The sequence below is a fragment of the Lepidochelys kempii genome, chromosome 2 (assembly GCF_965140265.1).
Source record: "Lepidochelys kempii isolate rLepKem1 chromosome 2, rLepKem1.hap2, whole genome shotgun sequence".
Taxonomy (NCBI): Eukaryota; Metazoa; Chordata; order Testudines; family Cheloniidae; genus Lepidochelys; species Lepidochelys kempii.
This window is the reverse complement of record NC_133257.1, coordinates 70756503-71044860: the sequence shown is the minus strand read 5'-3', so window position 1 is coordinate 71044860 and position 288358 is coordinate 70756503. Positions and strand designations below refer to the sequence as shown.

The window sequence follows — 288358 nt, the reverse complement described above, 5'->3', positions numbered from 1 at the left end:
AGATCTCTGTCAAGCTTTCTTACAACTACAATACCCACCTGCAGAAGTAAAGAAACAGATTGATAGAGCCAGAAGAGTTCCCAGAAGTTACCTACTACAGGACAGGCCTAACAAAGAAAATAACAGAACGCCACTAGCCGTCACCTTCAGCCCCCAACTAAAACCCCTCCAACGCATTATTAAGGATCTACAACCTATCCTAAAGGATGACCCAACACTCTCACAAATCTTGGGAGACAGGCCAGTCCTTGCCTACAGACAGCCCCGCAACCTGAAGCAAATACTCACCAACAACCACATACCACACAACAGAACCACTAACCCAGGAACTTATCCTTGCAACAAAGCCCGTTGCCAACTGTGCCCACATATCTATTCAGGGGACACCATCACAGGGCCTAATAACATCAGCCACACTATCAGAGGCTCGTTCACCTGCACATCCACCAATGTGATATATGCCATCATGTGCCAGCAATGCCCCTCTGCCATGTACATTGGTCAAACTGGACAGTCTCTACGTAAAAGAATAAATGGACACAAATCAGATGTCAAGAATTATAACATTCATAAACCAGTCGGAGAACACTTCAATCTCTCTGGTCACGCGATCACAGACATGAAGGTCGCTATCTTAAAACAAAAAAACTTCAAATCCAGACTCCAGCGAGAAACTGCTGAATTGGAATTCATTTGCAAATTGGATACTATTAATTTAGGCTTAAATAGAGACTTGGAGTGGCTAAGTCATTATGCAAGGTAGCCTGTTTCCTCTTGTTTTTTCCTACCCCCCCCCCCCAGATGTTCTGGTTTAACTTGGATTTTAACTTGAAGAGTGGTCAGTTTGGATGAGCTATTACCAGCAGGAGAGTGAGTTTGTGTGTGTATGGGGGTGGGGGGGATGTGAGAACCTGGATTTATGCAGGAAATAGCCCAGCTTAATTGTCATGCACATTGTGTAAAGAGTTATCACTTTGGATGGGCTATCACCAGCAGGAGAGTGAATTTGTGTGGGGGGGTGGAGGGTGAGAAAACCTGGATTTGTGCTGGAAATCACTTTAGATAAGCTATTACCAGCAGGACAGTGGGGTGGGAATAGGTATTGTTTCATATTCTCTGTGTATATATAAAGCCTGCTGCAGTTTCCACGATATGCATCTGAAGAAGTGAGCTGTAGCTCACGAAAGCTTATGCTCTAATAAATTGGTTAGTCTCTAAGGTGCCACAAGTCCTCCTTTTCTTTTTGCGAATACAGACTAACACGGCTGTTACTCTGAAACCTCTCCTTACAATGTGTATGATAATCAAGTTGGGCCATTTCCAGCACAAATCCAGGGGAAATGGCCCAACTTGATTATCATACACATTGTAAGGAGAGTGATCACTTTAGATAAGCTATTACCAGCAGGAGAGTGGGGTGGGAGGAGGTATTTTTTCATGCTTTGTGTGTATATAAGATCTTCTGAACTTTCCATGGTATACATCCGATGAAGTGAGCTGTAGCTCACGAAAGCTTATGCTCAAATAAATTGGTTAGTCTCTAAGGTGCCACAAGTACTCCTTTTCTTTTTGCGAAAACAGACTAACACGGCTGTTACTCTGAAACCAGTTAAGTTTGAGTTTTGAAAGGTTTGAATCATTTCTATTTTCCCCAAACCAATATGCCTGTCCATATGTAACATATGAATGAATTCTCTAGCAAAGATTTTTATTTTCTATTATTTGTATTTGTGTTGTTTTGAAGACCACCTAGACCAGCAAGAGATTCTGTCACTGCCTGTCATGTATATTTGGGTGCCTTAACACTAAGCCACTATGGATCAGAGCCCTGAGAACAGTAGCCAACGAGCATAAAGCTGTTACCCTGGCTTCCACCAACCCAGTTACTCCTTCCAGGGTGACCCCAACAGCCCTTCTGGTCCTGAGTCTCTACAAAACCATCTATCCCAAGTGCTTACCTACCAGACACGCAGACTTTTTCACCTTTGGTTCATCAGCCCAAAGGTGTGAAAACAGACCCCAGTTGTCAGTTCAGTTTGGCACACATACTCCACACAGTTTGCACGCCTGCTTTGGGGTAAAAATAAACAAAAAAAATTATTTTAAAATATCACAGATTCAGAGATGGAATAGTAAAAAAAAGCAAACCCGTACATGTTACACAGAAAATAAACAAAGATGCTTCAGGCTTTCCACTTCTGTATTAGACATATTTCCTTTGCTAATATGTTACCTGTGGCCTCTGAACAGTTTCCCAGACTACCTTCTGTCATACAGGGGATCCAGCATTTCACAGACAGCCTGCCGCTTAGGCTACGCCTTCACTACACACCACTTTCAGTGGCTTGTAGACACGTAGCACACTGGGTCCACACTGAGGTGTGTAGCTACACATGTAAGTGAAAGGCTCTGGAAGGGGGAGGCAGTGGAGAAAGGATGAGCCTTTTCCCTGCTGCCGCCACACCTGCCAGAGTATTTCCCTGCAGAGGGGAAGGGCTCCAGCAGCAGGGACCTGACAGCCTTTCCACACTGCCCCCTCTCCCCCCCCACCCCCCAACGCACTGCTGAAGTCTTTTCCTGTGGAGGGGAAGCAGGACTCTACACTGTTTTAGCAGTGTAGATGGGAGGCATGGCTTGGTCCACCAGAGTGTGTGTAGGGTATATTCCCAGTACTTACCTGCACCCTTCAAGTCTGTCTTTACTGGATTAATCCTTGCCTCACCATGCGGGGTGGGAGGGGGCACTATGTGTGTATGGACCGTACCTCCACCAAAAGAATTCTGCAGTGTAGACAGACTCTTAGAGGCTGCCCCTCAGTTTCTAGATATAAACTTCAGTTTCAAGCCTCCTATATAGTGTCCCCTCCTCCCATTTTTTCCCCTTTTCTCCTGACATGGTGACTCATGTATATTTAAAGTGGAAAAATGCTAGCTGGGATGTCTTAATGTTTTCCCATTAACCCTAGTGGCCCATCGTTTGTCTTTTTCTGTGTTGCATAATGCTAAGTTCTTGGAGCTAGTCTCATCTGGTGGGGGGAGGCTGGCCATCCCAGCCTGACTGTCCACTGCCCTGTTGTGAGGTGAAGCTGGATGTTGAAGCATAAATTATGAGCACAGTTTTATATCTACACTAATGCATAAATTCATATCTACAGCCTGTATGCTCATCTCCTAATGGCCATCAAGTTCAGAACTTTGCAACCTCATAAAGGACTTTTGCTTAACATATTTTTATACACTATAACGTTGTATCCAACCAATTGATTCAATTGCTTACTTTTGGAGGGTTAGACCTCTTGTTCTCCCATTGAGGCATCTGGACCCTGATTGTCACAGTATTATGCTAACACCTAGAGGCTCCAAATGAGATTGGAGCCCCTGTATGCTAGGCATTCTGTAAAGTCAAATCCTTGTTCCAAAGGGTTTATAATCTAAATAGGGAAGACAGACAAAGGGTGGGAGAAAATAAATATTATCATTTAAGGTTCACTTAAACCTGAGGCAGAGCCAGGAATTGAACCCAGGTTTCTTGAGTCCAAATCTAGTGCTGCCTTAACCACAAGATAATTCTTCCTCTTGAAGGGGGTGACAGTATAATATAAGGAACCTACTTAAGAGAAAAATGTTTCTGGAAGAGGCCAGAATCCTCTCTAGAGCTGTAACAAATGCAGGAACTGTAAACATACATAGCTAGTCATTGGCCAGACCATACAAGTCATATAAAGTTAGAACCTATCACCTTCATCTCCAAAAACCCAATCCTCTATATTTTGGGCTAACGGGAAATCTCCATAGTAATAAGTCTATTATTTTCTCTGTGGGCCCCAGCTACTATGGTGTGTCATAACAACACACATTTCAGCCAATACATTGCGAACTTCCTAAAGAATCTAAAATTCTCTCACATCCTCTCACCACTATTTCAGTATGGCTGCTAATCTAAACAAACTTCAAAGATAAGCAAATCCAGTTGTTCAGTATCATACAATGTTAAAAATAAATAAATAAGTCAACATGCAACAGAGACTGAAGAATCTGGGTTTGATTCTTTATGTATTCAGCACGTATATATAAGGCAAAACTTTGCAGTCATTACACTGGGGAATCTTTTACCTGTATAATGAGTTAAGAATTTGGACCATGCTGTTCCTCATGGAACATTTTGTATGCACTGCTACTTTTACTAGTGAAGCCTCCATAAAAAGTTTATGATGATATGTATTTCATGTTCTGCATCTGGTAGCAAGTGACATTTCAAATTTGGCAGTCCCAATCTTCAGCTCTCAGAGCACAAACATTTTGCACCCAAAGCATAATTTCCAGTTAAACAAAACATCAATCAAACCAAGCAACCAGTCAACAAAAAACCTGTGTACAGTGCAATACTTTTGCTTAAAACAGAAGAAGGAAATATATGTGAGGCAATCTGAAACACGTTAAACCTGTTGGCAGTTGTTATTTATGATGTAGTACATCAAGTTTGATACCTCCTGAGTTGTGTTATATAAATACATGTAAAGACATAGTACCTCCCTAAAAAGCTAACAATGTAATGTTGGATCATATTAAAGAAGTTCTATATTAAAATCACAAATGAGTTTGATTCCCCATAGTTTAAATTCCAGGGTATTACTAATTAAGAGGTCTCTTGGGTTTTGGTACTGTTTCTCTCCCTCTATGTGTGAAACTTGCAAGCTGCTAATTGTGTTAGTACATTCTAAGACAAGAGTCTATTCTCAAAGCAATTCTTTGTAACAACTACTCACAGAGAGAGAGACTCAAAGCAATACTCTGTAACAACAGAAACAGCACCCAGAGACTCCCCGCCCTTTTGTTGTATTCATCTCGCTTTGTTAACAATTGTGATTAAAATAGAAATAGAGGATGTATGTGGATGGATGCTTGGTGTGGATAATAACCGAATGATCAGGGGTGCCAGCCTAAGAATCCAGTGTCCATCAGCTGAAGAAGGCGTCAAGTGGAAATAACCAGAAGACCCCCCGGAGGGCAGACTGGAATCCACCCAACAGCCTCAAGAATGGGAGAACCAAAGAACAAGATAACATCTGGCAGCATGGAGCCGTCAGGAATGTGCCATCTGCTGATTGATTCAGCAACAGCATGATGAAGCAATTCCCATAGACTGGCATAGGAAGGAATTCCTCTAAAAATGGGCTCTCAAAAGTGAGAACTTTGTGGTCTGATTCTGCAAATCAACTTCCAGGAGCATCAGATGAGCATCTGATGAGGCCCTGCTCTCTGCTCATGTCCAGGCCACCTGGCCAGTGGCTTGGCATGAGCAACTCTAAGGCTGGTAACTATTATAACAATCTTGCAGAACCTGTGTGTGTGTGTGTTTGTATGAATGAATGTGTGAATAAATATGAAAATGAATGGAATGTTATAGCTATAACTAACTGCTTACTATGATTCTTTCTGTATTCACAATCAATGTGGCATTTTGCCTTTTCCCCTTTAATAAGATCCTGCTGGTTTTCATTTTATTGGTATAACATTTGTTGTGTTATATAAATACATATAAAGACACAGTACCTCTCCAGAAAGCTAACAATGTAAGAGGACAAGTGACCTACACAAGATGGCGGAAAGGTAGGGATACAAATCACATTACTTCCAGCTAATGGAGATTTTCATTTAGCTCAAGAGATAAAGGACTAGGTTTTTGGAGATGAAGGTTTTAGGTTCTAACTTTATATGACTTGTGTGGCTTGGCCCATGACTAGTTATGTATGTTTTTAGTTTCTGCATTTGTTACAGCTTTAGAGAAGATTCTGGCCTCTTCCAGAAACATGTTTCTCTTAAATAGGTTCCTTATATTATGCTAGTACCAGCTGAAAAAGGAAGAATTACCTTGTGTTTAAGGCACTGGATTGGGACTCAGGAGACCTGGGTTCAATTCCTGGCTCTGATTTCAATTCTATTACATTATTTTTATGAATAGAGAAAGTTTTTTCATTCGCCCCTCATAAAAAGCCATAATTAATTAGCAGATTTCTTGTAGCACCTCTGCAGAAGTGGAGCTTGAATTGGGATTTAAAGGAAGAGAGGGTAGAAGGCAGACACACATTTGTGTGAGAATCTGACAAACCCACTGGCATTTATTGATGGAATGGAGAGGAGAGAGGGAGGGAGTGTGTGTGTGTGTGTGTGTGTGTGTGTGTGTGTGTGTGTGTGTGTGTGTGTGTGTGTGTGAGCGAGGGTGTGGAGGGCGTGATGCATTCAGAATAATGGGTAATGAAGATGACATTAATAACTATGTTTTGTATAGCCTGAAGAAGGTAATGTGTCTGTCAGGGAGCCTATAAAGGAAGAGGTCATGGTACTCAGTATGCAAGATGATGAAAGCTTAGACAAAATTTTTGGCTATCTAGACAGAATAAAAAGGATGGATCTTAGAAATGTTATGGGGGAAGAAGCAACATGATTTGAACTCACCCTGGATGTGAGAGGCAAAAAAGTTAAAGGAGTTGAATCTAGGTTATGGGCTTAGAAACAGGAAGGGTGTGGGTATTGTCAATAGTGACAGAGAATGAGAGGTGTGGAGACCATTTCTGAGGTAAGACAAGGAGCTAATGTTAAGTTTAAGTTAACAAGATAACTAGGATCTGTCAGCGAAAGAGGCTAAAATGTGGCATTAAATGGAGGGAGACAGGTCAGAAGTGGAAAGACAGATCTGGGAGATACTGGCATAACAGTAGTTGAAAACTGGGTGAGGAGATGATATTATCCAGATAGAGGCTTCTTTTACTAAGGTAACTGCTAACATTGCATTATTAAGACTGGAATATTGTTCATTTTTCTGCTGGCCCTCTGCACAGGGGGGATTTCATCCTTAATCCTTTTGCCTTTCTAATGAGACTTCCAAACCAGGTTACCACTTATGGCAATGGTGGTGATGGCAGTAGGGTTTTCTGTGTGTGTGTTGTTAGTGGACACTCAGGTAATTTCTACACTAGGAACAGAACCAAAACCTCCAAAACATTTTGTATAGGCCACCCAGCCTTCAGGTGGTAATGAATTTTACTCACCACCATTTAAACTGCATTTAAACTGGAGACTTAGAAATTAATGCCAGAACTATCAAGAATTTGAAGCTGTGCATTACACCTGTTGTTTTCCCTCCTCAAGTATTGTTGCAAGACAATAGAAGGTCTGGAAAGCCCCAGACTTGTAGTGCTGTTTCCGCCTGGGGGACACTTACATGTGCTGTGTAATGTCTTACAGACAAAGTTGACAGCATGTGGGTTCATTCTGGGGGAACAGTCTCCAAATTGCACAGTACAGCTGAGATGCTGGGAAGTTGGTAAACTAAAAACTGACTATGCTGGTAATAACAAGTATTGGGTGGTGGCTAACAAGGTCCACTTCTGATATGGATCCAGATAATGTTATTTCAATTGGCCTATGTTCTGTTACACTCGTAAATTTCCTGTGGTAATAAATGGAAAGATTTTATATTTTGAACCAGTTTTTATAATATACCTAAAATAAAAGCAAAGTTAAAATGAGAAGGCTACTCCAAAGGCAAAGCAACCATATAATGTGGAATTACACCCTGATGGTTTATATCATAAGATGTGAGCTTGCAGCCCCTGGTTCGTACTTTGAGTCTAGTATTAATGGTGGTTCAAATAATTACAACTACTATAGTCTTGGGAATGTGTTGCTGGGTAATGAACTTAAAAAGAAACCACAGAAAGACTGGAATATAGTGCAAATAAAATGAATGCTAATATAAAAAAGAAAAACAAAAGCAATGGAATGTGGGCCTGGCTTAACATGAGTAACTGGACATAGGTGAGGCCTCATTTCATAGGAAACAGGATTAGGGAGATAAATAGATCAGCAGGCTGGAAACAGAATGTCTGTACTAGCTGAGATATGGGGAAGTATCCAGGGAACCATTTACAATGGACAACATAAGCCTGGAACATAAATTGAAGTAAAGATTAAGATGTATATGGACAGTGCATGAACAAAGCATACTGTACAGGGATGTTTCGTACAAAGTAACCAAACCAATCTCAAAATGTGTGATGCAATGTATAGTAAACAGAAAGTAATGTGTGCGCATATATGTGCTGTTTAAAGTTGGGTATATGGTATGGCCTATGCCCACCCCTTATGCTGTGCTGTATGCTGAATAAAAGAACCTGGGTAATAAGACTGGAGTCAGAGCGAATTCCTGGAGAACCAAATGGAAGAGGTCTCGGGGAGCACCAACAATACTGAGATTTAGGTGTCTGCATCGAAGTGGGGGAACATTACTACATTGACACCAAACGGTAAACAGGATTTTCCTCGTGTGTTGAGACTGCATAACATAGCCATCAGGCCTGAAAAGCCCTTGCCTATAGGAGCCGACCAAAATGATTTCTTGCCACTAGGAAGAATGCTGAGGGAGGAAAGTGGGCTGATGTAGATTAGAAGCAGGAAAGGATGATGCACTGGTGGTGAAGCGCGGGGACAAGTCCAACAGTCAGCAGGGCCAAGCACCTGGATAATCAGACAGAGTCTGATAGCCAACAAATTTGCATGCAAATTGTGAGTGAAAAGCGAGTAGAGAACGGTTATGCAGATAGGAGAAATAGTGTGAGTAATGTGAATTGTATTAGATTATGTGGGCTGTGCATCAAACACAATCAGCAGACCACCTGAGAGTGGGACAGCAATGTGCTCATTAGGATATGAAGATGAGATGGGACTGGGTATTCCTAGGTGTAAACCGTGTGGGTATTATTGGGGATTTGCACTTTTTGCAGAGCCTGCCTTCCTTAGATGGCTGTCTAAGGTGGCCACCACTTTGAGGCAGAGTGGCTTTAGAAGATGCACAACAGCCAGGTAGCTCATAATCATGTCCCACAGTGGGTAGGACTGGTCTGTGGTGTTGATGTGATTTCAGCTGCTGTTCCTTTTTGCAGGAGTGCCAAAATAAAGGATTTTCACACTCAGTCAATTGTGGTAGAAGTAGTTGAACTAGTGTTGAAAAGGGAGAGGGCATTCCTTCCCCAAGTCCCTGTATCAGTGTCCACTAGCACATTACTGGAAAGGGGGGGCGGGGTTGATTGGTGAATGTGAGTTGATGCACAGTCTATCAGCTGCCTGACACTGTCCAAAAAATCAGCCTTGAGAGGCCGCAATTGAAAACAGTGCATAGGACACACTTAACAGGGCTGACCCTGGGCTAACAATGCTCAACCAGCCAACCAGGAGTAACTAAGCATTGAGAAATGTGTTAGATTACATGGCCTGGGCATTCAACAAATTCAGTAGCACATGTGGTAGTGAAATAGCTAGTGGGGCATGAGCCTGGTCTTAGTTCTTCAGTTTATAGCCTCCTTCATAGCCTTTTAATTAAACAGAATAATAATTTGGCAAAGCTGATAAATTCTAGGAATCCAGCTTCAGAAGCTACTTGTATTAAATAGTGTCTTCTACTATATTTTAGGTTCTTTTCTGTTAACTAGTTAAATATGTAATCTACTCTTTGGAGTCCTGTGCTTATGTCCTGGCAATGGAATCCACATCAGCATATTACAGAAAAAGTAGCCAGATGGCAACATATTTGTTATTGGCCAAGTGAAACAATGCCCTCCCTTCAACTTGATGGCATTGCCATGTCTGTCTGGATGTATTGTGATAACTTTTGAATGCCACGTCCAATCAATTCCAAAATTTCATGGAACCTTCTAGCTATAAATGGGCAGAACACTATAGATTTGAGAAAAATTAGAAAACTGGAAAGGGGTAATAGGGAACACACAGTCCTGCTGGCATCACACCCACAAGTATTAACCAGGTCTGTGATTGTCTATAGATCAAAGAACCAGTTGATGGCAGCCATTAATACATTCCAGCATAGCACCCCACACCCAACATCATCTCAGCTCTGCCCACCACCCCAAATATTGACACCCTGAATAACTTATCTCTCAGACAGAAAAAAAAAAGAAATATTTGAATAAATCACAAAGTATACAAGTTTAACTACCTACACATGTCCCTGCAATAGAAGCGGATGGGAGGGTGACACACAGGGAGTTGCGGGGCAGGGGTGAGGGAAATGCAGAGATTCAAGGAGCCCCAGGTATGTACAATGAGATGCATTTCAGATTTAAAGAATGTTTCTTTTTTGTACTGGAAAGGTCTGTACAAAAGACACTTGTCTAAACATTCAGGCAGTGGTTCTTTTCCCACTGTAGTAATTAAATAACATCACAGAATGCTCTCAGTTATTGCCGAACATTCACTCTTTCCCTCAGTGATGAGCAAATTAAGAAAATTAAGGAATTAAGTCCCAAAATTAAGGTAGCAGCCATAATGCTTAAATCATCCTTGTGCATTTGCAGTGCAGCAAGTCTCAAAATAAGGACTTGAACCTGCAGGATCAATCCTGCAGACAGACTCCAACCCTCTGTAGAGTCCTGCTGAAGTCAGTGTGGCTCTGAAGAGGTTACCCAAATTGAACAGTGTGTGAGCTTAGCCCAGGAGCCTGCAAAAACATACGTACATGCTTAAATTCACTTCTGGGAGTGAAGGTAAGCAATTGCGTAAGTGCAGGATAATTCCAATTAGCATCCAGTGTGGTAATATTTTGTGATTCCCTCACCACCAATTCTGTAAGTCAGTTGATTATGTTGAGGTTGGCTTATTCCATGTCAAAGTTCATTCAGAACACAAACTTTCACATGTGGTTTGACTGCAGTGATGTATTGTGTTTTTAGTTGCACAGTAGTTTGACTAGGTTTTAATGATAGAGCCACATGCTCTTTATATTATTCCTGTTGTAATTACAGAGTATAGGTCATAAAACTCAGAAATGCTCTAAGCATTCTGTGCAGACCCCGGTGGTCAACAGACTGGTTTTATCTTCTGCTACAAAATGAATACCTGCACCGCTTCCATGTATCTGACTTCCGATTTGTAGTGTCTTGTGAAAGTAAGTGCCTGCACACACCCAGGTATAGGAAAAATGTTCATATTAGCAGAGATTCAGCAATTTGTCCTCATTCTAACAAGTCATACATTAGGCTAATTTCCATTATGGATCTCAGGTACCTGGAAAGTGTACATAAAGGGACAACATTATATAAGTCACCCATCCTCTTCTCTTTGAAGTCCTTCCTTAAGACCCATTTCTGCTATGATGGCTACACAAAATTAGTCACCTAAACTATTAATTTACTCTATGAAAATCCTTACCAACCTCATTCTGTATTTATTAGTACTAGCTTTCACTGAATATCTGTATAATTTTTCTGATATGACCCCCATCTTTCCACCCCCAGCCTTCTCTACTGTTGTCTTATCTTCTCTATACACCATAACTAATTTAGTTTGTAATTGCCTTGTGGCAGGAATGAGGCTTTGAAAATGGGAGATGCTTTTACACCCCCTTAAGAGCCGAGGATGGTGATCATAATTTTTATCATTATTCTTTCATCCTAAAAAAGCCTTTCTTTCTTAGCATAAAGATGCCCAGAATCCCATTTGAAGTTGTCATCTCCCTTATTGTCACATAGAGGATGAGATACAGTTCCCCATGTCGCTAGAGGAGGAATTAGGATGGATACTTCCCTGGCCATTTCTTTAAGTATCTGACCTCATATTAGTGTTTGCATACGTATTATAAGAACAGGCATGATTTTTTGTGCTTTAGTCTGTATTATTATTGTTCCACCATCTCTCTATTTGCTCTCAAAAGCAAAATTGCCAAAAATATCTGCCATGATAATTTCATGTGAACATTTGAGATGGACATGCATAATTATGAAATTTTGAACCAAAAGTGAATGGTGGAAAGTGATCTTCCCAAGTTTTGGGGACCTCAAAATAGACCAAAAATTATGTAGAGGATTCAAAACACATGTCTAGTAAATGACAACATTCTGATTGTTTTCCCACCTGCCTTAATACAAATGGATATGGAATGAAGCAAGGTTAAATATATGCACATAATCTTAACAATTGTATTTCCCATTGTCTGAGTGCTAAACTGTGTCAAAGTTGCATTAATGCAGATTTGCTTGGATGGAATGTCCTAATTTTGTTATATAGCAAAGAAATCATGAAATAAAACCACCATGTATAAAGCCAAACAATAACCAAGTAATAAGTGCCAATCTTCACACCTTGGGAAAGAGATATCTGCTCAACACTTCAGAAAATGGTCCCATTCCTGCTTCAGTCCATAAGCTCTTCCACGACTGCACTTGCTGTTCAATGTGGAAGGGGAACAGGAGAAAATCTTAGACATGATCTTCTGTGTGTGAAGCTACCCTTCACAATATGCCCCACAGAGATATCACTGTGATAGAGTACACCAGCCTCCCAAGGGCCAGTGTGCAAACAGGCTGACAATCTGGTGGAGCTCTTCATTTAGTGATTCCTCCAGTGTGGAGGAAACCCCAGCTGGTATGAAGTCAGCACACATTCTCATTTGTATCCACTAGTGGAGTGGGCATGACTGCAGCACTACTGAACTCAGGCTATTCTTTGCTTATGCAATGGCCAGTCAGTTAGAACTAGTCCCAGAATCCAGAGGTCAAAACCAACCACCATGAAGTCCCTCTCCACCCCTCCACACCTCTATTGCAACTGGTAGGATAAGCATCTGTTCCAACATCTTTTTTGTTTTATTATTAGAAGGGAGAAGAGAAAATAGTGACAAGGAAAGTGTTGAAGAGAAAACAGAAGAGGCAAAGAAAGCATTTAATTTTCTCTGCCCCCCCACCTTTGCTTCCACTATCAAAGTGAAAGAAAATCTTTTAACAATGAATGTGCTTGTATGACTTTATTTCTCTGCACATATTTCTCTGTGTTTAACCTCTTCATTTGATTAGTTTTCTGGATTGATACTAAAGAATTGGCTTAGAGTCTAAAAGCATCATTTTTTGGCATGCATTTCACAAGATTTCACTTACAAGGCTGTCTCATCTGCCTCAGTTTGCTCTTGGCTCCCACTTCCTCTGTCTGATTCAGTGGATGGTCTCCTCAGGGAACATATTTCAGCATATATCATTTTAAAACAGTGGGATGGGAAGGAGGGCTGTTTTCACAGCGTAGAATCCAGCCTGCTTTTTTAAAATCTACATCTGGCTAGGTGTTTACAACTACTTCCCCCCCCCCAGATGTTGACCCCCCCGTAATAACCCAGGCCCTTTGACTTCTGGATTGCAGCAATTTCAATGTGCTATTCTTGGGCTAAACTTGAAGATTTCTTGAAGCTACAATTAGTGGAGAAGGTGATATTAGCCTGAACAAACACACTGCTATTTCTCGAGGAAAGTTATTGGCTTCTCATTCACTTCTGGATGCAGCTAAAGACACTGATACTGATCTTTAAAGCCTTATGTGGACTTTAAGTTACAGCTCTTTGATAAATCACCTCTTTCCCCATAAGTGGCAGTAACTGTTGGTATCAGTTAGGATATCTGAGCAAATAGGCCCTAGATTTAAATGTTTGGGGGCTGGAAGCTGATTGTTCTCAGCAGAAGGCCCTCAGTTCTGGGATTTGTTCCCCACACTGAGCTGGGTCTGCAGATGTCTAGCACACCTCCTTGAGAGGATATGAGGTAAAGGGGAAGAGAAGGAAAGTGTGTTGATAATCTGATAATGTCCTTTTTCTTCCTTTTCAATTCCTGGGAAAATAAAAATTGTTATTGGATTTTGGCCTGTGCCATGAGACATGACTGAGTGCATTGTATAAATCAAATAAATAATATATCTGAATCAAAAAGACAACATGTGTGAGGTAATATCTCTTTTGGGGCCAACTTCTGAATAAAGGATCTTACCTCACCCACCTTCTCTCTCTAATATCCTGGGACCAAAATGGCTACAACAGCACTTCAAATATCATATATAATCAAGCCGTTTATTTCTAAATATTTTAAGCAGTCCTTCTCCCTGGTATTACCATTCTTTGATTCAGTGAACAAAGTCAACAGGAAAACCTAACTACAATTTAATAATCCAACAAATAACCTGATGTGTTAGAGCTAGCAATGCACATTCTTGCAGCTAGGCCCTGTGTATACTCTACAGAACTATTGAAGAGGAAGTCAAGTCAGAATTACTGATACATGGGATATAGTACGGTATACCAGTGTACCTTATAACTTAACTCACGAAAGGTAGAGTGATCAGAGAAGCAGACAAGAGAAGCAGCAATTCCACTGTTTGCTCTGTGGCCTTCACAAATGACAACTTCTGGGTGAATTTTTTCATCCAAAACTTTTAACATTTATTGAAATTAACCAGCTCTCCCACTCAAAGAGCTCCTCTTTCACATTCAGGGTTTCACAGATCTCCTTCCTGGGGCTGTGTGTTTCCAATCTTGGTTTCCCTGGTTTGTAGACTATCCCTTTAGGTTACAGGGTTTCTCAGCCCTCCTTCTTGGGGTTGTATCCTGGCTGAGTTCTTCTCAGTTCCAGCTTCTTCCCAGTCAACTAATTACTCTTTTGATACTCCCCTGGTGGATCTAATAAACCCAAACCTCTGTCTGTCCTGGATGAGAGAGAGGAGTCTTGCCCTGGTTCTGGGCTCTTAGAGGAACAGTGGTCTGGGATGGCCTTATACCTTCACTTCCCCAGACATTAACTGCTCCCAGGGACCATCTTCTCTTCCAACAGCAGCTTAAGTTATTTTTCTAGGTTTCATCCACTTTACCTGGACATAAGGAGGAATATGGCAACTGGCTTCCCAACCTACCTCCTCTGGCCTTAAAGGTCAGAACCCTGTTACAGATGCCTTTTCTAGATATTGACCATTCCACTCCGTAGCTAAAGTGATAAGGCAGATGATGCCTCACAAAACAGCTATGTATTCAGATACAGTGAATAAAATCATTATTGAAAATCATCCATCAGCAACTGCAGAACATATTCGTCTCCCAAGCTCAATAACTCTGACCACAAATTTGTCTTTGCATATTTCCATCTGAGACTAAAATGCACAGGAAAAGAGATGTTTGGGTCTCCAAAATTTGAAAAGTCCAACCTAAATATTGACAGCATTTGAAAACTACTATGTAGTTGAAATCTTAAACAGGTTTGAGACCCTGCCTGAGTATATTGATGTGGAATCCATATGGATGGACTTCAAATCCCATATGATTGACACCACCAAAACCATTATTGGTTCCAAAAAAAGAGCCAAGAAGTCCTAGATCTCCATTAATATCTTAACCAGAATTGAACAGTGTCACTCATCTCAACTGACAGTTGATATGGTCATGAGTCATAAGCTAAATGGTGCTTGTAATAAAGCAATACACATTGATTGCAAAACTAGTATGTAAGCCAAAGCCATCACATGCAAGAAAGTTTCTGCCAGGAACGATGTCACCTCCTTGTATATACTTGTGTGATCTCACTGATGAGAAAGGTCACTCACTTGATGTGATCTGTGCCAGTTCTGGTCAGCTAATCAATACAGAAGTGGAGCGTATGCCACGCTGTAGTGATCATTTCTATCGGCTGTTAACTGAATCCTTAATTTCTTTGGACCCAAACATTAAGATGACTGCTGAGTTGACACATTCTGCACAAAATGATTCTGGCAATTTACTATTGATGAAATCCAGAGATGTAAAGAAGATTTAGGTAAATAAGGTGTCAGGAATCTGTGGATTTCCTGTGGAACTGGTAAAAAGCACTGGACCAGCTATTTTTTTGTGGCTGCAGACTCTGTTAAATACCACCTTCAGATCAGAGTTGGTTCCATCCGATCAGCAAAAAAGTATTATTTTACCTCTCTGGAAACAAAGACAGCAAACAAGACTATCACAGGATAACTCTTTTATCCATCCCAGGGAAAGTTTTAGAAACAAAGAATGTAGGCCATATTTACAAGATGAGGGACTCTGTCCTGGAAAACTGACTGTGAAAAAAAGTTGGGGATCATTGCGGATGATCAGCTGAACATGAACTCCCAATTTGATGCTGTGACCAAAAGATCTAATGCGACCCTGGGATACATAAGCAGGGGAATCTCGAGTCAGATTAGAAAGGTTATTTTAACTCTGTATTTGGCATTGGTGTGACCCTTGCTGGAACACTGTGTCCAGTTCTGGTGCCCCCAATTCAAGAAAGATGTTGATAAATTGGAGAGGGTTCAGAGAGGAGCCACAAGAATGAATAAAGAACTAGAAAACATGCCTTATAGTGGTAGACTCAAGGAGCTCAGTTTCTTTAGCTTAACAACAAGAAGGTTAAGGGGTGACTTGATTACAGTCTAAGTATCTACATGGAGAATAAATGTTTAATAATGGGCTCATCAGTGTAGCAGACAAAGGTATAACATGATCCAATGGCTGGAAGTTGAAGCTAGATAAATTCACCCTGGAAATATGGCATAATTTTTTAACAGAGAGGGAAATTAATCACTAGAGCAATTTACCAAGGGGTATGGCAGAATCTCCATCACTGACAATTTTTAAATCAAGGATGTTTTCTGAAAAAATATGCTCTAAGAATTATTTTGGGAAAGTTCCATGGCCTGTGTTATACAGGAGGTCAAACTGAAACATCACAGTGTTCCCTTCTGGATTAGAATCTAGGACTCTATTCTGGCCTATAGGACTGTCAAGATTGAAAAGGAGTTGGACACCACTCAGATGAACCTCCAAATGATCAAAAACATCAAATGGGACAAATTCAAGTGGAATGAAGAGTTTTGTTTTCTAACTAAACAAAGTCCCGCTTTCTCAGTCACCCAATGCTCTCCGATATGGTATAAGCATCTATTCCAAATGCCTCCCAACTTCTCTGCAAGAATCATTTTTGACTTTGACCCATTGAAAGCAGGATGGAAAAGACCCCCCCAGAAGACTAAAACATATTGCATCAATAGACACCTCTCCATCATAGTCATCCTATCCTGCAATGCATCAGATTCAGCTCAGGACAGTACATTATGGAGGTGCATGAAGCATGAGTGACTTCTCTGCTGTCCAAGTGACAGCATGAAAAACTAACTAACTTAACCTTCCAAGACTTAATCTGGGGCCTTCTTTCTGGACAAGTTTATACTGACACTGGATTGAACAAGGATTATATCAGTGTATGCACAATGTGCCCAGCCATTTGATGGCGTCATCATCAGCCAGGTGGAGAGCTGGTAGCCCACTGACTAAATAAGTCAGTGGGCACTCGTCAAGGATATGCCACATAGTCTGAAGTTAACTGCAGCTGCATCGTGGATCATTAGAAAAACCCCGTTTAAAGAGATTGGCCACACAGTTTCCCTTTCCTGTTCAAAACCGGTTCAGAGATGACCACAGGTGCCTTGGCAGATCAAAACCTAGTGGACAGATGGTTGGGTCAGTGACGAGCAAGTGGTTAATGACTGTTGTCATGGACCATTTGTATGTGCCGAGTAGATTTCACCGTCATGTCCTGTGGTAGCATAAATGACCATAAAGGGTGCCTAGAAAACAGGCGAGCTAGCGGGTGGTTGAAGAGGTCTGCGTGCAAAGGCAGGTTGCTATTCTCACGGATCTTGGCCAGCAGCATAACAGAGGCCTTCTCACAGCAAAAATAGAGCAGTGCTAACTTACTAAATATTGGTAACCAGGGCAACAAATTTGCCTGTAAAGTCCCGGTAACAACATGTGTAGCTAGGGGGACCAGACAGCAAGTGTTAAAAATCGGGACGGGAGTGGGGGTAATGGGATCCTATATAAGAAAAAGGTGCAAAAATCAGGACTGTCCCTATAAAAACAGGACATCTGGTCACACTATGTGTAGCTTTGTTAAGCTCTACATCAACCAGCCTCATTTGAGACGAGCAACACCAGACAAGAGCACCATACTCTGCTGTTGAATAGCAGAGGGCAAAGGCTGATATTCTAAGTGTCCGGGCACTCACACCCCAGGTTGAACCGGCCAATTTTCTGAGCAGTTTGTTCTGAGTGCTGACTTGGGCTGCCAAAGTTAGCAAGGATTTGAGGGCTGGGAGTAAACCTGTTTAATTTACTGATAAGAAATCTTTAATATATGCATCAATGCAAAGCCAATACAGCTATAGGACAGAAAGGTGCCTTTCAATGTTTCACATATCAGCAAAACTGTTGTATAAGTTCCACTCCAGGAACATCATCTTAGTGATAATATACAAATTGGAAAGAGATCCGTTTTGCTTTTCAATTCTTATTCTTAGTATGGCTTACTGTGTTGTTAGTCTGAAAAATCTCATTTGTGACATCAGAACATTTTACATTGAAGGAGAAAATATATATAACTACAAAAATGTCATATGATTTCACAGTGAGAAGCCATTCCCAAACAAACAAACAACCCCCCATTCTCAGATTAAAAAATAGGAGATGAACTATAAAATGAGGAAACAGTGCCAGTCTATACAGCATTAGTATGACTGAAGCTAGAGCCTGGTGGACAGTTCTGGTCTTCGAAGTTTAGAAAGGTCTGTAAAACTAGAGAAAATATAAAGAAAGGCAACCCAAATGATGCAAGGATTTGCAGTCAATAGGCGAGGATGAAAGAGCTAAATGTATGGAATATAAGCAAAAAAGAAAACATTTGCAAGGGACTGAGCAAAGAGTATAAATACTATGGAGGGGTCAGGCTCTAAATGAACAAAAGGTATTGGTCACCATCTCTGATAATTTTAAGACAAAAAGCAATTGCCAGAAGTTAATGAAGGAAAGGTTACTAAGAGAGTATGAGCATCTGACCCGAGGCAAAGCTATGAAGAGGTGATCAAGGCACCAACACTACTAAGACAGGCAACCCAATTACAACCCCCCCTCCCCCCAAAACAAACAAACATTGAATGGCCACATATCAATGTAAACTCATGAATCCAAATGTTGGAGGGGAAGGGAAGGCTCTCTGAGTTGTCAATAGGTACATCTCCTTCCAGAGACACCACCTCTGCTCTACAGAATCCCTCTCCTTAGAACCATACATGCCCTCCAACCAGCAAGATTGCCCCTCTATCTGATCTGTGTTTTCAGCAGGGGAGCAGATGGGCTGGTGGCCTCCAATCCTCTCTGAATTCTGCTGGCTCATTTCCCTCTTCCGTGGCTCTCCCAGGAGGGCTGTATGGTTACACTTCCCAGCAATTATCTTTAGGGAGATCTCTAGCATGGTTCAACGCATGCTCCCAAAGTTCAATAGTAGGAAAGGCTTCCGATCCAATTAATAAACTGCTGCACTGCTGACTGGGATTCAGACACCATAAGCAGCTAGTATATAAGAAAACCAAGGTGTAACCCTAGATCTGAATGATCTAGGCATGGAACCCAAGGGGAAGGTGAGTTTCACATGAAATAAAACTTGAGACTCACAGTGGGTTCACACACCTCAATGAACTTTTCACTGGAGCTTTGGATTTCACTGCTGCTCTAGTTTACATATGACACTGACCCTAATTTATAGATCTTTACTGGCTGAAGACCCAATCATATGCCCACTGGAATCAATGGAAAGACCTCCATTGACACCAATGAACAACAGACTGGGACCTGAGGGATCAGTGAATTTCACTGAAGTGTAGGTGAGATGCCTTTAAACTGTGGTTTTTGAAATACTGACACATGAATATAAACTGCTCAAAACCACAACATTATCATTAATTTTACATAGTTGTGGGAACACCAATTTTGCCATGAGTGTATTATCCTGCTTTATTTACTAGTTTAAAGATGACTAGAAAAAATCCTACTTACTCAAGTATTTTTGTTTAGTAACATGACTATGCTTGGTGAGACTTTCTTCCCAGTTTAACCTCCAGACCATTTCAATCAAAAACCTGATCCTCAATGTGTCATGAGAGGTGAACATATTTTCATGGAACCTGGAAACTGACTTGTAGATATCTGGCACCCAGTGTGACAGCAAAGATGTCCACTTAGGCAAAAAAAGAGAGAAAGAATGTGTTGAAAAAGTCTGAGTCATTAAGGAGCCTTCAAAATAATTTCCACATCTATTCATTTTTCTCTATACCAAAACTTACACACATTTCAAAAAGAAAGTATGTGCATCTGCTCTGGTTCCTTTTTATAGGAATTCCAGAAAAATGATGATTTATCATTTTTCATTATGACAGGAAGAAAAACATCAACATGATGGGCCAGATTACATTCTGCCTTTTGTTCAACTCATGCAATTGCTTCAATGGCATTATGCCCAGGATATATTTGTTCCTGCATAAAGAAAAGGAGTACTTGTGGCACCTTAGAGACCTGTATGTCCACTGTGGTTGTCAGTTGTCATGATGGTACCTTCTTGCATTACTTAAAAGCAATCTTAAAATGATAAAAGATTCAGGCCAACAGTCTCAAAAGTCTGAGAGCGCCCAAATGGCAATTTCAACAGCTGAAAGTATGGGGGTGGGAAAGCGGCCATCTGGGTGTCCAAGGCATTTTCCATGCCATATGTTACTCTCATTCAGATACCTAGTGTTTGCCCTTGGTACTGTACACTGCCTGACAGTGGGCTGGAGCCTGGCTGAGGTGTTGAGTGCTCATGTGACATTTTCAAAGCCCTCCCTGGTCCCCTAGCATGCAGCAAGGTTCCTCTCAGATAGCCATGCCAGAGGCATGCCTAACTCAGCAGAGGCAAGTTGAGACCTCCTGGCCATCCCATGCCAATTCCCCTATTTATGGTGGTCTTGAAAACATGAGGCAGATTGCAAGGTCTAATTTCTTTCTCCGCCCACATCCCCATCTCTGAAGCAACTAACCGTACAATAGAGAACAATAACTATTTTAAAATATTTGCAGAAATATTTAGAAGACAAATAGCATCTCTATGGGGACTCATCTGCAAAATAAAATAAAATGAATTACTCACCATACAAACTAACACACACACTGGCCACCTGAAACCATTTACATGAATAGGGTTTGTCCACATGGCCTGACTCTAGCTGGAGGAGAATCTGAAACAGAGATCACAGAAGACGAACTTCAGTGAGGACACACAAGCACTGAACTCCCACTGTAACAGATACCAAAGTGGCACAGAGCTAGCTAGCCACCTTCATTCCTGGTCCTGCCATAGTGATGTTTGAGGGGGTAACCAGGAAAAGGATCTGTGGCTGGAATATAGCTATGCTCTGTCAGTCCCACTTGACACAACAAGTGACTTCAGCATAGGCACTGACTTCATGGGTGCTCTGGGGCTCAAGCATCCATGGGAAAAAAAAAACAGGGTTGCTCAGCACTCACCAGCCACAGCTGTTCGACAGGGCCATGATCAGCTGTTCGGTGACTGGCTGGAGTTGCTCGGGGAAGGGCGGAGAGCAGCGAGCAGCAGGTGGGGCGCCTTGGGGGAGGGGAGGGGAGGGGCAGGAAGAGACAGAGCAAGGGCTGGGTTTTGGGGGAAGGGCAGAAATGGGGGGAAGCACCCACTGGGAAAAATAATAATCAGTGCCTGTGGCCCTCAGAGCCACTGCCAAATAGCACAAATTAGAGAAAGCTGGCATAAATTGAGCCAGCTATCAAACCAACTTGCAGTTAGTCTCCAGATTAATAGGATGTTAAAGGTGGTGCACAGCTATCTTCACTTCCCCTAACCCCCCAGCTGTGCCAGGAGTGACTTTGCCAGAGCTGAGGATTCAGATTGATACATATAAGAGAAATCTGCCATCACATGGAAGAAGGCCAAAAGGGAACAGGAAAAATGAGTCAGAGTGAAAGAGAAGGAATGGGAAAAGACAGTGAGCAAATAAAAAAAATTAGAAAACATCTAGGGTGTAAGATAGATATTAGGAAAGAAAAAAGTAAATTTAGTCCTGTCACCTAATAGACACTGCTTACCCTCCATGACTGACTAAATTCCCATAACTGCAAATTTGGGATAACCAGCCATAAAAAATTATAGTTTAAAGATTACCTTTTAATGTCTAACAGATGTGTGACTAGTTGTAATTATATGTGTCTTTGGGTGTAATAGTTTGTTTACTGTGTAAATGCATTTCTTGTTTCAGACTAACAGCCGTGTTAGTCTGTATCCACAAAAAGAAAAGGAAGACTTGTGGCACCTTAGAGACTAACAAATTTATTTGAGCATAAGCTTTTATGAGCTACAGCTCACCTCATTGGATGCATTTCTTGTATTTCTGCTGACAGAATATTCCTAAATCTATTAACTCAACGCTATCCTCCCAAATATTACAATTACTGATACCATAAATATACTCAGGAGACTGTTAAAATGCTCTTTAAGAACATTAACTAGGTGAAAAGAAGCTTTGCTACATCAACTTACAATATTAAATACACAGTGGTAACTATGTATTCTTCCACTTGCTGATTTACCAATTTTGACATTATTATAATAATTGAAAGCAAGCTAGAGACTGTAATTATTTTTACCCATTCAGCTAGCACTCTTCTGGTACGTCATGGTGTGTCACTCACCACTAATTTGCTGATTTGTCTCTATATGGCATTGAAATTATTCCTGTTTCTTTTAGCAGCAACGTTTCTATATATGTTTAAAGTGTTTGTATTTAAACAGTTTACCTTATTAAATTTGCTCTAGATTATGTGTTTGGGAAGGACTTGTTACTCAGTCTTACTATTTGACCCAGTTTTCTACCTGTGATTCATAGAAGCCATCAATGTCAGAAATAACCAAATAACCCTCTATCTAGGAAGGCAGGACCAGAGTCCAGCTCCCTAATGGGGACCTCATGATTTGGACAATGAGGTGGTCTGCTGCAATGTACTGAATGTAGATACTTCCCTCCTTATATCATGCCAAAGATATATAGAAAAAATGTTTTTCAGAGCCAGTGGGACAAATATGATTTCCTTTGAATGTGAAAGCTTCTAAAATAATAATTTTCCTCTTGATAAAAAAAAGATTTTACTTTATGTCAGGCATAAATCAGAGCATTATCTAGCCAGACATAAATGAGAGCACTGCCTAGGCTGACTACATATGAGCCTTAGTGTAGCAATGTGGATGCTATATCTCTTTGATTCTTTGTCACCATCCAGTTATTGGATGGTTTTTCATTGTTAAGCCAATTTGTGCTGTTACAACTTGTCCAAGATTCATGGCCTGGTAAACAAGCTCTGACAGTTCTCGGGGTACCCAGGACTGAGAGTCACCTTTTCACCCCTTGCCTCCAGCATGAGGGAGTCTTGCTTGTGGTACCTGAGTGTTAGCTCCCTAACACCACCAGCCTTTTAACCATTTGAGCACTCTCCTCCAGGCTATCCTAGCCCCATTTATGCCTTTCAGGTTAACAAGAGGTACACCCGAGACCCACTTCAATCATTCCCTTGTGATATCCAGCCCTTGACACAGGCCACTCACCGCAATCCCAGGTCTTCTGCCTCCAAAGGAGCAGTGTACCCCGGTTTATCAATTTTACCTTAAACCACCACTCCTGTATAACACACAGAGCTTCTAATGAAACAAAAGAAGGATTATTTAAGAAAACATAGTAATTCCACTATGAACAAGAGAACGTGATGGAAACAAATAATTTCACTATGAACAAAATCATAAAGTGTGAACTAGACTCTACCCTTATTAATAGTGATCATTTCTATCTAATAAAGTTGGGTTTCCTCTCAAAGTTCAGTATATTGCAGAGCTGGATGGCTTCACAGAAACCAGGATCCAAACTTTCATTAAAAACACCCCCTGCTCCACAACAGTCTTTTGTCTTTATTCATAGACAGAATGATCTCCTGCCTGCTATCATGTCCCCCCCCCCTTCTTTTTTTTTAACTTCCAAATGGCTTTGGTTGTTTGCAGTTGTCTTTGATGGTTTTTCATGGAGTGTTCTGTGATGGGCAATGTTAGCCAATGAGCCTCGCATTACATCACCATCTAACCAGGGAGGGTGGCAACTCCCTCCTCCATGAATAGGCCATCACCGAGTAATATTACTCCCTGGTGACTCCTTTTAACCTTAAGACCATAAGAACATAAACATCAATATAGTTACATTATTCCTGAAATATTACCTGTGCACCTACTATGATTATGAGAATCAATCAGTTGCAAACTTTCAATGGACCTTACCTATTATTTTATGGACAAATACCCTGTAAGTAAAGTATTTAATGTAGTGAGTTTGTCAGGTGTGAGATAAAAATGGTTTGCAAAGAACGGGGACCCTTGGGCCAAGATGCCTATGTGTCACACAAGCCTTTCAAGGTTTGGCATGGAGCTGTCAGTTTAGATAAGTAGTTCTCAATGTGTGAAGTATTGATGGCATACAGAGCACTTTCAGTTCCACATGCTCCATAACACAGTGATGAAGCATTTACTAGTCTGCTGTAACAGTCTATTGCTAGTTGCTGCTCTGTCCTGGGATCTTTGGGATGCCAGAGGCAAAGACCAACAAACATACAGATTCACTTGTGTACTCTGCATGGCTGTTCCAATCTTGACATGGGTATCTTTTTGCAAATTAAATTACAATCACATTTGTGGATAACATCAAAATTGGAGGAATAGCCAACACTCAGAAACACAGAACCAAGCTACATATTAAATCCTGGAGGATTCAGGTCAGTGGAAGCTAAAGCAATGCGGGTAAATTCAGTAGTAATAAAAGTAAATTCCCACACTCTGGGAAAAGGAAATAAACATCACAATTAAAAAACAGGGAGGCATACCCTAAAAGATGCACACAATCACATTTTATCTCCTTAACACTAGTCTTTGTCTTGGATATAATTAAGCCCTATAGCTTTCATAAGGAACAAGAGGGATCAGGATTGGGAAAAGACATAGTCAGCAAAAAAGACCTTGCCCTTAAACTGCAGTCCTCTGTATGAAAAAAGACTTGCTGGTTTAGATCTTCATCATAAGCCTGAAATCACCCATTACATTCTTTAGTACATTCAATCACCCCATAGATCTGCTGAAACATTCAGAACACTTTAGGATCACAAGCCAATTTTTTTTTAAGGCGCTCGGGAAATACTGAAGAGTGGCAAACCTGAACTTGGGCAGGGATGGTGTCCCTAATCTCTGTTTGCCAGAAGATGGGAATGGGCAACAGGGGATGGATCACTTGATGATTCACTGTTTTGTTCACTCCCTCTGAAACACTTGGCACTGGCCTCCATCAGAAGACAGGACACTGGGCTGGATGGACCTTTGGTCTGACCCAGTCGGGCCATTCTTATGTTCTTAAGACAGAGGCTGCACCTGATGTTTATTTTTATTTTAAATCTTCAAGAGAAAGATAAGGTTGGGCAATGGCTTGAGCTGCAAAACAGCACTTTTAAGTGTTATTTGTCAGAGTGACATATTTGATTGCAATAGTCTGGTCGCAAAAGTAAGAAAAAAAGAGGGGCACTTTAGTTGACTGTGAAAGTAGAACCAGTATTTTCAAGGAGTTTGTTCATGGATGATTTAAAGCAATCTCATTCTAGGCTGACAAACCTGGTGCACTGTGAGAATTGAGCTCGTTTTTCTAAGAAAGGAATTCCCAAATCCTCGCTCCCCCAAAAATTCTGCACACAGACTGAACACTAACCTAGGGCAGGGCAAATGTCTGTGATGTATGTGAAATGGATTTTCTATCTTTTTCTCTGTCTGAATTGTTAGAAATCGACAGAGAATAAATGCATGATCACAATAATAAATATTATGTCCATTTGGCTCAGATTTTGTATCTGGGAAGTAAAGCTCACTTTAAAAATAGTAGCTTGCCACATAAGAAAAGTTAGCTCCTCATTGGTACGTTTGCTGTGAACGGACAAATAATGAAGTGGCGTTACTGAATGAACTCTTGTAACCTCTGTAGAAACGGCTTTTTGGTGCATCATATAAATTTGAGCTGGATAACTTGAAGGAAAGCCTACAAGATCTTTCATGCCTCACTGAACTTCTTAAGCCCATTCAGGAAAAAAATGGCAGTAACTTTTCTCCTGCATCCCTTTAAAGGGTATATGAATGAATTCAGACCCTTAAAGGTTTAACAATAATATATTGATCCACTAAGCTTCTTACTCCTCTCTTTTCTGAGGCTGATTAACATGATTATTTAATACTAAGCCTCTCTAGGGAATGTTGTAGAGCTTTGTGATGCTAATTATTCAACGTGTGGTACCTTCTTTGAACAATAACCAGTATGTGAATTGATCCTGCAGTACATCCCTTCTCCTTCCTCTTGAGTGAATCACCAAGGAGGTTAGAGAGATAAGGTGGGTGAAGTAATATCTTTTATTGGACCAACTTCTGTTGCTGAGAGAAAGACAAGCTTTCGAGCCACACAGAGCTCTTCCTAAGATCTGGGAAAGGTACACTCCGAGCATCACAGCTAAATGCAAGATGGAACAGATCGTTTAGCATAAGTAGCTAGCACATATTCTAAGGCACCATTCAAGACAGAAGGACCCAATAACATCATCACTGAGGAGGTACAAGTTTTAACCAAAGTTTACGGATGCTTCAGGAACAGAACAACATTCTGACAGGGGTAACTGCAACATGGTGAAGGCAAAATATGAGTTAGAAATAAGCCAGTGGCATAGATTTCATTTTTAACATAACCTGGGTCAATCAATTTTTGTTTTGAAAACCAAAACTGAAAGCTTCTGCCAAACCCTTTGGTAACTAGAATTGACACCCCGCTACATGAAATACTGAATTGGATAAAGTGGGATTTCTGGAAAAAGAGATAATCTGTATCAATAAAAAAAGAGTAAAGAATGTGTTTCATTTTGCTCCTTTATGGAAACCCCACTAATAATTCCATTGTTAGATGTAAAAAGGATTTCAGCCTGGTGGAAATATTTATCTATCCTTTTAACAAGAATTGGTTTTGTTACTAGTTCTGTGAATTGGATTAAAATGATGTATTACCACCCAGTGTCCTTTCTGCGGTGAACTGATATACCTTAAACTGAAGAATTAGAAAATTCACCTTGTCGATTTGCCCATATCAATGGAAACTTTCACACAAGCAACTGAAGAAAATCAAAATACAGAAGTATTATAAATAAATGACAAAGAGCATAATATAAATCAATATTCCGGAAACAGGATTATATTTTTCACAAATCCAGTAAACTTCCTCCCAAATTCAGTTTGTTTAAAGAATTCATTTGTACAGTTTTCTGGATTCAGAGAGGCAAAAATGAGCATACAACTCAAGCACTGGGAATTTCTGTTCCACAGCCTCTTAGAAATTTCTTAAACTATTCAAGTGTTTCCAGATCTCAAAACAAGTTCCATATCTGTATTAATTGGATTATGCAACCCCTTTTGCAAAATATTCTGGATCTCATGGATAACTGGATTCAGTTGATTAAGAACTGAAAATTAGTATCATCATAAAGGTTGATTATCTCTTTGAAGGCTTTCAGCGCAGTGTCTGAGTCTGAGTCATTCTTTTCAAATCCTATGACAAAACTTATCTGGCCATTTAAGTGCCCCAATGATTGGAAGGGTACAACTACAAAGCAAACAAAAAGGATGAGTAATCATATCAAATGTTCCTTTCTATCTCATCTGCCTAAAGCCTGATCTTGGAAAGGCGTACTCATGTATTTAACTTTAAGCATGGGAGTAGTTCCATGTCCCAATGTCTTTACAGGATATTTCTAAAACATCACCTTGCAATTTTTTAGCTGAAATTGAAATATTTAGGCCAAAGTTTTCAAAGTTAGATGCCTAAAGTTAGCTAAAAGCATATTTAGGCATCAGAAGTGAAAGTCAATGGAAGTTGTGTGTGCTCAGCACAACTGAAAATGTCAGAACACTTATTCCGATGCCCAAATATGAAAATGTCTACCTGTAAGAGTACTCATGTCTACTCATGAGCTCACTTTTGTTGGCTGTAGAAATAAACTCACCATTTTCCTCAAGGTGAGTAAAGTATCCTCATTTACACATAGTTCTGGAACATTTTCTGAACATTATTCTCTTTAACATATAAAAATCCAGTGTAAAATCAATAGTAAGCTACCCTTTGTCTGTCTAATCTATTTAGATTTCAAGACCTTCTGAGCAGTGACTGTCTCACTAGGTGTTCATACAGTGCCTAGCACAATGGGGTCCCAGTTTCTGTAGGTGCCTCTAGTTACTACAGGAACTCCTTGCTTAAAGTCGTCCCGGTTAACGTTGTTTCGTTGTTACGTTGCTGATCAATTAGGGAAGGAACATGCTCATTTAAAGTTGAGCAATGCTCCACTCTTAGGTTGTTTGGCTGCCTGCTTTTTCCACAGCAGGCAGCCTCCCTACGCTCTCCCCCTCCCCACAGCTTCATCCCCCTGGCAGACACCGCAGATCAGTGCCTTTCCCCTCCTCCCCCTGGCCTCCTGCCTGTGGCAATCAGCTGGCTTGCTGTGTTTAGGAGGCAGGAGGTAGGAGCGAGGAAGCAGCCTGCGAAGTAAAGGGGGATGAGGTGAGGCGGGGGAGAAGAGGCGGTAAACGGTGGGGGCTTGAGGGAAGGGGTGGAGTGGGCGGGCTCAGGGTTGAGCCCCCCGCCCCCAGTGCTTGCAGAGTAGGGGAAGCTGCCGCTGCTGCTGCACAACATGCTTCTCCTAGCCTACAGCACCGTCAGCCTCCTTGCCTGCCTCATTGTCTCCAGAGACTTAATAGGATTTAAAGATGTTGTCCCCACCATGAAGAAAGATGTCCTCGGCTTGGCCAAGAAAGCAGGTTTTGATGAGGTGGAAGAAGCCAATTTTACACAACTTCTGCAATCACACGGAGAAGAGCTAACCAATGAAGATCTGATGCAACTAGAGGTGATAGGAGCAATGGAAGAAGAGGACCAAGAAGTTTGAAATTTGACTGCCAAACCTCTTTCTGAAGCTTTCCAAATGATTAAAGCTGGCTTGCAAATCCTGAGTGATGATGATCCTGACAGGGAATGCAGTTCCAAAATGATTAGGGAAGTTGGTCATCTAATGATTTGCTATAAAGAACTTTACCAAGAAAAAAAAAAGGAAAGCTAAACAACAATCTCTGGATGTGTTTTTTTGAGTTCAGAAAGTTCAGCAAGAGAAGCAGCCAAACAATCCACCCTCTTCCACTCTCTGACTCCACCACCTCAACCAAGCTTCATACTCAGCAATGATTGCAGTATTACATTGCTTGTTTAAAATTGTTTAAAATGTGTATAATGCCTTTTGTCTGGCAAAAAAAAAAATTCTCTGGAACCTAACCCCCCCCCATTTACATTAATTCTTATGGGGAAATTGGATTCGCTTAATATCATTTCACTTAAAGTCGCATTTTTCAGGAACATAACTACAACGTTAAGTGAGGAGTTCCTGTACTAAGTACTACTGTAATCACAATAATATTTTCTTACAAAAATTAATCAAATATCTATATTTGATGTGAATAAAAAATTTCATTTTAATATGCTCATAGAACCATAGAATATCAAGGTTGGAAGGGATCTCAGGAGGTCATCTAGTCCAACCCCCCTGCTCAAAGCAGGACTAATCCCCAACTAAATCATCCTGGCCAGGGCTTTGTCAAGCCTGACCTTAAAAACCCCTTAGGAAGGACCACCCCTCCCTGGGTAACCCAAACCCATGATCCACCACCCTCCTAGTAAAAATGTTTTTCCTAATATCCAACCTAAACCTCCCCCACTGCAACTTGAGACCATTACTCCTTGTTCTGTCATCTGCTACCACTGAGAAAAGTCTAAATCCATCCTCTTTGGAATCCCTTTCAGGTAGTTGAAAGCAGCTATCAAATCCCCCCTCATTCTTCTCTTCTGCAGACTAAATAATCCCAGTTCCCTCAGCCTCTCCTCATAAGTCATGTGCTCCAGCCCCCTAATCATTTTTGTTGTCTGCCGCTGGATTCTTTCCAATTTTTCTACATCCTTCTTGTAGCATGGGGCCCAAAACTGGACACAGTACTCCAGATGAGGCCTCACCAATGCTGAATGTCCTTCGATCTGCTGGCAATGCTCCTACTTATACAGCCCAAAATGCCATTAGCCTTCTTGGCAACAAGGGCACAATGTTGACTCATATCCAGCTTCTCGTCCACTGTAGCCCCTAGGTTCTTTTTCTGCAGAACTGCTGCCTAGCCACTCAGTCCCTAGTCTGTAGCAGTGTATGGGATTCTTCTGTCCTAAGTGCAGGACTCTGCACTTGTCCTTGTTGAACCTCATCAGATTTCTTTTGGCCCAATCCTCTAATTTGTCTAGGTCCCTCTGTATCCTATCCCTACTCTCCAGCATATCTACCACTCCTCCCAGTTTAGTGTCATCTGCAAACTTGCTGAGTGTGCAGTCCACGCCATCCCTGAGATCATTAATGAAGATATTGAACAAAACCGGCCCCAGGACTGACCCTTGGGGCACTCGGCTTGATACCGGCTGCCAACTAGACATGGAGCCATTGATCACTACCTGTTGAGCCTTATGATCTAGCCAGCTTTCTATCCACCTTATAGTCCATTCATCCAGCCCGTACTTCTTTAACTTCAGTGAATGAAGCAAGATGTAAATATATAAATGTCAAATCTGGAATAGATCCCTTAATATTTATTGGTTTTACAGGCAAAACTGATATTACCAAAATTTCTGCCCAAAGATTCAGCACATTATAAGATTTTGGTCAAAGCATAAATTTTTACTCCTTTTCATGCAGGGGGCTGTTTCATTTTACTGCTAGAGATTCTGCCTTCTGTTTCTAACTAGTATATTCAATTAAAGAGACTTACTCAGCAGCGCTTGACATTACAACTAAGATTGCAGCATGATTTGTAATGGAACACTTAAATATGACAGCCAAAAGGGTGTAACCCAGTTATTGAAAATTCAGTTGTATTGCCTAAGAGCAGATTTGATTGGCGGTGACTCATTTTAATAATTCCATCAAAGATAAACTCACTTGGTTCTGTCAGCAACATGCGGATACAGTGTCAAAGTTATACATAGAATCAAATAATGTAAACCAAATTATATTAAAAATATATTTTAAAAAATTGAAAGTATTAACATTGACGTCAATTACATAAAAACAGTCTCATTTATGATGTTCCTCTTTTCTCTTGGTATATTGTCCAGGACAGACTGGCTGTTCACATGTTAGGTGGCGCTTCACACAGTGAGCTCATCACACCCTTGCTTTGCTACCTATCTGTTGATTCCTGGATGTAGTTTATTGTGCTAAAAGATTTAGGTCACAGCAGCTTAGCTACTGCATCACTCTGCATGTGATTTCACAACAGTCCAGAACAGCTAAGGTGATCAAGCCAACATGACCTTGATTGAAATAGCGAATAGCTGAGTGAAGGGTTTAACTATGTCCTCCTCCTCGTCTCCATTTGGATAGGAGCAGGAGGAATCCTCATCTGATTGGGTACCACTCCATTCCCAGCTCATAATTACCTTTTGAAGCTGTTGTCCTTAAAGCGTATGTCTATGCTGCAATAAAAAAGACTCGCAGTACCAAGTCTCCAAGCCTGGGTCAATTGACTCAGGTTCATAGGGCTTGGGCTACAAGATTCAGGCTGGAGCCAGGCTCTTAGACCCACCCATCTCACGGGGTTTCAGAGCCGAAACTCCAGCCTGAACCTGAATGTCTACCCAGCAATTTTTAGCCTCAGAGCCCAAGCCACACAAGCATGAGTCAGCTGATCTGAACTTGCTGCGGCTCTGCCACAAGTCCTTTACTGGAGTGTAGACATACTCATACTTAGTCTTCCTGGAATGGATAGAGCTATGGTATCCCAGTCTCCTCAGGGACCAAAAACCCAAGCCCAGTACATGTTATAATATCTGGGCATGTATGTGTGAACTACTATCTTACTGGGTAGAATATTTCAGTTCTATACTAGTGTATTGGTTTGTAGCTGACTGACCTGAAAAGAGAACATACACCCTTTTATCATAGTAATTACATCTAGCAGAGATTCTCTCTGCACTCAAGGAGAAAAGTCCTGGTTTCTGGTGCATAAGGTCTTCAGAATTATTCCCTACTCCACATATATGTAGTTACTTGGCAATTTTGCTGTCTGTGTATAGGTACATCCATAACTAATGATCATTTTTATGCTTCACAAATACAACCACCATTCCCAGTCACCGATGTACATCATTTAGGTCATCATCACTAAACCAGAAAGGATGGAAATGCTCCCAAAACAAAGTCCTAGATCTGAATGGCTTCAAATTTCAGGGTGTTCAGAATTGCAACAAGATCCAAATTTAGTAGCACAGGTCCTCTATAGTAAGCAACATCTTTGTTGGTACATTCTAAAAGGAGTGTTAAATAATCAAGGGAAAATGTCCATATATTTTTCTGTTCTCACAGAGAAATATAACTATTATAACTTATGATTCTTATCTAGTTTCTATGTTACTGTGAGGTTTTAAGCAAATAAAATATAAAACATTTATTATCCAGATTAAAAACACTTACTATAAAAAAGTGGATATAACAGAACAGAGAGATAAAAGTGTTTACTGATGGCTATCATCAGAAGATTTTACATGACATTGTGATCAGTCGTAGAGTTCATAAATTTGTATAGTGTGAAATGTTCTCATTGTTAAGATCCATTAAATTAAATAAGCAGCCTATTCCAATTCTAATAAAGACACATCTTTATATTCTCCTGTCATATTATTTTATCCCCCATTATCTGATGAGGAAATTGTTCATACCAAAGCAGGTTTCTGGTAAAATAATTGACCATTTAAATCTTCCTGTTTCCTTCATGCTGAATATTTTTACAGTGTGTTTTAACTGCACATTTGGGGCTAACTTCTTCTCCTTAGATTTCTATCTGCCTTCCCATCTCAAAGACAAGAGTTGGAAGAGCAGCATAAGAACTGAAGGAAAAGCTCTTCAGAGAATATACCAGAAACATTCTCAGACTAACTGCCGTGCAAAATGGCTTATCACAAAGAAATATAGGACACATTAGATCAAAAGAAATGCTAGATTTTCAATGGAGGAGGAATCACTTTGATATGAAATTAATTCCAGGTCTGATTTGGGGAAATAACAGAAGATAGAAAATAAAAACAAAACAAAACAAACCAGAATTGCTCTAGAAGTCAGCAGGAGCTGCAGATCTCTACGGTGCCAAACAAAATGGGTCCTAAGGCAGATGAGACCTCTAGTATAAATAATAATAATAAGCCTTTCTATCTCTCAAGATGCCCAGGTGTCTTTGCCAAATTTTACCTCACTCACATTTGAAAACATGGGTCTATGAGTCCAGTGGGTTTAAGTGTTCCACTTCCAATGCCTGGCTCACAGGTGCCACATTGAACTAGACACTTTTCCACAAAATGAGACAAAATAGACACCTGAATTTAGTTGTTTTGTATCCTTAGCTGTGCTACACTAGAGAAAAGAAAAAGAGCTGGCCTATCAACATTCTACTTTTTGACAGACATAAAAACATAAGAATGACCACATTCACTCCGACCAATGGTCCATCTAGCCCAGTATCCTGTATTCCAACCATGGCCGTGCCAGATGCTTCAGAAGGAATGAACAGAACAGAGCAATTTTGAGACATCCATCCTGTCACCCAGTCCCAGCTTCTGGCAGTCCAAAGTTTAGGAAAACCCATAGCAAGTGGTTGCATCCTGATCATCTTTGCTAATAGCCATTGACAAACCTATCTTGCATGAACTTAACTAATTATTTTTTGAACACAGTTATACTTTTGGCCTTCACAACATTCCCTGGCAATGATTTCCACAGGTTGACTGTGTGAAGAAGTACTTTCTTATGTTGTTTTAAACCTACTGCCTAATAATTTCACAGGGTGACCCCGGGTTCCTCTTTTATTGGAAAATATAAATAACACTTCCTTATTCACTTTCTCCACACCATTCCTGATTTTATAGACCTCTATCATATTCCACTTAGTCATCTCTTTTCTCAGATGAATAGTCCTAGGCTTTTAAACCTCTCCTCATATGGTAGTTGTTCCCATACCCCTAATAAATTTTGTTGCCCTTCTCTATACCTTTTCCAATTCCAGTACATCTTTTTCTGAGATGGGATAACCAGAACTGCATGCAGTAGTCAAGGTGTGGGCATACCATGGATTTATATACTGCCATTATGATATTTATTCTCTTATTATCTATCCCTTCTCTATGGTTAATATGGTTATAATGGTTCCTAACACAGTTAGCTTTTTTGACTGCCACAGTATATTAAGCAGACATTTTCAGAGAACTATCCACAATGGCTCCAAGATCTCTTTCTTGAGTAGTAACAGTATAGTTGTAGCTGTGTCGGTCCCAAGATACTGGAAAGACAAGGCGGGTGAGGTAACATCTTTTATTTGACCAACCTCTGTTGGTGAGAGAGACAAGCTTTCAAGCCTCTCTTACCAACAGAAATTGATTCAATAAAAGATATTACCCCACCTATCTTGAGTGGTAACCGCTAATTAGACCCCATAATTTTGTACATATAGTTGTGATTATGGTTTCCAACATGCATTACTTTGCTTTATCAACATTGAATTTCATCTGCCATTTTGGTGCCCAGTTCTCCCAGTTTTGAGAAATCCCTTCATAACTCTTTTGCAGTCAGCTTTGGTCTTAACTTCTTGAGTAATTTTGTATCTGAAAAATTTGCCACCTCATTGTTTATCCTCTTTTCCAGATCATTTATGAATATGTTGAACAGCACTTGTCCCAGTACAGATCCTTCGGGGACCCACTATTTATGTCTCTCCACTGAGAAAACTGACCATTTATTCCTATCCTTGGTTTTCAATCTTTTCACCAGTTTAGTGATCCATGAGAGGACCTTCCCTCTTATTCCATGATGGCTTACTTTGCTTAAGAGCCTTTTTGGGGGATCTTATTAAAGGCTTTCTGAAAGACTTACTATTAACTAACAGATCTGTGCATTTGTGCACTACAGGCATTGTTTTTGGAACCCTTGTGGCTATTGTATTAGGGCATGACATTTTCCAACAGGGTAAATTTTAGTTCCTGTGAAGAGTGCCATACTGACAGCATTACTGCTCTGAAGACTGCGGGACAGACCCCATACTCAGCTTGTCAACATGAATATGAATTTGGCCACTCATATTATTAGTGGCTGGTCGAGTTATACACCAGTCTCCAGTCCATATGTGCTATTGCACACAGCTCCACCAGACCTTCAATGAGATGTCATTACTGATAAGTCCGCCTGGAGAGCTGTGCCAAATTAAACCAACCTATTATATCATTGGTTGACTGAAGCCCCATTCTCAGACAGGAAACAACATGTAGTGCTAACTCAAAGGTCTGGTCATATGCAGAGAGGAAACCCACTTCTGCAGACCAAGGTGTGACCTTTTGACCACTATAACCACTCACACACTCTTGGACAAGAGCATGACTGACCCTTTACCATACACTGATGATCAGTGTGGACAGAGCTACTCTATGGCTCATCCAGATTTGCCTCAACTTTGCACTATCTTAGCCTGGTTTCTTTCCCATGTTGTGATCGTAGAAAAGCATTGCAGACAATAACTTGCAGTGAACAGTGACCAACATGACACAACTCATAGCGTCCCTTGACACAGAGGCCATCCTCTGCTTATGGAACCTGGGCATTGACATTTGTTGTCCGTGTACAAATAAGGAGAAAAGGAACTGGACAAAATGCCCTCCTTTTAAACCAATGAATAAAGAATGAGTTGCAGCAGTACACTATTCCTCACACTGTCTCACCACTGGAGGGACCACCTTTGGAAGCCACACAGTAATATTTATTCTCCATTCATTTCTTGGCCTCTGTGTTGAGAGTTTTTGTTTGCCAATTGATAGTAGTTGTGGAGATGATTTTTATAGTATAGAGCCTGTCCACGGAGAACTATACTAAAATCACTGATTAGGTGGCTAGAACCTGGCGGGGGGAGATGTCTGTGGTCCTGATGCTACCACATCACCACTTAGGCTTAGCTCTCATGGGAGGACTCTGAGGCTGGGCCTGGCAGGAAGTACTACCCAGCAGGGCCTGAATGTGGTGGCTTCTTGCAGACCACTCATTGGCTGGTACCAGTGCTTAAACCAGGAAGCCGTGATGAGAAGCTGTCTGAGCAACAATGCAGGTTGTTTGCCTGCCTGTGTCTGCTCCATACCCTGCTTGTGAAAATCCCTAGAATCTGACTTCTGACCCTGATTTGTCCTTGGCTTTGCTCTTCAATTGCTGTCTGTAACCTGGTGCCTGACCCTGATCTCCTGGTAACCTGACCTTGCCTATCTCTTGATGCCTGAACCTTGGTACCTGTCTGAGACTGTGACCTCCTGATACCTGACTTGGCCTGGCTCCCAACTCCAGCTCTGGCCGCTAAGTCTGACTTGCCTTGTCCCGTTTGTGACAGTGGTTTTCATTACTACCTACCTGGGCTGAATTTAAATGAGAAACCCAAAGATGAAAGACTCTGTATTGAATTAACAATCCTCTCACTGAGTTATTTTAATAGGTGTGGACAGAAAATAAAAGCTTGCAGTCATCACACAAGGATTAGTTAACTGCTATAAATTTATTAGGAACACTGGCCATGCAGATTGCCTTTTTCAGGTATGAATCACAAAGTGACTAAAATTTGATTATACTCTTGCTGTGAGTCAAGGACTTCTAGGAACCAAGTGAATCTCTGCAAAAGTATTTTCATGATTGATCTTAAAACAGATTACCACTAGTCTCTCTTGCCAGGCAATTTACTGGCAAACTGGAGGCTCTGGGTGTTACTTGCCCGTATTAACCTTCCATGATAAAATGCAACTGTGGCTATACTGGCCTATTCTGAGATACCCATAGATCAGTGGTCCCCAAACTTGTTCCAATGTGCAGGGAAACGCTTGTGCAGGGAAAGCCTGTGGCAGGCAGGGCTGGTTTGTTTACCTGCCGCGTCCGCAGGTTCGGCCGATCGCAGCTCCCAGTGGCTGCGGTTTGCTGCTCCAGGCCAATGGGAGCTGCGGGAAGGGGCAGCCAGCACATCCCTCGTCCCGCGCCACTTCCAGCAACTCCCATTGGCCTGGAGCAGCAAACCGCGGACAGTGGGAGCCGCGATCGGCCAAATCTGCAGACGCGGCAGGTAAACAAACTGGTCTGGCCCGGGAGGGGCTTTCCCTGCACAAGCGGCAGAACAAGTTTGGGAACCACTGCCATAGATTATCAGTTGCATCATTACATACATGTGACGTTTAATGACGTCTAAATACAAAGTCATTTGTTGTCATCACACATTAGAAAAATCTACATGATGTCACCATGTATGAAAGCTCAGACAACTTTTCCTCTATAGTTTTTGTGTCAACTCAACACCACATCACACTCATCACAATTCCTAGCAAATAATTTGTTGCACCAATACACACAGCACCCCAAAGCCCTAAAACACCCTAATCTAGTGGTGTCTTAAAGAGCAGGCTATACCAAACCAGGCAATGCACCAAAAGGTCTGTAACCTTTCAGTAAGAGGCACCAAAAGATGTGCCCAGCTAATCACAGGCTGGTTGAGCTTCTTCAGAGTTCCCCATCTGGCGTGCTCCACTTCTCTTCAGGCTGATTGGCAATCTACATTCACAGAAAAACCTTTAGGAGGCAGAACAGGCAACAACAACCTACTCAAACCCAATTTTGCAACATGAAACTCAAAGTACTCCACTGGGTGATCCTACTACTATCACATTAAAACATGATATCAGTTTGGAGACTCATTTTGCTGGATGTGAAAGATCACTAGGAGTATTTTTTAATGAAAAATGGTATATTCTTGGACTTTGTATGTCTTTGTATGTTTGTATGTTTAAATACCCTCAAATAGCAACTGGGTAGTTTTAATATAAATGCCCTCATATAAATGATAGTAAAGACTTTAAAAATAAAGAACTGTGTAAGTTCCTGGCTACTAACTATCTATCTCAGCAGATGTTCAGACCATGATCTTTACTGTGGAAGCTGAGATGACCCCCAACTTTTCAGCTTTTTGACGGACTCTGTGTGTTTCCTTTTGTTTAAAATAAAATTATTGGGTTGGCGTTCTGAATGGTGTTATTTAATGTTCACAGTTTTAGCCATCATTGGTGTACTGTGGGCAATATATAATGAACTTGAACATTTTAGCTACTTTGCCTTTGTCATCAAAAATCACTGTCATGTAATGTGATGTTATGTTTCCATCTGCATCAATACATTGCTTGCCAACTAGATTCATTTAAAAAGGAAATCCATGAAATTCCAGAGAATGGAGACCAGTTAATCATTATCTGCCTGCCAGGGAACAATTGATGATGCCTGAATGACCCAGATATGCTAACTACTCTGCTATCAGGCAACATTTTGGAAACAAGGTGGGGGTTGGGTGGAAGGGATGTACATGCAGTGTCAAAATAGGGAAAGAAGAATAAAGACTCAAAAAAACTACATTTTTGTCACTTTGGTAGCCAATTTCTTCCTTAGACCTGTACCTAGAGCAGATTTTTTTTTGGTTTGGTGGCTTTGAACCAAATAAAAATTGGTCATTTTGAACCAAAACTATTTTTTTGTGTTTCTCACCAAAACAACCCAACCCCCCACCCAATGTGTTCAGGTCAAACACAATGTTTTGAATGTCACTTTGAAATGACATTTCAAAACAAAATGAAATGTTGATTCAAAGCACCATGTCAAAATGAAATGATTCATTGCTAAACAAAATGCAGAAATGGTATATCTCCAAAAGGCGGTGGGGGGGGGTGTGTTAAACTTTAAAAAAAAATCCTTATTTTTTTTATTTGGCCAAAACTGCATTTTTCAGTGAATGTGCTACTTGACTGAAAAAGTTTGTCCATTCAACCCATAACATTTTTTAAGGTTAGGTACATTTACCTTATGGGTTTGTGCCAGCACAACATTTAGGCCCTGATCTGCAAAGCACTTAAGCTCATGCTTAACTTGAAGCACATGAGCGGTCTCATTGACTTTAATGAACTACGCCCAGGCTTACAGTTAAGCACATTTTAAAGTCTTTTACCACAGTGGTTCTTCAAAAACAAAATATTTGTTTAGTCAAAAAACGTTCTGAGATTAGACTACACTTTTTTAATCAAGAGAGTTTTTTGATTTTTTAAGTGACATCAACTGTACACAGTTCAGCACTGAGTTAGTATAAGCTTAAAAAATAAGAAATGAGTTCCAGACCAGGGGTTCAAATTCAGCCAGATCAGTATTGATCAAAACCCATTATGATCTGAGAAATGATGATGCCTGTTTGGTAACTTAATGGAATGTCAAATGACTTGGTGGTCTCACACCATTCCAAGAGACACATCCGAGAAAATGGGACAACAATTGGCACTAACTGTAGTCTCAGAGAGGCTCAACAGGACATGTAGACTCCGCATGGGTCTCTTCCCTAGAGCTCAGAGCTCTAGGATAGGCTTGAGGCATATCACTGGTTGTGTGAGAGAGTTGTGCAGTATTTCTGCCCGTGTTATACTTGTTCTGTGGATAAACAGAAGATTCTAGTCTTCAGGGCTGCCAAGTTGTTATCTTCCATTAGCTCTAAAAATTCATTTTAAAAAACAAAATAGTAATCACCTGACCCATTTTGGAAGTATTTAGATACAGGTGGACATAGGACTGATTTGGAGGCATGTGAGTAGGTCAGGCATTTTGTCACCTTCTGCCCTAGCTACAGCTGTTAAGAAAAGATCAGATACTTCTAAAGAGTTTCTCAGCACACGTCAGTTAAGGGATCCTACTCGTCGGTCTGCTGGCAGTCAGGTCAGGTATTGGGAGTATCTGCCCAAATCAACTCTGGAAGAACTTAACATGAGAGTTTGACTATGAATACTTCTCATTTTCCCACTGCACACATTCTTTGAACTCTATGTGTCTCCCTCTGAATTTCAAGCTCTAAACACAGTCATTCCCAAGCCAATTACATCATCGTGGATATTCTTTAAAAAATAACAATTGACTTTTTAAAAGTAAAATAAAGGGGTTACTGTTATTTCCCCAGCCAAAATAATTCCTTGATAAAGTGGCAAATACAGAAATTTGACAGGAAATTCAGTGTTTTCTAACAATGTTAAAAGTCATGACTCAGATGTTGTCAAGGTTCCTTCCCCATTCTGAACGCTAGGGTACAGACATGGGGACCTGCATGAAAACCTCCTAAGCTTATTTTTACCAGCTTAGGTTAAAACTTCCCCAAGGTACAAACTATTTTCCTTTTTCCCTTGGACTTTATCGCTGCCACCACCAAATGTCTAACACATATGTAAACGGGAAAGAGCCCGCTTGAAAAAGTCTTTCCCCGCAAAATCCTCCCAAACCCTACACCCCCTTTTCTGGGAAAAGTTTGATAAAAATCCTCACCAATTTGCATAGGTGAACACAGACCCCTTGGATCTTAAGAACAATGAAGAAGCAATCAGGTTCTTAAAAGAAGAATTTTAACAGAAGAAAAAGTAAAAGAATCACCTCTGTAAAATCAGGATGGTAAATACCTTACAGAGTAATTAGATTCAAAACATAGAGAATCCCTCTAGGCAAAACCTTAAGTTACAAAAAGACACAAAAACAGGAATATCCATTCCATTCAGCACAGCTTATTTTCTCAGCCATTTAAACAAACAGAATCTAACGCATATCTAGCTAGATAACTAACTAAGTTCTAAGACTCCATTCCTTTCTGTTCCTGGCAAAAGCATCACACAAACCCTTTGTTTTTCTCCCTCCTCCCAGCTTTTGAAAGTATCTTGTCTCCTCATTGGTCATTTTGGTCAGGTGTCAGCGAGGTTATCCTAGCTTCTTAACCCTTTAGAGGTGAAAGGGTTTTTCCTCTGGCCAGGAGGGATTTTAAAGGTGTTTACCCTTCCCTTTATATTTAGGACAGATGTATACCATAAACAGACTTCAGCAGTTTCCAGTCTAATTGCATTAAAAGCATAAAAATACAATTAAAGATTCCACCTCTTTCTTTTTAAATTGATACGGCAGAAATTGACTCTGTAACAGAAATACATGGTTTACTTTCCACACCTCTTACCACTTCACTTATTCCAGCACTCCAAATAAAGGTGTCAGAAGGATCTAATTGTGAGATACTCTGATAATAAATGATTTAATATCTCCTGTTCAGGGACCTGAGGTTAATTACTTTCTACATGTGGATTTAATCAATTCATCAACAAACCACAATTGTTGCAATTAACAGAGCATTGTACACTCATGGTCATTACAAGTTCTATACAAGAGTCTGATCCCAGGCAGAAGCATGAAATGAAATAAGTCCTACTTAGCTTGTTATGACCTACAAAGGAAATAAGGGAATTGAAATGTTGAAGTTTCTCCTGAAAAAAGAAGACCTCCTGATTAGGATATAAATGTGGTGTACAGAAATCTGCTAGAGTCACTCTTACTAATTCTCTTTATCCACTCATTCTCTTAAAAAAAATTGTGTGTGTATGGGATGATTTGCTGTTTATAAACTCCTTTCTGCTGGTTGCTTTGAAATAAAAGTAGAGCAGATACTTATGTCTTACAAGAACGCCATGTAATTGATCAGTGTTATGAAACTTTAAAATAAAGCTGATAAGAAAACACACATCTCTAAAAGTGACAGAGATTAAAAAAGAAACCCAGAAATCTGTAATAGTAAGTAGTCTCATGAAGGAAACTCATATTACACTAAAATATCCATATAACCCTAATGCCAATCAATTAATCTGTTCTCAAAATGTGTTTAAATACCTAATATATCACAACACAATAGCGGAAATGCTAGCATTATTTCAAAATGTGGGAAAGGACAGATCAAGTTTATTATCAGTAAAAATTAATCTCAGATCAGAATATATTAGTGAAACAAACAAACAAAATATATAAGCAAATAAAGAATATTTGTATATATGGATATCTTTTAAATCTAATGCCTGAGATTGCATACAATTTCGCTTATTCCCTTGGAAATTTTATACTAGCAATAATTTTTATTGACTTCCAAGCTTTTATTGGCAACGATGAGAGAAGCACAAGTGAATTTTAACTTGATCACTCTACCACTATTAAAACTGAAGAGTATCTCAATCTTGTCTAGCAATATAATTTACCACATGTATGTATGTATATTTAAAATCATTGTCTATACAAAGTTAAATGATACACAGGAAAGGTTCCTAAATACCAGTTGGGAAGCTCTTAAAATAGTAATTTAATTACTAATTACTCTTTCTTCAGTACACTTGTAAAACATGAGACCCAACAAACAGAACCTACTAGATCAATGAAACAGCTTAAACAGACTCCGGCAAAACACAACATCACCAGGTGCACATAGGTAACCAATAAATGATAGATGGAAATTAAACACCTAATTAATAGAATGCATCAAGGGCTAAGAATAATTAGACACATTTTTTTGTGAGAAAGCAGACAGCAAAGCAGACAAGGTTGTTGGAGCCTATTAATTCTTTTCTAAAATTGACTCCAGGCAATAGGTTTCCGATACTGTGACCATAGTACAAGAGACTGAGAGTTTCTATAAAAATCTATACAGCTTCCAAGGCATTGATGACCTCCAATCCACAAACAATCCCCTAACAAATGTGGAGCTTTTATACTGTGTGTAAATGAGCCTACAAAATCTAGACAGGATTTGAAATGCATCTCTCTAATTAATCCCCAGGTCCAGATGGAGTCTCTGTAGAATTTCACAAAACCAAAACTAACTTACCAAACATTTGCCTAAAGCTTAAAATTATATCAATTGACCACCTAAATGCTTGAAACCCAAATTACAGTATTATTTAACTAACCAGCCCCCAAGTCATTTTGCAGTTTACAGACCTGCAGGAATACTGAATAGGGTGAGCAGTATTATAGTTTAAATGTTAACCCACAGGTTTGAGGAACATTTCCATGTAATAGTTAAGGACTAGATTATTCCTGTTTGCCCCAGGCTCCTAAATAGGGTTGACAACCCTCCAGGATTGGCCTGGAGTCTCCAGGAATTAAAGCTTAATTTTTAATTAAAGATGTCATGTGATTAAATCTCCAGGAATACATCCAACCAAAATTGGCAACCTTACTCCTAAAATGGCCCATGTTAAACCAAATACGAACATGAATATTAGCAGGCAGGCAAAATAACTAAGTTCAGATTGGTTTAGTTGAGGTTAATTAAATTTGTTCCATGATTTAAACAGGACACTTAGTTTTGACACAAAGAAGAGGAATTTCTGCACAAAGATTCATGTTTTAGTGGCAGATCCTGTTTTAAAATTCTATAAGCCAAATAAAACCTTCAGGAGAGAAAGATAGAACTCATAAAACTTTGTTAGGATTTCTTGCAGGTTTTTATTTTTCTCCTGCCACAAGTTCCACCCATGTTAGTCTCACATGGTGGACAAGGGTCCTTCAGAACTCAAGTTTCTGGAGTAAAAGTGAATTGCAACCCTGGAAACCCCTAGGGCCTCCTCTCAGATGGATTTACCCTTTGAAGCTGATACCTACTCTGCCCCTCCTCCCAGCATCATGCTTCCTTCAGCTGCCAGGCTGCAGTCAGGTCCTTCAGTGACACCTATGCCTTAACTTCTCCTGCACTGCTGTCACTGAGCCCAACTTAATGATTCTCTCAACAACATTAACTCTTATTGGCTTTTCAGGCAAAGATACTCCCTATGTTTGAAGGGAGAATACCATGTGGAGTAGCTGCTCCTTAGCTCCATGCCTTCATGGCCAAATAAATTTCCTCCTATGTATCACTCTGAATCAGGAAGCCACAAGTGAGTGGTGAATTACTAATAGTGTATAGTGAATAGCCAAAGCAAACAGTTTGCAAACATCCCAGAATCTAAATTCTGTTCAGATAATCTATCATTCGGGAAATACATTCACAGACATCAGAATAACATTTTCAAATGATTCACAGAGAGAAAAAGTGCTACCTTTGTTAGATGATTTATTTGTAAAGAATAACACCGCAATGTAGTATATTTATAATGTATAGGTCTTTCTAAGGTATTTAAAAGGCACCTTTGTATAACAAGGATCAGAGTCTTGGTTGGGATATATGAAAGTGATTTCAAAGAGTTTTCATGTTAGAACTAAAAGCCTTACCTCAATAAGATGTTCTGCTTGATACGTGCAGTTCTTTTAATATATCATTACATTTCCTTGCACACCTGAGCCTTCAGGGCAGTTTCTCCAATTACAGGAAGTCAAGAACTGTCAGCTCTCTTTGAAGATTCTGGCAGAATTGTCAGTGCAACAGGAATTCATGGTTCCATCCATCAAGGTTCTGAGAGAACCCCCAACTTCCACCAACCTCAGTGGGAGTGGTGGGGAGCTCAGCCCTGCACAGAAGCATCCAGTGCCTTGCAGGTTCACAAACCCAGTGTTCCTTTTAAAGAAAACCTTCAACATTGTGCTGTATGTTATACTGCTGCTCAGACTGCCCCAAGACTGCCCATAAAGTGTAATATGTGGCAGCAATACATGCAACTTATCCCATGGAAACAGTAGATCTCACACTAAGATAATTTGAAAACCTCATGAATAGCCAGCCACTCAGAATAGGTTAAATGTTTGGAGTAGATTTAGTTTAAAGCAAATTAGTTTGTTGTTTTTTTTAAAGGGACATCAAAGAAAAAACTCATTTTAATCTTTGATGTGCCCTAGATGGTATTTGTTCCTCAGAGTTTCCTAACGCATGACTGGGTACCTGAGAAATAATAAAGAATAGCTATTCCTTTTAATTGCCAACTGCTGTCTCTGTCATTTTAAAATGCTCAGACTTGAAAGCCATTTCAGACCCCAGAGATTTATTAAAGGTGCTGCTTTCTCATCAAAGGGCTAGGTTTCTCTTCCAGTAGCCTTGAGGAGGGTCGCAATAGTAGCACAACCAGAAGTAAAGTGCTGTATTCTTACAGGGATTTAGGTCTTGATGCACATGATAATTCCACCACAGTTTTCAAAGAGAAATTGCAGGGTGTCTATTTTGTTTTTTTGTTCTTTTACTTCCTGCAGTTGGAAAATCTGCCCCAGGGACCCATTTGGACCAGGATATTTAAAGAAGGCTGTTTGCATTAAAAGAATAGTTTAAAACAGTAGGAATAGCTAATCTTAAATCTTCTATTTAAGGCAGTAAAGAAGGACTAGCAATGGAAACTTTCTATTATCCACACACAAAACCTAAATTCATATGTTTTAAGGCCACATGAGACAATCATGATAATTAAGTCTCACTTCCTGCATAATCAGAAGCCAAAGACCCCCACCCAAAGACCCCCACCCAACTTAAGACAATAAGTTGTCTTATTGCCTGATTACCCTGCTGCACATTTAAATTCACAAAATCTCAGGAAGTGCAAGTTAAAAATCTATACACCATGAACAAAGGCTGTTTAGATGCTTGGATATGTCATGAACATTATGCATTGTGTGACAAAGCTCCTGCTCTACCTTGGTGGGTCTTGCGCTTATTGCTGGATTTGCTCGTCTTGGAGCTTCACGGCAGCCCTCAGCTTGGCCTTTTTTCTGAATCCACAGTCCAGGTCAACTCCTCCTGTGTCTGACCAGGAGTTGGGAGGATTTGGGGGGAACCCGGGCCCACCCTCTACTCCGGGTTCCAGCCCAGGGCCCTGTGGAATGCAGCTGTCTAGAGTGCCTCCTGGAACAGCTGTGTGACAGCTACAACTCCCTGGACTGCTTCCCCATGGCCTCCTCCCAACACCTTCTTTATCCTCATCACAGGACCTTCCTCCTGGTGTCTGATAATGCTTGTACACCTCAGTCCTCCAACAGTCCACGTTCTCACTCTCAGCTCCTAGTGCATCTTGCTCCCAGCTCCTCACACACGCACCACAAACTGAAGTGAGCTCCTTTTTAAAACCCAGGTGCCCTGATTAGCCTGCCTTAATTAATTCTAGCAGCTTCTTGATTGGCTGCAGGTGTTCTAATCAGCCTGTCTTAATTGTCTCCAGAAGGTTCCTGATTGTTCTGGAACCTTCCCTGTTACCTTACCCAGGGAAAAGGGACCTACTTAACCTGGGGCTAATATATCTGCCTTCTATTACTCTCCTATAGTCATCTGGCCCAACCCTGTCACAATTGTCATAGACTTTCCAATGCCACCTACCTTCACACCTTCATACAAAAATACCTAATACTATAGCTACATTCACCACCAATACAAAGTCACCAGCAGAGTTGGCAATTTAGGAAAACAATGCAGAAGGACCTCATTTACCCAAAAGCAAGCAGGCCAGCCATCCTGATTTTAGCCCACAAGCAAGATTCAATGAGGCCAGCCATTTAACAGAAAACAGTGGTAGATATAATCCAGGACTTCAAGACAAACATTTATGCACTCTCGTCGGGCCGATACATAAAAGCAAATAGGCAATGAGGATGGGACATTAATTCAGATCCCTGATGAGAGGTCTAATATGTCTACACTTGTTTTTGTCGCATCCCTAAAACTGTCAATGGTGGTAGATGAAACAAAGAAGGAGAGTGTGGTGACAGTGATTATTTTGTTGCCAGAAAGTGCTGGTGGTGTTGGGCAGATTATAGAATCTTAGTACTGATGACCTTGTGGAGCTTCAATTTTGTAAAAGTGACCAGAGCATATTGGCTTTATTGTTTGATTGTAAACCAAACTCAAACTGAAGTGTGTGGATATACACATCACTTTGTTTTACAGCTGAAAAAGCTTGCTCTGATGCATACCCCCCAACAACTATGACCTTGTGCTTCTCAGGCTTATATCTCTTGTCAACAATTTAGATTTCTACATTTGCAACTGAAATCTAAGACATCATGTTCTTATGAACCCAAACAACCCCAGGACTGTTCCTTGTGATGTTCCAGACACCCTTGACCTCTTGATGCTTCCATTTAATTACTGTTTACTGTTTGAGGCAGTTTTTCATCCAACAAGCTCTTCCATATACCACTCAGTAACCTAGTCAATGACGATAGTATCTGATGTGAAACTTTGGAAATTGCTTACTGATACTCCAAATGTATTTTGTCTATTTATGGTTTCATTAACAGCAAGTTAAGGAAGTATGATCTCCCACTCATATCACCATGCTGACTGTTTCTAATCAAGTTATGCTTTTCTAATGTTCAGATTTGTGAAGCCCATACTGTGCTTTACTAATAATTTTCCTACAACTGATGTTAATGTAGTGGTTCAGTTGTTATCTAACACTGTACATCTCATGGACATTTTCAGAAATGACGTTCTGTTTCCCACTTTGAAATTCCTTGGAATCTGGATGGAAAGCAGCAAAATTTATAAAGATGTCAGCTGCTTCTTCTCTCACTTGCAAAGGAATACAAGAACCAGGCCTTTGCTGGTGGGATCCATGCAAAGACATTTACAGTTAAGGCCCAGATGGAAATTAGATTCAGAATAATCTCTAGATCAAAAATAAATCATTAATAAGAACACTTCTTGACTTCTCCTTACTGATTGAATGTGTATCTATAGTCAAAAAAGCTAACAAGATCTTAGGATGCATAAGGAACAGGATGGTGAATAACGCAAAAATATTATAATATCTTTATACAGATCAATGGTGTGGCATCATCTGTAATACTGTGTGCAGTCCTGGTCACCCACTCTCAAAAAGTACACTGCAGAATTAGAAGGTGGGGGGTCTGAAGTGCAGTGAAAATTACTAAGGGCATGGAAAAATTCTCATAGGAAGAGAGATTGAAAAGATTGGGATTGTTTTTATTAGAAAGGAGATGAATAAGAGGGGACATGCCAAAAAAATCAGTAACTTCTTTTCTTGCAGTCTGATAATACCAGCACATGGAAGCAATTCCATGAAATTAAAAGGTGGGAATTCAAAACTGATAAAACGGAATATGCTTTCATACAACATGTGATTAAATGCCGAAAACTCATTGCCACAGGAAGTCACTAAGGACAAGATATTAACAAGATTCTAAAAGGGATTGGACATTTAGATGGATATCAAGAATATCCAGATTTGTCATAATGAACTGTAAATTTAGCATAAGGGATATTAACACTCATGCTGTAGGGCAGAGGTAGTCAATAAGCAGAACACGGACCAAATATGGACTTCTAGATGCTTTTGCTCAGACCCTGAAATCTTTTTATTTACTTTTAATTATTGTTAATTATTGTTATTATTTGATTTTTTTGCTCTAAAGTCTGGACCTTGAGCATACCTTGACCAAGAAATTTGGATCTTGAAAAAAAAATAATTAAATAATATACTAGGGCTGTCAATTAATTGCCGTTAACTCAATCAATTGATGCAAAACAAATTAACTTGATTTAAAAAAATTAGTTGTGATTAATCGCAGTTTTATAAACACAGTTAAACAATAATAGAATATCAATTTAACTGTATTATAAATATTTTGGATGTTTTTCTACATTTTCAAACTATTGATTTAAATTAAAGAACAGAATACAAAGTGTCAATGCTCACTTTATATTATTTTTATTACAAATATTTGCACTGTAAAAAGATAAAAGAAACAGTAGTTTTCAATTCACCTCAGACGAGTATATAGTGCAAAATCTCTTAATCGTGAAAGTGCAACTTAAAAATGTAGAATTATATATATTTTTTTACATAACTGCCTCAAGAATAAAACAATGTAAAACTTTAGAACCTACATATCCACTCACTCCTACTTCTTATTCAGCCAATTGCTAAGACAAACAAGTTTGTTTACATTTATGGGAGCTAATGCTGCCGGCTTCTTATTTACAGTGTGACCTGAAAGTGAGAAAAGGCATTCACACAGCACTTTTGTAGCCAGCACTGCAAGTTATTTACATGCCAAATATCCTAAATATTTGTATGCCCCTTCATACTTCAGCCACCATTCCAGAGGACATGCTTCCAAGCTGATGACACTCATTAAAAATATAATGCATTCATTAAGTTTGATTAACTCCCTGGGGGAGAATGCTATGTCTCCTGCTCCGTGGTTTTACCCACATTACACCATATATTTCGTGTTTAGGCAGTCTCTGAAGACGACTCAGCATATGTTGATCGATTTAAGAGCACTTTCATTACAGATTTGACAAAATGCAAATGAGATTTCTAAAGATAGCTACAACACCCAATCCGTTTAAGAATCTGAAGTGCCTTCCAAAATCTGAGAGGGACGAGGTGTGGAACATGCTTTCAGAAGTCTTAAAAGAGCAACCCTCCAATTTGGAAACTACAGAACCCAAACTTCCAAAAAAGAAAATCAACCTTTTGTTGGTGGCATCTGACTCAAATGTTGAAAATCAGTGTGCATTGGTCAACACTGCTTTGGATTGTTACTGAGCAGAACCTGTGATCAACATTGAAGCATGTCCTCTGGAATGGTGGCGGAAGCATGAAAAGGCATACAGATGTCTGTCATATCTGGCACATAAATACTTTTCAACAATGGCTACAACAGTACCACGCGAACACATGTTCTCACTTTCAGGTGACACTGTAAGTAGGAAGTGGGAGCTCCAGCATGGACCGAAAGGGAGACACTGGATCTGATTGCTGTATGGGAGAAGAATCTGTGCAGGCTGAACTCCCATCAAAAAGAAGACATGCTAATATATATGCCAAAATCACACAGGGCATGGTGGAGAGAGGCTACAACAGGGACACACTGCAATGTCGCATGAAAGTTAAGGAGCTCAGGGAAGCCTTCCAAAAGACAAAGGAGGCTAATGGTCACTCCAGGTCACAGCCCCATACATGCCGCTTCTATGATCAGCTGCATGGCATTCTAGGGGGGGACCTACCACTACCCCACCACTGTCCGTGGACACCTGCAAGGGGGGGGGGAGTCTCACGCAACAGGGAGGAGGATTTTGTGGATGTGGAAGAGGAGGAGGAGAATGTGTAGCATGCAAGCGGTGAATCCGTTCTCCCTGGCAACCAGGACCTTTTCATCATCCAGGAGCCAATACCCTGCCAAGATGGGATCCCCGACCCTGAAGCTGGAGAAGGCAGTTCTGGTGAGTGCACATTTGTAACTACAGTACAGGGTTTAAAAGCAATAGAGTTAAATGTTTGATTTGCCCTGAAGAATTGGGCTGCATTTGCGGCCAGTACAGCTACTGTAAAAGTCTGTTAAGGTGTCTGGGGATGAAGCGGGAATCCTCCAGGGACATCTCCATGAAGCTCTCCTGGAGGTACTCTGAAAGCCTTTGCAGGTTTCTGGGGAGGGCTGCCTTATTTTGTCCTCCACGGTAGGACACTTTACCATGCCAAGCCAGTTGCAAGTAGTCTGGAATCATTGCAGCACAAAGCATGGCAGTGAATGGTCCTGGGTTTTGGTCGCATTCAAGCAACATTTGGTCTCTATCTTTCTGTGTTAGCTTCAGGAAAGTGATATCATTCATGGTCACCTGATTGAAATAGGGGAATTTTTGTTAGGGAACAATAAAAGGACCCCGTTCATGCTGGGTTGTTTGCTCTTGGCTAAAAGGGATCATCCCGGAGAATAGCCATGTGGCGGGTGGAGGGGTGAAGGGATCATGCCAGAGAATAGCCATGTGGTGGGGTGGGAGGAGGTATGTGCTGCACATCCACCCGAAAACCAGAGTCCCTCCTTTTAAATATGAAATCCAACCAGCATTGCTTGCTCTGGGAAAGGATGGCGCTGCAGTTTGAAACCATTCCCACATGTTATGAAGGTGACAGAAGCCAACCCTGTGTACCAAAAGGCTTACCATGGCTTCCTGGAAACCAAATTCTAATTGCCCCGCCGTGTGTGATGTGTCACCATACCAGCAGGTGCTCAATATAAAAGGCAAAATGCAACCTTGTACTTAAAGCATGTGCTGTCTGCTGTGAATTGCTTGATTCGCTGTGAAAGAGTCTCCCTTTTGTTTTCAGAAATGTATCATTTTAAATTTTATTCTCTCTTTTTATTTCCACCCAGGTGCAAATGTTTCTACGCTCCCCATATCATCTCCATCCCTGAGGTTATCACAGATTAGAAGGCCAAAAAAACACACTCGTGATGACATGTCTTCCGAGCTCATGCAGTTGTCCCACACTGATAGGGCACAACTTAATGCATGGAGTCATTCAGTGGCAGAGGCCAGGAAAGCATTAAGTGAGCGCAAAGAGCAGAGGCAGGAGGCAATGCTGAGGCTCATGGGGGAGCAAACGGACATGATGAAGCATCTGGTGGAGCTGCAGGAAAGCCAACAAGAGCACAGACCCCCGCTGCATCCATTGTATAACCACATGCCCTCCTCTCCAAGTTCCATATCCTCCTCACCCAGACGCCCAAGAATGCAGTTGGGGGGAGACTCTGGGCACCCAGCCACTCCACTCCAGAGGATAGCCGAAGCAACAGAAGGCTGTCATTCAAACAGTTTTGATTTGTAGTGTGGCTACAATAAGCAATTTGGCCTTGTCCTTCCCTCCTCCCACACCCCATCCCACCCGAGCTACCTTGTCAGTTATCTCACTTTTTTTTTATTTAATAAAGAAAGAATGCATGGTTTCAAAACAATAGTTATTTTATTTCCTTTGCCAGCTGTGATTGAAGGGTGGAGGGTGGTTGGTTTACAGGGAATTAAAATCAACAAAGGGGGCAGGTTTGCAGCAAGGAGAAACACACACAACTGTCACACCGTAGCCTGGCCAGTCATGAAACTGGTTTTCAAAGCCTCTCTGATGCGCAGCATGCCTAGCTGTGCTCTTCTAATCACCCTGGTGTCTGGCTGCTCAAAATCGGCCACCAGGTGATTTGTCTCAACCTCCCACCCCGCCATAAACGTCTCCCCCTTACTCTCACAGATATTATGGAGCACACAGCAAGCAGCAATAACAATGGGAATGTTGGTTGCTCTGAGGTCTGACCTAGTCAGCAAACAGCATCAGCGAGCTTTTAAACGTCCAAAGGCACATTCTACCACCATTCTGCACTTGCTCAGCCTATAGTTGAACTGCTCCTTACTACTGTCCAGGCTGCCTGTGTATGGCTTCATAAACCATGGCATTAAGGGGTAGGCTGGGTCCCCAAGGATACTATTGGCATTTCAACAGCCCCAACGGTAATTTTCTGGTCTGGGAAATAAGTCCCTTCTTGCAACTGCTCAAACAGCTGAGTTCCTAAAGATGTGAGCGTCATGCACCTTTCCCGGCCATCCCATGTTGATGTCGGTAAGACGTCCCTTGTGATCCATCAGCGCTTGCAGGACCACTGAGAAGTACCCTTTGTGGTTTATATACTGGTTGGCAAGGTGGTCCGGTGCCAAGATAGGGATATGTGTTCCATCTATCGCCCTGCCTCAGTTAGGGAACCCCATTGCATCAAAGCCATCCAGTATGACCTGCACATTTCCCAGTCACTACCCTTGACAGCAGAACATCAGTGATTGCATTGGCTACTTCGATCACAGCAGTCCCCACAGTAGGCTTGTCCACTCCAAATTGATTCCTGACTGACCGGTAGCAGTTAGGTGATGCAAGCTTCCACAGGGCTATCGCCACTCGCTTCTCAGCTGTCAGGGCAGCTCTCATCTTGGTACTCCTGCACTTCAGGGTGGGGGAAAGCAACTCACAAAGTTCAAGGAAAGTGGCCTTATGCATGCAAAAGTTTCGCAGCCACTGTGAATCATCCCATATCTGCAACACTATGTGGTCCCACCAATCTGTGCTTGTTTGCCGGGCCCAGAATTGGCATTCCACTGTATCAACCAGCCCCACTGCCACCATGATGTCCCAATTGCCACAGCCCGTACTTTCAGGAATGTCTGTGTCCATGTCCTCATCACAATCATCCTCGTGCTGGCATCTCTTAGCCTGGTTCTGCACATACTCCAGGATAATGCATGAGGTGTTTACAATGCTCACAACAGCAGTGGTGAGCTGAGTGGGCTCCATGCTTGCCGAGCTATGGTGTATGCAAGGGTTACCCAGGAAAAAAGGCATGAAATGATTGTCTGCCATTGTTTACATGGAGCGAGGGAGGGGCAACTGACGACTGGTACCCAAAACTACCCTTGACAATGTTTTTGCCTCATCAGGCATTGGGAGCTTAACCCAGAATTCCAATAGGCAGCAGAGACTGCAGGAACTGTGGGATAGCTACCCACAGTGCATTGCTCTGTAAGTCAATGCTAGCTACGGTACTGAGGAAACACTCCACCGACTTAATGCGCTTAGTGGGGACATATACAATCGACTGTATAAAATTGATTTCTAAAAATCGGCTTCTATAAATTCGACCTAATTTCATAGTGTAGACATACCCTTAGTGACTGGCTGAACAAGAAGACTGAGTGGACTTGTAAGCTCTGAAGTTTGACATTGTTTTATTTTTGAGTGAAGCTATGTAAAAAAAAAATATAATTCTACATTTGTAAATTGCACTTTCTCAATCAAGAGATTGCACTACAGTACTTGTCTGAGGTGAACTGAAAACTACTATTTCGTTTTCTTTTTTACAGGGCAAATATTTGTAATAAAAAATAATATAAAGTGAGCACTTTGTATTTTGTGTTGCAACTGAAATCAATATATTTTAAAATGTAGAAAACATTCAAAAATATTTAAATCAATGGTATTCAATTATTAACAGTGCGATTAAAACTGTGATTAATTGTGATTAATTTTTTTAATCATTTGACAGTCCTAGTTTAAACCAATTTCTAATAACTAGAGATCAGAACAACACCTAATATTTGAAGCAGATTATATCATAGCTACCTATTTTGGGGTACTTGCTCTTTCCTCTGAATCATCTGATATTGGCCACTCTCAGAGACAAGATAATGGATTAGATGGACTTTGGGTCTCATCCAGTATGACAGTGACTATGTTCCTGTCCTGTTCTAGCCGCAGCCTGTAGGATCCACTTCCAACTCACCATAAATAAAGCAAATGGCATGTGCTGCCATCATCACATTTTCAACAGAACGCCCACCAGCTGTGCATCTTTGGCACACAAATGTTCTCCATTCTCTCCCTGCATCTGTCTTAATTTGCAAATCATTTACATCCATGGTTACAAGTTACACAAATAATCCTTCTTCATAAAAGAGTCAGGGAATGAGCTTTTCCCCTTAAGTATAAAAACACTAGCCAAAGATCCCTATTTTCTATAATGCTGACAAGAACTAAGGAATGGACAAGCTGGTGCAGGAAAAATATAGAATTGAGTCAAACTTTTTTAGGAATTCAAAAATGAACAGTTTTGTCTCCCTGTTTGACATTGTTTCTCAACTCTGCTTTTTCCATTTCTATGCTGGGCTCAGAGTGAAAGTGCAAAAACACTTTAGAAATGCTGCTTTTTGTGAGATTTCTAGCCAAGTTCTGCAAACACAAGAGCTTGGATTTTTCATATCATTTTTGATATTATGAAATTCACCAGCCTGTGAGGAACTACTGAGATACCCAGTACTGGCAAACCCAAGCATTCAAACATCATGAATCAGCCCACCCCACTTGCCCCTCAAAATCATGACTTAAAAACGGGAGTATTTTTTTTAAATAATACATTTTAAGGTTGTTTTTTTTTCTGAGGGTGGGGGTCTTATGGTACATGACCCTTATGATTTATGTGGGTATACTCAGGCCACATTTTTCAAACTTTCCCCCAGCCCCAACCATGAGACCTAGACACTTTAAATATAAATAAATATATAAATAAAGAAAGTTGAGGTTTTTATGAGAACATTTTAATTCTAGTTACTGGGGTTTAAGCAAAATACCAAAGAGCATGAGATTTGCCACAGAATGATGAGAATTTGCAACACTGGCCATCGATGACACTATCTGAACACCCAGAAATGCCTATTTTTCTCCTCATTCTATTCTTTACTGATCAAACTCTAAAAAGATCAAGACCCAGAGGAAAATCCTGGCCTCATTGAAGTCAGTGGCAAAACTCTCATTGGCGTCAATGGGATCAGGATTTTCATCCTGAGTTGTCATAAGATGATCAAGAATTACACACCAAACCTATACAACCTTCAACCAAACCAGCACCCTGCCTGATGACAAGCTCAAGAGCCTTGATTTCGATAAGCAGGCAAAAGTTTGAAAGGACTCCTTGGAAATGAAAAGGTCACCAGCTCCATTATAAAGGATGAATGCAAAGAAGCTGAACTATCCTAGTTTTTCAAGTCGTGAACAGATTCACAGAACACTTCAATTTCCCCTTGCAGGGATATTACTTGATTTTGCTGAATAAAAAATTTTGCATGCTCTGTCTTCTCTCCTTTTTCCCTGGACCTATCCTACAAGCACATATTGTATCAACCTCTAGTGCATGGGTAAGATAAGTAAAAGTCTGGGAGGGTTTGGACTGTTCCAGTTTTCTGGGGTGTTCAGATTGATTATACTGAAACTGGCATTTTGTTCCAGCTTCAGTGTCTAATCATCTTCCCAGCCTAATTACAATTCTCCTACTCAGCCTCTTCAATACAAGCTACCCATTGCTCTCTCCCTGGTGATAATATTAAGTGACACCAATTTTTAAAAGACCGTTCATGAGCACACATGCCCTGAATCATAGAATATCAGGGTTGGAAGGGACCTCAGGAGGTCATCTAGTTCAACCCCCTGCTCAAAGCAGGACCAATCCCCAATTTTTGCCCCAGATCCCTAAATGGCCCCCTCAAAGATTGAGCTCACAACCCTGGGTTTAGCAGGCCAATGCTCAAACCACTGAGCTATCCCTCCCCCCAGGCTTTTTTGCTTTGCCTGTAAAAGACTTGTCAATACTAGTCTACGCTATTCTTGGTACTTGGAGAGAGAAGTCAGCAAGGTTAGATACATGGCCTTCAAAGAGACTGGAGACAAACTCCCAAGGATCATTCCAAAAAGACAAGAGGAAAAGGAATAATCCATTTCATTGGCTCCTTCCATTCCCCCTACTATCTTGGTCACTGCTGAAGCCGCTCTGCATTTTTGTGATTTCTTGATTACTAGGGGACCTCACTCCTTTGCCTTTCTAGAGGCATCATGGGGAACAGCTGTTGTCATTTAACTAAAACAGTGGGCTCAGTGCTCCAAACCAGAACATGTTTATGTTTGGGACAGAAAAAAGATAAAAGGTGGAGATCATTAACTAGAGTGTTGTTCCTTTTGTCAACAGATGTTTAAACTATATGTATTACTTTCTGTGTTTGCAATGTATATACTTGCGGCTCATGAAGCAGGATGCATTTGTGTGGATCTGGATTGTAAACACTGACTAAGGTAGAAAGGGCATCTTTTTGGGTGGTGCATGCAATGGAGCTGTAATTTAGGATTCCCAGTGATCATTTACCTTTATCCAAGATGGCTGGCTGAGACTTAGGAATCCCCCCTGCCTGGGTTTGGGACATGCCATTAATACAAGTCACATAACTAGACTTGTGCACTCTTTTATGTCCTGTTTTTAATTTGCATCTTGTTACTCACTAATATGTGCCACAACTTTGTGACAACATATTGCAAGGAGAACACAGAGATGGGTTATTTAACCAAGTTAGTGCTGTATCCAGCAGACGTATCTGGAGAGAACACACGTGCTGTGCTGCCACATGGGAATGTAACACATACGGCCTAACATTCCATTCATTGAAAAGGAATGTTAATGGACAATGGTAACTCTGTAGGCGCAATGGAGAACCATTAGCAAAAGGGTAATTGTGTGTGTGTGTGTGTGTGCGCACACGTGAATGTGTGGATATGCCGTATAATTTTAATTAGAATTGGTGCTTTCTTTTATTGTCTTTCAGGAGATTTAATTTAGCTGGCTGCTTTCATGTAAACACAGTACGTTAAATGGCCATGTTTCTCTTCCCTGAAGCCAATACAATTCAACCCTTTTCTTTTTACTTCATTTAACCCCGTTTAGTAGCCTGTGCCCCTCTTACATAGCTTAGATAGCATTGGGCTGAAAAGGAGAGTTCTTAAGTTCGAGTTAATTGGCCGAGCTAAAATAGGATCTGACACAGGAACATAGGAATTGCCATACAGGATCAGACATGAGATACATCTAGTTTAATATCCCGTCTCTGATAGCTGCCGTTATCAGATGTTTCAGAGGAAAATGTAAGAACCCCACAGCAGGCAGAAGTGGGGTGATCTGCCCCCTACAATAGGTCTCATCTTGTTCTATAATAGCTAGTGATTGGTTCACGATTTGAAGCACAAGATTTAATACACCTTTAGGCAGGGAAGGAATGCCTGGCAGACATATCGCCCTGAGCTCCCTGACATTTATATGGAGGGAGTGATCCTCCTGGGACCAGAGGCCCAGCATACTGAGGTTGCCAAGGTGGGCTCCCAACCCCAGTTCTGAGGTATTGGAGATCAACGTCACCAATGGGAGTGGGGCCACGAAGGGAACACCTGCCAACACCGATCACAGATCTGTCCACCAAGTCAGGGAGAACAGCACGTTTAACAGAACTCTGACCTCTAAGTCCAACTGGTGTCTGCCAGGAGTGTAGACCGTCACTGACCACATCTTCTGGGGTCTGAGGCACAGCCACGTATACCAGACTATGTAAGTGACCTAGAAGCCTGAGGCATACCCGGACTGGGGTGGGGCAAGGATGAGCAGATGAGCTCTGACATGTGCGATGTGCTCCAACATAGCTCGGAATCAGGTCTCCGCTAGGTAGAACTCGCTTGAGGAGTTCCTGGTGGGCCCTAAAATCGTCCGGTGGCAGCAGGTTGGAAGGTCCCTCAAATACCTCATTGGTGGAAGACGAGGAGGAAGCTATCACTGCTGGTGTGGCTCACTCTTATTCCACTGCTGATGTTGATTGTGCCAGAACTGCCAGAATTTTGGTACTGGGGCCTGGTTCTGAGTCAGTCTCTGGTGCTGATCATGTCAAAGTCAGGCCTCATCCTTCAGAAATTACTGAGGATGCCTGCTGGGAATATGTTCCCAGGATGGGAGGGAACCCCCAAGCATTCCAATAAGGCCATTGGGCCAGCCATTGAGCTGGTGACAGACCTGCAGCAAAATCGGCCCATAAGATTCATGGCAGTGCTGTCTCGGAGGAGGACTGGGTTCACTCTCGGATTCCAAGGAGGACATCTCCCTCGGAAACCAAAGGGGAGCTGTCTCTGCCATGGTGAGCAAGACAGTCATGCCACACTGGGAAGCGGTGATGTGGGACTGCTGACCAGTGCCTCGAAGTTGGAGACATGCAAGGTGGTGCTGGAGATCAGTACCAGGCAAATGACGCAGTGGTAACGGGGAACATCGAGTGGGCAAGTCAAAACAGCAATCCATGCCACATCAAAGGACAACGAGGTGGCCTCATAGGTTTCCCCTTGAGGGACCTTCCTTTGAGGACTCCCCCCAGCGCCAGGCCCAGGTCTCGAGGCGTGGGCTGCACTGAGAGAGACATCAGGTCCCTTGCCACCTGAATGCCCTCCACTGTCAAGACAGCTGGTAGATACAACAGGCCCTGACCACTCCTGAGAGTCGGTGGTAGGTCCCAAACCAAGTTCAGTGCCCTAGGTGTCATCACCACTGCCAATCATGGTTCTGGGACAGATGAGTGTCTTGGCATGGGTCTCAGCTCATTTGGAGACTCCCACATGGCTGTCCACAGTACTAGAGAGCATCCCATGTCAGTCCATAGCATCTTGTGCCTCTTCTTGTGCACAGGTAAAGGGAAGTGGTGCTGGGAAGGGCTTGCTGGAGCACACTTCACTGAGGCAGACATACTCTGTGACAACTTGGAGTGGCACCGGTTCCTAAGCTGGGCTGAGGGCGGCTTCCATCAACAGGGCTTTCAGCCAAAGTCCCTGTCCTTGAGAGGGCATGTCCTGAAGCCCGTGCAGATGTTGCACTTCTCTTTAACATGTGCCTCCCCAAGGCACTTAGGCAGCTCGTGTGCTGGTCACCCATGGGCATAAGCTGTGACAGGCAGCACATGGCTTAACACTCAGGGACAGGGGCATGCCCCGTCCCTGGGACAATGTCCCAGATAGGACTCTTAACTATTTACAAGGGAAAGTCTAAAACAGTCGAAGAACTAAAGGTGAACCACTAGGGAACTTGCAATCGCAAGGACCATTCCTGCAAGCATCACAGGCGATAAGAAGGAACTGAGAAGGCACAGGGCCGGTGGCACCCCATATACCGGCACATAAGCAAGGGGCTCCAGGGGCGCCAAAACTGGCCCTAAGGATACCACTGAGGGAAAAATCTCTGGAGAGCCATGCATGTGGGCACGCAACTCACCTAACATGGAATCGACATGAGCAAGCACTCGAAGAAAAAGACATAGTTCTCAATGCACGAAAGGACATGTAAGGTGGATGCCAAGGTTCAGTGAGTATAGTGACCAAGGAGGGAAGTAGAAAAATGGTCAACCTTAATTCTGGCATAACTCAACTTGGTTTTGATTGCTTGATTTTGCAATCTTAATATTTTTAGTGCAGGTTTGGGGTATAGATTGTTTATATAATGCCATAAAGTTATACAGCATTTTACAAAATTACATATGTTCACTTATCAGAACTAAAAATATATATTCTATGAAAGAAATTAATTTAAACCATAATTTGTTTTAATAGCTGTTAAATAATTTCAATTTCTCTTTCACTGCACAACCATGTTAAAATTACATACATACACTGATACTACAGTATAATATGGACAATTAGTGGAGCTGGTAATGTAATTAATAGTTTCCTCGTGTCTGTTTGCAAACGGGCCAGGAACAGACTGTATTCATTGTTTACAATTATATACTGAATAATGTAGGCTGCAGCATGATCATGAGTGGTTCATTGCAAATATTTGAAATTTGAGCAGTTTGGATTAAGCATGTGCAGTAAGTATGTTTTTCTTCCCCTACTAGAGCAATATGGCTCAGGGTTTGCTTATTCCTGGGGATTTGGGGGATTTGTGTGCGTGCTTATTACAAAATTCACTTTTTTCAAATATTCACTTAAAATGTGCTGTTTCAGCAAACATTCCTGACTGTAAACTTGTTAGGTTAAGCTTGAAAAATGACCACCAGGAGGCCATAGTCCAAATGAATTCATTACATAAAAAAGTGAATAGCTGTGGAAATTTATTGGAAGTGGTCAGCCAGCTATACTACTGCAATACTCTGCCAGAATAACAGAAGGTCTATGATTTAAGGAGTGCTGAGGGAACAAGCTTTGAGGAAAAGTTGGAAACCTATTTCTCTCAGTTATGTATATGGCCCCACTACTGTAGTATCTGAGCACCTCACAATCTTCCACGTATTTAGCCTCTCAACAAAGTAGGGAAGTTCTGGCATTCCCATTTTACAGATGGGGAACAGAGATAAAAAACAGGCTAAATGACTTGTTCAAGGTCACATAGAAAGTCTGTGGCAGAGCAGAGATTTCAGCATCAGGTCTCCCAAGCACTGGACCTTCCTTCCACTCAGAAGGAAATCTACTGATAGATACATCGTCATTTGCTGATCGGTTATAATAAAATATGGGTTCTTTTCTCAGGCACAGTTCTTTGCCGAGGAAGAAGGCCAAAGGGGAGGGGAAGTTAAGAAAAGTAGTGGACAGATTTTGGAGGGTAGAATGCATTGGCCATGCAGATGTTTAACATAGGCATTAGTCACTCCCATAGTAACAACTTGATACCTATCCTTACGGGGCACCAGGTGAGGAGAATGGATCAAATCGCAGGGGAGAAAAGCAGGTTAAGAGAAGAAAACTTGCTTTTCTTAAGAGAGTGAATGATCTCAATAAAGTCCAGAAAGGAGGAGAAGGAAAGGATAAAGGTGGACAGAAGGGGAAGTCATTGGGAGCAGCAGAATTGTCATCATGAATTAGGGTACCCTTAGACAAAAAAAGTGACAAAGGGGTAGATAAAGCCAGAACAGCTTTCTTACTGAGGTGAGTAACAGGAGCCACTGGAGAGTGAGCCCTGGTATGTGACAGGATATAAATTTGTCAAGTCACAGAGCCAGGAAATAAAGAGCAGTTGTTTACCAGCATGTCTGTGACCCACGTCTTCATTGCAGGGAGGAAAGAAAGGAATGGCAAGTGGCCAGGAAAGTGTTTCAGAATGGGGAGCATTGCAGTAGAAGGAGTGTTTGGGGGAAGTGTGAATAAGATCTGATTTTGTTTCACTGAAATCAGTGAGAGTTTTGCCTTTGACTCCACTGGGTGCAGGATCAGGCCTCAAATGAAGAAGTCGTTTCCACATTCCCTGTATCGATATACCTCATTAGACATGGAGCTTGCTTCCTAAATCATATAAAATGCCAGATTTACCAATCCCAAAGGGCTCAAAGTAGATGCATGCCTAATTCGCTGGGCAGTACTTTGAAAGTGTGCCCCAAAGTATATGAAGTCAGAGGGATGCAATATTGCACTTCTTACCACAGTTATAGATTCAATGCAAAATATTGCCCTCAATTCACACAGCTAACTTCCACTGACATCAGTGGAAGTTATGAGCCTGACTTGAGTGCAGTATAAAGGTTGCAGTATAGTATGCAATGCTCAGACTAAGCCTGTTTAATATGGGTACGAACACACAGCAGTTACGCAGTTGTCTCTAACATGACGAAAGTATCAAAGGTGAAAGGTTTTCTGTAGACATAGTTTATATTTTGTGACATATGCACGCTGACATTTTCCTGAATCTTAAGCATAACAGCTCTTTATTTGTGGGTTTAGAGCTCTCCTCTGTGAATGGAAACATTAGCTACTGGTAAAAATATTCATGTGCTCTTTGTCATGCTGTTTTTATGGATGGAAATTCCATCTATATCTTGATCATGAACTGACAAGTAAAATAATCTTTGGTCTTGTGTGTTAGTCACATTTTCCCTGATGCCTTTCACAGAACTAGTGGCATACATGTATTCTATTCTCTGTAAATGTTCAACTGTACCTTTATCAGATGCTATTATCTGGAGCAACCATAGGTGCTTATAACTTTTTAACCATTGGACTAAAATTTCTCAGGCTTACTACATATATACAATATGACTTTAATCAGAGCTTGTTTTAGGTGTATTCACCTTAATGCTGATTTGAGCATAACTGTGACATTATCCAGGGTACAATCTAGACTGATGGACAGCTGTGTTCTCTCAATTCTCCAACCTGGGATGCCTTTTACTCTGCTTTTCTGTGAGAACCACTCATAGACTGATCACACACAGCCTCCAGCATGTAAATCACTCCCACTATACTGTATGAGTGCTATTGCTGGCCACTCATGAATTACACTGCAGGGCAATACCAGCAACTCCCAGTTCCAGACTTTCCCCCAGAAATGTGCGTCTTGTACTGCCCAGCACCCACCTGGATAACACAAGCTCATATAAAGTCCATCATTTCATTAATAGACAATGATATGCGCAAATCCTCTTATCTCAAATGAAGTTTCCCAAGCACTTCAATCCAAACACACAGGTTTAGATAAAACAATAAAACAAGTTTATTAATTACAGAAAGATTTTAAGTGATTACAAGGAATGAGGCATAGAAATCAGAATTGGTTGCACAGAAATAAAAGTCAAAATGCAACTAATACCTAACTTAACAAGCTAAGTGAATTCAAAGCAAAGGTCTCTCTCACCACAAGTTCCAACAGTCTTACTGGCTGAATCCTTCCGTCAGGATCTCCCACCACTCCAATACTGCTTCTTCCTTCTTCAAGTGTTGTTAATGCTGTTGGTAGAGAGAAAGGGAGAGAAGACTTGGGGCCTTTGTTCTGTCCTTTTATAGCCTTTTCTCTTACCAAGAATCGTCTCCAGTTGATGTTCAGGAGACAAAGCCTGTGTGGACAGCAACGTTAAGCTACTTCTTTGTCAAAATGTAGATTTTTTTGCTCACATCCTCTTTCCCGAGGAAGAATGGTCACTTAATCAAGTGATTTGATCTTACTGACACCTGGCTGAGGCATTGTCTTTGGGGAACTAGTTTGTGACTGCCCTCCAGAACATGTTGGAGCATAGCCCAGTAATGCCATACAATAGAATCTTTTAACTTTATATATAATGTTGCCACACATATTTTACCAGTACAATAATGATAAGCAATATTCATAAGTAATGATCATGAATACTCAAATGATACATATTTTGTACAAAATTTATTGTAATTCTGTGAACATAAGAACAGCCATCCTGGATCAGGCCAATGGTCCATCTAGCCCAGTATCCTATCTTCTGACAATGGCCATTGGCAGGTGCTTCAGAAGGAATGAACAGAATAGGTAATTATCAAGTGATTATGAAAGGGATGAATGTAGGAGTACAGACTGTCACAATAACAAATACACAGTTTGGATATCCTTTTAAGAAACAAACCTATAAAAATTAGGCTTTCCATTTTTAATTATTGTTTAAATTTGTCATAAATATAAAGGGAAGGGTAAACCCCTTTGAAATCCCCTGGCCAGGGGAAAACTCCTCTCACCTGTAAAGGGTTAAGAAGCTAAAGGTAACCTCGCTGGCACCTGACCAAAATGATCAATGAGGAGACAAGATACTTTCAAAAGCTGGGAGGAGGGAGAGAAACAAAGGGTCTCCGTCTGTCTATATGCTGTTTCTGCCGGGGATAGACCAGGAATGGGATCTTAGAACTTTTAGTAAGTAATCTAGCTAGGTATGTGTTAGATTATGATTTCTTTAAACGGCTGAGAAAAGAATTGTGCTGAATAGAATAACTATTTCTGTCTGTGTATCTTTTTTGTAATTTAAGTTTTGCCTAGAGGGATTCTCTATGTTTTGAATCTAATCTAATTTGAATCTAATTACCCTGTAAGGATCTACCATCCTGATTTTACAGAGGTGATTTCTTTACTTCTATTTCTATTAAAAGTCTTCTTGTAAGAAAACTGAATGCTTTTGCATTGTTCTCAGATCCAAGGGTTTGGGTCTGTGGTCACCTATGCAAATTGGTGAGGCTTTTTATCCAACATTTCCCAGGAAAAGGGGGGGGTGCAAGTGTTGGGAGGATTGTTCATTATTCTTAAGATCCAAGGATCTGGGTCTGTAGTCACCTAGGCAAATTGGTGAGGCTTTTTACCAAACCTTGTCCAGGAAGTGGGGTGCAAGGTTTTGGGAAGTATTTTGGGGGGAAAGACGTTTCCAAACAGCTCTTCCCTAGTAACCAGTATTTGTTTGGTGGTGGTAGCGGCCAATCCAAGGACAAAGGGTGGAATATTTTGTACCTTGGGGAAGTTTTGACCTAAGCTGGTAAAGATAAGCTTAGGAGGTTTTTCATGCAGGTCCCCACATCTGTACCCTAGTGTTCAGAGTGGGGAAGGAACCTTGACAAAGTTACTGCATGAATATATTTATTGCTTTGTGTGCCGATATTGTCTAATTTTCCTCCAATTAATGTTATTAGTGAAGTCCAAATATTGCTCAGAGAAAAATTAAAGGAGATGATATATCTGATGCATTGAAATCACCAATGTGCATGCTTTTTTTCCTGTAAGACAATAAATGGTTGCTACTGTACATATTTATCACTTACGTATGTTAGTTCTTCAAGGTTTTCAGACCACCTTTATGTGACATAAAACAAAGCAATGATATATATCAAAGCACTAAATCTGAATGGTTTAACATTTAGGGCTTGTCTACAGTACCCACCGGATTGGCAGGCAGTGATCGATCCAGAGGTAGACGCGATAAATCGAATGCTGAGCACTCTCCTGTTGACTCCAGTACTCCACCAGAATGAGAAGTGTTAGTGGAGTCGACAGGAGAGTGTCAGCTGTCGACTTACCACAGTGAAGACACCGTGGTAAGTAGATCTAAGTACCTTGACTTCAGCTACGCTATTCATGTAGCTGAAGTTGCGTATCTTCAATCGACCTTGCGCTGTAGTGTAGATAAGACCTTACATAGTTTTACAGGATATTACAGTAACTATCTTATTAATTTTATGGAGAGTATCTATTGGTTAACAAGAATTGTAGGTGGTATATGTAGCTTTCCAAGATGATTGGTTGTTGTCACTCACTGAAGCCCTTTTAAAGTTTCCACATTTGTTTTTGTCCTTCTCTGCATTACAAAAACAATGTACCCACCACAGTCTTCATGCAACGGGGTCTTTTGTCCAGCTACCTAGAAGAAAAGCAGCATTGCCCCTTTAAGAGCTCCTTTTGGAGGCTATCAAGTGCAGGTACTCTGTGTGGAAAGGTGACAGTTATCAGATAAAATAGATTGGAAAAGGCTTTGAAAGAAAGCATCCTTAAAGGAGCTGAGGGAGGGGGTTGGGGGCTCCTAGGACTTGTACAGCATGAAGCCCAGGGCTCGCCTTTTCCTAACCATTTTCAAGGGAGTTGAGGAAGGGGGTTTAGGGCTCCTACATCAGGAACAATGGGGAGCTACCCTCCTCCTTTTATAGTCCCCTTTCACCTCATGCAAGCTGGGCCCTGATTGGGGATTATTTGGAAATGATTAAGGAACAGATGATGACCTGCACTATACTATTGGTTGCTGGGTACTCCCAGATATTTTAAGTGAATAAAGTTTCAGCCTAATTAAATCACATCCATTGCTTCCTGTCTTTCTTATGGCATGGCCAGACAATATCAGTGAGGGCAATTCAGATATTCTTACCTGGAAAGACACGTTCAAATATCACTCTATAAACCTTTCAGTTACCATTGAAGGTATTACATCATTCCGCTATTACATCACAATAGGTGTTCACGCTGTCATTAAAGCTGATGATGTCTGAGTTCACTTTTCAACCTGGTATTATTCACATTGTAGAATTTCAGAAAATTCATCTCAGGTTTGTTCCGTTGAGATGGTATGGTTGGAATTAGTTGAATGGGGGAGGGGAAGGAATGCTTATTTAAGCTGCACGATCTTTCTTCTAGGTGTTTTTATACCAGTGAAATTTGCTGTTAGATTCACCGGTGAGCCATTCAGTTTGGTAAAGGGTGGGTTCAGGCATTCCAGAGATATGCTGGTAGGCAGTAGATGTCACTGATTACTACCCATTGTACCAATATGCCTTTATCAAATGGAAAGGATTTTTCACTTGTTTTAATTCACTACAATACTCCTATGTCTCTCTCTCTCTCCCCGCTCTCTCTCTCTCACACGTACACACAGGCTGGAATGTTTTGTCCGACTTTTTTTATTAGTTATTACCCTGTACGTCTGTAATGTAGTTCTTCAAACAGTTTGTATTAGCTACAGCACTCTCATCTGTCTCTGTGGCAAATTCCATAACGTCTGGGACGTTTAGGAAAAAAGGGAAGTTTATACTTTGCTAAATAATGTCTCTGTTTTTTTTTTAAACACATGTTTATTAGCGTTTATGCACCTTGGGGAACATTTGGAGATTAGCCTGTAAAGCAGAACCGTACTGGAAGTGTAACACCTACCACTGGGCTCGCTTCTAAGAGGATGTAAACCTAAACTGCATGCAAGTCTCATCACATCTGGCATTTGATTAATTAGCGCTAGTGCACACATGAAAGTAGTACAGTAGAGTAGACTTAATGGCATCATCCCAGTTGTTGGTCTTTCATCCTGTTTTAGCAAAATGCTTAAGATGAAATCCTGACCCCATTAAAGTTAATGGGAGCTTTGCCATTGACTTCCTTAGGGCCAGGCTTTCACCTTTGGTTAGCAGAGAATGTCATTTGTACCTGAAATAACCTCTATAAGTTGGTGCATGTTTCCCATCAAACCTCTTGCCTCACCATACTGTTCACAATCACTGAAAAAAGGTTAAAAGTGATTTCCCCCTGCCCAGTTGAGCTGACATGCATTTGAAACACACAGGCCACCACGGCTCAAGAAGACATGTAATATTGTCAGCTTGAAGAGAGTTAAGGCTAACTAATATTTGACAGGTTCTGGAAGGAGGACGTGAAAGACATTTTGGTTTGCTGAGCCAGCATTAGTAGATGCCTTTTAACAAGCATTAAAGCACCAGAAATTGCAGCGTATATACTTAAATGAGCACAAACAAATATCCCAATCAAAGAGCAGAACTTGCATTAATTTTAATGTGTTTCCTGGTACATTATTCTCCTTATTAAGATACCGAAAACTTATTTATTTTAAAGTTGACTGTAGTCTGCAACTCCCTGCCGTACAGAGCCCTATCTTCCAAAATGGAGTCTGACCATTGATATCCATGGCCATGCCCAGCATTCTTACTTGACAGGAGCTGCTACGACACTCAACCCTATTACGTAGATTTCTCTGGCCCACGTAAGTCAGGGATGGGCCAGAATTGTGCTGTAAAGTAGTGCATTGTATATCTCATTAAGCACTTTTCAAAAAGAATAAGCAGAAGTTACAAAAATGATTTATTTACTGAAACACAAAAGCCTGAATTTGTCGAACAATTTTGCAGTTTAAGTGTGTGCACATTTTTGCATAAAAATCCCCTCAAGTGCAGATCACAATTGCACTTTTGCACAGATTTATACATTCAGGTCCGGTTCATGCAAGTGTGCCTGATCTTTGGTGAACATCTGGTGGGTACTTTGGACCAAAATGAAGTTGTGATAAGAATTACTGCACTGTGTTTTCTGTACATGAACAATGGTGCCATAATTAATCACCCAAAATAAATAGCTAGGCTATTCCTACTGGCCATCTTAGAGCTTGAGACTAGAGCTAGGTGATTTTTTTTTTTGGATTAAGCTATTTTCCACAGAAAAATGCAGATTCAGGTCACCCAGAACACTGAATGAATTTGTGTCAATTTCTGCAAATTGTTTCAGTGAAAACAAAAAAAGAAAAAACAAACAAGTGTTGTGACACTTTGTTTTGACATTATCAAAATGAGACATTTTGATTTTGCAAGCTAGATTCACAAGGGAATTTAGGCACCGTTCACAAAACCAGAAAGGAGGGGGGGCACCTTTTTTTTCCCATAATTAGGGCGCTCATCTGGGATGTTAGAAATCCAGGTTTGAATCCCTTCTCTGGGGGGAGTAAACCTTTTAATTCAAAAATAATTCAAAATCTTTTAAAATGCCATACAGGGCTCCTTGTATTTCAAATTATCAGAGGGAAAATTTCAAGAACCATTTTTTTTTGCCTTTCCAAAATTACCAACAGCCTCCTCACCATTTTTTAGCTAACTATGAGCCTGGAAACTTGTGCCATTTCTGTGGCAAGGTCTGCAGCTGAGAGGAAAGATTGCAACCTCCTACCCAGATGCAGATGGACCTTGGCTGCTTCTGCTCTCTGGACTGCCCTTCTCTGGAAATCAATTGATCCTTTCTTTCTGTGTGGCCTGTATAACATGAGAATCACATCCAAATTATAACAGCTGACTCCTGGTGTCCTGAACTGAAACATTTCAGATACTCATCGGTCACTTATTCTGCTCTATAAGTTCTTGGTCACCATAAGCAATATTTCTCCTTAGTTGAGTCACTCTGAAGAGTTTTGTAATGTCTGAGAATGCCAATCCCACATCACAGCCCTTCATAAAATATTTGGGTGCAATCCTGACTCCTTTGACCTCAGAGGTAAAATTCCTACTGATGTTAATGGGACCAGAATTCCCCCCTTTATCTTCATAAAAATGATGGTTGCTGCCACATAACTTGAACTTTACAATGCCAAACGTGACATGATTTTTGTTTCGTGTTTACTTGATGTAAGCAGCCTATTTTGTGTTTATTTTTCATTGATCTTCTTAGTATGGGGTGCTTGCCAATGCAGTGTTAGCTCAGATGTCATGCTTCCAGTGTCCCTGCTTGTGAGGACTTTGAGAAAAAGGTCCAGTCATTGGCAGAACCAGGAGAAAATCCCCCTTTCATAGTGTTATGGAAATGTGGGATGTTTTTGCTTGTTCAAATCAAAATTTTTGCTTTTTTCTTTTTCTTGGAACTGAGGGAAAACTGGGAAAAACTATCAGGATTCAGCTCCTGCCTGTTTCCCTGAAAAGAAAGAGACACTTTTTGTTTTTTTGGGGGGAGGGCGGGGGGAAGGCCCCCCATGGACCATCACTTTCCTATCTTGGGAGCCAAAAGAGATGGGGAAAGAAGGAGACAGTGGAAGAGGGGAGACAAAAGTGAAATGTCATTGTTTACAGATATGGAAAGTAGTCATATGGGCATGGTACCCAAAGGCCCTGGTGTGCATGTACTGCATAACCACTGGAAGACATAGTCCTTGCCTTGAGGATCTTATGGTCTAATTAAAGACAAAGTGTGAGAAGTAACTGTGACTAAGAATGGCTAGGGAGGAGCAGGGCATCATTGACAAGTTCATAAAGTTACATAGGGAAGCTGAAATTGAAAGACTCCCATTGACTTCAATGGTTTTTGCATCAGGTCCTAAGGGCATGACTTCATGTCTCCAAGTCATTCAAAGGTGTTTTGATGGAGGTATTATTCCCCCCCACATCTATCCATTTCAGATTATATTTGTGTAGGTGCCACAGTAGAAATGGGCTACAGGAGGAACCTTTCTGTGGTTGGGTGTGACAGCACTGAGTACCTCTCTACAGGTTGGTGAAAGGCTATTATAGCTCCTAGATGGACCCTAAGAGAGCTTAAAGATAATCCTGACTTTTTAAGGTTCAAAGCATAGTCTATGTGGGAGAGTCACGGATGTTGGGGAGATTTGTTGGGACGTGCACCAGATCTGAAACCTGGACCATTTCTGCAGTAGGTCCATAGTGTGGCGGCCTTTCTATGTGTAATAGAACCTCTTGTAACTCCCTTGAAAAGGAGCTTTCTAGAGGTTGGAAGTAAGCAGGAGCCATGCCTGGAAATGGAGAATCCCCAAGTTGAGATGTAGGATACATCCTGTGTTCTGTGAAAGGAGGTGCGGAATGGTCAGGGGATGAGATCATTGCGAGCTGTAACAAGTAAGGTACCATATCTGTGTCAGTGAGGTAGGAGCACTCAGAAAGATGTGGGCTCCATCCCTCTTTATTTTCAGCAGGACCTTCAACAAAAGGGGAAACTGAGGGAAGGCGTAGAGAAGGTCCTTGTACCATGGGAGGTGGAGAGCATCGCTCATCAAGTGTTGTCCAATCCCTGCTATGGAGCATTTCTTGTTTAGGTAAGTAGTGAACAGGTCTGTGGATGGTGTTCCCTATTGTATGAATAGGTTGTGAAGTACTGACGGTGTATCTCCCACTCATGGTGGTCTGGTAATTTGAGACTAAGATGTCCACTATTGAGTTTTGTTTACTCGGGAGATAAGCCGTGGGCAGTGTAACGTGGGAGATGCACCAATTCCATAACCTCATCACCTCTGCACATAGGGAGGGTGACCTGCCTCCTCCCTGCTGATTGATGTAGTACATACAGGCTATGTTGTCTGTTAGGACCTTTGTGTGTGATGCTGTGATCAGAGGGAGGAAAAGGATGCAGGTTTTCCTAAGAACTCCCAGATTGAGGAGATTGATATAAAGGGATATCTCCACGGACAACCATTTGCCTTGCATCGTGAAGCCATTTAGATGCTCACCTCACCATATGAGTGGGGCATCGGTGGTGAGGAGCCACAACAGTGATGTTTGCAAGAAGGATATCCGTTTGCAAACATTGGTTGGGTTTTTCCACCAGTCTAAGGAGTTTTTGATCCTGGTGGGTAGTGATAGGTTTGTACAACCTGTCCTTGTTTGGTCTGTAAATGTATCTCAACTACATTTGGAGGCATCGTATGTGAAGTCTGGCATGCGCTGTCATAGCAGTGCCCACTGCCATATGTCCCAAGAGTTGGAGGCAAAGCCCGGAAGGTATTTGTGGCCTGCTGTGAATGGTGTCTATGGGTGTGACTAAGGATAGGAACCTGTGTTGAGGTAGGAGCGCTCTGGCCTGTAGCGAGTTGAGGTCGGCCCATATGTGTTCTGTGCTGGAAATGGGGACTAAATCATCTCTTTTTTCCTGGTGTAAAGATACCCAGTGACTGGAGGGTAGCTCTGGAATCCTTCAGAGTGTGAAGGGAGGCATCAGTCTTCTCGGCAAAAAGCTTCATGCCCTCAAACAGAAGGTCCTCAACTGTGGACTGCATCTCTTTTGAGAATCCTGACAAATGAAGTCATGATGCTTGTCACATCACCACAGCTGTGGAGATGGATGTAGCTGCCATGTCGGGTACATCAAGGGCAGATTGCAGCAATGTCTTTGCCACTAATTGGCTTTCCTGGATAATGGCCTTAAAGGAGTCACAATGTGCCTCAGGCAATTTTTCAATAAAGTCATTCAGTTTATAGTGGCATTTCGCCATGAGGACCTGGTAGTTGGCGATACAGAATTGTAGAGTGGCCAAGGAGTATGTTTTTTTTTTCTAAAAAGATCAAGACGCTTCCAATCCCTGTCATAGGGAGTAGCCCTTGACTGGTATTGTCGGCTGTGAGAGTTGACGGCACCCACCATGATGGAACTGGGTGGCAGCTGAGAAAAAAGGAATTCAGATTCCTTGGCAGGAACACAGTATTTTTTGTCCACTCACTTGCAGATTCGCACCACTGATAGTGGGGTTTGCCACACAGTCTTTGCCGGGTCTAAAACACACTCATTAATTGAGATAGCGATCTTTGAGAACAAAGAGTGGAGGATATCAAAGAGCTGCTAGTGAGTGTCCTTGACATCCTCCAATGGTATCTGGAGGATGTCTGCCACCCTTTTCACCAGCTCTAGGAAAAGACAAAAGTTTCTGCCAAAGATGGGGGGGGAGGCATGATGGCTTCATCTGGAGGACGAGGAGGATATGGTCCTTGGTATCACTTCCTCCTCAGTACCACCTTCTTGTTCCTTTATGTCTTGAGGCAGTTCCAAAGCCCTGGATGCTGCTGCCAAGGGGATGTGTCTGGAGGATTCTCGAGCAAGGCTCTAAGCTCAAGAGGTATGTTGTCGGTGTGTGTCCCAAGGGTCCCTATATGGCCAATGGTGTGACATATAACTCATTGGTGGCACCGATGGGTAACCATACCAAGATGGTGGTAGTGGAGGGGCCATCTGTGGATACATCCTTGGGTCCTGCTGGTAGTGAGAACCATATGGAGCTTGGGAGGAGTACTATGACACTATCTCCTCTGGCTCACTGTCTGGATCCTTGCTAGAGAATGGAGGGGCATGGCATGGCAGCAGGGATACTTCTCGAGCTTGGAACAGAGGCCTTGGTACCAAGAGGCAGGGACTCAGGTGCATCTGGCATGCAGAGGTCTCTGGAATGGTGGTATTCTGCTGGTACCAATTGTCCTGGCATTGGTAGCTGTGCCAGTGGGGACAGAGACTTTGTTCATACTGGTCTTTCAGGTACCGGGCAGAGTGTCGCTGGTGGTAACAAAGTGGACTCATGTACTGAGAGCATCTTTTCAGTGTGTTTACTCTTGTCCTTCAGTACAGATGACTTGGTGCTGGTGCCCATTGAATCTGTGGGCCTGTCAGCGGTACCTATAGCCATTAGTCTTCATGAGGTACAGGTGCCAGGCTGAGGTGATCTCAGTGCTGGCGGTGCTGGAGATACTGAGCGAGATGGTGATTGCTTATGGGTATCTCAGGGCTCACTAAGAGGACTCTCCACTCTCTTCTTAGATGATTTGTGAGAAGGATCTTCAGCCTGTTTCCTCAATCCACATCCCTTATATGTAGAAGACTCATGTCTACTAGACGACTGGAGCCGGAGAGCTGCCTCCATGAAGATGATCTTCTGGCAGAGCTCTCTGTTTTTTAGAGATTTTGGCTGGAGTTGTTGGCAAAGACCACACTTCTGCTGGATGTGACCTTCACCAAAGCAGCAAATGCACTGAGAGTGCATACCGCAACTGGGATCGACTCTTTACAGGTGTGGCATTTCTTGAAGGCCTCTGAACCAGGCATATCCTGTTGAGGATAAGGATTCTTGGTGGGGGGGAAGGGTGGGAAGAATATAAAGTATCTTTCTCTTTTTTTTTCTTTTAAAGGTAAAATAAGAAAGGAGGTTTTAGAAACACATGAGATGAATAGATAACAATAAAAATGTATCCGGCCTCAGAGTGCTTCTCACCATCAACTCTCAAGTATATTACTTAGTGCAGTGGCCCTCAGCGTTTCCAGACTACTGTACCCCTTTCAGGAGCCTGATTTCTCTTGTGTATCCCCAAGTTTCACCTCACTTAAAAACTACTTGCTTACAAAATCAGACATAAAAATACAAAGTGTCACAGCACACTGTTACTGAAAAATTGCTTACTTTCTCATTTTACCATATAATTATAAAATAAATCAATTGGAATATATATATATATATATATTATCCTTACATTTCAGTGTGTAGTATACAGAGCAGTATAAACAAGACATTGTCTGTATACAATTTTAGTTTGTACTGACTTTGCCAGTGCTTTTTATGTAGCCTGCTGTAAAACTAGGCAAATATCTAGATAAGTTGATGTACCCCTGGAAGACCTCTGTGCACCCCTGGGGATACATGTACCCCTGGTCGAGAATCACTGACTCAGTGGGACTTATCTACCTCCTTGTTTTTCCAGGACTTTGTATATGATGGGGAGTAATTTTAAACATATGCTGTGTAAACCCATACTTACAAACATCTTGGACCAGATTATCCTGTGTTAGAAGGTATCACTCAACCAATGTAAAGCTGACCTAAAGTTATCTTAGGGTGACACAGTTGGGACCTTCTCATGGTGAAGAGCTGGGTCAATGGAGAATTACAATACCACATTGCACATACATCTTGGAGTTGTACTCTGTGCTACTCAGCTAGAGATGAGTATTAGGGCTGTATTATTAAGCATTATTAATAGGTTTTTCCCAGCTTACCTTTGATTTAGGAATTAGCAGGAGTGATCTTCAGATCCACACTTTCGCAGGTAGTGGCACTAATAATTTCAGTGTCTTTCATGTGATCTGTTGCTGAAGATTCTCAACATGAAACAACTAATTAACCCATTTTGACTTTAAAGTGCCTGATTCTGCAAGCTTTACTCACATAAATAACTCTTATTCATGAGTGTTCCCCATTAACTACACTGGGGTTGTTTGCATCAGTAAGGGTTACAAGGTCAGGCCCTAAATATTGAGCTTTTGGCTGTTATATTGTAGCAATTATTTATTCATACTGAGTGCCTGGCATTTTACAGGCAATAGTGGTAATTACATTGTAATGAGCTGGATTGGAAATGGAGGATTGATATTGCCTACATAAGAGAATTAAGAAGAAAGTGTTGGTGCATTTCAACTGATTCATTGCTTGTGGAGGTATCTGGATGGCAAAGGTGTTTTGAGGGGTGGAGCTCTTGGGATGAGTGTGATGTGAGGTCAGGGCACATGATCAGATGTAGCTAATGAAGAAATTGTATGAATTTAAAATGGAGGTAGAGTGCTGGGAGTTTCTTGTATAGTCACCTCCATGATTTCTTCTATTCAGCCCCCACAACGTATGGTCCAGCCTCCCTTAGGTCATCTGTAAGGCCCCTAGCTGTCCACATTTCTGTCCCTCTTTAAGACTCACTTCTGATGAGCTGCTTACAGTGAATCAAGCTGACTTGTATGTGAATTGCCTATTATTATTACATTTCTCTTAACTGCTGTCTGTCCTCAGATGCCCTTTGAAGTAGGGACCTTCCTTTCTTGAGTGTTCTGGAGGCATCTAGCAGATCATGGGCACTACCATAAATAAATAAATTAATAATGTGATTGTTTCTGAAGAAACCCAGAAGGGGGATAAATCTGCAGCTGAGATTAAAAAGTCTGGCAGCAGAGGGGCAAAGGAGCTAATTATCCCGGTTCAATGGGTAGTGATAATTCCAACTTTATAGGTCAAGCAGTTTCTAGTCTGTAACAACTCTAGTAATATCAATAACTGACTGACTCTTGAATGGGCAATCAGTTTTTCAACATACCAATACTGGAATACTATGTCCAGGTCTGATGTTCACATTTTTAAAAGGATATTGGGGGGAAATGGAGAGAAGAGCTACAAAAATGATTCAACGGAGGACTGAAGAAAATGCCTTAAAGACATCTATCTGTTCAGCTTATCCCAAAGAAGACTGAGAGCTGAAGTGATTACAGTGTGTAATTAACTTCAGAGGGAGAAAACTCTAGATACTAAAGGGCTTTGTAATCTAGTGGAGAAAGGTACAACAAGAACCAAAGGCTAGTAGCTGAAGCCAAACAAATTTAAATGAGGAATTAGGCACTTTTTCTTTTAACATTGAGAGTGATTAACCACTGGAACAAGTGGACAAGGGAAGGGGTTGATTCTCCATCTCCTGATGTTTTCAAGTGCCTTTCTGGAGGCTATGCTTTAGCCAAACACAAATTATCGGGTCCAATACAGGGCTAACTGGTGAAATTTAACTGCCTGTGAAATACAGGTCTGGCTGAATCATCTAATTGCCCCTTCTGGTCTTAAATTCTATGAAGAAATAAAAGCATGGAGAAAAATGTCAGTGTCCCCTTGGGTACAAGGGTATCATTTTCAGAAAAAAAATCAAGGGTAGGAAGGAGAAGGCAAACTCGTATCAGCATACAGAACAGTATATGTGATTATATTATAACCTGATAAATTGGGGGTGGAGACAAAAAGTGGAATACAGACCTATGAAAAAGTCAGAAAGGGCGGGGGAGACAAACCAAGGTTGAGGGTGAGGGGTGGGGACCTGCCTTCCTTGCCTCAGAACAAATGAGACCCCTGCTTGAGTAGCAGATTGAAAAACAGCTTCACTTATTGTAAAACTGTTACCCTATATCCTAAATAGCAGCTCAGGCAAAGATTAAACAAAACCTAAATAATTATATGTTTCAATATAGATTGCTCACTGAATTATGTGAAACAAATCATTCCCCAATTGAGGTTAAGAGTAGTCCGTTTTCCATCACATGAATTCCAGTAATAATTCACTTGGGCCTTTAAATTCAGAGCTATTAGTGTCAGTGACTATTTCAGCAAAGTGCTGTAGATGAGCTAACTTTGTAGGAGAACACTCTTGCAAAGGACCAGATTCTGCCATCCTTACTTGAACTCAAAACTCCTACTGATTTCAGTATTCATTGTGCTTGAAGAAGATCTGCAGGATTTAGCCCCCTTTAAATAAAGTAACGTGTGTGTGCTTGGCCTCTGAGTACAATAACTGTAGGCCTTAAAGGTAAATTATTAACCCTCCCTGGGTAAAATAAAGCCAATTTCTGATGTGTTTTTAATTTTTACATTTCTTTTAGATTTGACTGGCTTTTTTTAGAACAAAAGCAGCCTTCTACAGACATCACAGACTTCAGCCGATTTTTAACGATACTTGGCATGAATATAATCACCAAAGAATTATATTGAGTTTAGATTAGATTTCCTTTCCTTTTAGAAAGCAAGCCACGCAGTTGTAGAGATTGGTTATTGAAGGATTTTGTTTATAAAAGATAGATAAGAAAAACAATCCTTCAATTTATTTTCATTGGACTCTTTGGAATTCCAAGGATTCCATTTGCATTCCATATAAATGGATACTTGTCCATCAAAATTATATGTCTAAAATAAAATACCTGAAGACAGACTGCTCACTATGTACCATTGTATTTTGATTGGAAGAGTCAAAAGTTATTTCATTTACTTGTCTTCTTTTGGTTTGTGCCCTCTGCCATAGGTCATTTTCTAATTCAAGGAAGGGAGCTATTTCAAGACTATGGCGCGGAAATGTTTGTGATTAGCCTGGCTATCCCTTAGGCTTTTTCCTAGTATCCTAGCTACTGGAAAAGGAAAGAAACACTTTACCTTTACTCTGGTAGGTGCAGTAGCCACTGGTTGATTTCTTTTTCTTTCAAAAACATTGTCTGTAACCTATCTCCGTTCTCTCATTGTTCAGAGTTTCAGCATTGTGCACGGTATTGGGTATTCTCTAGCAGGAAGATGAACAAGCACTCTTTAAGAAAGAGGCATGCTGAGAACACTCTTTCCAGGGTATTGTTGCCACTTGAGCCTATGCACAAAGCTAAAATGTGGAGCCTTGCAGGGTTCTTTCTGTTTGGATGAGAAATCAGCGAGAGGAGTCAGCTGTATTTTTGGCATAGTCTTTTTTATGCACAAAAAATGTGCACAGAGTCTGACTCCTGTTTCCCTGAACACAGTGGAAACAAACAACAGCAGGAAGTTTCCTTGCTTAGAAATCCCCTAGTCTGCTATTCCTGCTAGCTCTGTGCTCAATAAGCTCTGTCTCATATCACATACACACCTTTACCAAGTAGGCCCACCTTTTAGTGTAGGTTCACCTCACCTCACATACTGACTGCACCTGAAGTGCATGCAAATAATTGGTTACTGCCAGCTCAAAAAAAAAAAAAAACAGATAGAAGGTGGTATGGGCAACCTTTTTTCCCCATGTTTTTCCTTCAATAGTGTTAGATGGAATTCTGTGGGTGAGGTGAAATGGGCTGTAAAAGTTGGTGAAGAGCTTATACATGTCAGCAACCATGAAGCTGGCAGAGTAAAGGTGTGTCCGTTAACAGGGCATATTGGGGTATTGCTGAAAGAAGGTACAGTTAAGGTTGTATGGGCAATCTTAACTGTGCATTGCTTGGTTTTCAAAAGTAAGTTTTGCTCAACTCAGTGCTTTGCAACATACCTCCAAGCAACCCGAACTCTGCATTAATGTCATTTTTTTCTCCTTGAATTTCCTAGTTTTTTTAACAGGAAATGATATGTTGTTGATAAGTTATTTAGGCAGTTGCACATGTGTTCTGCAATTTGCATATCAAGCCAGTCAGTCCCCATCCCCATCCCTATCAGCTTGGCCCCATTAGCCCTGCTTCAGTACACTTCCCCAGCCACACCACGGCTCATTCACTGCATTCCCCTCTTTAATATGTCCTCCCTTCCCCCTGCTGCAAGCACAGAACAGGTCTCCCTGAATTTTTCACTCCCTGCCATAGTAATGTTTCTATTGCCATTAATTCCCCTACACTCTGCCCTGAATAATCTGACTCACATGCAGTACCTGGAGAGTAGGACAATTGTGTAACAGTGGAATTGTGTTCCTGATCATGTTTCAGAATGGTTCTAGGGAGGCGTTTCTGGCAGGGCCAGCGAGAGAAATCACAGACAGTGTCTCTGTTGCTAAATACTGACAGTTTTCTTTGAGAAAAAGATCCTCTGATCCTTGTCCAACAGATGTACCCCCTCTCTGAGAAACGGTGAGAGTTAGATCTTGTAATGTTTCTATATATGCTATACAGTACCCATTTTCTGGTCAGCCACAAACCCTCCAATTTACTACTGATGTTCTTCCAACACTTATTAATAGCTTCCATATTGTCTCAATTGTAGCAATTTTCAGACGCTTAGCCAAATCAGGGAAAACTATCACAGCTCCTGGATGCAAATCTCTGATGCAGGCCAAATCTGCTCTCATACATTGTATGAGGCATACACCAGGAATAAGGCCCAGATCATGTCCACACAGGTGAATCACCACAATGTCTGCATAGCCTTGAATAGATTTGAGAGGGGGCAATATTACACTAGTGACAAGTAACAGGTTCATCACTAAGGCTAAGATTATGTCACGGAGGTCACGGAATCTGTGACTTCCAGTGACCTTCATGACAGTGAGGGCCCAGCAGCTGACCAGCCTCCGCGGGTGGCAGGGGACCCTCCTGCACTTGCCCAGCAGCAACCCCTGAGCTGCCCAGCCACCGCAAGCAGCCCCGCCACCCCCTCTGCAGCTCCCAGCCAGCAGTGGCAGAGGAAACCTAGAACTGCTCCATGCGGGCTGGGGACCCCCTGCAGCTCCCAGCCCCTCAGGACGGTGGGGGGACCCTCCCAGCTCTAGCCCTGCAGGGCGGCAGAGGGACCCCTCCCAGCCCCTGGACAATGGGGTCCCTGTAGCTTCCAGCCACTGCAGGGAAGAGCAGGGTGCTGGACCCTCCTCCCTCCCCATTTTGTCAGGGATGTTTTTAGTGAAAGTCAGGGACAGGTCATGGCTTCCGTGATTTTTTGTTTATTGCCCGTGACCTGTCCATGACTTTTACTAAAAATATCCATGACAAAATCATAGCCTTATTCATCACTCAAACTGGCTACTTTAGAAACGTATTCAGGTTCAGTTTGAGATTGGTTAGACACACACAGAGATCTAAACATCTTAATCAAGAGCCAATGCCATCCATAAATGAAAATTATCGAGCAATAAGTGGATATAAAGTACACCGCAATTAACAAAGTTGACATTTTTCCAACATCATGGACTGTTGAAAACAGAGATAGAACAGATCAGTCAGTGGAGGTCACTGTAATTGGTGATGATGGTTTTGGCTGTCACCTATTATGTCATTCCAATATTCCAACTGTAAACATGGATATGCCCGTTTTTATAACTCTTTGTTTATACAGAACGTATCTTCAGCCATATTTTATTAAGTCTCTCCACATGTGGCTTTCCAGGTAACCGTAATTGAGTTTTCGATTGCTGACATAGCTATTTGCAAAGGAATCCGACTAAGCATGTTGATTTCAGAGGACTTAGAACAGTCAACGTTTAAACAGAAGTCATAATGCAACCTTAACTATAGTGGTGCTACACTGTAACAGAGACTGTCCCTGCCTCAAAGAGCTCACAGCCTAAGTGAATTGCGGGAAGGTGTGTGCATGGGTTTGGGTGCATTGGCAGAGCTGTGGGGTGCGGGAAGATTGGGGGGGCCTTGGCAGCACAGGGAGTGCAAGGGGTTGTTGTGCACTGACAAAACTGTTGAGTGCAATAAAATTGGGGTGTACTGGCAGACTTATGGGATGCTAGAAGATTGGGGTGCATTGGCAGACATGTGAGGGGAAGAGAGGTTGGGGTGCATTCGCAGAGCAGGTGGATGCCAGGCTTTCCACACCTGAGCACCCAAACTCTCTCCCCTCCCCTACCACCCATCTCCATTTATCCCCCTCCCCTTTCTAGAGCCTTAAATCCCTCTCCCCACCATTCCCCAACTCCTCCACCCCCTAATACCTCCTCCTCTCCCAGGAAGCATTCACATGCTTAATTTCCCACCCCCAACCAGACACTTGCATTACATTGACCTCAATATAAAACTGCCACCCATGACTTCAAACTGTAGAAACCTCCAGCCACTCAGTCCAAATCTCCTTTTGTCTTAGATGGGCATTTGTGATTAACTTATCCTTAGTAACATTAATTGAAGAGTGAACTCTCAACCATAAATCTCATTTTGCTCTGTGATTCATCCAGTCATAAATACCTCTCAAAGTAGGTCTACACCACAAAGAAAACAAACAAAAAAAAACCTTGGCTGGCCCATGCCAATCGACGGGGACTTGCAGGACTGAGGCTATGGGGCAGTTTCATTGCTGTGTCGACTTCCAGGCTTAGGCTGGAACCCAAGCTCTGGGACCCTCCCACCCCGCAGAGTCCTAGAGTCAAGGCTCCAGCCTGAGCCAGGAATTCTATACAGCAATGAAACCATCCTGCAGCCCGAGGCATGAGTCAGCTGCGGGGGTCTAGCTGCTGTGCAGGCATATCTTCAGTTTAACAGTACAAAGCACTGGAAGGAAAGGGGTTGGGGAGGAGAGCCTGGAACTCAGGAACCCCTTGGTCAAATGACCCTGAATTCAGATCACTACATCTATCCTGCAGCCCCCAGGAGGCACGCCACATTTCAAAACACAACAAGTAATGGGATTGTAGAAGATTTACAAGAGTCATGCTTTAAATCATATGAAATGGTGAGAATGTAAACCATCTAAAAATGTACATTTCCTTAACTATCATTCTCAGTCTCGGTTCTGCAAAGATTTAGTGGGTGACATGCACTGCTTTAGATAAAATGTGACAGACAGACCATTTTGACCCACACCACATCAATAGTTTGATCTCTAGCCTGTTTGAACTCAGATCTTCTATCACTGCAACCCCAAGCTCAAGTAATCCCAAATCTGGATCACTATCCCTACCCTGCACCCTACTGAATCGCACCAAATTTCAACAGGTTCTGACTAAGCATGTCTACTTTAGAGCAGTGGTTCTTAAAGCCAGTCCGCCGCTTGTTCAGAGGAAGCCCCTGGTGGGCCGGACCGGTTTGTTTACCTGCCGCGTCCGCAGGTTCGGCCGATCACGGCTCCCACTGGCCGCGGTTCGCTGCTCCAGGCTTTCCCTGAACAAGTGGAGGACCAGCTTTGAGAACCACTGCTTTAGAGGACTTAGAAAGGTTGACCTTTAAACAAAAGCCATGGTGCACTCATAACTATCAGTGGGTCTGCCACACCACTATAGTAAAGGGGAAAGCTTCCATCCACAGACTGAAATTAGAACTCTACACTGCTAGTATTAAAAAGCTATCCTATATATGTTGTGTTCACAGAAATACTTGGGGATGACATCGAAGAACAAAAACCTGAAAAAGCAAAACCATGGAGAAACCTGGTCCCCTACCATTGCTTTGTCCATCCCTTCTCCCAAATAAAACATAAAATAAAATGCTTTATCATCTTTTACTCTTAAAAAAACACAACACACCAACTTTTTCACAACTCTATTGTAACAACAGACAGGATCTATGGTGAGGCCTAAAAACAACAAGAAAAGTGTACTAAACCCCTGATCCCGCAACTAGGTCCACACTGACAAATGCTTAGCCATGCACAAAGTCCCACTGCAATCAATGGGATTCCACATAGACACAAAGCCCTGGTCTACACTAGGAGCTGAAGTCAAATTTAGCAGCGTTAAATCAATTTAACCCTGCGACCGTCCACACGACGAAGCCTTTTTTTCCAACTTAAAGGGATCTTAAAATTGATTTCCTTACTCCCGACAAGGGGATTAGCGCTGAAATTGGCCTTGCTGGGTCAAATTTGGGGTACTGTGGATGCAATTAGACGGTATTGGCCTCCGGGAGCTATCCCAGAGTGCTCCATTGTGACTGCTCTGGACAGCACTCTCAACTCAGATGCACTGGCCAGGTAGACAGGAAAAGGCCCGCGAACTTTTGAATTTCAATTTCCTGTTTGGCCAGTGTGGCAAACTGCAGGTGACCATGCAGAGCTCATTAGCTGAGGTGACCATGATGGAGTCCCAGAATCGCAAAAGAGCTCTGGCATAAACCGAACGGGAGGTATGGGATCTAATCACTGTATGGGGAGAGGAATCCATGCTATCAGAACTCCATTCCAGTTTTCGAAATGCCAAAACATTTGTCAAAATTTCCCAGGGCATGAAGGACAGAGGCCATAACAGGGACCCGAAGCAGTGCTGCATAAAACTTAAGGAGCTGAGGCAAACCTACCTGAAAACCAGAGAGGCGAACGGCCGCTCCAGGTCCGAGCCCCAAACACGCCACTTCTATGATGAGCTGCATGCCATTTTAGGGGGTTCAGCCACCACTACCCCAGCCATATTGTTTGACTCCTTCAATGGAGATGGAGGCAACACGGAAGCAGGTTTTGGGGACGAAGAAGATGATGATGATGATGAGGTTGTAGATAGCTTACAGAAAGCAAGCGGAGAAACCGGTTTTCCCGACAGCCAGGAACTGTTTCTCACCCTGGACCTGGAGCCAGTACTCCCCGAACCCACCCAAGGCTGCCTCCTGGACCCGGCAGGCGGAGAAGGGACCTCTGGTGAGTGTACCTTTTAAAATACTATACATGGTTTAAAAGCAAGCGTGTTTAATGATTAATTTGCCCTGGCATTCGTGGCTGTCCTGGATAAGATTGGGCATGGTAGGACACTTTACCACTCCAAGCCAGTGGCACGTACTCGGGAATCATTGTAGAACAAAGCATTGCAGTGTATGTTTGCTGGCATTCAAACAATATCCGTTCTTTATCTCTCTGTGTTATCCTCAGGAGAGTGATATCATTCATGGTCACCTGGTTGAAATAGGGTGCTTTTCTTAAGGGGACATTCAGAGGTGCCCTTTCCTGCTGGGTTGTTTGCCTGTGGCTGAACAGAAATGTTCTCCGCTGTTAGCCACGGGGAGGGTGGAGGGGCTAGCCACGCGGTGGGTGGAGGCAAAATGTGACCTTGTAACGAAAGCATATGTGCTAAGTATGTAATGTTAACAGCAAGGTTTACCGTAAAAGAGTGTACCCATTGTTCTATAAAATGTGTCTTTTTAAATACCACTGTCCATTTTTTTTCTCCACCAGCTGCATGTGTTTCAAGGATCACAGGATCTTCTCCTTCCCAGAGGCTAGCGAAGATTAGGAGGCGAAAAAAATGCACTCGTGATGAAATGTTCTCTGAGCTCATGCTGTCCTCCCACACTGACAGAGCACAGACGAATACGTGGAGGCAGACAATGTCAGAGTGGAGAAAAGCACAAAATGACCGGGAGGAGAGGTGGCGGGCTGAAGAGAGGGCTGAAGCTGAAAGGTGGCAGCAGCGTGATGAGAGGAGGCAGGATTCAATGCTGAGGCTGCTGGAGGATCAAACCAATATGCTCCAGCGTATGGTTGAGCTGCAAGAAAGGCAGCATGAGCACAGACCGCAGCTACAGCCCCTGTGTAACCAACCGCCCTCCTCCCCAAGTTCCATAGCCTCCTCACCCAGATGCCCAAGAACGCAGTGGGGGGGGGGCTCCGGCCACCCAGCCACTCCACCCCAGAGGATTGCCCAAGCAACAGAAGGCTGGCATTCAACAAGTTTTAAAGTTTTAAACTTTTAAAGTGCTGTGTGGCCTTGTCCTTCCCTCCTCCACCACCCCTCCTGGGCTACCTTGGTAGTTATCTCCCTATTTCTGTGATGAATTAATAAAGAATGCATGAATGTGAAGCAACAATGACTTTATTGCCTCTGCATGTGGTGATCAAAGGGAGGTGGGGAGGGTGGTTAGCTTACAGGGAAGTAGAGTGAACCAAGGGACGAGGGATTTCATCAAGGAGAAACAACAGAACTTTCACACCGTAGCCTGGCCATTCCTGAAACTGGTTTTCAAAGCTTCTCTGATGCACACCACACCCTCCTGTGCTCTTCTAACCGCCCTGGTGTCTGGCTGTGCGTAACCAGCAGCCAGGCGATTTGCCTCAACCTCCCACCCCGCCATAAACGTCTCCCCCTTACTCTCACAGATATTGTGGAGCGCACAGCAAGCAGTAATAACAGTGGGAATATTGGTTTTGCTGAGGTCTAACCAAGTCAGTAAACTGCGCCAGCGCACTTTTAAATGTCCAAATGCACATTCTACCACCATTCAGCACTTGCTCAGCCTGTAGTTGAACAGCTCCTGACTACTGTCCAGGCTGCCTGTGTATGTCTTCATGAGCCATGGCATTAAGGGATAGGCTGGGTCCCCAAGGATAACTATAGGCATTTCAACAGCCCCAACGATTATTTTCTGGTCTGGGAATAAAGTCCCTTCCTGCAGCTTTTGAAACAGACCAGAGTTCCTGAAGATGCGAGCATCATGTACCTTTCCCGGCCATCCCACGTTGATGTTGGTGAAACGTCCTTTGTGATTCACCTGTGCTTGCAGCACCATTGAAAAGTACCCCTTGCAGTTTATGTATCTGCCAGCTTGGTGCTCCAGTGCCAAGATAGGGATATAGGTTCCGTCTATGGCCCCACCACAGTTAGGGAATCCCATTGCAGCAAAGCCATCCACTATGACCTGCATATTTCCCAGGGTCACTACCCTTGATATCAGCAGATCTTTGATTGTGTTGGCCACTTGCATCACAGCAGCCCCCACAGTAGATTTGCCCACTCCAAATTGATTCCCGACTGACCGATAGCTGTCTGGCGTTGCAAGCTTCCACAGAGCTATTGCCACTCGCTTCTCAACCGTGAGGGCTGCTCTCATCTTGGTTTTCTTGTGCCTCAGGGCAGGGAAAAGCAAGTCACAAAGTTCCATGAAAGTGCCCTTACACATGTGAAAGTTTCGCAGCCACTGGGAATCGTCCCAGACCTGCTACATTATGCGGTCCCACCAGTCTGTGCTTGTTTCCCGAGCCCAGAATCGGCATTCCACCGAATGAACCTGCCCCATTAGCACCATGATGACCACATTGCCAGGGCCCGTGATTTGAGAGAAGTCTGTGTCCATGTCCTCATCACTCATGTCACTGTGCTGATGTAGCCTACTCGCCTCGTGTCGCTTTGCCAGGTTCTGGTGCTGCATATACTGCTGGATAATGCGTGTGGTGTTTAATGTGCTCCTAATTGCCAAAGTGAGCTGAGCGGCCTCCATGCTTGCTGTAGTATGGCGTCTGCACAGAAAAGAGGCACGGAACAATTGTCTGCCGTTGCCCTGACGGAGGGAGGGGTGACTGACGACATGGCTTACAGGGTTGGCTTACAGGGAATTAAAATCAACAAGAGGGTGTCTTTGCGAGAAATTGAATGGCCCCCTCAAGGCTAGAACTCAAAACTGGGTTTAGCAGGCTGTTGATTTCACAGAGGGAGGGAGGGAGGAGAAAATGAATACAAAACAAATCTGGTCTATTTCTTGTTTTGAGCCACTTAATCTATCTTTATACATCTTGCTGGCAGCAGACTGTGCAGTACAACTGCTAGCCATTGTCAACACCTGGGTGCTTGGCAGAAGACGGTGCAGTATGACTACTGGCCATCATCTTCTGCTAGCTGCAGATTAAAAGACAGTGCACTGCCAGTAGGACTCAATCGCCATGAGACAAAACAAGGGAAATGACCTGGCTGAGTCACTCCCATGTTTGCCCAGGAGCCCGGTTAAAAGAGCACCCAGGACTACGTCGATGACGACTACCAGTCATACTGCACTGTCTGCTGCCAAAAAGCAATAAACTGCTGCTGTGTAGCAATGCAGTACCGCGTCTGCCAGCACCCAGGAGACATACGGTGATGGTTAGCTTGGTGGGCTCCATGCTTGCCATGGTATGGCATCTGCACAGGTAACTCAAGAAAAAAGGCGCAAACGATGGTCTGCCCTTGCTTTCACGGAGGGAGGGAGAGAGGGAACGGGGGCCTGACGATATGTACCCAGAACCACCCACGACAATGTTTTAGCCCCATCAGGCACTGGGATTTCTACCCAGAATTTAAATGGGCAGCGGAGACTGTGGGAACTGTGGGATAGCCACCCACAGTGCAATGCTCTGGAAGTCGACTCTAGCCTCGGTACTGTGGACACACTCCGCCGACTACATGCACTTAGAGCATTTGTGTGGGGACACACACAATCAACTGTATAAAAACGCTTTCTACAAAACCGACTTCTATAAATTCAACCTAATTTCATAGTGTAGATATACCTAAAGATTCCAAACACACTAATTCATTTGCAGAAGGAGGGTCTTAGGAAACGAGCTAATCAATATAAATCTAATATCCTAAAAATCCTAATACTAACCCTATTGCAGGGGATGGATTAAGTTTTGGATCCACTCATGTCAGTGGAAAGAGAGGCCGTGACGGACATCTTTCCAGGGGTGCTGGAACTAGGGGTGTTGGGGGGTGCTGCAGCACCCCCTGGCTTGAAATGGTTTCCATCATATACAGGGTTTACAGTTTGGTTCAATGGCTTTCAGCACCCCCACTCTAAAAATTGTTTCAACGCCACTGCATTTGCTTAATCTGCTTCCCATTGTGGGAAGTACTTATACCATCTTGGATTTGATGTCACTTCTAACACCATGTAATGGTTAATAAGCTCTCAGGGGGCAGTTTGGCTAAGGAGAAGGCTCATGCAACTCATTAATTGCAGGAGTACTTAGATCAGACTGAGTCTATTCAGGCTTCTGGAACCATATAATTTACATTAGGCATGCTCAAAAACATCACATATTCATTACTATAGTTATCTGCATATTAATGTTACACTGTCTGATTTGCCTAGTGACTCCCTTACCATAACCTATATAACAAATGCATGTACATAGCTGCACCGTGCCATGCTTCTGAAATATATTTTTTAGTGCTGTCGCAGGTTTACCATCATTCAGTTATGATCATTTAGTTGTAGATTATAATGTGGCAAGAGATTCAGATGATTTACTGTAGATTTTAATTACTAGTATTTTGTTCTTCATCCACTTTTCTAAAACTTATGTCTGTATCTATTTTCATAATTCAGATGTAGTCTAATAATCCTACACAAGAGTTATCATCAGCTGTGAAAAAAAACACCTAAACCAATTGGCTTCTAATAGGACTTACTCTATAATTATACAATACATATCAAAACCCAGCAGCCCAATTGGAGAAGGAAGCCCCTGTCCTTTAGAAAATAAAACCACTAAACATAGTGAAAGGTGTTGCATATAAAAACAAACATTTATGTAATTAATACTGTAGTTTTGTTCTTTTCAGTAAAATAAGCAAAGAAATTCCTTTAGGATGTTATAAAAGATTCCTTCCAGGCGCTTTACATTTTTTAGCTGTTAAACTACTGAAGGAGCAGCTTATAAACAGCCATATAATTTATATAGTTCCTTTGCAACTCGAGTAATAACCCTCCTTTGGATCAGAGTTTCAGCACATTATTTTCACATATATTTGAGTTGTCTTATAGGAAATATGGACATGCAGCCAAATGTGTCAACTAAAAAAACCCCCAAGACAAAAACATAAAACTGACATGACGTTTCTGTAATATATCAAATTAAACAAGCAAAAACAAATGTGCCGCTATTGTTTTTCCATGTGCCAGATACCTGTTGTCGGGGATTTAGGAAAATGTTTTCACATTAGCACCCAAAGGTTAGTATGTGGTGGTGATGGCTGAGATTGGCTCATACTATTCGTGTGTTTACAGTTTAAGGCTAACAATAAAATGGAAGACTAATTTTTTTTGCGGGGGGGGGGAGGGAGGCATAATATACTGGTTGTATTAAAGACAAGAGTTATACATGTAACCCTTCGGCCCGTCAGAGTTGGCAGCAACAAGGGCCGGGTTCAATATCTAGGGGATCCATTCCAATAACACAATGCAAACCGGCTCGAGCCCCCACCCAGTGACCTGGGACAAATATATACCACCCCCGCTGGGCGCCTCCAAGAGGCAATACTTCCCCTCTCGCAGGCACATAGTCTGAGTGTAGCAAAAGCCTTTTAATAACAGAGAGAAACAATGTGGCATTATGTTGGGGAAACACCACCAACAGGATTCATAACACAACCCATGAGCAAAAAAAACCCACCCCAAGCAAATTGGGGCATGCCCTTTTCCCTTTGGTTCTTGAGTCCAGCAACCCCAAATCACCCAAAGTCCCAAAAGTCCAATGACCCAAAAGTCTCTGTCCCTGGTCAGGGCAGCCCCAGAGTTCGAAAGTTTATCTGTGGAGCTTTACCTCCCAACCTGGGTGGAAATGGGACGGGGGTAAGAGGCACCTTACATGATCTGAAGCTGACCGCCCCATAGCTCCATAGCTGCACTCCACTCCGCCAGCCGCCCCACAAACTCCTTCGCTCAGCTCCACGGCCCACAAGCAGCTCCTGCCATCCACGAACTGCTCCGCGTCGAACTGCTTCACCAGCCTGTCCACAAGGCACTCCAGCCATCCCGCAAACTGCTCCACAATATATCTTCAGGCTCCCCCACTACTTAACACAACACTCAGTGATTTCAGCTCTTAGGTGAATTCAGCTTGTAGTAGGGGAGCCCCAGTGCTGGTGCACTGTTAGCCCAAAGTGAGCTCAGCAGCCTATAACTAGACTCCTAATGAAATCAAAACTAGCTCTGATATTCCATAGTGGAGAGAGGAGGAAATGCAATTAGCATGTAAGGCCCTCACCAAGGGGCCCATGCCATCAAGTATTAATACTTGTCCCCAGCCTCTCTCCATTCACAGAGTTTTGGAACCCATGACCCTTGCCTAGTGAGTGCTACTTAGTTGATGGTGAATCCCTCCATCATAACAAAAGGCCACGTACAGTTCCAAGCACAGTTCCCATAATCAGGGTAATAACAATTTATTCTTCCTGCCCCAATAACAGAGACACTGGGGATCCCACAGCAGCCAAAGTGACCATTTGGGCAGCTATGGTCTCGTTCTAGGCAGGGTGGGTGTGCCTATGCAAATGAGATCGGCCCCTGAAGTTCTTTTCCACAACTTGCCACACCTCACCACCAGATGTCAGGGTGGAGCTCATCCTGACACTGCTTACATACATGTGAAGTTTGAATTGCTTGGGAAAGGGGACAGTGGAAAGTGATGGAGTAATAGGTTAGATTTAGCTCTTTGTGTGTGTGTGTACATAAGTATGTCACATTACATTCAATAATCTCTGTCAGTTGTTACCGGGTGTTCCTTATGCAACATAAGGACTATAGCCTTGACAGCAACACACCCTGTGGGAGAGGACACCGTTCTCATGTAATGCTTGGATTTTAATTTCTCCAGGAATGGTGGGTGCACAACTCTTGCAACAACTACTCTGTGCACTGTTGGTCTCTGCCTCAAGCATTGTTCAGGTACCGCACAGCGCCATCCACAACCCCAGTACAGGGCCACTTTTCAAAAGCTCCAGAAGAAGCTTTTTTTCATGATGCTGAGCAAGGAGCAAAAACTGAGCATTCAGCCTGGCCTCCATTTTGAAAAAGGATTTGGAAATAGCACCTGTTTCTGGGGACTTACAGACTTAAGTGTTCCAGAGAGTTATGGCTACTCCCAGAAGGACTTTCTACATATCCCACAAGCCATTGCTTCTAGAAGCTGTGCCAGGAACTGTGGGATAGACACCCAGATATCAGTGCAACAGGGCAGTTCAGTGCAAACATGGGCATGGAGCAAAACGACATCCAAAGTACTTACATCACTACGGTCCCAGCTGTTGCTTCACCACAGATTCAGATCTCCAGCACAGACACAGCCCTACTGCACTTCATCACACTCCTTTTCATTGTGTAATTGAAACCCTAAAAATCATCCAATATCCAGTGCTCATAACACACAGAGACCAACTGAATGCCAGGGGAAGTGAGGAAGCAGCAGCTGCCCTGCCCATTTTAGGAGTGGGCTCTTACTGGTGAAGGACCGTATGGGGAATGATGCAATTGGGTAGATAATTATTTTAGTGTGTAACCGAAAACGTCAATGTGCTACTAATGATCAGCAGTCAAAACATATCAAACAAATCACCAAAGCTGCAGAACTCTGGCCATAAAATGTGTGTGTGCGCATTGCTGTTATGGAATGTATGCCACTGACAAAACATGGACAATCACAGAACACTCTGTAACCCAGTCTGGAGCAGAAAGAATGTTGTGATTATTGCGCTAACACTTCTGTTACAATTCTGGGCCCAAACTAATGTGTTTGGTCTCTAGCTGAACAGTGCTACCAGCTGATTTTGACACAAGTAATTTCAGCAATGTGCTGGCAAGAATCAACTGTATTTTAAAGGGGCTTTGCCATTGAAGTCTAGTGAACTTTGCCATTCAAATCAGCAGAAACAGGATAGCCACCCCCAAATATAATAGTCTGATTTGCATTTTGCAGCAACCAGCTAACTAATGGAAGCTGCACACAAATGCTATTTTCTTATTTGGACAACTTTGGGGCATAAAAAACAAAAAACTTTTATAGTATTTAATACTAATGCAGACAGTTTCTGTGAAAAACAGAAGAACATAACGTCCTTTTTAATACCTATCTCCTTTCAATTGCCCAGTAGTGCAATGATAAGAATGTGTTTAAAATTCTGTTTTACAACTCTAACCCACTGGTCAGTATGTATTGTGTCCCTCTCTGCCAGCTCCTTAAAGGATGAGACTCTATTAGCTCTGAAGCAACAAGTCTAGTTCTTTAGCATAAAGTGTAAAGATTCATGCTTTTAATTCTGGAGGTCTTCAGTTCAATCCTTCATGTTGGCCAAAATGGCAAGCATCACATCTGATCCCAGAACATTAAAGGGCTTTCTACTGTGCTGGTCGATATAATCAGACTCATAGGAACACAGCTAACAAAGCATATCGGACCAATCTATTATCCTGTTGCTGATACTGGCCAGTAATGCATGTCTTCCAAGGAAGATGCAAGAGCCCCAAATGGGCATTTGTGGAATAGTTTGGCCACAGTGGAAGTTTTTCCCTACCCCACTGAATTACAGATTCGTTTTTGCCCTAAACCATAATAGTTTTTCTCTCTTACAAACCTTTAATTTTTTAAAAAATAATCTTATCTAATGTAACTCTGGATGTTTTCATTATCCATATACTTATTGTTTTATTGAAAGTTCAAGGCTGTAGGAAAGGGAAAATTGTAAGCGAACATTTATGTCTATAGGTTTTAGATCTAAAATTTAACCTCCTATACCATCAAAAGGAGTTGAGAGCACTCAGAGATTTGCTAGAATGGGCTCTAAAAATGCGATTTAATAGGGAACATCGTACACACATCCACGATTATAAAAGCTGCATTTTCTGCTCCCCTTACCCTCTGCCTATTTAGCTATGCAGCAGCAGTGAAGTGACAAGCAGCATCTCCTAGAGTTACGCTGACATTAGATGACATCACTCCAAGATGTTTCTCCAGGATAAAATGTTGTGTAAGTTTGTTGCTTAACAATAACAGCCATGTTAGTTTCAGCTCTACGTAAAAAAAAAAAAAAATGTTAGTTTTTGCCAGATGGAAAAATACAAAATGAGTAAATGGGGAAAAGTTTCAAACTATTGAATACATCAGTTTCCTCACTGTTAAACATTTGAACCTTATTTCCAGTTTGAATTTGTCAAGCTTCAACTTCCAGCCATTGACTCTTATCTTTTGTCTGCCAGATCAGAGATTTATCAGAAATCTTCTCCCCATGTAGTTACTTAAAGACCATGATTAAGTAACTGGCATTTTGGGAACCATCCAGACCAGAAAGGGGCTCTGTCACTGCCTCCCCTGTAAACTTGGATGCCCGGGTGCTGTGCAGCTGTGGGTCAGACCGACATGAGTAGCCTGCCCACAAGCATAAAGTCTCACCCTGGCTTTCACCAGCCTACTTACTCCTTGCAAGGTGACACCAACACATTTCCAGTCCCAGGCCTTCCCAAATCCATCCTTCCCGAGTTCTTAACTACCTGACACTCGGACAAATCTGCTCTGGTTTGTCACCCCCTGAAGGCATGAACTCTGCGCCCCAGACACCAGCTTACTTTGGCACACACACTCCACACAGTTTGCCCAACAGACACCTGCTTGGGATAAAAATAATCTAAAAAAATTATTTAATAGAAAAATCACAGATCCAAAGATGAAATAGCAAGGGAGAGCAAACACATGCAAGATACACAGAAAAGAAACATAAATACACAACCTCAGCCTTTACACTTCTATCTTAGATAAAATTGCTTTTCTAATTCAAGTTACATATTGCCTTTGAACAGTTTCCCAGTGTACTTGCCAGCTATGTGAGGGACCCAGCGTTCACGGACAGCTTGCTACCTAGAGGCTGTCCCTCAGTTTCTGGATGACAAGCCTCTGTTCCAAGCTTCTTTTAAAAGTGTAGCAAAGATAATTTCATTATGCTTGTGAGACTCAGGCTCTCTCTTTAACACTGCAGCATTTCTAGTATTTTAATATATAATTAAATATGATTCATATTTAATTTTAAATATAATTTTTAACATAATTGGAATTTAACATATACCCACTGAACTACTGTTTCTAGTTTGTAAAGGGCCTGGGACTTCTACATTAAAGTCACTATCTAAATGTACAATATACATTTTACTTAATTTGGAAAGCTTTAGAAGCTTGCTGGCTATTATTTGTCAAAGCTCAGTGGAAAAATATTCAATGCATGCATCATATTTCTCGTAAATCTTCAAGTGTGAGTACAAGAGGTTACTCAGAGATAACAGTAAACGTAAGAATTAGTAATACAATGAAAATTTAAAGAACTGACATTAAACAAAAATATTTTAGTGCTTAAGCATTATGTTGATTGATTGCCTTTACAGCTGCATACTGTTCTCATTCACAAACTCTAATTCACTCTGTATAAAGGATGTTGGACAAAAACTAATTAACTAAACCGAATCCAAAATATAAAAGGCTGATGTGTGCTCTGAAGGATAGACTGTCAACCTGGAATCTCATTAAAATAGATAGAACTGATTCTGTATTTCAGTGAAGTTTGTTCTGATTTACACTAACACTTTATTGTCTGTTGAGTTTTGAGTAGAATGCATATACAAGATAATCCTCTTCTTGAATTTTTGAAAAAACTTTGATAAATTATTAGTTTTCTAAAACAGTATCAGGAAGTTTTTCTTGTGCAATTTGAAAGCAAATAAGTTTATAATGGGAACAAAGTCCACTTATGTTCTGAACATGAATTCCATCCATGTGCAAGAGATGTGGCATTCATAAAGAATATCACATTAATCTGCATACCGGTGTTTGGCATAACTAAACATTATTTCCTAATTACGGTTTCAACAGGATTTTTGTTGACAAAATGTTTTTAAAACAGAAAATGCCAGTTGTCAGAAAGCTCTCTTAGATCTAGAATGGAATTACTGGTCAAAATCACAGAAAGTCCAGAATAGCTCAGGGGCTAGGGAACTCACATGGGATGAGGGAGATCCAGGTTTAAGTCCCTACTTTGAATTTGATAGACTAGGGACTTGAAACCTAGGTTTCCCGTATCTCAGATGAGTGCTCCAACCACTGGATTACTGGCTATTCTGGAGTGTGTCTTTTTTTCCACAAAAAAATCCAGAGGGTCTCCTTCCAATGTGGAATGGAAACAAATTCCAAAACCTCAAGATATTTTTGTGAAATTAAATTCTTGTATTCTGTTCAGCCACACTTCTGAATATATTAAATCCTTCTAATAATAGCCACAGAACACACTTCAATTTTTCTAATTAATTTTGGCTAAATGAAAAAAAAATTTTTTTTGAGTCAAACTAAATACTTCGTTTAGTTTCCAAGGCTTAAAAAAAACCCTATTTCCCCCCTCCCCCTCCTATAAAACTGAGATAAATTCCAAAATGAAACCTCTTTCCAAAATGAAAATTCAAAACATTTCATTTCAAAAATACCAAAACAAACCACCTAGACATTTAAGAACTTCCCCCCCTTACCAGAACAAGTCACTGAAGTCAACCTGAATTCATGAATTGTTTCAGTCAACCTGAATCTGTATTTTTTTTGATGAATAAATCATTTGCACACAAAAATTTGCCTATGGTGGCTCTTTGTTATCTATGGCAGTGGTGGGCAAACTGCGGCCCATCAGGGTAATCTGCTGGCGGACCATGAGACAGTGTTTACATTCGCTGTCTGAAGGCACGGTCGCCCGGAGCTCCCAGTAGCTGCGGTTCGCCGTTCCCGGCCAATGGGAGCTGTGGGAAGCAGCGTGAGCCGCAGGCTGCAGGTTGCCCACCACTGATGGATGGGTTTCAAACAGAGCAGTTTACTATAGGCAGTGTTCTTTTCATATTTTAATTTATATAACTTTAATCATGACACTATTTTGATGTATATATGAAAAATTAAAGCAATTAATATTAATTTTTGACCAATATCTACAAAACAGAACATTCCCACTCTATCCTCCCTGACAAATGTCCATCCAACTACTGACCCAAATCAACAAGCCAGATTAAACAACCTGAATCTGAACATTCAGTGTGGAGGAACAGCTGACACAAGGATTTTCCCCAAAATAAATGAACAAAGACTATAAATTGATCCCAGGTGGGCCCGCCAGATCCCACAGATGAGTCAACAACTTCAAAAGCAATGAAAGGGTTTATAAAATCAGCATGAACCTTACTTCTGCAATTCCTCAAAAGGGGCTCATCAAATAAACAAATATTTAAAAGAATTGTATCAATGAAATATAATACTTATTGACTTTTGTATTTCAGTTGTGTCTAGAGGCCAAACATGTTAGGGCCCCTCTTGTTCTAGATGCTGCACAGTGTAAATGACAGTCCCTGCTCCAAACATAGGGAACACTTTGCATTCACAGCTATCAGAACACATTATAAAGGGGAGTAAATCCTCACCCTTAGAAATGGGGTGAGAATCAGAGGATTAAGAGAGAAAAAAGGCAGTCTGCTTTGGAAACAAGATCTGGAGATGAAAAGCCTTGCAATCCTTTGCGTGTGGAACTACCGATTACTGTGTGCACGCGTGTGGACACACAGCTGAGAATTTTGCAGAAGAATTTAAAAAGAGAAGATGTATTTTGGCTTTCCTATGCAAGAATTTTGGGACAAATCCAGATTAAACTTGAATCACAGGGAGTGACATCTCCTGAGAAAAGCAGTTTGAGATAAATAGGTAAAAGGCAATTTAAGCAACGAGACAAGCAGCTGCTGGGGCATTACAGCAAGGCTGTCTTGGTTAGTTTCACAGGGCACAAGACCAAAATTATTGACCAACCACAATGTAGAATAATAAGCTTCCATAAATGCAATGCCAGAGGGTTCTGGTGCTACTATGAAATGGAATTTGTCAGTGTGTGCAAATAATGAAAATAAACTCACTGTGATTTCTGGGAATAAATATGGTAATGCCATCTCCTCCGGCAGCTAATCATAATGATTCATTGTGTTTGAAGTTCAAAAGCCATTTCATGACAAAAATGTGCTTATACCTAACATAAATCAAAGGTAATGATGTGTATTTGGGAAAAATATACAATCTAAACATTTTCTGTACCCACCACTTTTAACCTACTGTTCAAAGGAAGAAGCGTGTAGTTTTACATAATCAGAAGTCAAATTGCTGCAAAATTCAAAATTTGCAACAGAATTACTTCAATTTTACAATACCCAAATATGACATTGTTAAACTTGCTAGCATTGTTGAACTATTAAGCAAGTAAGTTCAACCTGAATTAAAATACTCAGAATGAACATTCATTTATGCGAAATTACAATAGAGTTAATAAATGGTTCCATATAGACGTTATTAATATGGCTGGAAAACAAGAATTCTGTTTCTCAAGAGAATGAAACTAAGACCTTTCCAAATTTTCTGTGGAAAAAAAATTAAACTCTGACTCAACACTAGTCAATAGCCTGGCAGTTGGGGCATTCACCTGGGATGTGGGAAACCAAGGTTTGAATCCCTGATCTGCCTGATTCAGAGCAGGGACTTGAGTCCGAGTCTCCCATACTCTAGGTGTATGCTCTAGCCCCTGTTCTTTTGGCTGTACTAGGGTGGGTTTCCCGCTCTCTAACCAGAAATTCCTTCCAGGACCTGAGAAACCTTTCCTGTCAAAGTTTAGTCAAAACCAATACATTTGCATGAAAAGTTTCAGTTTGGATGAATTGGCATTTTCCGACAAAAAAATATGTTCTCAAAAAAATTCTCACCAGCTCTATTAAAAGACATTAATAATTTTTTTACAATGGATGCTAAAATAATTCATAATCATTTGCCACTTACTGTAATTTATCATTATTACACTGGTACTGCAGACTGCTTGGAAAAGCATATAAGAGCTTCAATGAATGCTAATTATAGCATATAGAAATGTCATTGAAGTATAATATCCAAACAGGTGATATGTGATAAACTCCCTTATTACCAAAATTAAACATTTCAGTGTAAGAGCTGGGAATAATTAAAATGCCTCTTTTTAGCACTTAATTTTAAATGAATGAGCGCCACATGGTGTATGCAGGCTCGGAATGATTATTCTACTATAACTAAAACTCTGATATTTAATCACTCTCTCTTCCAACTAAACAATGCCTCCACCTGCATGGGAAGAGGGACACCTGGAGCACTTACCACTCCGTATGGCACAGACACATTCTGAAGAATATTAGGGGACAAGGGGCAGTCAGCTGCCAACACAGCTAGCAGCCACAGAAGGGGTATTGCTGGGTGAAACAAAGACAGGTCCTTGATCCTGCTTCCTACCCATGTGCACAAGGATGGCTGTGTTTGAGGGAGAGCTAACTACACTGGCCGCACATATGAAGTATCCCGTACTCTGCCCTCAGAAATCATAGAATATTAGGGTTGGAAGAGACCTCAGGAGGTCATCTAGTCCAATCCCCTGCTCAAAGCAGGACCGATCCCCAATTAAATCATCCCAGCCAGGGCTTTGTCAAGCTGGGCCTTAAAAACCTCTAAGGATGGAGATTCCACCACCTCCCTAGGTAACCCATTCCAGTGCTTCACCACCCTCCTAGTGAAATAGTGTTTCCTAATATCCAACTAAGACTTCCCCCACTGCAACTTGAGACCATCACTACACTACACAAATCACTGCACTTTTCATAAGTAAACACACTTCTGCTCACGTGGTTCCACCCCCATGCCATCCTACAACCATAGGAGCAATAACTGAACCGTAAGCACTGCCATTTCCTGCCTTCTGCTACACTGGTTGAACCAAAGTGGTGCAAAGAACCTTAAACCTGCTCTAAATGGGCAGTTGAGTATTCCCCCAGCATGGAAAAATCCTTTACTGGCATAAAGTAGACAGATGGCTCTTGTGATCACCTTATTCTGGCCTACCTGGTGTAAAGAGTTTCACCTTTGACATAATGGCTCAAGAGGGAAAGCATTAAAGCTGCCGTAAATCTCCTTGAAATGATTCCTATCACCTCCTTTGATTGGAGGAAGGGCATAAAAATGGCTTAAAACAAAGTGCTACTAACCCCAAAATCCTTCAGGTTATTCTATTTTGTTAAACTCTTTTAGTCTTGGAGCAGGTATTTCATCTCTTTCAACTTAACCTTGTTTAATAGCATGTAAGTCTTCTTCTGGATGTAGCCTCTTCCAGAACACAGAAAAGATCTTAAAAATAGCCCCCATTTGTGGTAAAGTATATAGAATTAAAACTTTATTTCAATTGTTTTTGTGTTTTGTAACTCAAGACTGTTCATTCCTTTTTAGTTTATCATTCATTTCAAAATAGATCCACCACTGTTCAAAGGCGAGACTAGTTGATTAAAATTTGTTCAAGCAGCAGCATGACATTTTGCCTTAAAAAAAACCAAACCCTGAAAACCCCCCAAAAAAACAGTGACTTGCAATGATGCAAGTGTATACAGAATCACATAAATCAGCAATGGAAAGTACCTATTAGAAAATCTAGTCCCTCCTCTACCCTGGGCAAACACATCTTATGCAAAATATAAAGATATATACCAGGTTATATTGTTATGGGGCAAGATGAAACATAAAGGTGGTGCATAACATTCATAGTTCCAGGAATTAGTAAGGCTGCACCATCTAAAAAGTATGTAAACTAAATATTTTTTAAATGACTGTTCAGAATCATTACCAAACATGTTACGGTTTTGTTTGACAGAATTTCCATTTTAAATATACATAAAGATTATAAAATGAAACACATGACAAATATTCCTAAAATATTCAAGCTATTGCTGGTTGTTTATAGTCTAGAAGTATGACTTCATGAAACAATTATAGTCCATATCCTGACATTCTTTTTAATGGTGAATATAAGCAAGGAAGGACTTTTCCTTTTCACAGTCTGCATTTATGATTAATAATTCCAGTGCTTTATTTCTTCAGGTGATTTATATATTTACTTTTCACACTCTGACTTCTGGTCCCAAGCTCGAAGAATTATCACAGATGTGATAGCTATTACTCTTATACTGTTCAACTACTATCATTTGCCTTGAGTAGGAAGAAAAGAGACATGATTTATATCTGTAAATATTAATAGAAGCTAAATCAAAGAAATCAAAATGCAACTTCCACAATATTACATGTTCTCAGTTCCTCCCTCACTTTCCACATGTAAGATGACCTGGTTTTAGCAGATTTTATCAAACTGTTGAGTCAATGACCTGTGGGGCTATTTACAGTTAAGAGACTAGCTGCTTAGTTAATAACAGAAGATAAAAGTAACAGACAGACTTCTTGTTCTTACACAGGGGAGTGCTAATCCTGAGTCTGGCATGGTATCTGGTTTTAGGTATCTTGAGTTTTGTGAGCCCGCACATAGGAGAAGTGTTGAGGCTGCAGTAACTCTCATGAAGTGTGGAAGTGTGTGGAAGTGAGAGAGGGGCCAGGTATTCAAGGGGCTTAGATCACCAAGATAAGTTGCTTGGTCAAGTTAGGATAAGGAGGTGTTCTCATGGGCCGTGCTACCCCCTCTACCACCGATTAGCCTGGAAAGCAGGTGTTTTTGAGTCAATGAGAGCTTTGTTTCAGAACAGTTAATGTGCTCCTGTGTCTCAGGGGCTGGGAGTCACTTGGTTGTCCTGTCCTTTTCCTGAAAGAGTTCCCCAGTCAGAGAGTTCCTTCCTCTTCCAGAAGAATCACTGGCGGAACTTTTACTTGTCTGCATTCCACCTGGGTTATAAAGCAATGGAGGTGGAGGAATCTGATTCCACATCTGGAAGAGACGAGGCTCCAGGCCTGCTGCTGTTGGGGGCCCTTTCGTTCCCAGAAATGCAAAAGCTCTGTGGGTATTGAACCTTGCTCAGGTTCCATGCCCAGTGAGCCTGCAGATAAGGGTGTTGCCAACTTAGATATTTTGTCACTAGATTTAGTGACTTTTTGGTTTCCTGAGTGAGAAAATAAGTGTTAAAGTGACTAGTGACAAATCTAGCAACTTTCATTGCCAATTACAGTGACATTCAGAGAAAAGTTTCAGAGTAACAGACGTGTTAATCTGTATTTGCAAAAAGAAAAGGAGTACTTGTGGCACCTTAGAGACTAACCAATTTATTTGAGCATAAGCTTTCGTGAGCTACAGCTCACTTCATCGGATGCATACTGTGGAAAGTGTAGAAGATCTTTTATACACACAAAGCATGAAAAAATACCTCCCCCCACCCCACTCTCCTGCTGGCAATAGCTTATCTAAAGTGATCACTCTCCTTACAATGTGTATGATGATCAAGTTGGGCCATTTCCAGCACAAATCCAGGGTTTAACAAGAACGTCTGGGGGGGGGGGGGGGAGGGGGGGAGGTTAGGAAAAGACAAGGGGAAATAGGTTACCTTGCATAATGACTTAGCTGCTTCCAGTCTCTATTCAAGCCTAAGTTAATTGTATCCAATTTGAAAATGAATTCCAATTCAACAGTTTCTCGCTGGAGTCTGGATTTGAAGTTTTTTTTGTTGAAGAATTGCAACTTTCATGTCTGTAATCGCGTGACCAGAGAGATTGAAATGTTCTCCAACTGGTTTATGAATGTTATAATTCTTGACATCTGATTTGTGTCCATTTATTCTTTTACGTAGAGACTGTCCAGTTTGACCAATGTACATGGCAGAGGGGCATTGCTGGCACATGATGGCATATATCACATTGGTGGATGTGCAGGTGAACAAGCCTCTGATAGCGTGGCTGATGTTATTAGTAGATAGAATATCCCAGGTTGGGGTTCCAAGGGTGTGTCTGTGTGGATTTGATCTTGTGCTTTTTCAGGGAGTTTCTTGAGCAAATTCTGTAGTTTCTTTCGGTAACTCTCAGTGGGATCAGAGGCTAATGGCTTGTAGAAAGTGGTGTTGGAGAGCTGCCGAGCAGCCTCTTGTTCATATTCCGACCTATTCATGATGACAACAGCACCTCCTTTGTCAGCCTTTTTGATTATGATGTCAGAGTTGTTTCTGAGGCTGTGGATGGCATTGTGTTCCACACGGCTGAGGTTATGGGGCAAGCGATGCTGCTTTTCTACAATTTCAGCCCATGCACGTCAGCGGACTGGACTATGTAGAAGTCCAGTCTGCTGTTTTGACCTTCAGGAGAAGTCCACCTAGAATCCTTCTTTTTGTAGTGTTGGTAGGGAGGTCTCTGTGGATTAGTATGTTGTTCAGAGGTATGTTGGAAATATTCCTTGAGTCGGAGACGTCGAAAATAGGATTCTAGGTCACCACAGAACTGTATCATGTTGGTGGGGGTGGAGGGGCAGAAGGAGAGGCCCCGAGATAGGACAGCTGCTTCTGCTGGGCTGAGAGTATAGTTGGATAGGTTAACAACATTGCTGGGTGGGTTGAGGGAACCATTGCTGTGGCTCCTTGTGGCATGTAGTAGTTTAGAAAGTTTAGTGAAGAATAAAATGGACACAAATCAGATGTCAAGAATTCTAACATTCATAAACCAGTCGGAGAACACTTCAATCTCTCTGGTCACGCGGTTACAGACATGAAAATTGCAATTCTTCAACAAAAAAACTTCAAATCCAGACTCCAGAGAGAAACTGTTGAATTGGAATTCATTTGCAAATTGGATACAATTAACTTAGGCTTGAATAGAGACTGGGAGTGGCTAAGTCATTATGCAAGGTAACCTATTTCCCCTTGCTTTTTCCTCACCCCCCCAGACGTTCTTGTTAAACCCTGGATTTGTGCTGGAAATGGCCCAACTTGATTATCATACACATTGTAAGGAGAGTGATCACTTTAGATAAGCTATCGCCAGCAGGAGAGTGGGGTGGGGGGAGGTATTTTTTCATGCTTTGTGTGTATAAAAGATCTTCTACACTTTCCACAGTATGCATCCGATGAAGTGAGCTGTAGCTCACGAAAGCTTATGCTCAAATAAATTGGTTAGTCTCTAAGGTGCCACAAATACTCCTTTTCTTCATTCAGAGAAAAAAGTCACCAATATGCATAGTCACAAAATCATTCACAAGCAAGTGTTAATAAAATCCATTCCATGCTCTTCTTACTACACTCTGTTGCACAGCAAGTCATTGTCATTACATCTCAATTGAGCATATCCTGAGAAGGAATCACATTCCAGGGTTTTTGGGGCTGAGATTGCTATAATCTGCAGGAGAGGAAAAGAAGTTGGTGGAGGCTAATTAAATGTTTTGCTAAAGCCAGGCACACTTTGGAGAGAGCAGCACATTAGCCAGGGCTTATTTTTACCCAAGTGTGTTTTCTCACCGCTCCGTAGTAGGTAGCGCATCCTATGATGCAGGGAAAGATGGCTAATGAAGGGGGCTGGGCCGGGGAGGCAGGCTAGCCAGCGTGAGGAGAGCTGCACAGATGGAACGTGGGGTGGGATGAGACTGGGCCGTGTGCCCTCATGGGGCGGCAGGCACTATGCCTCCAGGAATGAAGCCCTTATTACAGGATCAAAAGTGGAGCTATCTTGATTTCAGTTCCTCTTTACACTCCCTCTGGCTTGGCCTGGGGTTAGCTGCCCAGGGGTTTTCAGAAATGAAACCCTGGAAGCGGTGGGAAGGGGTCTGCCTAGCAGACTTTTGTTTTTAAATCTATTGAGCTGCCTGCAGCGCCAAGCTCAAGTCAGGTGAATGCCCTCTTCCCTCTGGTTCTGGGCTCTCCCTTTCACTAACCTGTCGGCAAGGAAGGGAGGCTCAGCTGAACTTAACCAACCCCAGCCAACCTGGGCTGCAGTTTCCTTCCCAATGAGCAGAGGGCACCCTTCTGATGATGACAGTGTACTGTTGTAGTTGCTTCTCGTGTGCAAGAGAATGCAGTAAGAAGAGCATGGAATGGATTTTATTAACACTATTGAGCTGCTTGTGAATGATTTTGTGACTATACTTGCCTGTGTGTGTGTGTGTGCATATATTTCTGTGTTGAATTCTTGGGAAATTTTGTTCGTTTTTTTGACTCCTTTTGAGTGCTTAAACAACTATATCTAGTGACTTTTCAGGGTTTGTCAGGTGACTTCCTGCTATGTGCCAAGAAATTAAATGAGAATAATTCATTAGTTAAAAAAACCCTTTAATTTCACTTAAAGTAACAATTGTATAAACAGGCATGCAGAAGTAATGGTTAAGCTATTAAAACATGGCATAGGTTGAGAAAAAAGACTAGTAGGTGCCAGGCCTTTTTACCACTCCATATGCTAAAAGGAAGAATTGTGGTATCCAGGTATGTGCCAACACCATGTATAACCCAACTCACTAAGCAGACTAAAAAATGCTATTGGGTAAATCTTTCAGACCTGGAATCTGACTAATTTGGAGGCAAAAGTCATTGGTCAATAGAAAAGTACCATTTTAGAAACTCAAAAAGAAACACCACCCATTTAACTGGCAATCAACACCTATCTCACTTTTGCAAGTATTCAAAACTACTGAAATACTTTTGCTGAAGAAAAAATTATGTTTCTACTCAGAAGTCATCTAACTCATCAACTGGATTAGTTTTCCACAAGTTACACAAATTTGACATCCAGCAAGAAGTGTGCCTTGAAGCTGTCACAGTTTTAATTTACTCACTGATATCTATTGCGGTTCGGCAGATGGAAGATGAGAAGCAAACTAGATTTCTATGCAGGCCCTTCAAAAGTCTTCAAAGCTGTGATTTAAAAAACTACTTCTAATACTCAATAGGTGTTTGATATCAGAACATTTTAGATAAATAAAAGAGCATGTCCAGGAGCTTTTTAAAAGTAACGTGGATCAGCTAGATTGAAAAATTTCTTTGTGATTATGTTGACAGAGTCTCTGAGCTTTGTGTGTGTTTCTTTCTTACATACAGCCCACCTCTGTGTAGAAACCCCAGGTTGAACTCTAAGCCCAACTTACTTGCTAAATCCAGACCTCAAATTCCCCAGTGTTCACAAAAGCAAATGTTTTGGAACCAATGTTTTCATTTGCGCCCCATCTAATTATTTCCACAAAACATTAAGAAGAAAGTACCTTTAGAAAACAAAGTGTCATTTGTTCATTACAGTTTAGTTAGAACAGTATACAAATTATCTTCCTTGACCTCAATAATTCATTTGAATAATATGTCCACTCATCGGATTTGCTGACAAAACATGGATTGCCATTTAATTAAATCCTATTTGTCAAGAGGAGCCCCATCTATCTACTGAAAATTACAGAATGGTATTATATGAAGTGGACATTTAAAAAGGCACACACTATTCAGACATTTTCAGGTTCAAATCTTTATTGTTTTAAAAGTCTACATGTCTTTTACAATTACAATAATTTGTTACTTAAATGACTCTTGTATGGTTAATGTACAATGAGTTTTTTCCTGAAACTCAACCATGAAATACAATTTTCATCAATATGATTTTTCTAAATAGATTAATAAAAGAGTTCTGTGTTGTTGGGAAGGTTCAAGTGCTTCACTTTAAATCTAACAGCACAGGGATTCTTCCCTTCAGAATCTATGTGATCAATCCATCAAAAGTGCTTTTGAAGATTGCAGATTTACCTGTGACTGATTTTCAGATCAGCCCATCAAATTACAAGGTTGTTTTTTTAAACATTAAAGGGCATTTTAACGTAATGAAAGAAGATGCAGCAGTTATCTTTGTTCATCTACTGAGGCAAACTCATGTTGAAGAAAAATTATGATTATTGGCATGCAATGAACACTCCTCTTTAAATAGTTGATGAATTTATACATATTATAAAGAATCTGTTAAAGAGTGCAAGTATTTAAATGATTTCACAAAAGGACATATGCTGGTAATAATGGTAACTAACATTTAACATCTGAATACAAGCTAATTTATTTAACAGGCATTTAACATGGCTAATAATAAGCCATGATGCACAAGGTTTGCCCTTTGAGAAAATGAACTCCTTTGGTCCACACTCCTAAAGTTATCTGGGTAAAAAAATTGGAACAGTTATAGGACCAGGGATTTTAATGAAATTCTTGTTTCTAAAATGTAACCCATTAAAAATTAAAAGTAGTATATCTGTGAAGCATATTGTCACATGACCTCAGTATAAAAAGATGGCCTTCTACTTGGAGCGATGAATGAGCACTGAAGGACAATCCAGAAAAGAATGAGACAGAATGAACAGAGTTCCCACTGTGTTATACTTTTTTGTTCCACGGCACTGCTTTCACTCTGTAGAACTTTGTACCTAAAGGAACTTTAAATCTGTTTTGTGCCTAAGGAAAAAAACAAATACAAATACTTTAAATTACATCGCAAAAATGTTGTTCTATTTTATTCTGCTTTCACTAAGATTTTTTAGAGCAGGAAGTTATTTGCACCCCCAGCACTCTTAAAACTGGTACGTGGAGGCAGACTAGACAACCCTATTTGTCTGAATTGACAGCTGAGACCAGCCAGTGATAGCTTACCATTAACAGGGAGATGTGCCAACTGGCTAGTAGAACTATTGACTGCTCTATGCTGCTGCAGGGGTTAGTCCTCTGGCCCTGTGATGCAGCGATGGCTCAGAGGTCAAAGCCTTTTAGAAATGAGTATTTTCCTCCTGATTTATGCAGTCTCTCCAAAATAGCTCATACAAAGCAGTGGCCCCTGTACCAGGTAGGATGGGAAAATTATAGATAAACTACTTCCCCAAATTCATTTTAGGATTTGCATAGGACATTTCCAATTAATTCATCCAGGCAAGCATAAATACCCTCAGTTAAGAATCTATCAGTGTGAATATTTCTAATCACCAGTTAGAACTATTGGGTAGATTCTGCCATATTTACTCAAGCTGAGTAGAACTTACTCCACAAGCAGTCTCATGCATTTCAGTGGTGCTACTTGAGGAGAAGACAGTACTGTACATGGTTAAGAGTAGCAGAATCTGGCCTCATTTTCCTTGTATACTGATTTTAATAATTACATATTTTTCAGTAGTATTCCTGTACCTTTTTTGCCTGGCAATATTCCTTTTCCATTACTTTTCCTAGCACCCAAGGTCTTCTAGATGCACCTGAAGCTAAACAGAATCAAAACAGAGCATACAAAGAAGACTGTGAATTTGTAGGTCTTTAGTAATTCATATTAAATAATACATTAGATGGCATATTATAGCTCTTAAAACTAGATTTAGCGTTTATTTTTATACATGCAGTTATTACTTATATAAATTGAAGTTTTCCTTTACATATAAAACAAAGGAACCAAGTAGTGCAATGAGACACAGATACTAAATCATTACTAAAAGTATTTACTGTATATTATTACCACAACCTGAGACTAATACAACTGGAAGAGTTTAAAAATCACATATATTTTTCAGCATTTATGCTGTTTTATTTTTTTAATTTCTCTCTGTTTAGTTAATGAAAACAGACTCACTCACTTCTGAGTTTTCATGAACTAGCTCAGTGCATCAATGTCTGGGCTGTGCACTTTATAGAGGAATATTTAAATAAAACAAAAAGAAAAGGAGTATTTGTGGCACCTTAGAGACTAACCAATTTATTTGAGCATGAGCTTTCGTGAGCTACAGCTCACTTCATCGGATGCATACTGTGGAAACTGCAGAAGATATTATATACACAGAGACCATGAAACAATACCTCCTCCCACCCCACTCTCCTGCTGGTAATAGCTTATCTAAAGTGATCACTCTCCTTCTGGGCCATTTCCAGCACAAATCCAGGTTTTCTCACCCTCTGCCCCCCCCACACACAAACTCACTCTCCTGCTGGTAATAGCTTATCCAAAGTGACCACTCTCCCTACAATGTGCATGATAATCAAGGTGGGCCATTTCCAGCACAAATCCAGGTTTTCTCACCCCCCCACTCCCATACACACACAAACTCACTCTCCTGCTGGTAATAGCTCATCCAAAGTGACCACTCTCCCTACAATGTGCATGATAATCAAGGTGGGCCATTTCAATCATGCACATTGTAGGGAGAGTGGTCACTTTGGATGAGCTATTACCAGCAGGAGAGTGAGTTTGTGTGTGTGTGTGGGGGGGGGGGGGGGGGCGGAGGGTGAGAAAACCTGCATTTGTGCTGGAAATGGCCCACCTTGATTATCATGCACATTGTAGGGAGAGTGATCACTTTGGATGGGCTATTACCAGCAGGAGAGTGAGTTTGTGTGTGTGTGGGGGGGGGGGGGGGCGGAGGGTGAGAAAACCTGGATTTGTGCTGGAAATGGCCCAGAAGGAGAGTGATCACTTTAGATAAGCTATTACCAGCAGGAGAGTGGGGTGGGAGGAGGTATTGTTTCATGGTCTCTGTGTATATAATATCTTCTGCAGTTTCCACAGTATGCATCCGATGAAGTGAGCTGTAGCTCACGAAAGCTCATGCTCAAATAAATTGGTTAGTCTCTAAGGTGCCACAAGTACTCCTTTTCTTTTTACGAATACAGACTAACACAGCTGTTACTCTGAAACCTTAAATAAAACAAAAATCTGTTTTCATTGACATTTCAAATAAAAATCAAAACACACTTGTAGTTAATATTACAGGTTTGTAAAACCTCAACTTCCACTACAAATATCCTGGACCTAACTGTTAACCACCTGACAAGTGTTTTTTAGCAAGAAGTAGCCTTCCATCTCTTCATACTGCCCGCTGCTCATAATCCCAAGTCCTCACCAAGGCGCTCATTCCTTACCCCTCCATGTTCCCATGACCCCTCATTATCACTTATCTGGCCCAAACATGAATAGTGGCGTACCATTCGCCAGGCTTTGGTTCCATTGGGAAAAACTGGAGATGGTCTTTATTAGTAAAGACAAAAATAGTGAGAAAGCCCTGACACGAGTAGCTTAAAACATTTTAAACCTGAGATTTGCAAAAATATTGCAGAAATGGGCAACTCTGCAACCAGTTTCAGAGTTTATCTAATCCCATCTCTCAAAACAAGCAGAGGCAGATTAATGCAAGACTGAATAAATAATATTCAGCATAATAGGTGGACATGTGAGGGATTAATATTACTGTGAGAAGCAGATGTGCATGCCTGAGTGTCAAAGGGCAGATACAGACACAGCATTTTTGGGAGTCCTAAAATGGTAACTTCCTGTACTTGAATACATATTGATTAGTGTCCATCACAGCCATACCATTATGCTCATGGCTGATCTGGGAATATGGGAGAAGAATAGTGATATGGTTCTTTAGAATTTATCCCAAACTTAACTTGTTTCATGAGGAGGTGAATGAGTGATCTCTCCTTTCCCCAGCCTTTTGCTGCACAAGGGGAGCCCAAGTGCTTGTTTCTTTCAACCCTAGCACTCAAGTTTATATTTCTTTCAACTCAAGGACACAATGGTAGCACTCAGTTTACATTACCAAAGATGCCTTTTGTAAGGAAATGGGCCTGAAACATTTAGGAAAAGGAAAGTGAAATTCTACTTTATATTTCTAGTTCTTCCAAATTTTGGGCCCCCAAGACACAGGCTTTGCCGGTGCCCAAGTAGCAAGATCTGTAAGTGGTGGACAAAACTAAGTCGCTTGGAGGTAGAAAGGGGGCAATGAAATGGGAATGTAAATTATAAGGGGTTGACCTCACTGGTTGATGTTAAAGCATGTGCAAGGAACATAGCAATGTTTTTAAGAGATTACTGTAAGTGTGAAGCAGTTGCAGTGTGCCTCTCTAGATCAGTAATATCTGCAAGAACCATACTCCATTCATTTTCTTTGTGAGATGCTTTATGTCTATTATTATGTCTGTCACCAATCTTCACAGCATTCCCAGCAGTTATTAAATTTATGACTAATAACTTAAAACCAAACTCTAAAAAAGTGGTTCTATGCACATCCTCCTCTCCACTTTGTAAGTCACAGTACTTTTATCTTGCCATCTTTATTTGCCAGATTCACACAGAAAACAGGGAGAGATCAATTTCCCAAAACCACTTTTAATAAAGTCTTATTATCCTGTACATCGTGTGTTTCATCCAGACCTTTAAAATTATCTCTGGCCTGAGAAAACCTGTAATAAATTTCAAATTGAGATGCTATATGTGGGAAGTTAAAGGACATTTGTGTATGCACCAAATTTGTTTTTTTGTTGGAGCCCTCCTTGTAATTAGCTGAGGCTGGACACACCTTTCCCCATCACTGTGTCTCTTGCACCAAGTCCAAGTATAGCCTGTTTACCCTCCTTTCCTTTTTTCCATCCATTCTCTCCCACACCTCCCTTTTCTGTTTCCTTCTTCTTTTCAACAACTTTTTTTTTGGCTTGCTTTTCTGAAAAAAATCTTTTAGTGAAGTCAGGGTTGGTGGGCTGCTGCTTGAGTTCATTGTCCCATATACGTAAGATACTACTTTGCCCACATGCACTGGAGACTGTTGAGGGAAACACTGGGGAAGATGGGCAGGACTAAAGGAGCTGCATGCCACTTCCCATTGGCTGTGTTTGGGTGTGCGCACATATTCAGGGTTACGCAGCTTGCCGTGCCTCACTGCTCCTTTCTCCTGCCCTAGTCATACTAGACTACTCACATATGCCCCAAGGGGAACCACAGCCAAAGCTGGGAAACACTAAATTATAGGTTTATAAAAAAATGGCAGAAGTATGATTGGCTCAATGTGCACAATAGGGTCCTTTTTATGCAAAGTGTCTAGCAACCTTAATCATGAAGGGAGAGTACCATCTCTCCACAATTTAAACACGTAACATTATTGGGAATCAGGAACTTGTACATACCCTATAATTACACAAATAAAGGATCTTCAAATTTGAAAAAAATTAAACAATAAATTTGTGCTTATAGTTATACACTTCTTAACATTCTCTTTGCTGAGGATGTTCATGTAACCTCACATGTGTAAATCAATGGCTATCAAAATGAATTGGAGGGAAAAACATGTTGGTTTGGATACCATTAGCCTTACTTTAAATTTCATAAAATTATGGCTGTGACACTGCGATGCCATTGTTAAGGTTGCATTCCATTTTGTATTTGACGTGGGAGTTTAACCTGTTTTATAGGAAATGCATAGTGTATCAGTCCCAAATTTTTAGCACAGTCTCTGTACTCTGTAAGAGTTTGGTGGGCTATTGGGAACTATGTAATTATTTTGCTAACTAACAAGAAGTTACTGGCATTATTCATCATAATTCTCTTCAATGGTTTGCTAATGGAGAAAATGTTCTATGGTGGGAACTTTCCTTCTGATGCCTGTGGAAGCCTTTATGAACAGATTAGGAGAGGAATACAAAACTGTCTTTTGATACATGCCCTCACTAATGTTCACTGCATCCAAAACTGGTGGCACAGGGAACAGATTTTAAGAGGCCATGGCCTTTGTGTTGCAGAGAAGATTTTCAATGAACTCGCTACTTTAAAAGTTTAAATACTTATTTCATGAATTGCATATCATAACAGCAAGCAAAACACTAGGAACATTGAAGTGAATAAACATAAATAGCAAACAGAAAGGAAGCTGCAGTTTCCTAAGCTTAATTGAGGGAAAACTGAAATAAGTACCCCACAAAAACCTTGAAACACTTTAAAACCACAGAAAAACCCTGCTGCGCTAAACTTGAGTGCAAAGGATTAACACTATCTAAAGCAGCAGTTCTCTGGCTGTGGACTGCGTCCCCAAATGGGGTTCCACCATCAGCAGATGGGGTTGCAGAGATTCCCAGCGTGCAGAAGATGTAATTTTGCTCTGCACAGTATGACTTCACCAGTGAGGAGCTGCCAAAACCTTAACAACGGGTTCCCTCCTCACCCCACTAGGGGGTCGTTGCCTACCCACGCCCCCCTGGGACTCCTGCCCCATCCAACCCCCCCACGTTCCTTGACCCAACCCCCAGGACCTCTGCCCCCAGAACCAGGTAGGAGGGTCTCGTGGGCCACTGCAGTGGGTGCCCACTCACCCCTAAGAACCAGAAGGACCTGCCAGGGGGTGAGGTGGGGAGTCCTGGAGGTGCTTACCTGGGACAGCTCCCGGGAAGCATCCGGCAGGTCCCTCTGGCTCCTAGGGACGGGGGAGCATAGCTAGGGGGGAGTGGGGGAGCGGCCGCTCCTGCACTGAACACATCAAAAGTGACGCCTTAGGCGCCAACTCCCTGGGTACTCCGGGGCTGGAGCACCCACGGAAAAAATTTGGTGGGTGCAGAGCACCCCACCCTGTGCCTGGCCCCAGCTCACCTCCGCTCCGCCTCCTACATTGAACGCGTTGCCCCGCTCTGCTTCTCTGCCCCCGCCCCTAGCTTCTCGTGAATCAGCTGTTCGGCAGGAAGCCTGGGAGGGCTGAGAAACAGGCCGTGGCTTCACGCTCAGGCTGAGGGTGGTGGAGGTGAGCTGGAGCGGGAAGCGGTTCCCCTGCGCCCCCCCTCCCCACCGGGTTACCTGCTGTGGCGCGGGTGGCCCTCCTCACACCTACCCCACCGCCCCAGCTCACCTCCACTCTGCCTCTGCCTCCCTGGGCCTGAGTGAAGCTGCCGCCTGCTTCTCAGCCTGCCCCAGCTTCCCATGCAAACAGCTGATTCACGGGAAGCCGGGGGGATGGGGGGTGGGAGAGGGGGGCGGGCAGAGAAGCAGAGCAGGGCATTGCGTTCAGGAGAGGAGGCAGAGCAGAGGTGAGCTGGGGCCAGGCGTGGGGCGGGGAGCTGCTGGTGGGTGCTCTATATCCACTAAATTTTCCCCTTGGGTGCTCCAGGACTGGAGCACCCATGGAGTCGGCGCCTAAGGCACCACTTTGGGCCTGTTAAATTTAGAAGCCCTTTTAGAACCGGTTGTCCCTTGCAGAACAACTGGTTCTAAAAGGGCTTCTAAATTTAACAACTGGTTCTAGCGAACCGGTGTGAACCGGCTCCAGCTCACCACTGGACTTCACATGCACGGTGTCTGCGAGGTCATAATGCTCTACAAAATGGCATCCTCTGCACAGCGTGACCTCATCTACCATATGTACCAGGCATGCTGTGCTCTTCAAAATGGTGGCTTCCATGCTGTCTGAGGCCCACAAGGAAATAATTCACTAAAATGGGTCGTGCTGGCAAAAAGTTTGGGAACCTTTGCTCTAAAGCAAACATTTTCCTGTAAGAAAATTTGAGCCCTGCTGAACTTCATCTATGTCGGGTTGAGAAACAGCAGCAAAAGTAGGCATTTAAAAATCAGGAAATAAAAAGTTATGGTTTCCAGTTCTCTCACACTGAACATATAGATCCATAAAATTCCATCCATGCTACAGGGGATTTCTTTGCCTGGAGGGAAAATACCTTTAAAATAAAACTGAGTCCTTGTTTTTTTTTTAAAAAGTCAATTCCTTCTACAGCACAGGTGGAAGTTCAAGCCTCTGCAATGGGCTCACACCTCAAATTTGTAAATGGCAGCACAAAAACAGACCTACACAGCCATCATCAATACTTTGTAGTTATTTTAGAACCATAAATAGTAACATGACTAAGCCAAATGGTAATTTCATATGGTACATGTATGAAATGTGCATGTATGTATGAATAAATATAGTCTGTTTTATAGTATAAATCAAAAAAGGATGAATGCATTTTGCTCTAACTGTCCAAAGTATTCACTTCTGGGACAAAACGTAATATGGAAAAGTGCTGCCCAAAAAAAACCTTTCAGAAAATTACTGAATGAGGCTAAAATGAAAAACTCAATGCAAGATTAACTACAACTTTTGCTACAAATATACATTATGTCTATAGCTAAAACATACATCTATATATGTAATTATTAAAGAGCTGTTAGAAAAATAAGGATATAAGATCATGTTACGTGCCTCAGAACATTATGCCACAGAGTTATCTGACACTTACCACACTCACCTGGCTTCAGATCCAGCGCAGCAAGAGACTCTGAATGTAAGAAATACAATGTTGGACTGACAGTAAATAATACATAGTTGTCATGGCGTTCGTCCAAGATAATGAGAACCAAATCGCCAACCTGAAAACTAGATAAAGTAAGAATACTTAACAGCAAAATATAAAAATATAGTATTGAATATTTACACTGATTACTAAAGCACTTTTTTCAAGCATTACACAGACCTACTTATCATTGTCTGAAACACACTTTAGAATTTATGCATATCTGTACATTATGTAATGCCCAATAATTATTAGGTTTCCTATGAGGACAGTGTTAATTCCTCTTGGTTTTTTAAAAAAAATGTTTTGGCGCCTCTTTTTTCTCCTAACAATGTGCTTCAAACAAATTTTTCTGCACGAAGTTACACATAAGTAACTGTGATGCTTCCCAGAGCTACCCAGGGCTGTGAGGCACCTTGCCACCACCTGCTATAAGCATGACGTAGTCTTGTCTGTTCCTGCTGTGGATCAGCTCCTTAACTCCACCAGCCTCTGGCAACACAAGCACTACTTTCCGGGCTTCTGCAGGCCTCCTTCTTTCTATACTGGTTAGCAATAGGCACAAACCAACCTTTGACCATCCCTCTGGAGAGATCAGCCTCTGTTACACGGACCATGCACTGAACTCTCAGGTCATCCTCTACTCACAAAGGAACAGCACAAACCAGCTTACACAATTCAACTCAGGATTGCTACTCTGCTTAACACACAGCATTTAGATATATTATAGTGAAGGCAAGAATAAGCTTATAATCAAATGATAGTAAGAAACAATAATGGAAAAATGATTACATATAAAACAAAATCATAACACGCTTTCTAGAGCTTAAACTTAACTCACAAGACCTACAGGATAGCTTATCTCAAGCCCTTTTCCCAGTTTTTTCAACCAGGATGACTGAGATCCCCCTTTCACAAAATCTAATCTGCTGGCAGCTTGTCTTCAAAGACTGAAGGATGCCAAGGTGTGTCTCTGCCCCTTCAGATATATCACAGCAGACCTTTGATCTTCACCTGAAAACAGGGTGTTCCACCTTTCTGCTGTTTACCTCTTCCTGTGTATTACTTCTGAAATCTCCAAAACTCTTCATTAGCAGTTGATTCAGCGCTTGTCCACACCTAAAATGAAGCTGTGCCACTGTAGCGCTTTACTGAAGACACTACCTAAACTGATGGGAGGGGTTCTCCTGTTGATATAGGTATTCCACCTCCCTGAGAAGCGGTAGCTAGGTCAGCGGGAGAATTCTACAGCGGGGGTCAGTTTAATTGCATCGCTCAGAGGTGTGGATTTTTCACATCCCTATGTGACGCAGCTATACCAACCTAATTTCCTAGTATTGATCAGGCCTCAGTATGTTAATAAACTTCTGCTGTAGGACACACCGTATACAATAGTCCACCAGGAAGATAAGTATCTTCTACCTCTTGTCTGGAGAAGTTCGGCTCAAGGTGCACTACATTTGAGTGACCTGCCTTTAACTACAAGACTTAGAGAACATAATTCTCAGCACATACACATAATTCCTCACATATTGTCATGCAAAGATTATGATGACTAGTGTAACACAGGCATTTATTAGAAACCTTACATGACATTCTTTTGGGGAACTGAGGGGATACTTATCATAGAATCATAGAATATCAGGGTTGGAAGGGTCCTCAGGAGATCATCTAGTCCAACCCCCTGCTCAAAGCAGGGCCAATCCCCAATTTTTGCCCCAGATCCCTAAATGGCCCCCTCAAGGATTGAACTCACAACCCTAGGTTTAGCAGGCCAATGCTCAAACCACTGAGCTATCTCTCCCCCTTGAACCCCTATGTAGCCCTGTGCCCTCTGCCAGTTGGCAACAAGAGGTCCTTGGGCCACAGCAATACATTGTTGGGGGTGGGAAATATCTCTGAGCTGTAACAGCTAATTTAGACCTCATCGTTTTGTATGTGTAGTTGGGATTATGGTTTCCAGTGTGCATTACTTTGCATTTATCAACACTGAATTACATCTGCCATTTTGTTGCCCAGTCACCCTTTTTTTTTTTTTTTTGAAGATCCCTTCGTAACTCTTCGCGGTCTGCTTTGGACTTAACTATCTTAAGCAATTTTGTATCGTCTACAAACTTTGCAACCTCACTGTTTACTCCCATTTCCAGATGATTTATGTATATGTTGAGCAGCACTGGTCCCAGTACAGATCCTTGGGGGACCCTAATATTTACTTCTTTCCACTGAGAAAACTGACCACTTATTCCAAGTCTTTGTTATCTATCTTTTAATGAGATACTGATCCATGAGAGGATCTTCCCTCTTATGTCATGACTCCTTTTGCTTAAGAGCCTTTGGTGAGGGACCTTGTCAACGCTTTCTGCAAGTCCCAAATACACTATATCCACTGGATCACCCTTGTCCTTTCACTGTTTTTTTTTTTTTAAATTTGGGTATACATATAGTTTGAGCCTCTATTATGGTGTTTTTAAAAACTTTCCATGCAGCTTGCTTTTAATTTCCATTTAACTAATCTACTCATTTGCATATAGTTCCCCTTTTTGAAGTTAAATGCTACTGTGGTAGGTTTCTCTGGTATCTTTCCCCCTATGAGCATGTTAAATTTTATTACATGATGGTTGCTATTACCAAGTGGTTCAGCTATATTCACCTCTTGGACCAGATCATGAGCACACCTTAGGACTAAATCAAGAATTGCCTCCCCCTTTGTGGGATCCAGGACAAGCTTGTTCAAGAAGCAGTCCTTAATGGTGTCTAGGTTTCAGAGTAGCAGCCGTGTTAGTCTGTATCCGCAAAAAGAACAGGAGTACTTGTGGCACCTTAGAGAATTTGTTAGTCTCTAATGGTGTCTAGAAATTTTATCTCTGCATTTGGTCCTGAGATGACATGTACCCAATCAATTTGGAGGTAGCTGATATCACCCATTATTATTGGGGTTTCTATTTTTATAGTCTCGCTAATCTCCCTGAGTATTTCACAATCACCATCATGATCCTGGTCAGGTGGTCACTAGTATATTCCTACTGCTATACTCTTATTCTTCAAGCATGGAATTTCTATCCATAGAGATTCAATGGTACTGTGAGTCATTTAAGATTTTTACTAAATTTGACTCTATGCTTTGTTTCACATATAATGCCATTCCTCCAACAGCATGACCTACTCTATCATTCCTATGTATTTTGTACCCTGGTATTACTGTGTCCCTTTGCTTAGCATCTTCTCACCAAGTTACTGTGATGCCTGTTATATCAACATCCTCATTTAATACCAGGCACTTTAATTCATGTTCCTGCTTAAAACTGAAAACTCTGTCTCATGCTTTTCCTTAGATGATAAAAGACTGTATGGACCTCTTTTGAGACATACATTTACAAATGTTTTGCAATCAAATGCAAGCATCTTCTAATGTAAAAACTTCCTAATGTCGTTGCTATGTTAAATGCAAGATGCTTTATGGACCATTATGGAACTAAATGACACTGCTATAACTGCACAGCAATGAGTACAGGATATTTATATTAATTGGGGACTTAAGTTATTTAGTTAAGCAATTTCCTTTCCAAACTCAGAAAGACAAGGACTTTTAAGAAGAGCAGTCAATGCCTTCTTGGATGGCTATTTAATTTTGAAGACCCTCTTTAACAATTAAGTTTAAAAAGAACTATTTTAAGAACTGGAAAACTTATCTCTAATATAAGGATGTATAAGCCCATCTGAAACCAAATTTCAGTTCCTATTAAGCTCTGATGGAACTCAAGCGATATTTAAGAAAATGGATGGAATAAAAGAAATAGTTAAAACTCTATCAGATGCTGAAAATTTCCTGCCACAAGAACAAAGACAATTAAATGTACACTACATATGAATTAACAGACTACATGTCACGAGCTGAAGATATTACTAAGACCAACCCATGAGCCAGTGAAAGGACAACCGCAGATATGAATCCTGATATGAAGCCTGAAAGAGGTATTTTTCTCCTTCCAAGGAATCAGAAGAAAGAGCGGGATAAAGCTTCTCTGAACTGAGGAAGCAAACTAGCAACACTCCCTGCTCCTATCTTTCAACTCCATAAACCCTCTCAATGCAGCCTCTCATCTCTGCTCATTGTCTCTATAAAACAGCCACAGAGCTACATCAAGAAGCAACTTTCCAGTTCAGATCCAACATCTCTCAGACCTTCCTTTACTTAATAATTATAATAGTCATAGTTAATTGCAATTATCTTGCTTGTTCTTAATCATGATAGAATTACTTGGCACTCAACTGGAAACACCCCTTTCTACCTCACATTATTATAAATAACAATACGAACTCGGATTATTAGAAGTGGGTACTAACGCACAGAATAAGATACCTTAAAGGAAAGGACGACCCTGCTGTAAACATCAACAGTGAAATCTGAAGTCAATAGCAAAAAGCCCATTGGGTCCAGGATTTGCCCCCAACAAATTTTAACAGCACCTAACCAGTTACCCATGATACACATCTCTTTGAAAAAAGGCATCTTCACAAGTAATCTTAGGAATTCACATGATATATTTTTAGCAGAGTTATTCTGAATGGAGTAATTATTTCTTGGACATAAAATCATAGCTGAAATCCCCAACTAGATTTATCATTATAGAAAAGCCATGAAATGAGAATGAATCCAAATTATGGTGATGATGTTATACAAATCATTTAAAAATACATTTATAGCCTCGTGGACCATGTATTGAAAGCTTGATTGTAAAAGAATATAAAGAATCAAATTTAATAAAGATTTATTACTAAGGAAATTCACTGTAGTCTCAGATATGAATTTGAGGTTAAGATGCTGAAAAGAATTACTACACATTACCTGCACATACTTTACCTGTACATTTGTTATTGAAGACATAAAATTTATTGAGCCATATCAAGAACAAAATGTGAGAATAAAATTATACTTACTCTCGGATAGCTATTTTTTCAGAATGTCTTGAAGACACTGAAGACATGCTTTGGGACATCTAGAAAAATGATGAAAGAGCAAACAACTATAAAATATTGGCAGCATACATTGTAGATAGAGGACAATTAAGATTGATTTAATTTATATATGAACCATGACAAAAATATTAAAACTAACACATGTTCTTATTACCATCTTGACCATTTTGCTTGTGTGTATACTTTCCCTTTTCTTGTATTTTGCTTTGGTCCTTTTAAAATGTAAGCTTTTTGGGACAGGGATTGAAACACAGCACATTTCAGGTGCTTCCATAATATAAAAATTATAGTAAGAATAATAATTACAGTAAATTAAATTTTTATTTTGTATGGCCTCTCAACACGAATAGCCCAAAACACTTTAAAGAGTTAATATCAGAGTGAAAGAAAACTTAAGTGGTAGAAAAAGATGATATTTTTAGATGAGATAAAAATAAGCAGAGCATCACTAAGGCATAAGAAAACTACTGCATATGGAAGGCAGTTGAACAGACAGTTACTTTTATACTAACCGTGGTGGGACTGTGTGAAGGGTCAGAGAACTTGACAAAGCTAGACAAGAGAAAGGAGCAAGGAAGAGGATAAAGTTTATGGAAGGTTTTAAAAACAATCAGGACAATTTTGGAGTAGAACCTGCAATAATTAGTGAGCAAATGAAGTGTTTAATGATTGGGCACAACATAAATCAAACTACCTGTATGTGTGAGAAAGTGGGCGAAAGCATTTAACACATGCTGGTGCAGGTAGGATAAGACTGTGGAGACCAGGCTGAAAGAAGTTGAAGACAAGGATGAAAGTTTCAGCAGAGGTGCAAGTGATGCAGCAATGTTGCAGAAGATGCGGAAGGCATATTAGCAAACAAAGGAGATGAAAAAGTTCAGGTTCAAGAATTTATACTCAGTCCTGTGGACAGTGGAGGGAAATACCTCATTTGAGAAATTCTATGACGTTTTGTTTTTCAGGGTAACTCCTCTTGCCCAAAGGAGTATACCAAAAAGTACCTCACAGTACCACAATTTTACCTACAAGAAATTAAGGGCAATTCATTGCACTGCTTTTCAATATTTTTAAAAATAAATATAAATACATCAGCTTCAATCTCGCTGAATTTGAGCTCCTCATTTGAAAATGTACTTTTTCACCTCAATGACCACACCTCAAAAGGTATTTTTGCTCCGTTGTTTAACTGTGCAGTAGGTGTACTTTTAAATGTATTGAAAGTATTCAAGTGCATAAAAACGTTTTTCAATAAGATAGAGCTGCACACATGTTCAAACTGATTAACAAAAACACTGAACATATGAAAATACTTAGGAAAAAAAAGAAAAGAAATGTGAAGGCCAGATTTAAATATGGCTATCTATAACTTTATGCAACCGGCATATACATTTTAAGCCAAATCCAATAATCACCTACTTTTGACAACAATCCTAGGACTAGGTTACTGTGAGAAGGAACCCTTAGTAGCTACATACCCCATTGAGGGGAAAAAGGATTAATCTCCTCAAATATTAACAGGTTTTCATAAGTTAAACCTGATAAGTTTCATAAGTTTTCATAAGTTAAATACATAAAGTGTATTTATTCTCTGAGAAATTACTTCTGTGCTGCAGATTTGTGTCTTGATTCATTAGCACAAGTGCCAAACAGAAAGGTTGCTTCCTCTTTTCCCATCCTATATTTTGGAAAACTTCTAGGACAGTTTTACTTTGTGTAATGACCCATCCACTCCCAGTCTTTATTCAAGCCTAATTTAACGGCGTCCAGTTTGCAAATTAAAAAGTAAAACTATTTCCCCATGCTTTTTTTCCCCCTACTGTTACTCACACCTTCTTGTCAACTGTTGGAAATGGGCCATCCTGATATCACTACAAAAAGTTTTTTTTGTTTTTGTCATTTTTCTCCTGCTGATAATAGCTCATCTTAACTGATCACTCTCATTATAGTGGGTATGGCAACACCCATTTTTTCATGTTCTCTGTGTGTGTGTATATATTTATATCTTCCTACTGTATTTTCCACTGCATGCATCCGATGAAGTGCGTTTTAGCCCACGAAAGCTTATGCTCAAATAAATTTGTTAGTCTCCAAGGTGCCACAAGTCCTCCTCGCTCTTTTTGCTGATACAGACTAACATGGCTACCACTCTGAAACCTGCATTGTGAATGACTTCTTTCCCAACTACTTATTCTCTTTCCTCATTCCCACCCGCAAAATAAAGAAAAGCCTTTCTGCCAAAGAAGTAAATTTCAGAGAAAAAACAAAAAGAAAGCCTTAGAAGAAGCCATTTTCAACTCCGCAAATGTACATAATGAAAAGCTCAGATCTATGTACTTTAAAAACAGCTTGTCTTAGAAAGATGTGTAACTGTCTTGTCGATGCAGGCACTCGCACGCTACATTTAAGATACAATTTTCAAAGGTGCCTAAAGGTTTAAGTCTCCCAGCTCCTACTAATATTCAATGGGAGCTGGCTGCCTAACTTCTTTGCATCCCTCCCTTTTGCCCAGCCTCAAATGACAGCTAAACTCAACACCTTGCGGAGTGTTGTCAAATGGCCAGACACAGAGAACTGAGACTGGATGTAATAGTTCCCTATGACAGAGAGGTGTTCTAAGGTTTAATTAAGGTGAAACGTAATTGCAAATCATTATCACAGTTCACCTGAGAACCACAGTAGTTAATTCTTACTAATACTTTTCTGTACTACCGAATAAACAAACTGTCTTGTACAGCTAAGTAACTGGTTGCAGGTTTATTTTAGAAAACTAAAGAAGAACAGACTTCTGAATGCTGAGCCACACTCAATACTATGAGAAATGAAATATTTTAATCAATACTTTAAGTTCCATATTGCTCAGGTTAATAATAGTCCCTTTCAGAGTCAACCCAAAGTAAGCACTGATTATGGCTGAATAGTTTTAATATATTTCTCTTGCGGTGTGTATTTTATATTTAATATGAAAGCAAATGGAAATACCCTACGGATTCTCAGATACATGCTTTCTTTAGTCTCAAGTATATATTGTAGAATCAGCCTGCTAGTATCATTACATGAGATACTGCAAAACCTTAATAAGACAGTAACAAGCTAATGTTAGGTTGTTTTTTTTTTATTAAGTAACTTTGCATGATATTTCATAATAATTAGAAGATGAAAAAGTCTATTATAGGATGCACATAGAACTCAACTAGCAAGTTTACACTTCTTTTTTCTAGACTGGTTTTGGTCTAAAAGAAAACAACATATTTCATAAAAAACATGATCTATAAAAACTCTACTTTTGTAAGCATCATAATCTTCTGCATTCTTGAAGACAGTAGATATTTCCCATTTCCTCTGCTAGAATAGCATTCCTAATTTCCTCTCACTCCACCTTTAGAGAGTCAACTGATGGGCCATTTCCTCACCATCCCCTATTCAGCTGCATAGGGAGTAGGAAGGAGAAACTTCAAGTAGCTCTTCCCCTGGCCTTCACCTTGAACCATGGAACTTTCCACCCCTAGAACCTATGTGGGGAAGGATGGAGGTAATCAACGCTCTAAGGCTTTCCTGTGCACCAATAATTTAAGCAGAGAGGGGAAAGAAAAGGGTAGAAGGATAGAAGGATTCTTCTATCCTTGAGGACAGAAGAATTCGTTAGTATGAGAAGAATCCTATAGGTATGCTCCCCTTGCAATCAAGAGTACTGGTACCGAGCAATCAACCCATAACTTTCTCCTACCTTCATGGTTTATTGATGAATGCTTGTGTGATAGAGGACTAGAAAGACTTAGAAGTATTGACCACAAAAAGGTGATTTGAGGGATGGGGAAGAGTCACACATCTTTGGAAATGTGAAATATAACCAAATGAATGAGAGCAAAGAACATGATGGGGGGGGGGGTGGAAGTTGGGAGCAAATGCAGATAAAAAGAGAAAGAGATGCATCAGAATACTTGAAATGAAAAGAAAGCGTGATTGAAGGGAAAAGGATAGGGAGGAAGAAAAAAGTCAATATAAAAGTTGTATTAAAAATATTTAAAGTTGAATGACATTTAGTAAATTGTAAATAATGTCTGTCTGCATATATGAGGAATGGAGTGATCTTCCTGCCTCTGGTGGATATTACCCTCTACAGATTCTAGTGAAGCATACAAGCAAGGATGACTTAAGAGTATTTTTAATAATACCGTCTCTTCAGGCATCAAGGGTGTCCCCCTCCTTCACTGGTGATTTCAATCTCTTCCAGAAACTCAGAAATGACAAAAACAGAGATGCGAATCCAAAGGGAAAGATAAGGGAAAGACTCTCAGAAAAAGAACCTTGAGTGAAAAACAAAGGAAGAGAGGAACTGGCTTTTTACTCTACAGAAGTTCTCATGGGGGAAAATCACACAGGTCCCTCAGGGGAAGCCTCTCTCATTGAGACCAGTCTGTTGTTAAGGACTTTTATGTCTATTTTTTCCAAATTCACCCTCTTCAGTGATAACCCACCTCAAATTACGTTCTTGCACCTGGGTCCTGACCCAGTTCAACACTAATACTATTTATATTTTCCATTTCTGGTTAGCTACCTAACCCAACAAGCTTTGCTCACACACCTGCCAATGACAAAAGGGAGTCATTTCTCTGCAATTGGCAGATGCTTCACAAAGCCTGCTTGGCTGTAAATGCTGCATAAAAGATCTCCAGCTGCACAAAGCAGAGGTAGGATTTTTAAGGAAGCCTCAAACTTATTCTTCACAGGGAAGTCCACTAACATTCCATGACAAAGCTCTTATGGGCACTGGATTTTCACTTGCTTCAAGATACAACTTTTCATTTCCAACAAGAAAATAGACTGAAATACTAAATATTTAAACATTTTTATTATTTCACACTAAGAAAAATTCATAAATACCATAACTATCAGCTCTAAGAAGCACTTTTCAGCTTCTCTCTAGATTGCACAACCCAGGTTTTATTGACCTTCAAAGCAATCCAGGTTCCCTCTCTCTACTTTATGTTTTTCATACGTCAATATATATATTTATATATATTACAATAGCTGCACTAAATATGATACAATGTTTGTAGTTCATAGTACTACACATTATATAAGGCCAGGAAAATAAAATTATTTAACTTGTTCCCATTACTGAAGAAAGGTGATAACCTCTTCACAGTTAAAGCTACATGAATAACTTTCCATTATAAGCCTGATTTTGACTCACAGTTCACCAAAACTAAATGAATTCACAGTAAGTTTCTGAAATTTCCTTCTCAGAAGAAACTTTCTTCGGACAGCCTGGGGTGAATGTGGGAGGAGGGGTCAAGCCATTTGTCAAATGACAGATAAGTCAGTTTGCCAAATTGCCAAAAAACTGCTCCAAATTCTTAATGCTTTGGATCATAGCTCTTAAACACAGATTGGCTAGGGAACTCCCAATTATTTTATTAGTACATTCACAGCAAAAACATATCAACTAATCTCAAGGAAGCAGGTATGGGAAGAATAAGTACTTTTACCAATGTTAAAGTTTGTCTCCAACTATTTTAGAACAGTCGTAGAAGCTCTGTAATTTGGAGGAGGAATCTGAAATCCCTAGGGTCAAAGAGATGTATTTTCTTGTTCCTCTCAAAAAAGTCAGCCAGATTTAGCCAAGTTCTAAACGTTACAGAAAATCGCCATTTGCACATATGCAAAAGAACCTTTTACACTTGCCCCTAAATTTTCCAGTCACACTACCAATCCCTCACCGCAGAACAGCCTTTTGGGCTAGGAACTAAACTTGGCTAATAGTGAATTTCTTTCCCTGAGTGGTATTTCTGTGCCCTTCTTAACACTTCCTGAACAAAGCCTTATATCTCTATGCTAGGCCACAACATACTATCAGTGTCTGCATTTTGCATGAGGTAACAAAGTCTTACGTCTTTTCTGGCAGAGGTGGGACTAGGACCCAGATCTTTCATAGGGCATGTCCATGTCAAATCAACTTAGCCAAACTCCCTTTGTGTTATATTTGTATTACCTAAAATCATCACTGATGAAGTTTGCAGATGATTAGTAATAATAGTGATCTGAAACACTTGGTAAGTGGGGTACAAGTGAACAATACGCATGTTAATACAGACAAATGTAAGTTTCTACATCTAGGGACAAAGAATGTAGGCCATGCTTACATGATGGGAAGCAGTGACTCTGAAAAAAAAACCTGTGGGAGAAGAGGGGGTCATGGTAGATAATCAGTTGAACATGAGCTTCCAATGTGAGGCTGTGGTCAAAACTGCTAATGCAATTCTTATAAACCAGGAAATCTCAAATAAGGGTAGGGAGTTTACTTTACTTCTGTATTTGGCACTGGTCTGACCACTATTGGAATAGTGTGTCCAGTTCTGGTGTCCACAATTCAAGAGGTTGTTGATAAACTGGACAAGTTCAAGAAGAGCTAGGAGAATGATTAAAATACTCCTTACATAGTGAAAGACCCAATCTGTTTTGTTTAACAAAAAGAAGGGTAAGGAGTTACTTGGTTATAGTCAGGAAGGGTGCAGAAATTTGAAAATGGACTCTTCAATCTAGCAGACGAAGGCATAACAAGATCCAATGGTTGGAGGTTGAAGCTAGACAAATTCAGGCTAGAAACAAGGTACACATTTTTAACTGTGAAGGTTAATTAACCACTGGAAGGATTTATCAATAGTTGAAGTGGATTCTCCTTGACTAGAAACTTTTCAATTAAGATTGGATGTTTTTCTAAAACGTATGCTCTAATTCAAATAGGAATTAATTCAGGGAAATCCTATGGCCTGTGTCATACATGAAGGCAGAGCAGATGATCACAGCGTTCTCTTCTGGCCTTATAAGCAACACTTTAACCACTACTGAACACTTCCTTTACTGAGCCAGAAACAGAACTTAGGAATGTTGAATCCCAACAGTATAATGCCATCTCGAAAAATTGTTCAAGACACTGGCAAAGTTTGTGACATTATCTATTACTGCTACCAGTTATTTCTTTAATTGCAGTGGTACTAGAGGTCTGTGCCATATATACTGGGGAACCATAACAACGGACTGCCTTTTTTTAAAAAATTAAATAGCTGTGTTCTAGTAAGGTTGTCCTAAGTAACTGATTCCTTTCCCTAGTGCTCATCCATCTTCTGGTTGGCACCAGAATTGCTCCGTATGCCTGCATAGGTGTTAAAACAGCTACTGTCTCCTTATTTGCCAAAACCACTTCTACAGTGCAGTTATACATTCTAATACAAATATATATGGCATGTTGAAAATTTGGTGACACAATACAATAAGCTAAAATAAATTAAAAAACACTGTACTTATTGCATTAGATAGTTCCATAATTAAATTTATACCTTCCTTTTTAATGTATTCAAAGTAGTCACATAATTCCCAGTTTACTGCAGTAACTAGAATTAGACACCTTCCAACAAAATTAGAGTCCAGCTTGCCACAGAATAAACATGGTATTGCTTATACTGTTATGTACATTTTTTATTATTTAAAATTTGCCTTTTAATTTAACTAGGTGCCTTATTAAAGGTACAAGGGAGTGTCTAGAGCAGTGGTGGCCTGCGGGCTGCAGGCTACACGTGGCCTGTCAGGGTAATCCACTGGCGGGCTGCCAGACTGTTTACATTTGCACAGCTGCCTGCAGCTCCCAGTAGTCATGGTTCACTGCTCCTGGCCAATGGGGGCTGCAGAAAGTGGCGCAGGCTCCCATCGGCTGGGAACGGCAAACCTTGGCCACTGGGAGATGCGGCAGCCGTGCAAATGTAAACAAACTGTCTGGCAGCCCACAAGTGGATTACCCTGACGGGCCACATGTGGCCCGCGGGCCGCAGGCTGCCCACCACTGATCTAGAGGGTCTCTAAATGGCCTCTATCCTGCAAACATTTACATATGCAAGCAGTCCCACTGTGTTTACCAGTACTACTCACATGTTGTGTAAGTATTCACATGATAGGAACCTAACTCATTAGTCAGTAGACAAGTATGATGTATCCTATCAACAGCCTCCTCTTTAAAAAAAAGAACAAAACCAGTATCCGTACTCTTTGCAAGTACGGAAGCCCCTTCATGACTAATTTCTCACATCACTCTTCTCCAAACTTTCTATTTCTGCACTTACTTTAAGATGAAGAGACCAAAGCTGAAAGCAGTGGAAAATACGCAAGCACTGAACTTTTAATAATGACATTTCCGGCATCATTCTCTTATACAGTCTAAAATCAGATTAATTTTGAGCACTGCTATACATGGGAGACAATGTCACCTATGAATCATCCACAATGCACAAATAAGTCTTTTTTCCCCCTGAAAGTTCACAACTAATTTGGAACCTATCAAATGTGTAAAAGTAGCTTAAACTGTTCTTCCCAGTTTGCCAAACTTGAAATATCTTGCAGAATTTGCAGTACTTGAGAAAGTTATCTAGTTATCTTCAGATTTGTAAAGCCAAAGTCTTACATTTCTTGGTCTTTTATATATGTAACATTTTATTCCTGTTTTAGTTTTAACATTTTCATATTTTAACAGTTTTCAGAAAATTTTAACCCTGTTAAGATAATTACTTAATTTTTGTTTTAAAACTGCTCAACATAGAGCAGGTTGACCACCACTGCTCTAGACACTCCACTGAACCTTTAATAAAGTCACCTGGTTTGTTTTAAAACTTCTTAATGCTGACAGACCCCAGTTGTCTGCAGGTGGGATTGAATCTGGGACCTCTGAAGCTTAGTGCATGAGTCTCTACTCCATGTTTAGCTAAGGCTGTAGCTCATTAATCTCTAAGTGGTCTAGGTGTCACTAGAGAGGGACAGAACACCACACCCAGCAGTCCTGGGTTACAACAGCACTTCTAATATATCCTTGTGAGATTCATAAGCTAGACAAACAGTCTGACAACCTTTCAATAGAAAGAAATAAACGTTTCTTATTGCCCAGTGTTTCCAAAGATTTAAAATAACACTACCATTCTCTTTTGCCTTTATTGGTAATGTGAAAAATAATTAAAAATTACAATAGTATCATTTCTTAAAAGGAGCACCTTCAGGTATTTATTTTGCTGCTGCTAGGGTAGACCCATACATTAACTTTAGTGAAAAGTGAAGTATTTAGTGTGTACATTATCTATTATACGTAATACTTTAAATGTATGAATTCTCTATCTTAATGCAACAGCATCCAAGCAAAGAGGAGCATTAAAACATTACTGCAAACCCAGGTTTTACAAACAGATCAAGAAAAACATACTTTCCAGGTTTGTGCCTCTTGCAATTCAGGCAGAGAAGAACAATGGGAGGCAAACACTGAAGTAATTATTTTGTAAGAAACTTAGTTTGAAATGTAAGCATGTTCCCACCATCAACTCTGGCATAGTATCATATAGGCTCTCCAGTTTCTGTACCAGTGTGAAGCCGAGTAATAACATAACAGCCAGCATGATTTCCTAAAATAACAACTCTCAAATAAATCAACATGTCCTTTTTCAATATCTTTATATTTTTTATCTGTAAATTGATACTTGTGCTTACATGCATTAACCTCGGTTTACTACTTAGTTACCATTAATTCACAGAGCTCATTTTTTGGCAGATGGCATAAAGGTTGGGAGCTATAGAGTTTCTACAGAGAAATTTCTGAAGTGGTGTACCAGGAATAGAACTAGTTGAAAAAAATTCCATCTAAATGATTGTCTGACAAAAATATCTTTTTCACAGAATTAAAATCTTCTGTGAAAAAAATTCAGTGTTGCTGAAAAATGTTGATTTTCCATCAGGAAAATCAATGTAACAGCTGCTTGCCTGGAAGACTTTTATCAGTTTCACTTTCTGCAAAGTAAAATTGACAAAAGCTTTCCCAGGTGCTCTGACTCCCCAGAAACTCCTCCCCTGCAGAGTACCCTTCCAGCACCATTGGCTCTGGGACAACCCCACCATGCCAGAGGTTCCAGGCTCTCTGCCATGGTGCGTCTCACTACTATTGCATTTCAAATAAATAAATAAATAAATAAAAATAGTCATTAGCTTTTCTTAATCACCATTTTTTTTTCCAAATGTCGTTGGGCAAACAAATTAAAGGAGACTTAAATACATCAAGTATGCATGGGTAGTGCCGCAGAGGAAGACAAAAATGCAAGACAAAGTAATAATTTTCAGATCAGACTAATTTTTTAACTCAAAAAGTATTCTGTAACAAAAACAAGTTTGTAAAGTATGACAAACCTTTGTAACTCTCCTTTGTCCTCACAATAAATCTTACAATTTTCAAATCAAATCAATTTTCCAAGATAAGGTTATAGTGAGATAAACCAGGGTTTTATAATTGAAAGGTGGTTGCAAACCAGTGGTGTATGCAGAAATTAAAATTTGACCCCTTTTGGAGGGACACATTCTGTTGTCCCCCACTCCAGGACCTTGCTCTCCCCCCTCTGCACCTGGTTTCAGGAAGAGCTCGCTGCTCCCCACTGCCCCAGCCCTGAAAGGAGCTAGCTCGCTCTTTCCCCTGCCCCGACCAAAACAGGAGATTGCTCCCCTCTCCCTCCCGCCTCAATTGCAAACTTAACATGAAAAAGCTACCATTTCACCATAATGATACATTTCTGGCTCCTTTGCCCTCCAGAAGTTTTGATCAGAGTACATTGTTGGCTATTGATGATCCTGTCAGGTTAAAAAACATGTCTGCACTGCAAGTCATGGGTGAAATTCTGTGCTGGGCATCTATAAGACATCTCTGTCCACTTTCCTGATTCTGGGCTGCTTCAGGGCTAGAGTGGCCTGTGGCATAATTTACTATGAACAGCAGCACTGCCCACAATCTCTGCAGTTCTACATGCTATAGCCCTGTCCTGACATGCCCTTCCACTCCCAGAAACCCACTCCAGTAAGTCTCCCTATGCCAGGACTTGCAAGGAGGCCTTCAGAGAACACAGTCTGGCTGCATTACTCAAGCCTGGTCTACCCTTAAAAATTAGATTAACCTAGTTATGTTGCTTTTGGCTGTGAAAAATAATGTGCCCTGAGCACAATAGTTAGGTAGACCTAACCTCTGGTGTAGAGGTGGCTAGAGCAACTGAAATCTTCCATTGACCTAGTTACCACTTCTCAGAGAAGTGGATTAACTACATAATTGGAAAAACCCCTTTCATCGATGTAGGAGACATCTACAGCTACAGTGCTCCAGAGGCACAGCTGCAGCACCGTAGTTATGCTGCTATAGTGTAGACATAGCCTCAGTTCCTGTACTGGGGGAATTCTCCTTTGGGGCTGGAACTAATGCCCGGTGGGCTTTTTTACCTGGCATACATGGACAGAAACAGGTGTGAGAATCTCACCCAAACCTTCCAAATCTTAGAATTCTTCCAGGCAGTTAAGTGTGAAATGGTAAACCATTACATGCCTTCTCTTGGGTCTGGAATGAGTTGCAAATGTCCCATGAATGAACCAGCCCTGGTTTTGGCAGTGAGAATAGGAGGTCTGTAGACACCTTGTACAACAGCAAGTATTTGTCAATCTATTTTTAATCTCTCCTGAGCACCAGGATTTAGTTCAGGCAAGCCTCTTGCAGCATGCAATCAGTAAAAGAGAATTATATATTTATATTTTGCTTTTTTGGTCAGCCTGTTTCATATTTGTTAGATTGGACCACTAGTTTGTTCCCTAGAAAAGGAAACAGTCTCCTCAGCTGTTCAATCCTTGTTAGAGAACATACTTCACAGCTTGCCCAGCCTTCTATCTCAGCCTCACCATTTGCAGGGCTATCACGGACAGGTTATAATGTGAAATTTAGACTTCCATAAATGACATGATTTCTCAGCAAACTGTGGGTCAATGTTTATGACAAGGTCTCCTAACATATACTTTTATTCATCTGAATTTATTTATATCCACAGATATACCTAAACCATCAAGTAACTTCTGGACTTCTCCACCTCACAAGCATACTTCATACTTACAACACTCTGGCTAGAAAGGCCAGGTAAATATGCAAGTTTTATTTATTTGGAAAAGTAGCTAAATGCAACAAAATATTCCTGTTTTTGTAACTAATAGATATTACTCCTTAGTTCTTCCAGCACCTGTCTTGCAACTATTTTACTGCTACCGGTTTCTAAAACCAAGTGGATATCCCCCCCCCAACCCCCCCAATAAAACTCTGTTAGCTCCAAGTGTTTGGTCACCTTTCCCAATTCCCAGACAGATATTTTTAACTTTATTGATGCACTGATGTAAAATTGGATTAATGCAGTGCTGATTCAGGCCCTTGTGTAATAATGCAGTGCTGATTCAGGCCCTTGTGTAATAACTTTTCATTGAAATGGTGCTCAAAATTGGACATAGGACTGAAAGTCATCTTGTTAACTAGCTCTAGAGTTCTAAGTCACAAGTAATAGGAATAAATTCAATGGGGTATGGATTGTCTTAAGGGATTTGTAATAAGATATGAGGCCTTTCACGAGACTGTAGGTTCCAAATCTGATTCAGCTTACTAGTTACCAAAAATTATTACCCTCTGATGGCTGTTCAGTGACCCATGTGAAATATAACTCATACAGTAGAGCCTCAGAGTTACAAACACTGGAGTTATGAACTGACCAGTCAACGGCACACCTCATTTGGAACCAGAAGTACGCAATCAGGTGGCAGCAGAGATTCTTCCCTCCCACCCAAAAAAACCCCACCCCAAGTACAGTACAGTACAGTTGTGACTGGGGTTCTAGTGGGGAGCCAGCTGTGGTCACTCAATTAGGGTGAACTGCAAAGAATGGGGCAATATCCCCAAAAGCTGGTGGATATTCCTGCTTCAACCACCATTCCAGGGGACATGAGTCCATGCTGATGACAGGTTCTGCTCGATAACAATCTAAAGCTGTGTGGACTGAGGCATGTACATCTTCATTATCTGAGTCAGATGCCACCAGCAGAAGGTTGATTGTTTCTTTTTTGATGATTTGGGTTCTGTAGTTTATGCATCAGAGTGTTGTTCTTTTAAGACCTCTGAAAGCATGCACCACACCTCGTCCCTCTCAGATTTTGGAAGGCACTTCAGATTCTTAAACCTTGGATCGAGTGCTGTAGCTATCTTTAGAAATCTCAAATTGGTACCTTCTTTGTGTTTTGTCAAATCTGCAGTGAAAGTGTTCTTAAAATGAACACCATAGTGCTGGGTCATCATCTGAGACTCCTATAACATGAAATACATGGTAGAATGCAGGTAAAACAGAGCAGGGGACACAATTCTCCCCCAAGGAGTTCAGTCACAAATTTAATTAATGCATTATTTTTTTAACATGCATCATCAGCATGGAAGCATGTCCTCTGGAATGGTGGCTGAAGCTTAAAGGGGAATACGAATATTTAGCGTATCTGACATGTAAGTACCTTGCAATGCCAGCTACAAAAGTGCCATGCAAATGCCTGTTCTTTCCGGTGACATTGTAAATAAGAAGAGGACAGCATTATCTCCTATAAATGTAAACAAACCTGTTTGTCTTAGTGACTGGCTGAACAAGAAGTAGGACTGAGTGGACTTGTAGGCTCTAAAGTTTTAGATTGTTTTGTTTTTGAGCACACTTATGTAATAAACAAACAAAAATCTACATTTGTAAGCTGCACTTTCACAACAAAGAGATTGTACTATAGTTCTTCTATGAGGTGAATTGAAAAATACTATTTTGTTTATCATTTTTACTGTGCAAATATTTGTAATAAAGATTAATATACTCTTTGATTCCAATTACAGATATTGTAACAGAATACAATATATATGAAAATGTAGAAAACATCCAAAATATTTCATAAATTTCAATTGGTATTCTATTGTTTAATAGTGTGATTAAAACTGTGATTAATTAATCATGATTAATTTTTTTATCGCGATTAATTTTTTTTTAATCACATGAGTTAACTGTGATTAACCGACAATCCCTAAATACAACATACCAACATTGTTATAAACTGGATAGATTCTATCCCCATCTTTGTTGTTGAGAGGAGCTGGCTTTTTAGTATGATACAGTTCCTGTGGTTCCTTCATTCGAGTTGGAGCTTACGTCTGTCAACTTTTGCCTTAGCTTCTAGTTCCTGCAATCTAATATATGCCATTTTTTGTTCATGTTCAAAACACAGGCGTTCTCTTTCAGCAGCTTCTCTTTCCATATCAGCTATTTTTTGTTCATGTTCAAACTGCTGGTTTCTCACTGCAAGCATTTTTGCTGGGTCTGCTTTCTTATCACTGGCAATTAACAGATTTTTCATTTCCTGCTCTGGAGCTTTTTTCTTAAAAGACAACCCCCCCCGTGAGCACAATTCTTCCAGGATTTTTCTGTTAGGATTTTGATCATGGACCACTCACTGTAACTGATTTTTAACCCTTAAACTCTCCAATATCAAAATTAATTTTTTGACAAGCGTGGGGTTCTGATCCAAAAACCCAATTAACCCGTGGCAATGTGTATCCTGCTGAGTACGCCTCTGTGACCGGGGTCCTAGTGGGGAGCCAGCTGTGGTCACTCAGTTAGGGTGAACTGCAAAGAATGGGGCAGACAATCCCCAAAAAGCTGGTGGATATTCCAATACCTAGATTTAGAATCATAGAATATCAGGGTTGGAAGGGACCCCAGAAGGTCATCTAGTCCAACCCCCTGCTCGAAGCAGGACCAATTCCCAGTTAAATCATCCCAGCCAGGGCTTTGTCAAGCCTGACCTTAAAAACCTCTAAGGAAGGAGATTCTACCACCTCCCTAGGTAACACATTCCAGTGTTTCACCACCCTCTTAGTGAAAAAGTTTTTCCTAATATCCAATCTAAACCTCCCCCACTGCAACTTGAGACCATTACTCCTCGTTCTGTCATCTGCTACCATTGAGAACATTTACCAAGACAGCATAAAACAGCTTATTTATTACCTTACTGGTTACTCAGAAATCCAAACAACACAGTTCCCTTAAAGTGATCCAGCCTCAGGCCTCCATCCAGTACCTAAGTCAAATATGATGATTTCTGAAAATCTTATTTCATCATATAAAAGAAAAGGTTCTACCAATCCCAAAAGGACTGGACACATTACCTCCAAGAAAGAAAAGGAGTAGTTGTGGCACCTTAGAGACTAACAAATTTATTTGAGCATAAGCTTTCGTGAGCTACAGCTCACTTCATCAGAGGCATTCAGGCTTATGCTCAAATAAATTTGTTAGTCTCTAAGGTGCCACAACTACTCCTTTTCTTTTTGTGAATACAGACTAACACGGCTGCTACTCTGAAACCTGTCATTACCTCCCAGGTTACTGAATATTCCAGATCTTACCCAAATACACGCTACAGCCAATTCTTATTAAACTAAAATTTATTAAAAACAAAAGAGAGTATGGTTAAAAGATCAATATACATATAGACATGAGTTCAATTCACTGAGGTGCAGATTCATAGCAAAGATGGTGGGCTTTGTAGTTGCAAAGAGTTCTTTCAGAAATAGTTCACAGGTTACAGTCCAATGTCCAAATAACATATTCAAGTCGTACTAGCGTACCTGGGACCTCAGTCTTGCGACTCAAACTTCCCCAGATGAAGCTTAAGCAGATCCAAGATGACAGAATCAGGACCCAAGGCTCTTTTATACAATTTCATGTCTTTTGACAAGTTGGGAGTTCAAAAGGAAATTAGCATGACTATGAAGGAGGTCCATCACCTGTACCTTAGCTACAGATTTAACATAAGGCAATTTTCTTGTTCCTCCACCATTCACGGATTATTTGCTATACATTTCAAAGAGAGATGAATACAGAGATATCCCATGTTTACAATTCATTTAAATGATAGGATGTTCTTTTGACCTCTGAATGATCAGAATACAGCATAGAGGGACTGTTGATTACATTGTCCACCCTACTCATACATATGTAAAACACAAACATTATCTCCCCACATGTCTGTTGAGGGTTATTTATTTTGCAGGATCTTTAACCCTTTCTAGCCATGCTGTCACAACTGTGTTAAATGTAAACTACTAAAAAAACCAAAGGGAAAGTTTAAAAAAAGATTTGACAAGGTAAGGAAAGATTTGACAAGGTTTCTGTGCTTGTTTCATTTAAATTAAGATGGTTAAAAGCAGAATATTTATCTGCATAGTAAGGTTTAAAGCTGTATTAAGCCAATGTTCAGTTGTAAACTTTTGAAAAAACAACGATAATGTTTTGTTCAGAGTTACAGATTATCTCTATTCCACTCTGAGGTTCTACTGTAGTCTCATTAATTCCTAGAAAACAACTGTCCACATAAAAAGCTTCCAAATTGTCACGAAGACTGGCAATCTCAACAGTGAGGCCAAAAAATGAATAGGTCATAAAGAACATTATCCCTTCTCATGTTCAGAGGAATTCTCTCCAGCTCACTGCTGAAGCATGCTGCTAAGAAGAATTTGTAGAGAAGCAAGCCTAGGTGCAATGGGGTCAGGAAACAAGGCTTTAACTTATGTACAGCTCTAACAAGAATTAATGAACTACCACTTCTTGATTTGACACTGGCATGACTAAATTTTGCCTAATCAGTGATCCTATCACTCATTAGTCAGTAACCCCTTATGAACAGTGGCTTTTTTTTTGTCCTTAGCACAGTGACTTCCAAATGACAATTTCCTCTGAAGCAAACAAATTTCATTATCTAATTATGTTTTTTTTTTAAAAAAAGAAATGAGGGGAACAATTAATAAATTGAAGAGATTCACCTGTACAAAACGATTTATATATTGGGACATTGTTTTTAAAACTTTCCTTCCCGCCCCCAACACACACACACACAGTTCTACATTAGTTAAGTCATACCAAAGTTTTATTAGCTATTTCACAGTAAGCTTTCTATTTCTTGCCTGAGGATCTCTGCACTTGTGAAAGAGTCTTACATCTGCTATTTTATGCCGAAATGAACATTAGCAGATGAGAAAACTATTCTGAGTTTTGAGGTTTTGTTTACCAGAGTGTTCCTAGCATTAATTAAAACAAACTATTCAGATGGAAACGGTAATTTAATCATCACACAAGTAGACATAACTTTGAAATCCAGTCTTTACCAGACTGTTACAAAAGTGTTAAGAAGGTTCAGTTCTCAAACTACTGAAGACAACAAAAGACAGTGGCAGCAACTCTTGGTGGAATGTCCTCAGGTGTCATCCCATCACACAAAGCACCCCCATGTCTACATGAATATAATGCTGTTGAAGAGGAAAGGCAGTGAGATGCATTTTCCCCTCTCAAGAACTAAGCGTACTGCTATTTCATTGCTCCCTTCTGTTGTTCTGGGAGCTTCAGCATATGAACTTTGATCTCCCAATGTGTCCGCATGATGCAATAACCAACTTGCCAGCACAGCTTTAGGGTCCTGTACTTCCATCTCCTGTTTGGTCAGGAGGGGCAAACAAAACTATATAAAGGGACAGAAGCCCACAAGCCTGCAGAAGCAGAAAGAGGGGTCACTAGGATATACTCCCTGGATGCTTAAGCCCATGGAAAACCCACTGCTCCCTTTAAAGACAGGCTAGTAACTGCGTAGAGAGCTCCTGCACCCCTCCAGTAGGCATTGCTTTTCTATACAATTCTGTAGTCAACTCCAGACGTGATCAATCCCATTAGTATACAGCGAGAATTTACAGAGGCCCCTGAAGAACCATCATTGCTACCCTAACAAATCAATTTTAGTGTTTCAGTAACACAATAGGTAATACACATTAGGATGTATAATCAAGATTTTTTTTTTAAAAGGGGGCAAAAATTCGAAAAAAATACTCTCTACAATGTGTGAGGAATTTAGACCTGCAAAGTATACCATAATTATCAACAATTGGTTACATCAGACCACAAAGGTGCATAGTACTTCACAAACCCAGAGTAATGTATTTCAGTTCATACATCATTTGTGAAGATATTCCCAATCTTGATGGCTGGATTGCGTCTTTAAACCACAGCCTTGCATTGGCAGGAGGTGGAGAGGCTGTGTAACAGTGGAGCAACAGCATCACTATCCTTTCAAAGAAGTGCAGCATCTACTCCTTTCTAGCCCAGCCAGCTGTGTCCTCACTCTGTATCTCTTTGTCCCACTAAGGAAGCTAGTTCCACTGATGGCATTAGCAAAGAGCAATGACTCCACTATTCAGCTACAGTTCTACCCTGTCCCCTATCTGGTGCACCTATGCAGGTCCAGCTGTAATCTGGCTCCAGTGATACATATTTATTCAGACTTCAAAATAAATTACACATTAATCTCTTCGGCCTTAAGGAAAGAAAAAGTAAATAACTGGACAAAGTAAATTAGAAAAGAAACTGAAGACATCCATTGTTTTATCAACCAGCTATATCACAGCTGCCTTTTTAAATGTAGATGTTTTTCCTATAGGTGGTTTCTAGTTCTTGCCATATGCTATAATTAATATCAACTGAACTCACAAGAAAAAGAATGAGGTGTATTATGCAATTGCTTGTAACAAAAAAGTTTAAATATAGCTATACAAGAGAAATTTAAGCCATATAGAAACAAATACATGTCATCAAGTACAGACTGGGACATTTTTGTTGTTGTTGAAGAACTCATGAACTTGAGTAAACTCACCAGAATTAAAGAATTCAAGTTATCCAACCAAAATCTCCTCTCTCCCCCCTACAACTAAGATAAAATAATTTAAGAAACCGCAATTTAAGCTTCCACTTCACTATGGATATCTGAGCATGGTCCCCTGGGGACTGTCTTTCCCTCTCCAGTAGCCAGGAAATGAAAGATGTAGGTACAGGCAGATCCTCATTCTGCTTTGGAAGGGGAAATCACACAGTGGACTCTGAATGCTTGATATGAAGCAGATTTAAATATATATTCTGCAATCTCCAAAATTATGAAGATTTGTCTCAATTTGCACTGCTTTATTTTGTTGCCAGGAAATTCAGAAAGAATCTTCCTCCACAAGAAATCATGTACTTAAAATCTGTCTTGCTTCTTTAGGCCAATGTTCTCTAACCTTGTCAAGCACCCAAGACCAACCTCCCATCTTCTTGTGGTACTTACCCCAACTTGAGCACTTTTTTTCACCTACTCTCCTAAACTGAAATCTGAGCAGTTGTTTGAATTGCATGCCCCCATTAGGGTGACCAGAGGTTCTGATTTTATAAGGACTATCACAATATTTGGGGCTGTGTCTTATATAGGTGCCTATTACCCCTCACCTATGGTCCCGATTTTTCACCCTTGCTATCTGGTCACCTTAACCCCCATATAATTCATGTGGGTTGCAGTCTGACTTACCCACATGTTCCATCTGAATTATATGGCAAGCTGTTATGTCTCCTGTCTCATTTCCATTCCCTCACATGGCTCTAATCTCCCTTTCGAGTAAATTTATTTATTTTTTAAAAAGCTAATATAGTCCATAAGCCATCTGAATTATTTTTTCAAAAGGTAACTATTAAATGGCTATTAGTTGTACAAATGCCTGATGTGCATGTGTGCATGCATTTTTGCAAGTTTACCTTCTTAAAAATGTGACTCTTGGAGTTAATGCTTTTGCCTGTCTTTTCAAAAGACTGGTTTGGCTTGTATGCTTTGTGAGAGTAAAAGTCTCCCTTTGCTTTCCCCTCACCCCGCTGCCTCCAAGTTTTCTTCTATGGAAAAAACTGCCCTTGCCCCAACAATGAAATAACATCTTATATGGAATTAGATTACTCCTGATTGCCATTTTTTTCTTTTCCTTGCTTTGTTCTACTTTGCATGTAAAACTCTAAGGAGTGCAGAGAATTACTAGAGTTTACATTTTTAAAATTCTTGTTTATTTTTTAAAAAAGTATTTTATGGACAAGTGCACAAATATTTAATGTACTTACCAATCTTTGATTTAATCGCTTATTTTCCTCTTCTTTAAGTTGTAGTGTCTGTAGGAGACAGTAATCTAAAATGAATAACCAGTTTAATATTTATGTTCATTATATAGCATAAACCTGTAATAAATACCAAATAGTTGAACACTGCACTGTCCATGAACAAACTTTTTGTTGTAGGTGTCAGAATTTTAAGAAAACGTTTATAACAGGGGTGGCCAACTTGAGCCTGAGAAGGAGCCAGAATTTAACAATGTACCTTGCCAAAGAGCCACAGTAATACATCAGCAGCCCCCCATCAGCTCCCCGCTCCCAGTGCCTTCTGCCCACTGGCAGCCCCGCCGATCAGCGCCTCTCCCTCCCCACACCTCCCGATCAGCTGTTTCATGGCATGCAGGAGGCTCTGGGGAGGGAGGGGGAGGAGCGAGGGCATGGCAGGCTCAGGGGAGGGGGCGGGGAGGGGTGGAGTGGGGGGCAGGGCCTCTGGCAGACCCAGGGGTTGAGCAGTAAGCACCCCGCAGCACATTGGAAAGTTGGTGCCCGTAGCTCCAGCCCCGGAGTTGGTGCCTATACAAGGAGCCACAGGTTGGCCACCCCTAGTTTATAATCTCCTCATAAACAAAAGGGTACAGACATTTAAAATTAGAAAAAACCTGGCAACCACCATGATGCTGCTGAGCCCACTGTCAAGCTACTGGGGGAAGTGTCATCTCCATGCTTTTACTACAGTTTAACCATGAAACAGAGATAATCTGATTGATTCTACTGAACTAGAAGCTGGTGTGAAGCTCAAAATAGAATTTTAAGTGAAATAAAAATAAAGCCTGAAGAAGAGAAAGGAAGGCAGCTGGAATGGGACTGGAGACAAAAAAAGGAAATAGGAAGTGGGTTGTTAAACCTTTCAGACTTATACTTTAAAGAAAAAAATCTAATTAATTAAAAACAGCAGATATTTTTGATGATGTTCCCAGTTCACAAGTGGGAGTAGCTACACAGTTGTGACTTCACCAACACAGTCCAATCAGTGAGAAATCAGTTCAAAGCAGTACTCGAATACAAAATACAACACACAGAAGAATGACTTACAAAGGGAAAATAATCTAATTTCCTGATCTGTGAACTGAAATTCTAGACTAAAACACTGCATTTTAAAAAAACACACAAAATAATTGGACTGCATTATAAGAAACACTTACTGTTCTATTGTCAGTTTTTTTATTTTTGTTTTTTAAAGAACTCTCACACCAAGATTATAGTACATTAGACTTTTAATTAAGATGATATAAATTAACACAGTGCTAGAGAAGTGGATGAAATCCTTTTACTTTGTTTCTTCTGAAATTAGTTTCAAGCATTTCTCATACTTCATGTCTCAGTGTTTTAATTGCCTTGTTTTGAAAAGAGTAAATACTTCTTAGATTAATATGTGAAAAGAAAAATTGGTCTGCAACAACTTGCATGGAATTTATTTAATCTCTGAATTATTTCCTTTATTACTACTATAAAGATCCATTATTCTCTAGGAAACCCAGATGTTCCCACTGGTTAATTTCTTGGTTAATTTTCTGCTATAAAAACAAACAAAACAGTGAACATTCATACAAAGCCTGCTTTACATGTTACGTAAAGTGTAAGTGGTCCTTAAAGACGGAATAAATTATATATAGACTCACTTTCAGATCCTGTACACTAAGAGAATGGTGTGAATTAGTCTTAATGTAAATGAAAATCAATCCCATTATTCCATGGTGTGACAGGGTCAGGCCAGATGGCTATTGGAGAGTAATAGAAGGCAGATATATTAGCCCCAGGCTAAGTAGATCCCTTTTCCCTGGGTAAGGTAACAGGCAAGGTTCCAGAACAATCAGGAACCTTCTGGAGACAATTAAGACAGATAGGCTGATTGGCTGCAGGTGTTCTAATCAAGAAGCTCTTAGAATCAATTAAGGCAGGCTAATCAGGGCACCTGGGTTTAAAAAGGAGCTCACTTCAGTTTGTGGTGCGTGTGAGGAGCTGGGAGCAAGAGGCACTAGGAGCGGAGAGTGAGAACGCGGACTGTTGGAGGACTGAGGTGTACAAGCATTATCAGACACCAGGAGGAAGGTCCTGTGATGAGGATAAAGAAGGTGTTGGGAGGAGGCCATGGGGAAGTAGCCCAAGGAGTTGTAGCTGTCGCACAGCTGTTCCAGGAGGCACTCTAGACAGCTACATTCCACAGGGCCCTGGGCTGGAACCCGGAGTAGAGGGTGGGCCCGGGTTCCCCCCAAATCCTCCCAACTCCTGGTTAGACACAGGAGGAGTCGACCTGGACTGTGGATTCAGAAAAACGGCGAAGCTGAGGGCTGCCGTGAAGCTCCAAGGTGAGCAAATTCGCCAATAAGTGCAAGACCCACCAAGGTAGAGCAGGAACTTTGTCACAATGGATAAAGCACTTTCCTTTGCAAATACTCATGTGCACCGGAATTTAATAATCATTTACTCCATCATAACTTTACACATGTACTAGTCAGCTTCAAAGCACTTTACACACCATTAAGTTGCTGAATGAATATAATAGAAGAGAATCTACTCACTCTTTCTAACAACATTATCCTCTGTTTTTCTTCAGACAACATATGGATGTTTTCACTAAGGACAAAAGAAAAACATTTGAGAGGTTAAGAAAATATGAAATAATGCAGTTTTCTCTTTTCCAAAATGTTTATCTACTGAAAGTTACTGTTTTACGGCTGTATCTCCTGTTTTATTTGTGCTATTTAAAGGAAATATATAACAAAAATCATATAAAATTTGAGGTTATTGTTTGAAATTCTCAAATATACTTGAATGCAAAATTGTCCATTTTAATGGCGAATACCACATGCTGCTGTCCTTCTCATGATGCAAGAATCAATATAGCTACCTTGCTGTTTTTTCTTGGTATATGCACCAGCATTACCATTTCTCAGTTTTCCATTACCATTTCTTAGTTATTATGGTGTGTTCAAGTTAAATGGAAAATTTAGTACCCAGGAATTTCCTTTCTGGGTTTAACTTCTGTCAGTCACTAATGGGTAGTGTTGTGTCTTGGTCTATGTGGATCTCAAAGGCTTCTAAGAGATTCTAGAGAAGTCCAGCCCAAAGAAAAGCCCCTCATTTCTACATGCTAGAACTCATTTCTATATGCTATAACTCTTCCAGAGCTGTAGAAAGACAAATTAGTAAGAAATAAAACCAATTATAATTAAAACTAACATTTTCACCCATAAGGAGAGAGGATTGCTAAATAAAATCACTTCCTGGCTCCCAATATGAAGACAATATGGGCAGGTCAGATTGCGTGAGATGTTAACTTTCTTTCTGGAATTATCAGACACTAAATTTTAAGATTCTGAATCCTAACATAACCCAAGGTATGGAGAGTAATGAGCAATACAACATAGTAGCAAGAAGAGGGGGGGGAAAAAGTTAATACAGATTAGAAGTACCTTGATCTATACATTCATTGGGAACTGGTTCTGGCAGCATCTTCCTACCAAAAGGTACCAAGTAGTCCATTTTGCGGTCTTTGAAAAAGATCTTAATAAACACCTGCAAAGACATTTTTTCCCCCAAGATGGTATAATAGAAGATGTGGAATGAGCTCTAAATCCCTCAATAACTAGCATGTCAGATGGTTTACATGATTCGACGATATATTTTTTTTTCTCCACCTGTCCAGAGTAGCTTTAGATGCTCAGAGGCCTGGGCGCATCTGGCAAAAAGAGAGGACTATAGATGTTGACTTCAAGATTGATTGCATATTCTTGGAATATACTTCGGAATGCTGCAAGCACATCTAAATTTATGTTAAAGCCTGTATGTACTCTGTGGAATGTTGAGTGTTTGAGTAGGTGGAAGAAAAGAATTTCCTGAGAAATACAGAAAGTAAATCCAACTGTGTTAGGAATTATTCTGGCATCCTGATAATCATTTTTTCCATCGAACGAACACAACAGCATCCCAGAATTTAGAGAATCACCAGTTTGAGACTAAGACTATAAAAGAGATGATAGAGTCTAACTAACAGATCTTTATAGACAGAGATTATGCTTCAAAAGGTGCTGTTGTGACAGCATGTAAAACAAGAGCTAATCCTATTTTTGAAAAAACAATCTTGCTGTTTTGAAAAGTCTTATTACTCTGGGCTATAAGATGATGTGGGTGTGCTTTCCATTCAGAGAGGCTTGTACCAGCACAGCACTCGAGGATTTGGTAGCTGAACTGGAGAGCCTGTCAATACATTCTACATCACTGTCCATCATTCTAATGGAGGATTACTTGAGGGATGAAACTTGACATCATGCCATACCTGGTGAGTGGTTCTGGATGCTCAATAAAAATATCTGTAGCTCTCTTATATAGAGCTTCACCCAGGATGGGATGTCTTATGAACACCCACTAATTTTGTGTTGATGGAAGCAAGCCCCACTTGATTGGGATCACCATCTCTCTTGCAAAGGCAGCTACCATCACTCCAACCTTGGGTAAAAGTGTTGGGTTCCCTAACTTTGTAAAATGTTATGGTCCTTTTGCTAAGGGTTTCCCATTGTTAGGAGGGTTATTCCACTCCTCTTGAATAAAATCCTTGAATGAAGGTCCCTGTCTCATTTACATTTTGAAAGGAATTATTTAAGCAGTAGGGTACTTTTTTTGTTTCCTGCTTTTTTAACTCTGTCAGTTGTGACTATCACATTGTAACATACTGTCTCAAACTGTCAAGAAGAACAAAATGTTTCCTAATTTTCTTTGATGACCGTTCATGGCTAGATTGGAATCAGGGAAAGAGGACCAATGTTGACTTGGATATTCTATTTTCCTTTGCAGCCCGTTGGTCTCAGATTCTTGACTGAATTATTTGCATATGAAAAAGAGAATCTCTTGTGTCCTCCGCTGTTCTGAGAAATTTGCTTGGGCCATGTGGATTCTCTCTCTCTCCAACTTAACATTTGGGACACAAAGCCCTACTGGAATTTTTTCTACCTACTCCCAAAAAACAAAATAACCCTCCTGAGATTAATTTGAGGGGCTAAAAGCCACTACGGGACCGGTGGAGGTGAGGAGGGAGAAAAAATGAGACCTAGGATACTTTGAGAGATCCTCATTTCTGTGGTGTATATGTGTTTGAGTGATTTATGCCCTGAATGGGCAGGGGAGAGCTCTGCCTTGTAAATATATGGCTCCTGGTGGTCTATGTTCTTTCTGTTCCTGAAAGGGAGGAAGGGCTGGTCAGAGCCTGGATGCCTGGCGGCTGAAGCTCGGCGTCCTGAGCTTTTAGTTAAATGGTTTTCCAACTATTTAACAGTACCCACTGTGTACTAGTGGGTACTAATATTTTTTTTTTCCAAAATATAAGTCACTTAACTGCAGGCTTTACTAAAATACTTCGCTGCACAGTTTTGTTGGAGACTGAGAAAGCCATTAAGTTTTTTGGGGTAAAATGATAAGTTATGCATATTAGTGAGGTTTTACTGTAGATTCATTTGCAATCGTATGGAAACCATTCATGGAACATATTCTTAGTAACACTACCAACACTAATCATTGGAAAAGGAAATATACTGGTTAATAAAACAATACTTACCTAACCAAAGGAAAGAAACGTCACTTCACAATCCCCCTTTAATGTGTTATTTATAATTAATTTGAATTTGTTTTAAGAGATAAATAAGAGGAAAAAACAGACTACCAAAAGTACCTGAAAGTAAGACTCAAAATTACTACCAAGGTCACCGCAAAATTTCTTGGGAGTTTAGATTCCAATTTCCTGTAAACCTGGTGGTAAAAAGGGTACTTAAAAGGAATAGGAGAGTCTAGTGGCTTTATAGATTAGTTTGAAGAAAACATTCCATCTATGAGAAGACGAAGAATGTACAAAGATGCTAATGGGAAGAGTGAAAAAGTAGGTGGACAAGTCTGATATCACTGGTGGAGAGAGGAGGAATAGGCAACTTGATAAAATATAAGCAAAGATAAGCAGGTACAGGTAGAGTTGTGAAGCACCTTAATGGGGGAGAACAAGAATTAGACATTATGGAAAAGGGAGAACCACAGAAAGCATTAAAGAAGTAGGGGGGGACAATCGGAAGAATGGTAAAGAAAGATTATTTTAGCAGGGGTGGGAGAGGGAGAAGAGAAGAAATATGGATAGAAACACAATTACTTCCTTTCTTCAACTTCATAGTAGTTTCCCTCCCTGCATGCCCTCCCCCCGAACTTTGCATTAGACTTTAAAGAAAAACAAAACTACTGACTGCTTAAAAGGAGTGCTTTTTCTGAGAAACATTGATACATTTTTCACATAGGCTATGTCTACACTACGAAATTAGGTCGAATTTATAGAAGTCGGTTTTTTAGAAATCGGGTTTATATATTCGAGTGTGTGTGTCCCCACAGAAAATGCTCTAAGTGCATTAAGTGCATTAACTCGGCGGAGCGCTTCCACAGTACCGAGGCTAGAGTCGACTTCCGGAGTGTTGCACTGTGGGTAGCTATCCCACAGTTCCCGCAGTCTCCGCTGCCCATTGGAATTCTGGGTTGAGATCCCAATGCCTGATGGGGCTAAAACATTGTCGCGGGTGGTTCTGGGTACATATCGTCAGGCCCCCGTTCCCTCCCTCCCCCCGTGAAAGCAAGGGCAGACAATCATTTCGCCCCTTTTTTCCTGAGTTACCTGTGCAGACGCCATACCACGGCAAGCATGGAGCCCGCTCAGGTAACAGTCACCCTATGTCTCCTGGGTGCTGGCAGACGCAGTACGGCATTGCTACACAGTAGCAGCAACCCCTTGCCTTGTGGCAGCAGACGGTGCAATACGACTGGTAGTCGTCCTCGTCGTGTCCGAGGTGCTCCTGGCCACGTCGGCTGGGAGCGCCTGGGCAGACATGGGCGCAGGGACTAAATTTGGAGTGACTTGAGCAGGTCATTCTCTTTAGTCCTGCAGTCAGTCCTATTGAACCGTCTTATGGTGAGCGGGCAGGCGATACGGACTGCTAGCAGTCGTACTGTACCATCTTCTGCCGAGCAGCCATGAGATGTGGATGGCATGCAGTCCTTCTGCACCGTCTGCTGCCAGCCAAAGATGTAAAAGATAGATGGAGTGGATCAAAACAAGAAATAGACCAGATTTGTTTTGTACTCATTTGCTTCCCCCCCTCCCCTGTCTAGGGGACTCATTCTTCTAGATCACACTGCAGTCACTCACAGAGAAGGTGCAGCGAGGTAAATCTAGCCATGTATCAATCAGAGGCCAGGCTAACCTCCTTGTTCCAATAAGAATGATAACTTAGGTGCACCATTTCTTATTGGAACCCTCCGTGAAGTCCTGCCTGAAATACTCCTTGATGTAAAGCCACCCCCTTTGTTGATTTTAGCTCCTTGAAGCCAACCCTGTAAGCGCCCCTCCCAGCGTCAGAGCAATGGCAAACAATCGGGCATCTGAGAGTGCTGTCCAGAGCAGTCACAATGGAGCACTCTGATGGGGCTAAAACATTGTCGCGGGTGGTTCTGGGTACGTGTCGTCAGGCCCCCGTTCCCTCCCTCCCTCCGTGAAAGCAAGGGCAGACAATCATTTCGCGCCTTTTTTCATGAGTTACCTGTGCAGACACCATACCACGGCAAGCATGGAGCCCGCTCAGGTAACCGTCACCCTATGTCTCCTGGGTGCTGGCAGACGCGGTACGGCTTTGCTGCACAGTAGCAGCAACCCATTGCCTTCTGGCAGCAGACGGTGCAATACGACTGGTAGTCGTCCTCGTCGTGTCCGAGGTGCTCCTGGCCACGTCGGCTGGGAGTGCCTGGGCAGACATGGGCGCAGGGACTAAATTTGGAGTGACTTGACCAGGTCATTCTCTTTAGTCCTGCAGTCCTATTGAACCGTCTTATGGTGAGCGGGCAGGCGATACGGACTGCTAGCAGTCATACTGTACCATCTTCTGCCAGGCAGGCAAGAGATGAGGATTGCTAGCAGTCGTATTGTACCATCTTATGCCAGGCAGGCAAGAGATGAAGATGGCTAGCAGTCGTACTGTACCATCTTCTGCCGAGCAGCCATGAGATGTGGATGGCATGCAGTCCTTCTGCACCGTCTGCTGCCAGCCAAAGATGTAAAAGATAGATGGAGTGGGTCAAAACAAGAAATAGACCAGATTTGTTTTGTACTCATTTGCCTCCTCCCCTGTCTAGATCACACTGCAGTCACTCACAGAGAAGGTGCAGCGAGGTAAATCTAGCCATGTATCAATCAGAGGCCAGGCTAACCTCCTTGTTCCAATAACAACGATAACTTAGGTGCACCATTTTTTATTGGAACCCTCCGTGCAGTCCTGCCTGAAATACTCCTTGATGTACAGGCACACCCTTTGTTGATTTTAGCTCCCTGAAGCCAACCCTGTAAGCCGTGTCGTCAGTCGCCCCTCCCTCCGTCAGAGCAACGGCAGACAATCATTCCGCGCCTTTTTTCTGTGCGGACGCCATACCAAGGCAAGCATGGAGGCCGCTCAGCTCACTTTGGCAATTAGGAGCACATTAACCACCACACACATTATCCAGCAGTATATGCAGCACCAGAACATGGCAACGCGATACCGGGCGAAGAGGCGACGTCAGCGCGGTCCCGTGAGTGATCAGGACATGGACACAGATTTCTCTGAAAGCATGGGCCCTGACAATGCATGCATCATGGTGCTAATGGGGCAGGTTCATGCTGTGGAACGCCGATTCTGGGCTCGGGAAACAAGCACAGACTGGTGGGACCGCACAGTGTTGCACGTCTGGGACGATTCCCAGTGGCTGCGAAACTTTCGCATACGTAGGGGCACTTTCATGGAACTTTGTGACTTGCTTTCTCCTGCCCTGAAGCGCATGAATACCAAGATGAGAGCAGCCCTCACAGTTGAGAAGCGAGTGGCGATAGCCCTGTGGAAGCTTGCAACGCCAGACAGCTACCGGTCAGTTGGGAATCAATTTGGAGTGGGCAAATCTACTGTGGGGGCTGCTGTGATGCAAGTAGCTCACGCAATCAAAGATCTGCTGATATCAAGGGTAGTGACCCTGGGAAATGTGCAGGTCATAGTGGATGGCTTTGCTGCAATGGGATTCCCTAACTGTGGTGGGGCTATAGACGGAACCCATATCCCTATCTTGGCACCGGAGCACCAAGCCGCCGAGTACATAAACCGCAAGGGGTATTTTTCGATAGTGCTGCAAGCTCTGGTGGATCACAAGGGACGTTTCACCAACATCAACGTGGGATGGCCGGGAAAGGTGCATGATGCTCGCATCTTCAGGAACTCTGGTCTGTTTCAAAAGCTGCAGGAAGGGACTTTATTCCCAGACCAGAAAATAACTGTTAGGGATGTTGAAATGCCTATATGTATCCTTGGGGACCCAGCCTACCCCTTAATGCCATGGCTCATGAAGCCGTACACAGGCAGCCTGGACAGTAGTCAGGAGCTGTTCAACTACAGGCTGAGCAAGTGCAGAATGGTGGTAGAATGTGCATTTGGACGTTTAAAGGCGCGCTGGCGCAGTTTACTGACTCGCTTAGACCTCAGTGAAACCAATATTCCCACTGTTATTACTGCTTGCTGTGTGCTCCACAATATCTGTGAGAGTAAGGGGGAGACGTTTATGGCGGGGTGGGAGGTTGAGGCAAATCGCCTAGCTGCTGGTTACGCGCAGCCAGACACCAGGGCGGTTAGAAGAGCACAGGAGGGCGTGGTATGCATCAGAGAAGCTTTGAAAACCAGTTTCATGACTGGCCAGGCTACGGTGTGAAAGTTCTGTTTGTTTCTCCTTGATGAAACCCCCCACCCCTTGGTTCACTCTACTTCCCTGTAAGCTAACCACACTCCCCTCCTCCCTTTAATCATTGCTTGCAGAGGCAATAAAGTCATTGCTGCTTCACAGTCATGCATTCGTTATTCATTCATCACACAAATAGGGAGATGACTACCAAGGTAGCCCAGGAGGGGTGGTGGAGGAGGGAAGGAAAATGCCACACAGCACTTTAAGCACAGCACTTTAAAAGTTTACAACTTTAAAATTTATTGAATGACAGCCTTCTTTTTTTTGGGCAATCCTCTGTGGTGGAGTGGCTGGTTGGCCGGAGGCCCCCCCACCGCGTTCTTGGGCGTCTGGGTGTGGAGGCTATGGAACTTGGGGAGGAGGGTGGTTGGTTACAGAGGGGCAGCAGTGGCAGTCTGTGCTCCAGCTGCCTTTGCTGCAGCTCAACCATACACTGGAGCATACTGGTTTGGTCCTGCAGCAGCCTCAGCATTGAATCCTGCCTCCTCTCATCACGCTGCCGCCACATTTGAGCTTCAGCCCTCTCTTCAGCCCGCCACTTACTCTCTTCAGCCCGCCACTTACTCTCTTCAGCCCGCCACCTCTCCTCCCGGTCATTTTGTGCTTTCCTGCACTCTGACATTATTTGCCTCCACGCATTCGTCTGTGCTCTGTCAGTGTGAGAGGACAGCATGAGCTCGGAGAACATTTCATCGCGAGTGCGTTTTTTTTTCTTTCTAAGCTTCACTAGCCTCTGGGAAGGAGAAGATCCTGTGATCATTGAAACACATGCAGCTGGTGGAGAAAAAAAAAGGGACAGCGGTATTTAAAAAGACACATTTTATAAAACAGTCGCTACACTCTTTCAGGGTAAACCTTGCTGTTAACATTACATACATAGCATATGTGCTTTCGTTACAAGGTCGCATTTTGCATCCTCCCACCGCGTGACTACCCCCTCAACCTTCCCCCCTCCCTGTGGCTAACAGCGGGGAACATTTCTGTTTAGCCACAGGCAAACAGCCCAGGAGGAACGGGCACCTCTGAGTGTCCCTGAAGAAAAGCACTCTATTTCAACCAGGTGACCATGAATTATATCTCACTCTCCTGAGGATAACACAGAGAGATAAAGAACGGATTTTGGTTGAATGCCAGCAAACATACACTGCAATGCTTTGTTCTACAGTGATTCCCGAGTACGTGTTACTGGCCTGGAGTGGTAAAGTGTCCTACCATGAAGGACGAAATAAGGCTGCCCTCCCCAGAAACCTTTTGCAAAGGCTTTAGGACTACATCTAGGAGAACCGCAAATGCCAGGGCAAAGTAATCCTTTCACATGCTTGCTTTTAAACTATGTATAGCATTTTAAAAGGTACACTCACCAGAGGTCCCTTCTCTGCCTGCTGGGTCCAGGAGGCAGCCTTGGGTGGGTTCGGGGGGTACTGGCTCCAGGTCTAGGGTGAGAAACAGTTCCTGGCTGTCGGGAAAACCGGTTTCTCCACTTGCTTGCTGTGAGCTATCTACAACCTCCTCCTCCTCCTCATCTTCTTCATCCCCAAAACCTACTTCCGTATTGCCTCCATCTCCATTGAAGGAGTCAAACAACACGGCTGGGGTAGTGGTGGCTGAACCCCCTAAAATGGCATGCAGCTCATCATAGAAGCGGCATGTTTGGGGCTCTGACCCTGAGCGGCTGTTCGCCTCTCTGGTTTTCTGGTAGGCTTGCCTCAGCTCCTTCAGTTTCACGCGGCACTGCTTCGGGTCCCTGTTATGGCCTCTGTCCTTCATGCCCTGGGAGATTTTCACAAAGGTTTTGGCATTTCGAAAACTGGAACGGAGTTCTGATAGCACGGATTCCTCTCCCCATACAGCGATTAGATCCCGTACCTCCCGTTCGGTCCATGCTGGAGCTCTTTTGCGATTCTGGGACTCCATTATGGTCACCTGTGCTGATGAGCTCTGCATGGTCACCTGCAGCTTGCCACGCTGGCCAAACAGGAAATGAGATTCAAAAGTTCGCGGTTCTTTTCCTGTCTACCTGGCCAGTGCATCTGAGTTGAGAGTGCTGTCCAGAGAGGTCAGAATGGAGCACTCTGGGATAGCTCCCGGAGGCCAATACCATCGAATTGTGTCCACAGTACCCCAAATTCGAGCTGGCAATGTCAATTTAAGCGCTAATCCACTTGTCAGGGGTGGAGTAAGGAAATCGATTTTAAGAGCCCTTTAAGTCGAAATAAAGGGCTTCATTGTATGGACGGGTGCAGGTTTAAATCGATTTAACGCTGCTAAATTCGACCTAAAGTCCTAGTGTAGACCAGGGCTAAATTTGGACCCAATTTTTGGACACTATACTCATTTCTTATCTAACATGGGAACATGCTCTCCAATAATAATTTATTATCTGTAGCCTCTGTTAGTGAAAGATAACTAACTAAGGCAACCGTACGTTGACAGTTTCAAAGATCTACATAATAAAAACTGTGGTGTTGTTTTGAAGTTTTTTTTAAATTACTACTCTCCCATTTTAATGATAATTGTAATGTAATTTAATTGTAATGTTTAGATAATTCAGAGGAAAACTAGTTGTTAGTGATGAACACTTTTTTTCTACCTGTAAAAACCACTTACTTATTTTAATTACTAACAAACACAAACTAGTCCTTTTTCCAGTGCTGCATATAAAAATAGATTACTTTGATTTTAATGAAGTATAAAGGAAACTGATAAACCATATAGAAAGTGTTCAGGAAAGAATATTAGAAATCATTGTAAAATTCAGAAGAAACAGTAATTGTCAAAGTGAGGAAGATGCAGGAAATCCAGATTCAAGACTGAACCTGTAACCCTAACTCACTCTTTGCTGAAAGAATCGCCCCACTGATGCTAGGGCCTTAGAGGGGACCACTACAACTGCAATTTTTAATAAAGAACATCAAAATTAAAAAAAGAATAATTAGTCATGGAAATGAATGAGAGCTGAGAACTGTTGTCATTTACTGAAATAGACTAACACCTCTATAGTTAGCATTTCTTCAGTTAACTGTGAAATAAGCTACACTTAAGAGATTTTTCTTTCAAAGCAAATTTTAACCAGAGAGACCATAGAAGCTCATAACAATGTAAAAAACAATACATTTTAGAGATTGCAGAAACTATTTCAGAAAGGTTGTGGTCTCCAGTTTATGTTGCTTCTGCATAACTAACATTTCCTATGAATGGTTAAGAACTATCAAATTCTGAATATCTGACGTTTGTAAGACTACTATAAATAGAAAAATGACAGGACTGAAAGGATTAAAAAGGGAAAACTGCTACAATTCCAGGTTCCTGAATTTTTTTCCAATAATGGGGATAAATCTTAAGAAGGAGGGTCTTGAACAGGTGCCTTCATCCATTTGCTATTGCTTGGCTTCATCATCTCTCCTAAACACCCAACATGCATGACCATCTCACCTACCACTGGTGATTCAATAACTTTCCTATGACAACTACAGCAATTGTTTACATGGAAAAATAATGAGAGCAACATATACGTGTTTTACATTCTTTTAATGTTATTTAGCACTTGCAAACAAGGAGCCAGCACCATATACTCAGCCAGTTCTCCACAGATCACCAGAATGCACCCGCTGGGGTTTTTGTCTGGACTGGCAAGAAAAACGGGTAATGGCTCCTTTCATGGTCTTGTCCCCCACTCAGGGCTAAGAGATGGGGAAGAAACACCTAAACTGATGGGGCTCAAGTAAGACAGTGGCCCCTGTGCATCTGGAGAAGAGTATATGAGCCCTGTTCCTTTGGCCAGAGACCCCTCTTGCATCCAGTTTAGTAGTTCCCACTACTGGGATTAAGGTAGGACCATGTTTTTTGGTTTGCTGTGTGCATTGCTTTATTTGGAATCAGGAAGGAATTTTTCCTTCACTGCCAGAGTGACTGGTACAGGGCATGTTTTTTCCCTTCCTCAGAGCAGTTCAGGGACTTGACAGGCTAAGTCAGAATGTAAGAATCAAGATATCGCAACTTAACAGGTGGCAGGTACTTGCCCCATAAGGGTCCAGTTCCCTGATAAACCAGAATTATAAGTGGATTTAAGACTATGTCTACGCTGGACTATGTCTTACGGGAGCTCGAGGTGTAATTTCTAGCTAGGGGAGACATACCTGCACTACCTTTCATCAAGCATAGCTGCAGTTTGTATGAGCAGGAGATGTACAAGTCTCCCTATATATGTACCTAGGGTTTTAGACTAACTGTACTGGAAATGTCTAGCTGTTTCTGCTGCCCATGCTACACTGCTATTGTAGAGTGCTAGTTCAATCAGACTTAGAGTGGGTATGTCTACCTGAGCTGGAGATTGCAACTCCAGCATAGATGTACTCTTAGGGAAGGTGCTCCATAAAGAAACTGGAGAATAGGTTTTGGGTGCCTCAGATCTGCTACAGCAAGGAGACAACTCCCAGACAACTCCCTTTCCCCAGCATCTTAACCTTTGTATGAGGAGAGGGCAGTGGAGTCCCAGGAATGGGCTGGGACAAAGTGTGTAGGGGTGAGGGGATGACAGCAGCCCTCCAACTAGGTGGAAATAATTAAGGAAGGAGTGATGACCTGTCCATAAAAGTTACTGCCAAATAGTTCCCAGAAGATAGTAAGAGTTGTGGCCTAATTCAATCGCATCCCTTGCATCTTGTCTGTCTTCTTCGTGAGTGTGAAGGACAAAGTATATATTACTAGTTTTCTACTGCTCAGTTTTAAAACGTTCATTACTCACTGAAGCCTATTTCATCTTCACTTTACCATTTTTTAGCCTCTAACTCAGTGGTTCTCAACCTATTTACCACGGTGGGCTTCATATGCAGCTCTCTATGTGTTGTGTGGGCTGCATTCACACAATATATATACTACCCATACAACTACAAAAAAAGATTAGTATTTGTTATATGTCAGCAATACAATTCGACGCGATATAGGACCTTTCATTTCAACACTGGCAAATATCTACCAAGAGAATTTTAAACTAGCAAAGTCAGTCAAAAAATTAATCATTTACTGTAAGAGTGGCATGGCATGGTGTATTGCCACTCTGACTTCCGCGCTGCTGCTGGTTGTGTGGAGGGGCCTGATCCTGCCCACCTATGAGGATTTAGGGACACAGTTGATATCGCTGGGCCTGATCCTACTGGGGAGCTGACGCTAGGTCCGATTTTTACTCCCCCCCACCCTCCGCTCCCAACGGGTTCTGTGCCTGCGGCAAGTGCCCCTCCCATCCTGCCGTAGTTACAGCCCTGAGGATGTCACATGGGCTGCAGCTGTGTGCTGACTGGGCTGTGGGTTGAGAACCACTGCTCTAACTTCTCTCTCTTCTAAGTCACCAGAAAACATACATTTCCTATAGCTGGTGACATCTGAACATTTTATACATGCATCTCAAAAAAGGCATTTTGAGCAAGAACATCAGATGAGTTCAGATCAGATAAAAGGAGTTCACTGAACAGCTCATTGGTACACTGAAATATTCAACTATACTCTGGTGTAATGATCTAAATATAGTCTACATATTTTAATATAATGCCTCTTATATACTTACTGCACAGCCATCATGCTAGTTTCCATTGCAGAATCCAGCCTTCCTTCATCTGTAATCTCTGAAGCCACTCTCTCTGTTTCAGCTGGGAGATCAGGTGCACAGGCTCCACAAGACTCTGAAGATGTAGGTAAATGTGCAGATGGAATAAAATTACTGCTTCTCATCTTATTCACGTCTTCTTCAAGTTTTTTCTTCTCTTCCAGTAATCGAGCACGATCTTCAGAAAGTGTTTCAATCAAATCTAGATGATAATAGAAACATGTAAACACTTTTATCTAAAAAAAAAAAGCAGCACAGTATATTATAACAATTATTTGGATTTAAACTGAAAATACTAAACTGAAAATATTACTACTTCAAAATAGATCAGTGTTGACAGAATATTTACTTACCCTTATCCCTTTCTTGCTGTTGGGTTATTGTTTTTAATTTGTCACTAAGATCGTTTATTATGTTTTCTTTCTTCATTTTTTCTCTTGTCAGCACGGTGTTAAAATTGGTCTGAAAAGTCAGAAATAGCATTAGGTAAAAGTAGTACACTGTAAATGAAAGCAACACATGTAAGACAGGAAAAAAAGGAAGAACCCATGGTATTGCCATTTGCAGTTTTCCAAACTAAACTGAAAGGCAAGGAAATCAACTTAAATAAGTACATTTTTGATAAAGGGATACACACACTGGAAATGTTTCCCTATTTGTTTTAATTAGAGTTCAATTATGAGGGCTTTTGGGTAAGGACTGGTTCTAATTTTGTTTTGTGAGGTGTGGTGTACATTTGTAGTCCTAATCACCACAAGAAATATATTAGCTGTGAATAAGGCCCTTTGTATTCACGAATACAATTAAATTAAAAACACTGAATCTGTACATTTCTGATTCTTGACAAATCCAGTAACACACTGTTCTCAGAACCAGTTATTCTTTAAGACTAGAGTGGATGTTATAGGATCTTGTACTAAACCAAGTTATTTACAATTAGAGATAAGCATAATGTGGTATTCATATTACCACATTAAAATATTAATACTTTGAAAGAACTTGAAATAGATTTCAGGGCACTGCATGAGGTTTTAGAAGGCAGAATTTCCCAATGCCAAGCAGGTGTTCAGACTAATTAGCACAAATTTGTAAGAGTCCTGGCTAATTAGCACAAACTAACAACTTTTAACAAAACAGCTGCTAGTCAGTACCATGCAATTATTTGCCTATATCACCCTCCTCCATGAACCACTTCACTGGCTTTCCCTTTCTGCACTGTATCTAGTTCAAGCTTCTTGTCTTCACCTTACAGCTTCCCATTCAAATACCTTTTTAAAAATCTACGTCTGCTGGAATACACAGAAGAAATCACCAACTAATAACCTAGTAGAGTGGCAATTGGAGGTAGTAATTTACGCAATGAAAAAAATTAAGACGTGAAACTAGACAGATGTGTGCCAGTCATCACCTTGACCTGTTTAGTAAGCTGTATCCCCTTCTTTCACAGCCATCTATTTGCATACCTTAAAGCTGTAAACTCTTTGGGGCAATGAATGTGTCTTCCCTGTGTTCGCACAGTATATAGCACATTTTGGGTGCTACTATAGATATAATAAAGCAAACTTTATATAGTTCACTAACAACTAAAGCAACAAGTAATTTTCTAAAATACTGAACACAGAAGAATGAAAACTGCCTAAGAGGTCCAGTGATTGCTATATCAATCAGATACACTTTCAGCATTTTTTACTGCTACAATACATTTTAAACAGGTGGAATGATGTTACATTTTGTGGGATTTGCAGTATGTGAAAACAAACTTCCCTGGAAAAAAAATGAAGAGTGGAGATTTTAATAGAATGCCATCAGGGAGATCTTTCCTCAAATACTCTGCTGCTGATGGGGAAAATGGCATGCTATGTATCGATACATTAAGGTGAGAGAAATCTTACAAAAGTCAACTTATTGTACAAAACATTATTAATTATTATCTGTTCTGTGGCCATGAAATCTTAAAATCCTCTAAATAGGATGCATGGATGGGCAGCTGCATTCTGCACCCCATTCACAGCCTACAATCCTGAAAATGAAAGTAATTATCAAACACTTCTATATCAGTTATTGCTCAGATTATTTGCTGTGTAAGATCTGCTCTGGTTTCAGTATATTTTTAGAAATTTTTCATTTGTCCATGAAGATTCTACCCGCTTCTCTCTCTCTCTCTCTCTGCCCCTAGCAATTCATGACTCTTGTCCAAAAAGTTGGATGGCTCAAATGACTAGAAATAGTGCTGTGCCTCAGTCCTTGTCCCATACTGATGTTGCTGAAACCAGAAGAGGTACTAAAGTGGAGCTCCCTTTTCAGTCTATTAATGAGATGGAGCTGCAAGGCAGGGCATGCTCCACAAAGAGTCCTTGACTTTGTAACCCTCACTTTCACCCTTGGTCCACCAGAGCCCACATTTGTTCACTTTCTAACCATGCTGCAAAATCAATAGTTTTAAAATACTTTTGGGGATGGTATGAGTTGGAGGATATTTTTATGAGAACAATCTTTTTTTGGTGGTTTTGTATTTTTAATTTATTGACTAGACGTTCATTAGCATAGGATGGGTGTCTAGAGAGATTTTTATAAATCTACAGTGAAATACAAAGTTGGGAGTTCGAATAGATTCTAAAACTCAGTCTCTACCTGAGCTGGCTGTTTGGGAACAGTCATGTGACAATGAACTGCCTGGTATTGGAAAGAGTGAGTTTAATATTGCTCAGAGATACTAATCAGAAGTTATGTTTAATGGGGTTCACCCTGGAGCTCAAATTTAGCCCTCTTGGCTGTAGAAGAGTTATGGTAACACAAGCTTATAGAAAAACAATGACATAGTAAGACTTCCCCTAAACTGGACTCTTTTCTCCCAAGTAGCAGAGAACATGCTTATAAAAATTCAATGCATTCCTGAACTGTGAAATTTAATATAATTTTATATAATATGTTGTCAGATGACAATGTAAATTTAGGAAGTACCAGATGGCAACCTAGAGATGGCAAAAATCAAAAATCTCTAAAATCCCAGAAAGAACATACCAATTTGATGACTCCTTTACCTGCTGTTCTGCAGTCAGAGACATTCTAAAGTTTTGCATTTCTTCATTCTTTCTTTTCTCTTGCTCTTCAAGTTGCTCCAGAAATTTTATTTTCTCTTCCTCAAGTTTTTCTTGAAGCTCAATAACCAAGCTTGATGCAGCAGATAATTCAATGGAAGGACTTTAAAAGAAATTTTTTAGAGTTTAAATATGCATTACAGAAATACAGTTCAAGAACAGATAAATACAAGCAAAGAAAAACCTGATGAGTCCTTGCTCCTTCCTTACTCCAAAGATAGAGCAGTGGATATGCTTGTCCATTACAGTAATTGTTTGGCTACATGGACATGGCCTGAAACCATGAAATATGAAGCAATAGCACTGAAACATGGACACCAAAGCTAAGTGTTTAAGTCTGTAAGCATGAAAGCACTAAAAATAGGCATTATATTGCTGAAAAGTAACACTAAATAGCAAAGCAAGCATTGAAGTATAGGAATTAGGTGACAAAACAAACAGCAAAGCATTGAGAAATAAGCCTCAAGAGACTGAGGATAGTCACTGAAAGTCCTTAAAGTGCTGAAGTGAGTATTTATTAATAACAGACTGGCTGGAAGACTGGGACATAGAAGAGACAGCCCCTGAGCACATTTCATTGATGGTGCTCAAAAGAAACTGACTAAAAGGTCCCAAGGGCAGAAATTCAGCTTTGAGGATTGTGGGTAACTGCCAGTAAGCAGTTTGGTTTACATTCCATAGGATTACTGCTGTCCTTAGGGGTGAAAAAACTTCAGAAGCTAGGGCAGTTCTGAGAAACTGCAATTCAGGAGTGAGAATCCTGGTGGATTGTATCTTTAGAGATACATGCCTTTCCCATTGCAATCACAGAATGTATCTTTTTAAAAATCTAACTTCTATTCTACAGCGACACCTGTCTTAAAAAAGCCATTTGAAAGAACCAACAAAAACTGACTGCTCAATGAAGATAGTCTTCTAACATAAAAAGGAGTCAAAATTTCATCAAAATGGGGAGACTGAGGCACTCTTTTAAAACAGGTTTTCTAGTCAGGGTGATGGTCTCCTGCACAAGTTTCACAGACTATTTTTACATACTTTTTCAATGTTTGTGCTGCTGTCAAAACTTGGTGCTTAACTATCCTGTTAACAATGTACACAAACGTGTTAAAATATCTAAGGTAAACTTTCCCTCAAACAGTACAAGCCATGGATTCAATTCAAAAATTCCTGCCACTCCTAAATAAAGGGTTCATTTATTAAACCCTATTTTTAGATTTCAAGCCAATCACATAACTGTAGGAGCAAAAAAATAGAATAGCAACAACTATGACTGGGATGAGTTAATAGTAATTTAAGCCTGAACAGAAGAGCTCGCACTATGGGGATAAGTTTTGCAGAATTTATTCTTTTTAAAGACTTCTTAAAACAAAGAACACTAATATAAATGTCTTTTGGCATTGTAACTTAACAGCTGGCACTTTTAAATGTACGGAAATTGGTATGAATACCATCCAGCTCCTGTGAAAGGTTGATCTGTCAATCACGACTACTATAAAAGTAGTTGTTACAGCATGCTAGTGTAGCCTCTCTAGTCCCAGTTTTAGCAATTATTCATGCAAAGCATGGAAGAAGCTACTCATGGAGGAATTAATCTACACTAAATTATAAATGTTTTACAATTTGGCTGATTTTTTCTTAATATTACTGATTTAGGTTAACAGGCAGACGGACTGTTTAACTCATTGTTTTTCACACCTTGCTGACCCACTGTATCACACTGAAAGTTATTTGGTTTTCCCTGTGTGACACAACTGAATATTCTTCCTTACGGTCATATAATTAAAGCCCTATTTGAATCACAGGATGATTGTCAAATAATTGCAGCTGAGTTGCGGACAAGACATGGAAAATTGCAGAAAAGCTATAATGGACTTTTATTAATTGCAGTAATTTGGAAAAGCCAGGGAAGACTATTCGTTTAAGACAAATTTGCTTGAACAATATAAGCACTCAAATATTATGCCTGCTAATTTTTTTTGATAACCAGACATTTTGCTGCAACTATATTCCAGTCATTAATGTGCAGGGCTGACAGCCTAAGCCTCAGCCACTGTCAGCTCAGATAAATGGGGATCTACTTTAATAATGGGGAAAAAAGTGTGTGTTGCATACCTCAAAATGTATGCAAAAGTGTGGACTGTGAAAAGTAAGCTAATTAAAATCAAAACTGCGAAGGAACCCTAATATTGCACGATTCGTAATATCACAAATTAAGTAGGGCTTTATATATAAACTCTAAACTTCTCAATGTTCAGAAAATATAACTTAATTGTGACAGCCAGCGCAACTTTTGGGGAGCCCTTTCTTTTAAAAGAGTGGCTTATATGTGATTGTATTCTACTCTGTGGGGGAGGGATACCACAGCTCCTCCAGGAACTAAAACTGTGGGTGGTGATTATGGCAAATCAGCAAGATTATAAGTCCCACAGAGTTACCACCTCCTGTGGGGGCTTGCATATAATAGTTCAAATTGGATTCTCCAGATACTGACAAATTAAATAAATAAATAAATAAATAAATAGCCAAAGTTTAAACTGACTCAGGGCTTTCTTTCTCATCCAGCAAATGGACAGGACCTTCCATCCAAAGGGGGTGGGAGGGAATAGAGAAAATCCTTGAGTATTGGAGTGACTTGACCCACTGGGACCCCATAAAATTGATGGGTGACCTCCGGTAAGCTTTTAAAATATGTGTAGGTTATTTTACAGCTTTTATGTTTTCTCTGTAATGCTTTTATCTTAAGAATAAATGTGCTTGCTTAGAAGGAGCTGTGTGGTAATTTATAACTGCGGGCAATATACTGGTCATATAGCCTTCGGAGAGAAAGCAAAATGTAGAAACTATCCCATTTAGGCAGTTCGGCTTGCTGGGGATATCACAGTGTAAAATCAGGGAGCTATGCAGCCTTAAAACCCCAGTCAGGAATGAGAAAGATGCAGGTCTCTGCCCAAGAAAGGCGATGGCTGGGAATCAGAAACCCTTAAGCAGGTGCCCTTGGGAGACAGAGAGGGAAACACAAGTATAGTCTATCGTAAAACTGTAATACTGATTTCTTATCTATTTTGTCTAAGGTACTAAAATATACACAAATTTATAAAACTTTTTTTACTTCCCTATAATAATTTCTAGTATCATTATGGGAGAGGAAAATTAAAATTGTAAATCAGTGTTAAATGGTAACAGTGTATTTACCTGCCTTTAACAAGTAGCTTGATAATCTTCTACCCCTTTTGAACCTTCCTCAAGGAAACTCCATTGAAATTTAGAAGAGTGAGCATTTGCAAAAACTAGTACAGATTCTCTATGCAAGTGTATTAATGCTTTGGATACCCTCAGCTGCACTGAAAACCAGTTACAAGATTCTAATGCTCACTGGACAATAGGTAAACAACCCACTGGAGGAGAAACCTAATAGGGGAGAACTTTAGTCAAAGGGAAACTTTAACTTGAAATCTAATGAAGTTAAATTAGTTAAAAGGAGTTGCACAGATTACACAGTCCTATATCATGCCAATTTTTGTGATTTTACAGTTGCACTTTCCTACTTTTTAAGAATGTTTTTGTCTCTTCTGTTGCAGTGACCTTCACAAATGGAAAATCTAATTATACAAGAGACACAGTGAGATCCACTATTAAAAAAAAATGCTGTCAAAACATACATAGCATAGATGCAGTTGAACTGCTGTAGTGCTTTAGTGAAGATGGCAGAGCTTCTCAAGTTAGCGTAGTTAATCCACCTCCCTGAGAGGTGGTAGCTTTATCAACAGGAGATGCTCTCCTATTGACAAAGCACCGTCTAACAGAGGGTTAGGTCAGTATAACTATGTCACTTAGGGGAGTGCATTTGTCACACCCAAGCTAGATAGTTATACAGATATAAATCTGTAGCGTAGACCTGGACTTACTTATTCTAGGTGCTCTTTCTACAAACAGAAAGCAAAAAAATTACACTTATCTCTGAAAATTTTAAGATGTTATTTAAACTTTCCCCTCTGGATTTGGGGCTCTCTCTAAATTTCCACTGTTGGAAGATTGCAAAATAGCGTATTTTCTGGGGGAAGAAGGGCTGGAAATTATGAAAAAAGATTTTGCTACATTCCATAATGAAAGTGGTCATCAACTTTTTAAACTTGAATACACGTAATAACATGTAAACTTTAAATATCAGTCTAATCAATATGGGTCCACAAACACTAAAGTGCCTTCATCAAAAGTGAAAGTTTTGTATGGTGCCACTACAGGCCAGAGTTATGGTTTCCACTGAAGGAGAAAACTTTCAATTATGAAGAACAGGAAAAAGTGACCACTGATCCTAAAATAAGTTATTCTCATAAATTCTCAGAAAATTCATTTTCTAAGTGCTCTAATTTTGGGGAGCATATTTTTGTATGTTTCATATGTAACCAAGAGGTTGAATCCCTGCTTCCAGTGCAAAATTCAACTCAAATTTCTCTATCGAGTCCCTACTAATGCCGCCATAATGCTGATTATTTTTCATGTTGACAAAAACATTTAGCTGGCTAGCAGATAGAAAAATGCTGTGCATAGTTTGTTTTACGCTACGCCATCATAAACAAATTGCTCGTGAGCAATAAACAGAGGGTGATACAGCAAATTACAACTCGTGAACTGCAATTAAGCACCCAAGCTGGAGCTTTTAGGGAACTAAAAGACAAAGCAGCTTTCCAATAATTCTGAAATATGAAAGTACACTCAGGTAGCAAATATATGCCCCATGATTAAAGGGGCATTTGGCATCCTCCTTAGGAAGGAGACAAGGATGCTTTCTTAATTTCATATGTATTTTAAAATGAGACAATGAACAATAAATCATTTAATGGAGCTTACAACTCATTCCCCTAGTTGACTATATACCCAAATTATTAGAACATCTGGTCAAAAAAGTGAGGATGGGCTTTGTACAACATATGAATGCCCGCATACACACAAGTGCTCCAAAATATTATTTAAATGTGAAAAGTGATCGTGCAAAATCATAATCTGATTGTGTAGTTTAGACCTTTTTCTTGTCACACCTATGTATTTATTTCCATCATCATCAATTTTCACTTCCACCATTTGGTAAATGGATGCAGCAATAGGAAAGGAGGCAGGGGAGCATTTGGTATATTTCCCCTCATTTCTTTTTCACAGCCACTTTGTTTTGGGGAGGGTTTTCTGTTATTTTTAAAAAGATAGAAGGAAGCAAAAAAAGGGGGTAAAAGTTCAATTTTTAAAAACTGTTTGGTAGATTGCTTTTAATGGCCCTTAAAACATATACACAACTTTACCCTTTGTTTCCCAGAAGTCTTTCACGTTTCCTCATGAGTTTAAACAAATATAATGCATATTTTGCTTAAATATATTTGACAGTAAGAAATTTCCTGTACACAAATTCAAAATGAAGTCATTTTTCCTATTCTTTGCAACCTATAAGTCCATATCTTCTCCACAGCCAAAAGCATCCAGTTTCCTGATCCTATTTTCATAGTCCCATAGTTCCTATATGATTTGTATGATTTACTTTTGAAAACCTGTGCTTGCTCCTTGATCTGCATGGTTTTCCCAAATTTCTCTCCTTAAGCCTTTATCAACAGTCTCCTGTCCCAGCAACTTACCATAATTACAGTCTTCTCGTTCCTGAAAAAAACCCAGATATTGCAGCATTGCTGGTTGCCTGGAAGCATGCCAATGTCTAACCTAAGTCATATTTTTCCAAAAAAACAACACCAATCTATTGTACGTAATTGATAAAACTAAAATAAGACCCCAGGCCTTAGTTTAATTTCAAGGTACAAGGGTATACATACTATATCTTTCATCCACCCTGTTGTTACGTAACAATTATAATACAACATTTTATAGTCACAGGCTGTCTTTGTCTTGCTTCTGTTAGGTTTGGTGTTCTGGCTCTGGGGAGTTTTTCTGAATTGGCTCCAGCATCACCAGTCTTACCTTGTGTCCAAATTCTTTGATAGCCTTATTGGTCCTTCAACTCTCTCTTTTTTCTGCTCTAATTCAGAAGTAGTAGGTCCAGGCATGTGGAGAACTGCTACATGTTATGGCCATGCACAGTTTCCCAAAGTTTCTTGTCCAATTACTGATTTTCTTCTCTTTATCTAGATCCTGTCTGAACATCTTTGGATTTATTCATCTTATTCTGACCCTGTTTTCGTTCCTATGCTGACCATGGGAGCAGAAAAGCATCCAACAGGGAGTCTGTCAATCCTCCGAATCGAGCAGAAAACATGGCATTTTCTGTTCTGCCTGGATGTGAACAGGTGCACCTGGGCAGTTCCCCACCTCTGGAAGATGAAGCTGACCACTTCCGGATGGAGAGACCACTCGTGACGAGATGAGAAGGTCCTGCTGAGGTGATCTGCCAACGTGTTCCAGGCCCCAGGGAGGTGTGTGGCTATGAGATGGATGCCATGCTGTATGTCTACAGTAGTTCCAGAGCCTGAGGGTTTCCTGGCGAAGTGCAGACAATCTGGCTTTGCCCTGATTGTTGATATAGAACATAGCTGCTGTATTCTCTTCAGGACCTGGACCACCCTGTTTTTTAAGTGAGGTAGGAAGGCTTGTCAGGCCAGGTGAATCATTCTGAGCTCCCTGACGTTGGAGGTGTAGGGAGCAATCATAACTCGACCAATGACCTTGCATGCTGAGATCGCCCAGGTGGGCTCCCCACCCTAGGTCCAAGGCATCGGAGACAAGGGTCACTGACTGAGACGGAGCCACAAAGGAAACTCCCTCCTATACTGATGCAGGACTCTGCCACCGGGTGAGTGATAACAGTACATGATCCGTGACCCTGACCACACAGTCCATGCTGTGTGTGTTGGAAGACGTAGACCGATGCCAGCCATGCCTGCAGAGGACTGTGGCGGAGCCTCACGTGCCAGACCACATAAGTGCAGGCTGCCATGTGGGCGAACAAATGCAGGCACGTGTGAGCGGTGGTAAGAGGGTGGGTTTGCATGTACGAGATGAGGTCTGCCATGGCTTGAACCCGAGCCTTGGAGAGGAAGGCTCTGGCCTGAGTAGAGTTTTTCTCATTTATTAACAGCCCCAGGTCATGACAGGTGGAACAAACCAGATAAAGATGCTGCTGCACCTGATCCCAGGATCAACCCTTTATAAGCCAGTCATTGAGGAATGGGTAAATCTGAACAACACTGGTGCAACGCACTTTGTGAACGCTCTTGGGGCTGATGAGAGACCGAATGGCAATACCATGAACTGGAGATGGCGGTGGCCCAGCATAAAATGAAGGAAGCACCTGTGCCCTGATAAAATGGAAATACGCATCCTTCAAGTCGAGTGTGGCAAACCAGTCTCCTGGAACCAAGGACGGGATGATGGAGGCCAGGGAAACCAGCAAAATGTCAACTTTTTGAGAGGCTTGTTGAGATGACGTAGGTCCAAAATGGGTCTGAGGCCCCTTTTGCTTTAGGGATTAGGAAGCAGTGGGAGTAGAACCCCCTTCCTTTCATGTCTTGAGGGACCTCCTCCACTGCCCCTAGGCACAGGAGATTCTCGACTCTTGGGATGAGGAGTTGCCTGAAGAGGGACGGGGAAGGGAGGTGGGTGGGAGGATCAGCCACGAACTGTAGGGTGTAACCTGAGGATATTACTTGGAGCACCCAACAGTCCAAGGTCAGCCGAGACCAGGACAAACAGAAGGGGCAGAGGCAGTTGAGAAAAGAGTGGGAGGGTGGATCCTGGGAGGTGACTGGGGCGTCGTCCTCAAGTGCACCCTCAAAACGACTGCTTCTGGCCTCCTTGGTTCCTGGAAGGGCCAGGCTGAGCAGATGAACGGGAAGATGATGGGTGTCACCGCTTAGAACCCTAGTCTCTATCCTTTCTGCTGTAGGTGCCCAGCTGGGGAGTCTCCCAAGACCTAAACTATGGAGGTGGTGGAGAGAAAGGGCAGAACGGCTTCCTGGCCTGCTGAATATGGAGGCCCAAGGAGCGGAGAGTGGCACGGGAGCCTTTAAGGCCATGAAAAACAAGGAGTCCGGTTGCACCTTAAAAACTAACAGATGTTAGGCCATAGTGTCTCGAGTCTGTGAGCTGGGAGAAGAAACCCGCCCCTTCAAATGGTAGCCCTTATAGTCGCCTGCATCTCCTGGGATAACCCAGAGGACTGCAAGAGCTGCGCCTCAAAGCCACTGAAGCCATCTGAAGGTCCCCCTTGCCACCACTGTGACTTCATCCACTAAAGCTGCGAATTCCTTTGCTTGGTCCTGCGGAAGGGCCTCCTTGAATTTGTTAAGGGTGTCCCACAGGTTAAAACTGTACCCGGCCTAACAGGGTTAGACATCCGAAATTGCAGGCTTGCCATCAAATAAATCTTTCTGCCAAATAAGTCCAGTCTCTTGGCATTTTTACTTTTCTGTGTGCCACTGACTTGGCCCTGCCTGTCCCTAACAGCAGACATGGCCAGTGACGCCGCTGAAGAGTGTGCATACAGATACTCTAACCCTTTCGCAGGGATTTAATATTTCTTTTCTGCCTTCTTAGAAGTAGGTGGCATCAAAGACAGGGTCTGCCACTGCGATTTGGCAATCTTAAGGACTCCTGGGTGGACAGACAGTGCGACCTGGGCCTAGAGGACGATATAATGTTAAAGATGTCTTCAGACTCCTCTGCAGCCTCCTCAGTTTTTAAGTTCAAGTTGGTAGCCACCCTTTTAAGGAGGGTCTGGTGTGTCTTGAAGTAATCAGGGTGGGGGATGCCCAGTTGGGAAGGATCCGCCACCGCTTCATCTGGAAATGACGACGATGATTACACCACTGGGGGAGGGGCACGTTCCCCTTCCTTCTCCAGGGATGGCTTCTTAGGTATTGGAGTCTGATGCACTGCCCCAGTGTCAAATTCGGTACCGTGTTTCGATTCTGGTGCCGGCGATGCCAGAGATGGTTTGTTCGAGGTGGCCAGGGAGGACTGGTGGGAATATGGGCACACCGCATGGGTTCCAGTACAGCCATTGAGTGGGCTACTGTCCTGCTGCAATGCTGGTGGTGCAGGGTGCTGCACCAGCTTTGCTGGTCGGCAGCAAATCATCCCTCCTTGGCGGGGGGCTGAACTCCCAGTTTGAGACCAACCATTGCCCTTCTGGTGACAAAGGCAGAGCCTTTGAGGCCTGAGTCTGCAGGATAACCCTGGCCGACAACAGGCAAGGATCTGTGCCTGCCCAACTAGTGGTACTGGGGGGATGGAGACCTGTGCTGAGACAGGGAGTGATCACGTCCCAATGGAGACAGACATCTGTGAGACCGTCTGGGTGAGGATGACATGCGCTGTGGAGACGTTTGATGGGAAACTCACTGGTACCGGTGGCACAGGAGAACAGTGCCTCGATTCCAGTATCCCGTGTCTCATGGGGGAGAGTGGGGCATGAGGGACCTGGGTCTTCTGACCAGAGTCGCGATGCCAGGGTCCTAAGGCACGGAGATAGGGACGTACGCCTGCGGTCTGGGGACTGAGCGCACTCCACTGCCCTATAGGGCAGGCCTATGATCAGCTTGCACTTAAGTGTTGGACCTTAGCCGAGTCTGGCACCTGGCACGCTGTCTGCGGTGCTGGTTGGCCTGCTTGTTCTTTGGCCACCAGGAAAGCCTGGGTTGGGCACATGGCCTGACATACATAATTTGCCCAAGGCCACCATCCCTTCTGGTGCCAGGGTGGGATCCGAGTGGGAGCAATCCGACACCGGATGAAGTGCAGCCTCCATGAAGAGGGCCCTCAAGTGAATATCCCGCTCCTTCTGGGTTCTAGGGCGAAAGTTCTTATAGATTCTGCACTTGTCCTTTATATGGGACTCCTCCAAGCACTTCAAACAACTGTGGTGGGGTCACTCAGACATCGGCCTGTTGCATGATGAGAATGGTTTGAAGCCAGGAGAGCAGGGCATTCCCCGCTCCAGGGCGAAGTCCCAGCTGGGACTCTAACTACCAAACTAACCTAACACTTAACTTAATGGCTAACTAAGTACCGACAAACTATATACAAAGACAGACAATGGGCTGTGAAGAACTGCTAACGTTCTTGCAATGCAAGACAAGGTGCTCCGACCAACCATCACAGGAGGTAAGAAGGAAGTGAGAGGGCACTGGGTCAGCAGCACCTAATATACCCACGCATGAGGGCAGCCCTTTTTTTAGTCTGTATTGTTACAGACACACTTGCTGACATCTATTTTGAAATAATTTACCAAAGTAACTGAAACTGATTATACTGTATTATTTTGACAAATAAGATATGCAGAATTTTAAAATACTATGTGCAGATTGGGGGGGGGGGGCACAGAATTGCCTCGAGTATAATCTATAATTATACTTTGCACTCAATTTTAAAATTGCCAAAAAAAGCTTATTTAATTCTTTAAAAAGTCTTAATGGAATCAAAATGTTCTACATATTAGAAAGACTGTTACAAGGAAGCCTGGAATCTGCCTGGATCAGCATGTGAAAGCAGAGAATTTTGGCAAGTTTTCCTAGTGGATAGTCCTAAACCTGGAAATATAACTGACGAAAAATGTCTGGTCTCTGTTTCCACCTCTGGAAGCAGATGAAAATCCAGTATGAGGATTGTTGAGTGAGGACAGGATAGAAAAGTAGATTTATACTTTTGATTAATAAAATCTGAAAACTTCTGCTCCATCCATAACTATATATAACACTGAATCATAATAAAGTCCCAAATCTCTCAAGATTTTATATATGTGAAGAACAGGCATCAGCTGTGGTAAACAACAATGAACTAAGATGATGTGTGCCTGTCATAAACAAAAAGTTTTCCTCAGAAAAAGGGCTTCTCAGGGATACTACTGAAAGCTTGCACAGTTCCATCTCAGAGACTTCAATTCTATCACCTGTAATATCATAAATTCTAACATCCACTCTTCAGAAACATGGCTATTCACTGCTAGCCCTGGGCAGAAGCATGCATTGTAATTAAAAAGCTATTTTCAAATATTGTTACATTTTATTGATGATGATGAGTGCTTCAGATATTGATCTTTCAGACTGCTATGTTTTGTAAAATGACTGGGTTTTATTTTAAGTATGTACTATACGCAATTTCTCTTTGGTTAAGTCATGGGGTTTATGGTTCATTCTCCTCCTCTTCCGCCCCCTCCATATTCTTAAGTATCTTCATAATTTAGTAATTTGGCTTTCATGGCACTGTTCTTGTTCTCCTACTTATCTGACTACCACTAAGAATCTCCCCTAGCAGTCCCTTGTATTCCCTTTGCCCCCTTCCTGATGGGGTCGAACAAGCCTCTGTTGTAAGTTGATACCTGTTCTTTGGGCATCTTAGTCCTATATGACAGTGCGCAGACACAGATTTAACCATTATCTCTGCGCTGACCACTTCCAAATGTGCTTCACTCTTGGCCTCCCTCTTTTTGTCCAGTCCTGTATATCATTATGTCTGAAACATATCAATGGAAGGTATGTCATCAGCTCTAACCGTAATACAAATAAAGAATTTGGGTTTAGTCATCTTTCTTCCTAAACACTCTTCACTTCCTCAATTCAAATCTACCCTCCATTGCCAATATTCACAATCTGGAGTCATTCTCCCTACACCTCTACACCTTTCAAAATCTTCCTGCATCAATGTCCATATCTGGAAAATAATTACAGAAACTTGTCTCCTATTACATACCCTACCATGCTAGGCATGATGCTCAGTTTCTGTGCATCTCTCCAAGCACATCTGAGGTTACTTCTTCAACTCCCATCTCTGTGCCTAGCATATCTTTTATGCAAATTCCTTCACATTCTCAAACTGCACTTGTGTTATTTTCTTTGCAACCAAAGCAATAGCGGCCAGTGAGCAGAAGAAGCTGATTAGTTGCGTTTCTCAGTTACTAATGCTGGAATCAACAAGAGAGTTCTTTTAGATTTACAACCTTTATTTAAGCAACTGATAATAGGAACTATTGAATTCATTTCCCCCTTCCTCCTCCTTTCCTTACAGACCTATGACCTCATTCATTATCAACTATAATGGTATATCAAATAAACCTGAGATTCGAAGCGTAACAACAAGCCTAAAACTAATGCAGTTTGAGAAAAAAAAACTAGATTTGATTACCTTTATTAAATAATCAAAATTACAATCCCTTTATATAAAACAGACAATATGCACTTTTAAAAATCATTGCAACTTTTGTACAAGACATTAAAAGTTTCAGACTTTACAGTATACTAACTTGTAAATTTGCTTGCTCTTTCACTTTTGTTCTTGTACTTTACTCATTCTAAAAGAACTTTCCAATAAAAGGCTTCAACACAATGCATAAAAAAAACTTTACCCACTGAGTACATTTCTGTGTCTGAAAGATGAAGCAAGCCAATATTACTTATTTCCATTTTGCCATTGACTTTAATGGGATTGGAACTGGGCCTAAAGTTGAACATAGTTAATAAGTGTGAAAGCACACAACTCCTTTAATCTAAAAAGTATATACCTTTAAAAGTTGTACATTATTCTTTGAAAATATGGTGCTTAGACCAACATTTAAATATGCACTGTTTGCAAAGCTAGATTATTAAAAAAACATAACTCTTTAGGCCCTACACAAACAAAACAATGTACATATAATATCACAGCCAATATTGCATACTCTGCTTTGTGTACATGCAGAAGCTTGTGTAAGTGTTGCTTTCCTCTTTTTTTCCCCATCACACATCTATGTAATTCAGAAGGGATGGATTAATGAGCTAGAAACCGGATTTGAAATATCTAGACTTCCTTGAACAAGTTTAAATCATGCAACAATCAACTCAACTCTTCATTTGTGAAGGGAATTTATTTATTAAAGTGCAGTATACAGCGTGGGCATATTTGGGATGAGACCTTACAAACAAGGACCTTTCTGTTTTACATGAGCACAAAAGATTCCATTACACGATTCATAATGGGCAGAGAAACTGCTCTATTTGCAAAACTTTCCCCATCCTGGATATTTCTGCAGCATACTCTACACCAGAGGTGGGCAAACTACGGCCTGCGGGACCATCCTGCCCGGGTCCTGAGCTCCTGGCCCAGGAGGCTCGCCCCCGGCCCCTCCCCCGCTCTTCCCCCTCCCCCGCAGTCACGTCACCGTGCGGGCAGCAGGGCGCCAAGCTCCTGCCGCTCTGATCAGCATGGTAAGGGGGTGGCGGAGGCACGCGTGGCGGGGGGTGGGTTGAGTAGAGGGTCCCGGGGGGGGGGGGGGGAGTCAGGGGCGGAGGGTCGAGGGGCAGAGGTTCTGGGGTGGTCAGAGAACAGGGGGGGTTGGATAGGGTGTGGGAGTCCCGGGGGGCCTGTCAGGGGGCGGGGGTGTGGATAGATCGGGGCAGTCAGGGTACAGGGAGCGGGGGGGCGAGGGGGTTGGATAGGGGGTGAGAAGTGGGAGGGGGCGGATAGGGAGCGGGGGCCAGACTTTTTGGAGGACACAGCCTTCCCTACCTGGTCCTGCATACAGTTTTGCACCCCGATGTGGCCCTCGGGCCAAAAAGTTTGCCCATCCCTGCTCTACACTATGTGTTGCTTTTTTATTCACGGACTAAGAAAACACAGAAAGGGAAAGGTTTACCATGCTGCCCTGTTAATGTGCTTCAATGATGTTCTATAGAGACCACCAATAGACATTTGAAGTTAGACTTGGTATGATGACTGAATTATCTTTCACCTTTCTAAGATGGCCAACATGGGTGCCAATTAGAGTTAAATTTTGGAGGAGTTAAATTTCTTGTGTGGAGAAAAAACCCTATCCACGAAGGACAGAATCATTGTACATATTGGCTTCTGTCCAGATATTAGTTGCTTTTGTCTATTTGTCATTACTCCACAGTCAAGAAATGAACTAGTGATCTTTTAATGACATTTTCCATATCCTATTCATCTCCTGAGTCATCCAGTCACACAGAAGAATCCATTAAAAGACCTCATATCAGTGTTTATGACTACATTAAGGGCTTGTCTATACAGGAAGTTAGTGCACAGCAAACTAAGGTGTGAATTTACTGTACACTTGCTAGTCTGATTAAGTCCCCATGTGGGCACACTGTGCATTAAAAATGCCTTGAACGGTTTAGTTTATTACACTTTAAAGAGTATTTAGCTAAAGCACACAAAGGCACTTTTAGTGCATAGTAAGTGCACACATGGGGAATTAGTGTGAAATAGCTTGTGCACTGTAAATTTATATCTTATCTTGCTGCTCACTAACTTCTCCATGTAGACAAGACCTAACACTTCTGGGAAATTTCCCACTATAGCAATTTTATGATATGAACAGGTGTACACATGCCCCATAACTGCCAGAGAAAGCTTCCTATTTGTCACTGGTAATAGCTTTTTCAAGTCCCGTTTTAATGGAAACTTGTCTAATATAGATAGCTTGCAGTAAAGTTTGCCAAATAATTTCTATTATAAAGATCCTCCAATAAAAAAAAACTTCAAAAACAGACTCCAACGAGAAACTGCAGAATTGGAATTAATTTGCAAACTGGACACCATTAAATTAGGCTTGAATAAAGACTGGGAGTGGATGGGTCATTACATCAAATAAGAACTATTTCCCCATGCTTATTTTTTCCCCTGCTTGTCAACTGTTTGAAATGGGCCATCCTGATTATCACTACAAAAATTTTTTTTCCTTCTGTTGGTAATAGCCCACCTTAATTGATTAGTCTCATTACAGTTGTTATGGCAACACCCATTTTTTTCATGTTCTCTGTGTATATCTATCTTCCTACTGTATTTTCCACTGCATGCATCTGATGAAGTGGGTTTTAGCCCATGAAAGCTTATGCCCAAATAAATTTGTTAGTCTCTAAGGTGCCACAAGTCCTCCTCAGTTTTTTTGTTTTTAATTGATTATATCTTTGCCCAACTAACTGCCTGGCTGAATTTTTCTATGCTGGGTGTCTGCCTCAGGCTGAATGGTTTTTTTTTTTTTTGGAAAGTTTCAGTTCTCCTAGTTCAGCCATGTCCAAGCAAAATTAGGGATGACATTCTTTTGCTTATATTAATTCCTACAGTTATTTCACTAAGAAGCTCTACCAACTCCTTGCCCTGGGAGCAAGAATATGATATTTGGCAGAGTGTAACACTAATATCCAGGATGTTCCTTTTGCCACCCTCGTGAAAATGCACCCTAATTTGACAATGTCATAAGCATCTGGAAAACTGCTTGTGACTTAGTACTCAGTAGAGCAGTGGCTCTCAACCTTTCCAGACTACTGTACCTCTTTCAGGAGTCTGATTTGTCTTGCATATTCCAAAGTTATACCTCTCTTAAAAAGAACTTGCTTACAAAATCAGACATAAAAATACAGAAGTGTACACTATTACTGAAGAAACTGCTTACTTTCTCATTTTTACCATATAATTATAAAATGAATCAATCAATTGGAATATAAATATTTCACTTACATTTTACTGTATAGAATATAGAGCAGAACAAACAAGTCATTGTATGAAATTTTAATTTGTACTGACTTTGCTAGTGCTTTTTATGTAGCTTGTTGTAAAACTAGGCAAATATCTAGATGAACTGATGTACCCCCGGAAGACTTCTGGGTACCCTCAGCGGTATGCTTACTCCTGGTTGAGAACCACTGTAGTAGAGGATTGTTACCTCTTCAGTACACATCACCCATTCTGAGCACTGAATGAGGCAGGGGTGCTATGGAAAAAATAGTATGTGATCATGTAATTAAAGACTACCATAGTGTATAAACAGGCTGAATTAAAGTTGCATTGAATTAAAGAGTACATGACTGTATAAACTTAACCTTTTAATGTACATTTTTTGTATGTAGTACTGACAATAGAGATTTCACCATACAAACGATAGTGTTAAAATCAAACTGATGTGGATAAAACTAGTATTTAAATCAAATTTCACCTTTTTAAAATTTTGTACTGCAAACGTATAATATTTTTGAATTCTACATTTCAAGAAAAAACAGTAATTTTAGAACTCTATCATACTCACTGACATTTAAAAAGAAAAGAAAGATCTCATTTAAATTTGTATCCAGATCTTGGGCCACATTGTTTTTCTTCTGAGCTCTGTCTATTTCATTGGTATTTCATAATCTCAATTTACTCCCCAAGCCCATTTGTCTGTTTTATCTACCTACCATATCATCAAATCTAGACTGAAAACTCAGAGACTGCTTCTCTTACTCATCTGTACTATACCGAGCACAATGAGATCTTTTATTGGGGCTACTAAGTGCTAACAATATAAATAACAATATGCCCTCTGTTATATTTATGTGACTATGGAAGTAAAGGACGTTTGCACAGCACTTAAAACATTTGATCTTCTTTCTCTGTAAACATAATGAAATCCTGGTTGCCACACTCACACTTCCTTTCAGAGGCATAAGATGATATATTTCATGTAAGTTATCATGGAACAGTTGCTGGCAAGTGGCAGGTTTATCTGCTGCCAGCAAATGAGTGGTTGGTTGCCAAAAAAGGAATATGGTTTCTTAAAGCAGCTTTTATGTACCATAACAATATACTCGCTTCTGAAATGTCCATTGTACCATGGACCAGCACCATAACTAGATATTTGCAGAGTGTGTACCCTGAAATAATGTGGATGATGTACAATCTACATAGAACCAACCCTGAGTTACTCAGATTTTTTTTTTTAATAGATGTCTTTTTTTTTCGGACAAGATGGCGAGAAGATAATATTGCACACCCCAAGTGAAAGGATAAAAAGGTTTGATGTTAAAATAATGAATCTACCAAACTCTGCTTGTGCTTAGGATCTCTGTGTGATAGTTTTCAGTAGTTTATGAAGTTGAAATTCAAAAGCCCTATTTTTTTAAAACATTTAAAAATATGTTTCAAACCTTAAGATTAATTAGACACTGACTTTTTTAAAAGCTTGTATTAAACGTGGTTTTAAATCCACTATTCATTTTAAAGTTCTTTCCAGAGTGTTAAGGAACAGTAATGTAACTTAGCTCTACAAAATATTGAGTTAATTCATTAATTTAGAGTCCACTGATGCAAAAAAACGTTACCATCTATGAATCTTAACAGTTTGAAACTCTAAGTCAAAATAGTTAAACTGCATCATAAATGTCTAGGAACCAAGGTGGTATATTGTAGACTACCTTGTAAATGCAGTACACCACAAAAATTGTTGAATTATCTTATTTTTAGATCACTAACAAAGTACAACTTAATTCTTACAGTACCTCTGATTTACTTGCATCTCAAGTAGTTGTATTTTTTCCAAGAGTTCTTTTTCAACAGCTTTCCTCTGTAATTCAAACTCTTTAAGGGTCATTCGTATTGCATCCTCTTTTTCAATATTGAGCCTTTGAACAAGTAGTTTTCTTTCCTGTTCCTGGTTAGTTATTAACAGTTCTTTTTCCTCCTCAAGATTATGAATAAGATGTTCAAATTTGTCCTTCTGTTCAGACACAGCCAATTTTTCCTCTTTTTGCTTTTCTAGGGCATTCGCTTCCACTTCTAATTTACTCTGTAGTTCTATTATTTGTTCTTTGAGACTTTTTTCTACTTCAAAAGCTTTTTGATGTAAAGAGGTTACTTTGTTTAATTCAATTTTAAGTACATTTGTTTCTTCTTCATGTCTGTCCACTAATTCTGAAATACACTGATCTTTCTCAATTGTCATTAAAGTTCTTAGCTCTACTAGGCCCACTTGATATTCATCATTATTAACTTGTATCTTATGGTTTAAGTTATCTAACTCCTTTCTTAAATTTTCAGTTTCCTTATCAATAAAGGACTTTAGGATCTCTTGTTGCTGAGTTCTGCTTTCTTCCAACAACATCTTCATTTCATCGGTTTCTGTTTCCTTCAGTGCAAGTTCAACTTCTAATTTGCACCTCAAGTCAAACAGATCAGAAACTTTGAGTTTTAACTCCTCTATCTGTTGCTCCTTATCTTGGACAACTGCTGCATGAGATTCCTGCATTTGTTCGAATCTCTGCTGGTTTTCTTTTTCTAACTTATCTAAACAATCCTTGTGCTCAGCTATTAGTTTCTCAAATTCCTGAGTATGCCTGATTTGTAGATTGTTTTCCAATTCTTTAAGGTGACTTTGCTCCAAACTCTGAAGCTCTGCCCTCAAAAGATGAATTTTTTCATCATTTTCAATATGAAGCTTTTTCAAATCTTCCAATACCATCTCACGTGACTGTCTCAGTTCTTTAATTTCACAATTCTGATTCTTCATTTGGCCTTCCAATACAAGTAATTTCCTATCTTTCTCATTCTGCAGACAAACAACGGCTTCTTTTTCATTCTTCACCATCGCAAATTCATTATCTTTATTTTGCAAAACTTCTTCAAGACCTATTAAGTCTCCCGTTAACTTTTTAATCTTTTTTTTGTTTTCTTCAACGTCTCCTAGCAATGTATCAATTCTAGTTTCATACTCACTTTTCAAAGATTGCAATTCTTTTTGATGTTTATCTTTCAGTGTTTTTTCAAGTGAAAATTTTACTTTTTGTATAATATTCCTTATTTCTACTGATGTACATTTTAAAGAATTTGAAAAGTCACACTGTTCTTTTTGTACAAATGTTCTAAAGTGACAAAGGTCTTCTTTTATGTTTCTTAAATTAAACTGTGATTCCTGGGCAACAACTCTACACTTCTCCATACGAACATTTAGAGAATCCTCCTTTACACAAATATTTGTGTCTTGCATACGTCTACTGTCTATTGCATTGATAACTGAAGAATAGAGGGACTCCACCATCATTTCTGGACTTTGTGGATCACTTACAATATGAGGAGATGATGGATTTTCCTCTATTACAAACTCATTCACTGCTGACATAAAGTCCGACTCTGGACTTTCTGCTAGTGAATCCAAGTCCAAAGACCCTTGCTTAAGGGCTTGCTCTAAGTTTGGATGAGCGATTGTTTCAAAATCAAATGTATGAGCATCAATGCTGTCTGGAGACAATTCATCTAATGGAGCTGGGGGACACACAGGTGGACACAAGGGACCCTGAAGACTGAGTGATGGAGGAGTTCTAGAAGAGGTAGCAATTGTGGTTCCTTTAGCACTTTCCATCCTTGGTGTAGTAGCAGATTGTGGTGATGCTTGACTACTGGAGATCTGCAAGTATAAAATTTAAACCAAAGCTTTACAAACTGAATGATAAATACATTAATTTTAAGATTTAGCTACAACTTGGCAATATCATAACAAATAAAGTAACCCGAGCACTAGAAAGTGTCACAATCATTATACATATAACTTTTCAAAAATGGACGCTAAAAAGTTAAGGAAATGTAAACTCAAATGGTTTTGACAATTTCAGCGTCTTCCTTGAAATCTTCAGTTAGCAAGTGTGTTGTGTGTGCAACATTAACTATATGTATACCAAAATTTACTATAATTACTGTGATTGTGAAGTATATGTAGTGTAATTTAAGGACTGTAATGTAATTTTATATACTGTACAAACATCTGAAAGTGATAGCAGTTGCCAAAAAATGCTAGGAGCCAGGAAATTAAAGAAAACCATCACATATTTGATATGAAAATTAATTATCTTTGCTACTGTGCTTTGTTTTCTAAAACTGTATGAACTTGCTTTTCTGAAAGTATTACTTAATGAAAAAAGTTGACTTCTGATTTACACTATAATAATATGAATAATAGGATGCAAAATTAAGATCTAGATGAAGAGAAAAATATGTCTAATGAAGGCTTCTCTCTGCACACAATTCCCTTTCTTCTTTTTAATCAACTGTTAAAACATTTTATAATAAAGTACATTTTTAGTATTTCAACAAAAATATAAGATTTCCCAACATATTTATAAAATGTTCTTGATGCAGTAAAACTCATCCACAGTAATACAGACATCGAAGGCAAATCAGGTTTCTCCTCTTTTTCACAGACGCAGAAAGATGCAACAACAGGGGCCTTCAATAGATAGCACAGAGAAGGGCACAGAAGAATGAAAAATAGCCTACCTGATGATTTTCTTTCTCAAACTAACCCTCCCCCATTTGGGCCACACCTCTCTTCCTATAAATACTGGAGAAAGTTCAGACTTGGTTAGGGAGCTCCAGAATTTGGCCATACCCCTTCTTTAAAACACTGAGGGCCAGATTAACCAGCCCATTAGATCCATGTTCTGCTGCCAGAATAGTACAAAGCAGACAAAGCTGGCTCACTCAACTTTCTGGAACTTTCCCTTGTGAAGTAAACTGAACCAAGGGGTCTTGGCAAATTTTTTATTTACTCCAGAGGATCCAAGGGCAGTCTCATTTCAAGTCTCAAGTGCTGGACAGATTCTTGAATTAGAAAGTGAATCTTATCCCAGTGGGGTAGAATAAGCCACCCAGTCTTGAACCTTTCTCTGATAAAGCAAGGGTTAATGGGCTATGATTATCTAGGTTATGTAATGTAAAGCAATTTCTGATACTAATGTAAAGAAATTTGCATGTCTCAGTGCAGTTTTCAGCTTCTGAATCACAAAATTCCCATCACTACTAGAGCTGAATGAATAATTGATTTGTTGGTTCACTAGCAATTCTGAAAAATTGTGGGGGGAAATTGGATCAGGTTGAACCATAAAAAAAAAAAATCCAATAAAAATGCAGTGAATTCAAAAAATCTGTTTTATTTGCCCCACTACCTGTGATGTGGGAGACCAGAGTTCAGTTCCTCCCTCTGCCTGATGTGGAGAACGACTATGAACTGCTACTGTGAATGACAATGAAGTCATTGGGCCAGAGAGAGAGAGCGTGAGAATGACACTACAGCCTGCTGCTTAGGGTATTCTCCTAGGATGTGGGAGACCAAGTTCAAGCTCCTGATCCAATGACTAAATTATCCACAATGGAACAGCCTGATACATCAGAATATCCCAAAGCCCAGTGGCTAGGGCCAACTCCTGTAACATAGATGACCCAAGTTCAAATGCTTTCTCCACATCAAGCAGAAGGGGAAGTCAAACCTAGGTCTTCCACATGCCAGGTGAGTGTTCTAATCCCTGGGCTTAAAGTTATAAGGAAGGTTTCCTCCACCTCCTCATGCCACTCAAGGCCAAAAGAGTATTTTTTTTTTATTATTTTGGTCAAAACTACTGGACAGATTCATGTCTAATTTGTGAACAGGTTTGGGTCAACCAAAAATGCATTTTTCGGAGAAGCTATTCATCTGATACATTTTGCCCAACTTAAAACATTACAATTAGCTATAACTAGCAAGCTTTTTTTCAGTCTCAGCAAAGCAGGCAAGGACTGAATGAACAGAGACTAAGTTAGCTCCCCCTAGGTCAAGGCTGAGCCACAATGGCAGAGTGTAGGCTTTTTCTTTTGTGGATACCTAGAGAACTTTATTCTCCAGGACTAGCAACTGTCAAACACTAAATTCACACTCATGATTTACTTGATTATTTAGAGGTTTTCCAGTGCTGTCACTCCGAGGACTATGTTACTTATCAGTCTATGTATATTCCAAAATAATTTTCTGGAATATACCTTTTATTTCCTAAATACTACTGACAGAAAGAGTGGTACAATTTTCAAGCAGGCCAAGTTTGAACCTCAGAATCACAAATAAAACTTAAAACATTCATTTAAACAAGCATAAAAATCAGGACAAATAAAATGTAGATGATTTTGCTCTGTACTGAGTCTGAATTTATGTTATGGTTAATATACGGTTTTATTTCTAAATCAACATTCTGGAACAGAGGTTAAAACCCTACTTTAAAATGTGTATCTTATAGTTAACGTAGGAGTCTCATCACAAAGAATCTTGTTCGTTAGTGCAGAATTGCAAAGCACTTCGAATTCTGCTTGATATTCTGCTGTAATCCCAATGAGTTGATGCACAGCAATTAAAAAGACAAACCTGAGTAAGTTACTCATATTTCACCCACACAGACCCTCCAGATTCGCAAAAGAGCAGAAGTATAACTGAAATCTGTATATCCCAGGGAAATATACACGTAGAAACCAAAATGAATTTAATTAAAGGCATATTTACAATATTTAGTGTAATTGCTGAAGGCCAACTGGGCAATCTGCATGCTGCCCCCACCCCGAGCACTAGTTCCATAGCTCCCATTGGCCAATGGGAGCTGCAGGGGCAGCGCCTGCGGGCGGAAGCAGCATGCACAGCTGCTTAGCCGCACCTCTACCTAGGAGCACTCAGATCCGGCACCCCGCACACCCCCTCCTCCATGCCCCAAGCCTCTTCCTGCACCCATACTCCCTCCCTGAGACTGCGCCCCAACTTGAGCCCATTTCTGCACCCAAACTCCCTCCCTCTTAGTTAACTGGAATTTTTGACTTACCAGCGCCCCTCATTCCTCCAACATGCTGGATACTGTACCTTTAATGTACAACAGGCATCCCATGACAAAGTAGAAATTTTTCAGAGACTGTTGCCCTTATGTTGTAACTATTTTTTAGGCCTCACTGCTGCAAAGAGTTTCATGAAAGTGGATACTTACGCCTACACAGATATCTCTGCAGGATTAGGGCCTTAGTAAAGTTACCACTGCCTGCAGAATTGTTCAGTAGAAAAATGAAGCGAGGCAGTTAAAATTCCTCTATTGCTATTTTCTGCCCTCCACTGGTTTACTTTCAGAAGATTACCTTCAACTATAAATGCTAGAAACTAATGGAAATCTTGCACTCTGTAGAATAGTATGATATGAGTACTCTTAATTGTCAAACATAGGCAGGGCATATGACAACCTTGACTTATATGGATAACAGCAATATCACTAGCACGAAACATAAAATTACCAGGTTTTCAAGCCTCAAAGCTTCAGGCAACAATTCCAAGTGGAAATTAGAAAGAGTAATGCAATTAGGTATATTAAAGAGTTTTCATGCTTCTCTTTTGCAACTAGCCACTGTCTAGAAAAGGATGCTGCACTTGTCTGTCTCAGTAGGCATTTCCTGTGTTCGTATTCAATACGGCCTTTTTAGCTATGAAAAAATCAGGTGATTTAAATATTAAAAAAGGGGGAAAAGTCTCCAAGAAGAGACACTATTTTTCTTAAAGGGATTGTCCCATGTTTGATACTACTATCAAAAACATTTTTTCCTTTGGGGTTATATTTCAATGTATGTAATTTCTTTCAGTAAAACCTGTAAAAAATATTGCAGGACCCCTGCTGTAGTGACAAGCATCTGGATTCACAACAGATGCTTTAAAAATATATATATCAGCGACGCTTAAATATATTTAATATTGGCCAAACGAGAAACATGTTTTGATGAACATGAGCCAATACTGATGTCAGAGTGAGCATACTAAATATTACTTAAAAAGACATGTAAGGTTAGGAGGTCCCAGGGATTTCAGAAATCCAAAATTTAAAGAATGCAGCAGTCTTAATACCATATTTTAGGAAAGACTGAAATCATCCGTTAAAGATTAGCTTAATTCAAAGGTGAATGATTATTATTCAGAATTTGTATGGTGCATACCAGAGATGCATGACATTGTATAATGAATAGACGCATGGCCCCTTTTCCGAACTGATCACAAAAACATAGGGGCACTGGGGGAAACAGCAGGAGAGGAGGAAAAGCAGGAGAGAGCGAGGGAGGGAGAAAAGAATACACAATAAGTTTACAAGGTTGCTTGGATAGTAGTGTGCTTCATGTTAGTCATGTTATTTTTAAAAAAGTTTTATTTTACTGCAAAGGAATGTGTTTGAAGATTATGGAATAGTGTGGTTTGAAGCTGACCAGGACACTAGGGTAACACTTCTACTCTCACAAAAATGACACAAAAAAGGCTCTTTACTTAAAAGGTATCAAAGCATTACACATATCCATCCCATCTGAGAGCCAGCCTCGCTCATAATACAGAAGAACCTCAGAGTTACGAACACCAGACAGTTACAAACTGACCAGTGAACATACCTCATTTGGAACCAGAAGTATGCAATCAGGCAGCAGAAGAGATTAAAAAAGGGAAATGAAGAGTATGTTTTTAAAAACATAATTTGACGGGGTAAGGAAACTGTTTCTGTGCTTGTTTCATTTAAATTAGCATTGGTAAAAGCAGCATTTTTCTTTGCATAGTAAAGTTTCAAAGATGTATTATGTCAATGGTCAATTGTAAACTTTTGAAAGAACTATAAGGCTTTGTTCAGTGTTACGAACATTTCTGTTATGAATAACCTCCATTCCCAAGGTGTTCTTAACTTTGAGGTTCTACTGTACAGTGATTTTTAACATCACACTGGCATAGCGATTATTTACCTATTCAGAGAGAATAATGTTACTTAATGATCAAAATCACTACCTGAAGCACCCTAAGATCTCTTTGGACATCTCTCACTCAAATACTGACCAGGCTTATCTTTGTTTATACAGCGAGTTGAGAAGGCATGACAATCACTTTGTGATAATTGCACAAAATAATTTAGAGTAACAAGAAAGTGTTGGGGGAGGGCAGGTCCAAAAAAAAAAAAAAATCACAAAATAAAAATATAGAGTGACAAACTGTCAGTGTTCATTAATACTTCAATGCAGCATGAAAAATAGGATGCACCCTACAATGAAGGGAAAAGTAGGTAAAAAAATCAATATTACTTAATATCAGGAAATTAAGAGTTTAAAAGTTGAAATAATCAGCTTTGAGGATCTTTAGAAAATGATCAACACCAGCATCCTTAAATAAATACCATAACCTATGATACTGTATATGTTTCCAGGGTTATTTAAACTTGTACATCATGCCAATGATATGTTGTTAAAAACATGTTAAAAGAATAAAACAGAGGTCCTATCAGGACATTTATCTACTGCATTTGGAATAGTATTTGAAGTTATTTATGCAGTTTGGGTATAAATGAGCCCCCATTTCCTTTCTTCTACAATTTGTCTTGTCAATTTTGGCTTTGACCCTACAATTCACTGAGTATAGATGGACTGCTGTGCCCACGCACAATGCATCACAAGAATCACAAGGTAAAAACCTTCGGAGTAATGGAGAGATTGAAAGATAATACATCTGAGGTTTGAACTCAGGAGATATTTATTTGAACCCAGTAGATATCCTTATAGGGATATGGAAATAACGTTTCTCAGTTCAAGAGCAGCAAACCAATCTAGAGTAGGCAGGGAGAGAATGATTAGAGACAGCTGAAATTTCCTGATGTATCTGGAGTAACGGGAGTAGAACTCTCTGCTTCTGGTGTTCAGAGGTACTCATTCTACAGCAGTGGTTCTCAAAGCCAATCCATCGCTTGTTCAGGGAAAGCCCCTGACGGCCTGACGGGCCGGACCGGTTTGTTTACCTGCCGCTTTGGCATGTTCGGACGATCATGGCTCCCAGTGGCTGCGGTTTGCTGCTCCAGGCCAATGGGGGCTGCGGGAAGCGGTGCGGGCCAAGGGACGTGCTGGCCACCCTTCCCGCAGCCCCCACTGGCCTGGAGCGGCAAACCGTGGCCACTGGGAGCTGCGATCAGCCGAACCTGCGGACACGGCAGGTAAACAAAACCGGTCCAGCCGACAGGGGCTTTCCGTGAACAAGTGGCTGACCGGCTTTGAGAACCACTGTTCTACAGCACTAGTACTCAGAAGAGCCTGTACTTTTTTTGTTAATAGCCCTTTGTGGGAAGGGTCCTTCAAAAGGGACGAGATGAGGAGCGTGCATGAAGGCTTTGAATTGGGTTCCATAGCCTTCCTTTTCTGTATCTAAAATCCATCTGTCCAAGGTAATAGTTGTCTATGCATTGTAAAATTTGGACAGAAGTTCTCCAGAACCATAGATGGGATCCTCCAAGATTGGTTAGAAGCTCTCGATTAACATGTCAAACCCATGGCCTGACATTTGGTAAGGAAGATGTGACTAAGGAGTTCTTTGTCTTTACATGAGGTTTTAAGATTTCTTCCTCTCCTGTGTCTGCAAAGATGTTTGCTGTCGAGGATGCTGTTGATAGTAAGGCTGCCTCCTCTGGTTATGGTACAAGAAGGATGAAAAATGTGGGCTACATTGCCAATGATACCTAGACATCCTCTTTCTATAAGGAGACAAATCCTAGACATCTTGCTATGGATCGAGTATCTTTCATTTTTTCCAGTATCTCATCCATTTTTGCACTAAATAGGTCAGCGATTCTCAATCAGGATTCCGAAGCCTCCTGGGGGACTTCAGGGGTCCATCAAGCAGGGCCAACATTAGACTCTCTGGGGCCCAGGGCAGAAAGCTGAAGCCCCATCGCATGCCACCCGGGGCTGAAGTCGAAGCCTGAGTAACTGTGGCATGGGGCCCCAGACAATTCCCCTGCTAGCTACCCCCTAATGCTGGCCCTGGCTTTTATATGCAGAAAACCAGTTATTGTGGCACAGGTGGGCTGTGCAGTTTTTATAGCATGTTGGGGGATGGCAAGGATCAGAAAGAAAAAGGTTGAGAACCCCTGAAACAGGCCACCCCGTTCAAAGGGTATGTCCTCCATTTTAGATTTCATATCAAATGGGAGAAAAGATGAATGTAACCAAGCATGTTTTTGTAGAGCTATTACAAATCTCCCTGATCTTGAGGTGGTAACAGAGCATGCCTGGCAATATTTTGACCTTTCTTAATAAGGGCTGATGTTAATTTCCTCTGCTCTTCTGGTAAATGTTTAATAAAATTGGACATCTTCTCCCCTAACTGAAATCTCGCCATAACTGCTTGGTAGCTAGCTATGTGCATGTTTAAGGGTGTGGAAGAAAATGATTTTCTGCCCAGAAAATCCAATTCCACCCTGTCCTTTATCTATGGTGCTGGACGGTTTTTCTTATCTAGACTTTTTCATTGTTGCTGTTGTAACTAAAGAGTTTGACTGAGTATGCACATGAGAACAAGAAAATCCCTCCTGTGGAATTTGATATAATAATTTGTCTGTCTTTTTAAAGACTGTTGACATGAAGATGACTATTGACAAGAAGGTTTGGACCAAAAGGGACTTTTGCCAGTTGCCAAAGCCCTTCCAATATAGGCAAGGAGACTATAGCCTTGGCAGTAGATCACAGAATATCATAAACTGGAGGTGAGATCCACAATTTTAAAATCCTATCAACCAATTCACAAAATTGAATTGCATCCTGAGGAAGATGATGCTGTTGCTATCCCGACATTGTCATCAGGAGATGAGCTACTGTGTATCTTTGAAGCATTATGTTGAAAGTCAACCTGTGGAGGTCCTTCCTGGTCATCCTCTTCTGAGAAGACCTGTTCTAAATGGGGGCAAGGAGAATTCTTTAACTCTCAGATCTGTACCTCACAGGTCTGAATCTCTCAGATCCACAGATTGCATTGATGATGCTCTGGCACCCAAGAGTTTGACTTCTAGTCTGCTAAGCGAAGAGGGAAGGAGCTGGCTCGTACAATCAGGATATCTAAGGAGGCATAGGTCAGTCCTGCCAATTTCCCCAGTCTGGTATCATATCCCCAAAGAATACACCGGGAATCTGGCATTACCTTGAGCATGAACACTTCACTTGGGAAAAGCCTGTCTCTTTGGCGTAATCATGGGATCTGGATCAGACTCTGATTATGGATCCGACCCCAGACCTGATATCAAAGCCATCGGTGAGATCCACAATGTAGGGATCCCAAACCTGGAAGGTGGAGAAAAGTTCTTCACTGGTGACCCTGTAGAGGTTTGAAGTGGATGTGGTAATGATTCCAGAGACCTCTCTCTGTACTTCTTCCCTTAATCTTTTGTCTGGCAGAAAATGCAATCTCTTTGGATCCAAAGAAGAGTGAAGATGTGGATGAATTTGAGATGTAACCTCCACTGCATGTTGTTGTCTTTGCCTGAACGGATCCGAAGGTCTCATCTTCAGATCTGTACTCTTGAATCCATGTTGAGGTCTTGAGTCTTTAGATTTCAGATCTGTGATTTGAAAGTGAGGAACAGTGGAGATATGCTTTAGTTTGGCCTTTCTCTTCCTCAGAACTGAGGCAGATGCTCTCAACACATTCTGCGGATCCTTAGGATGCTTGTCCAGATATGGGGCCAGAGAGGAATGTACTGTGGCTAAAGTTGGATCTGATCAATGGGACACAGTTGATTTGGAAATAGCATGAGTCTCCAAAGCCAAATCTCTTGTCTCGAATCCGGACATAGTTGTGTAGCCAGACAGCCAGCCCCAGACCAGCATTGCTGGAAACACAGGAGGAAGCCGGAACAGGGCACTTAACATATATTCCAGCACAGCCTTTGAAGCTGTGCCTCTGGGAACATATACGATTAAGCTCACAGCAGGCAGAGGCCCTGTGACAGACATGGCTCTTAGCCCCTACTAAATAGCGTGATGCACACACACCAACATCCTAGGTGGGAAAATATTTACCCTGATAAAAGAAATGTCCAGTAGTCGAAACTTATTGTTTCTCTCCCTTGCAAGTGTAAACTACTCTTGCGAAAGCTGGCGTCACCCCAAGAGACCAGCCTCAATTTGGCATAAGAAAGGAGAAAGAGAATAAAGGAATACAGAGGTATAAGTAGGGGACCTACAGCACCATGATTTTTGAGTGCTTTTCACTATCTATCTGCTGGTCAGATAAGTGACAGCCTCCCAAGGCTTCTGCAGCTAAGAGGGTCCCTACGCCTTGTCCCTTATTCGTCTTTCCGTGGAATTGAGTGACCGATCCTGGCTTGGCACCACTGGAATCGAGAGATGCAAGGAGGGTAAGAAGCATCCACACCTGATCTCCTATCTTTAGTGTACACATATTTTGAAATAGAGCTCTATACTTTGTTTTCTTTCTTTGGGATTGTGGCTTCAGTTTTGTAACTTGTTTGTGTGTGTAACATCTCTACATTTAAATAAGTAGGCACTAGCAATTTTGTAACCACATGATTAGAATCTAGCTTAATAAATTTTGGTAACCGTTTGTGCATAAGCCTGACTTGTTTTCTCTGGTTTACTGTAAAGCAGCCAACACAATTAAAGAACCTCAGCTGTTTTGGCTCTAAAGCCTGGCCATTAGGTGAGAGTACTAAGAGCCTAGCATTCAGTTGTGCCGCCTCCACGGGGCAAACTCTTGGGGCACCTGTCAGTCAATCCTGGCTGCCCGCTGCGAAGGAGCTCGGAGCTCTAGCAGTTAAAGTCACGGGTGTGGAGAGGCTCTTAGTGCTGCCATTGGGGCACCTGTCAGTCAGTATTGACTGCCCGCTGCGAAGGAGCTCTGAGCTCTAGCAGTTAAAGTCACGGGTGGTTAGGACCTTGGGGCATCCGTCAGCCTAGCCCGGGCTGCCCGCCGTGAAGGGACAGGGCGTCCTAGCGGTTAAAGTCACGGATGGTATAAACGGGCATAGCTGGCACCTCACCAAACATCCTTGGCCGTCGGCTAACAAGTTGGTGCCGATTCTGGTCTCTTATTCTTCTTTTTGGATCCCTTAGAGCTATCGTATTCCAAAGGTTTAGCTGAGAAGGTCTCTGTTGTAAAAGAAGAGCCTGCCGTCTATTTTCTCTCATTCCTGGCACAGGGAGTGAATATGCTGCATATCTGACAGTATGCTGGTGAAAGATTTTCAGCCAAGCATTTTTGACACTGGACATGCCTAACTGAAGATGGGAAGACCACTGTGTTACCCTGGATTTGAGGGGTGGGTGTACATCAGAATGTGATTAAGTTAATTGCAACCATATTACGTTCATTCAGCCAACATGAAAAAGCTCACACCCTTCTTAGAGAAAATCTCAGGACAGCCTCTCATACAATGAAAAGGCTTTAAATCATAGTTAAGTGGTGAAACTTTTAAAAAGGGGACCTGGTCTGGTTCCACAATCATAGAATATCAGGTTTGGAAGGGACCTCAGGAGGTCATCTAGTCCAACCCCCTGCTCAAAGCAGGCCCAATCCCCAATTTTTGCCCCAGATCCCTAAATGGCCCCCTCAAGGATTGAACTCACAACCCTGGGTTTAGCAGGCCAATGTTCAAACCACTGAGCTAGCCCACAATCCTAGGAGAAGGAAGGGTAGGAGCCCTAAGATGGATGAACCTCAGGAGGGACACTATGCATACTGTCATTATGCAGTACTGAGACACATAAAAGAAGTGGTGTATAACAGTATACAATAGGGTCCCAGAACAAAATCCAAAGTCATGCATAAAGACTATATGAGACATTATCAGGTGGACAGAATCTCAGCTTGACTACCCTGAGAAACTAAGAATGTCGCTGTGGAAGCTGAGGCTGGAAGAGTTGCATCACAGATTCCCATTAGAACAGAAGCAAATGTCTCAGCCAGCAGAACCCACAGAAACAATGAACCGTCTTCAGGAACCCACTGGAAGCAGCCACTTCCTGGCTGGCTGAAAGGAAACCAGGTAGGAAAAGACAACTCCAAGAAGATTTGAATGGAAGTAAAATTGATTTGGGTTGGTGATGTGAAAATAATCTCACAGAAAAATACTATATAAATTAGCAAAGACTTAAACATATATATTTTTTAATTTGTTAAAAGTATTTCTTTTCTTTCTATTTTGGATAAGTCATTCATGGCATCAATGTTTTAAACTGCATTGGGATGTTGGGCAAAGCCTCAGCAGGGCTAAACCAAGTTGTCTGAGGGTTTCTCTGAAATTAGCTGCAAACACAGGAGCTAAGGATTCCTTGGCAAACAGAGTGCAGTAGAGGCAGAAAGTGAGAGTAGTCATGATAGTGCCTTGAGAGGGAGCAGAAGGACAGAGCTCCTTGAACTCACTCGAAAGGCAGTCTTGGAAATTGAGGAGGGAAATACCTGCTGTTTGTTTCTAGTGATTAAGGGAAACAAGACTTTGTGTATACTCTTTGTGAATAAACAGGATTGCACCAAAGAAATACCGGACTTGTGCAATCAATTTATCCTAATGGAAACAACCCATCTAAGCCCCAAAGAGGCAACAATAAAAGAAAACAGAGGAAAATAAAGAGATTTAAAACAAAAAATAAAACCATTTTAAATTAAATTTACATTTCAATTATCTAAATATGCAAATAAAAAGGCAAAAAGCAAAAACGTGCACATTTGCACACAGCAGTTTGATAATTTGGCCAAAAGTTAGGAAATGTTACCAGAATGATCCAAATATAAACTCTGGGGTGTTACGCTTCCTGTATTTTTTCAAAATGCCACCATTTTGCTTTCACTGAAGACTTTAGACTCCCAAAATCTTTGATAGTACATGATGAGACTTTCTCTTTAGGCCTATGCGAAAAACATATGCCCACCACATTAATCTTTGGATTTTGGAGAAAAGATTATATAATGAGCAACCTATTCAAAAAATTTATGAAAATATTCTTTTTTCTTAAAACCTTACCAAAGAAAAACAAAATACCTTTTGCTCATTCAGCAGGTCTGTAATGGTCTGCGACATTTCATCCAAACTTTGTGCTGCTTTTACCAGGTTATGTAGAGCAATTACATGCTGGTGAAGAGGTTCAAAGTCACAAAGTATGGGAACCCTTCAAAAACAAAGTATTTTTAAATTTTAATTTCTTCAATACTACAGTACCACAAATTCAATTTAAAATGTATAGATACAGTAAACAACCTAATCCTGATTTATTCATTTTCTTTATTTCACCAATTTTGCAGGCAATAAACTAGGGCAACAACTTTATTCCAGGTTCTTTACATTAGCAACTCCAAGCAGTTTCAGCGATAGCGTTCTTTCAAATGACAAAAGAAACTATTTAGATTTGAAGTACCATTTCTAAGAAGCTTTAGGTTAAACTCCAGGTTATGTTCTGCCTCCCTCCCAGCCCCCAAAGGAGAGGTTTATGAATAATACCTAGAGTTACAATAACTCTAAGAAGTGATGAAAACTATAACTAAAGAAGATTGAATTACAATGGATTTCTCAGCTGTTTTTAAAAAGAAACGGATTGGAAAGATTTACTGTATATCAAAGTTGACAGAATTTAATATAACATTGCTAACCCATAAACATTTTCCCCATAAATATTACAATAAGACTTTGGGAAAATATATTAATTCTTAACAGATGAACTCTCGATGCTGTGTACATAAAAAGACAGGATGATGAGTTTGTTGTGATCATGATGCAAGTGTCTCGTGCCAAGCCTCAATACTTCCCCCCCTTCAAAACTTCAATCCCTTTAAATTACATATGAACAGGAAAAGTAACATTAATACTAATACAATTAAAGTTGAACTATGAATATAACAAAAAGGGATGCGGTTTATATTAAAAAATAGACCAGCATTAAACAAAATAAAATTATTAAAACCTTAATCAAGGTTTGTGTGTGCAAAATATCATACGTTAAACGTTTTCACTGATTTTAGATTAATAATAAATGTAATATTAATTTAGCAATTCGACACCTCATTGTCTGGTATTCTTATATAAATAATTTATTGCAGGAACAAATGGTGATCTCAAAGGAAAAATATTGACTAAAATATTGATGGACACTATTAGAAAAGATATTTTAAAGAGAATTCTGTGAGTAGATGCCTTGTTATAAAGCATGGAAGCTTTTAAGAATTTCTAACCTACCACAAACAGTGAATGCACTTAAACTGTCCTAACTACTTTAATTAATTTATTCACCCAAACTTGATCAAAACACTGCTTCCAATTTTAAGGATGTACTCTCTTCCCACTGAGGGCTGGTCTACACTAAAAAATGAGATTGACAGTCATGTTGCTCAGGGGTGTAAAAAAATCACACACCTAAGCAACATATTTAAGCCAACCTCAGTCTGCAGGCAGACAGAGGTAGATTGACGAAATAATTTTTCTGTTATCCTACCTACCGCCTCCCAGGGAGGTGGATTACATATGCCAACAACAGAACCCCTCCAGTTGACATAGGTAGTATGTACACTCAAGCACTAGAGAAGCACAGCTGCAGCACGGCAGCTCTACTCATTGCAGCATTTTAAGTGTAGACAAGCCTTGGGATACAAACATGTAGAGCCAATTTCAGCCTCAACCGGCCACCTAAACTCAACCCCTAGACCAGTGGTCCCAAAACTGGGGGGTAGGGGGGGCCACAGAGGAATGTTCGGGGGGGAAGGGGTGCAGGACGGCCTGGGCCAGCCCCCACGGAGGCGTAGGGAGGGAGCGCCACCCTGCCCTGCTCTGCCCCAAGCTGCAGCTCTGTTCTGTCCCCAGCCACAGTTCCGCCCCCAGCTCTGTCTTCAGCCCAAGTTTCACTGCTGAGCCAACTGTGCAGTAATGGCGGGGTGTGGGGGAGGGGTGGGGTATGGACAGTTTCCATTACTGGTAAGGAGATGGCCTTAGACTGACTGCCATAAATGACAATCAGGCCCTGAAGAATGTGGCTGGGGGATCCGATGACCATGTTTAATACATTTCCTATTGTCCTGTATGGGAGGGAGCTGTTTATTGCTGTCTGACCAAAATCAGTCAGGCAGAAAAGATTTGTAAAGGAGTCATGTAATCCAATGTTGAACAATCCTCGTGATTGCTCCATAAGGGAGCTACAGTTGTGAGAGAAGAGAGGCCCCACAGGCCTGATTTGTCCTTTTCAACCACAAAAGCCAAATGCTAATTGCAGAGAAAAGAAGACCTGATCAAGGTAACCCTGTCAAGCAGCTCACTACCGCTCCAATTTCAAGCTATTGGCCCAGTGTTTTTATACATTTTGTACACTGTCTATGTATTAAAAGGTCTAATCTTTGATACAACAGGCATAGAACTCCTGTTAATATTATGTGAATTAAGGGGAGGAAAAAATATAAATACAAACCTCTTTAAACAGGACAGTTTCAATGCCATTATACAGAAACAATGATGAACTGCACTGTACCCTTTTATCTGTCAGGTACTCTCTCACATTTAGGAATAAAGCTGCACCCTACTTAAATGACATCCAGCATCTCCTCTCCATCTTCTGGCACAGCCAGACAATGCTACCAAAATTTTTTTTTAAATGTTTTATCTTTGTTTTGCTTTTTCATAATGGAGGTTTTCGTGTTTGTTTTTTGTTCTGTATTTTCCATTCACTAAGCCACTTACCTGAGTAATGGTTGCACTTCTGAAGGACAAAAAGACTGCAGAAACTGCAAGTCAGTTAATGAGATATCTGGAAGTTCACTGTCAAACCTGCGAGGCTTTCGTGTCTGTATAAAAGAGAAAATTTGCACAGTGATGAAATTATGAGTACAGTCAAAATGACGAAGGTAAGATTAAAAAGGAAAATAGTGAACAACATATTAATAGAGAACTGATTTTTTAAAAATCTGTAGGATCTCAAAAGTTTTTATTCTTCTTATAGAAAGCTTAGTCTCAGTTTTATTAAAAAGTCTACATGCACATATATTCATTAACCCTCTCTATGATGTTGTGAGTAGCAATTCCTCCTTCTTACTAAGTTTTTTGAATCATAAATGTGATGTGGGGGGGGGAAGAGAAGGGAGAGCAGAGGCTTGAAAATTAGTGTACTGCTAAACAGCTAAATATTAGTTTAACTGAGGAGTTATAATATTAAAACAGGGGGAATCCTTTATCTGACTATGTATGGTACTATTATAAAATGCCAAGGAGCAAAATACTGAAAAAGCACTTTATGGGACAGAAAGTCAAAAATATAATGACATGAGCAACATTTCATAATGATCAGAAACATGGAGACATGCCATTGTTAGAGTCAAACAAGTTGAATCAAATCAAAGCAGAAACCTGTCCAACCCACAATCATGTTATATTTGCTAGCCACTTCAGACAATTTAGGATGGTGAATATATTCCATTCCACCATCCAGTGAATGTGTGAAAAATATTCTGCTTGCTTTTATCACCTAATAAACTCTATGGCTGTATTATGCAGGTTAGAGTAGATCATCGTACTGATCTCTCCTGGCTTCAAAATCTTAAATCTATTTTTTTTTTTTTTGCTCCCTGAAAATATCTGTATTTATAATCCCACAAAATTTTAACTTGACTTCAAAAAGAGAAGTACCAAGTTGACTCTGCCCCCAGTATCATATTGCCATCCATGAACAGTTCTGAATCAAAGTGTCATTATACAGGTTAAATCCTTAATTTTTTATATCCTCTTCATAGCAAGAGACAGTACAGGTATTCTGAACTCAAGGCTCAGGGCAAAACTGGTTTAAAATGTGCCACTCAACAACAAAAATTCAGAAGTACTATCAACCAACCTCCCTAATTTGAGAGATTAGTATTACTTAGTATAAAACACTTGAAAATTGATTTTTTTTTGTTTAACTTGGCAAAAGTGTGTTCAAATCCAGGCAGCCAATTAACTGCTAGACTTGCAAAGTAACTTTGCCTTCGCTAGTGTGTGAATATTCAGATATCGATTTTTCTACAGAAACTATGATTATAAAAATACATTTGAAAGCCTCAAGTTTCTGAATGTAGGAGGAGATATAGCATGGAATACATACACAAAAGGATGGAGGCCAAGAGTCAAGTCCCCTAAACAAACGATTCCTTAAAAAAGACTTCCCTGTACAAAGAAACAAACTTTGGTTATTTAGCAGTCATGCACACAACATTCAAACACACCACAAAGATGGAACACAACAATCTATTGTACATGTAAGTGTTGCACTAACTTTGGCAGCTCACTACACACTGGCATTTTTCGACAGATAATAATGTCAAATGACTGCAGGATTTCAGACCAAAAAGCATGTCAGAATTCTGTCCCCCATTCAAGCCTTTTTGTTTTTTCAGGATGGCCCTCATACCCAACCAATCATCCTCTTTATAGATCTCCAAGTATCTTCTCTCCTCTTTGAAGTTTCCCTCCAAAATCCCTTTTTACTGTTAATCTTTTTATCCAACACTATCTACTACTCTTTGTTTGCTTTGAATTTCATAAAGTAGGGCAAAAGAAATCAATAATAAGCTTTACAGCGGGCTGACATTAGAGAAAAAGGTGCCCTGGGCGAACTTATATTTTGGCACCGCTGGCCCCCGCTGTCTCCCCAGGTCCCCCTCATTGCCCCTGCTGCCTCCCTGGACTCCCTCCCACCTCCCCCGCCATCGTCCCCAGGCCCCTGCTGCCTCCCTGGGTTCCCCCCCAAATCACTCCCAGGCCCTGCTGCCTCCCCACCACACTGTCTCGAGCTCCCTTCCACAGTCTTGCACCCCAGGCCTGCCCCAATCCTTGCTTCTTGACCACAGAGTCCCCGCCCCCCCGACCATAGCACTCTGAGTGGTCGCCCACATTGCCCACCTGTAAGGCCGGCCCTGCTTCACAGAAAAAAAAAATAAGATTAATCACATTTTTTTTGTTTTTAACTTTGTCCTGCCTTTCTCTATTTCTTTTGCCTGTTATTTCAAGTGTTTGCCCAAATGCTCTTCAAGAAATGATCTTTTGTTGTTGTTTCTGTAAAGCACACCACAAGTTCCACCACTGAATATTAAATAGCAACATCAAAAAGTTACCTTAATAAGATTAATACAGAAGTTTGTATAAATCAGTTTAAAGTAGCTATTGCATTAAAGTATAAACATGTTAAATAACTGAAGTTTTTTAAACAAAGATTTTAAATTAACTGAGAATTTTTAACAATATTTTGAATAAAATATATGGCAGGGTTTACTAATTTGTTGGCTTACTTCTTTGTTGGCACACTTTAGAAAAGTAACTCCATTTTTAATATATTTTGTATTGTATATATTTTGTACATATCAAATTGAAAGTTATTTTTATTCACATGATCATCACTTATAGTACATATCATTAATCTAGGTGTTCCAAACTAAGACAGCTCAACTATACAGCGTTCGTTGTTTGAAAACTACAGAAACGCACTAAAATGGTAGTTGTGATTCAAGTTACAGAAGAGGAAAACACTTACTAAACAATTTCCCAAAAGATTCCCTTTTTGCCTTTTCAGCTTCATATAGATGTTTCCCATCTTTTATTAAAGCACCAGCCCACTACAAAAGGGAAAACATATACAGTCAGCATGGTAAGCCAATTTCCATGATCACACAAAGGTAGAACCTTGAAATTATTCATTTAACTCGCTTACCTCCCTGTAGTGTTTTATAAACATTTTTCTCCTTACAATCTCAACAACAGCTAAACAGTACATTTGAGGAACAGTACTGAGAGCCTCTACAATCTTGACTCGTTCTAGCAGCTCTGTTACAAGGCGAAACAAGGCTTGCAGTTTCTCTCCATCTTGGTCCGCATGAAGCATCACAAAGCAACACCATCTACAGAGTAAAATATACCAGTAGTTGCAAGATCATCAGACTTCTAAAAGGAAAGCAAGGATGTTATACTAATGCACATTTATCACAATTAAGTTCACACCCTGGATTATTTTTTCCTTAGAGTCTCATTTTGCTTTTAAAAAGATATCTGTTGATCAGTCACCTGTTTGTTTGTTTACATTGCGGACAATATGTCTACTTCCTGAAAAAGACACTAACAATCCTTCCCAAACACGGTTTTTATTCATATTTTTCATGCTGGCAATGCCCTGAAGCGTACAGGACAGCCGCAGAGTGAGCAAGACACTTTATTTTCCGTTGAGCAGGGCTGAATGTGATTACACTGATCATTATTTAGTGCTGGACAGCATCTGTCTCGTATCGCAAATGTTAGACAATAATTTCATTTTACTGTGCTGTCATTGCATGAAATCTTTATATCAACATACTGTAAATAAATGACAAATTACTAACTAGTTTAACTTATTCTATCTCATCACAAACTGCTGAAAAGTATTCTGTTTAAAACATGTATTCTGAAAGCATTACTCCGCTTTTAAAGCACCAAAATCTACATAATTGCTTATCATAGGTCACATGAGACATTTTGTCCATTTACTACCAATTCCTTGAAATGTTTTCACCAATTTGGATTGTATTAAGGTACAGGAAAAATAGTTTTAGCTATTGTACAAAAAACACAAACTAAGCCATATTACTGTGCCTGATTTACATCACAGACATCATATGATATGCGTAATTTCAATCTTCATCACATTTCTTCCCTCCAAAACCAAAAAACTATATGTATTAATCCAGAAAAAAATGAATCCAGTAAATACTGTATTTAAGATTTATTCATATGACACTTTATATGATAAATTCCAGTGACATAAACCAAAAAAAGCTTTAAAGAAAACTGACATCACTTACTTTAGTCTGACTTGTAGATTATTTGCAAGCTCTTGTTTGGCAGTGGTACATTTCTGCTTAATATCTAACAGTTTCCTGTGATTAGTTAACATAATCATCAGCTGATTTGCATGACTCAAACACAAATCAGGTAGCACAGAAGGATCTTTCAAGTTCTCAGCTCTCTTCTGATTAGCCAAAAATCCCTATAAGAAGAGAAATGCTTGTTAAGCGGATCTGTGTGACAAAATGAAGGATGTTCGCCCCTTAGTTGGTTCTACATCAGTGTCACTGTTTACTTATTTACATAGCACATTCTATCTGTAAGGAAGTGAAACAGCTTTAACAAACTTACCTGGCCTCACTCTGAGATATGCTTTGATCACTGAACAAGGTGGTATTGTTCCAGGGTTTTATTCCTTAAATAAAATTCTATTAATTACTATCAACAAATAAAGAAAAAAAGAACCACTGTATATTTAAATATTATTAACAAAGACTGGTGCTATTTTGTAAATGGGCAAATTTAACATCCCACAGCAAACAAGGCAGCATACAGGGCAGTCTATTTTGTTCTTAAAACTATAGTCATCGATATAATGAAGTGCAGATGGAATATTTTCACACATCAAGAGGAGAACTGTCACTTTAGTCCTTTTTAAATCTTAAACTGTTTTGTCAAGTCTTGCAACAAAACTATTTTATAGGCTAAAATCATTCCAATTATGTAGTTGCCTTAATCAGGCAACTTTTTCTTATTGCCTGCATCATAACAGAGCCTCTTTTAGACCACTTTTCCCACTCTCAATAACATGGACCACCTCCATACCTATTTGACATAATGTAAATATTTTTTAAAATATACCGCCAATAATTCACATTTTAAAAATTCAAATAGTAAAAAAAAAAAATGCTCAGTTTGACAAAAACAATACATGAAAAATAAAATAATAGCTACGCATAGATGGATTTATTTCAATGATTCTGCACAACAGAGTTGACTTTGACGTTTCTGTAAAAGTACTCTCATATTCTTATTATGTAATGCCACCTACTGACCATAACTATACATGCAACTCCCAACTTTCAAAGCTCGAAAATGTTCTTTAAAGTTATATTAACCCAGAGAGTAATGTTTACTTTTGACTTGTTCTTGAATACTTGTATTACCTGATTCCTACATGGAAAATAATTAAAATATTTTCCACCTGGGAATCAAGTGCAGCCAAGACAAGTGACTGTCTAATACTATTTTGACTTCCAACTAATATTTTGGCTTCACTTCATGTATTATTTGTATTTGTTACTATGGCATCTGGCATGTCATTTACTTCACAAATAAATATATATATATAAAGCTAGAAGTTATTTACATTTTTTTCATGCAAGATTAAAACTATTTATATTATGTTTCACTACTATATATATATTTTTAATACATAGGCGTGCCCATCACTGTCTTGGGAACTGAACAGTATTACAACATTCCCACCAGCTTCTTTATATTTATATCGAGGTACTACTGGTTTGAATAAGCCAGATGAGGTTAATTGCCATGGTGCCACATAGGGAGTGAGGTATTTTCTCAGGTAGTCAGGACACAAACCAGACATAGTTGTAGTAATCCAAGTTAACAGACTGAACTGCACCCAAACTAAAAAGAGAGCCCATTAATTCTTTGCAGAATTGGTGCTTCCTGAGGTTCACACCATGAAACAGGCAGGCAACTGCAAATCAGTCAATCATTTAAACTCAAACATTCAACAATTCAAAGGCATAATATACAGAAACACCTTTTGTGTCACTCTCCCTACAATTTCCAAAACCGTGTGCTGGAGGAGGAAGGACTACAGCAGGAACAGAACAAAGGTGGAGATTTTCAAATGCACAAATGACAGAGATACACTGACTTTCAGTAGGCGTTACCTGACATTTGGCTCTTTGAAAATCTCTACCAAAATGGCTAAAAAGTTAGTGTCTTGGAAGGTGTCAACAGTGAACTTATTACTGAAGTTTCCTGTAAGTTTTAACAATTGTTCCAAGTTAGTACTTTTTCATCAATTTTGTAATTTCTAAAAAACATAACGTGCTAAAAACAGATAGTTTGCAAAATGTTAAAACTTGTTCAATTGCCCTAGTATTTTACTATGGTTATTCACTGCTCTTGGAAGAGTGCAGTAGTAAACAACAACTGCAACATCACTACGCTCTCTTCCTCTTCCTTTATTGGTTGGTAAACTTTTGAGAAAAAAATGTTTTCCCAGGATCTAATATTAATAGATTTCAGAAATTTCAATAAAAGATCTTTTCTATTTTATCATTCCCTTTATGGCATTTTCAACCCAAACACTAATGTATTGCACAAGAGCACGAAACTCGCTAGTCTAGTTTCAAAATCTGAACATAGTGAAGAGAAAAACTACACAACTGGCATAAAGGGGAAAAGTTAATTTTAGCAATGTAAGAAGTTTTAAGTAAAAGGTAGGGGTTTTTTCCCCCTTTAGGTATAAAAGCTAACCAGAGTCATTTCTAAAAACAGTATTTCATAGAGCAGTTAGCATCGGATGAAGTGAGCTGTAGCTCACGAAAGCTTATGTTCAAATAAATTGGTTAGTCTCTAAGGTGCCACAAGTACTCCTTTTCTTTTTGCGAATACAGACTAACATGGCTGTTACTCTGAAATAGAGCAGTTAGGCGTCTTCATAAAGGCATTGTTTCATATTTTGAAGATTAACATATTATCCTTAATAAATGAACTGTGTCCTTTCACTTCTTGATATTAATTAGCTCTAATATACATATTCTACATTTTCCCATCAGATCATTAGACACCAAAAAGATGACCGTTGGTAGCTGGGGAGAAATGCTAAAGACTTCCTTACGTTAACTGCATGTTACTATGGTCATAAGGTGATGTAAATGCTAATGAGTTATAAGGAGAACTAGCCAATTGGCCTATCAGATTAAAAGCCCTCGGATAATATCAGGGTAACACTACAAAGATGGACAGGAGTTCAACCCTCATGTATGTTAATAAGTTTTGGTAGGTGTATGAGTAACTTATTGTAAATGATGTCAGACTGATGGCGGAACGTCATCCCTTCCAGTCCCTCAACAGGAGCCAGCCACCTCTACTCTTCTTCAGGATTCCATATGGATATGTGAATATGAAAAACCTGGAAATACTGGTGCTGGACTCCCTGCAATTTCTAACCATTGCAGTCTATGTGGCAGCTATATTTGTAATAAAGCTTTTAATAACAGTACAATAGATGGGATTGTGCTTGCTGTTTCTCATGTTCCTCAAGTCTACAACCCCAACAGTGCTCCTAGCCTACATGGTGCTGTTAGCCCTAATGTTTTGAATAGTACAGTAGTCATGGAGATCAGATTTTTGCATAGGCATGGGAAGGTGCAGGGGGTGCTGCAGTACCCCCAGGTTTTGCGCCCAGCATCCTGACTGCCGGCTCCACTGCCATCCCAGGGTCCTTCTCAACCGCTGGCCCCAGGGGCTCCGCTGCCAGCCCAGGGTCCTGGTTGCCGGCCCCAACTCTAGGAGTTGGTGAGGGGCGTGGAGGGTGCAGCTCAGCACCCGCACTCCAAAAATTGTTCCAGCGCCACTGGACTTTTGTCTAATACTAGAGTTTAAAGAGGTCATCAGTATTATGCAATACCATAATCAGTAAAGGCTACAATTGTGTGGCACATCTTTCACTGTGTTTTGTCCTATGCAAAGTCAACTATTACCTCTCCACAATGGAGGCCGTGGCAACTGTATGCCCTACCTCCCACAATGGAGGAAAAATGCACTGGTCATTTTGTTGACTGGAAAGTGTACGCTGTCCAGGCACTAACATAGCCCATGCCTGTGACAGTAACCCAAGAGAGCATGAAACTGCCAAACACATTCACACCTTCTCCCATGCCAGTCCTTACCTGTGGGAAAAGCTCCCAATCAAAATCCTCCTTCAAGTCTTTTTCAAAACTCACCTATTCTGTAATGCATACAGAAAAGTGCCGTTAATGGCTAGATAAGTAGAGAGCTGTGATTACTGGTTCTGACTTGCTAATAATTGCCCATATCCTCTTATTTCTGTTACTCCATGTTCCCCAATACCCAGACCTCAGCCTCTTGTTGGTCTGATCCACCTGGTATTTTAGACTAATGTTTTGTGAGCATTACCGGAAAAAGCAAGCTTAATCATCATAGCTATTGGTACCTGCAATGGTTTGAGGGAATTGTGATCTACCACAGTACCACTGCATCTGTTATTCTGATCCTGCAAGATGCCCTGCCCAAATCAAGCCAGAGGGAACCAGTTGATATCAAAGGCCCTACCAGCTTCAGCTGAATCTTTAATACCACCAGTCATGTGACCATAAGGTACTTGCCATCTCTGCCTGTCTCATATGAGTCATTTTTCCTTCCTTTGCCTATTTCCCCATTAACGGGTTTATTTGGGCATAAGCTTTCATGGGTAAAAACCCCACTTCTTCAGATGCATGGAGTGAAAATTACAGATACAGGCATAAATATATATTGGCACATGAAGGGAAGGGAGTTACCTTAGAAGTGGAGAATCAATGTCAAAGGCCAGTTCAGTAAGGGGGGATGTGCTCCACTCCTAATAATTGATGAGGAGGTGTCAATACTAAGAGAGGGAAAATTGCTTTTGTAGTGAGCCAGCCACTATCAGTACTTATTCAAGCCCAAATTGTAGCTCAGCAGTTTAATTTTCAGTCATGCATCTGAAGAAGTGGGTTTTTTACCCATGAAAGCTTATACCCAAATAAATCTGTTAGTCTTTAAGGTGATACTTCGTTGTTTTTGTGGATACAGACTTAACACGGCTACCTCTCTGATATTTCTCCATTCTCACTTTCTTCTTTTTGCCTTCCGTGTAATAAGAATTTTATTAACTTAACTGGCCAAGACAAATCCATCCCTGGTAATACTGAAGATTATAACCAAAACATCAAGCTGAAAGCAAGGCCTCTGACAGTCCACTGCTGATGAAAGGATGCCAAGTCTCAAAGACCATGTGCTTTTCCTACAATTTCACAGCAACTAGGTTGCAAGTGAGAAAGTGTCAGAGACAGAAGCTGCACTTTTCCCCACATTGTGTAAGTTGTTTTTTGTTTGTCTGTTTTTGTATCCCAAAGGAAAAGAACTGAACAATAGCAGCTCAAGACAATCTAAACAAACTTTTGTTTTCCTCAAAAAGACAACAAATACAAACTTTAGTAATAAAGGACTGTTAAGAAGACCATATATACCTGAAGAGAAAGCAAATAAGCAAAATTGTTAACATGTAACTTTACTGAATTTTTTCCATTTCAAATGCTTTCACTGTTTTTCGTCTTTCTGTGCATTTAATAAAGCATTAAGAAAATCTGTAAAGATGGTTGTTCAAATGGGAGGAGGCCAGTTATAACTGGACACAAAACTCAAGACAACACTGGTTGAATGTTTTAACAATAAATAAGGGGTGTGGTTTGTTTTTGTTTTTTTAACACTTAACCCTTGTGGGGCTAGACACCCTCTCATCAACACAACACTGTGCATGGCATCTGGGTTAGTCAAGCAATGGCAAAACTGGTTAAAGGCTATACAGGAAATGTCCTATCTCCCTATGCAGACACTGCTTGCGCTCCCTATATGCACGCACAGCACCAGTGTAGGTTTTAAGTGGCATAGAGAGGACTTTGGTGGCTCTGTCATTCTAAGGGTAAATCCCACCCTTTTTAAAATTTAACAGATGAGTGTTGAAGCAAGGTAACATACACGTTTATGGTCTCACCTTTCAAATTTCAGTTTAAGAAATTGTTTTACTTCTGCATCTCAATCAAAAGGGTCTTTGGTTAAAATGAAAGAAATTTTGTGGAACTGTCATTTGACTGTTAAAGACTTCAAATACCATATATTGCAAAATGGACACACTTAGCTTGGGAACAGAACTGGAGTGAAATAGGAGCTGTATTTGGCTAGAGTAATGTGAGAGACAGCACTTGTACGTACCAGGATGGATTCTAAATTGACCTTGCTTTTCATGAACTCAGTTCTCTCAAACATTTTTTTCTCTCTTACTAAGGACTCCTGATTCGAATGAAAGAAACCTACATACATATCTGCATTTTTTCTGGTTATTAGAAATCCAAGGTGAGTGAGGTAAAAAACTATTACTCATCTTCTCAGAACTGTTGTTCTTCGAGATGTGTTGCTCAAGTCCATTGCAATTAGGTGTGTGCGTGCTGCGTGCACAGTCATAGGAAGTTTTTCCAATAGCAGCACCCATCAGGTTGGCTATGGAGCCCCCTGGAGTGGCGCCTTCATGGCGGTGAATATAGGTGTCTGCTGACCCACCACCTCCTCAGTTCCTTCTTGCCAGCTACTCCGACAGAGGGGAAGGTGGGTGGGTTTGCAATGGACAGGGGATTGGTCCTGCTTTGAGCAGGGGGTTGGACTAGATGACCTCCTGAGGTCCCTTCCAACCCTGATATTCTATGATTCTATGAACACATCTCGAAAAACAACAGTTAGGAGAAGGTGAATAACCGCTTTTTTTCTTCGAGTAATTGCTCATGTCAATTCCAATTAGGGGACTCCCAAGCCCTAACTAGGAGCTGGGGTCAGAGTTCATGGAACGCTGACTGGAGCACCACTCTGCCGAATGCCGTATCTCTGTTGAAGGGAGGAGAAACGCATCTGCGAGAGAGCCCAGACTGATTCCGGAAGGAACAGAATCAAGAGCATTTTCTGATACTCTTCATGGCAAACAGGTCTATTTGGGGAACTCCCCACCTCTGGAAAATGTTGTGTACTATGTCCAGGTGGATAAACCATTCGTCATTGTGGAAGGATCTGTTGAGAGAGTCTGCAAACTTGTTCTGAGAACCTGGGATGTAAGATGCTTCCAGGCGAATAGAGTGGGTTATGCAGAAGTACCACAGCTTGAGGGCTTCCCAACATAGGGGAGAGGAATGAGCCCCACCTTGCTTGTTTATGTAGAACATCTCAGTTTTGTTGTCCATCATGACCCCCACGCACTTGCCTTGCAATTGGGTTTGGAAGGTTTGACATGCCTGTCGGACTACTCTCAACTCCTTGACATTGATGTGGACAGAGCTCGTCCTGCGATCAGAAACCTTAGGTCTGTAGTTCGCCCAGGTGAGCACCCCATCCCAAAGCTGATGCATCTGTCACCAGGGACAGAGAGGGCTGGGGCTTCTTGAGGGGGACTCCCCTGCATACCTCCTGTGGGTTGAGCCACCAGTGTAGAGACTTGAGAACTTGCACCGGAAGGGTAACCACTGTGTCCAGGCTGTCACGTCCCAGACAGTAGGCCAGCACCAGCCAAGCTTGGACAGGCCTGAGCCTCAGCCTGAGCCTCGTGTGCTGTACAATATACGTACATGCTACCATGTGGCTGAGGAACCTCAAGCAGCCCCGTGCCATTGTAGTAGGGTACCGCCTGAGGCTTTGCAATGACATCCATCATTGACGAAAGCAAGTCTCCAGCAGGGATGCCCTGGCCTGGCCAGAGTCCAAGACTTCTCCGATAAACTCTATCCTCCGTGTCGGGCATAGGGTTAATTTGTGCTTGTTGAGTAGGAGACTGAACCTGTCGAAGGTGGACCTTACGAAGCTGACCTGTCTCTCCACTTGGTCCCTGTAATGTCCCCTGAGCAGCCAGTCGCAGAGGTACGGATATACCTGCACCTGCCTCTGGGGTAGGAAGGTGGCCATGACCAAAATGCACTTGGTGAATACTTGTGGAGCCATTGCCAGGCCAAAGGGGACTGTGAATTGGTAATGGTTGTGGTTGATCACGAACCTGAGGAATCGTCTGTGGGCAGGAATTATCGAGATGTGAAAGTATGCATCCTTGAGGTCGAGGGCCGCACACCAGTCTCCCAGATCCAGAGAGTGAATAACTGCACTTAGGGAAATTGTGCGGAATCTCAACTTTTTCATGAAGCTGTTGAGGCCTCACAGGTTGAGGATGGGTCTGAGACAACCCCCGCTTGGCTTTGGAGATTAGGAAATAATGAGAATAGAATCCCTTGCTCCTTAGCTCCTGAAGAACCTCCTCCACTGCTCCTGAGGTGAGGAGCATTTGGACCTCCTGTATGAGGAGATGCTCGTGAGAAGTGTCCCTGAAGAGGGACGAGGAAGGGGGATGAGAGGGAGGGGAAGAGCAGAATATCCCACTTCTACCATGCGAAGGACCCAGTGGTCTGATATTATCTGAGACGAAGCACAGTAAAAATGGGACAGACAGTTCAGGAAACAGGAATGAGGCTCTGGTACGTTGACTGGTCTGCCGTCCTTAGGTGCACCTTCAAAAGGCCTGCTTAGGGCCTGACGATAGCCTCGCCGAGCCCTGGCCGAGGCTGGGTGGAGGCTGGGAAGGCTTATGCCTGCCATTCCTGCCACGCTTCTTTCAGAAGTCCTGCTGGGCCGGGGGGAGGGAAGCGTTGTGTGGGCTGAGGCTAAAATGTTTTCTCTGGGTAGCAGGGGTATGCATGACCAGTGATGTTACGTAGCCCACAAATATTTTAGGCTGTGAAGCCTGGAGTCTGTTTGCTCCGCAAAAAGGCCTGTGCCATCAAAGGCAGGTACTGAATTGTTTGTTGTACCTCCAGGGGGAAGCCTGGATGCTTGGAGCCATGAGCTCCTCTTCATTGCTATGCCCAAAGGCAAGGTATGCACGGCCAAGTCCGCATCATCCAGTTAGGCCTGTAAAGAGGTCTGTACCACTGCCTTGCCCTTATCCACTATGGCCCCAAACTCTGCATTGGATTCAGTAGGTACCAGTTCTTTGAATTTCAACACGGGGTTCCATGAGTTGAAGTTGTACCTTCTCAGGATTGCCTTTTCCTTGGCAATCCTGAGCTGGAGTCCCCTGGTTGAGTAGACCTTCCAGCTGAAAATGTCCAGCTTTTTGGAGTCTTTTGGGGTCGGTCCCTTGTGCCCCTGCTTCTCTCTCATTCACTGCGGCCACCACCAAGGAGCAGAGCTGTGGGTGAACAGACAAGTACTCATACCCCTTAGAGGGGAAAAAGTATTTTCTCTCTACCCCTTTCGCTGTCGGGGGAATGGAGGCAGGGGTTTGCCACAGAGTTTTAATGCTGGCTTGGACAGTTTTGATGTGGTGCAAAGCCACCCCCAATGGCCACTGGCTCTTCCGATTCGACTAACTCCTTGGCCTACAGCCCCATATTGTGAGCCATCCTGCGCAGCAGGTCCTGGTGTACTCAACTGTTAACAGGGGGCGGCCCAGAGGAAGAAGTCCCCGCCACCATTTCATCCGGAGAAGGCACTGGGCATTCCTGGCCCTCTGGCTCCCTGGGTATATCCTACTCAGTACCATGCTCCTTGGTGCCAACCTTGGGTTCAGCACCGGTGACAGGCTTGCAATCTGGACGCGGTTGCGTAGCTCGTACCAATGTCATCTCAGAGTCCTGAGGTGTGGGACAACTCGTGGCTGGAAGGGGCACTCGTGGTTCTGACACCAGCAAGTGGGAACCTTTGTGAAGTGAGTGCCCTCAGACTGGTGGTAGGCCATGGTGTCCAAAAGTGCCACTGAGCTGGCCCCTGCCACTGCACTTGCTATGCACTACTTCCATGTCCTGCCTTCTGCGGAAGGATGAATAATAGGACTCTGCCTCTGAGTCAGATGATGTGGATCTAGAGCATCAGGACCATGGCGGTTCCAAGCGGGGCGGTGCCAGGGATCGGTACCGCATGGCCAGTGCCATGGGGAGCAGTGCCATGGGGAGCAGTGACCTCCGCAACAGTGCAGGCTTGCCTCTGAATGGCACCCTGCGTTGCACTGCCAGAGGTCTAATCCGGCTGGCAGGGGACTGCAGAGCCGTCATGGCAATCAAGTCCCTTGTGGCCTCGAAAGTGTCCAGGGTGGAAGGGAGTTCTAGCTCCTGCACCGGGCACTTGTGCTCAGAAGAATTCATTGGCACAAGACTCGATGGTCCCCTCGTGCCCCTTTAGCAGGACGCACTCAGGAAACACTGGCTGATCCGGCAGCTTTCACCACAGGAGAGTGTCCCCTGTCTGTTTTCCTTGACACTTATGCAGCACCGGGGAGTGTGAGCGGTGCTGGGCTGCCTCCACTGGCTTCGGTGCCAGGAAGCATCAGTGCCGAGGGTCTCTGTGGCCAGAGTCCTCCTTCAGCGCCGCCTCACGCACAGAGGCTGGGCTACTCCGCACTGAGGTGCTTAGTGCCGGATCCTGCTCGGTGCTAAATTCCATCAGAATCTGCTTCAGCCTGAAGTCCTGCTCTTTCTTTGTCCTCGGGCAGAACCCTTTGCAAATATTGCACCATTCTGTTTGGTGAGCCTCCCCCAGACACTTGACACAAGAGTCATGGGGTTTGCCCGTTGGCATGAGCTTATGGCAGGTTCCACAGGGTTTAAACCCTTGGTATGCCCTGAACCCCAAAGGAGGAAAGGGAATTTGGGGTGGGAAAAAGCCCCCACGCCTACTAAAACTAACAACTAAACACTAGCAACTTCACCTATTTACAAAACTAAACTATGAGACTACAAAACTAAGGGAAAAACACTTGCGAGAGGAAGCAACTACAGTTCCAATGACTGTCACTGGCGGTAAGAAGGAACTGAAGAGGCGGCGGGTTGGCAGGGACCTATCTTCACCGCCACGAAGGCGCCACTCCAGGGTGCTCCATAGCCGACCCAAAGGGTGCTGCTATGGGTAAAACCTTCCGACAACTGTGCACGTGGCACGCACACACTTAACTGGAATCAACATGAGCAAGCACTCGAAGAAGAATACCTTTATTAGACCAACTTCTGTTGGTGAGAGAGACAAGCTTTCAAATTTACACAGAGCTCTTCTTCAGGTCTAGAAAACTTATTCAGGGTCACAGTTAAATACAAGGTGGAACATTGTCACGCTGTATGGAGTTGCTCATGACCGTGAATGCCAACCTCAGAGCAGAATGTCAAAAAGCCGGGTAGACACTCCAAACTGGTGGTATGCTCTATAATTAAAACTTCACTAATCCAGTAACAAGTGTGTACTCCTAAAGCACTATAACAGTCTTACTACAGAATCACAGAAATTCCAGTCTATTTTGCCATCCACGGCAGCTGGACTTAGAGACAAATGGTCACTCACACCAAAGATCAAAAAATATCAAACCATTATATCAAACCAGTTTCTGTAGAACATGAAACTGCAGATTTAAGAATAGAAATATGTCACTACATATTATATTCCTTCAAATTCTAACCATTTCTCCTTAGTTTTCTCAAATAGTAAGCAGTTTGATTTTTGCACACATTCAGAAAAGGAAGAATAAGATGTGTACTATTCCAGAAATTAAATCAGAATAAAGCTAATGTCTCTCAGAAGCAAGGGTTGGGACCCCAAGTATTGTTTATAGATTCATAGATTCCAAGGCCAGAAGTGACTATATTCATCCTCTCATCTGATCTCCTGTATATAACCCAGGCCACAGAACTTCCCCAAATTAATTCCCAAAGCATATCTTTTCGAAAAGAATCCAATCTGGATAGGAGAATCCACCACTACCCTGGGTAAATTATTCCAATGATTACTCAAACCATTGAAAATTAACACCTTAGTTCTTTCCAGTCTGAATTTATCTAGTTTCAACTTGCCACTGGATCATGTTATATCTTTCTCTCCCAGACTGAAGAGCCCATTATCAAATACTTGTTCCCTATGCAGATACTTACAGATTAATCAACTCACCCTTAACCTTCTCTTTGTTAAACTAAATAGACTGAGCTCTTTGAGTATCTCACTATAAAACATCTTTTAATAATTTAATCATTATTGTTGCTCCTCTCCCCATTAAACTCGCTCCCATTTATCAAGCTCCTTCTTGAATTGTGGGGGACCAGAAATGAACACAGTATTCCAGCAGCAGTCACACCAGTGCCAAATACAGAGGGTAACATAACCTCTCTACTCCTACTCAAAATTCTCTTGTTTATGCACCCCAGGATCACATTAGCTTTTTTGGACAGAGCATCACACTGGGGGCTCACATTCAGCTGATTTACCATGACCATCAAATCTTTCTCAGAGTCATTGCTTCTCAGGACAGAGTCCATCATCCCCTAACTATGGCCCACATTGTTCTCTTTGATATAATATTTACATGCCATATTAAAATGCATATTGTTTGTTTGCACCCATCTTACGAACTGATTCAGATCGGTCTGAATCAGTATACTGTCGTCTTCATCATTTACCACTCCCCAATTTGGGTCATCTGCAAACAATGATGATTTTATGTTTTCTTCACTGATAAAACTATTACATAGCGTAGGGACATGAACCGATCCCTGCAGCACCACACTGGAAACACACTAATTGTATGACAATTCCCCATTTACAGTTACATTTTGAGACCTATCCAGTTTTTAATCAAATTTAATGTGTGCCATGTTAGTTTTATATTGTTCTAGTTTTTTAATCAACATGCCATGCCGTACCAAGTCAAACATTTTACAGAAGTCTATTACATCAACACTACTGCCTTTTATCAACCAAATATGTAGTCTCATAAAAAAGAGATATTATGTTAGTTTGACATGACCTATTTTCTAGAACCCATTTGCATTAAATTACATTACCCTCCTTTCATTCTTAAATGAGTTCTGTATCAGCCATGATCTAGCCTGGGATCCATGTCAGGCTGACAGGCCTATAATTATCTGGGCCATCCCATCTGAGCATTTTGGTGAATTGGCACATTAGCTTTCTTCCAGAACTTTCCCAGGGCTTCAAGACTTATTAAAAATCAACATTAATGGTCCACTGAGCTCCTCGCCAGTTCTTTTAAAACTCTTGCATGCAAGTCATCTGGATCTGCTGCTTTAAAAAATCTAACTTTAGTAGCTTCTGTTTTACATCTTACAGAGATACTAGTGGAATGGAAAGAGTGTTATCTTCACCATATAATGAGACTACATCATTTATTTTCCCCCTCCAATAAAGAATATTTATTGAACATTTCTGCCTTTTCTGCATTACAATTGATAATTCTGCCATTTCCATCTAGTAATGAACCAATACCATTGTCAGGATTCATTTTGTTCCTAACACCCTCCTGCTGCTTATTTTCCTTATCTCTGCTGGCCATAGCCGCCTTCTCCTTGTGTCTCTTAGCTTCCCTTCAATAATTTACACTAACTTTTTCATGCCCAGGGTTGATTTTGTGTTTACCATCTTACATGTCCAACTCATACCAAAATGCTCAGACATACAATCAGAAAAATAACCTTGATGGAAACAAAGGGGACAAGATTGGTCTACTTCATTAAATATATTTGTAATTTACTCAGCATTTGGGATTGTATGATGCAAAAAATGATTACCAAAATAGTTGAAAATTTAAATACAAAAAAGTGAGGACATTCAGAATTATGGTTCCCATAGAAATTTAAACATGATCACTTGGCCATATGTGGTATTTTGTATTATTATGCTGTTTGTCAGAGCTACAGTTACAGTGAGAAGTGTAATTTTGGATGTTCTCTCTGCATTTATTTGACCACTGTTTTATAGCTAAGGTTTACAGTTTCATTTGTTTTACTCTATAGAGTGATGGGGGGAGTGGGTTAATGTGTACAGTATTTAAGAGTTTTGTACTGGCAACCACCACATCCAATGTTTTAAAACAACAAAAATCCTTAATTTTTTTTTTTGAATGAATGACCCAGTAGTATGTCTACATCCATGATAGCTTAAAACTACCAAACTAAATTATCAAATTTGCCCTTATGGACTGAAAATAAGGAGAAGACATTTCAGCCAAAAGGTTAATTTTTAGAACGTGAGAAGTAACCCCCCCAAAAAAGAAGAATTATAAGGAAAATGCACCTTCTATCATAATAAAGCCACAGCTACCATGCTTTTGTAAATTTCTTGTACATAAAGTTAAATGTGTTGGAAACTGTTTCACATAAAGAGATATGCTTAATTGTTTTATTAGAGTGTTGTGCTACATTAATCTATTTCCCCCACCCCAAGAAAAAAAAAATTACCTGAGCAAGGTCTTTTTGTTCATTTACTAGTCTGCTGCAGCTAGCTATCATCTGGTCCAATGCATAAAGCCTGTCCTCAAGCCCTTTAATCGCCTTCATGTTTTGATTATCTAGTTTGGCAATAGTTTGTCGACATTCTACCAAAAAGGGCTGAATGATCTTTGGATCAAGCTAAAAGATGGAAGAAAAGAGAGACTGTAATTATACATATATTTAGTGCCTTTTAAAAAAAATATTTCACACTGTGTACAACAGATTGCAACTCATTAATAAAGAGACAATGACAACACTGACATTGAATGGCTGGTACAGGAGCAAAAAAATAAAATAAAAAATAAAAAAAAATGAAATGAATATGTTACAGAGAAAACAAAATTATTAAAATTCATCCAAATTATTTTGCTCTCTTAGTGTAGGTCTACACTAAAGCCTAGAGAGGTGGGCTTCAGAGCCCAAGCTCTAGCATGAGCCCCAACAGCCACACAGCTATTTTTAACGCCATAGTACTAGCCTGAGTCTGTAGACCCAGACTCAGACTCACTACTGCAGGCTGCTGCTTACTGTGCTGATGTACCCACAGTTCCTTAATTTCTGATTTAGTTTTTCACTGGGAATTTCTTCTGTATCCCACATATTCTGTTTTGTTGTTATTATTTTACAATTTAGTCTTTGTTCTTACTTGTGGCATAAAATTAGAAATAGTTCGGGAACTATTAGACTATGCAATCCAGGTCCTTGAAGATGGAATCAAGATTAATTTTAAAAAAATGGAAAACTAAAGTGACAGCTCTTTATAAAATAGGCAGATATATTCACAGACAAATAACTGAGTGATGTTACAGAGCTGTACCACCTCTGATTACGTTTAAAACTTTTACTACATTTAAACTAGTCACTAATTTTTTGCTGGAGGAAAAGTTTGACTCATCCACCCTTACTTTTTTAACATCTGTTGGTGATAGTGGGTTTGTAAGAGGTTATATCACATCTACAGGGCTTTGGGGTGATTCCTCCAATTCAACTTCAAAGTAGTGAAAAAAGTAGAGCCTTTCGATACAAATCCTTTAGTTATAAGAGACTAGGGAAATTACTGTTTCAATGGAACACGGTTCTGAATAAACTAGTTAAGAGCATAGAGCATGTCATGCGTGGGTAGCGTGGCATAACAATTTATCTAAAAGAGCTACTGCAAACCTGGTGTTGCAAGAGAGTTCAGTAAAAATTATTTTTAGGAAACTACTCTAACATTCAGAGGGGTAGCCGTGTTAGTCTGGATCTGCATTAAGAGTCCTGTGGCACCTTATAGACTAACAGATATATTTGGAGCATAAGCTTTAGTGGGTGAATACATGCATCCAACGAAGTGGGTATTCACCCACGAAAGCTTATGCCCCAATATGTCTGTTAGTCTAAAAGGTGCCACAGGACTCTTTGCCGCTTTTACTCTCAGATTTAGTCACATGAGAATTCTCACCCTGAAATCTATGATACCATATAAATGAGTGAATGCCTACACGAAGAAAATGCCTACATAAAGGCCAGTAGTACATAATCTGGGACCTAAGATACTGTTGCAAATGGCAGTATTGCCGCCATTGTAGCAATGTGAAACTTTGAAGGAGGGATACAACAACAACATACAGAGGTACTAGAGTTAAAGAGATCCCCATTTACTCCAAAATAAAATAATAAAATAATAATAATAATAATAAAAAGGAAAGTGGGAAAAAGAAAGCAAATTGGAAAGTGATTGAACTTGGAAGAAAAAAATTAGAATTAGCCTTAATTTCCAGAAGAAAATATTAGTGCAAAACAGCTGAAGTTAAATGCCCACAGCGCATTTCAAATACAATACTTCAGGATTTTTTAAAAGCTTTTTGAGATGTCATGAAAGGCAGTTTTAAAACTGTCCTATCTTGTCATGTCTTTCTAAATGTACTATTTGTACTAAGGGTTCTCAAAGATTTTCAAATACTGGACAAACTCTTAACAGAGTCATCAACTGAATCCTCCTCCCAATCACAATCCCATTCATGACTATATATTGTCCTTGTCACAACTAGAACAGTTGTTTACATGGAAAACTAATATTAGGGAAGTACATTATTTTTAACTAATGCAATTTGTGTTTTGACCTTTTGGAACAAAGAGGATCTCTGTTTCTCTCATTTCACTCTTCTCCACATACTACTCTGTTTCTCTCATTTCACTCTACCTCCACATACTAGGAGGTCTGATCTCCTCTCTGCCCACCCTGGAACTGCTCCTGCTGCCTTTGACTCTAGCCCCATTTGCAGGATCTGGCTCTTCCTTCATTGGCAGATAGCAGTTTCTGTCTGTGGTAATTTCTTTCCGTCCCCTCTTGATTACATATCAGTAGCCCCTAATAGAAGCTCCTTGTTGCTAACTACTTTTACAAGAAGCTATGATTTTTGCATTAAAGAGTCTGGATGTCTTTAGAAGCAATTGGAAGCAAGGAGCCAGCACTATGCAGAACATATTAGTTCTCCCTGGACCACCAATGGTCACAGACAAGAGCTTGGCAACTGCTGCTCTATAAAGAATTCAAACTCCAGGAAGAATTCCATAAAGGAAGTTAGCAAGAAATGCCATCATAAATCAGTTGCATGGTTCAAATCTCTAAATAGCAATGAAAATCAATAAATTAATGCTAGCCTATTCCAGTTTTACATGTCAAAATGTCAACTCAGGATAAATATAATATCAAATAACCATTCTGCCACAGGATAGGTATTTAGATATTACGGCTGTCAAGCGATTAAAAAATTAATCATGATTAATTGCACTGTTAAACAATAACAGAATACCATTTATTTAAATATTTTTTGATGTTTTCTAGATTTTCAAATATACTGATTTCAATTACAACACAGAATACAAGTGTACAGTGCTCTCTTTATTTTTTATTACAATTACTTTCAATGTAAAAAAACAAAATAGTATTTTCAATTCACCTAATACAAATATAAGTGCAATCTCTTTATCATGAAAGTTGAACTTATAAATGTAGATGTAAAAAAACCCCACTGCATTCAAAAATAAAACAATGCAAAATTTTAGAGCCTGCAAGCTCACTCAATCCTACTTCTGGTTTAGCCAATCGCTCAAACAAGTTTGTTTACATTTGCAGGAGATAATGTTGCTCGCTTCTTGTTTACGTTACCTGAAAGTGAAAACAGGCATTCTCATGGCACTGTTGTAGCCGTCATCGCAAAATATTTACATGCCAGATGTGCTAAAGGTTCATATGTCTCTTCATGCTTCAACCACCATTCTAGAGGACATACGTTCAAGCTGAGGACAGGTCAGGCTCGAAAGCAGTGCAGACCGACGCATGTTCACTTTCATTATCTGAGTCAGATGCTATCAGCAGAAGGTTGATTTTCTTTTTTGGTGGTTCAGGTTCTGTAGTTTCCTCATCTGAGTGTTGCTCTTTTAAGACTTATGAAAGCATGTTCCACACCTCGTCCCTCTCAGATTTTGGAAGGCACTTCAGATTCTTAAACCTTGGGTCAAGTGCTGTAGCTATCTCACACTGGTACCTTCTTTGCATTTTGTGAAATCTGTAGTGAAAGTGTTCTTAAAATGAACAATTTGTGCTGGATGATCATCCGAGACTACTGTAACATGAAATATACAGCAGAATGCAGATAAAACAGAGCAGGGGACATACAACTCTCCCCCAAGGAGTTCAGTCACAAATTTAATTAATGCAGGTTTTTTTTGTTTTTGTTTTTTTTTAAATCAAGCGTCATCAACAGGGAAGCATGTCCTCTGGAATTGTGGCCAAAGCACGAAGGGGCGTACAAATGTTTAGCATATCTTGCACATAAATACCTTGCAATGCTGGCTACAAAAGTGCCACGCAAATGTCTGTTCTCACTTTCTGGTGACATTGTAAATAAGAAGAGGGCAGCATTATCTCCTGTAAATGTAAACACACTTGTCTTTCTTAGTGATTGGCTGAACAAGTAGGACTGAGTAAATTTGAAGGCTCTGAAGTTTTACATTGTTTTGTTTTTGAGTGCAGTTATGTAACAACAAAAATCTACATTTGTAAATTGCACTTTCACAACAAAGAGATTGCACTACAGTATTTGTACGAGGTGAATTGAAAAATACTATTTCTCTTATCATTTTTACCATGCAAATATTTGTAATAAAAATATACACTTATTTCAATTACAACACAGAATACAATATATATGAAAATGTAGAAAAACATCCAAAGTATTTAGTAAATTTGAATTGGTATTCTATTAACAGTTCGATTAAAACTACAATTAATCGCGATTAATGTTTTTAATCACGATTACTTTTTTTAGTTAAATCGCAAGAGTTAACTGTGATTAATTGACAGCCCTATTAGATATCTTTTTTTCAGTTCCAGATTAGTTCTGATTTCACGGAAGCCTTCGAATCATTCTGAAAAGGTACCAGATTTTCTAAAAAAGCCAAACAAACAAATGGGGAGGGGGGCAACAACTTAAGTTCTTTGCAAACAAAATTTAGGAATCCTAATGAAATCTAAAATATGTCAAATCTTCACTTATATACCATCATTTGCATAACTGCATTGCTGCTGTCAAGGGGAAACTGGGTAATTTAGCAGTTGGGTTGGTCTCTGCAATTACAAGTCGGGAGAAAGCTGGTTCCTTTGTAGTGACCAAACCAGATGATATGAAACTAGTTGTAGGCAGCTGGGACATAAATTTCTATTTAGAGAATCTTTAGCCTGTACTCCTTGAAGCTGACTCAAATACCAAGTGGACAAACTAACACAGGGAACACCTACTCACAGAGTGCCCCTCGTTCCTCCTCATGACACCAGAGACTTTTGTTATGTTGGTTCATGGGGAGCATTTTACTGGAGTTGCACAAGAGCTGTAGCTCACGAAAGCTTATGCTCTAATAAATTGGTTAGTCTCTAAGGTGCCACAAGTACTCCTTTTCTTTTTGCGAATACAGACTAACACGGCTGTTACTCTGACAACTATAATGAACACAAAACTAAGATCCCAAAATATAAAATTTAAAAAATCTGTTTTAAACTAAGAATTACATATTACCACTAGTAAGTGAGAAATGAGAAAAGATTCATGAGGAAGAGGTTTTTAAATAAGCTACAAAGCTCACTAGTAAAAACTAAGAAAAAGATACATCACTATCAAACAACCATCTAAAAACTACTCAGAGCATGATGCTTCTCTATTGGAGACAGAAATGGAACACCCAGCTAGATATAAGCTACTCTGAGAAAGTGTGTATATCCATCTGCTGGTATAAAATATCAAAACCCATTTAATGGGCTCAATTTTTTTTCCTGTGTTTTTAATATGATAGAGGATTTAATCTTTTTTTTAACAGAAAGTATGTTATACATCTGTGGGACCAGGAACATCCTTGATTTCACACAGGTTTGGGTATATTTTGTTGGGTAAGTAACATCACAAAGTTAGCGAAGAAAACAAAAATGTGTTACCATGCTAGCCACAAAAATAAATGCTGCGCTTTTTTTTTTTTATAAAACGTTTTGGACAACTATTCACATGAAATTATAACAAATCTACGGACGGTCAAATTTTCAAACTAAGCAGCGCTCTAATTTTTTCTTCTCCATTTTCTCCTTTGTTTAAATGCAGAAAGTTGCAGGAGAAACAAAGTTAAAACAATTAAAGTCAGATCAACATTTACTTCAATAACACCAGCATCTGGTAACCAAACAGAAAGATTAAATGGGAAATTCCTATTATTTCATTAAGACATCTTTTTTAAGTGTGAACTTACTCTGCTCATAGAATCAAAACATTTTCTGACTAATGATTCCACATCATTAGGTCTATCTTGAACATTTATCCAGTCCAACAGAGAGACATTGAAGGAAGACAGATCACTCTCGTTAAGCTCCTCTGAAGTTTTACTCTCCTCAATAGTAGTGTTTTGACTGGATTCCCTATTTTCTTTGACATTTCCGGGATCTGTGCTGTCCAGGGCTGAATGCTCCACAGACTTGCAAAATGAGGCTAAAAGTGATTTATTGTGCACTCTAGGTATATCAGAAGAAAGCACCAGTTCAGCAGACTTCTCATCTTCAGTTTCTTCACTTTTTGCCCCTCCATGCCGAACAGAAGAATCCAATCTTCCTAAACACTCTCTGTAACTATGTCTGGTTAGGCACTCCAGCAGTGGGATCTTGGACATGACAGAAACAGCTGTCCCCAAGCTTTAAAATAAAGGACAAACAAAACATCTATCAAGGAACCAATCTTACAAGCAGCTTAAGGTAGGCAATTTTTTTTTGCAGAATTTTAAATTTTTTGGTGCAGAATTCCCCCAGGAGTAAGCTTTTTAGAAAACTATAAGGAGTGAATGTTCTAACATATTAAGTTACCTACTGTATGATACAAAATACAACAAAAGTACTACAAATGTACAGAATTCGGAACTTCTACTGGTTTACTAACAATTAATTGTGGAAATATAAAATCATAAAACTTATTTTTAAATGCAGTGATTGTGTAGGGCACTTTCTTATTGAAGAGTCTAACAGCAAACCTACTGTGTGAGTTTCAGCTTAATATCATCTATGGACTGCAGATAGTTTGAATATGCATTTTCAAACTTGAAAAGCAGCTTTTGATAAGAATATGTGCAATCTTCCAAATTGGCCATTATGGCAGCCCAGCCTTGGTGCTGAAGATGTTCATCATGGACCAGACCTTCACAAAAGGAACAAAGCTTCTTTGCAACCTCATACATTTCCTATGCCAAAAAAAAAAAAAAAGAAAGAAAAAAAAAGTAAATTCACAGAATTAAATTATCAGTCTAAACCTGTACTCAATGCAGTAATGCATTCAATGCAGTACTCAAATGTTTATCATACTTCAGAAAAACTATTGACTGTGACACCTAACAGAAAATTAAACACTGAAAGTCTAAAAGGAAGTGTTTAAATATGAACAGTTGTTTGGCCCTCCCTAAACATTTACTGAAAGTAATACAAACTTCCTTTACCTTTTTTTTATTTTTTAACAAAAATTGTATTAAATGACAAACTCAATTTACTCAGACTGTTTACTGAATGTCATATTAATCCAAAAGAAAGCAAGACAGTCCTGGCCCCAGAAACCTACAAATTAGCCAGTACTGTTCCAACAAGAAATCAGATCAAATATCAAAGCCGTGTACATTATCACTTTTTATGCACATATGTATTATGCTATATATTTTTGGAGTATGGGGTTTACAGAAGAGGCATACTAAGGACGAAAAACATTTTGTCGAAGAAGTGGTCATTTGGCTCATAACAAAGGGTAGGAGATCTAAATGTAAAGACGCAGCTTGAAAAACAGCACAGCAAGAAGATGGTAGGAGGGTAGGTTGGGAGAAGTGTAGGAGGTGAGAAAAGTAATCAAAGGAAGATTTAAATTAATTATTAACAAACCAGGTGCAATGTGAGTAGCAATGAAAAGTGCCCACAATGCAACCGGTGACCATCATGAATTTATTTCACATGTCATTTAACAGCCATCAAGAGTCAAGAGTTCTGCTATCATCAACCCAAGGTACAGATGAATCAGACACTAAAAGCTCTGCATCCTATTAACAATGTACTGAATTACTGCCCCTTTACAACTACTTTTGTTTTGCTTTTCAAGTTTAAAAACTGCAAATTTTCCTATTGTAACAACATAAACAGGAAATGTACTAATTTACAGCTAACAGTTTAGAAAGAAAACTTTATTTAAATTTAGGAAGACAATTATATTAAAGAAGGAAAGATAACTAAAGGGAAGTCTTTTGGTTTACACCCCAATCTTTACATACCTTTGAAGTTGCATATTCTGTTAAGAAATGTCCTCCTGATTATACTTATGTGTTTGGTTTTAATATCAACCTCTCTACCTATGAAAAAAGAAAGGAAAGAAAACAGTGATACTTATTGTAGATTCCACACTTAACTAAGCTGTGACTGCACATCATCCATCGTCAACTGTACACATGTACAGCTTTGCGTGTGGAAGCTAGAATAAGGCTGATTTTCCTTTTTTAAGTTATTCAAATATGGTGAGCTCAATATTAAAACCCAAACACATAAGCATTCTGCAAAATACATTTGCTACTGAGTGTGTGATGCTGTAGTACATTAAATTCAGGGCCAAAATGCTAGGCAATTTGTTCTAGAAAGATAATCTACCATTGTTTAATGCCCAAATTTTAAGTTACTTAGGCAATGCTGCGCTCAGTGTTGTAGCACCTGCTTTAGAAGCCTAATCTCATTTTCAAAAGGGAGCCTGACTCTCAGTGACGGTCAATCAGATTTGGTCTCCTGACTGCCTAAATTCCTTTTGAAAATCCCATGAGTCCATAGATCAGTCAGGTATTGCAACGATAAGAGCAACAAGACCTAAACATTTTTAAACATGTAGACCTCTCAAAAGACGTTAGAATTGACTTTAAAACATCATGCAACTTTTCAGATCCTGCTTCAAGTCTCTAGCAACATGACAATATTCCACTACATCCAACTTAATAATGTTTTGGATATTGGTATCTTCCAGGCTATTGGAAAAATAAGTTATCGAGTAGCACCTGTGTTTATAAAGCTGTGTATTTATACAGTCTTCAGAAAAACCTGAAAAATTTCACAGTAAAGTCTCACAAACACTTAAAAGAAAACACTTCACCATATATATATATATATATATATATATATATATAAAAAACCCAAACATTTTGGGATACATTCTTAAATTTGTTTCTGTACACCAGAAACTCTAGGAGTTGTCCAATAGCTGGCTGAGGACTGGAATTGCTGCTACTCTGTTGTCATATTAAGCCACTGGAAGAGGGGATAGTTTACCCCGTACTGTACATCAGTGGTTCTCAAAGCCGGTCTGCCACTTGTTCAGGGAAAGCCCCTGGCAGGCCAGACCGCATTGTTTACCTGCCGTATCCGCAGGTTCGGACGACCGCGGCTTCCACTGCCCGCGGTTCGCTGGTCCAGGCCAATGGGGGCTGCAGGAAGCGGCGCAAACCAAGGGACGTGCTGGATGCCCTTCTCACAGCCCCCATTGGCCCGGAGCAGCAAACCGCAGCCAGTGGGAGCCACGATCGGCCGAACCTGCGGACACGGCAGGTAAACAAACCGGTTCGGCCCGCCACGGGGTTTCCCTGAACAAGCGGTGGACCGGCTTTGAGAACCACTGCTGTACGTTACTCCTAGGGGAATTCTGTGCCACTGCACAATTCAGAATTTTGCAGAAATTGACATTGTGCGCACAGAATTTCCTTTCCCCCACAAAAATGAGATGCAGTGCTGCTTGGCACCACTAGGTGCCACTGGACTCTGCAGAGTCCAATTTGCACATACAAGACACTGCTCGGGGGAAGGAGAAGGAGCTGGAGGGTTCCCAGGCAGCTGAAGTTTCCAAAATGGCCTGAGGGAAAGAGAGGGCGCAGGAAACTCCATGCAAGCCTGGGACCAAGCATCAGGCTATTTCTCCCTCTGGGGGGAGGGGAATAGGTGTCTGGGGAAGGGGGAAGCAGCAGCTGGGCTCTGGGGGGAGATGGGGTGCGGATGTATTGGCTGGGAGGGTCTCCGCAGGTGGGCTCTGTGAGGGGGAGGGATTGTGGGTGTCTGTCCCCCCGGCTGGGCTCTGAGGGAGTGGGGTACGGGGCAGATAAACAGGAACTGGGTTGTCATTTAACTGGGATTTCTTTAACTCTCTACTCCTGGGAGAATGTGTGTGTGTGTGTCTATCTGTCTGTATTGTTACAGACATACTTGCTGACAGGTATTTTGAAATACATTACCAAAATAATTGAAACTGGAGTGATTATGTAGTGTTATTTTGACAAATTACATTTGCAGAATTTTGAATTTTTTGGCGCAGAATGCCCCAAGGAGTATGTATATATGAAAGAGTGTAACAAGACTAAAAACAAGCTACCAAGACAGCAAAGTGCCCCACTGTGCTCACTGTAGGGTAAGCAAGCATTTACCTTCTGACACCACTCAGTTCTATTCCTCTTTTCGCCACAAAAAGAATACCATAAAGATGTTTAATAAAGAAAAGTGAGAGCATGTACAAAGATGCACAAGATTGCAAGTGTGCCTAAACAAAACACATGCAAAATGAAAATCTGACATCCACAAACACAAACAGATTTATAGAGCAATTCCTTCAATTGAACACCATGGCATGGTACACTGAAGGTACGTGCTGAGAAGTCTAAAACTGGTTAGACTGTTTGCCAAGTGATTGGGTTTCCCCCCATCTGCTTGATGACCATCTGAGCAATAAGACTTCTCCCTATTCAGGAAAAAAGATTGGACCACATTCCAGTACTCCAGGTATTCCTCTGTTTATAACAGTAGTGGATAGTTCTTTTGCCCCATGGGAGATCAAAAACTATTCTAGCACTGTTGGACTTCAAAAAGGGGTTATCTACTGGAGATAATATCTCTTTATGTTATGTGTTGGAGCTATGCCCCGAGTTCTGACATTTTGTTCCCCAGCTGGCTTTAACCTTTGCCAGAGCCCATGCACTAGAAGCATTACAGTCCTTCCCCCGCCATGAAATCCTTCATTTCCTTGTAGTGGATTACCATCCAAAAGGCTCTGTAAATAGAAAATTAATTGATGCAAAACTCCACCTCACTTACTCAGTATATTTTGCTCCAAGAACTAAACTTTCCTATTGACTGTGTCTCCTTGCACCTGACTCACCATCCAACTCTGCTTCTTTCCCCCATCTTTCCTCTACTATTCAAAATTATTGTCGTCATCTTCTCCTCAATTCTTTCTTACAAGCCCTCCCATACTAAACATTAAAATAGAGATAAAGAAATTTAGTATGCAAAAGATAGAACAGATAAGTAAAGAAAAATCAGAATTTAACATCACAACATCCAGAACTGACAAGAAATCTACCTAACTGATACAACTCAATTTACATGATGTCTTCAGAGTCTTACACCAATTCCCCCCTCTTTTCTATCTATATACTGTGTCTTAGAAATTGTAAGACATTCAGAGCAGGGACCATGGTTTAGATGTCTGTATAGCGAGATGAATGCAAGGTGGTCAATGAATAATCTTGCCCCACCATCTCACATCTACATCTCTGCTGACAACTACTCCAGGCTCAAGACGAATGGCTACACAGATGGTGTCGGAGAGAAGGCTTTGGTTTCTTTGACCATGGGATGGTGTTCCGTGAAGGAGGAGTGCTGGGTAGAGACGGGCTCCATCTTACGAAGAGAGGGAAGAGCATCTTTGCCAGCAGGCTGGCTAACCTAGTGAGGAGGGCTTTAAACTAGGTTCACCGGGGGAAGGAGACCAAAGCCCTGAGGTAAGTGGGAAAGCGGGATACCGGGAGGAAGCACAGGCAGGAATGTCTGTGAGGGGAGGGCTCCTGCCTCATACTGGCAATGAGGGGCGATCAACAGGTTATCTCAAGTGCTTATATACAAATGCACAAAGCCTTGGAAACAAGCAGGGAGAACTGGAGGTCCTGGTGATGTCAAGGAACTATGACGTGATCGGAATAACAGAGACTTGGTGGGATAACTCATATGACTGGAGTACTGTCATGGATGGTTATAAACTGTTCAGGAAGGACAGGCAGGGCAGAAAAGGTGGGGGAGTAGCACTGTATGTAAGGGAGCAGTATGACTGCTCAGAGCTCCGGTACGAAACTGCAGAAAAACCTGAGTGTCTCTGGATTAAGTTTAGAAGTGTGTGCAACAAGAGTGATGTAGTGGTGGGAGTCTGCTATAGACCACCGGACCAGGGGGATGAGGTGGATGAGGCTTTCTTCCGGCAGCTCACGGAAGCTACTAGATCACATGCCCTGATTCTCATGGGTGACTTTAATTTTCCTGATATCTGCTGGGAGAGCAATACAGCGGTGCATAGACAATCCAGGAAGTTTTTGGAAAGCGTAGGGGACAATTTCCTGGCGCAAGTGCTAGAGGAGCCAACTAGGGGGGGTGCTTTTCTTGACCTGCTGCTCACAAACCGGGTAGAATTAGTGGGGGAAGCAAAAGTGGATGGGAATCTGGGAGGCAGTGACCATGAGTTGGTTGAGTTCAGGATCCTGACGCAGGGAACAAAGGTAAGCAGCAGGATACGGACCCTGGACTTCAGGAAAGCAGACTTCGACTCCCTCAGGGAACGGATGGCCAGGATCCCCTGGGGGACTAACTTGAAGGGGAAAGGAGTCCAGGAGAGCTGGCTGTATTTCAAGGAATCCCTGTTGAGGTTACAGGGACAAACCATCCCGATGAGTCGAAAGAATAGTAAATATGGCAGGCGACCAACTTGGCTTAATGGTGAAATCCTAGCGGATCTTAAACATAAAAAAGAAGCTTACAAGAAGTGGAAGGTTGGACATATGACCAGGGAAGAGTACAAAAATATTGCTCGGGCATGTAGGAATGTTATCAGGAGGGCCAAATCGCACCTGGAGCTGCAGCTAGCCAGAGATGTCAAGAGTAACAAGAAGGGTTTCTTCAGGTATGTTGGTAACAAGAAGAAAGCCAAGGAATGTGTGGGCCCCTTACTGAATGAGGGAGGCAACCTAGTGACAGAGGATGTGGAAAAAGCTAATGTACTCAATGCTTTTTTTGCCTCTGTTTTCACTAACAAGGTCAGCTCCCAGACTGCTGCGCTGGGCATCACAAAATGCGGAAGAGATGGCCAGCCCTCTGTGGAGATAGAGGCAGTTAGGGACTATTTAGAAAAGCTGGACGTGCACAAGTCCATGGGGCCGGACGAGTTGCATCCGAGAGTGCTGAAGGAATTGGCGGCTGTGATTGCAGAGCCACTGGCCATTATCTTTGAAAACTCGTGGCGAACCGGGGAAGTCCCGGATGACTGGAAAAAGGCTAATGTAGTGCCAATCTTTAAAAAAGGGAAGAAGGAAGATCCTGGGAACTACAGGCCAGTCAGCCTCACCTCAGTCCCTGGAAAAATCATGGAGCAGGTCCTCAAAGAATCAATCCTGAAGCACTTGCATGAGAGGAAAGTGATCAGGAACAGCCAGCATGGATTCACCAAGGGAAGGTCATGCCTGACTAATCTAATCGCCTTTTATGATGAGATTACTGGTTCTGTGGATGAAGGGAAAGCAGTGGATGTATTGTTTCTTGACTTTAGCAAAGCTTTTGACACGGTCTCCCATAGTATTCTTGTCAGCAAGTTAAGGAAGTATGGGCTGGATGAATGCACTATAAGGTGGGTAGAAAGCTGGCTAAATTGTCGGGCTCAACGGGTAGTGATCAATGGCTCCATGTCTAGTTGGCAGCCGGTATCAAGTGGAGTGCCCCAAGGGTCGGTCCTGGGGCCGGTTTTATTCAATATCTTCATAAATGATCTGGAGGATGGTGTGGATTGCACTCTCAGCAAATTTGCGGATGATACTAAACTGGGAGGAGTGGTAGATACGCTGGAGGGGAGGGATAGGATACAGAAGGACCTAGACCAATTGGAAGATTGGGCCAAAAGGAATCTGATGAGGTTCAATAAGGATAAGTGCAGGGTCCTGCACTTAGGACGGAAGAACCCAATGCACAGCTACAGACTAGGGACCGAATGGCTAGGCAGCAGTTCTGCAGAAAAGGACCTAGGGGTGACAGTGGACGAGAAGCTGGATATGAGTCAGCAGTGTGCCCTTGTTGCCAAGAAGGCCAATGGCATTTTGGGATGTATAAGTAGGGGCATAGCGAGCAGATCGAGGGACGTGATCGTTCCCCTCTATTCGACATTGGTGAGGCCTCATCTGGAGTATTGTGTCCAGTTTTGGGCCCCACACTTCAAGAAGGATGTGGATAAATTGGAGAGAGTCCAGCGAAGGGCAACAAAAATGATTAGGGGACTGGAACACATGAGTTATGAGGAGAGGCTGAGGGAGCTGGGATTGTTTAGCCTGCAGAAGAGAAGAATGAGGGGGGATTTGATAGCTGCTTTCAACTACCTGAAAGGGGGTTCCAAAGAGGATGGCTCTAGACTGTTCTCAGTGGTAGCAGATGACAGAACGAGGAGTAATGGTCTCAAGTTGCAGTGGGGGAGGTTTAGATTGGATATTAGGAAAAACTTTTTCACTAAGAGGGTGGTGAAACACTGGAATGCGTTACCTAGGGAGGTGGTAGAATCTCCTTCCTTAGAGGTTTTTAAGGTCAGGCTTGACAAAGCCCTGGCTGGGATGATTTAACTGGGAATTGGTCCTGCTTTGAGCAGGGGGTTGGACTAGATGACCTTCTGGGGTCCCTTCCAACCCTGATATTCTATGATTCTATGATTCTATGATGTAAGTACATTCAAAAAACTCTTTAGAGGGACCCCACACTCCATACGTGATTTACAAAAGTTGAGATTGTTGATACAGGTATAGGTGTGGGAAAACAAAGGGAAAAGATCCAGAAACAGTCCCACGACACAATAGAAATACCCCAAAAAGATTTTGAGAAGGCAAGGAGCATGCATCATATTACTGTGTCACCCTAGGAGGACAATATATTGCACTGAAGTACTTTGAAATTATCTAATGTAAGACACACACACAAGTGAATATGTATATCCCAATTTTAGATACAAAACAGGTTCTGAGAAGTATCTAACCTAAATCCCCACAGTCAGTGTTACAGCACAGGAACAGAATCTCTGACTCCCAGTCTCTTGCTCTGTCCATTAGTGACTAGTGAGAGCTCCATGAAAGTCTGAGAACGCATATCCTCCACACATCATGAGCAATACATTTTTGTAGGGTTTCTGCAAAGGGCTCTAGACTTGGCCTAGACTTAGCAAACTGATTAGCTGGAGAAAAGCATAAGGAAGAGCCCTGAAAGAAGGGAGGTCTACCCAAAATCACTTCCTTCAGTCATCCTACTTTTTGTAATGAAGGTCCTGAGCTTGTGGTATGCTTCCCCTAGCATGGGTTTCCTTCAGAGATAAGTCTGAGCATCTCTTACAAGTCAAGGAGAAAAGTCCTGCTACAATTTGGCTGTATGCTGGCCTAACAGCATGATCACCTGACATAGATATATCATGATGCTTATGTTGCCTCACATTCTGTTAGAAAGTCTCCTACATCTCATTTGTGAGCAAGCCACTCCATCTGCTGAAGACAGAAACCGCTCAAGTGAGAGTATGCAAACCTCTGAAACATGTGGGATGATATACAAGACCACCTGCTCATTGGATAAAGTTGTCCCAGAGTATCTCAAATTAGGGGGAAAAAATTAAAATAGTGGATTCATGTAAAAATGATTCTTGCCAGGTCTTAGTAAAATAAGGAATAGGAAATGCTTAGTGTGCTGGTAAGGAAAGAACACGATAGCTTATGCCTGACGAGGAAATGTGATGTAACCTTTATATACTTATCACTTCCTCTCTCATTACCAAGTCCACTATTCCTTCTATGACAGGTTTCAGAGTAGCAGCCGTGTTAGTCTGTATCCGTAAAAAGAAAAGGAGTACTTGTGGCACCTTAGAGACTAAGCAGACCTAGAGGCAAGACTCTCCAATCAGTAACTAGGATACTATATGGTTTCTCCCATCTTAGAACTCAGTGAGGTTTTTTTCCTTCCTCCAAGAATTCAGGTGATCCTCAGTCCTATTCATTTGTCTGCAGATATAGTTTTCCCTCAGATCTCCTAATCTGCCTTAAAACTTACCTTTCCTATATCTGCCTTGTGCCTTTTCTGGGCCTTAAAATTGTCTTCTTCCCACCCCCACCCCGTTAAACTCCTTTTACTTTTATATGCCACCTTGCAGTCAATTCTGCCATCTCATCCAACACACACAACTGTTCCCCAGTAAAAGAAATTTAACATTTATCTTGAGGGTTTTTTATAGTGTTCATTTTAGTACACTAAGAATCCTCTACAAATTGGGGCAAAACCAGTCCCAAAGAAAGAGAAGTGAAAGGGAGCTTAGTCTACCCTCTCTATTTGATACTGAAATATTCTAGTGGTATCACAGCAATTTTAGACATTAAAAGGCTCAAAAATTATTCAAAGTCAAAACTGAAGATGAAGACCATACATATTTGCTCCAATATCCCCCCCATAACTCTCCCTCCAGATCTCAGAAAAATCATGTCTCCACAGTCACTTTCAGCCATCACACAGGAGGTTCTGTTGCTTTTCCTAAAGCCAGGATAGTTACCAGAAAAGCACTCTCCCCTGGTAACTGAGGAATCAAAGCTCAAGAAAGTCCAGATGATCAAGAAACACCTTATGCCATTTCAAACCATTTACGACCAAGGTTGAGCACAGGACTTCATGGCCAAAAGAGCTGTGAAGCAACCTTTCTCCCCTAATCAAGTCCTCTCTCTACAGGTAACAGCAAAGCCCTAGTGCATAAATGCACAGCCCTGATCAGCATTATGGGTGGTCTTTGACACCAACAAGATAGTAAGAATTTTTGCCTTGAAGCTAGACATGTGCAGGGTGTAGGGCTCCCAGTGAAACCAGGAGGCACAGAAGAATCTTGATTACTTACTCTGTACCAGAGAGTACTACCTTAGGTAAAATGGGAGGTTTCTTTACAAAGGAAAAGCAACTGACAGTCATGCTGCATTGCCTTGAGCCCCTTCCTTACTACAGAGGAAAATGAACAGATTTTAAAGCCAAAAGGAAATATGATCATCTAATCTGACCTCCTGCATAATGCAGACAAAAGAGCAGCATCTAATAATTTCTCCATGAAGTCCCTAACTTCTGTTTGAGCTACAGAATATATTTTACAAAGATATCCAGCCTTGACTTAATGACAAAATGATTGAGAATCCAACACATTCCCAGGTAAATTGCTCCAGTGGGTTAAGCAAACTGTTAAAAGTGTTCCCTCTTTCTAATCTAAATTTGTCTTGCTTTAACTTCCAAACACTGGATCTTCTTATTCCTTTTTCAGCAATGTTAAAAAATCATCTACTATCAGATCTCTTCCCCACATATATACTTGTAAACCATGATCAAATTAGCTCTTAACCTTCTCTTAGATAAACTAAATAGATGGGGCTTCTTTAGTCACTCTCTCTAAGGCATATTTTCTAGATATCAAATCATTCTTGTAGCTCTTTTCTGAATCATTTCTACATTGTCAGCATCCTTTTTGAAGTGAGAACACCAAAACTGGACACCATATCCCAGTAGTGGATATGCCACATATAGAGGTAATGCAGAAGAAAAAGCTCCATTCGGAAATCCAGCTTTCATATCAGTGGTAAATTACAAGAGGCTGCCACGGATTACGGATGTTACTTTTGCACCTCAGGACCAACCCTATACTTTAGGGTTCTTTACAACAGTCAGGTTGAACCCTTAATTTTATTTACTAAGTGTGCAAGAAAAAATGCAAGTTACAAAACCAACATTATTTAATCCCTTTCTTACACGAAGATGTTAGTGTTACAACATAAATATTTTCAGCTGATTTGAAAAGATGTGACATTTGTCAGATCAGTTTCTCCAAATACAGAAAAAACACAAACAGATAAGAGAAGACTAGACATTTTTGGTCACCACAAGCTTAGCAGGAAAACAAGATGTCTGCACATAGACTAAATTTACCTGTAGTTTAATACTAAAAGTGGTCAAGAGGTCAGATAACAGTAGTTCAGATTTTCTTCCAGTGGAGAACGTCAGAATGTCTTCTTGTGACCATTGCTGAATAAGGCACTTAGGAGAGACCACGCTCACAAAAGCCACTTCTTCCTTCTCCTACGGAGAAAGAACCCTGGAATCCATTTCTACTAGTACTTCTGGTAGCAAAAGATCATGGTGAAACCGAGGAGATTGCCTAGACATCAGAATATCAGACTATTTGAATGTCCTGGCTAACATTTGTTCTTAGTTCTTCTACTGTAGTTGGCTAACATTGATGCCATTTGTCTGGGAGTCTAGCCCAAAATAACCACTTGCAACATCTCAACCTAGGAACTTTCTTAACAGGCCAGCTACTTGCAGAGTAAAGCTCTGTAGAAATGATGTTTCCAAGCAAGGTGACTCAAGACCTCTTCACCGTTTGCAAACCATATACCAGAATAATGTATGATTAAGTGGGAAAGGTATGACTGTAACGCAATCAGGTCCACCTGGACTCCAGTACAAAAATCATTTACTACTTTCTTCACTTTTTGGTTGTAACTTGAAGGCCAACTCCAACTGGGTTCATTTTAGCCTAAATCATACTATCTAAAGGCAGACCAGGATCACTGCAGCTCTTTTCTGTCAGGTTCATGTGGGACTTGACAATTTATAAAATCTCCAATAAAATCCCTGCATGTCATGGGTCATAAGCGTGATCCTATCACAGGCAATGAAAATTCCTTATGAACAACTTGGTAACTCTGAGATCAAATTGCTTACATGGAAGGTTGTTTTCCTAGATGTAGTGAGTGCAGCTCACATTTAGCTAACTTCAAGCTCTAGTAACCAATCCATTTTATACCAAGTTATACAAGGATACGGTGATGCCACAGCTCTTCAAATTCCTATCCAAGACGGTATGACGTAATACCACCTCAAATGAAACTATTGTCTCTGAATATTTTCCCCCTACTCCTGCGTTCCATTCCTTCCAAGCTCTTCTCTTTACAAACTCAATGTTCAAAGGTCTTTGGGGTTTAACTTAAACAACACTAAAACATAAGGCCCCTTCAACTTTTTATTTAATTTGACACCAATTCCTTAAATAATGATGTCAATAGAAAGATAGTGTCTATTCTGCTGATCATATTTTGCATTTCTATGACCAGACTGGCTTGAAGCTAGAAAGCATATGGGTTCAATCCATGACAGAGCAACTTTTTTTGCATTCTTTCTTAGCCATTCACTACCTTCAGAGGTTGGAGAGGATTCTTTCAATGTGGTGTTTTATCTTCCACTTTTCATGTTCCTTTGTTCCAACTTGAGGCAACCCCCCCCCCCCTTTTTTTTTTTAAAAAATTTTAAGATTGGTTACTGTGGAGCCTTTGCACCCTGATAAAGACAGGAACTGACTGGGAGGTTCCAATAATGGCAGTTAAGACATACCATAGCAGAAGTGGCTCACGCTTCCACTACTTCTGCCACCCTTTTGGACCACAAAACCTTAAAGAGATAAAGAGCTTGGAATATTCCTCTCATATACTAGGGAATTCAGAACCAGAAGTGAGAATCCTGAAGTCTAGTATTTTAACAAAAACTGAATAGCGGGGTAAGCAATTTTCCATTTCTGGGGGCTGGTATCTAAGTTGAAGAAGCAAGAGAGGTCATAATAAGAACCTTGCACTACAACTTATGAGGCCAACGGGGTGCTATTAGAGTATCTGTACTTTTTCCTATCTGATATTTTTCACTGCAGTGGAGATTAAAGGATTCAGTAAAGACGGAACAGAGAAGATCCATTCAGCCAAGATTTAGAAAGGTCCACTATGTTGTGATTTGTGTGTCTGGAAAAGAGTAGTTGTCGTGCCCTCTTTGGAAGCAAAAATAAGTCTGTAAAGCTAAATTATACCTGGCCATTTGAAAGTTTCAGTTTATGGTGCAGAGCTAAGCACATTAAACTCAGACTATGCCAGTATTTCTTAAATTGCCAGCATCCCACAGGATAACCTCTCACTGTACTTAAAAGAACACCATGTACAAAAATATGTCTGCTACTCCTAGCACTGGAGGATGGACAAACCCAGGTTAATGTTCTGCATGCTGAGCAATTATTGAAGGTAACATCACTCAATTCCTCCAGAAATTCAGAGAGGCTCTTCAGAAACACAACCTAGTGCTGGATGCTTTAACAGAACCTCTATTTAAATTACCTCACTCTGACTTTCCTAATTGTGATCACCTCAGTTCAATAAATCTGAACCTCACATGCTGTCAATGGAGCTGATGACAGCATACGGTGTTCTGTTACACAGAACTGGAATTCACTGCTAAAACTAACAGTTTTCCATAATTTTCAATGGATTCGCCTTCCATCCTATTGCCCCTACTAATCCCATTCACTTGAAGGAAAAAAGTATGTCACACATTGTTTGCGTAGAGAGCTCTTCAAACTTACCTCAAAAGAACAAAAGTTTTCAGGAAAGCCAGGGCTCTTTTCGTCCTCTACCATCCTGCGGTAAAAGGAAACAAGTCATCAAAGTCCTCTATTGCTAGGTGGCTGAAATTCTGTTTAAAGGACTTCAAACGGTTTCAACATCCTAAATCCATTTTAGTCCATCAAACCAGGTCGGTCTTCACCTTATCACTGAAGTCATACACATGTAAGGTGGCTACTTTGTCTTCAGTCCATATGTTACAGTAAATTGGAGAGAGGCTGCCTTGCTTCTCTTGCTTGCTCAGACAGATGATGCTTTCAGCAGACTACACACAGTAGCATCCCTAATTCACATAACAACAGTGTTACATAGCTCTGTAATCACTACTTTATATTTCACTGCTGTTTCTAAACCAGACAATAAATATAGCAAGCAACTCTGAGAAATTTCAATTTGTCTTGCAATTTCTCTTCTCTTGAATAGTTACATTCATTTTTCTTAACTAGTCTTAATTATGTTGGGTGATTATGTTCTGTATGATGTTTTCTATATGCAGCAGAGGACCATTAGTATATACTTGCAAGTTATTGATTTCATTCTCATATTACAGGCTTGGAAGTATTCATGGGCTGATTTCTAAGATGCAAAGAACAAAGTCTTATCTCAGTGACTGGCAGGTCTGGTTCTGCCTTCTAGGGCAGCATTACTCAAAGTGGTGGTCCGCAGACCGCTGCCGGTCCGCGAGCCATCAGCTGCCGGTCTGCGCGCACATTGGGAAAAAAAATTACCGGTCCCTCACATCAGATAGCTTGAGAAGCACTGCGCTAGGCTACACAGCTGAGGAAAACAGCATAGTATGAATAGTGAATCTTGCTAATACTATTCACATATCATGTAAGAACAAATTTATCTAGCACATACCATGCCAGCCAACACTTACAGTTGTCAAAACACAGAACTCAACAGTAACAAAATTAAATGATCCTTGTATCATATCCTTAACTTCACTAGCCTCTGGCTCTAATGGACTGTCAAGGGGAGGGAAGGCCAAGCAGGAAGTCATCAACTGAAAAAATCCTGACACTGGACATGATGTATGTAAATTTACATATGAAAAGGAAACACCTACTAGTCAATTTACAACTATAATGGAGTACAAGGGAAAGCTACAAAGCCATTTCAGTGAAGCCTTTTAGCGGATGGTCTAATAGTTCCACAAAATACATTTCCAGCTACAAAGAAGAAGCATCAGATTGTAACGAATGAATAAGTTCTCCTATTCTTGACCCACCAAACTAGGAATGTAGCCAAAGTAGTCATACTATGGATTGGCCCCAGATCCAGTCACACAAAGCATAAACATCAATTTATGGATGTGTCTGGACACAACTTTCTTAGACAGTGCTAAGAGCTCACCCAGCAATTCAACCAATAATTCAGCTACAGACAGAATAAATGGTAATGGCAACTTGGCCAGCCAAATATTCATAAGATTTTAAGAATGTCTTTTTTCTAAAAAAAAAAAATAAAAAAATAGTCCTTTCAAGAGAGTCTATAAGAGTGGCTTTCTAGTGACTGGAAAGGGAGGGTTTCCTAGAGCAGAGATTAGTGTGTCGACTTTAGAAGCCAAGGACCTGAGTATTGTCTTAACGTTAGTGAACCTTTATAGCTGAGCCAAGAGAGTAAATGGTATAAGTTCAGTCACCCAGATGTTATGTGGACAAATGAAACACTTGATTTCTCTTCCTCAGAAGGGAAAGTTGCCCTGAATTGATAGCGTGTTTATTTCAGACACAGTGGCAATATCTTGACATACGAAAGGCAAATCTGTTAATAAGGGCAGTCCAGAGTAGTATGAATCTTCTGGTGATCCTTCAGTCAAAGATTAAACCTCATCATTTCCAATATCTGGGGAGGATTACCAGTGTGAGTGTGAAAGGGGTTCATGGTTCTTGTTTCAAAAATAGATCCGCACATTCAGACTTTATTATTCTTTCTTCACTGGAGTAAAAAGAACAATCTGGGTAATGGCTTGGGATTTGTGGCATACCTGTTCAACCCAGATAGGGAAGGCTAAATCAGAGGCCTGCCTTACCTCTAGTCTCCACAGAAGCATTTGCAATTTCCAAAAGCAAAGAAGAGCCCCAAACTGAATGGTGAGAGGCAACAGCACAGGTAAGTTGAGGCTAAGTGTAAGTAGATCACTTAATTAGTTTTAGTAAATATATTTGATCCTTGAAATCAAATTAAATAAACCACTAAAAGCTTTGCCTTAAACAAAGACTATGCATAGAATAATCTACTAATCAGAGAGCTAAAACTCAGTTAAAGTATGTAGACGACCAGTAGCAGATTACTCAGGGTCAGAAATATCTCATTCACTGCACAGAGTGTATGACTGCTTGCCTTATGGTAGCACATGGATCAACTGGTGCAAACAGTTTATGTCCCTCAGAGACCACATACTGAACCTTGAAGCCAGAACTGCTGAATTGGAGCAGAGAGAATTATTTATAGAGTTGACAAACTGGGTCATTGTAGAGTGAGCCCATCTCAGAACTTTAATTAAAGGGGAACCTGACTTTTGGCACATAAACTGAATAAGGTTTTAAATGACTGTTTAGACTAAAAGTTGGATGAGAGCTGATAGATGTCAAGGATCACTAAGTTGGACAAAGAGGTCTGCTAGAAATGTCAATAATACAAAAAATATCTCTGTACTCATGATATGATAGAAATTGCAGTGTAACTGGTACATGAAATAATTTCTGTTAAACTAGCAAATTGTTAAGCTAAGGAGTTTAACAAGATTGGATAGTTTAGATACAATAAATCCTCCATCTTGGCAAGGGGTTAGATTAGATGACCTTTGCGGTACCTTCTAACCCTATGATTCTATGAGGCCCGTGTTTTTAAAAAAAAAAAAAGTGTATATACATATGAGAGAAGCTTAAAAAACTAAAGCCCAGCAATGAAGCAGTACCTTGACATAAACAGGCATTACTGACCATCGTGTAATCACAAAAAAACAATGGGATACTGAACATGTGGCTATAAACTATGCACAAAGGACTTGGGCTAAAGGTGTAGAAAAGCAGTGCTAGATCTAGACTAGAAGATTCCACAGAATCCACTGAAATAGAAATTCTAAGCAGAGAAGATCAAACAGTTGAATCCATATGAATACAAATTACAAATTATAAGAATACAAATATTCTAATAGGCTTATGCTACTGGCCTCCAATTCAGAAAAAGGATATTTACGAAAGTAACATGCTGGAGTTGGTTCAAGTAGTAGTTACATTTGAGCCACAAAGTGACAATGACTCACATATAATTAAGCTTAATATGCTTGAGGAAAGAAAGGTACCAAAAATTAGTGCAGGGACACCGAAATGTAAATAGGAGGGTTATATTTAAAAACGTAGGAAGACTAGTTGACATAAGGTATTTAGACTTTTTAAAAGCCTTTGACAAAATGCTTCAAAAGAAACTCAATAGTCATGGTGTGAAATGCAAGGTATTGTTATGTAGCCAGGCTCTGATTCAAGACTGACCAAGAAAGAATAAATGGTCAGTTTTCATCATAGCCAGAGGTTAACAGTGAGGAGCCACATGGTTCTGTCAAATGCATTTATCAATGATCTGGAAGGGGTGAACATGGAGGTGGAAAAATTTGCAGATGGCTGAAAATTTAATCCATGCTGCAGCTTATCCGAACGGGCAACAATTACAGATAAAATTCAGTGTTGACAAATGCAAAGTAATTCACATTAAAGGGAATACTTTGAACTACTCATGCACCTTACTGGATTTTAAATTAACTGTGCAACAAACAGAAAAGAGACCTGGGCATCACTGTCATTAACTCAATGAAGACCTCTGCTCAATGTATGGCAGTGGTCAAACGCATCAATGTTAGGACACAAAGAATGAAATGGAAATCATCAAAAATATGTCAAATCTATGGTATACCCTCATCTACTATGGGGTATTCCGTTCTGGTCATGCCATCTCAAAAAGGATATAGCAGAAGAGAGAAGGTTCAGAGATGGGGAATATGAAAGATTAGGGGCATAGAGAGACACTCGTATCAAGAGAGACTGGAGGTATGTACCATAGAGAAGAGATGAACAAGAAGGGCCATGATGGAGATATACAAAATGATGACTGGTGCCAAAAAAGGAAAACTGAAACTTCTATTCATTTGATCTCATAATACAAAAAAACAAGGAGACATTCAATGAAATACAAATATGGAAAATGCAAAACGGATAAAGCAAAACTTTTTCCTAGAACATATGAGTATATTAGGGAACTGACTGCCACAATATCAATGAGGCTAAAAGCTTAGGAGGAGTCAAAACTTTGACATTTATAAAGGATAAGAAGGAGTACCCAAGAATTAATAGTAAATACTTAAAAATTAGACCTTTTTTAGAAGGGACATAAAACTCTCATTACTCAGGACAACAGACAACCTCTATTGGCATTTAGGATAAAACTTCTCTCAGTTTTCCCAAAACTAACTGCAGGGTTTTCTTGCACCTCTCTCGGTAGCATCTGGTTCTGACCACTGTTGGTGACTGGACACCAAATCAGAAATTAGTTTGATCCAATACGGCAGTTCCTATGTTCCTGTGATAGTGGTAATACCATATCCCTTACAGAAACATATTACCTTGCTCTTCCAGATGTTTCTGTCCTCCTGGCACAGACTAAGAAGGTTCTATGTTAAATTGGTGATCAAGCAGCCATACTTGAAAAACAGACCCTGTTAGTTGCATGGTACTACTCTCCAGGTGAAGTCTTCCTGTTTATTTGATCTGTTTATATCTCATTCTGATTTTGATAGGACAAGGGTAGGAGACAGCTCAGTAAACAGGTTTAAGTGAAGCAGAATGAGAATTGGATGGAAAAAGGGAAAGGAAATGCTAGGAATCCTCCATACCAAAATCTTGAATACAAATCCGTAGCATTTTTGGAATAGCAAGGGGTTGGACACCAAGTAACATTACCAAAAGAAAACAAACAATTATTAAAATTGATAATTGGGAGAGAGTTAATTAGATGGAATTATTAATTGCTTCTCACAAAGTTAGTTCAGGAAAACCAAATCAAAATACTGAATTACTGATTATGGTTATTAATGAAAATGCACTCATGAGGTAATCCACATAAAATTTACCAAGGACTCTTTTTCCTATACATTAAAGTATGCCCATAAAATAAACAACTGAATTTGACTTTGAAATAAACAAAATGTTTAAGTAATTAAAAATGACAAAAGGAACTAACAATTAAACCAATAAGAATTATGCAAATGAGTTAAGTATATAAAAGAAAGGTACATAAAATGAGTGATGCAATGTAGCAATATTTTAAAGGTACATCTTAACTAAACATGAAATTCTAAAATACAAAGCAAGGTTGGTTAACTATATTGACTTGACTAGTACCATAAATTTGAGTGTAAAATTCAAAAAGCTATGTGCATCAAGCATAATGATTTCACTTAATTCCTTAGGACACTAACAGTATCAACAGGTTGTTTACCCTAATTAAGATTAATGAGTAGCTAAGCATTATTAACATAATTCAACAGCTAAACTTAAAGAAAAAGTATCACACAACCAAGTATAACATCAGTTTAACTAATTTACAACAACAACTAGAATTCAACTTGACATCAAAACTTTTAAACTAACGAATGAATTTGGATGAAACTAGATAGGTCATATATGACAATGTAATTGAAAGCAGCATCAACTTAAAAGCTAGCAAAACCATTACTACGTCTCTTACTTCTGTCTTAAGGAAAAAGTATTCTGAGGGCTCAACATGATTTTTAGGACAAATCCACAGGCATATGACAACTACAGCTTCAAAATAAGCAATATTCAGGTAACACACTTCAGCTAAGAGTGTGTCCTATGACAACATGGAAAGCAAAGATATAATAACCACACACAGTGTGACTGTTAAAATAATAATACAGGGTAAATAAACTAGCTTTGGGTTTGGTGGAGTTACACAATTTTATAACTGTGAGAGTTCAGAAAGTAATTTGATTAATCAATTTGATAAAACTGAAGTTGAACCAACCAGGCTTGGGGAACAGTCTTTAGAGAATCGATAGGCAAACAGTGTATGGCAGGGAGATACTGGTGTTTGAGTTAATTAGCAAAAGAAAGAGCTCTCTGAGGGTACATCTACACTGCAAAAAAAAAAAAAAAAATCACAGAAACAAAACACACACACACCACAGTAACAAGTCTCAGAGGTCAGGTCAATTGACCCGGGCACATGCTACAGGGCTAAAAACAGCAGTCAGAGCCTAGCTCCAGCTCAAGCAGCAATGTCTACAGAGCTATTTTGAGTCTTGCAAGCCCAAGTTAGTTGACCTGAGCTCTGAGACTTGCTGCCATAAGGCTTTTTTATTTATTTTTGTAGTGTAGATGTAACCTGAGAGAGTATTGAAGGTAATGACATCTACCAATGGGTAAGCCCTGTAACAGAAACAGAAATATCAAGAAATATATTGCTCTTGGTATTTGAAATAGACAAAAGGTAAAACAGTAACTATTTAAGTTACCACAAGAAGTATGGAGATAAGGCTAGTTTGGCATGCACAGTATTAACACATTATGTAACTCTAGTTAGAAACACACAACACAGTTAAAGTTAGTGTAAAAATATTCTAAAGTTTATAACACTCAAATAAGGACAGAAGGCAGATTTTGAAATTACTCACTCACAGTGTAATGTTACAAGACAAAGGGATCTGAGGATGCTTCTCTCATTGGAAGGTAATTCTCACACATACAGAGACATCACAGTTGTGAGGGGTAAATGTGTAGGATATGGGGAAGAAAACAGAGTTTGTTTAAATCAAAGTAATTTAAATCAGCAATTTCAATCATGATTTAAATCAGCAAGTAGGAAACCTTGATTTAAATAACTGATTTTAACTGCATTTTGTGTTTGTAAATTTTAGATTTTTTCCTAAATAAAGTTCAATTCTCATGGTTGGTAACCATTAAAACATGTTGATTTGCCTATATAGCCTTTACACTAAATTTGGTGCGTCTTTTTCCTAACTAGGAGGATACACTATAGCTATACACATTTATTTAAGCAGTTATATAGCTTAACCTACATGTAATCAGCATCTTAATTTTTTACATTTTTTAGTTTAGAAAATGCCAAAAGAGGATTTCTTATTTACTAGCTTATTTTTTACTTTTGATTTTTGTCAAGCTCCATCTAGATGGAAATTCAATTTAAATTAAAAATGCACAAAAACAGCATTTAAATTTTCTTTTTAATTAGAGAAAATTTCCTTAAATGTGCTGGAGACATAACAAAAAATCATTTATCAAAACATTTTGCATTTAAAACTGATTAAACAAAAATATTTCTGTAATCAGTGAATTGAACTGATTATTTCTGGTCACCATGCCTTCAAGATTTTAGAACTAAATGGATCTCACCTTGTTCACCTAGTTTTCACTCATAGATTTGAAGGCGGGTGGGGGGGAAGAAACAAGCTTTCTTCGTTTTTCAATTCCCAATGGGTTTCTGCATTTTGAATGACCTAGTCATTGAAATGAACTAGTTGAATAAACTGAAATTAAGAAAATATTCTCTCTGCACTTGCAGAAGAGGCTATTGCTGTAAAAAAAATGATTTAGCACTTAAACTCTTGCTCCAGATGCTTAGCCAATGACTCCCAGCAGTTCAGTGGTTTGATTTTCCTTAAAAATTAGCAACATGTACTGCTGTTTATCTCGTATTTAATTTAAATGATTTTAACAGATAACTAGTTTAGGCCTTAACATAAGTTGTCAATTTAAAATTAAGTTTGAAATAGGTTAAATTTAAATTTAAAAATTCAATTTAAACAAAAAAATCTGATTTTTTTTTTAAAAAGTCATTGATTTTTATACACCCTTGCAGAGCAGAACAGTGATTTAAGAAAGCTGCTAGTTTTCGGTAGCCTTTGAAGTTAGGAACTGAGTTTAAACAAGACAACAAAGTTTAACCATCAAATACTGAATTTTCACAGAGATCTAACATACAGTACAGTTCCAGATTTTTAAATGTAGTTATGATCTCAAGTCTAGTTTTTTAAGCAACAGCAAAAAGTTTTAGTAACCTGGTAACTGTTAGGTCACCCCGAAGATACAAAAATGCAAATATTATTTCCTTCTCATTACAGTGTTCTGTAGAGGAAGACCAAATCATTTTAGGCACAAGTACTTAGTTACAAGACATTAGGTTTAAATCATGTAACTCAGGCCACTTGTGATTCTTAGGAAAATATTTCAAATATTAAGGTTGCTAAAGGCTTTATTTCTTTCTTGGTATTTAGTTTGAATCAGGATATCTTAAGTTTATTAATTTGGAATTTCAATTCAAGGATCCGGAACAATGGTCTGGATTTATAGAACAAGATTCTGAACTACAAGGGATTTAGAAAGGCAGTATTTTTGCTCTTCAAGGCCGAATTCTGGCTTCCCTCAAAGCACAGAAATTCCCTGGAATCTTAAATTCTGACTTTTAAATATTCCTATGCTTTAGAGCAAAGTGGGATTGATCTCACCCTTCAGTTGTCCAGGAAGTCTTCTGGCTTGGAGATAATTTCTTCTTGGCATCTTTGATCTTCATGAAGGGACCATCTTTCTTGAGGCTGCTTATATTTGGCGACTTTGGACCTTTACGCTTTCAAAACCCAGGTTAATGTCCATAAAGGACTTCTAGTTAAAGATTCCCTCTCTTGGGAGAGGAAAGTCACTTAACACTTCTTACATGAATAGGAGGGCTCTTCTTGGGTCAAGATCAGGATGCCTCAGCATTCGGAACCTCAGGACCTGCACTGGATCTCTCAGGTGAAGAGAATTGCCTCTCAGAGGGGTGAGAGCAGTGAACTGACATTCTGTAACACTTTTCATACTGTTATTCTTCCCATTGTATTGAGGGGCTTGGTCTACCCCTAAAGTATGCATTTTCCCACTGGCCTTTTTAAATTTTGGCGAGGTATTTCCTTTTATTTACGCTTGGTAGAATTCTATTTTATATATATATTTTATATATATAAAAAACTTAGGCAGATAATATCAGTGTTTAATTTTAAGCATTTTTCTATTTTTATCTGTTTACATTTTCACATTTTCAGGAAGTTATTCAAATCAGACAGGGGTGGAGTCAGACAATTATGTAAGGACAGAAGATTTTGAGATTCAAGAAGTTAAAGCTTCATAACTTTAGCTTAACACATAAAATTGTATATCATTATCATGTCAAAAATAAATATCCTTAAACTCTAGTAAGTTTGGAAGCAGCATTTCTTTTATGTTGCCTCTATGTAAATTTTGATCATCATGAATAATACTATGTTTTCAGGTTTCAGAGTGGTAGCCGTGATAGTCTGTATCAACAAAAAAACGAGGAGTTCTTGTGGCATCTTAGAGACTAACAAATTTATTTGGGCATAAGCTTTTGTGGTCTAGAACCCACTTCATCAGATGCATGGAGTGGAATATACAGGAACAGATATAAATACATGAAAGGATGGGAGTTGCCTTACCAAGTGTGAGGTCAGTCTAACGAGACAATTCACTTAACTGCAGAATACCAAGGGAGGAAAAATAATTTTTAGGTGGTAATGACAGTGGTCCATTTCAGACAGTTGACAAGAAGGAGGGGGAAATTAGTATTGGGGAAATTAGGTTTAGGTTTTGTAATGACCCAACTCCTCCCAGGCTTTATTCAGGCCTAATCTGATGGTGTCCAGTTTGTAAATTAATTCCAGTTCTGCAGTTTCACATTGGAGTCTGTTTTTGAAGTGTTATTTTGTTGAAGAATTGCCACTTTTAGGTCTGTTATTGAGTGACCAGAGAGATTGAAGTGTTCTCCTACTGGTTTTTGAATGTTATGATTCCTGATGTCAGATTTGTGTCCATTTATTCTTTTGCGTAGAGACTGTCCAGTCTGGCCAATGTACATGGCAGAGGGGCACTGCTGCCACATGATGGCATATATCACACTGGTAGATGTGCAAGTGAACAAGCCCCTGACAGTGTGGCTGATGTGATTAGGTCCTTGGTGATGTCCCTTGAATAGATATGTGGACAGAGTTGGCATTGGGGTTTGTTGCAGGGTTTGGTTCCTGTGCTGGTGTTCCTGTGTGGTGTGTAGTTGCTGGTAAGTATTTACTTCAGGTTGGGGGTCTGTCTGTAAGCAAGGACTGGCCTACCTCCCAAGGTCTGTGAGAGTGAGGGATCATCCTTCAGGATAGGTTGTAGATCCTTGATGATGCACTGGAAAAGTTTTAGTTTGGGGACTGTAGGTGACAGCTAGTGGTGTTCTGTTACTTTCTTTGTTGGGCCTTTTGGGTACCCTTCTGGCTCTGTCAATCTGTTTCTGCACTTCACCAGGTGGGTACTGTAGTTTTAAAAACGCTTAGTAGAGATTCTGTAGGTGTTAGTCTCTGTCTGAGGGATCGGAGAAAATGCGGTTGTATCTTAGAGCTTGGCTGTAGACAATGGATCGTGTGATGTGGTCTGGATGAAAGCTGGAAGCACGTAGGTAAGTATAGCGGTCAGTAGGTTTCTGATATAGGGTGGTGTTTATGTGACCATCGCCTATTAGCACTGTACTGTCTAGGAAGTGGACCTCTTGTGTGGACTGGTCCAGGCTGAGGTTGATGGTGGGGACCGCAGCTTCCCGCAGCCCCCATTGGCCTGGAGCGGCAAACTGCGATGAGTGGGAGCCGCAATTGGCCGAACCTGCGGATGCGGCAGATAAACAAACCGATCCGGCCCGCCAGGGGGCTTACCCTGGAGAGCCACGTGCCAAAGGTTGCTGATCCCTGCCATATAGTTATCCTATGTTAATGCATGCCTTTACTGTTTTTCTCATCCTCTTACTGTTTATCGTATCCTAATGTTATGTCTCGTCAAATTATGTATTGTGTGTTCTAGAGCAGGCACTATCCTATTCTGTTTGTACAATGAGCTCAAAGATAGAGGCTCATAGGTGATGCTGAAATCGAAGTAATAAATATCACCCCCCTAGTTTAAACTGTTCCTTGAAACCACTGTTTATCATTGGTAACAGGAGATAATGTTTTCAGACATATACTATAAATCATATTGCATTTGGAAAACGGCATGTCATATGAAATATGACCTGCAAACTATTACAGACACAGCATGGGAACATGATTTCCACATTCCCCAACTAATTAGTATGGGGAAAATACTTAAGCAAATATTGTATCCTGGGTGTGGAATGCAGCAGCAGTCACAACTCTCCCACCATTGCGATATCAGGAGATTGTACAGTGACTAGTAACATTTCCACCCTCCCACCGCCCCGCATTTGTTCTGAATTCCTCTTCATATTGCTTCAAAACAGACACCATGAAAAACTACTCTGTAGAGTACAAGGTTACAGAATCCTTCTTCACAATCTCTCTGAGAGCTGTACTATCATGCAACAGAGTCACCATGGTTTTATTATACTTATGATCTTCCAATCACAGGAGGGGATTATAGAGATTCCCCAAGAGACAGATCTTGCTGACGTGTTTCATAAGCTGTCTAATAAACAAGCCTATAATATCCAAAGACAAACTGTAGGACAAAATTAACTGTGGAGAAGGAGTATGACAGTTTATTCATTTCCCCCTTAATAATAATACCACCTAGCTCTTATATAGTGCTTTTCATCCCTAGATCTCAAAGCAGTTTACAAAGGAAGTATTATCTTCATATTACACATGGGGAAACTGAGGCACTGGGCAGTGAAATGACTTGCCCTAGGTTACCCACAAGGCTAGTGGCAGAGCTGGAAATACAAGACCCAGATTTTAAAGCCCAGAACAGTGCTCTCTTTAAATGCTAATCTTTTTTTTTTTATCTGGAATAATTTGAAGAATTCCTTGCATTTTATGGATATGCTTCTTTTGCAAACAAAGCAGCAACATGGCATCAGACAAGTAACCACACCATTTTACCCCTTTATTGCTTACGAGCAGAAGACTGCCACAAAAAGGCACACCACACACAGCATATGCTCATCCTTCTGGGATCCTTAGTATAGGTGATCAAGACCCATAAGAGGCATTCCGAAATATGTGATTTCCTAGTTACTGGTGGCAAGATAGTTACTGGTGGCAAGTATTCTAACACTTCTGAATAGGATCTACATTATGTGTTTATGGATAAAAATAAGAGATTCCAGTAAATAAAAAACTGCACACATTGTCACAGGTTATTAGTATCTCCTTCAGATTTAAGAAAAATTAATCTGACTGATTTGTATTAAAATTATAATCACATTTATTTTCTATACTCAACCCAGCAGACACTCGCAATGTAAGGCTCTGTCCAGAAGAAATAGAGCCTTAAGCACACACACTAACTATGTAGTTTGGTCCATTATCACAGCTAAAAACAGAAACCACAGCTCCAGACGGGAACTGAAAGAACTGCTTATAGAAGGGAGGAATCTTGGAGGAAGAGGGATGGGCAACTCAGCTCTCCACCTGCTACTCCATATCCTGGGTCCAGTTCCCTCCTGTGTGAGGCAAGGGCATGCAGACATCGTAATTATTACAGTCCTTGACCTGTATTACCCCTCTTACACAGTGCCAATCAAAGTGGGGGAGAAAGTTGTATGGATGTCAGTCTGATTGTCTCCATAAATATTCAAATATCTTATATAGCCCTTATCATATTACTTGAGCACTTTACAGTTCACAAATTTATCCTCACAGCAACCCCGTGAGGTACAGAAGTATTATCTACTTTCTTATAGATGGGGGAACTGAGGTACAAGGTAGATTAAGTGACTTGCCCACAGTCACACTGGAAATTTGTGGCTGACCCAGGAATCCTCATTAATCCCAGGGTGTGGAGCACAGGTGCAACCATTCCATAATCTTCCCCACAGGGATACTGGGGTACACATTTTAATAGTCATATCCCCACTTTTCTCCACCCTTTTTTTCCAAATCCCCTCCATGCTGCTTCAAAGAACCATCATTGTCCTCGTCTTGTGCCTTATCCAGTAAACTAGGGTTTCTGGGTCATAAAATGAATCAAAGGGTTACGGGGCTGACTGATGTCATCTCCCTGCTCTGGGCATTGAGACCTGATGCATAGGGTCACAGCACCATTGAGGTTTGGCTCAGCTGACCGTCCATCATGATGCAGGGGTGGGGAGGGAGTAGACGGTAGCCGCTCGGTAAATCTGGGTGAATGGCCCTGTGTGACCATATGCACCAGGTTGCAATACCATACACACATATTTGGCCCCGTCCGTCCCCCTGGGCCAAATATTTGTACATGGTGCTTGGGCTAGGCCACACCTGAGCGATGCTGAGACCCCAGGGTTTGCAATGCTCAGAGTAGGGAGCCAACCCCAACCAGACACACAGGATATGAGATGTGAGGGAGGGGTTGGTGTCATATTCTCCAATAAGTAACCTCCACAGCCAGATGACAACTGCCTTCCATACCTTGCCCTGCCAACCCAGACCTCCAAGGTTCCCTAGCTCACGGCCATGAACTCCCCCCACATACCAACCCCCCAAAAATCTTTCCCCACTGTACCCCAAATCCCACCTTATCCTGCCCCACATGGGCCATGAATGGGGTCTGTGTTTGGAGGGTGGGGTGAAGACTATCAGCTTGCCACCCTTCCTCAGGCCCTTCTGCCCCGCAAGTCCTTTCCCAAAACCTCCAAACTCTCAAATCCTACTGCATTACAACCCAAGACCCCCAAATCCCACCCCTCACACTCAAGCCCCCATGGACTGTGCGGGGAGCTGTGTGGGTTTTTTGGTGATGTGTCAGCTCACCTCCACCAGTTGCCAGTGGGGCATTCCATAGCTATTCATCTCTGTTCAGAGCATCTATAATCTTAATTCTGAGTCCTTCCCACCCCAATAGGCCACTGGAGGGCAGGGGGGAATTGGGTCAGGGGGCCTCTCTGTGAGGGGGGGTCCTCTGGGTCGCAACAACCTACCAAGGTTTACAAGGGGGGAGGTTGGGCTTATAAAAGGTTGGCGTACCACAGCATTAAACCACCTTCCCCCCACAGGGAGATGGGAAATCTCTCCAAAGTTAGGGTGAGAAAGTAATGTGCATGTGGGGGGCAAGAACACTTTATTCTGTTCTCCACCCCCAGAATGTTAGAGATAAGTTTGATCCCATTAGACCAAAGATTTGTCCATGTCCTCTCTCTAAGGACACACGGAAGTCAGGTTATTAAAGCCAATTTAAAAAGTTCTTCCTTGGTTGACAAATTAGCAGGCAAGGGAAGAAACTGCCCTCCACACTGGGGAGTGCATCAAGCCCAGCACATCGCCAACAATTCCTATTAATACTTGTGGTGGGGCGGCTACCCCACACAGGGAGAAGAGGTTAAAAGCAGCACCAGGGAGGCTGCTCAGAACCCACTAATCAGGAAAGGGCTTATTGAGCCCACTAATAGGAGGAAGCCATGCTGGAGCAGCAGATCAGTGCCAGCAAGGGCCATATATAAAGGGCTGCTCAGAGAAGAAGGGACTCTCTCCCTGTAGGGCAAGGGAGGAGGACTGGCTGCCTGAAGAAGTGCCATAGATAGAGGAGTGCTGGGCAGGGGCAGCAGAGTGCGAGGGTGAACTCCTGGCTGATGCCTTGCTACAAGGGCTGAGCAGGTGCAAGAGCTACCAAGGAAGTGGCCCAGGGAAAACAGGCAGCAGGTTGGAGGAGGGCAGTATCTGGCTGCCAACTATAGGGTCCCTGGGTTGGAACCCAGAGTAGCGTGAGTGCCTGCCCCCAGCCTTTTGCGCCCCACTTGCCAATGAGGAGAGTGGTCAGTATCTAGACTGCAGAGTGCCCCTGAAGAGAGGGGCTGGAACTGGGATTGCAGTAGGCCGCTGAGGCTAGTGGCGGGTCTAGGGACTGCTGGTCCCCTGGCAGGGGGGAGATACAGGAGTGGGGGCACAGTCGGAGGACCGTGCCCAGAAGATGACGCTGCAGTCCGGGGAGTGACGCCAGGCCAAAGAATGGAGACAGCAGAGATGGCAGGCATGCAAGCCAGACACCACCAGCTGAAGGCAGACTGGCAGGGCTGAGAGCTAATTCCCATGACAGCCAGCAGGAGGCGCCAAAATGCTGAGTCCCGCCCCGTCACAATACTGTTGTGTCATATTTTGCACTTTTATTTCAAAAACAGTTGACAAATTTTATTTTGGAGTGCACCAGACACATCAGTCACCAGAACTGAGAGAACTTTTTAGTCCCAAGACAGATAGCCTATTAAAATACTATTGAAAGGAAGGATTTGTATTTCCATTATGAATCAAGTTGGATCTGCCTATTACATGTGGTACAAAACATCTTCCCATGTTTGGAGACATCAACAGTTACCTGTGTACAATGAAGATGATTAACATTTTTATCATTTAGCTCACTTCTCTATTGCCTTCATTTTCTTCATTAACCTCTATTAGTATGAAGAGAAGCAATCAGTCCAGATATTGAATGCAGTGTTCCACATTCCTGAACCTGATCTACACGGTTGTCAATACCATGTACTTCATCTGTAGATGCCTTTATTGTAGGAAACATTCATTTCCTATCTGTACAAATACACTAATTCAGAGAGATTCAAATGGAACTCAAGAGTGTTTTACTATCTAAGTGGAAAACTAGCACTCAAGGACAAGTAAGTGAAGAACCAAGATCTACACAAACTTTTGGGAAATGAATCTTATTTTTGTAACCCCTCCAAAACTTAGACAGGAGATTGGAAAGGTACAATTTTTAAAACTGTATCCACCAAGATTCTATTTGGTTTAATAATATTTGAAAAACAACTGGTAAGTTTTCCTGTCCTCAAGCTGAGATAGACTTAAGCATGTTGAACATAAAGCAAAAGGCATTAAAGCTCAAACAACCAGAGAAAAGTGATAGTGTCCATATCAGCAGCGTACAATACATTTAGCAAATATCATGAATCCACAAAAATGTTTCCTGGAAGCTCTATTACTGTGACACATGCACCTCAAAATGGCATCCTGTAACCCCCATATTAATTATTCATATGTGGTTGTGCTATTTTATAATAAACATGCCATGTAAGATATCATATGAAACGTCATGATCTGCTGAAGCCCACTGTTCTATGCAAATATGTATACCATCAATGAGTATGAAGTTATGAGATTTTGTTGTATAGTTGTTACTGAAATATGCTGTAAATTTGCTAGAATCCACAAAAGGAGGGTGTTCAATGACCGTTAATTAGCAGAGAAGTTGCAATCAAGGGATTTACAATTCAATGATAGTTGCCCAAATACCACACAATGGGGACTGCTTAATTCTATGACTCAGTTGCACAAGACCACACCAGGAGGACTGCTCAACCTATTGATTCAGCAAAGCCCACCAGGACATGTCTTACAACGCAAGTGTCTTACAATCACAGAATATCAGGGTTGGAAAAGACCTTAGGAGGTCATCTAAGTCCAACCCCCTGCTCAAAGCAGGACCAATCCCCAACTAAATCATCCCAGCCAGGGCTTTGTCAAGCCTGACCTTAAAAACCTCAAAGGAAGGAGATTCCACCACCTCCCTAGTTAACGCATTCCAGTGCTTCACCACCCTCCTAGTGAAAAAGTTTTTCCTATTATCCAACCTAAACCTCCCCCACTGCAACGTAAGACCACTCCTCCTTGTTCCGTCATCTGCTACCACTGAGAACAGTCTAGATCCATCCTCTTTGGATCCACCTTTCAGGTGGTTGAAAGAAGCTATCAAATCCCTCCTCATTCTTCTCTTCCGCAGACTAAACAATCCCAGTTCCCTCAGCCTCTCCTCATAAGTCATGTGTTCCAGTCCCCTAATCATTTTTGTTGCCCTCCGCTGGATGCTTTCCAATTTTTCCACATCCTTCTTGTAGCGTGGGGCCCAAAACTGGACACAGTACTGCAGATGAGGCCTCACCAATGTCGAATAGAAGGGAACAATCACGTCCCTTGATCTGCTCGAAATGCCCCTACTTATACAGCCCAAAATGCCATTGGCTTTCTTGGCAACAAGGGCACACTGTTGACTCATATCCAGCTTCTTGTCCACTGTAACCCCTAGGTCCTTTTCTGCAGAAATGCTGACTAGCCATTCGGTCCCTAGTCTGTAGTGGTGTATGGGATTCTTCTCTCCTAAGTGCAGGACTCTGCACTTGTTCTTGTTGAACCTCATCAGATTTCTTTTGGCCCAATCCTCTAATTTGTCTAGGTTCCTCTGTATCCTATCCCTACCTTCCAGCATATCTATCACTCCTCCCAGTTTAGTGTCATCTGCAAACTTGCTAATGGTGCAGTGCACGCCATCCTCCAGATCATTAATGAAGATATTGAACAAAACCGGCCCCTAGGCACATGGACTAAGGATATAAGAAACAATGGCACCTTGCCTTGGCCTTTCTCCTCCCTCCACTTATGCTTGAAGCAACAAGAACACTGAGAAGACAAAAACTTCAACTGAGGAAACTGGTCCAGGCTCAAGAGACACCTGTGTATTAAGAACTGTAACATGCAGTGAGGTGAGAAAATTGCTTGCTAAATACTACCTAGCATCATAAAGTTTAAAATGTAGATTGTGTGCTTATCTCTTATTTTCTTTGGTAACTATCTCTGACCCCTGATGCCTTCTCTCTTTCCATAATAAAATCTCTCTTTCCATAATAAATCTGTTTTATATTTTATCTAGAACAGTGTGATTTGTTTGAAGTGCTTGGAAAATCTCAGCTCAGGTACAAAGGCTGGTGCATGTCCTTTCCATATTGAGGGAGAGGGGCAGACAGGGTAATAAACTTACACTGTTCAGACTTCTGGCCAGGGTGAGACAGTATAGTCTGGGGGTGCAAGGCTGGGAAGCTGGGGGGAATTGGCTGGTGCCTTTCTCTATGTGATTCGTGAGTGGCTTTGGGAGCATTCATGCCATATAGCTGGGTGTGGGGCTCCACATGCTGTTGTGCTGAGTTATAGCAGTTCCTGGAGAGGTTTGTTGCTTGTCACTAGCAAAGCATTGTGAGAGACAGACCAGGTGGAAGAGTTAAGGGGGTATAGTGGTACCCCAGTTTCAGGCTGCACCATGGGGATGCCATCACAATTACAATTTATGTTGAGATGCTCTGAAGATTCTTCAAGCGACATCAAGATACAGAAGACCTTAGCACACTTCAATACATCCAAACGTGAAACTCAGGCATCCGAAAAACTGCCAACACTTATAGGATGCATTTACCGCTTTTTGAATCAACTCATATTGATGACTAGCCTGGAGTTATTATTGATGTGACACAGAGTTATTCTAATTAGTTTTAAATCCACTAAATTCTCAGGATTCAAATATAACTTACCACAGCAAGCTGTGTCCGCGAAGCTACCGTGTGAAAAACTGCAGGCATCATGAGAGATTCTTCAACTTTTAATTCCATCTCATTCTCTGCTGAAAATGTGGTTTTGGGAATAGCTGGTGGGCGTTCACATAAGATCATCTCTTTGTTGAACAGAAAAATTGGGTTTGTGTCCTATATTAAAATTAAAATATCCTCATAAAGAACTTTGAGAAATAAAACATGCATGCAATCCAATCAACTAATTGCACTAGCATGTTTTGGAAACAGCATAACTTACGTAACTATTCATGGAAAATTACTTATATGAGTATTGCACCCAAGAGAATTATACATAAAACCACTAATTTCCTGATATTAAAAACAAGAATGAACAAAAAAAAGGTCTCCAGAAAAGAAGAAAAAAAAAAAAGAGGACACAACCCTCACCCCCCTCCAAAAAACCCACACACCATTAGGAAGGTGTAACTCTTACTTCTCTTCAACACTTTGTTTTGTAAGGGGACAAAGAAAGACTATAGCATACACTTACTGTTCCAGCACTGTAACTACAGACTCTTCTGTCTGCTGCCATACACTCCCCTCCATTGACAACCAGTACCTGGTGCTGAATGGCAATCTTATACTTGGTTTGGATTGCATGTTTAAGGTCAGACACACTAAAAGGGAAAAACAGGAACTTCAGTATCAATATCTTATTTAAGCAACTGATCTTCTCTCATGCAAAATATTCCTGTTATATACAAAGTAATCTTTAACTCTAACAGCAGTAGAGTAAAAACTAATTGTGAATAAAGGCAAAATGCTTGGTTGTGTAAATACTGAAATCCGCTGTATTCTGGCTATCCAATTCATAGACTAAGAGCAAAACATGACCCATCCTCAGAGAAGTTTGTTTACAAAATGATACATCTCAGCTATTTACACAAGAAGCACATCTGCAACTGTAATGTTGGAATCCAGGATTAACATGCATTTCTGGCAATTACAGCCGAAGTTATATTAAATTCTCTGAACATGAGCCAACTATTGACAACTACCACAGTCCAAACACTTAATATTATGTTAGGGGACGTTATAAGAACATAAGAGCAGTCATATTGGGTCAGACTAATGGTCCACCTAGCCCAGGATCCTGACACTTCCAACAGTGGCCAATATCAGATGATTCAGAAGGAATGAACAGAACAAAGCAATTATGGAGAGATCCATCCCATGTCATACACTGCCAGCTTTGGGCAGTAAGAGGCTAGGGACACCCAGAGCATGGGATTGCATCCCTGACTATCTTGGCTAATAGCCACTGATGGAGCTATCTTCCCTGACCTTATCCAATTCTTTTTTAAACCCTGTTATAGTTTTAGCCTTCACAACATGCCCTGTCAACAAGTTCCCCAGGTTGACTGTGCACTGTGCAAAAAAGTACTTCCTATTGTTTGTTTTAAACCTGCTGCCTATTAATTTCATTGAGTGACCCCTGGTTCTTGTGTTATCTTAAGGCGTAAATAATACTTCCTTATTCACTTTCTACACACCATCCATGATTTTGTAGATCTCTACAGTATCCCCCCGTTGTCTCTTTTCCAAGATGAAATGTCCCAGTCTTTTTAATCTCACCTCATATGTAAGCTGTTCCATACCCTTAATCATTTTGTTGCCCTTCTATGTACTTTGTCCAATATTAACATATCTTTTTTGAGATGAACTGACCAGAACTACGTGCAGTATTCAAGATATGGGTGTACCATGGGCTTATGATATTTTGTCTTATTAGCTAACCCTTTCCTAGCTTTTTTGACTGCCGCTGAGCATTGAGCAGATGTTTTCAGAGAACTATTCACAATGATGACAGTATCTTTCTTGAGAGGCAGCAACTTATTTACACCACATCATTTTGTATGTATAGTTAAGATTTTTTTTTTCTAATACGCATTACTTGCATTTAGAAACATTGAATTTCATCTGCCATTTTCTTGCCCTGTCATCCAGTTTATGAAATCCCTTCGTAATTAGTGGCAATCTGCTTTAGACATTATCTTGAGTAATTTTGTATCATCTGCAAACTTTGCCACCACACTGTTTACCCCCTTTTCCAGATCATTTATGAATTTATGAAACCTGGACCAAGTACACATCCTTGAGGGACTCTGTTATTTACCTCTCTCCATTCTGAAAACTCGCCATTTATTCCTACCCTTTGTTTTCTGTCTTTTAAGCAGTCCACGAGAGGACCATCCTTCTTATCACATCTGCTTACTTTGCTGAAGAACCTTTGATGAGGGACCTTGTCAAAAAGTCCATATACACTAAATCAACTGGATCAGTCTTTCCCACATTTGTTGACCCTTTCAAAAACATCTAGTAGACTGGTGAGGCACGATTTCCCTTCACAAAAGCCATCTTGATTTGAACACGATTTGTTGGTCCTCTACGTGTCTGATAATTCTGTTCTTTACTAGAGTTTCAACAAATTTCCTGTTATTGAACTTAGGCTTACTGGCCTGCAATTGCCATAATCACCGCTGGAGCCTTTTTAAAAAAAATTGGTGTCACATTAGCTATCCTTCAGCCATCTGATTCAGAGGATGATTTAAGTGATAGGTTACATACCACAGTTAATAGTTCTGCAGTTTCATATTTGAGTTCCTTCAGAACTCTTGGAAGAATACCATCTGGTCCTGGGGACTTATTGTGTTTAATGTATCAATTTGTTCCAAAACCACCTCTACTGACACCTCAGTTTGGGACAGTTCTTCAGCTTTGTCACCCAGAAACAATAGCTCAGGTATGGGAATGAATCTGTTGTAAAGACTGATGTAAGAATTAATTGAGGTTCTCCGTTTATTGCTTCCTTTAGTGCTCAGTTAGAACCTCAATTGTCCAGTGGCCCCACTGATGATTTAGCAGGCTTCCTGCTTCTGACGTATGTTAAAAAAAAAAAAAAAAAAAATTCTCTTAGTTTTTGTGTCTCTTGCCAGTTACTCTTCAAATTCTTGTTTGGCTTGCCTGATTTTACTTTTACTCTTGACTTGCCAGAGTCTATGCTCCTTTCTATCTTCCTCAGTAGGATCTGATTTCCAATTTTAAAGGATGTCTTTTTATCTCCAACTCCCTCTTTCACTCTGTTTAGCCATGGTGGTATTTTTTGATCCTTCTCTCCGCCTCCCCCCTTTTTTTTTTAAATTTGAGATATACATATAGCTTGAGCCTCTATAATGGTGTTTTTTAAAAAAGTTTGCATGCAGCTTGCTGGTATGTCACTCTTGTGACTGTTCCTTTTCATTTTCATTTAACTAATCTACTCATTTTTGTGCAGTTCCCCTTTTTTGAAGTTAAATGCTACTGCGATGGGCTTCTTTGGTACCTTCCCTCCGACAAGGATGTTAAATTAAATTACATTATGGTCACTATTACCAAGCTTTCAGCTGTCGTCACCTCTTGACCAGATCCTGTGTGCCACTTCGGACTAAATCAAGAACCGCATCCCCCCCTTGTGGCTTCCAGGACCAGCTGCTCAAAGAAGCAGTCATTAATGCTATCTAGAAATTTTACTTCTGCATCCCATTCTGAAGTGACATATACCCAGTCTATATGGGGATAGTTGAAATCCCCCATTATTATCGAGTTTTCTATTTTTTATATACTCTCTAATCTCCCTGAGCATTTCATAATCACCATAGTGGTCAGATGGTCAGTAATATATTCCTACTGTTAGACTCTTATTCTTCAAGCATGGAATTTCTATCCATAAAGATTCTATGGTACAGTCTGATTTAATATTACATTTGATTCTATGCTTTCTTTCACATATAGTGCCATTCTCTCACCAATACGATCTACTTGGTCATTCCTATAGATTTTGTATTCTGGTGTTATCATGTCCTACTGATTATCACAGTTCCACCAAGTTTCTGTGATGGTTATTATATCAATATCCTCATTTAATACCAGGCACTGAATTTCATCCATCTTAACTTTTAGACTTTGCGCACTTATATAGAAGCACTTATAAAATTTGTCAATATTAGCTATCTTCCTTCATGTGACTGGTGCTCTGCTGTCTCTGACAGACATATTATAGTTACAGATATTTTTGGGACTTATCACAGAATAAATGAATGCAACTTTTCCATTTGACTGTTTCTCTTCAGCTCCTACCTGTACTTTATCAACTTCTATCCTCGCCTCTTTACTAGGGTATAGAGAATATCCATTAACAGATTTCCCCCAACCCCCCCAAAGAGACGTGTCTGTCTGAACCGTGAGCTCCTCCGCAACTGTTGGCTTTCCCCCAGACCTCAGTTTAAAAACTCCTCTACAACATTTTTAATTTTACATGCCAGCAATCTGGTTCTGCTTTGGTTTAGGCACAACCCATCCTTCTTGTACAGTAGCTCCTAGCTTAACGTTGTAGTTATGTTCCTGAAAACTGCTATTTTAAGTTAACAATGTTAAGTGAATCCAATTTCCCCATAAGAATTAATGTAAAGTGGGGTGGGGGGGTAATTTTTTTTTCACCAGACAATAAATATATATACATATATATATATACACACACACACACACACAGCATAAGTGTTAAACGATTTAATACTGTACACAGCAATGATGATTGTGAAGCTTGGTTGAGGTGGTGGAGTCAGAGGGTGGAAGAGGGTGGGATATTTCCCAGGGAATGCCTTATTGCTAAATGATGAACTAGCACTTCGCTGAGCCCTCAAGGGTTAACACATTGTTGTTAATGTAGCTTCACACTACAAGGCAGCAGGAATGGAGAGAGGAGACAGAGCATGGCAGAGAGAGACAGAGACACACACCGTGTGTGTGTGTGTGTGTGTGAGAGTGAGAGAGAGACTTGTGCTTTGCCCCTTTAAGTATGCTGACCCCACTCTAAGTATACTGCCTTTTTAAGTAGATCAGCAAGTTGAGAAAGGAGCTGCTGCCAGCAAGCTCCCTCCATCCTGAGCCCTGTCATGCCGCCCCCGCTCTGTGGAGATAGAGTGCAGGAGCAGGGGGAGGGGGACACCCTGACATTAGCACCCCTATTTTCCCTCCCCATCCCTCTACACAGCAAGCAGGAGGCTTCCAGGAGCAGCTCCAAGGCAGAGGGCAGGAGCAGCACACGGCAGTGGGGGGAGGGACACCTGAACTGCCTAGCCATTGATAGCCTGCTGGGTGGCTGCAGCACAGGGAATTTAGGGGAGCTGATAGGGGGCTGCTGGTCCACCATGGTTCCAAGCCCCCACCAGCTAGCTCCAAAGGGCTGCTCTTTCTGCAAGCAGTGGACAAAGCAGGTGGCTGCCACACAGCAGTTATAAGGGAGCACTGTACAACTTTAAACGAGTATATTCTCTAATTGATCAGCAGCGTAACAAGGAAACAATGTTAACTGGGATGACGTTAAGTGAGGAGTTATTGGATAGGCTCCTTCTTTCCTAACAAACATAAAACCCTTCCCACACTATCCACGCATTGAGACCCCACAGTCCTGCCTGTCTACCTGGTCCTGCGTATGGAACTGGAAGCATTTCAGAGAATGCTACCATGGAGGTCCCGTCACTGGTACCTACATCTACCACGACCACCAGCTCCTCTGGCTTCTCCCCAGCACGGCATGTAAGTCTGTCTAGATGTCTTAAGAGATCCACAACCTTTGCACCAGCAGGGAATTTACGATGTGGTTCTCCTGGTCAACACAAACCCAACTAAATACATTTCTAATAACTGAACACCCTATTACTAACTGTCACTTCTTAGTAACTGGGGTCCCCTCCCCCTCATTGTAAAAGGATACCATGACATCTGGAAGGAGTTGCAACTACAGGATTTTTTTTGTTTTTAATATTTGGTGTATTTTTACAACCTTGTATTGACTGGTCCATTATACATCCAGTAAATGCTAGAACGCTTTAGAAAATTACATTTTAACTTCAGCAGGAAATATACAGTGAAATCACGATGTTGCATTGGAACATGTCAAGAATATTGTCTTCAGTATGGATTGTCTAATGTAACACTACATTAGACAATCCATACTGAAGACAATATTCCAAATGTAGCCAGACACAAAGCTTATGTCAGCAAGGCACTGTTGCCTGTTATGTGCACCATTCCAGCAGCCTTTTATTTTTTCTTCCTGATGCTACACTATGCCCACAAACACCACATCAGGCATCTTTCTTCCAGTTTCCCTTTCTGGGCATATTTCCTCAATGATTAAGAAAATACTTCAGAGCAAATTAGAAATTTTATTTTAGTTTTGTTTTATCATTTTAAATACTAGTAAATTCCTGGCTGCTTCAGATTAAAAGAATGACATTTTATGTATAAAAGTAATGCACTGTATATCAGTTACTGACTATGCGAGATAGTACATTTTGGCTACAGCTGCATATGAATATTAAAAATTGTATGGCTCCACATTCATAGAAACAGGTAGATTTTGCTGGTAGTTGATAATTAAAATGAGTACTAGTTGCAGAGACTAATGTTGCTGCTTACACAGATGGTGGATAATTTCAGTATTCTGTCTAGTGTGCGTACACACACACACACACACACACACAGCAGTTCACTCATTTTCTTACTTTTGTACCGCAAGTTCTGTGTCAAAGGTGAGGGTAGTTCCAGTGTTGACCACAAATACATATAACTTCATGATGATTTCTTTGTGTTCCTGAAGTTTATACCTTCCACTTTGGTAGTATCATTTAGAAACTGCAAAGAAACCGAAGCACAGCATATCACTTACAGTTAACTCACTTTTTAAAGAAAAAGCTAGGAAGGTAGCTAAACCACAAAAGCAGCTTATTAGATCTTAAATCTTTCAATTGAGAACATACTGAAAGGGCCCATGATGGGTTATTCCAGTCAGTACACCTGCATTGTGGCAGAACTGATGTAATTGCTTCCAAATCATCTCCAGCAGATGGTGAGGCATTGTCAGGTATTGTCATTTATTATTCCGGACTATTTTGTGGCTATTTGTTTCAGTAGTATGAAATAAAACTATACAATTATTGTATAATGAACATAAAAGCACATCACACAAACCAATATTTGCTTACATCTCTAGTATGTATATTTGCAGTTTATCATCTACTATGTGTTTTAATCATGTCCTCTTTCACCACACAAAATCCTTAACAACAAACTTGGACTAGCTACCAACCTTTTGAAGGGCTTTATCTTTGTCCCCAGTTTTTGTCAGTCAGAATTTGTTTGATTTAAAATCCATTTTAAATATATGGACAGAAAGGTCACGGCAGTAGTTACCACTCTTATTTTTGTTGGTGTTCATCTTACAGTGGATTGGCTGACTGGTGTCCCCAAGTTCCCTCCCCAGTACCCCAGCAGTGTGACCTGATATAGGGTATGTCTACACAGCAAAAGCTGTGCACAGGCTTGCCTACCTGAGCTAGCTTGAGTCAAAATATAACAGCAGTAACAACAGTAAGGAAGTATGAGTGAGTAATACAAGCCTGGCACACACTCTGAGTACGTACTTGGCTCATTAGCCTACTACGTACTAGCAAGATTCAATCCAATACAAGGGTAGGTTAACCCAGGCAGAATTTTTGCTGTGTGGACATACCTATAATTGGCACCTTTTGTCCTTTATTATGACCCCTCTCCCTCCTGGTCTATTGTCTGTTCTTGTTTTTCTTTCGTTTTACCTTTGCATCTATACTGGTCCCCCTTCTCACTCCTCTACCCACTAGAAGGCTAAATGCTACTTAGAGTTACTCCTGGTGGGAATTCTGTGCCAGAATATTACAAATTCTGCAACAGAAAATTAAAAATTATGTGCACAATATTTTAAAAGTCTGCAAAATTCTGAATAGTTTATTTGTCACCAGTTTCAATTATTTTTGGTCATTTATTTCAAAATACCTGTCAGCAAGTATGCCCATAACAATACAGACAACAAAAAAGATTCAGGAAATGTTTTTTGACAAATAGATTCCTTACTAGGCATATTAATACTGAACTGTGAGATAATTCAATCAAACTACAATACAGAATCATATTTCCTGCACCCCTCAGAAGCAGTGCAAAGGCTTGGGAGAGTCAGGGATAATGGAGGACCTGAAGGAGAGGGAAGTAATTGCTGGGAAGGAGTCTGGATGTGAACTTGGAGGGTTGTTGGATATGGGTGGGAAAAGTATGGAACAGGATTTTTTGGGGGGGCAGGGAGGGATTGTTAGGCAGCTTCCCCCATGCAGACCCTGGCTGACCCTTAGCCTCTCCCATTCAGTCAGGCACCTCTGCCCCTGTCCCCATGTGTCTCTGCACTCCCGCAAAAGGTAGAACGACAGCAACTTTCCGGCAAAAGCTTTTTTCTGCACAAAAAATTTAAAATATGCATAGCTCATGAAATACGCACACACAATTTCCCCAGAAGTATTAGAGTGGGAATATGTCCACTGCAATTGAATCCTGGGTTTTTCCAAAGACTCAACCCATGCTTCCCTGACCAAACACAGCTATTGAAAAATTAGATGCTTAGAGTTGGAGAAGCAGCAACCTACTATCTAAGAGAAGGCAAGCTCTTTGGGGCAGGGACTATCTTTTTGTTCTGTGTCTGTACAACCACCAGCACAATGGGATCCCGGTCCACAACTAGGGCTTTTAGGCACTACAGTAATACAAAAAAAATAAGAATTTGCTTTTGAGCAGCTGCACACCACTTTATGTGACGCCAGAAGACCACACTTGCAACATGGATACAGAACACAAGGGATACAGAACACCATTTGCCACATGGATACAGAACACCATTTGAACTTCCATGCTGTTTCTTTTTCTCTGCCTTGTACAAGGAGGGAACACGTCTCCTCTCAACTTTTCAGACTGAGGAACACTCAGCTGAAGGGAAACATTTCGATCCACAGCATCACCTCCGAGTACTAAATCAGTGGGTGTGCATATCCACACTGCAATCACACCACTCTCCTTTTACAGCAGTTAAACTAAGTCAGGCACATAATCCAACACAGCATCTCGTGTACTGGCCCTATACATCAGAAAAGCAGCAGTTTATGGAGGTTTGTTTTGTTCTAATAAGTAGTTTCTCGCATCCTTCAGTGTCTACCTCATGCAAAGCAAAAGGTATCTCCTGTTCTTTATGAGGAAAATAGTGCATTTAGTTGGCACAATGTGACCAACCTGATCTGACCTACCTACAGGAAAGAGATTCATGTGTTTAAAGCCTATGGACAATTAAATCCTTCCCCTTCAATGCTGAAAAAAGGCTTAAACACACAAGCAAAGCAATACTAACAAGAACCAAATACACGCTGGGAACTTTTGTTTTTGAAAGCTGGATTTGTTATCTTCCTAAACTGTCTCAAGGTTGTTCTGTTTACAGACTAAGAGTGTTTGAGTTAAAGACAACTACTAGAAATGACTGCTATTGAATCCTGGGTCTTTCCAAAGACTCAACAATTATAAAAACCTAAGGATATTCTGAAGAGGAAGCGTGGTTATTTAATTTGGTGAGTTCGATATCTATTCCTTTTCTTCCCCCCCACCCCGCCTCCATTCTGAATTAGGTTCTAATGGGTGTTACCATTCTACTGGACTATGGCACATGGCATTTTTCAAGTCTGACAACATAGGTTAATAGCCCCAGATCCCTGCACTAGTCTGCTTGCCAGATGCTGTACCTACTATATCTGACAGTAGGAAAGAGGTGAAGTCTGCCATCTGAGAAGGGGTCCTCGTGTTCTGATGCCATCTTTCTGACCTCACTCTTGTCCAGATACACTGCCAAAATTCAAGCCCATAAGTTTCCACCAAGGCAGATGGAAGCATTAGTATACAAAAGGCTCAATCATTTTTACTACCACGTTATCCAATCTTGCACTAGTGAGGAATTAAGGGTATGAATTTTGCTACCACAGATACACTCAGAGAAACCAGAGATCCTCCCTGCTTGAGAAAGGAGACACAAATTTTGTCAGAGCCGAAAACAATTACTACTACCCCACTATCTGAACAAAAATGAGCACTCTTTCCCTCTTTCTTCTCCTGTCTTCAGTTGCATGTTTGTGTCTGGCCCTGGAGAAGCAGAATTTGACAAAACTGAAAGCTTGTGAGCAACCTCTTCCAAATTAGTAGCAATTCTGAGCCAGTAAACAGCTGTAGGAGAAATTTCAAAATGTATTTCAAACACACTGAAAAAAGCTCTTCTGCTGCTGGAGGAATTCTGGAAAGTTAGGTCTTGTCTACTTGGAAGAATTTTACTCGTTATAAGAATATATAACCCCATTTGGACATACTTATTGCAGCATAGTAATGGCTTTTTTCAGTTTAGCTTAAATTCTTTTCCAAGTGACTTAAGCTAAACCTAAAAAAGCCACTATTATATTAGAATAAGTGTGTCCAAACAGAGGGATATGGCAGTATAACTATTGATTTAAATTCAAACTTCAGGTTATTCCAAAGCAAAATGCACTTTCCTTTGTATACAGACACTAACAACAAAATACAAGCGGCAGAAGGAGTCAAACAAAAATGGAAGTGTGGGAAAGGCACCAGACTAAATAGAAATTGAAATGGAGGGTGGGGGAGACAAATGGGCAAATAAAATAGCTACCAACTCAAAAGACTAGCTCCGGAAAAGTTCAGAAAAATCTTGCCTTCTAAATTCTGGAGCTGTGCTCTCTCCCCACCTTTTCAAACATACATTATAGGAAATACACAAACTAGTCAACACCTCTATTTTTACCTCTGGGGTTCAGAGACTAAAACATTGTTTTTAGGTAGAAAGCAACACAACAGTGTTATATACAGTGCACCCAATTCTCCTCTTACTTCCACCTATTTAATCCCAGGTAAAACATTGAATTTAGTGCTAATTTACACTGGTGAGAGAGGAGTACAGTCTCAAAAAAAATGTTAGACTGTGGAATGATCTGGTGGATTCTGAAAAATGGACTAGCAATCATTGCTATAATTCCAAATCTTAAAAATACAACTTAATTATAGGTTTAGTAGCAGCCATGTTAGTCTGTATTCACAAAAAGAAAAGGAGTACTTGTGGCACCTTAGAGACTAACCAATTTATCTGAGCATAAGCTTTCATGAGCTACAGCTCACTTCATCGGATGCATCTTAATTATAAATCAGTGTCCATAAACAAGTTATCACAATAAGTTGTTTTCACCATAACCATACCTGAATCTCAGTGATGAAGAATATAAAACTGTTTCTATAAATCACACAAACTTGCTAGACAAAACAGTCAAACAAAGCTCAGCAGGAATTAAGTATGATTTGTTATCCTCTGGTGTTTCGGTATGGAAAAAGCTAATGGTGCTAATCATCATCTATTCTCTCAGGATGAAATTCATCCCTATGCAGAGGGCTGGAACAAGGCTTCTTCAACGCTTGTGGAAAAAAAAGTCCTACTTTGCAGATTTAAGTGGCACTCACTTGGTAAGTGGGCCAAAAGCTTTGTGCTGCCCCTGTACACAGGGGTTACTTAATCCTCAGAATTCTTTCATAATCCTTAATGATGAAGCTAGTATTGCCATTTTTTACATTTACAAAAAACCAAAATCATTGACAAGATCAAACCAAACATAAGCCAATCTATAGGATAACTGTCACACATCACCATGTAGTAGACTTAACTTAAAAAAAAAGTTACAACTTCAAGGGAAAAAAGGATTACCTTCAGGAGCTATACAGAGATACCACCTTCTTTAAAACACAGCAGGATAAGGTGCACATTTGCTTCAGTTGATTTTGGCAACAGAATGGAATGAGTGTTCAAAATGAGAGTAAAATACCTGCAAACAAAAGATACAGAATGTAATTAGGAATATCCATAGAATGCTTGGTTAAAACTGAACAATGAAGAAGTTTTTATTGCCAGTGCTGCACCTCAGAGGAGCAAATTGATGTATCTATGTTACAAACATTTAATTACTCTAATTTTGTGACATTTTGCTTAATATTTGTTTTAAGTATTACACTTTCAACAAACTTTTTCAGTAACTACAAAAAGAGTTAGATTAATTTAAGATTAGTCAATTGCTGTAAAAACAAAAATTTAGTTACATATGCTAGACCTACTCAATTAAACTTGAGACAAAAAACACCACCAAATTATAAGTTTAGATACAGAAGGAGCAGAGAACTCAATATCCAGGGGATTCTTCCACAAATTAGAATATTTTCCCATTTCCTTAAGAAACTGAGAACCAGTAGTTAAATTTTAAATATAATCTGTAAGTGTTTCTTCACACACTTCCAATACTACTGCTTCACTAGATTGTCCTAAAATACTTAAATGGGAACTCAGGTTAAAAAAAATAAATAAACATAAAAATCAAATCACTACACAGACTAAAAATAAAAAGAACAGGAGTACTTGTGGACCTTAGAGACTAACAAATGTATGAAAGGATAAGCTTTCGTGGGCTACAGCTCACTTCATCGGCTGCATAGAATGGAACATATAGTAAGAAGATACACACACACACACACACAGAAGGTGGAAGTTGGCATACAAACTGCAAGAGGCTAATTAATTAAGATGAGCTATTATCAGCAGGAGAAAAATAAACTTTTGTAGTGATAATCAAGATGGCCCATTTAGACAGTTGACAAGAAGGTGTGAGGATACTTAACACGGGAAAATAGATTCAGTATGTGAAATGACCCAGCCACTCCCAGTCTCTATTCAAACCCAAATTAAGGGTATCTAGTTTGCATATTAATTCAAGCTCAGCAGTTTCTCCTTGGAGTCTGTTTTTGAAGCTTTTCTGTTGCAGAATTGCCACCCTTAAGTCTTTTACTGAGTGGCCAGAGAGGTTGAAGTGTTCTCCTACCGGGTTTTTGAATGTTATGATTCCTGATGTCAGATCTGTGTCCATTTATTCTTTGACTAAAAACAGCATTTTTAAAAATCTAATTCAACTTTTCCTATTAGTGCTAATTGCTTAACTTTTTCCTTTTCAGTGGCATTCCTATGAGAAGAAGAGATATCACAGGTGTGACAGAGAGAGAAGGGAGAGATAGAAATGGAAGGGACAAACACGAAGTGGAAAGACAAAAACAGAACAGGGGCTAGGTCCAGATACTGAAGGCACAGCACAGTCACGACCTAACTTGTGATCAGGGGAGTTCTATAAATGAGATCTTTAAGACACAAGATAGGAATCTGTATTACCAGACAAAATACAATAATTATAAATCATGCCATTCAGCTTAATGGCTAAGCTATTATTTAAACATAACACTTGCTACAGCAGACAGATGATAGAAAAACATGAATACAAGAAAAATGCAAAGATTAAAAAAAAAATGAAAAAGCTACCCAAATCAATACAAGTAAAAGAATACAGCATCTAACAGAAAAAAAAATCAAACACAAATTAACCATGTTGTATTTAGATCTCCTGAAAAACGTTTTCACTATTTTGTGTGGTGAATTTGCAGTCAAAGTCCAATTATTAAATCGGTTTAGCTTCTCAAAATATTACAAGATGCAGGGTTTTTTTTCAGGTTAGTGGCAACTCTGAAAATCTGAGTTAATTTTAGAGATGATTCATGAGGTGCAGTTAATTGTTTTGTCACAGAGTACTTTAAAGCTTATTAATTTCATTTAGCACATTTAGAAAGTTAATTCACTTAGCTCAACACTGCTTATTGAAAACAAAACAAAAGCCACCCACCCAACAAGTGCTTAATTTGTAATGAAAGAGGTGATGGGGCTCAAGCAATCTTTTTACATTCATAACTGATGCACCAAGCCCAGAGGTGCCAGGGATATGAACTGCCAAGCCTAGAGGTGCCTCCAGGCCTCAGTCCTGGCAAAAATTAAGCACTGCACCCAACCAACAAAACCCTCTGTTACATCCATAAAAACTGGCCAATGTAAAAGCCTCCTTAAAGGCATACAATACCAACTCTTCTGTAACAACGCTATAACACTATGGCTTTCATAACATTCCAGGCTCGATGCAACATGTAAATGGTACCAAAGTAACTTTTTGGTCCATTTGTGCTATATGTGCAGAATCTCCATGTTCCATTGTTTGATTTTGCTTGAACAATCCTTTCAGACTACAAATCATTTCCATGCTCATGAGTCGAAACTGGATTACTGCACTTCTGGATAATGGAGAGAGAAACAAATACAAGTTCCACAGTTCAGCTTTAAAGGCGCACTGCCAATTTGATTTTATTTTTTAGTTGATAAATTTCAAATAATTCAAGTTTCTTATAGCATGTTTAAAAAACCATGTACAAATTTCCTTTTTAAAAACAAAATAGTGTTTCTGATCCCCTGTTGATTCCATAAGGGTCCTTTGCAGACAGGAAAGGTGAATGGGCAGACCCAAGCATGACAAAAAACAAACAAAACATGCTTATACTTAGATCCATCCTTCCTTCCCTTTCCTCTGCCAATGTACTAATGGTAAAGAACAATGAGTATAATCAGTTTACAGGACATTATAAACATAAAAATTAAATGTAAGTTAAGAATTTTATGTTGCTAAAACCTTAGTTTATTTAAAGTGAAAATTCAGAAATGCACTGTGTCACTTTATGTTTTCTTTACTCTGTTATCTAAGCTAGAGCAGGGGCGGGCAAACTTTTTGGCCAGAGGGCCACATCGGGTTTCCAAAATTGTATGGAGGGCTGGTTAGGGGAGGCTGTGTCTCCCCAAACAGCCAGGCGTGGCCCAGCCCCCGCTTCCTATCCGAGCCCCCTGCTTCTCGCCCCCTGACGGCTCCCCCGGGACTCCTGCCCCATCTACCACCCCTTGCTCCCTGTCCCCTGACCATCCCCCAGACACCCCACCCAACTGCTTCCTGCCGCCCCATCCAACCCCCCCCTTATTTCTGACTGCCCACCCCGGACACCTGCCCCATCCAACCCCCCTGTTCCCCACCTTCTGACTGCCCTGACCCCAATCCACACCCCCAATCTCTGACCACACCCTGAACTCCCCTGACCTCTATCCAAACCCACCCCCACAACCACACTGCCTGGAGCACCGGTGGCTGGTGGCGCTACAGCCGCACCGCCCAGAGCACCAGGTCAGGTCACGGCTCTGCAACTGCGCTGCCTGGCCGCCCAGAGGGTTGCGCCGGCGGTGCGGCACGCTGAGGCTGCAGGGGAGGGGGAACAGCAAGGGAGGGACCGGAGACAAGCCTCCAGGGCCAGGAGTTATGGGGCCGGACTGGAGGGTCCCGCGGACCGTAGTTTGCCCACCTTTGAGCTAGAGGCCCTTAATACACCAAAATTTGAATTTCAAATTCTGTAGGGAGTAAGCCTGTTTAAATACAACTATTTAAACTGGATTTTGATTAGTTCTAGGCTTTTTCGGAGCTTTTTAAAAATATATTTAAGCTAAAACTCAAGTTGTCATGGCTCCTTTAAGGCTGAGATTTTAATTTAAATTTATTAAATTTAAAGTTAGATGTTGCCATAGCAACTTTAACTCTGCTTTTGTACCTATGCATTTCAGGGTGGATAAAAATTTATTAAAAACAGATTTTTTTAAAAAATTTAAATCAAATACAGGGTTTTTAAAATAAACCTATTTTAAAATATTAAATTATGACAATTACAATCATTTTAATTAATTTAATAAAATATTAAGCAGTACATGTTTGCTGCCAAGTTTTAAAGGAGCACAGAATCTGGTGCAAGAAGTGGAATATAGCTGAACTGGTTGGTAATAGTAACTGTACTATAATTTAATTGAATAGCCTTGTGGAGAGAGGACAGGATGACACCAAAGAAGCCCAACACAGTAGCAATGAACTTCAGAAAGGGGAACTACACAAAAAATGAGAAGCTAGTTAAACGGAAATTAAGTGAAAAAGTCACAACAGTGAAATGCCTGCAAACTGCATGGAAACTTTTAAAAAACACCATAATAGAGGTTCAAATTAAATGTATACCCAAAATGAAAAACACAGTAAGAGGACCAAAAAAGTGCCACCACGGCTAAACAAAGTAAAAAAAAGAGTGGTTAGAAGCAAAAAGACATCTTTAAAATTTGAAAGTCAAATCCTACTGAGGAACATAGATAGGAGCATAAACGCTGGCAAATCAAGTGTAAAAATATAATTAGGCAAGCCAAAAAAGAATGTGAAGAGCAACAAGCCAAAACCTCAAAAATTAACAACAAAAAAAGTTTAAGTATATTAGAAGCAGGAAGCCTGCCAACTGATCAGAGGGGCCGGTGGACGACCACGGTGATAAAGGAGCACTTAAGGAAGATACTGCCATTGTGGAGAAGTTAAGTGAATTCTTGGCCTTGGTCTTCATTGCAGAAGATGTGAGGGAGATTCCCATATGTGAGCTATTCTTTTTAGGTGACAAATCTGAGGAACTGTCGCAGATTGAGATGTCAATAGAAGAGCTTTTGTAACAAAATACATAAATTAAGCAATAATAAGTCCCAGACCTCAGAAAACTTCAAAGAATGATATTTAATAAATTTCACTTGATTACCCAAGAATGGAAGCACTGCAGATGGCAGAGAAAGTAAAGGAACAAGATTTAAAAATACTATCAGTATGTATGAATCCCATGGAGACTCATGAACCCTTAGTATACACATCAAGCTAAGCATCACCCATAGCTCTTTACAGAAGTACATTATTCCATACCATATACCTCAAGTTTATCACACATATTGGCTTGCATGATAGCAGCAATCTATGGAGACACCTAAAAATTCATGCAAGGAATTTAGTATTCTTGAATCTCACTGGACCTCAAAACATACACAACTTTGCAAATGTTTTTTTTATTATTATTGTTGTTTTTTCATTTTTATTTTAAGGTACATCTAGTTTCACGTAGCTTAAAAATAGCTAAGGAGCTACTGACATCCATTACAGGGACACTGCCAACAATATCTAGTCAATTTCAGCTGCAGATACTACACTTCTCCCTGATTCTTCACAAGGAGAGTTTTGGTTTGGTTTTATAGTCATATTGTCCCTTTTTAGAAAATGTTATTTTCCTCCACAGTTGCTGTGTGAAAGACCCACAAAATCAAAAGCAACTAACTATACAAGGGAAACAGCGAAAGTGATAATAAAAAGTGATGTCAAATGCAGAAAGTAAACCATTTTTGTTCTGTGTTTGTAAAGCACTTAGCATAATGGAGTCCTGGTCTATGACAGTACAAATTCAGTAAAAAATAAATATGACAAAAAAACCTGATAGCTTCCATTTAAGAGTATACCTTGGTGTTAACTGAACATCAGTAGGTAAAAAAATTCAGACTGGAATGAGATTTTTTAGCTGACAGTGTCCCTGTTTTGACCAAAATTGCCATTTATTTCCCTAAATTAACAAATCCCCTTCAATCAGAATGTATCACATCTGAAGTACCCAATCCAACTATCTATTACAATAACCAAACAAATCTGAGTTTATGAGCAGAACAGTGATTAGACTGGCAATTAAGCATAACAAATGTAAGAGAAGTTTGAAAATTAGATTGTGACATTATAAAAATGAACACAACAAAATTAAGGAGACATACAGATTAAGTAAAACAAAACTGAAATTGTGACTTCTGTACACAATAGCAATCTGTACTCCAAGTCATTAAATGTGCCAATTTTTTTTTGAATAATATGAAAATAAAGAAGCTCATGTTCACTTACAACTGTCTTTTTTGTAAAGCATTAAGCATAACAAGGAATTATGCCTTTTAGGCTTTGTCTACACCCATGTTAGGATGACCGACAGCCACTGCAATAATTACTGTAGTTTTTCATGTTCACACTACCCTTCTTCCGCCGGTGGTGTGTGTTCTCACCAGTAAAGCTTGTAAGGATTTAAGTGGGTGGCTGACAGCCCAAGCTGTCAGCACCCAGCAGTGGGGCTTACAGCTGTGAGCTCTGTGCAGTGCTGACAGGCTATGTAAATAATGCAGTGTTTACACAGACACTGCGTCGCCCTAACTACATTGACCCATGCGCTACACCTCTTGTGGAGGTGGAGTCATTAGGTCGGTCTAATGGAGGACTGACATCAATGGGAGAAACCCAGTAGTGTAAACCTGGCCTTAATGTCCTCCACCTAAAAGTGAGGCATTTCATTCTATTGTATCAATGTTTTTATGTAGGTACCCACCACTCATTTCCACAGTATCTCAGGACTGATGTTAGCTAGCAATACAAAAGAAATATACAAATATAAGGTGTTTAAAGACCTAAACAAGGTTTAATTAACTGAAAATCTATTTTTAAAATGTACACTAACAACATCAAGATGAATAGTTGCCATGACAGAAAAGGAGAACTGTTTAAACATTTTTCTTTCTCCAAAATAAATAGGGATGGCAATTTAAGATGGTATATGTATAGTGTTCCACACCTCAAGTATTTATCCATGGCACGATCAGTATATATCATTGGACTGCACACTATAATAGAACACAGACAGTGGCAGGAACCACACAGTTTCACAGTTGAGCAGAAGTGTTTTGGCTGTACAGTGAATTGACAAAGATGACAAAAAAATTGTACTCAGTTTTACATGGTCATATCATTTCTGCAAGACCTGTGTCGCTTCCAAGAAGACAGGAAGGAAGTTAAAAGGTTGCTTAAAGATCAGGTTCTTTGTGGGAGAAAAGTGAAGAAGATACTAATATTAGTATGCCACATTTCCCGTCCCCTCCTCCCCGCCTCTGCCTCACACAAGAGATTGAAGCTTACCAAAAGTATACAAAGGAGTTACTTTTCTGGTAGTCAATAAATTACACTAAAATCAACAAGTCTGCATCCAGCTAATTTAACAGATATATCAAGAGTTGAGAAAGTAGTAACACTATGTTCACAAAGGATAATATGGAGAAACTTCATCTTGAACCACCTCCTAATATTTAGGGCCACTGGCAGACAGGTGACACATGCTTCACAATCAATACCAAGAAAAGTCATCCCATGTGGATGACAACTCCTATAGGGTGCATACATAATCTATGAAAAACAAAATGAAACCTTACACAAGTGCTGGATAACATGAACAAACAAATTATGTAAGCATATAAAGTGTTGTACCATTACTTTCATAAAACTAACAATTCAAACAGAACTGAGGGACAATTTCATATGCTGAACTCTAGAATAGCTGCCTCAAATCCTTGTGGAGATAAGCTATCGGAATATATTATTGTCAATTCTGAGCTAAGTTTGTATTTTAGCTGTACTATAAAAGCTTTTACTTTGATATACTTTAGTCAAGGACTGGGAAATCAAATGTTCATTTCATTTGTTTCTTTAAACTTTGCTGATTGCTACTTAAAACATATTTCTTCAGTTTGATTTGATGTATTTATTTCAATTTATATAAAATAAAGGATGGTACCTATTGCTTCATACTAAGCACCCTTTAGATCCTTTAAAAACACAATGACAAAAATTCCCTCCTTATAACAGCAGCAGTTTCATCGAACCACATCAGAAAGAAAAAGAAAAAAAAAAAAAGGGCAGAAGCAGTTTAAAGACTGAAACAATATTCTTTGTCCATCATCAGCCCCTGTCATAACTTGTCCCTGCATCCTTCTGTAAACTAAGGAAGAGATATCGCTTTGCAGAACCCTAAAAATCACCACATTTGCATTATTTTCATGTGATGGGGTGAACTCACCTGGCACTGGACAGGGAAAGGTTAAGTCACATCCCCATAAGTCTACCGGGCATGCTCAAGGTGAAGCACTTCTATAAAAGAGAGCAGCCCAGCTCAGTCTGGGCTGACTGCTGAGGAGGAAGGATGTTCCCTGCTGGCTCCAGCACAGGAACAGCTGGAACCCAATTGCAGAAGCCAGAGGTGCCAAAACCCAGACAGATGCCCAAGTGCATGTGGACACCCGAGAGGGACCAGTGGCACCCACTAGAAGCCTGGAGACCCTGATGATGCCTCAACGAGGACTCCCAAAGACATGGTAAGAAGTGGCCTGGGGGGGACTAGTTATAGTCCTGTGGCAAGCCGGTGTGTTTAGGTCAGAGTCCTGCTAGCTCGGTGGTGGAACGCTCAGCCACTGCTAGGGCCCTGGGCTGAGACCCAATGGAGACGGGAAGGCCCACATCCTCCTAGGTGATGGCCCACTGTCCTCTAGGCCTTACAGCCTTAAGTGCTGGGGCAACTCTGACTCTGGCCACTAGGCCTTAGAGCCCTGAGGCCAAGAACAGTCCTATGGACTTATTCACGGAGTAAACTTACCCTGCACTGGACAGGGTACCCCAACCCTGTCACTTCTCAGAAGAGTAAAAAACCAGTTCCAAAGTCAAAGAAAATTCTCTCCAAACAAACTCCTTCCTTCCCTCACCTTGTTTTGTTTTTTGTTTTTTTTAAAAAACCAGCTCCTGCATCTCTACTTAACACAACTGTAGAACTATGACCTAAGACTACCTCTCCCTGTATGCAAGTAGGTCTAAGACCATTGAGGGCTTTATAGGTAAATACCAGAAACCCTGCATTCTACACAGAATCCAGAGTCCGTGAAGATCACAAAGCCACAACCCATGCCAATGGCAGGATACGCCACTAACAATCAGGCTACTGCATTTTGCAGCAATTTAAGTTTCCCAATATATTTCAGATAAAGTCTTCTATAGAATTCACTGTAGTAACCTAACCCTCAGTTGACAAAGGTGTGGATGGCAGCTGCAATAACTGCACCCAAAAGAATGGACATAAATAAAAGGAAGACAGATAATCTAATCATTAGAGCTCCACATTAAGGAAAAGCGTGAACAGCATAATATAGAAACAAGATAAAAAACTTATACCACAGTGGCAACTCCTGTCCCCACTCCAGATGTTGTGGTCTGGTGTACAGTGTTGCAGTGCTGCTCAGTCAAATTTGGCCTGTCTGCCCCTCTGTCATGATGGGAGGAGTGGACAGGCCAAATTTGAGTGAGTGGCACTGCGACACCATGTGCCAGGTTGCAATGCCTGGAGCAGGGTGTTAGTCCTAGCCCCACAGGACTGGAGCTGCTGCTGTGGTGTACTTGCTTTGCCAACCACCCCCAGGGTTTCCTACCCTTCCCCCTGCCCCTGCGTGGCAGGACCCCACCCCCATGTCTCCTGTGATTAAAATAAATATAAAAAAGAATTTAATGGGATTCCACTGATCATCTAATAGGACCAGGAAATCCTACCAGAATCCTACACTGCAAACTTGAACAAAAGGCAAACATACACCTTCATTCAAAGGGGAAAGAGTCAATACTTGTGTTATTTCCTAGTTGCTCTCCCAATCAACCCAGCATCACTTAAGTTCTATCTGGATTGAGCCTCAGTTTACAAACTGCCTACCACCCCGACCCCTCAAAAAACCCTACCTCAGATCAAGGCCTTTATGCTTTCTTTTTGCCTCTCCCATACCCAAGCTATTAAGACTTACAACAAAAGAAACCCGCCCTCTCACAATCAGTTTCAGCTCAAGACTTCTGCACTAGTGATCTAGCCATCTTCCCATCTGCTTCATTTGTCAAAAGCAGACTCGCTGTAAATGCGGATGACCTGTGAAGCTGAACCCAGGGAGGATGGTACCTAGGAACCACTTCATCAATGGTTGAGTACAGTATTCCAAACCACTGACTACATGGTTTGTCAGGGGGACAGTATTGTCCCTCAGAGTCCTCTAGATATGCTTAGGTCACATTAGACTTAGAGGGCAGATCATGAAAGTAGGACCTGCCCTGATAAAAAGCTGTGCTCAACCTCAAATTAGAGAGAGTAACCTATGCTGACGTAAATGTCAGTGAGTACTATCATTGCACCAGCACTTCATGGAGACTCCACTATATCATGAGGAAACAGATACACTAAAACCAATCTCATTTTAACTCCATCTCAGAACTCTTATATACAAGATGGACACACCTAGAATTGGATCCAATTATCTTGGGTATACCATATTCTCACCTAGCAGGCACCAAATGCACTGAAACAAGTCCTGCAACATTCTCACAGTATATGCATCTGTGTAGGCCTCATCCCTTATCAAATAACTTATCTTACTGACTACTAACCACGCACTGAATAACAAGAAACAAAGGCCAGGATTCTCCTCCACGGACACCTTCCTTTACAGATTTAAATTTACGAACAAAAACCAAAGGAAGCGGGAATACAATTTTCAATTCTACCATACGCCTTAAGTTCTCATCTTGCCTCATCTCCCCTTGACACACATGAACAAACCCAAGTTCTGGAAACAGAATCCAATCTCCAGTTGATGGCACCATTATTCCTTATATTCCTTCCACCACTCCTTACAGTGGCCAAGAGTTCGTGCAAAAGATCACCATCCACCTTGCAGCTTGTCCTGGAGAAACATCCTGATAATATCACTATTCACCCAACAGAGAAGTCCTCAATACTTCCACAAAAATTCCCACTCTCATAGACTTTAAGGTCAGAAGGGACCATCATGATCATCTATTCTGATCTCCTGCACACTTAATTACAAATATGAGTATTTCTAATGAGGTAAACATTGTCCATATTTCATCTCTCCACTGGTTTCTCCCATTACAAGGAAAAGTAGTAACAATTCACATTATATGAATTTATTCCTTCTCCATACATATTTAACAATAACCTCCAGCAATTACAAATAAAAGTTAAACAGTTTTAAACCTGTGTGCTTTTTCCCCAAATGTGAAATCTTCCAAGCATGTACAATCTTGTTTATTCCACTGTGTGGCCAGGTACAACACTAAACTTCTAATATAGCCAATAAGTCTTCAGAAAATGTTTTCCAAGGACAAACCATTTTTTTTTCCCCTTTAAATACCAAAGAGGCCCAGTTCACTAAGTAGATCTCAGGCATTTAAGACTTTATAAAGTTGCTGGTATTGATCCATATTCCACACAGAATTCAACAGGTAGTCAGTGCAGATCAGAGTCAGACTAGCATAATATGCTCATGGTGTGATACTGCACTTATCTACATGTGTAATGTACTTCAAAATGTAGTAGATACAGCATTCCTAATCCTGGCTTTACCACTGGCTTCTTATGTTCTCTTGGACAAGTCACTTAACTCCCCTTTGGCACAACTTCCTTCAACATCCCTGATACTAGGATAGTAAAATGTTTTGAAATCTACAGATAGCACTTAGAAAACTAAGTATAAATGTAGCTACCTTCCATTTATGCCAAGTATGGTGACTGGATGAAAAACTATGCATTGTCCTCCTTCTAAATGTCTCATTTCCTTCCTGTAATTAGCGGATGTTCTTTTTTGAGCATATGTAATTACCACTAAAATACATGACATGCCTTCAACAGCGGGGACTTGCACAAAGTACTCAAAGCATCTGATATTTTATCTAAAAACTTAGTAGCTTCACAATGGGGGAAAATGTTTTTACTTTGATTTTTCCAAGATAATGGAAGACTTCTCAGTTATCCAGTTAATCAAATAAGAACACTATCTAACAACTTTGGAAAGAATCTCCATTCCTATCCCATATGTTTTCTAGTGTTTTCTATTCCAGTTTATTCATAGACTGGTGGAAAAAGTGTTTAACATGTACCAAAGAAAGTTTTAAATATGTATAACATTGAAAAAATGCCTCACCCCATCATCTAAGGTGAAAACCAAAATGGTATAACAAAAATGTACACATTCTCAAGAAGACTGAGTTCAACCTGCCCATTTTCAAATTCATTTGAACAGCTGAATTTTATTAACAGTTTTACTTCTAGATCACAGGTCTGACCACCATTTGGTAGGAACCAAGAGTATATGATGGCTGTTTGGAAACATGTATGAGTAAACACTACCCACTCATTTAACTTTTAAGTGTCCACATCTCAATTTACCCATTTAATGACAATTGCAGTAAACAAGCTAAACACTGAATTGACATGCAGAACAGTCTTATCTCAAGAGGCAGCCCCTCCAGACCAGCACTGACAACTGGAAAGATTTATGCTCTAACTCTTCTATGCATTGTTATTGTTTAAGAGCAGACAATGTTTGTCAAGAGCAGTCCCTGCCCTAGAAAGCTTATGATCTAGAAGATGTACATAGAAAGACACAGTATGCACCGTGAGATGGGGAGAAAGGAGCTATATTTATTAAATATTCTTAATTGATCTTCAGGGTTTACCTGCTACATGCAGGCGGGCTGAACCAGCAAGGGTAATAACCTGGTGAGAAGCCCAGCCCATTTGCTACACATGTGCTGGTGGGAAAGAGGGCAGTACCAGGGTGCTATTCTTTTTTCATATCCACTTCTGGCTGACAGCTGTCAGATAAATGTGATGCTCCCCCACCCACTTCTAGCTAATGAAAGGAAGTGCATTTTTATCCCTTCTCCAGCCTCCTTACTGCCCCCCTTCCTTCTCTTAAAGTTTCCTGGCTGCTCTGTGTGCATGTATGTCTAGTGGTAGGGAAGTGTCTGTTACTCTCCTCTTCTCAGCTACCTACTATAGATCCTCCTCCTCCTCTGTTAAGAACTCCATGGCCGGGTTCTGCTCTACTTCTCCCAAGCAGCCACATGAAAAGCAGGAAATGCACTGGCACAGTTTGTCTACAGATTGACGGAAGTAACACTAAATCAGTTTTCAGAGTAGCAGCCGTGTTAGTCTGTATTTGCAAAAAGAAAAGGAGTACTTCATCCGATGAAGTGAGCCGTAGCTCACGAAAGCTTATGCTCAAATAAATTTTAGTCTCTAAGGTGCCACAAGTACTCCTTTTCTTTTTATTAAATCAATTTATAATTGATTCATATTTGGAAGGTTAGCAGCAAGGATTGTAAAGCTTTTTAAACGAATGCTTACATTCTGCGTAAATAGCATATTTAGGCACACACGTGCCTCAAGGAAAACATCCTAACCTGCCACTGGGAGCAGATTTTAAAGTCTTAACATATCATTTATCTGTGGTGTAACTACATTCACTTCAGTGAAGTTCACACCTCAGCATATTTCATTAAAGTCTCCCATTAAAGTGTTTCCAAAGTTCTCAATTGTTAGGGAAAATTTACTTAATCAAAATGCTTAAACTAATATGAAAGGTGACATCTATAATGCACTTGATGTGATAACTGCACAGTGCAGGGAGAGGTGGTGTTGTCAGGTCAGACATCAGTATGAAAATCCAATATACAAACAACTGTATTACATTAAAGAGGAGCAGATTGCTGGTGTAAAGAGTAATCTGTTCAGCCTCTCCTGATAATGCAATTATTTAAACATGTGCTTAATTTTACTAACAGAGTACACTACTTACATTAGTAAACTTCAGTGTGTACATAAGTGTTCATGGGATTAGGGCCTTTACTGGCAATAAGCAATGACTATATACTACATTTTAGCACTGAAGTTATAGCAGGGTGCTATGAGAGTCTAATGTAAAGACGTGTTTTACAAAATATAGCACTCTAACATATTTTAAAATAGGATTAATTTGTACAATTGTAACTGTAAAAAAGTACATTTGACATTATTCCTTTTTAACTTTAAATGTGCTCAACTACTCACTAACTAAAAAATAAATTACTCTACTCTGCAAAATCTGTTCCCAATTATTTGTACTAACAGTCACAAGAAAGAGCAGATGAACCCTAAACAAGGTAAAAAGAAAATTCAACTTGAGTGTACACTGTGTAGTTAATAGTTTGAAAGTATTATTCTTAAGAAGTAATGACAAGGAGAATCCAATGTGAAAAAGAGCAGTAGACAACATGTGTTTTCCAGTTTCTATGAAACACCAGAAACTGAAGATACAGCATGCTCGCAGACCTAACACTTCTTACAGGGTTTGACTGTTGTCAAAGGCGGGCACAGAAGCGTGGACAGGCTGAGTCATTCCCTGTAGTAACTTCAGGGCGAATCCCCTTCCCGATAGCGGTGGGAAGGGAACACAGAGGACAGCCCCGCCCGGCCAGCCCCGCTCCCTCGCGCGCTGTTTACAAACAGCCTCTGCCAAGGTACGGGTCGGCCCCAGCCCTCCCCAAGGAGATGCTGCTCCTCGGGTCACTCTGAGGGCAGCCCCCCGTCCATCTTCACAGTGACCCCCCGAGGCAGGGGAGGGATCCCACCTCCACCCCCACTCGCCCTTCTCTGCTGCGCCCAGCGGGTGTCAGCCGGGCGCGCTGCTGGGGACAGGCCCACGCAGCCCAGTGAGCCACTCACCCCCACGAGCCTGCGGGGAGGGGGAACCGCCACCCCGGGGGCAGGGCCTCGCCAGCCTCCCCCCACTAGCTCCTGCCTGGCTCCCCCGCCCCTCAGCGGTCAGGAGGGGGCTCCGGGGTCCCGCTTCCCCCGGGCGAGACTCACCCACAGTGGCGAGGCGGCCCCGCGCACCATCCTGCGGTGACCGGCAACAGCGGCTCCTCACTGCGGCTGGGTCCGGCCCATGGGCTCCGGACGCACCCAGCAGAGCGCGGTCGGGGGCTCCCTGAGGGGGCCTGGGAAAGCGCCAGACCCGGGGGAGGCGGTTGAGGGACTCTGGGCACCGCTCGAGCCCCCCCACCGTCCTCCTGGCGCAGCCGCTGCCGCTGTTTGTTATTGTCGTCACTCTCTTCCGGCGCAGTGCACGCTGGGTAAAGGAAAGCCGGGAGCGGGAGGGGAACCATAGAGAGGAGGCGGGCGCCGGACAGAGCGGAGCCGGAAGGAAGGAGAAGGCTGAGGGGAGGGGTCCCGGAGGATGCTGAAGAGCAGGCGGCCGGGCTCGGAGGAGCGGGGCGGGGGGGAGAGCGGCATGCGCGTGCAGTGGAGCGTCGCGCAGAGGGGGCAGCCGGGCTTGTGAGCGAGGTCCGGGGGCGGTGGCAAGAGGCTGGTTGTGGGGCTGTGGGGTGTGGGACTGAGGCCCACGCACTGGGGGCCGCTGGGTATGTGAGTGAGGCGCCGGGGGGGGGGGGGGGGGAGAGACGAGAGTGGGTGTGTGTCTGAGGTCCAAGCCCTAGCCACTCCTACCCCATTTTGCGTGCTCAGGTAGAATTACCTCATGTGACACCAGTTCTCTTTTCTGCTGGCCTCCATAGTCCCAATCACGTAGGGTAGCTAAGTGGTATGTCTACAGTTGGAGCTGGGCACGTGATTACCAGCTTGTGTAGACATAAATTATAGCTGGCACAGGCAGCAGCTAGTGGCCTCACAGGCTAGCCATGGGAAGTAACCTGCCTGAAGCCAGAGGGTACGTGGTAAGGGCAGCTAGCCCAATCTGCCACCCAGCACTGTCCCTTCTACCCCAGCTGTGCCAGGGGTGCAATTTAAGGGGAGGCGGGGCGGGAGACACCCTTGAGCTTCATATAGGAGGTGTGGGATCTCCCAGGTGGAGCTGTTAGCTTCAGCACAGCATTAGTGTGAAATGTAAGTTCTGCAGGGGAGATGTACCCCTGGGGCAGGGAGTCAGTATTTTGTTTACAAACAGTGGCAGGGTGATTAAGATAAGAAAGGGCTGGTGATTAAATTAAGTGTCTGGAAGTCTAGCCTGTAAAACAGGAATACCTGTGGGAGAGGGGGAGGTATATTTTTGAGAGAACATATGGGACTCTGAAAGAATACAGACAAGCCCTCTGAGCCATGGTTACATTCAGAAAAGGAGGCAATTTGGGGGTGTAGGGTGAAAAGAAGAAGCCAAAACCAAGGGAAAGGATAGCAGTAGTACGGAGAAGTTCCCGTGCTACCTGTGGTACTTATGTAGTCCCATCACCATAGTATTTGAGTCCCTCACAGGGTCTAAAAAACAGGAGTATTTGTGGCACCTTAGAGACTAACAAATTTATTTGAACATAAGCTTCTCTAAGGTGCCACAAGTACTCCTGTTCTTTTTGCGGATACAGACTAACATGGCTGCTACTCTGAAACAAGGTCTACACTATTTCTCCTCACAGCCTCTCAGTGAGGTGAAGCAGTGCTGTTATCCCCATTGCATGGATGGGGCACTGAGGCACACACAGACTAAAGGCCAGATTTTCAAAAGTATTTAGATACCTTGTGGGATTTTCAAAAGCACCTAGAAGGTTAGGTTTCAGAGTGGTAGCCGTGCTAGTCTGTATCAGCAATTGATGAGGTGGGTTCTAGCTCATGAAAGCTTATGCCCAAATAAATTTGTTAGTCTCTAAGGTGCCACAAGGACTCCTCATTGTTTTAGAAGGTTAGGTGCGTTGTAAATGCCATTAGATGCTTACTGCCTCTTTGGGCACAGGCGCCAACTTTTGTTGGTGCCAGTTGGTGCTCGTGCCCCTGGCCCTGCACCCACCCCCGCCCCAAATCCGCCCCTCCCTGCCCCTATTGGATCCCTCCCCAAATCTCTGCCCCAGCCCCGCCTCCTCCCCCCTCCCTCCCAGGCTTGCCTCAAGAAACAGCTGTTTCGCAGCACAAGCGCTGGGAGGGAGAGGGGAGAAGCAGGACCCAGCGGCACGCTCAAGGGAGGAGGCAGAGGTGAGCTGTAGCAGGGCGGGAAGGTGCTGGTGGGTGCAGAGCACGCACCAATTTTTTCCCATGGGAGCTCCAGGGTGCCTAAAAGGTTTTGAAATTCTGTCCTTAAGGTATTGGCCTGAAGTCATACAAGAAGTCCATGGAGGGAGTAGAACCCAGGTGTTTCAGGGCTAGCTCCCTATCCAGCAGACCAGCCTCTCTCTCTCCTGCATGTTGCAACAAAAGAGGATTCTGATAGATGGGAGCAAAACCAAGGTGGCCAGTTCTCTGAGATTCCAGCAAACGGTCCAAGGAGGTTGGGATGGATGTCATGATTGACGACATGAAAAGCAGCACAGAGATCAGGAAGGCTGGAGAATGAGAGTCAGATGAGAGGAGATCACTTAAGTCCCAAAGGGAGGCAGGTCCTGTCCCATACTTGGTTGTAGAGCTATGGTTGCTGTGCAATTTTACATTTTAACTGAAAACTATTTTGTCATTTTTTGTTCTGAGTTCGAGAAAAGGAGGGAATCAGAAAGTGTCATAAAAGTATCAGATGTGTTTATGCCTCAATTTTTTAGGGTTTCAGCTGTATCCAGGCCAATTCCAGAACAAAGAACAGAAATTTTATCCACAGAGTCCATAAAGTCAATGATTATTGTCCTTATATGTACTATTCACTGGGCACCCTCTGATTGCTCAGCACTGTTCAGAATATGCCAGAAAATGTCACATATTGTGTATGCTAATGTGTATAAAATGTGTATTCCTGGATAAGATGGGACTCAAATATTTAAGTATGAAGTATATAGTTATTAAGCATATGTTAATATTTGAGTGGAGGCACTGATGGCAATAAGAATTTTACTGGATTAAGGACTAGAAGATTTGATCCTAGAACTTTCTTTCAAGAGGAACAGCTGCCCAGAGCTCGTGTGCCTGTTAATTTTCCTTTCCTGCGTGCAGTGGCCCTGATATACCTCAGTTTTTTTCTCAATTTTAAAATGTTGAATTTTCTTGGTCTTTGGTTTTTAAATATTCTCCTGTGAGAACTGCAAGTCCATCACTGTAGTGTTGTGTTTAAAAGCCTTTTTGAAAATAACTAGCCTTTAAATCAGTGGTAGGAACCTGCAGCCCATCAGGCTAATCTGCTGGCAGGCTGCAAGACAGTGTTTACTTTGGCCGTCCGCAGGCACAGCTGCTGGCAGCTTCCAGTGGCCATGGTTCGCTGTTCCTGGCCAATGGGAGCTGCGGGAAGCAGCGCAGGCTGCAGGGACATGCTGGCGCTGCTTCCCACAGCTCCCATTGGCCAGGAACAGCGAACCGCGGCCACTGGAAGCTGCAGGCGGCCGTGCCTGCGGATGGCCACTGTAAACACTGTCTCACAGCCTGCCAGCAGATTACCCTGATGGGCCGCAGGTTCCCACCACTGATTTAAATAGAAATAAAAGCAGTGTTGCCAACTCATGATTTTGTCATGAGTCTCATGATAATTATTGTTTTCCTTAAAGCCCCAGCTCCTGGAGTCAAGTGAAGGCTGAAATCATCACATATCCATTCTTAAAGAAAAATTAAGTTTCTAGCCCTTGTGGAGAAAGCTTCAAAATATAACCCCAGTGCACCCTAAAAGCTCAAAAAGCAGAAGCAAATTAAAAAAAAACCAAATCTTCTATTTTTACATAATCTCATGAGTTAAAACCAATCTCATGATTTTTGGTGAGACTGATTCATGGTTTTTGAACATTTGGGATTGGCAATACTGTGAAAGTGACTTGAAAGTGACTTGTCACTTTCACTCCTATTTAATGTCCGTTTCTAGTCTATTATTTGTAGTGGGGTAGAAAACCCTACAGCCCCAGGCAGGGGCAGTATAAACTCACAGGGCCTTGCTCTAGTAGGATGTTTCCAAAGTTATATGATCTATTCCAAGCTTGGTGAACTGCAAATAAGTGATAGAAGGTCATCTAGATTTTTCTACAAGTATTTCATTTTTTGTATTCAAGAGTTAGTAAAAAAGTAAAAATATATATTAAAATTTTAAGTCTAACCAGTATCCGTTAAGTCACTTGACACAAGATGTGAGAACATGTTAGTATTAGAGCTGAGTGGGTCTAACATTTATTTAATTCTCTCTTTTAATATAGGAATTAGAAATTAGCTGATAGGAGCACTGTCTCTAAATTTTTATCTTCAAGAAAACCTAGCGTTTTCAGGTGCCTAAGTAGCCTCTAGAATCATGGTTAAAGTTGCCTCCTCCCCTCCCCCCCCAAAAAAAATCTGAAATGGCGCCCCTGTGGTGCGCTACTGTTTTTAATCCTCTGGCTCAGTGAGAGATAGCACCTGTATGACTACACAAGCTGGGAATTTCATCTGCAGCTCCACGTGAAGCTACAGCCTTAGACTCACGGCCCCACTCCAACTCAACAAGAGCCAATCCTGCTGTGTTCAATATTTCTCACCATTCCTCCTTTTGGTTATCTTTGTCCCTACCCAGTTCTCTGCTGTAGCACTGATCTCCCTCTATTTCCTCTTCCTACCTTTTCCTTTGCTTTATAAAAACTACACTATTCTACTGAAGTAACCCAGTTCAATACAGTATCAGTATAGTAATTAGGTCTATTACCACAGCATAATGTAGCCTTTTCCCAAACCTTCCGCTGCTCTCTGTCTAGCACTCCTTTTCCAAAGCCTCCACCCTATAAATCTAGTCTTTTTCTCCTCCTGCATCTCTAGTTATTCTGTATCTTATTAACAGTGTTGTTGTACACATATATGGGTTTTGTACCACTTCCCACAGACTAATCTTTAAGCCAGGCATAGCCTAATGCTGCTGGGTGTTCTGAAGCTTTAAGAGTTTTGTGACTGGATAGCTATTACTGCTTGGCAAAAGGCTTCCTTCCTTTCTTTCCACAGTCCAGCTATTTCTAGGCAGGGAAGAAAAAGAAAGCTGCAGTGGTTGACACTATCAACTGGCAGGATGTAGGAGGCACTCCTGGAAGCAGTGATGGCTTCTGGAAAGCACAGGTATTAGTGCCTACGTTGCCTCTTGCTGCTCACAAGCCTGTCCAGGTGTACATATGACCACAAAGACAGGTGTCCTTAAGAGTAGCTTCTGGATTTTGGATCCAGTTCATGATAGTCCGTTCTAGGTTATGAGAACATTACATTGACTGCTGGTGGAATATCAAATCAGGTGAATTACAGCACACCTAACATCTAGCTAGTGAAAAAACTTCACTCTTGAGTTGACGGTCAGCAATAATGGGGTCAAGATTAACAATCGAAACAAATTAATCAAGAGCTTTATAATTTGTTTTAAGAGGCAGAGTTCCAGCCCTATCACATTTTAATTTCCTGCTTGTGATTGATGTTTTCACTCATTAGTATCCTTGCTGTGGCCCTGATCCTGCAAACTATCCCACACATGAGGTCAGTGGGGCTTTACTTGGTCACAGGAGTCCACCTGCCTAGAGTCACTTGCAAAACTGGGGCCTGCTGTAGTTCCAGATATCGTTCCAAGACGGAACAGAACTCAGACTAACCACTCTTTTTCCAGTGAGTGAACTAATCCTTGCTGTATTACACACATCATGCCAGACAGTAAGCCAGTAATATGATACCTATTGTAGATGTATAACATCTTCCTCAATGTTTTTAGCCAGTGCTCTGAACCTGAATCAGAGAACTCTATAAATACTACCCAGTTCTCTAATGTTGTAAAACTGGCTGCCTACATAAACATGAGTATATTTTGGAAACTGATACCCTGGATATATGGTACCTCTGCAAGAAATGGCTGGATTCAGTGAGGATTAAGACATCTGTTTTTCAGTTTTATAAAGCATATCATACCTTTCCTCTCACAGAAGCACAAATGGAAAACTACTAACTAATAAACACTCATGGGAATACATACTGTGGTAACAACTTCCCTCCCCATCCAATTTTTTCACATTTACTCTGTTTGCTTCCCCACCACACCATGGAAAACAGGGTAGCATTTGGCCCTTTATAGGTAGCAAACACTCACTCACTTTCTCATGTCAATATAGTGCTTGAACAGTGAGAGATGCTGACAATTCCAAAACCTGAAAGTGAAGATTTCATTAATGTCTGTCTTGTTCTCTCAGATTAAATCTAGCTCAGAAACTTCCTGTCTTGCCAGTAGTGTCATATGTCAAGATGGGAAAAAGAGGCATTGATAGAACTGTAATGTAGACAATATGAAGAATATTTAATCAAGCATGTACTGTATATGTGGGGACTTGTGATAATGGCATCGTACAATTCTGAAAGAACAGAACATTCTTATGTACAAAGTTCATGATAAAGCATGTTGAGCTGGTTTATTCTTGGGTCATTTCTTCATCTTGCTCAGGGTGTGGTGGCTTATGACTGGTTAGCACAGAAACATCTAATTAGACTCTCTTTTTCTTTTAAGATCCTGTCTCAAAAAGTTTGTTGTAAACTTGTACCACTTCTTGTATTAAAGGCAATGGTTACTGGTATTTATACTGGCATATTTGTAAAACAGGATTAAACAGATTGGAGGTATGGGAGACCTACAGCTATGGGAAGAGTTGTAGTGCTATATTAATATTAAACGTATCATTGATTAAACCAGTGGTTCTCAACCTTTCCAGACTCCTGAAAGGGGTACAGTAGTCTTTGTCTTGTGTACCCCCCCCCCCAAGTTACACCTCACTTAAAAACTGCTTGCTTACAAAATCAGGCATAAAAATTAGGGCTGTCAATTTAATGGCAGTTAGCACAAGCAATTAAAACAAATTAACTTGATTAAAAAAACTGATTAATCACATTGTTAAACAATAATAGAACAATTTAAATTTACTGAAAAAATTGCTTACTTTCTCATTTTACCATATAAAATCAATTGGAATATAAACATTGTACTTCAGTGTATAGTATCTAGAGTAGTATAAACAAGTCATTGTGTGAAACTTTAATTTGTACTGACTTCACTAGTGCTTTTTATGTAGCCTATTGTAAAACTAAGCAAATATCTAATGAGTTGATGTACCCCCTGGAAGGTCTACATACCCCTAGTCGAGAACCACTGGATTAAATCTTCATGCTCCTCTCCCCTCAACATTAGTGAAGGGGAACAGACCCCTATGCAAGGGTGTGTGGATATGAGGAGTAAGTGGATCTGCTGCATGTTGCCTCTTACCACCTGAAACCTCTTCTCCAAGCCTGTAAGGTTATGACTCTGTGTTGGCAAGCAGCAGACTAAAGAAGAAGCCAGACTCATCAACCTGCTCCTCTCAGAAACCCACAGAATCAGAATAGCAGTTTAGACTGGTGTTAACACCACTTCAAGGAATATTGACTCCTGCTCCACAATGTTATCCCCATCATGTTGTGATGGTGTTGATTATGCTCTTGGGAAACAGGAGATAGCTTCCTCATGAGTAATGGTGCTATGTTGGCCAAGGAAGAGTCAGCCAATACTGCTCATTGTCCTGCTGTACCGAAAGGACAGAAGACACTTGATACGGTTTTAATCAGGCCACAACTTTATTATTAGATGTCTAGGACTACCTGGCAGATAAGTGTTCAGTAACTCCATGTTCACTCAATAACCACTGAGGGGGCTTTTGCCAGCCCCACTTCTTTTTCCATCTAGGTCCTTACCTGGGACCTTACCAAACACGCCCTCCCCTAGTACGAGGGTTAAGATGGGCTATAAGCAAAAGGTGTTAGCTCGCTGCTGAACCGTTCACAGGAGCCCCAAATGCCATCACTCTCTCTGCCCCCCGTTCTGTTCCTTTAACCAACACCTCCCTTTTAAGTCCTTTACCAAGACATGCCTTCCCTCTGAAGTACCTGCACTAGACATCTGCCACATGGAGGATCCAATTAGCTTGGCTGCCTTCCACACACCCCCAACCCAGTCTGGTTCCCAGATATCTCCCACTGCCCCCCTTTTATATTGGCCAACCATGTGTCTGCTCCCCAAATCTGACAGGTGAACCTCATCCCCCCAAAATAACTCCATTGCCCGTATGCTATGCCAAGATCTTTGAGGATGCCAGTTGCTAATGACACCATGTACTGCAGCACAAGCTCTTCTGTAATGGGACATATTGGTGACCAGCTTTCTAGATCTTGAAACCTCCCTCATAGCTCAGCTATGTGCCTAGAGCCACTGATCTCCGCACCACAAACATCATCATACACCAAGACTCCATAGCGCTAGCAGCATCTGCTCAGGTTCCTCGCTGGCTCCTGATGCAAGCTCTTGAAATTTGTCACACTGAAAACAAGACAAGGCATCTGCTATGCCATTATCAACCACAGGCCCGTGCTTGGAAGAAAACCAGATGTTAAGATGTAAACATTATAGCACAAATGCCCTCACAAACCTCAGAATCCTGTGTGATCTGGAAGTTTGGCTATTGTTGTCACACCAGAAACACACCCTTTTATTAGCCAATTCTGGTTCCCAAATAACCATTGCAACCAAAATTGGAAAAAAATCCAGGAAAATCATATCACACGCTACCCCATTTTGCTTCCAGAGAGCAGGCCATTTTTGAGCACATCACCTGGCCTGGTAAAACAGCCCAAAGCCCATACCCTCAAAGCATCCAAATGGATTTTCAAACCAGCTTCTAATATCCCTTCCTCCCTCAGTAAAGACACCCCATTAAATTGGGTCAGAAACTTCCCACACCTTCAAGTCCTCCTTTATCTCTCTAGTAATTCATATAAAATGGTGCAGCCTTGCTAGGTGTGCTGTGGCTGCCACCAGCGGAGCACAGAATATCCACCCCAAGGCAACAACCCTTCAGGCAAAGTTAAGGTGCCACATAATAGACTGCAGCTCTTGGAGCGTGAGTTTCTTGGCTCCTACAGCTCTCTGAAACTTATCCTAAGGGAGCCACAATATACCTGCCCTTGTGTCTAACTCAGTCCCTGGGTAAGTCAACATCATGGAAGGGCCCTCTGGTTTTTTCCTGGTATAGGGGTACCACCAACTGTTTAGCTAGGGCCTGAAATGTGTTCAACAGGTGAACATAATCTTCCAATCCTGCCTGTCCTGCAAACAAAAAATCGTATAAATAATGCACTATATTACCTAGACCAGCTGCCTCCATCACTGTCCAGTGCAACATTGTACTACATTTTTCAAATATTAAACAGGATACTGCACAGCCCTTGGGCGTCACTGTGTCAAAATATAATTGTCCCTCAAAAGAAAAACCCAAAAGGTTGAAGTCCAACAGACGCTCTGGCAGCAGTTGAAAAGTAGACTTGATATCACACGTAGCCATTAGTGCCCCGAGCCACATGACCTAACCATACGCACGGCTTCATCAATGGATGAAGAACGCATGGAACACAGAACCACCGGTCTTCATGGTTAACAGAGCTACCTCATGAGAATGAAAGGTGATGAATTAATTGGTATTCTCCTGGAGCCTTCTTGGGGACCAAGCCCAGGCAGGAAACCCACAAGTTCTCCATAGGTAATTGCTTGAATGGCCCTACTACTCTACCCTCATTTAATTCCTGTGTAATCTTTTTCTGTACACTATGACTTATCCCTGCCACTAACTTCAAATTTTTTTGACATCACATTAGTCCTAGTCCCCATAAAGGGGATCTGAAATCCCACAGTAAACCACTCCCACAAATATGACTCATCTGCTTTGTTAGGGGAATCTCCCAGGAGCTCCTTTAACACCTCCATTTTAACTGGCCTTTGTGCCCTTGCCCATCGCATTGCTTTCAGCTCCCCTGCTCCCTGCTCCCCTTCCCCTGCTCATGTTCTGTCCCCCAAAACTGTGGCTGGCACTTGACCCTCCCCCAATCTTGTTTACCCCCCTGTGACCTTCCTCTACCTCTCAGGCAAGAATGGGCTGAATGGCCCCCAGAACATATTTTGCAAGCATGCCTGAATGTACAGATGCTGTGAAAACAACCACAGTCATTAAATGCCCAGTAAATATCATTGTGTGACTCAGGCCCATGCCAGACTTGCTGTGAAATGAACAGGCCACTATCTATGTGGGCTCCCAGTCTGCATAGCATCATCCACTCCAACCACAGCGTAATGGTGTGGTATGTCCCACCAGACCTCCGTTTGTGCTGCCACCCTCAATCTAAACTGCTTGTCATAATTAAACCAAGACATGCCCTAGAACGTGTCTTTCTGCCCACTTTAACATTTCCAGTCTGTTCAGTGGGACCCAGGGAGTCACTCTGCCTCTCCGCTCGAGCCAATACTCAGCACACTATTCTTAGAGTGCCCATGTTGGTTCATCCTTCTGGTTCCTTCTCCTGGTAACAGTAGCTCCTCCCCAGCCTACGATCTCCCTGCCCTATGCATGGTCCTCCTATTTGTGATTTCTCCCCGCCCCCATGCATGCTCCTCCTTCCCCCATTAGTGATCCCTCTCCTCACTGATGCTCCCCTTCCCCAGTCTGTGATTCCCCCATCCCCATCTGTGATACCGCTCCGTTATGCACACTTCTCCCCGTCTCTCTCCCTGCATGCTCCCTCCCCTGTTTGTTATTTCCATGTCCCCACCCCTTCCCTGTGGTCAATAAGGGGCCGACAGTCCCCTTACATTCCCCCTTCCTAAAATTCTGCAAAAGACAGACACCAGCATATCCAGGTTCCATATTAACAACATTTACCAGCATCATGTTATATATAAAAAACATTAACAATTAGCAAAAGAACATTTAACATATTTAATATTCCATATCCACTTCTTTGTACTATACTTGATAATAATCATTAAAACGCTATACAGAACCAATAATATAACCACTCTTACTTCTCTGCTGCTGCTGCTGACAGCAGCACTGCCTTCAGAACTGGGTCCTCAGCCAGCAGCCACCACTCTCTCCTCTCTGCCTTCAGAACTGGGCAGCTGGAGAGTAGCGACTGCTGGCCAGGTGCCCAGCTCTGAAGACAATGCCGCTACCAGCAGCACAGAAGTAAGGGTGACAATGGCATACCATGCATCCTTACTTCTGCATGATGGTTGATCTTTGTGCTGGAAAGGGTGGCTACAGGGGTCTAAGACAAATTTGGGGTAGCCATAGCCCCCGCAAGTCCCCCGTAGCACTGTCCCTGATCCTGCTTCCGTCCCACCCTGAAATACCCACTCTATTTTTATCCTGCTATTATGGCAGTAGTTTCTTCACACATACCCAGAGAACCTCTTGCACCCCCCCAGGGAAGCATGACCACAGTTTGCATATTACTGACATAGTCAATTTAGGCACATCCAAATTGGCAGCAGCACTGGCAGGGGGTATCTAATACCAGTCTCTCCTGTGGTAAGACATGTTCCAGAGGACTGGGAAGGGGCAAAAATAGTGCCCATCTATAAAAAGGGAAATAAGGACTGTGATACAGTATGGAATATGTGGAACACTTTGTGATATTATTGATACCAATATAAAATTGCAATGAATCTGACCAGATATGCTGTGTAAAGTATTTGCGAAAATGTTATAATTTGCCAAGTGTGATAATAGTGTTTATATGTTTGTATCATCTTTGTATTGTGAGTTATAGACATATATTGTATATCTGTATTTCCAAACTTGTGCTGTGTTTCTAGTGACACCCCCAGACAGATTGGTATGAGCACTATGTAGTTTATTTGATGGCCCATCCAGGGTCATCAGCTGTACAAAGAATCAATTGAAAGAAGCCAGGAGCTACACCTTCTGAGTCAGCAGGACTTATAGGGGCATGCCTATGGACAGGAGACTCCAAGGTTTGTCCATGCCATGTGCCATGAGTTTGTGTTTGGGACAAAGGAAGTACAAACCACATAGCAAAGGATATAAAAAGGCAGCTGCATCATCTCCATTTTGTCTTCATTCCTGCTCCTCACCTCTGGAGTAACTTCTCTACAAACTGAAGCACTGAACAAGCTGTGGATGTGTTCCAGAGGGACTTTCAAGCCAGCAAACTCACCAACACTGTTAAGAACCTGATATATAGACTTTGTAATCTTATCTGTGTATCTGATTGCTTGACCATTTAAAAACTGTCTTCTTGTTCTTTCTTTCATAATAAACCTTTAGTTTTAGATGCTAAGGGTTTGGCTGGCAGTGTGGTATTTTGGATAAGATCCAAACTAATATTGATCTGGTAATGTGGCTGGCCCTTTGGGGTCAAAAGAACATTTTTTATAGTGAGCAGAGTTTTTAAATAACTTCTCACTGTACTGGACCTATGTGCTGATTGGGAGCCAGAGAACTGGAATGCAATAAAGGGGTTGTGTGATTTCTTTTTTAGCTTCTTGATAACCAGTATGGGGGGATCAGTAGCATAGTTTGTGACTGACTGGTAAGTCTAACTTGAGTTTTAACCACCAGTTTGGGGAGAATCTGCTCGCCCTTTTGCAACCTTGGCATTTTCAGTGAGGGGTACCCTAGGGCAGCGTTTCTCAAATGCAGCCACCGTGGCCACATGCAGCTACCAGGAGCTTTTCTTGTGGCCACAACCTCCTGCAGGGGAGTAGTGGACCCTCCCCCAGAGCCACCAGCAGGGGTTGGATCCTGACCACTTGTGGAGCCACAAACACGGGAGGAGCAGGCAGCCAGTGAGTTCCCACCTTCCTAGGGGCAGTGAGGTTCCAGCTTCAGGCTTCAGCCCTAGGGTGGCAGGTGGCAGGCTTCAGTCAAGGGGCTTTGGGCTCCAGCCCTGGACCCCAGCCATATGGCAATGGGTAATGGCCCTTGGCTCACCACCACCCCTTCATCATCCCTGGCCCCTGCTGTCTCCCTACCCACTTCCCCATCGAGGGCTTAATTTGTCCTCTGGCTTGCCAGGGTTGTCTAAGTCTGTTGTGAAAATCAATATTTGTATGTTTGTTAATATCATTTTTCACATCCTCCCAACTAACTAGTAAGTCTGCTGTGAAAAGTGATATTAACAAATACTACTTTTCACAGCAGCAGACTTACTAGATAGCAAGTCTTTTAAAAAAAGCAACCAAAAAAGCAAAAGAGACAACAACAAAAAGACAAGAATGTTCAAAGCAACTTATTTCTGTTTCTATTCTGTTTAGAACAAGTAAAAATTAGAGACAATTGTACATTATTTTTATTGAGTCTGCAAAAAGAAACTCTACATAAATAAATTATGATGATTTGTACATGTATATTCATTTGTTCTTCCTAAAGTTAATTAAATATTTTAGGAAAAATTTGTCTGAGTGAAAAGTTAGTGGCCGGACTCTGAGGCTACCAAAAATGTGTTGTGAGAACCCCTGTCCTATGCAGTCTGGGTCACAAGGACATCCTGGGGAATTACAGACCAGTCAGCTTAACTTCAGTACTTGGAAAGATAATGGAGCAAATAATTAAGCAATCAGTTTGCAAATACCTAGGAGATAATAAGGTGATAAGTAACTGTCAGCATGGATTTGTCAAGAACAAATCATGTGAAACCAACCTAGTAGCTTTCTTTGACAGGGTAACAAGCCTTGTGAATAGGGGGAAGTGGTAAATGTGGTATATCTTGACTGTCGTAAGGCTTTTGATACTGTCTTGTATGACATCATAAAAAACTAGGGAAATACAACCCAGAGAGAGTACCTATAAGGTGGGTGCATAACTAATTGGAAAATCATTCCCAGAGAGTAATTATTAGTGGTTCACAGTCAAGCTGGAAGGGTATATTGAGTGGGTTCCCACAGGGATCAGTTCTGAGTGCGATTCTGGTCAATATCTTCATCAATTATTTAGATAACAGCATAAAAAGTATACTGATAAAGTCTGCAGACAATACCAAGCTGGGAGGGGTTGCAAGTGCTTTGGAGAATAGGATTAAAATTCAAAATGATCTGGACAAACTGGAGAAATGGTTTGAAGAAAATAAGATGAAATTCAATAAGGGCAAATGCAAGGTACTCCACTTAGAAAGGGAATAATCAGTTGCACACATACAAAATGGGAAATGACTGCCTAGAAAGCAGCACTGCAGAAAGGAATCTGGGGATCACAGTGGATCACAAGCTAAATATGAGTCAACAGTGTAAGGCTGTTGCAAAAAAAGCAAACATCATTGTGGGATGATGAAGGGAAGAAGGAGGATCCTGGGAACTACAGGCCAGTCAGCCTCACCTCAGTCCCTGGAAAAATCATGGAGCAGGTCCTCAAAGAATCAATCCTGAAGCACTTGCATGAGAGGAAAGTGATCAGGAACAGCCAGCATGGATTCACCAAGGGAAGGTCATGCCTGACTAATCTAATCGCCTTTTATGATGAGATTACTGGTTCTGTGGATGAAGGGAAAGCAGTGGATGTATTGTTTCTTGACTTTAGCAAAGCTTTTGACACGGTCTCCCACAGTATTCTTGTCAGCAAGTCAAGGAAGTATGGGCTGGATGAATGCACTATATGGTGGGTAGAAAGCTGGCTAGATTGTCGGGCTCAACGGGTAGTGATCAATGGCTCCATGTCTAGTTGGCAGCCGGTGTCAAGTGGAGTGCCCCAGGGGTCGGTCCTGGGGCCGGTTTTGTTCAATATCTTCATAAATGATCTGGAGGATGGTGTAGATTGCACTCTCAGCAAATTTGCAGATGATACTAAACTGGGAGGAGTGGTAGATACGCTGGAGGGGAGGGATAGGATACAGAAGGACCTAGACAAATTGGAGGATTGGGCCAAAAGAAATCTGATGAGGTTCAATAAGGATAAGTGCAGGATCCTGCACTTAGGACGGAAGAATCCAATGCACCGCTACAGACTAGGGGCCGAATGGCTAGGCAGCAGTTCTGCGGAAAAGGACCTAGGGGTGACAGTGGATGAGAAGCTGGATATGAGTCAGCAGTGTGCCCTTGTTGCCAAGCAGGCCAATGGCATTTTGGGATGTATAAGTAGGGGTATAGCGAGCAGATCGAGGGACGTGATCGTTCCCCTCTATTCGACATTGGTGAGGCCTCATCTGGAGTACTGTGTCCAGTTTTGGGCCCCACACTACAAGAAGGATGTGGATAAATTGGAGAGAGTCCAGCGAAGGGCAACAAAAATTATTAGGGGTCTGGAACACATGACTTATGAGGAGAGGCTGAGGGAGCTGGGATTGTTTAGTCTGCAGAAGAGAAGAATGAGGGGGGATTTGATAGCTGCTTTCAACTACCTGAAAGGGGGTTCCAAAGAGGATGGCTCTAGACTGTTCTCAATGGTAGCAGATGACAGAACGAGGAGTAATGGTCTCAAGTTGCAGGGGGGGAGGATTAGATTGGATATTAGGAAAAAAATTTTCACTATGAGGGTGGTGAAACACTGGAATGCGTTACCTAGGGAGGTGGTAGAATCTCCTTCCTTTGAGGTTTTTAAGGTCAGGCTTGACAAAGCCCTGGCTGGGATGATTTAACTGGGAATTGGTCCTGCTTCGAGCAGGGGGTTGGACTAGATGACCTTCTGGGGTCCCTTCCAACCCTGATATTCTATGATTCTGTGTATTAGCAAGAATGTTGTAAGCAAGACACGAGAAGTAATTCTTCTGCTCTATTCTGTGCTGATTAGGCCTCAACTGGAGTACTGCGTTCAGTTCTGGACACCACATTTCAGAAAAGATGTGGACAAACTAGAGAAAGTCCAGAGAATAGCAACAAACATGATTAAAGATCTAGAAAATATGACCCATGAGGGTAGATTAAAAAAACTGGGTTTGTTTAGTCTGTAAAAGAGAAGACTGAGAGGGGACATGATAATAGTTTTCAAGTACATAAAAGACTGTTACAAGGAGGAGGGAGAAAAAAATTCTCCTTAACCTCTGAGGATAGGATAAGAAGCAATGGGCTTAAATTGCAGCAAGGGCAGTTTAGGTTGGAGATGAGGAAAAACTTCCTAACTGTCAGGGTGGT

At 41.0% G+C, this 288358-nt stretch overlaps 1 protein-coding gene across 13 annotated transcripts; it reads right to left on the bottom strand.

The window, feature by feature from the left end:
• Window positions 1-103539: 103539 nt before the first annotated feature.
• On the bottom strand, window positions 103540-272674 carry RB1CC1 (RB1 inducible coiled-coil 1). 13 transcript variants are annotated; one of them, XM_073331179.1, is made up of 24 exons: window positions 272404-272674; window positions 257786-257903; window positions 252693-252822; window positions 246638-246764; window positions 246109-246279; window positions 214214-214416; window positions 213442-213877; window positions 207634-207804; window positions 193594-193778; window positions 192474-192660; window positions 192297-192378; window positions 190872-190933; window positions 189479-189582; window positions 186803-186929; window positions 172706-174606; window positions 155415-155574; window positions 152727-152835; window positions 152335-152575; window positions 139523-139577; window positions 136956-137003; window positions 117079-117137; window positions 112087-112223; window positions 105244-105314; window positions 103540-104523 (listed from the first exon to the last, which is right to left on the bottom strand). In XM_073331179.1, exons 3-24 carry the CDS (start codon window positions 252761-252763, stop codon window positions 104446-104448), a joined length of 4785 nt encoding a protein of 1594 aa, XP_073187280.1. In that variant the 5' UTR covers window positions 252764-252822; window positions 257786-257903; window positions 272404-272674; the 3' UTR covers window positions 103540-104445. The 13 variants fall into 13 exon arrangements, 10 of the variants coding, with proteins under 10 accessions (XP_073187280.1, XP_073187281.1, XP_073187283.1 ...); XM_073331180.1 differs by having other exon boundaries at window positions 112096-112223; XR_012157216.1 differs by lacking the exons at window positions 103540-104523; window positions 105244-105314 and having other exon boundaries at window positions 112199-112223; window positions 136956-137020; window positions 272404-272673.
• Window positions 272675-288358: the final 15684 nt, after the last annotated feature.

Bases quoted from the DNA above. Each gene is read 5' to 3' on its own strand.
- RB1CC1 (XM_073331179.1), bottom strand. From the start codon at position 252,763: ATGAAGTTATATGTATTTGTGGTCAACACTGGAACTACCCTCACCTTT. The intron at 152,836-155,414 runs GTAAAGGAGTCA...CTGACTTTTCAG, and splicing joins CTCTGACTGCAGAACAGCAG to ACCAATTTTAACACCGTGCT. The intron at 137,004-139,522 runs GTGAGTAGATTC...TGTCTCCTACAG, and splicing joins GGATAATGTTGTTAGAAAGA to ACACTACAACTTAAAGAAGA.